This window comes from Hemiscyllium ocellatum, chromosome 25 (genome assembly GCF_020745735.1).
Source record: "Hemiscyllium ocellatum isolate sHemOce1 chromosome 25, sHemOce1.pat.X.cur, whole genome shotgun sequence".
NCBI classification, from domain to species: Eukaryota; Metazoa; Chordata; class Chondrichthyes; order Orectolobiformes; family Hemiscylliidae; genus Hemiscyllium; species Hemiscyllium ocellatum.
In genome coordinates, this window is record NC_083425.1 from 5,765,498 (window position 1) to 6,053,855 (window position 288,358).

At 42.4% G+C, this 288,358-nt stretch overlaps 1 protein-coding gene across 1 annotated transcript; it reads left to right on the forward strand.

The window, feature by feature from the left end:
- Positions 1-5,058: 5,058 nt before the first annotated feature.
- LOC132827938 (sodium-coupled monocarboxylate transporter 1-like) lies at positions 5,059-146,586 on the forward strand. The gene is made up of 17 exons (XM_060844784.1): positions 5,059-5,204; positions 5,343-5,404; positions 38,189-38,328; positions 43,472-43,537; positions 51,441-51,492; positions 53,995-54,062; positions 71,854-72,008; positions 75,065-75,205; positions 94,263-94,392; positions 104,306-104,394; positions 119,207-119,328; positions 131,070-131,140; positions 131,292-131,378; positions 137,861-138,063; positions 142,383-142,486; positions 144,111-144,211; positions 146,503-146,586. Exons 1-17 carry the CDS (start codon positions 5,059-5,061, stop codon positions 146,584-146,586), a joined length of 1,821 nt encoding a protein of 606 aa, XP_060700767.1.
- Positions 146,587-288,358: the final 141,772 nt, after the last annotated feature.

The following is a 288,358-nucleotide window of genomic DNA, read 5'->3' on the forward strand; positions in this document are numbered from 1 at the left end:
TGGGTGCGCTGGTTTCCTCCCACAGTCTAAAGATGTGCAAGTAAGGTGAATTGGTCATGCTGAATTGCCAATAGTGTTAGGTGCATTAGTCAGAGGGAAATAGGTCTGGGTGGGTTACTATTTGAAGGGTTAGTGTGGTCTTGTTGGGCCAAAGGACCTGTTTCCACACTGTAGGGAATCTAACCTCACCAAATATGCCAGCTCAGCGAATGAACCTCAACCTGAGCTACAAATCTTCTCAAAAATCACAAACTACTGGGTGGAATCTATCGACCAACTAGTGCAAAAAGGTACAAAGGAGTAAATTTACAGGTAAATTAGAGTTACAAAATATAGTGTAGAGAGAATCATGGTGTTCAATTATCTGAACAATGACTTGAATAGTCATAATGTCGAGGACTGGATGGGAAAGGAAAGGGTTTCTGCTGGTCTCAATGCTTTGTGCTGCCACTTGCATACTCCTGACCTCTCTCTTAAGCAATACTTACTCCCCTGTCTCAAATCTTCATAGCCTGCAGTTTCATTCTTTGTCTCATCCATGCTTTAACATTATAACATACCTTTTAATCTACCTCTCAGATTTGAAGGATTGCAAGCAGAAACAACTCATTGGTACAAACATCCTTCTCTATCTACTTTCCTCAGATCACTTATTTTGTTTGAATATCACCCCATTACCATGTATTTGTGACTTCCTCTGAATTCCCATTTTCTGAACAATATGCTTTTAGCAAATGCCCTATATTCAATCCTCATAACTCCCTCCTCAATGAATTTAAAACTCAAGATGATGCTGAGCTTTTCTTCTATTGCTACTGCAATTTTCAAGAATGTTCGCAGGACTGGAGGGTTTGAATGATAAGAATAAGCTGGGACTTTTTCCCCATGGGGCTTCAGAGGCTGAAAAGTGACTTTATTGAGGTTTATAAAATCATGAGGGGCATATATTAGGAGACTAGCCGAGATATGTTTCCAAGGGTAGGGGAGTCTTAAGGGCGGCACGGTGGCACAGTGGTTAGCACTGCTGCCTCACAGCACCAGAGACCCGGGTTCAATTTCCGACTCAGGCGACTGACTGTATGGAGTTTGCACGTTCTCCCCGTGTCTGCGTGGGTTTCCTCCGGGTGCTCCGGTTTCCTCCCACAGTCACAAAGATGTGCGGGTCAGGTGAATTGGCCATGCTAAATTGCCCGTAGTGTTAGGTAAGGAGTAAATGTAAGGGTATGGGTGGGTTGTGCTTCGGCGGGTCGGTGTGGACTTGTTGGGCCGAAGGGCCTGTTTCCACACTGTAAGTCTAATCTATAAAAGTAGAGGGCATAGGTTTAAGATAAGAGGGGAAAGATTTAAAATGGATCTTTTTCACAGAGAATGGTGCATATATGGAATGAGCAGCCAGAGGAAGTTATAGAGGCAGGTACAATCACGACATGTAAAAGATATTTGATACATGAATGAGAAAAGTTTAGTGGGATATGGGCCGAACGCAGGCATGGGACTAGTCCAGATGAGGAAACATGTCTGGCATGGGTGAATTGGATTGAAGTGTCTGTTTCTGTGCTCTGACTCTATGATCCCACTTGTTTAGGACTCTCCTTAGTGAACCATTATATCTGTCCAAGAGTCTCTCTCCACATAGTGTCCTCCTTCCGGCTTATGATCTGCCCTTGATATTGAAGCAAGCTGAATTTAGAAAGTTCACTGATGCACATGTAACTATGAAAGTGCTTGTCAGGGTAGATGCTACAAGATTGTTCCCCTGCCTAGAAATCTAAAGCACAGGGCCACTGCCTCAGGATAGGGGGTCAATATTTGTGGACTGAGAGGTTAATTTGCTTCAGTACATTGTGAATATTTGGAATTGCCTACCTCAGAGGATAACCGTAAGACCAAGATATAGGAGCAGAATTAGGCCATTAGCCCCATCAAATCTTCTCCACCATTCAGTCATGCCTGATGTTTCTCAAACCCATTCTCCTTCCTTCTCCTTGTAATCTTTGATCCCATCTAAATAAACTTATTGACTTTTGGCCTCTACAACCTTCTGTGGCAATGAGTTTCACAGATTTATTACCCCATGACTGAAAAAATTCTTTTTCCTCGCTGTTCTAGAGGTCGATCCTTCACTCTGAGGCTACGCCCTTGGGTCCTAGCCTCTTTTCCTAGATTACTGGTGGAAACGTCTTCTCCATGTCCACTCGATGCAGATTTCTCAGTATTCTGTAAGTTACATTGAGATTTCCCCTTTTAGACTCCGTCGACCCAGACCCAGAGTCCTCAGCTGCTCCTCATAAGACAAGCCTTTAATTCCTGGGATCATTCTTGTAAATATCCCCGGGATCCTCTCGAAAGCCAGCACATCCTTCCTTAGATGCGGGACTCAAAGTTACTCATAATTTTCAAAATGTGTGCTTTTCCAGCACCACACTTTTTGAATCCTGATTGAAGTCTTCTAAATCCATTTGTGTTTCAGATTTCCAAACACTTTCCCTGTTTAGAAAATAATCTGCACCTCTATTCCTCCTACCAAAGTGCATTACCGCACACTTTCCCACACGGTATTCCACCTGCCCCTTCTTTGCCCATTCTCCTAGCCTATCCAAGTCCTTCTGCAGGTGCAAGCCTCTTCACCTCCTCAACACTACCTGTCCCTCCACCTATATTTGTATCTGCAATAACACCCTCAGTTATTTCACCCAGATTGTTAATATATAACTTGAATAATTATCGCAACACTGACCTCTGTGGAGGAAGCTGAAAATGTGTTGCTGGAAAAGCACAGCAGGTCAGGAAGCATCCAAGGAACAAGAGATTCGACGTTTCGGGCATAAGCCCTTCTTCAGGATTCCAGTAACACATTTTCAGCTCTGATCTCAGGCATTTGTGGGCGGTACGGTGGCACAGTGGTTAGCACTGCTGCCTCACAGCGCCTGTAGACCCGGGTTCAATTCCCAACTCAGGTGACTGACTGTGTGGAGTTTGCACGTTCTCCCCGTGTCTGCGTGGGTTTCCTCCGGGTGCTCCGGTTTCCTCCCACAGTCACAAAGGTGTGCGGGTCAGGTGAATTGGCCAAGCTAAATTGCCCGTAGTGTTACGTAAGGGGTAAATGTAGGGGTATGGGTGGGTTGCGCTTCGGCGGGTCGGTGTGGACTTGTTGGGCCGAAGGGCCTGTTTCCACACTGTAAGTCTAATCTAATCTAATCTGCAGACCTCACTTGCTCCTCTGTGGAGGAATGCTAGTCACCGGCTGCCATCCTGAGAAAGATCTCTTTATCCCCACTCTCTGCCTTCGGCCAGTGAACTAATTCTGATATCCATGCCAGATGTATTAAATATAATCGAAGCTATTAAGGAGTAGGACAGTGGACAAGAAAATTTACACCGGGGCAGATTATCACCGATGCCTGTACTGAATGCTGAAGCAGGCTTGAGGAGATGTATCATCTACTTGGGCTTTTTTTGGTTTTTCTTGGTGCAGATGTTGAGAACTGGATTACACAGCTGTAAATTAACTGGTGGAAGAAACGGTGGTAACATGAGGAAAAGGTCAGTGAGTAGCTAAGATTTGGAATATATGCCTGAGTTTGTGATCAAAGCAGGTCGATCTGTGAGCTTTAAGAAGAAATTGAATCAGCTTTTGAAGAGGAAAAAAGAGATCACAGAACTATAGGGAAAGGATGAGGGGTCAGCTAGCTGAATTGCTGTTGCAGAGAGCTGGCACAGAGTGTCGAATAACTTGTGCACTGTAACCGTTGTAAACCCTGTGAATTGCCGTTGTGACATTTTTATAGTACAGAAGAATACCCTTTGACCCATCATCTCTATGCCATTTATCAAACATTTATTTGTTCTAATCTCATTCTCTAGCATTTGGCCATAGCCTTGTAGGTTATAGCATGTCAAAGGTTTACCTAAACACTTCTTAAATATATTGAGAGTTCCTGCCCATCATCTTCTAATACTCCTATTCCTTACCTTAAAACAGTGCTCTCTGCTTATTGTCTCATTTACTAAGAGGAATAGTTTCTTCCTGCTTGTCTAATTGATGCCCCTCATTTTTATTTTATATCTCCATTGGTCCCTCTTCTCTCCTCTATCCAACTTTTGCCTTTATCTCAACATGAATTTTGAACTCCCTGTCTCTCCTAGCACTTTGTTTTGAGAATGCAAAACAAATGTTGGAACTTTCTCTCTCAAATGAGTGCAAGCACACACAAATGTGCTTTTAAAAGAGTGCAGCATTTTATTAAATGATACTTTTGATCTTGTGTGCTTTAGCTTTTAAGGAACAATTGGCACAGTGGTTAGCACTGCTGCCTCACAGCACCAGAGACCCAGGTTCAATTCCCTCCTCAGGCAACTGTCTGTGTGGAGTTTGCATATTCTCCCCATGTCTGCGTGGGTTTCCTCCCACAGTCCAAAAATGTGCAGGTTGGCTGAATTGGCCATGCTAAATTGCCCATAGTGTTAGGTGGGGGGGCTGGGTTGCTCTTCGGAGGGTCGGTGTGGACTTGTTTGGCTGAAGGGCCTGTTTCCACACTGTAAGTAATCTAAAATCACCAGTTTAGTGGATACATGTATTGTAAACTTTTTAAAATGTTTAGAGCTGTAGATTAGACATTGAAATTTTAGTTATTGCAAAACATCATTTCTGAAAACATTTTGAACAACTTATAGGAAATTTACTTTCTCATCATACCTATACAACATTGAATTTCAGTGTCCAGATTAACAATAGAAAGTTCCCTTTCGAACACCGTCACTAATAACAAATGGACTCAGAAAAGAAAAGTTTTCATAATGGTTAGCTTCTTGACGCCCTTCAGATGTCTTGTAAAGGTGCTGTAACAATGTGAACTGGCATGTAGTGCAGCAATAATATGTAAAGAAATACAACAGTATTAAGCGACTTTTGAAGATTAATTACTTTATATGTGTTAAAAGGACAGCTATGTGCATGGATGTGCAGATGTTGACCTTTAATCTTCTTATCAAATTGTCAACAGAATTATTGTACATAGCCTGTTCTTTTGAGCTTTCATTTTTATTGAAGAAGCAACCATGGCAGAGAATCACACCTTTCAACCCTGGGACTATGTTGTTTTTGCTTTTATCCTCTTTGTATCTGCTGCAATTGGTCTTTTTTGTGCTTTTAAACGTGGTCGGACTGAGCAACAAACAACAGAAGAGTTCCTGGTAGGAAACCGGTAAATAGGATTTAAACATTTTTTGGAACAAATATGAGTTTTGAAATTTAATTTCCATTGTAAAGGAAAAATAATTAAATATAAATAAGTAAATAATTTTAATGTAATTAAAAAATCACATTATGCTTTTTTCATCAGACAGCTCTCTGCATATCCAATATCTCTTTCATTGGCTTCTAGTTTCTTGTCTGCTATAACAGGTTTGTGTTTCAATTACTCTAAAATATTTGATCAATGGATAAGATAAAGATATTTACATTACATTGCAAATTGAGGTGCACCATTTAAAATTGAAGTCAATATAGTTGATATCACAAATGTGTACTTTTAACACTAATATAAGATGCATATTGAAGTAAATATATAAAATTAAACAATTCCTTCAGTCATTATTTTATTAATACCTGTCTTCTATAAATTCTTATAAGAAAGAGAAACTACAAAATAAATAATTTAAATTATGAATCAAAATTAGGTTGAAAACCATAAAGCCTTGATAGTTGATAATTGTTTGACTTATTATTGCACAGGGACCCCCAAATCTCACTGTGCTGCAACTTTCTGCAGTCCTCCTCCATTTAAATAACATTCGTCTCCTTTAATCATCCTGCCCAAGTGTGCAGTTTCTCATTTTCCCACATGATATTCCACCGATCAAGTTTTTGCCCTTAACCTGTCTATATCTCTCTACAGATTTTTGTGTCCTCTTTCAACACTTGCCTTCCCGCCTATTTTTGTGACATCCACAAACTTGGCAATAGTACATTCACTTTCATCATCCAAGTCACTAATATATGTTGTTAATAATTGTGACCACTGCACTGATGCCTGTGGCACTCCATGAGTTGCAGTTTACCATCCTGAATGTTCCTTTATCTCAAATTGCTGACTTCTGATCATTAGTCAATCCTCTATACATGCTCATATATTACCCCTAAAGCCATGGGCTCTTGTTTTATGAGTAACCTTATATAGGGTATCTTATTGAAAACCGTTTAGAAATTCAAATATTGGGTACTAGGTGCCTTTTAAAACATCCTGAAAGGTCATCATTCACCCTCCAACAGTCCAGGGAACAAAGCCCCAGTCTATTTAGCCTCTCCCTACAATTCTTACACTATCTTTTGACCAATGAAGAAAGTGTGCTAAGTGCTGCCGTCACCACCCTGTTGATCTGTGACTCCACTTTTAAGGAACTATGCACCGGCACCCCTAGGTCTTTTTGTTTGGCACCACTCTCGAGGGCCCTGCCATTAGGTGTATAATTCCTGCCCTTGCTTGCCTTACCAAAATGCAACATCTCACATTTATCTAAATTAAACTGCATCTGCCACTCATTGGCCCGTCTGATCAAGGTCCTAGGGGTGCCACAGTGGCTCAGTGGTTAGCACTGCTACCTCACAGCGCCAGGGTCCTAGGTTCGATTCCAGCCTTGGGCGACTGTCTGTGTGGAGTTTGCACATTCTCCCCGTGTCTGCGTAGGTTTCCTCCGGGTGCTCCGGTTTCCTCCCACAGACCAAAGATGTGTAGGTCAGGTGAATTGGCCATGCTAAATTGCCCATAGTGTTAGGTGCATTAGTCAGAGGGAAATGGGTTTGGGTGGGTTCCTCTTTGGAGGGTCGGTGTGGACTGGTTGGGCCAAAGTGCTTGTTCTCACACTGAAGATAATCTAATCTATTGTACTTTGATATTCTGCACTACACCAATTATTTTGCTGTCATCTGCAACTTACTAACTATACCTGCTATATTAACATCTAGATCATCTATATAATTGATTAAATGCAGCGGACCCAGCACTGGTCCTTGTGGTACACTGTTGGTCAAGGCTTCCAGTCCAAAAAGCAATCCTCTGTCACCCTGCACTGCCCGATTGTATCTCCTACCAAAGATTTACAAATCTGACTTCCCAGGTCGACCCCTTGTCTCAGCTTGCAGCTGTCTCACTGAAATCATTTCTGTCTACCTTGACACCGTCTTGTCCCCCTCAGTCCGGGAACTTGCCACCTACATTTGGGACACTACAATGCCCTTCACCTCCTCCCCGGTCTTCAACGCCTCATCTTTACCATGGACATCTAGTCCCTGTACACATCGATCCGCCATGACAAAGGCCTCCAAGTCCTCTGTTTCTTCATCTTGTCACAACCAGTACCCTTTGACTGACACCCTCATCCGCCTGGCTGAACTGATCTTTACCCTCAACAACTTCTCCTTCCAATCCTCCCACTTCCTCCAAACTGCATGGGACCCAGCTATGCCTGCCTCTATGTCGGGAACGTGGAACAATCCATCTTCTGCAGTTACACTGGCAAAAGGATTGAGGATATAGAAAATGATTTCAGGGAGTTAGGATGGAAGCTGCAAAGCAGGACGAACAGAGTAGTGTTCTCTAGTTCACTACCGGTGCCATGAGATCGCGAGGCGAGGAACAGGGAGCGGGCGCAGCTTAACACGTGGCTGCACAGCTGGTGTAGGAGGGAGGGTTTCAGATATATAGATAATTGGGATGCCTTCTGGGGAAGGTGGGACCTGTACAAGAAGGACGGGTTGCATCTGAACTGGAAGGGAACCAATGTCCTGGGTGGAAGGTTTGCTTGAGTAGTTTGAGAGGGTTTAAACTAGTATGGCAGGGGGGTGGGAACCTGAGCTGTATACCGGAGGTGAGAGTTGATGCAGATAAGGCAAAGCAAGAGGTAGACCAGCTAGTGGGAAGGATTTTCCTGGGAAGGAAGCAAGGGATCAGTTAAAGTGTGTTTGCTTTAACTCAAGGAACATCAGGAATAAAAGTGATGTACTTAGAGCATGGATCAGTACCTGGTGCTATGATGTTGTGGCCATAACAGAGACATGGGTTTCTCAGGGGCAGGAATGGTTGCTGGATGTTCCAGGGTTTAGAGCATTTAAAAAGACTAGGGAGGGGGTAAAAAGAGGAAGGGGTATAGCATTGCTAATCAGAGAGGGTATCACAGCTACAGAAGCTTCCATTGTGGAGGAAGATCTGCCTACCGAGTCAGTATGGGTGGAAATTAGGAACAGCAAGGGAGCAGTCACCTCGTTAGGGGTTTACTACAGGCCCCCCAATAGCAGCAGGGAGATTGAAGAAAGCATAGGTCGGCAGATTTTGGAAAAGTGTGGACGTAGTAGGGTTGTTGTAATGGGTGACTTTAACTTTCCCAATATTGATTGGAACCTCCTTTGAGCAGAAGATTTGAATGGAGCTGTTTTTGTAAGGTGTGTTCAGGAGGGTTTCCTAACTCAGTACGTTGACAGGCCGACGAGGGGAGAGGCCTTTCTAGACTTGGTGCTCGGAAACGAGCCAGGGCAGGTATCAGATCTTATGGTGGGAGAGCATTTTGGTGATAGTGACCACAACTGCCTCACATTCTACATAGCTATGGAGAAGGAGAGGATTAGGCAAAATGGGAGGATATTTAATTGGGGAAGAGGAAACTATGATGCAATGAGACATGAGTTAGGAAGCATGGACTGAGAGCAATTGTTCCATGGTAAAGGCACTATAGACATGTGGAGACTGTTTAAGGAACAGTTGTTGCAAGTGATGAATAAATATGTCCCTCTGAGACAGGCAAGAAGTGGTAAGATAAAGGAACCTTGGATGACGAGAGCGGTGGAGCTTCTCGTCAAAAGGAAGAAAGTAGCTTACATAAGGTGGAGGAAGCTAGGGTCAAGCTCAGCTCTAGGGGATTACAGGCAGGTGAGGAAGGAGCTCAAAAGTGGTCTGAGGAGAGTCAGGAGGGGGCACGAGAAAGGCTTGGCAGAACGGATTAGGGAGAACACAAAGGCATTTTACACTTATGTGAGGAATAAGAGAATGGTCAAAGAAAGAGTAGGGCTGATCAGGGATAGCATAGGGAACTTGTGTGTGGAATCTGAGGAGGTAGGGGAAGCCCTAAATGAGTTTTTGCTTCTGTCTTTACGAAAGAAACAAACTTTGTAGTGAATGAAACCTTTGAAGAGCAGGTGTGCATGCTGGAATGGATAGAGATAGGGGAAGCTGATGTGCTGAAAATTTTGTCAAACATTAAGACTGACAAGTCGCCAGGCCTGGACCAGATTTGTCCTCGGCTGCTTTGGGAAGCGAGAAATGTGATTGGTTCGCCACTTGCGAAGATCTTTGCATCCTTGCTCTCCACTGGAATCGTACCTGAAGACTGGAGAGAGGCAAATGTAACTCCTCTCTTCAAGAAAGGAAATAGGGAAATCCCCAGCAATTACAGACCTGTCAGTCTCACGTCTGTCGTCTGCAAGGTGTTAGAAAGGATTCTGAGGGATAGGATTTATGACCATCTGGAAGAGCATGGCTTGATTAAATGCAGTCAACATGGCTTTGTGAGGGGCAGGTCATGCCTCACAAACCTTATCGAGTTCTTTGAGGATGTGACTACAAAAGTTGATGAGGGTCAAGCTGTGGATGTGGTGTATATGGGCTTCAGCAAGGCATTTGATAAGGTTCCCAATGGTAGGCTCATTCAGAAGGTCAGGAGGAATGGGATACAGGGGAACTTAGCTGCCTGGATACAGAATTGGCTGGCCAATAGCAAGTGGTAGTAGTAGGAAAATATTCTGCCCGGAAGTCAGTGGTGAGTGGTGTTCCACAGGGCTCTGTCCTTGGGCCTCTACTATTTGTAATTTTTATTAATGACTTGGATGAGGAGATTGAAGGATGGGTCAGCAAGTTTGCAGACAACACAAAGGTTGGAGGTGTCGTTGACAGTATAGAGGGCTATTGTAGGCTGCAGCGGGACATTGACAGGATGCAGAGATGGGCTGAGAGGTGGCAGATGGAGTTCAACCTGGATAAATGTGAGGTGATGCATTTTGGAAGGTCAAATTTGAAAGCTGAGTGCAGGATTAAGGATAGGATTCTTGGCAGTGTGGAGGAACAGAGGGATCTTGGTGTGCAGGTACATAGATCCCTTAAAATGGCCACCCAAACGGTCAGGGTTGTTAAGAAAGCATATGGTGTTTTGGTTTTCATTAACAGGGGGATTGAGTTTAAGAGCCGTGAGATCTTGTTGCAGCTCTATAAAACTTTGGTTAGACCGCACTTGGAATACTGTGTTCAATTTGGGTCGTCCAATTATGGGAAAGATGTGGATGCTTTGGAGAGGGTTCAGAGGAGGTTTACCAGGATGCTGCCTGGACTGTAGGGCTTATCTTATGAAGAGAGGTTGACTGAGCTCGGAACTTTTTTGTTGGAGAAAAGGAGGAGGGGAGGGGACCTAACTGAGGTATACAAGATAATGAGAAGCATAGATAGAGTCGATAAGCAGACACTATTTCCCAGGTCAGAAATGGCTAACACAAGGGGTCATAGTTTTAAGAGGGGATGTCAGAGGTGGGGTCTTTACACAGAGAGTTGTGAGACCATGGAATGCATTGCCAGCAGCAGTTGTGGAAGCAAGGTCATTGGGGAAATTTAAGAGATTGCTGGACATGCAGATGGTCACAGAAATTTGAGGGTGTATACATGAGGATCAATGGTTGGCACAACATCGTGGGCTGAAGGGCCTGTTCTGTGTTGTACTGTTCTATGTTCTATGTAACCAATTTAATGGGGTTTTAAAGAGTAACATTGACTGAGAATGAAGGGGAGCCCTTTTGATGTACTGTACTTGGATTTCTAGAACATACTTGTTGAGATGCCGCATCAAAGATTATTGCAGAAAATGAAACTTCATAGTACAGGGGAACATGGTTGCATGGGTAGAAACAAACACAGAATGCTGAAGAAAATCAACATGTCTGGCACCTTCTGTGGAGAGAGAAACAGACTTAACATTTCGAGTCCAGTATGAATCCTTTTCAGAAGTTCAAGATAGGTAGGAAAATATTTTGTGAAGAAGACATAATGAGGTTGCAGATATGAACACAAGAATTAGAAGGAACAGGAGGCTGCTTATTCCCTGATCCTTGCTCTCCAATTGTATAAGATCATGGCCCACGCGCTGTATTCTTCAATTCCTGCCTTGTGCCAGCCCCTCATAACCCTCAACTCTTCAGTATTTTGAAAATCAATCTACATCCTCTTTAAGTGCTTCCAGTGATCTAGCCTGTGCAACTCTGGGGTAGAGAATTCCAAACACTCTGAGAAGAAATTTCTACCATCTCAATTTTAAGTGACTGTCCCCGTATTCAAGATTCTATCGCTGGTTGAAACATCTCAACATCTATCCTTCCCCCTTGGAATCTTGTACGTTTTAATAAGATCACCCCTGATTCTTCTGCATTTTTATGAATAAATATCTAACCTGTTCAGTTTTTCTTGGTAAGTGAACCTTTTCATCCCAGAAATCAATCTACTGAATCTCTTTTGAATTGCCTCCAGTATTGGTATATTTTTTCTTTAATACAGGGACCAAAGATGTACAGAGTATTCCAGATGAGGCCTCAATAACACACTGTACGATTGTCATATGTGAGTTTTGAGAAGATTTGTAGCTCAGGTTGAGGTTTTGGATGTAGGTTTGCTCACTGAGCTGGAAGGTTCATTTCCAGATGTTTTGTTACCCTACTAGATAATATCTTCAGTGGGCCTCAGGTGAAGCAATGCTGAAAATTCCTGCTTTCTATTTATATGTTTGGGTTTCTTTGGGTTGGTGATGTCATTTCCTGTGGTGATGTTATTTCCTGTGGTGAAGTCACAGGCAGAAAACTAGCCACCAGGATACATGAACACCAACCAGCCACAAAAAGACATGACCCTCTCTCACTAGTATCCTGACATACGGATGAGGAAGGACACCACTTCGACTGGGACAACACATCCATCCTATGACAAGCCAAACAAAGACACCATAGAGAATTCCTAGAAGCATGGTAATCCAACTGGAACTCTATCAACAAACACATCGAGTTGGACCCCACCTACCACCTCCTGAGAAAAGGAACAGGAAGTGACTTCAACACAGGAAATTGCATCACCACAGGAAATGACATCACCAACCCAAAGGAACCCCAAACATAAAAATAGAAAGGAATTTTCAGCATTGCTTTGCCTGAGGCCCACTGAAGGTGTTACCTAGTAGGGTAACAAATCGTGTGGAAATGAACTTTCCAGGTCAGTGAGCAAACCTGCATCCAAAAGTTGTAATAAGTCTTCCCAATTTTTAAACTCCAGCCCCTAGCAATAAAGGTCAAAATTCCATTTGCTTTCTTAATTGCTAAGTACAATTCCATGCTAACCTTTGTGTTTCATGCACAAAAACACCTAGATTCCTTTAAGCAGAATTCTTTGGAATCTCTCTTCATTTAAAAAAAATAATCTCCCTTTTTATTCTACTATCAAAGTGCATGATCTCATATTTTGTACAGTAAACTCCATTTGATAAGGCTTTCCCCACTCAGTCAACCTATTTATAATCTCTTGTAGAATCCTTATGTCCTCATCACAATATGTTACCCCACTAATTTTTGTTACATTAAAGATGGCAGCAAAGTAGGACACTCCAACCAAAGCTCCTCCGCTCCTTCAGTTTATTTCTTGTTTCCTCTTTTTATTCTCCCTTTTTTCTCTTATTGCCCCCTTTGGTGTTTTCTCCATCCTGGTGTTCACGTACCCCCTTATCAAAGTCTTCTGGAAACCCAAATGCACTAAAGCTTCTTGTTTATCAACTCTGCTTGTTATGTTCTCAAAGAACTGTGACAAATTGTCAAACACGATTTCCCTTTCACAAAGCCATGTTGATCATGGATGTACTTTAGGTTGAATGAGTGGACATAAATCTGGGAGATGGAGAATGATGTATGAAAATATGAAGTACTTGCTTTGGCAAGAAGAAGGAAAAAGCAGAGTATTATATTACTTAGAACCATAAAGTCATACAGCAGAGAATCAGACACTTCGGTCCAACCAGTCCGTGATGACCATGATCCCAAACTAAGCTAGTGTAGACTGCCTGTGTTGGGCCCATATGCCTCCAAACATGTACTTCTCAAAATGTCTTTTCAATGTTGTAACGCACATCCACGACTTTCTCTGGAAATTCATAGAACATAGAACATAGAACATAGAAGGATACAGCGCAGTACAGGCCCTTCGGCCCTCGATGTTGCGCCGACCGAGTCCTACCTAACCTATACTAGCCCAATAACTTCCAAATGCCTATCCAATGCCCGCTTAAATGAACATAAAGAAGGAGAGTTCACCACTGATACGGGCAGGGCATTCCATGAACTCACAACCCGCTGTGTGAAGAATCTACCCCTAACATCTGTCCTATACCTACCACCCCTTAATTTAAAGCTATGTCCCCTAGTAACACCTGACTCCATTAGCGGTAAAAGGTTCTTAGTATCTACCCTATCTAAACCCCTAATCATCTTATACACTTCTATCAGATCTCCCCTAAACCTTCTCTTCTCCAATGAGAACAGCCCCAAGTGCCTCAGCCTTTCCTCATAAGATTTTCCTACCATTCCAGGCAACATCCTGGTAAACCTCCTCTGCACTCGTTCTAAAGCTTCCACATCCTTCCTATAGTATGGCGACCAAAACTGCACACAATACTCCAGATGAGGCCTCACCAGAGTCTTATACAACTGCAACATGACCTCAGGACTCCGGAACTCAATTCCTCTGCCAATAAAGCCCAGTACACCATATGCCTTCCTCACAGCACTATTTACCTGGGTGGCAACTTTCAGAGATCTGTGTACATAGACACCAAGATCCCTCTGCTCATCCACACTACCAAGTAGCCTACCATTAGCCCAGTAATCCAACATCTTGTTATTCCTACCAAAGTGAACGACTTCGCACTTAGCTACATTGAATTCCATTTGCCACATTTCCGCCCAGCTCTGCAACTTATCTATATCCCGCTGTAACCTACCACTTCCTTCCTCACTATCCACAACTCCACCGACTTTCGTGTCATCCGCAAACTTGCTTACCCAGCTTTCAAGTCCTTCCTCTAGATCATTTATAAAGATAACAAAAAGCAATGGTCCCAAAACAGATCCTTGTGGTACACCGCTAGTAACTGCGCTCCAAGATGAACATAATCCATCAACTACTACCCTCTGTCTCCTTCCAGCCAGCCAATTCCTAATCCAAACCTCTAATGTATCCTCAATGCCATACCTCCGAAGTTTTAGCATTAGCCTACCATGGGGAACCTTATCGAACGCCTTACTAAAATCCATATACACAACATCTACTGCTTTACCCTCATCCACTTCCATAGTCACCTTCTCAAAGAACTCAATAAGGTTTGTGAGGCACGACCTGCCCTTCACAAAACCATGCTGGCTATCCCTGATCACGTTATTCCTACCCAGATGTTCATAAATCTTATCCCTTACCATTCTCTCTAAGACTTTGCCCACCACTGAAGTCAGACTCACTGGCCTATAGTTACTAGGGCTATCCCTACTCCCTTTCTTGAACAATGGGACCACATTCGCTATCCTCCAGTCCTCTGGTACTATTCCCGTTGACAATGACGACATAAAAATCCAGGCCAATGGCTCTGCTATCTCCTCCCTAGCTTCCCATAGGATCCTGGGGTAAATGCCATCAGGCCCAGGAGACTTATCTATATTCATCCTTTCCAATATTCCCAAAACCTCTTCCCTGCATATTTCCAGGGCATCCATTCTAATTATTTGTGATTCCATATTCACATCAGCAACAGTGTCCTGTTCCTGAGTGAATACTGATGAAAAGTACTGATTTAATGTCTCTCCAATCTCCTCCGCCTCCACACACAACTTCCCACTACTATCCTTGACTGGACCGATACCTACCCTAGTCATCCTTTTATTCTTGACATACCTATAGAAAGCCTTTGGGTTTTCCCTAATCCTACCAGCTAAAGACTTTTCATGTCCCCTTCTCGCTTCTCTTAGCTCCCTCTTTAGCTCCTTCCTGGCTACCTTATAACTCTCAATCGCCCCTACTGAACCTTCACGCCTCATCTTTACATATGCCGCCTTCTTCCCTTTCACAAGGGACTCCAATTCCTTACTAAACCACGGCTGCCTCACAAGGCCCTTTACACCATGCCTGACTGGTACATACCTATCGAGGACACGCAGTAGCTGCTCCTTGAACAATCCCCACATCTCATTAGTGTTCTTCTCCTGAAGCCTGTTTTTCCAATCCACACAACCTAAGTCATGCCTCACTGCATCATAATTTCCCTGCCCCCAGCTATAGCTCTTGCCCTGCTGCGCACGATTATCCCTCTCCATCACTAAAGTAAAAGTCACCGAGTTGTGGTCACTGTCCCCGAAGTGCTCACCTACCTCCAAGTCTAACACCTGGCCTGGTTCATTACCTAGAACCAAATCCAATACAGCCTCCATATACATTCCATATACGAACTATTCCCTTTGTAAAAAACATTGCCCCTCGTGTCTTTTTAAAATCTTTCTCTTCTTAGCTTAAAAAAAACCCCTAGGCTTTAAATCCCTGTCCTAGGAAAACACTCCTGCCATTCACTTTATGTTTAACTCTCATGATTTTATAAACCTCTAAGATCACCTCACAACCTCCTACACTCCAGTAAAAAAAAGGTCCTAGCGTCTCTCCATAACTTGAACCCTCCATTCCTGGCAATAACACATCCTGTAAATCTCTTCTGAACCCTCTCCAGTTTAATAATATCCTACCTATAACAGGGTGACTAGAACCAGACAATACTCTAGAAGGGGCCTCTTAAAGTTTTGTGAAACCTCAACATAATGTCCCAACTCCGACAGTCAAAGGTCTGAGCAATGAAGGCAAGCGTGCTAAACGCCTTCTTGACCACCCTGTCTATTTGTGACACAAATTTCGAAGAATTTTATACCTGAACCCCAATTCTCTGTTCTATAACACTACCCATTAATTGTATAAGTTCTTCCCTTACTTGTTATATTAAAATACCTCACACTTATCCAAATTAAATGGGTTTTCAGCCCATTGACCAAATTGATCAAAGTGTCTGTGTAATCTTAGACAACCTTCACTGATCACTAAGCCAACAATCTTGGTGTCATCTGCAAACTTGCTAACCGTGCCTTCTATATTCTCATCTAAGTCATTTATATAAAAGACAAACAAAAATGGACCCAGCACCAATCTCAGGTCACAGGCCTCTAGTCTGACAAACAACCCTCCTCTATCACTGTCTCCTGTCGTTTACCTCTGGTATCAACTGGCAAACTCATCCTGAATCCCATATGATCTAACTTTACTAATTAGTCTACCACCTGGAACCTTGTTAAAGGCTTTACTAAGGTACAAGTAAACAATGTCTACTGCTCTGCCCTCATCGGTCTTCTTGGTTACTTCCTCAAAAAACTCAAATACGTCTGTGAGACACAATTTCCCTCACATGAAACTATGCTGATTATCTCCAATCTTTCCTTGCCTATCCAAATGCATCTAAATCCTATCTTTCAGAACCACTTCCAACAACTTAGCCACTATCGAAGTCAGACTTACAGCTCTATCATTCCCCAAGCTTCTCTTACATCCCTTCTTAGCTAAATGCACAACATTTGCCACTTTCCAGTCATCTGGCACCTCATCTGAAGTTATAGAGGATACAAATATTTCTGCAAGGGGATATGCAATTTCTTCTGCAACTTCCCACAAACTCCTGAGATAGAAGAGATCATGTTCTGGACATGTATCCGTCTTTATATTTTCTAAGATCTCTAGCACTTTCTCTTCTGTAATGTGAACTGTTCTCAAAACATCAATATTTATTTCCTTGAGTTCTCTAGCCTACATTTCTTTCTCCACAGTAAAAATTGACACAAAATATTCATTTACTATCTCTTCATCTCCTGGAGATGGAGAATGACTGCAGAGTTTGACATTAGAAAGAATCTAGGTGTTCTAGCACACGAATAACAAAGTTTGAATGCTGTTTCAGCATATAAGCAATAAGGCTGATGGGCTGTTGTCATTTATTATGAGGAGAATTGAATGCAAAAGTAAGGATGTTATGTTTCAATTATATGTGGCACTTGTGAGACTGTGTCTCAAATACTGTATGCAGTTTTGGTCTGTTTTATTTAGAATGGATGTAAATGCATTGAACATGATTCAGAGTTTGTTTCTAGATTAATGCCTGGCATAAGTGTGATGACTTATTAGCAGACGTTTGGGCAGGCTGGATTTATTTCCACTAGAGTTAAAACAGTGGGTTGAAATGTATAAATGCTGAATGAACCTGCAGGATGGATGTGGAAAGAGGGTATCATCTTGTGGGTTTGTGCAGAATTAGGGGCACTGGTTTAAAATTCAGGTTGCCCTTTCAGAACAGATATGAGGATTTTTTTTCTCAAACATTTTTGAGACTGAGGTGTGTTAGGCCGGAATCTTGGGATTCCGGTCTTCGCGAGTTCTTTGGAAGGAGAGACCGCACCAGCTTCTTTATTTAGGAGCAGAACACCGTTTATTTTACAGAATCACGACTGGAAAACTATACAATGAATTCTACTGCATGCAATTCATTGGAGAAGGCGTTCTATCTTCCCCTTCGGACCTGGCTCAATTATACTTCGCGCTGCCCGGAGTTCCCTGTCAGTTCTCCCTCATCCGTCCCCCTCATTGGTTGGTACACCTGAGGGTGAGGGGGTCTGCGTCTCCATTGGCCGTATCGAGGTGCCTGTCCAGCTCCTGCTGTGCCGGACAATGGTACAGCCATCCTGAGGTCGGCAGTTCCGATCCTGTAATCAATGGTCCATTGTTCCGAGTATCGATCTCATTGCTATGCGTCTGACAGAGTCAATGGTCTTCCGCAAGCGAATTAACAAGCATTATCATTTATCATGGGTTTCGATGGGAATCTATTCTGATAGGTACATTAACAGATGCTTTAGTAATCATGTACTCCGACAGTGCAATTCACACCGTTCGACAGTTACCGGTTCCTTCATTAGTCATGAGTTCTCAATGGGACAGTCTGATACTGGCTGACATGATCTAATCAGCGAGGAATGTTACTTCAGACAGGTAGCCCTGCAGTTGCCAGGTTCTCCCCCATGGCTGCGATTAACTGTTTAGGGGCTGGAGCTGGTAATGTCTGGTGTAGTAATAGTGCTACCCTCCCTAGCCCCATTCTTAGGCAATCTAGGGGCTATTCTCCCCAACAGGTGGTAGACTTTCATTTGGCAAGACAATCAAATGTTATTGGGGATAGATGGGAATGTGGATTTGAAACACAAATGGATCAACCATGGATAGTGGAGTAGAGTCTGGAGGCTGAATGATCGACTTTTGCTTTTATTTTGTTTGCTCAAATAACACAAAATAAACTGGTATAACTTGGTTAAATATTTGGTCATCCACTTTGGTTGAAAGAATAGAAAAGCAGATTATAATTTAAATGGAGAGAGACCACTGAATACTGTCGTTGAAAGAGATTTGATGACTTTGCACAAAAATAAACAAATGTTAGTGAGCTGGTACAGCAATTAATTAGGTTAGCCTCCATTGTAAGTAGAAAAGGGAAAAGAATTATTACAACTGCCATTGTTATGATCGTGTCGAAAGTACTGGATACATTTTTGTTCTCCTTAAGGAGAGATATTCTTGCACTAACTTTTTGTGGATTGTCACTTTGGTGTGGTGGAACGTGTGCCTGATGATCTCTTGAAAGACTCCTGCCTGAAACGTCGACTCTCCTGCTCCTCGGATGCTGCCTGACCTGCTGTGCTTTTCCAGCTACACACTCTCAACTCTGATCTCCAGCATCTGCAGACCACAATCTCCTAATGCCATCAAGAGGTCCTTGCTCCCGGTAGGGTTGCCCATGGTAACAAAATCTGATGGAGGTACCAGATAAAGGTTCAGACAAAAGCCTTCAGTGCAAATTAGGTGAGGGAAGACTAGCACAAGGTGGGCCTGGTTACTATGGCTTGACATATCATTGAATCCTGACCTATCACCTGTGAAGACCATGTCCACAATAAAGCACTTGATGTTCTAAATCCAACTGAAGTGTTTAGCTTAGGGATGATATATCTAATCATCTGGTGACAGAGCAGTCCTTTTCAGGGTGCCCTCTGCTCACTCCATGTAGGTGACAGGTGAGAAAATGTGCCCTAGCTATAGAGTAATCAGCTTTCTCCCAACTGGAGAACTACATCCTGTAGAGTCACCATGAGCTGGAGCAGGAGAATGAGACAGAAACAACTTTTTTTATGAATTCATAGGTTGAGGACATTGCCAGCTGTACTAGTGTAGTGATTGGAATGAGGGCCCTGATTTGGGGATATTAATCTGGACCAATCATGGACCCCTGGCTGACAGATATAAACAGAAGTCTGAGTGTTTTATTTCTCCCTCCAACTCCATGTTGATTTAATCCTTGCCCTCTTCCCCACTGTTTTTTGATCACGCAGCATTGCCCTCTGAGAAGGGCACTGCTTGTCAGTGGCCACTCTGGTGTTTCCTTTCTTCCTGGTCGTGGAATATAAATAAAGATTTACCCACTTGTTGTTCTTCACTGGGCCCTACACCTGCACACACTTCTTCACAACATGGGTGCTGGGGAAAAATAAGCACTACCACTGTTAGGCGGTAATATGGGGGAAAATAAAGAAAAGAAAATGAAAAAAGGGACAAAAAAGAAGTGTTAGAGATTCACATTATTCTAGGGATTGGTTGTTAACTAGCTGGTCAGAGTCCATGGATGTGCATGCGTAAATAATAACGACATGCGACAGAATAACGGCCTTCAAGGAGTTATTTCAGAGGTGATGAGAGAAACCACCATGGTCCTGAAGAGAATTTGCTCACAGCAATTGTCTTTCGAGTTGGGGTAAGCATTTCTGGCATCATGCCTTTATTTTGGAAGCTTGACTCATTTGATTCTGCTATTGAAGACTGGGCTCAGTATGTGGGGAAGAAAATGCATTTTTTCCCAAGCAAATGACATTAGAGACATTAAAATCAATGAGTAATTCTGCTGATTGCTTTTATTCAATTCGTGTTGGGATGTGAGGGTCCCTGGCTGTCCAGCGTTTGTTATCCGTCCCTCGTTGCCCTTGAGACGTTGGCTGTGAGCTGTGGCCTTGATCCGCTGGAGTCAATCTTCTGTGGGTTGACCCAAAATGCCATTAAGGAGGGAATTCCAGCATTTTGACCCTGCGACAGTGAAGGAATGGTGATATATTTCCAAGTCTGGATGGTACACAGCTTGGAGGGAGACTTGATGGTTGAGTTCCCACATCTCTGCTGTCCTTGTCCTTCTAGATGAAAGTGGTCATGGGTGTGAAAGGTGCCATCTGTGGTTGTTTGGTGAATTTTTGCGGTGCCTCCTGTAGATAGCAGTTGTGTGTACTGAGTGTTGTTGGTGGAGGGGGCAGATGCTTGTGGATGTAGTGCCACTTAGGTAAACTGCTTTGTCCTGGATTGTGTGAAGCTTATTGAGTATTGTTGGGGCTGCATTCATCCAAGCAAGTGGGGAGTAATTCCATTACACTCCTAACTTACACCTTGTAGATGGGGAGTCAGGAGGTAAATTACTTGCGGAAGTATTCCTAGCCTGTGACCTGCTCTTGCAGCTACTGTGTTTATAGAACATAGAACATAGAAAAATACAGCGCAGTACAGGCCCTTCGGCCCTTGATGTTGTGCCTATCCAAGCCCACCTAACCTACACTGGCCCACTTTCCTCCATATGCCTATCCAATGCCTGTTTAAATGCCCATAAAGAGGGAGAGTCCACCACTGTTACTGGCAGGGCATTCCATGAACTCACAACTCACTGAGTAAAGAATCTACCCCTAATGTCTGTCCTATACCTACCACCCCTTAATTTAAAGCTATGCCTCCTCGTTATGTTGAGTTTCTAGTCAATGATAACTTGAAGGATGTTGATGAGGGGGATTCAGTGATAGGAGCCTCATTGAATGTCAAGGGGCAGTGGTTAGATTGTCTCTTCTTGTTGAAGTTCATAGCCTAGCATTTGTGTGGTGCAAATATTACTTGGCACTTATCAGCCCAAGCTTCTATATTGTCCAGATCTTGTTGCATCTGAACATGCTTTGCTTGAAGTCGCGAATGAAACTGAACATTGTGCAATCATTGGCAAACATTCCCAGTTCTGATCTTGTGATAGAGGTGAAGTGGGAGATGGCATGGAGCAGGATGACACTAGGCACATGGACACACAAGATGGCTGCCGGACCACAATATGGAGAGAGACAGCAGAGCAAACACAGACACTGCCTGGGGCCACCAGAATGCCAGCACAATGCACTCAGCCTAGTTGATTAGTTTAAAGCAGATAGGAGAGAGAATACATACGAATAGCATACACTGCCTACGATGTGTCTGGGTCCAGCCAACACCTTTGATAGAAATGCTAACAGTCTGATATGGACTCAATACAGAGGGATAATAATCATCCTTCTCAGGAAGAGTGATTAGTGCCCGTTACTACAGCAATGGACTTCAACGCGGACATTGAAACTGAAAATGTCTGTGCTGAAACTGACAATCACCGCGCTGAAATGAACAAAGGTTGCGTTGGAACTGACAATGACTGCACTGAAACTATTAACTATGTACAATAACCAAACCATGTTACAAAGACAATAACCTTTTCACTGATCTATTATATTACAAATTGTATAAAAGTATCTTTATTCGTGCTCCGGGTTGAGAGAAGACTCGCAGCTGACCATTGTGCTGTTGGTGTCTTTCTCTCCCCGGAGCTCCGGTATTTCTTTGTACAATAAACTCTGTCATTGAACCCCGACTCTGACTCTGAGACTGGTGATTTTCCCCACAACAGAGGAAAGATCATTGAAACAGACCCACAGCATTTTTTTCGGTTATTAGGAGCTTAACTTTCCCTGAGGCATCAGATACTAAAACCTTTCAAGAGTCAGAAAGTCATAGAGATGGACAGCATGGAAGCAGACCCTTCAGTTCAACCCAACCGTGCCGACCAGAGATCCCGACCCAATCTAGTCCCACCTGTCAGCACCCGGCCCATATCCCTTCAAACCCTTCCTATTCATATACCCATCCAAATGCCTCTTAAATGTTGCAATTGTACCAGCCTCCACCACATCCTCTGGCAGCTCATTCCATACATGTACCACCCTCTGCGTGGAAACATTGCCCCTTAGGTCTCTTTTATATCTTTCCCCTCTCACCCTAAACCTATGCCCTCTAGTTCTGGACTCCCTGACCTCAGGGAAAAAACTTTGTCTATTTATCCTATCCATGCCCCTCATAATTTTGTAAACCTCTATAAGGTCACCCCTCAGCCTCCGACGCTCCAGGGAAAACAGCCCCAGCCTGTTCAGCCTCTCCCTGTAGCTCAGATCCTCCAACCCTGGCAACATCCTTGGAAATCTTTTCTGAACCTTTTCAAGTTTCACAACATCTTTCCGATAGGAAGGAGACCAGAATTGCATGCAATATTCCACCAGTGGCCTAACCAATGTCCTGTACAGCCGCAACATGCCCTCCCAACTCCTGTACCCAATACTCTGACCAAAAAGGAAAGCATACCAAACGCCTTCTTCACTATCCTATCTTCCTGCGACTCCACTTTCAAGATGCTATGAACCTTTGTTCTTTGTTCTTTGTTCAGAAACACTCCCTAGGACCTTACCATTAAGTGTATAAGTCCTGCTAAGATTTGCTTTCCCAAAATTCAGCACCTCACATTTATCTGAATTAAACTCCATCTGCTACTTCTCAGCACATTGGCCCATCTGGTCCAGATCTTGTTGTAATCTGAGGTGTCCTGCCCATCCCTGAGCCATGTTTCTGTAATTGCTATGATATCCCAATCCCGTGTTCCTAACCATGCCCTGAGTTCATCTGTTAGGCCCCTTGCATTGAAATAAATGCAGTTTAATTTATTAGTCCTACCTTGTCCCTGCCTGCCCTGACTGTTTGGTTCACTTCTGTTTTCAACTGTAGCAGTCCCAGATTGATCTCTTTCCTCTCTATCTCCCTGGGTTGCCCCCACCCCACCTTACTAGTTTAGATGCTCCCAAGCAGTTGTAGCAAATTTCCCTGCTAGTATATTAGTCCCCTTCCAATTTAGGTGCAATTTAGGTCACTTCCAACCCAAAAGAGATTCCAATGATCCAAAAATGTGAATTCTTCTCCCATACACCAGCTCCTCAGCCATGCATTCATCTGCTCTATCCTCCTATTCCTGCCCTCACTAGCTCATAGCACCGGGAGTAATCCAGATATTACTACCCTTGAGGATCTCCTTTTTAAATTTCTGCCTAACTCTCTGTAATTTCCTTTCAGAATCTCAACCTTTTCCCTTCCAATGTCGTTGGTTCCAATGTGGACAATGAACCTCTTGCTGGGCCCTCTCCCCCATGAGAACATTCTGCACCCTCTCTGAGACATCCTTGATCCTGGCACCAGGGAAAATACTCACCATTCTGCTTTTTCTCTGGTGGCCACAGAAACATCTGTCTGTACCTCTGACTACAGAATCCCCTAACACCATTGATCTCTTGGAAGCCGACATACCCCTCGTTGCATTAGAGCCAGTCTCAATACCAGACACTTGGCTGTTCGTGCTACGTTCCCCTGAATCCATCACCCCCTACATTTTCCAAAACAGCATATCTGTTTGAAATAGGTATATCCACAAAATACTCCTGCCCTAGGTCCCGACTTTTCTTACCCTTCCTGGAGTTAACCCATCTGTGTGACTCTATCTGAGACTTTCCCCCTTTCCTGTAACTGCCATCCATCACATACTGTTGCAAATTCCCCATCGCTTCTATCTGTTCCTCCAACCGATCAAGAGTTGACAGGTTTAGTTAAGGATTGGTTTTCTTTGGTAGTTCAAGATCCAGGGGAAAGTGAGGACTACAGATGCTGCAGATTAGAGTCATGAGTGTGGTGCTGGAAAAGCACAGCAGGTCAGGCAGCATCCAAGGAGCAGGAGAACTGGTGTTTCAGGCAAAAGCTCTTCATCCAGAATGAGAGGCTTTTGCCTGAAACGTCGAATTTCCTGCTCCTCGGATGCTGCCTGACCTGCTGTGCTTCTCCAGCACCACACTTACAACCCCAAGATCCAGGGGGAATCTATCAGGGTTTTTGATGAGTTATAAGATGACTGGCAGAGGCAGAACATTTTGCTTTAACCCTGAATAAGATCCTGAGAAACTATTTGGTGTTTGGGATTAATGATGGAGTCATGCAAAAGCGTTTGCGAGCTGAAGTCCAATTGAACTTCAGGCAGGAAGTAGAACTGGTTTTGTCATTAGAAAATGCAGCAAATTGCATGTGAGCTACAGGGTATCCTAATGGAAGTGGACATCTTCACCTGTCCAGGTGACCTTGAGGAACACCACTTGAGTGTAGGCAATTGCATAGCCTCACGCAGGGCATATCCTGAGCAGAGGAACGCTAGGTTAGCCCACAGCAAAACCCCAAAACAAAGCCAAGCCATGGCCAAATGGCTAAAATGTTCTTCAGGATCCCAGTCGGCAAGCCGCCGTAGTTGCTGTCAGTATGCGGACTCAACAGCAATGGAGTCCTAACAGGGCCTGAGTTGAGTAAGAGAACCAGTAGGCTGGTATCTAGGAGAGTGCACACCTTGGAAAGTCCATCCATATATGATTTGGAACAATTACATTGTTCCTGTAAATCAGAAACAATCAAACGTTTGGTAAAATGGTCACCTCGTTCTAATGCATCAGTGATTGCAGAGTTCGTCTTTAACAAGATTCCCTCTAGATTCCAACCTTTAAGTTTGTACAAGATCTCAGCCAGACTGAGAACATATACCTGGGAACAATTACATATTAAGGGTATGACTCGGTCCCATGTCCTATGAGAAGCAGTTGGTGTAGTTATCACTATCGTAATAAAAGACTTGGGGCCCAAGCTTGATGGGATGGAATTGGTTGAGAAAGATTTACCTTGATTGAGAAAATGGCTGCTTGAGTGAAGTCCTACTGAAATATTCAGATTTTTTTTTCAGGAAGTCTAGGTGCTATCAAAGGAGCCAACCCATCTTGCATGTTGTTCAGGAACAATCCTGTGGTTCTGCAAGGCTTGCCCAGTGCCATTTGCCTTACGTACAAAAGCAGAGGCAGAAATCAGGAGGCTGGAAAGCGAAGGAATCACCAAAGTTTGCAGAATGAGCAGCACTGGTTGTACCAATTACGAAGCCAAATGGGTCGGTTTGCCTTTGTGGGGATTTCAGGCAAATGTAAACTGCTCCTCACAGCTGGATAAACGCCCAGTTCCTCACATGGAGGACTTATAGACAAAACCAGCGTGGTGGGCTGTGCGTCATAAAGTTGGATATGAGCCATGCTAACCTGCATATGCGACTAGGTAGGAGTCCCGAACGTTTACCATAATTAGCCCAAAACGGTTGTATCAATATATAAGACTATCATTGTGGATATCATCAGCCTGTGCCCTTTACCAGCAGATCATGGAGAACATTTTACAAGGTTTACCTCAGAGTGCTATTTATTTGGATGATGTGCTAATAACTGGGAAGACTAATAGAGAGTATTTGGAGAATTTGGACATAGAGCTTAAACAGTTCTCCCAGGCGGGCTTATGACTTAGAAAGGAAAAATATGTACTCCAGGTCCTCCAAGTGACATGTCTGTACTGGTGCTTAGATCTTTCCTTGGGTTGATGAATTATGACAGAAAATTCATGTGTAACATGGCCTCTATCTGGTAAGCTGGCTTCCATCTTGCAGGAGAAAGTGAGGACTGCAGATGCTGGAGATCAGAGCTGAAAATGTGTTGCTGGAAAAGCGCAGCAGGTCAGGCAGCATCCAAGGAACAGGAGATTCGACGTTTCGGGCATAAGCTTCTCCTGTTCCTTGGATGCTGCCTGACCTGCTGCTCTTTTCCAGCAACACATTTTCAGCTTCCATCTTGGCACTCTTACACCCGCTATTGAGAAAGGGTCAGCCTTGGAAATGGTCATGTCGGCAAGAAGCAGCCTTTCAGGAAGTGAAGAAGCATCTACCATTGTCCAAGGTGTTGGCCCACTACGATCCCAAGTGAGAGGAAGTGCTGTCATGTAATGCCTCCCTGTACGGTACTGGGGTAGTGTTAGTTCACCGGTGGCCCAACGGAGAGGAATGCCCAATAGTGTACGCTTCCTGAACTTTTGCTGATACTGAATGCAAATATGCCCAAACAGAGAAGGAAAGATTGGTGATCATCTTTGGTGGAAGAAAATTTCACCATTATCCTTTTATGGATGTAACTTGTAATAGTAATTCTATACTTACGTAAGAAATGAGAGGATGGCCACAGTGAGGGTCGGGCCAATCACGGATAGTGGAGGGAACTTGTGCCTGGAGTTGGAGGAACTCCTTAATGGAGATCCTTAATGAATACTTTGTTTCAGTATTCACTACAGAGAGGGACCTTGCGTTTCTTAGGACAGCATGATATGCTCGAACATGTTGATGTTAAGAGGAGATTCACCAGGGTGCTGCCTGCTCTGGAGGGCATGTCTTATGAAGAAAGGTTGAGAGAGTTAGGGCTTTTCTCATTAGAGCGAAGAGGATGAGATGTAACTTGATAGAGGTGTACAGGATGATAGCCATGATGTGGAGGAGCTGGTGTTAGACGGGGGTGGACAAAGTTAAAAATCTCACAACACCAGGTTATAGTCCAACAGGTTGATTTGGAAGTAGCATTCGGAGCACTGCCTCTTCTTAAGGTAGCTGAGGCATAGGTTGAGTGGATAGCCAGAGACTTCCCCAGGGTGGAGGGGGCATAATTTTAAGGTAATTGGAGGAAGGTTTAGGGGAAATGTCAGATGTAGATTCTTTACTCAGTGGTGGGTGTGTGGAATGCACTGCCAGCAATGCTAGTAGAGTCAGATAGATTAGGGACATTTAAGCAACTCTTGGATAGGCACATGGAAGATAGTACAATGAAGGGTATGTAGGTTAGCCTGATCTTAGAGGAGGATAGAAAGCTTGCATAACATCGAGGGCTGAAGGTGCTGTACTGTTTTATGTTCTAATGGACCACATCTGCTGCTAGTGCGACTTAAAGAAGGAAACACCATGCCGCCCATAGCTTCCGGGTGAATTCAGCAGTGGCCCCTTATTCTCAGTGTGTACGATTATAAGTTGGAACACTCTGGGCGGCCAAGTGGAAAATATGAATGCTTTGAGCCCCTCCCACTGGAAGATGCCTCCCGTAGAAGAGTCCATTCTGGTTTTAAACTTTCAGGATACCGTTCCGGCTACTGCTGACAATATCCAATGTAGACACAAAGATCCCGTCCTGGCAAAAGTGAAACAGCTGGTGGTGATGGGGAGAACATAAGGGCCAACCAGAAGTGAAACCTTTCTAGACCTATTGAGACCAGATCACTGTAGAGGATGGCATATTATTATGGGGAGCAAGAGTGATAGTCTCAAGTGAAGGCCATCGCCGGGTACTGGCTGAACTCTACGAGGGTTATCCAGAGGTTTCCAGAATGAAGTTGTTGGAAAACTGTTATGTCTGGTGGCAAGGATTGGATGCACAAAGCTGCATTGGTGGGGCAATGCCCATAGTGCCAACAGGCACAAAACTCACTGCCAGCAGCTCCTTCACATTCCTGGATATTACTGGGTAAATCCTGGACTCAGTTACTGCGGGTCTTTTCATGGGCTAAATGTTCCTGGCCATTGTGAATGTCCGTTAAAAGTTGTTGGACATCCATAGAGTTATTCCATCAAGGATGACAATTGGAAAGCTGCGAGCATTGTTTACAATACAATACACATGGCAGTATTGATCAGGGGCAATGGGACTTCAATTTCCAGCAGGGATTTTGAATATTTCATAAAGTTGAATGGGATCCCGACAGTTCCAAAACCCCCATTGTCCAGTGGTCTGGCAGAAAGAGGAGTTTATTGTCGAAGCTGCAAATGTGTTGCTGGTCAAAGCACAGCAGGTTAGGCAGCATCTCAGGAATAGAGAATTCGACGTTTCGAGCTTATGCTCGAAACGTCGAATTCTCTATTCCTGAGATGCTGCCTAACCTGCTGTGCTTTGACCAGCAACACATTTGCAGCTGTGATCTCCAGCATCTGCAGACCTCATTTTTTACTCGAAGAGTTTATTGTCGAAGGCAGGCTTAAAGAAACAGCCGCTGAAAATGTGTTGCTGGAAAAGCGCAGCAGGTCAGGCAGCATCCAAGGAACAGGAGATTCAACGTTTCGGGCATAAGCCCTTCTTCAGGAATCCTGAAGAAGGGCTTATGCCCGAAACGTCAAATTTCCTGTTCCTTGGATGCTGCCTGACCTGCTGCGCTTTTCCAGCAACACATTTTCAGCTCTGATCTCCAGCATCTGCAGTCCTCACTTTCTCCTTAAAGAAACAGCCTACAGCTTCACTTGAAACCAAACTGACTCAGTTCCTGTTTGATTATTGGACAACCCCTGAGGTAATTACAGGGATAACTCCACCAGTGTACTGATGGAAAGGATACTCTGCACCAGGTTAAACCTCATCTTCCCAGACCTGGGAGAGGGTGAAATGCATCAGGAATGCCAATGTTGGCTGTATGCCTCCTTTGAGCAAGAGAGACAGTTTACTTTTGTAGACCAAGTTTGGTGTCAATCCCACCGAAATGGCTCTGCATGGGCACGAGGTGAGGTCAACACAACATCAGGTCGCGTGTCATACAAAGTTCGGGTAGGTGAGGCAGTCCTGAACCAACATAGACCACATAAAAGCTGCTACCTTACAAAGTGGGGCAGGGGCAATGCATAACCAACCTCTCCGAACAGCCAGGAAGTCTGTCAGCTGTAGGTTTTCCCCCCCTTCCTTCTAACATTGAGGAATTCTCACAATCCAAGATCGATGTATCCACTGTCACAGCCTCGATACTGTTACTGACTGAAGAAGAGAAGGAATTTTTTCCAAGATGCTTCAGGATCATGAGACGGGCTTTGGTCTGGTACACACCACAAGTATCTGAGTCAGAGTTGGAAGAACCGGACCTGAGTGAAAACTCCTAGGAGAGGTACAAGAAAAGCATCAGGCCAATATCCCTGGACTTAGTTGGGGAGGGATGTAGTGATTGGAAGGAGGGCCAGGTGGCCCTCCTTCATTGAGTATGATATCCATGATTGGGGATATTAACTCGGATGTATGAGGGAACCCTGGCTGGCTGATATAAATAGGCATCTAATGGATGCTTTCTTGGTGGAAAATTATAGTATAAAGTTTTAGCAGAATAGAGTCTGCATGCCCCAGTGATTTAACGAAAATATTTGCACTACTGCTGGGTCCCTATGGGTGCAGAGGTGGAGGTTGAATAAAACAACAATAACAGGAAATAATTAGGAGTCTCCGAGAATCTCACTACTCTAGGTATTGGCTCTAAGCTACTGGTCAGAGTCCATGTAATGTGCACATGTAAATAAAAGATTATTTTATTTCAAAATATACTTTATTCATAAAATACTTTGATGATCTATACAAGTGGACATGCTATACATATGTAAACATTCCATTTCTTTGCATACCGAACAGAGTAATCGTTCCTATTTACAGGTCTGTGTAATTACATATTTAGCTGAGGGGTCAGCAGAGCCCAAATGACTGCATGGGTCCCCTGTTCTTCTTAAGGCAGGCAGATGTTACACGGTGTCTTTCCCTACCGCGCCTTGGCAGCAGTTGCCCCAAGCTTCAGCACGTCCCTCAACACGTAGTCCTGGACCTTGGAATGTGCCAGTCTGCAACACTCAGTCGGGGTCAACTCCTTCAACTGGAAGATCAACAGCTTTCGGACCACCCAGAGAGCGTCCTTCACCGAGTTGATGATCCTCCAGGCACAGTTGATGTTCGTCTCGGTGTGCGTCCTGGGGAACAGGCCGTAGAGCATGGAGTCTCGCGTCACGGCGCTGCTCGGGATGAACCTCGACAAACACCACTGCATTCCTCTCCAGACTTCCTCTGCATAGGCACATTCCAGAAGGAGGTGTGTGACAGTCTCATCCCCCCGCAGCCGCTTTGAGGGCAGCGTGCGGTGCGGCTGAGAGTCTGGGTGTGCATAAAGGATCTCACAGGTCATGTTTTGGTGCTTGTTGGAAAGTTCTGGCGATGAGGCATTCTGCCAAATGGCTTTGACAGTCTGCTCAGGGAACCGCTCGATAGGATCCACCCTCTCCTTTTCCCGAAGGGTCTCAAGGACACTACGTGCTGACCACTTCCTGATGGACTTGTGGTCAAAGGTGTTTTTCTTCATAAACTTCTCCACGAAGGACAGGTGATACAGAACGGTCCAACTACTCGGAACGTTCTGCGGCAACGAGGCCAGGCCCATCCTTCACAACACCAGGGACAGGTAGAACTTCAGTACGTAGTGACACTTGATGTTTGTGTACCGGAGATCCGGGGCACAGCTTGATGCAGCCACACACAAAGGTGGCCATCAGAGTGAGGGTGGCATTGGGTGTATTTTTTCCCCCGTTGCCCAGATCTTTGTACAGCGAGTCCCTTCGGACCCGGTCCATCTTTGATCTCCATATAAACTGGAAGATGGCCTGGGTGACTGCAGCGGCACAGGTCCTGGGTATAGGCCAGACCTGTGCCACGTATAATAGCAATGATAGCGCCTCACACCTGATGTCCAGGTTTTTTTCCTGTGATGGAGAGCGACCGTAGCTTCCATCTGCCCAGTTTCTGTCTCACTTTGCTGGTCCGCTCCTCCCAAGACTTGGCGCACGCCCCAGCCCCCCCGAACCAAATACCCAGCACCTTCAGGTGGTCGGTCCTGACGGTGAAGGGGATTGAGGATTGGTCGGCCCAGTTCCCGAAGAGCATGGCCTTGCTCTTGCCTCGGTTTACCTTGGCCCCCGAGGCCCGTTCGAACTGGTCACATATGCACATGAGTCTGCGCACGGACAGCGGATCTGAGCAGAAAACGGCGACATCATCCATGTACAGGGAGGCTTTAACCTGTAGGCCCCCGCCTCCAGGAATAGTCACCCCTCTCAGGCTCGCATCCTCCCTGATGGACTCGGCAAATGGCTCTATGCAGCACATAAACAAGGCAGGAGAGAGAGGGCAGCCCTGCCTGACTGCAGATCTGACTGGGAAGCTATCTGATTCCCACCCATTGATTGAGACTGCACTGACAATGTTGGTGTAGAGCAGTCTGATCCAATTGTAGATTCCCTTCCCAAAGCCCATTTTGGAGAGAACATCTCTCATATACCTGTGTGATATCCTGTTCAAGGCTTTCTCCTGGTCCAGGCTGATCAGGCAGGTGTCCAACCCTCTGTCCTGCACGTAGGCGATCATATGCCTGAGGAGTGCGAGACTCTCAAGGTGTCTTGGTGACAGATACCGGGCTCTATGGAACTATTGCAGCCAGCATTTATTGCTCATCCCTAATTGCCCAGAGGGCAGTTAAGAATAAACCACATTGCTGTGGGTATGGTGTCATATGTAGGTCAGACTAGGTAAGGATAGTTAATTTCCATAAAGGAAATTAGTGAACCAGGTGGGTTTTTTCTCAATAATTGGCAATGAATTTGGGATCATCATTAATCTCTTTACTTTCACATTTTCATTGAATTCAAATTTGACCTTGTGTCATGCTGAGATTTGAACCCAGATCTCTTGATTATCAATCTTCTGGTAACACCACTAACCCATTGCCTCCCTGTGGGCAGTTTCTTTCAGAAGACAAAGGCCAGTCACAGCCAGGATGAAAAAAATAGGCTTTTGAGTGTCAGAGATCTATGAGGCTTTATTCTCTTAAATGTCATGCAGTGGCTCTAAGTACAAGCTGCTCAGTCAAGGAATTGCTGCTGTTTTCTACAGGTTAATGGAATATCAGAGTGAGTGAGGTGCACAGAATATTTGGGTAAAAAATGAGGTCTGCAGATGCTGGAGATCACAGTTGAAAATGTGTTGCTGGTTAAAGCACAGCAGGTTAGGCAGCATCCAAGGAACAGGAAATTCGACGTTTCGGGCATAAGCCCTTCCTGATGAAGGGCTTATGCCTGAAACGTCGAATTTCCTGTTCCTTGGATGCTGCCTAACCTGCTGTGCTTTAACCAGCAACACATTTTCAGCACAGAATATTTGATTCTGTTGCTTGAGATGCTTGACCTGAGTGGCTTGTTGGGCGATTTCTAAGGCCAGTTCAGAGTTAACCAATTGCAGTGGGCCTGGAGCCTGACTCGACAACGATAGCAGAATTCTTTCTTTCGGTGGCAGTAATTAGCCAGATCGAGTTTTACAACAGGTGATGATGGTTGTCATGGTCATCTTTACTGAGGATAGCTTTGCATTACAGACTTATTGGTTGAAGTAAAATTTGCTAAGATTTAAACACATGTCCTTCAAGTATTAGTATTGATTACTTGTCCAGTGATATTACCACTAGTCTACCGTTCCTACTCACACCTTCATTGGGATCATAAAACCATAGAAATTTACAGCATTGGAATGAGGCTGTATGGTTCATCATTAATGTGGAGAAAGTGAGGACTGCAGATGCTGGAGATCAGAGTTAAAAGTGTGGTGCTGGAAAAGCACAGCCGCTCAGGCAGCATCTGAGGAGCTGGAGAATTGATGTTTCGGTCAGAAACCCTTCATCATTTACATGTCAGCTGATATAAGGATGTGCAGCATAATTCCATTTTCTAGCTCTTGGTGTGAACCCTTACGTGTTACATAGAAAATAGGAACAGGAGGAGGCCACTCAGCCCTTTCTGAGCCTGCTCTGTCATTCAGTATGATCATGGTTGATCATCCAAATCATTCCCGATGAAGGGCTCCTTCCTGAAATGTCGATTCTCCTGCTCCTTGGATGCTGCCTGACCTGCTGTACTTTTCCAGCAACACACTCTCAACTCTGATCTCCAGCATCTGCAGACCTCACTTTGTCCCATCCAACTCTGTGCTCTCTCCCTGCCTTCTTCCCATCCCTTTTGACCCAAGGACTGACACCTACCACCTTCTTGAATATATTCAATTTTTGGGCCTCAACTGTTTTCTGTGGCATAGAATTCCACGGGATCACCAGTCTCTGTGTGAAGAAATTTTACCTCTTCTCAGTCTTAAATGGTTTCCACATATCTTTAAACTATGAGCCCTGATTCTGGACTCCTTGGTCATCAGGAACATCCTGCATTTACCGTGTCTAGTCCTTTTAGAATTTGATGGGTTTTTAACGAGGTCCCCTCCCACCTACATTCTTCTAAAACTCCACTGAATATAAACCTAACCGATCCAAGCTTTCTTTTATGCATCAGTTGTATGATTCCAAGTATCGGTCTAGTAAATCTTTGTTGTGCTCCCTCTGTAGCCAAAACATTTTCCCTCAGATAAGGAGGTCACAATTGTACACAGTACTCCAGGTATGGCCTCACCAAGTTCCCGTACAATTGTAGCAAGTCATCCTTGCTCCTGTACTGAAATCCTCTTGCTAGGAAGACCAACATACTGTTTGCTGCCTTCATTGCCAGTTGCACCTATGTTCTTACGTTCAGTCTCTTTGTGTACAAGGGCACCCAGGTCTCATTGAACCTTCCACCTTCCCAATCAGTTACCATTCAGTAATAATCTGCCCCCCTGGATTTACTTCACCCGCCCTGTATTTGTCCACTCACTCAATTGTCTAAATCATACTGAATCATTTTTACATTGTCCTCACAGTTCACCCATCCAGCTTTGTGCCATCTGCAAACTTAGAGGTGTTACATTTAATTCCCTCATCTAAATCATCAGTATATATTGTGACTAACAATATAAGTTATGGAATTTCAGGTCCCCTTTTACGTGGCTTTTGCCTTTACAGATCTTTCAGGTCGTGTTCCAGACCCCCGCTATCATTAGGTGGAAAATCTTTTTCTCAATACTTGTCTAATTTTCCTACAAATTATTTAAAATGTCCATCGCCGATTTGTTAAGCTAAGGAAAAAAAAAACTTTACAATCATTCTACCTTGGACCATCAAAATTTTATATTGAATTAAATCTGCCTGAAGCCCCTGATCCTCAAGAAATCTCCACTCATTCCAAACTTTTTTCTTTGCTCAAATTCTCTTGTGCTGATATCACCTTTGTAAATCTGCTCTAATAATCTAATTCAGTCACATCCTTCTGATAATTAATGAACACAATTTTACTCAGTACTCTAGCCAGAATCTAATCCATGCTTTATACAATTCTGGCATTATGTCCCTGTTCTATAACCTGTACCTTGGTCAACAAAAGAAATGATTCCCATGTCTTCTGAACTGTTTTATCTGTTTGACCTGCTATATTCAGGGATGATTTGGAGATGCCGGTGTTGGACTGGGGTGTACAAAGTTAAAAATCACACAACACCAGGTTATAGTCCAACAGGTTTAATTGGAAGCACACTAGCGTTCGGAGCGACGCTCCTTCATCAGGTGATTGTGGAGGGCTCGACCGTAACACAGAATTTATAGCGAAAATTTGCAGTGTGATGAAACTGAAATTATACATTGAAAAATTGATTGTCTGTTAAGCCTTTCATCTGTTAGAATACAGTGATAGTTTCACTTCTTTCATGTGTAAATCACAAAACCCTTCTTTTTAAAGTTGCATTCTCGGGTTAGCTGCTAACAATGGTGATAGCTAGACAAAATGTTGAAGATGTTAGCCCCCTGTGTTCTCTGTCTATGACCTGATGTTTAGATCGATTCTAATCTAAAAAGTGAGATAACAGAGTTTTGCATAAATTCATGCAGTTTTTGAACTCAGAGTTCTACATGAATGTAGGCAGTTTTTAAGCAAAGTGCAATATAACTCTGCAATACAAATTCACCCCACAAAATATATGTGTGCATGGGTCTTTGTCTGTGTGTGTCTGTCTGTCTGGGGTGGGGGTTGTGAATGTGAGAATGTGTGTGTGTAGGAATATCTGTGTGTGTGTGTGTGTGTGTAGTGCAATGGTGGTCACCTGTAATGTGACATGAACCCAAGGTCCCGGTTGAGGTCCTCCCTATGGGTACCGAACTTAACTATCAGCCTCTGCTCGGCCACTTTCCTCTGCTGCCTGTCCCGAAGTCCACCTTGGAGGATGGTCACCCAAAGGTCTGAGGCTGAATGTCCTGGACCACTGAAGTGTTCCCCAACTGGGAGGGAACTCCCCTGTCTGTTGATTGTTGTGCAGTGCCCATTCATCCATTGTCGTAGCCTTTGCTGGGTTTCCCCAATGTACCATGCCTCCGGGCATCCTTGCCTTCAACGTATAAGGTAGACAATATTGGCTGATCACATGAGTACCTGCCATGTACAAGATGGGAGGTGTCCCATGCGTAATAGTGGTATCTATGTCCACAATCTGACACGTCTTGCAGCGTCCACCGTGACAGGGTTGTATGGAGTTGTCCTGAGAGCCGGGCAGTTTGCTACGAACAATGATCTGTTTGCGGTTTGGCAGTTGTTTAAAGGCAAGTAGTGAAGGTGAGGGGAAGGTCTTGGTGAGGTACTCATCCTCATTGATAATGTGTTGCAGGTCACGAAGAACATGGCGTAATTTTTCAGCCCTTGGGAAGTACTGAACAACGAAGGGTACCCTGATAGTTGCAGCATGTGTCTGTGTCCTGAGGAAGTCATTATGGTTCCTTGCTGTGGCACGTCGGAACGGGTAGTCGATGAGTTGAGCATCATACCCCGTTCTTGTGAGGGCATCCTTGAGTACTTCCAGGTATCCGTCATGTTCCTCCTCATCTGAGCAGATCCGGTGTATGCCTAGGGCCTGTCCATAGGGAATGGCTGTTTTAAAATGTTTTGGATGGAAGCTGGAGAAGTGTAGCATTGTGAGGTTGTCTGTGGGTTTGCGGTAGAGCGTGGTGCTGAGGTGTCCGTCCTTGATGGAGACGCACGTGTCCAAGAATGAGACAGACAGTCGAGAGTAGGCCATGGTGAGTTTGGTGGTGGGATGAAACTTGTTGATGTCACTGTGTAGTTTTATCAGTGACTCCTCACCATGGGTTCAGAGGAAGAAAATGTCATCAATGTACCTGGTGTACAATGGTGAATTTGTATCGCAGAGTTACATTGCACTTTGCTCAAAAACTGCCTACATTCATGTAGAACTCTGAGCTCAAAAACTGCAGGAATTTATGTAAAACACTGTTATCTCACTTATTAGATTAGAATCAATCTAAACATCAGGTCATAGACAGAGAACACAGGGGGCTAACACCTTCAACATTTTGTCTAGCTATCACCATTGTTAACAGCTAACCCGAGAATGCAACTTTAAAAAGAAGGGTTTTGTGATTTACACATGAAAGAAGTGAAACTATCACTGTATTCTAACAGATGAAAGGCTTAACAGACAATCAGTTTTTCAATGTATAATTTCAGTTACATCGCACTGCAAATTTTCGCTATAAATTCTGTGTTACGATCGAGCCCTCCACAATCATCTGATGAAGGAGCATCGCTCCGAATGCTAGTGTGCTTCCAATTAAACCTGTTGGACTATAACCTGGTGTTGTGTGATTTTTAACTTTATTCAGGGATGGGTGGACATGCTGTCCAAGGTCCCTCTGCTCCTCTACATTTTCCAGAATGCTACTACTTATTATGTATTCTCTTCCTTGATTGACACCCCCAAATGCTTTAGCTCACAATTCACTGAATTGAATTATTTATTTTCACCTACCTGACCAATCTTGCAATTTTTTCTTCACTGAACTAAAGCACATGGACTACAGTAGTTCAAGATACGGGCTCACCAGCATCCTCTTGAGGGCAACTAGAGATGGACAATAAATACATGTCGGCCAGCAATGCCCAGTTTCCAAAGGCCAACTTTTGTATCATCTGCAAACTTTGTAATCAAGGGCCCTACATTTTAGATTTAGACTTTATTGTCACCACAATGTCACTGCACACGGTGCCATCTTAGGTAACTAGGTACAGGAACTTAAGAACAAGGTAGAAAGAAATAAACTAGGAGAAAGTGAGGACTGCCGATGCTGGAGATCAGAGCTGAAAATGTGTTGCTGGAAAAGCGCAGCAGGTCAGGCAGCATCCAAGGAGCAGGAGAATCGATGTTTCGGGCATGAGCCCTTCTTCCTGCTGCGCTTTTCCAGCAACACATTTTCAGAAAGAAATAAGCAACAAAGTTAAAAGGTAAGCATTACAATCACTCTTCAAATAGCGTGAAAATAATAATTACTAGTTAAACATTACAGTCCTTCTTAGTATTAAGTCAAAAATAAAGCCACAAGTTCAACTATTACAGTCTTTCTTAAGTACTTAGCTATGCTGGGACTGGTACAACGGCTCAATCTCTTTTTGGTTTGCTTTCCCCACCATGGCTTGATCTCCCCTGCTCTCATCATCACTACAGTTGTTGGGGGAGCTTCCATTATCACGTTGGATCTCAGAGCTCCAAATCCCAATCCAGGCGCTGTTTGCGCTCGACCTCTGTTCCACGGACTGATCCTTTGTATTGTCTTTGGTATGTAAGCTGGGAATTGAGAACTCACTGAGAGTCCCAGGTCAAGCCACCAGCCATTGCCTTTGACTAGACATTTAACTGACTTCCAAATTCAATAAGCCCGAAACTGCCACTGCCTCTCTCTAAAGGATAAGTTCGTCGAAAAAGAAAGGGAAAGATCAATGAGAAAATGAGAAAAAAAGGGAAGAGTGGACAGAGTGGGGTCATTGATCTTTACCACATTAAGCAAAGGACCTAGCACTGATTCCAGTAAATCCTCCTGGTAACAGCCTTCCAGATACAATAATAACTTTTTGACCTTTAGTTTGAATCACTGAGTTAATCAGTGTTAGCATTTTTTATTCTTTTTAATACTTGAGCCTCGCTACATTACTCATGTCACAAGAATGAAATGAAAAGTGTTAATTGATTATGACAACTTAGGAAAGCTCAAAATGTACAAACTACGTTGATGCTAATTATGTCAAATAACAAAATTGAAATTGATCTACAGCTATGTGAAAGTGCAAGCATTTTCTCTTTGTAAGAGTTAATGTTCAGGTGTTCTAAATGTTGTTACAGTTATTGGAAATCCAGCTGAAGTGTACAGCTTTGGGATGATGTATCTAATGTTTGCCTTCACCTGGTTATTGACAATGATTGCCACTTGCCTGATCTACATTCCGCTCTTTTACAGACTAAACATTATCAGTACTTATGAGGTAAGCTCATTTGCAGTTCCCTTAGTACCTTCCACTCGCTCCCTATTTTACGTTTTCCACTGATCTCTTACAATCTTTTGTCGGTATGAAGGAAGTTTAGAGCGTGCACTTCTTTGTGACTCTGATATCCACAGTAACATTTATTTCGCGTGACTATCATGCTAATTTCTTCGTCTCCACTAGAAAAAAGATGATTTTTTTCCTCATTACTAAGCTAGCTGCAAAAGATATCTGTCTGAATTGATAGTGATTCATGTGGAGCAGTTTTAACTGAGTGGGCAATGATTGTCAGAGAAATGGATTTCTGAAACCCAAAAAGTTGTTCAAAGGTTTTTAGAATGCTGTGGCTGATCCATAGATAACAAAGAATGCGCCAATATTACAATAGAATAGAATCCCTGCAGTGTGAAAACAGCCCTTCGGCCCAACAAGTCCACACCAACCCTCCGAAGAGTAACCCACCCAGACCCATCCCCCTATTATTCATTCACAGCGGCAAGCTTTCACAGTATGTAACTGTGAAATTTGGCCTTTATTTGGATGAAATTCCCTTGCAGAGAATACTGCACTTGATAATTAAATAAAAGATTGGGATCGTAAATGACAGGCTCACTGGCAGGAAACAGAGATTATGGGTAATGGATAGGTATGTACAAGGTCATTAGCAGTCATTTCTGCCACCTCCAGCGATATGTCACCACCAGACACATTTTACCCTCCCCTCCCTTGTCAGCCTTCTGCAGGGATCGTTATGACTGGGACACCCTAGTCCCTTTTTCTTTCACTCCTCACAGCACCTTCTGCTGTAATTACAGAAGGTGTAACACCTATTTGTTCAACTCCTCCCTCCTCAACACACCTTCCAGGTGAAGCAGCACTTTACCTGCACTTCACATAATCTAGTATACTGCATTTGCCGCTCACATTGTGGTTTCCTCTACATTGAGGAAACGAAGCATAGATTGGGTGACTGCTTTGCCAGAATATTTATGATCTGTTTGCAAAGAGACCCCGAATTTCCAGTTGCCTGCCACTTCAACATACCACTCTGTTCCCTGGCCAACATCTCTGTCTCAGTACTCCAGGAAGCTCAGACAAGCTGGAGGAACAGCACCTCATTTCCCACCTGGGGACCCTGCAGGCTTCTGGATGCAATATCGAGTTCAATAACTTTAGGGCTTGTGCTCTCTCTCAAACCTGCAAACCTAAACGTGGTGAACCACAACGCGGAAAAGTATGCCATAAGCAGCCTAAAACAGATGAATTTCCTACTGTAAATGCTACACAGGGATTGTTTGCATCTGACATGGAAATGACGCAAAATGGGCAGAATTACTTCAAAAGGCACAAATCCCCCAACAATATCTTCCAAACTCAGGGACTAGAAAAACAAGGGCATTAGATCTAAGTTCCATTACAAGTCACACATCATCTTGACTTGTAGATCACTGGTTCTTCACTGCAACTGGTTTAATACCATGGAGCTCTCTTCCTATTGGCCAACTTTAGTATACTTCCTCCACAACGGTTGAGGAAAGTGACTCATCACCACTTTGTCAGGAGCAATAAGGGATGAGCAATAAATCTATGAAACCAACGTCCAACATAAATGAATGTAAAAAAAAATAAAGAACATCAAAGTTTTAATTTCTTCAGGACTAGTTCAATTGGTCGTTTTCAACTATGTTATGTTCGGCCAGAATGAACAAGGAAATAGTGTATTCCTAAGATTAATGTTACTTTTAGGAGGCAGTTCCGCTAAAGCAACAATTTAATTAATATTAATAAAATAGACTTTCTTGAATCCTTATAGATTACAGCGAGTTACGATATTAGTGTTAGATAATTAATCCAGTGACCCAGGTGATGTTGTGGAGACCTGGATTCAAATCTTGCTATGGCATATGTAAAAATGTGGAATTAGGAGTTAATGATGGCTATGAAACCAATGCTAATTGAATGGAAGAACCCATTCTGTTCACTAATATCCTTTTAGGGAACCCATAGCAATTGCCTTCTGGGCGAAAAGGGATGGGAGTAAATGTTGCTGAGTTGGCAATGCCAAATAAATCTGTATACATAGGAACCTTGATTATCAGGCATTCAATTATCCGGAATTCGGATTATCTGGCAAGATCACAAGGTCCTGATGCTTGGCTAAACTGTATTATCCGGAATTCAGATTATCCGAACATTCAATTATCCGACAAAATACTCCCTGCCTGTGTTGATCGGATAATCGAGGTTCCTCTGTATTGAATGCATCTGGCATTTTTTAAAAGAAAGTTCATTACTTGATTCTTCAGTTGCTATATTTTGTTAGAGTTGAACACTCATTGTTTATTAAACCCATGTATGACAGATATCCTGGCATTTCTGTGATAATTACCTCTTCCAAGTTATTTATAAATAGTTTCCTTACCACCTAATATTTCTGTTGAAACCTACAGTGACAGAAAGGAAGTATTAAACTTTACAAGAAAGATGACCCTGAAGTTCTCATGTCAAATTGATGATGTGGCTAGTTTGATGTTAGCTGGAATTAGACTGATGTTAACTGAAGTAAATTGAAATAGTCTTAACTGTCAGGTTCATCCAAAAAAGGGATAGTTGCTTTTCCCTTGTTGTTATGATCCTGATGGGAACCGTTAACTTTTTGAGTTTGAGAATCCCAGGTAGTAAGAGAATAAAAGCCATGGGATTCCATGGTTTAGGGCAAGCAAACTAAACTTTACTGTGTGAAGTCAGATAGTGAAACCATCAGACATAGAAGCAGAAATTAGGCCATTCAGCCCATCGTGTGTGCTCCACCATTCAATCATGGCTGATAAGTTTCTCATTCCCATTCTCCTGCTTTCTCCCTGTAGCCCTTGATCCCCTTGATACTCAAGATCCTCTCTATCTCAGTTTTAACTATACTCAATGACCTGGCCTCCACAGCCTTCTGTGGCAATGAATTGCACAGATTCATCACTCTCTGGATGGAGAAGTTTCTCCTTATCTCTGTTCTAAAAGGTCTTCCCTTTACTCTAAGGCAAAGCCGGGTAAAAACAATGACTGCAGTTGCTGGAAACCAGATTCTGGAGTAGAGTGGTGCTGGAAAAGCACAGCAGTTCAGGCAGCCTCCGAGGAGCAGGAAAATCCGACATTTCGGGCAAAAGCCCTTCATCAGGAGTACAGAAGCTGTATTCCTAATGAAGGGCTTTTGCCCAAAACGTCGGATTTTCCTGTTCCTCGGATGCTGCCTGAACCTCTGTGCTTTTCCAGCATCACTCTACTCCAAAATCTAAGGCAATGCCCTCAAGTCCTTGTCTCTTCTACCAATGGAAACACCATTTCCAACATCTACTCTGTCCAGGCCATTCAGTATTCTGTATGTTTCAATTAAATCCCCCCCCCCCCCCCCCCACCTCCCCCCTTATCCTTCTAAACTGCGAGTATAAACCCAGAGTCCTCAAATATGCCTCATATGTTTAACCTTTCATTCCTGGTACCATTCTCATGCACCTCCTGTGAATCTGCTCCAGGGCTAGAACATCCTTCTTGAGATATGGAGCCCAAAACTGCCTACAGTACTCCAATGTAGAGACTCAGAAGTACATCCCTGTTTTTATATTCAAGGCCTCTCAAAATAAATGCCATCATTGCATTTGCCGTCCCAACTATTGACTCAACCTGCAAGTTTACCTTGAGAGAATCCTGGACTGGAACTCCCAAGTCTCCTTGCACTTCAAACTTTTGAATTTTCTCCCCATTTAGAAAATAGTCCATACCTCTATTCTTCTTAACAAAGTGCATGACTTCACACTTTCCCACATTGTACTCCATCTGCCATTTCTTTGCCTACTCTCCTAACCTATCCAAATCCTTCTGCAGCCTCCCTGCCTCTTCAATGTTATCTGTCCCTCATCTGCAAACTTAACCAGCAGGCCCTCAGTTCCTTTATCTAGATTGTTAATGTATAAAGAGAAAAGTGAAAATCATCTACACTATACATACAATGTAGGCACTAACATTCAGCTTTAACATGAAATAAATAAAAAATATTAAAGTCAGCATGGTCTTACCAGACTATAGGACTGCTCTCTCAATACTGAGAGATAATGGGAAGTGAGTTTAACCTGATAGTCATCATGCCCTGGAGAGGGGAAAGTTGAGAAGGAAAATCCTTCGTGCTAACCTCAACTGGTGGAGGAATTGAGGTAAAAAATGAGGTCTGCAGATGCTGGAGATCACAGCTGAAAATGTGTTGCTGGTTAAAGCACAGCAGGTTAAGCAGCATCCAAGGAATAGGAAATACGATGTTTCGGGCATAAGCCCTTCATCAGCCCTAACCTGCTGTGCTTTAACCAGCAACACATTTTCAGCTGGTGGAGGAATTGAACCCATACCATTTATATCACACTGCATCACAAACCTGCCATCCAGCAAACTGAGGTAAACCAATTCCCAGGGTGTAGCCTAGCATCTACTCATGGGCACAATTCCACCTCTTACTGACAGCTAGCTTCACTAAACTGTCACTAGCTCAAGGGTCTCTTTGAGCTCTAATAAATTTCAGCTGTACAAAACAAATATTGCTTGTGTGTTGCCTTCAACCCTCGCTCCCATAAATGATTTCCAGGGACATCCCCTACCTCAACTGCCTGAAGTCTGCTAATAGTAGCACTTGATACCTGAAACTGCTTCTGTACTCCCCCAACGTAATTCTGCACTGTCTTCTAATGTCTTCCAGCAAACACAAACAAATTGAAGCCAGGGAACTTTGTTCAGCTCCACCCATTTCCAAGACAACAGAGCTTTGACCTATCATTAGATATTAACCAAGCATATCTCTAGACAACTGTTCTGTTTTCGTAGGAGTATAAGCACCAGAAGTCCAACTATTCAGCTTAGCAAACTGCTGCTTTATGATTCTACCTTTCTGGGTATTAACCTGTTATGAGCAACATGATCCCAGTCTTTAGAGTGCCCTCGACACAAATGTGTTTCACTTGCATTTATCCCATTTTCTGCTGTTAAACTATAATTGCTAAAATTAAAAAAAAACATTTTAAACCACATGTACCATGCACAAGATAGTTGCACCTGCATTGAGATAAAAAGCTGAAAATAAATTCCAACTGCTGTGTTTTCTCCATAGTATCTTAATAGAAGATTTGGACAACTTGTGAGATATCAAGTTGTTTGTTGCTTCATGATCTATATGGTAAGTTCAAAGGTGAATTTTAATATTCTTTCATGTTATTTGGTATCTGATATTAATCAACGTTAATAATCTTACAATTTCTGGTTTGGTCTGTAAATATTATCAAGCTATTGATGGTCATTATGTTGGCTGCTGGGGATTTCAAGACAGAAAGTAGTGAATGAGAGTAAAGGGAAGTTACTCAGAGGGGCAGAAGTTGGGAAGTGATGTTCCACAAAGAAGATATTGAAATCATTGATGTTCATAATTTATAATAATGATTTGGATCTTGAACTGAAAACACAATTTTTAAATTTGCAGATGACATGAAATTGTGAAGTTGGGCCACGTAGAGGGGCATGTACACTGTAGTCAATACTAAGAAGGACTGAAACGAATTACGGGAAGATATTAAAAGACTTGGAGAACGGGGAAATAATTGGCAAATTCATTTCAAAATAAATGTGAGCTAGTACATTTTGGTAGGAAGAAGAGAGAGATCACTTTGTTACTTAGAAGCTCTAAGTCTTGTGGTTGAGAAACAAAGGAAACTCAATTACTAAAGGTTATGCTGCAGTTAGCAAGGCCATAACATAAAGCAAAGGATTCACTTGGGTTTATTTCTGTTTATAACTGTTGAAAAAGATTGCCATGACCAAATCCTAATATATTACTTCAAACCAAAATAGTACCCCAATATTAAGCAGAAGGACAAATACAAAAACACGTGGAAGCATCCTGGATCAGTGCATGGGCTCCTCTTGGAACATGTGAGCTTTTGGGTCAAAGATGTTAAGTGATGTCGGTATAACTTGGACCATGTAGAGGACTGATCTCTGCTGATCAGATGATATGCTCCTTTGATCAGTGATGAATATCCATCTAGCAGAATGACATAGCAATGCTCAAAAGTCTGAGAGAAAGAAGATCAATATCTCCATCCTAAGTCTGACTGTACAGAGTATTTCTAAGTGCAACTCATGAATAATCTGAAGAATATGGATGTAGGTTTGCTTGCAGAGCTGCAAGGTTCATTTTCAGATGTTGTATCACCATATTAGGTAACATCTTCAGTGAGCCTCAGGAAGAAGCACTGCTGATGTTTCATGCTTTCTATTTATTTGTTTGGATTTCCTTGGGTTGGTGATGTCATTTCATGTGGTGATGCCATTTCCTGTGGTGATGTCATTTCCTGTTCTTTTTCTCAGGGGGTGTTAAATGGGATCCAAGTCAATGTGGTTATGATAGAGTTCCAATTGGAATGCCAAACTTCTAGGAATTCTCGTGCATGTCTCCGTTTGGCTTGTCCTAGGATGGATGTGTTGTCCCAGTCAAAGTGGTGTCCTTCCTTATCTGTATGTCAGGATACTAGTGAGAGAGGGCCACGTCGTTTTGTGGCTAGTTGATATTCATGTATCCTGGTTTTCTGTCTGTTTGTCCAATGTAGTGTTTGTTACAGTTCTTACAAGGTATTATGTAAATGACATTAGATTTGCTTGTTGTCTGTATAGGGTCTTTCAAGTTAATTAGCTGCTGTTTTAGTGTGTTGGCAGGTTTGTGGCTACCATGATGCCAAGGGGTTGGAGTAGTCTAGCAGTCATTTCTGAAATGTCTTTGATGTAGGGGAGAGTGGCTAGGGTTTCTGGATGTGTTTTGTCTGCTTGTTTAGGTTTGTTGCTGAGAAATCAGTGGGCTGTGTTCATTGGGAACCCATTCTTTTTGAATGCTTTGTATAGGTGATTTTCCTCTGCTCTGTGTAGTTCATCTGTGCTGCAGTGTGTGGTGGCTCGTTGAAATAATGTTCTAATGCAACTTCGTTTGTGGAGGTTGGAATGATTGTTTCTGTAGTTCAATATTTAGTCCGTGTGTGATGTTTTCCTGTAAACGCTGGTTTGAAGTTCCCCATTGGCTGTTCGCTCTACTGTGACATGTAGGAATGGTAGTTTGTTGTTGTTTTCCTCCTCATTAGTAAATTTTATGTCAGTAAGGGTATTATTGATGGTCTTGAATGTTTTCTCTAATTTGTTTCGGTTGGTGATGACAAAGGTATCATCCATGTAGTGGACCAAAAGTTAGGGTTGGATGATTGACAGAGCTGTTTGTTCGAGTCTCTACATTACTGTCTCTGCTAAGAACCCTGATATCGGAGATCCCATGCATGTTCCATTGATTTGTCTGTAGATTTTGTTATTGAAGATGAAGTGGGTGCTAAGGCATAGGTCCACTAGCTTGACGATACTGTCCTTGCTGATGAAGTTGGTGGTGTTTGGTGTACGTGTCTTTGGGTCTTCTAATATTGTAGTCAGTGTTTCCTTGGCCAGGTTGATCATGATGGGTGTGAATGGAGCTGTTATGTCAAAGGCAACCATTATTTCATCCACCTCTGTCTTGGTGTCTTTGATGGTCTTCAGGAATTCTTGATGTTTTCTTCTATTAAGCCACCACACACTGCAGCATAGAGGAACAACGCAGAGCAGAGGAAAATCACCTATACAGTGTGGTCAAAAAGAATGGGTTACCAATGAACACAGTCCACTGATTTCTCAGCAACAAACCCAAACAAGCAGACAAAATGCATCCAGAAACCCTAACCACTCTCCCTACATCAAAGACATCTCGGAAATGACTCAGACCCCTTGGTATCATGGTAGCCCACAAACCACCAACACACTAAGACCCTATACAGACAACAAGCAAAACTAATGTAATTTACAAAATACCTTGCAAGATCTGTAACAAACACTACATTGGACAAATAGACAGAAAACTAGCCACCAGGATACATGAACATCAATTGGCCACAAAATGATATGACCTCTCTCACTAGTTTCCTTATGAACAAAGAGACCTCAGAGTGCAGGTTCATAGCTCCTTGAAAGTGGAGTCGCAGGTAGATAGGATAGTGAAGAAGGCATTTAGTATGCTTTCCTATATTGGTCAGATTATTGAGTACTGGAGTTGGAAGGTCATGTTGCGGCTGTACAGGACATTGGTTAGGCCACTGTTGGAATATTGTGTGCAATTCTGGCCTCCTTCCTATTGGAAAGATGTTGTGAAACTTGAAAGGGGTCAGAAAAGATTTACAAGGATGTTGCCAGGGTTGGAGGATTTGATCTAAAGGGAGAGGCTGAACAGGCTGGGGCTGTTTTCCCTGGAGCGTCGGAGGCTGAGGGGTGACCTAATAGAGTTTTAGAAAATTACGAGGGGCATGGATAGGATAAATAGACAAAGTCTTTTCCCTGGGGTGGGGGAGTCCAGATCTAGAGGGCAAAGGTTTAAGGTGAGAGGGGAAAGATATAAAAGAGACCTAAAGGGCAACTTTTTATCACAGATGGTAGTACGTACATGGAATGAGCTGCCAAAGGAAATGGTGGAGGCTGGTACAATCGCACCATTTAAAAGGCATTTGGATGGCTATATGAATAGAAAGGATTTGGAGGGATATGGACAGGATGCTGGCAGGTGGGACTAGATTGGGTTGGGATATCTGGTCGGCATGGACGAGTTGGACTGAAGGGTCTGTTTCCATGCTGTACATCTCTATGACTCTAAGTACACTGGAACGAGCCATTAGCATCAAACAACAGAAGACCAGGACAAAGAAAAAACTATTCCTGCAAGAAAACCTGGACAAGCTCGCACCAAAGAACAATACGAACAATTCAAACTTGGATTAAGAACCTGTCGGACTTACCACCAACAGACAAGAAAATTCTGTACTAGTAAGAGAGATGAACTACAACTACAGAAACCAAAAGCACTTCCTAGCAGCATTGGAATCAACACTAAAATGCAACAGACTTATGGAAGAAATCCAGACCATCAGACAGATAGTAGCACCAATACTAAGTAGGAAGAAAGAAGAGAACACCCTCAACACACAGGAAAGGAAAACCCCAAAAGTACTCAAAATAGGCAGAAATACTGTAATCCTACCTGCAGACAAAGGGCGCATGACCGTCATCCTAAATAGAACACTCTACATTGAAAAGGCGAACTCACTACTCACAGATACCGACACCCGCCAACAGATGGCGATGGACCCAACTCCACAGCAAGAAAACAGTATCACAACATAACTGAGGAAACTCCATAAATCAAGCAAAATTAATAAGACAGATCTCGAAAGAAAGAAACCTGTTGGATCTAACACACCCTGCTTGTACGGATTACCTAAGGTACACAAATCAGGGACCCCCCCCTCCCCCCCCACCGACCCATAGTCTCACTTTCCACCACACCGATATACAGACTAGTAAAGGAACTTCACCGAGGACTGAAATACCTAGTAGAAGACTCATGCCAGTCCATCCACTACACCCAAGAATTCCTGAACGTCATCAAAGATACAAGATAGAAGTAGATGAAGTCATGGTTTCCTTCAATGTAATGCCCCCTATTCATATCAATTAACATCAGCCAGGCCACAGAAACACTTATCTCACTAACAGACAAACAAGGACACAAACACCAGGCAGCACCAACTCCATCAGCAAGGACAACATCCTCAAGCTAGTAGACCAGTGCCTCACTACCCACTTCACCTTTAATGACAAGACCTACAAACAAATCAACAGAACACCCATGGGATCACCGACATCAGGATTCTTAGCAGAAGAAATAATGCAGAGACTCGAGCAAACAGACCTCCCCACGATCCGACTCAAGTTTTGGGTCCTCTATGTGGATGACACCTTTGTCATCAAAAAACGGAACAAATTAGAGGAAACCTACCATATCATTAACAACATCCTTACTGACGTAAATTTCACCAAAGAGGAAGAGAACAACATCAGACTCTCCTTCCTGGATGTCACAGTGGAATGAACAGATAATAGAGGACTGCAGACCAGTGTCTATAGGAAAGCCACACGCACTAACCTTTCAAGCCATGCCACTTAACTACGGGAGCAATCATCCCAACATGCACAAATGGAACTGCATCAAGACATTAATTAAACGGGCCACAATAAACTGTTGTACCCAGGAACTAGGAGCAGCAGAAGTAAAATACCTACATAGCATATTGAAGAAGAACGGGTACCTGATATACACAGTCTGCTGATTCTTAAACGACAAACTCAAACAAGAAGACACAACATGCTCAGAGACACTAGCCACACGACCATCTCAGAGATGACTACCAGACTAGTCCGACCCATCGGCATCATGGTAGCCCACAAACCTACCAACAACTGGATCAGCTACTGGTGAACCTAAAGGACCCTGCCCTAACAACCAGCAAAATGACTGTCATATACAAAATTCCCTGCCAGGACTGCAACAAATACTATAATGGACAGACAGGCAGGAAACTAGCAACCAAAACACATGACCAGCTATCACTTGTATCCTCACATACAGATGAGGATGGACACCACTTCCACTGGGCCAACACATTTAGACTAGTTCAGACTAAACACAGACAGGGGCGGGAATTTCTAGAGCCTGAAATTAAAACCGGAATTCCATCAATAAACACATCGGTTTGGACCCCATTTACCAACCTCTGAGAAAAAGAACCGGAAATAATATCACTCATCTTAACAGACCAAGACACATAAATAGAAAGCGCAACAGAACACAAGTGCTCCAATGGAGGCTCACTGATGATGTTATCTAGCAAGGTGATGAAACATTGGAGAACAAACCTACCGGCTAAGTGAGCAAACTTACAAACTGAACCTCATCCTAAGCTACAAATTTTCTCAAAAATTGCAAATACCCAAAGATTTGTGGTTGGAAAATTGGCTTGTTCAGTCACATAAAGTTCCATATTAGGAATTCATCATCCTTGACTCAAGGGATAGCTGGAGACAATGATGTATAATCCCTGAGGAAACTGATAATCTTTAAAAAGAGATGAATTTCCCAGCAGCAGAAATAAATAAAGGGCAAGTTTCATGTTTTAAGACATTTATTGTAAGTGAGTTTCTTTTCCCATACAATCAGGACTCATATGGCACACGTCTTTGGGTAAATTAGTATAACCAGCTTTGATCCAACAAAATCTGTTTCACCTTAAATTAGAGAAAACATTTTTAAGTGCCACATTTGTAACCATCATAGAAAGAATTTTGTGTCATTGGATCATACTGAAATGTGAAGCTAAAGGTAAAATTCAGATAACCCAAAATGGTGATTATGGCAAGTTGTCAGCCATTGTAAGTGGCATAATAGGAAATCCAATAGAAAAATGTTCCTGATTAATTAAACCTCTGGATTGGTGACTCTGTATGAGTCAAATTTGTATATACTTGCCACAGGACTGCACCTTCCAGTTGGAGTGGAATTAGGTATTGGTTGAGCACAAAATCACGACAAACTTCTAAAATAGTCTCGCTGACGTCATGAGTGATGCTTTTAATACTGGTGGAACCAGACTGCTTCACTTTCTTTTAGCAGGTTTCTCCTAAATATTTAAAAATGAAATGCATAATGCTGGAAAGAGAAGCAAGGACAGTGTGAGTGCCATGATCTACATTGTTCAAAATCATACAACACCAGGTTATAGTCCAACAGGTTTATTTAGAAGCACTTGCTTTTGGACCGCTGCTCATTTATCAGGTAGGTAGAGAAGGAGCAGCTCTCCTAAAGCTAATGCTCCCAAATAAACCTGTTGGACTATAACGTGGTATGGTCTGATTTTTGACTTTGTCGATCCTAATCCAACAGCGGATCCTCCACACCATGGTCTACATCACCATGGCTAACACCAAAATGCTGTAGCTTCTTGTGATAGGAAGTCCAAAGAGCTGTGTTGATTTTGCTAACGTCAAGGCAGTATATAAGGAGTATGAGGCTTCACAAGAGCCAGTATTTTTGAGTCATTGATTAGGAAAGTTGGCAAAAATGTATCATTAAAACCAAGAATCAATGTGGGTTTAGTGGAGGGAGTTACAGACTCTCATGACATTGCCATATTCTCAATTAAGGAGGTAAAAACAATGACTGCAGATGCTGGAAACCAGATTCTGGATCAGTGGTGCTGGAAGAGCACAGCAGTTCAGGCAGCATCCAAAGTGCAGCGAAATCGACGTTTCGGGCAAAAACCCTTCATCAGGAATAATCACTGAATATGAGGATAGTGGGCTCTACCTTGATCCATATAATCTACTGCACATCATGAAGACTGATGTGATGTTCATCACCTTCTTTCCATAGGTGATGAGATTTTACTTCTTCATGCTCTATGACTCAAGTGGTGCTTTGGTTTTATCTTGATCTCTCATTGTTATAGTATGTCAGCTGGTGCATGGGGTAGGGAAGACAGGCAATGAATGGTGTGAAAATGAGAGGAGCAGTATTTCTACAGACACTGAGCTGGGAAGGTTATCATTATCATTACCATTGTCCTTGTTGTCTTGTGAAAACTATTTCACCCAGCAATTTCCTGGGGTTTCTCCTGCTTTGCTACAGCAATTCATGGCATTCATGCATCTAATCAGGGTTGCTGAATTCCAACTTACAGCAGTGGAGCAGGAGAAGGTCTGAGGAGGTTCTTAGTAATAGATAAGCATTAGATAATGCTGGGCAAAATCACCCTCTGAGAACATTTTCCATTTGGTATGCAGTGAAAGACATCACCTTAAGTATTTTCCCATGGTAGATTCCAAGTGATAACTCCTCCAATTAGCTCATTTAATACAACAGATAATATCTGCATGAAAATAGCTAATTGAGGATCATTGTTTGAATATATTAAGTGTTCCCTGATGACATCACAAAAGCAATTCCTAAAATTTTTCAATAGGGATTAGCTGATATCTTTGTTAGGCTTTTACTCTAATAGCTGTTTATGTTAAGAAGATAAAATGGTTGCTCAGTTCATGATGAATTGAATTTTAGGATCAGAATGACGAACTGTTTTCAACATTCCTAATTTATTTCAACTTGTAGTTAATGACTTCATATTACTTTCCAGTTTTTTTATCTTGGTCTTGTGACTTATGCGCCCTCATTAGCACTGAGTCAAGGTAAGTGTACATTTCTTTTCTTGTGAGACTTGGTTTATGTATTTCATAGTCATTGCTGTGATGAATATGTTTTGAGTTGAATCCAATCTGGAAATGTCAAAATAATGAAGTTGGTTAAGATTTTGCTCTGTATAAGTGCATACTTTCTTTAGAGATATTATTGTTATCTTGCAGTGATTTTAGATGTCGTTGAATCATAACATTGTAATTAACAAACTAATTGTTCAATCACAGTTGATGGATAATTATTTTGAGCCACATGAACATAGCTTACATATCAATATATCTTTTTGAAATTTTTGAGAAGGTTTGTAGCTCAGGATGAGGTTCAGGTTGTATGTTTGCTCACTGAGGTTTGTTCTCAGATGTTTCATCACCATGCTAGATAACATCATCAGTGAGCCACCATTGAAGCAATGGTGTTCTGTCTTGCTCTCTATTTATATGTCTTGGTCTGTTAAGGTGGGTGATATTATTTCCGGTTCTTTTTCTCTGAAGTTGGTAGATGGGATCCAAATTGATCAGTTTATTGATGAAGCTCTAGTTTGAATGCAAGGCCTTTAGGAATTCCCATGCATGTCTCTGTTTAACCTGTCCTAGGATGGATATATTGGCCCAGTCAAAGTAGTGACCTTCTTTGTCTGTATGTAAGGAAACTAGTGATAGTTGGGTCATGTCTTTTGGTGGCTAGTTGGTATTTGTGTATCCTGGTGGCTCATTTTCTGTATGTCTGTCCAATGTAGTATTTGTTACAATCCTTGCAGGATATTTTGTAAATGACATTATTTCAAAAAATATCTTTTGAATAACAACATAATCAATTATTTGTCTCTTTTTACTCAGAGGACAGAAAAAAAGTGTAGAGAATTTATATGGTTCCTTTTCCATAAGACCATGAGACATAGGAGTGGAAGTAAGGCCATTCGGCCCATCGAGTTCACTCCACCATTCAATCATGGCTGATGGGCATTTCAACTCCACTTACCAGCGTTCTCCTCGTAGCCCTTAATTCCTCAAGACAATAAGAATTTCCAATTACAGTCTCCAGGTTGTTGGAAACTACCAGCATTAGTTGTGTTGATCCAGCTGGAATCTAAAATATTCACTTCTTCAAAAATCATTACTGTGTCCTTACCCTATTTGAGTCAGCGTGCATCTTCTGGAGCAATGTGGAAGGAGGTGGTTATCTTAGAAGCTGCTTCTACGTTCTCTCCTCTAATTAGGGACTAGTAGCAGCCAACCAACATTGGAAAACCAATTAGAGTAATCGAGGCTCCAGGAAGATGTTATCTGCAGTTCTAGTCTAAAAGTTAGAGTTACAAGTGGGGACCCAGGTGTATTATATGAGTGGTGTTGTGGGTATTGTAGAGGTAAAGTTGCCATTGTTGCAGAAGACCACAGGGTCACTCTCATAGACGGAGAGAACTGGTTGTGAGCTTAACCTGAGGGTCACCTTGCCCCAAATGTGGGGTAAGGTTGGGAAGGTGGGACATTCATACTGACCTTAGTCAGTACAGGAATCAAACCCATATTGTTGGCATCACTCCATATTGCAAATGATACAATAGACTCCTGGTACTGGGTATTGTACCAAGGTATGTTTTGGGTACTGTACAAAAACTGTTTTGTTTCTTATCAATTTTATAAAGGAATGTTATGGAATTAATGATTAAAGTATACTTTTATTGTATGTTTAAAAAAACCTTTGAATTTACCTTCTAAGTAGATGGTTTGGCGTTTTCTATTTTACCTTCATTTCTTTTGTTAATAAACTTCTGTTTAATTGTTAAAGCAAAAAAATCCACAGCATTGCATCCTTATGTTTCAGAGAGAGACCACTTTATTAAAACAAAAACGAATCAAAATCTGAATTAAAAATAAAACACGTTTCTCACTGGGATCTGGATAGTCTAGTAATAACATCAAATAGGATAACAACAAGTAATGATGTGGAGGAGCTGGTGGACTGGGGTGGACAAAGTTAAAAATCACACAACACCAGGCAATAGTCCACCATGGGTGGTATGGTGGTTCAATGGTTAGCACTGCTGCCTCACACCACCAGGGACCCAGGTTCGATTCCAGCCTTGGCTGACTGGCTGTGTGAGTTTGCAAGTTCTCCCGTGTCCATGTGGGTTTCCTCCGGGTGCTCTGGTTTCCTCCCACAGTCCAGAGATGTGCAGGTTAGGTGAATTGGCTGTGCTAAGTTGCCCGTAGTGTTAGGTGCATTAATCAGAGGGAAATGGGTCTGGTTGGCTACTCCTCGGATGGTCGGTGTGGACTTGTCGGGCTGAAGGGCCTGCCTCCACTCTGCAGGGAAGCTAATTAAAGAAAAGCTTTATTTGGAAGCACTAGCTTTTGGAATGCTGATGAAGGAGCTGCGCTCTGAAAGCCGGTGCTTCCAAATAAACTTGTTGGACTATAACTTGGTGTTGTGTGATTTTAAACAAGTAATGAGTCAGCATTTAAATAATACCACTTTTTTCCCTTTGTCTCTTTCAGTTACTGGTGTAAATTTGTGGATTTCCATTGTAACAACGGCGCTTGTGTGTACAGTGTATACAGCATTAGTAAGATTGAATTTGAATATTTCCTGCATTTGGTAATCTTGATTGGAGATAATGGTCCCCAAATTCCATGTGCTGCAGTCTTGATAAGATCATAGTTTCCACTATGAACCCTTCTGGAATATATGGATTTAAGGTTGGGAGTAGCCTTAGTCTCATGAGCTGGCTGGCATCGTTTTAAGCTTTTGCCTTTCTCAAATGGCATGATTCGTCTGTTTTGCAAACAGATCTCCCATCAGCTATACTTGCAACGTAGCTTACTTGTTATGTGTGCTTGTAGGAGGGCAATGTTGAAATATGTTTCAAAAATTATTCTGAAATTTGCGGGTATCTGGATCAGAATCCCAGTTTGAATCTCCATGGAATATATGCAACATTGTCCTTTGGTAAATGGGCCTTCTGCTTCTGCATGACTGTTAGGTTAAGAACATGAAAATGGAACCTTCCACCATCCCCAGACTGCCCGCTTCACATCAGTGGTATTCTAGAGGGTAAGGCTTCACTCTCAAAACTAAAACACGAGCAATTCATAAATGTGGCTAATGTGTGGTGTGTTTGAACTTTTGTATATTTTGAACTATCTGGGTTATTGGGGGAGTATGTTGGGCACATCATGGAGTTTTGGATCCACTGTTTTGATATAATGATACTGAATTTTACTTTCACCTGTAAGATCATGCAACTTATAATGGTAAGGTGTATTATTATATCTGCTGTATGCACATTGTACATTATTGGTGAGTCAAATAAACAGGAAACGAGTGCCATGAAAAGTTGTATAAACAAAGTTAAACTTGTCAGTTAACAATTCCTTGTTGATGCCATAGTTTATTAAATTTCTTTGATCTTCCTACTCACAGTTAAAAATATTTTCTATGGTTCTCTTTAATTTTCTATCTCCGCCTTTTTGTTTCTTTTGAATGCTGTCTCTTTCTATTACTGTTCTTTCCCTAATTCTCATGTGCACTGTTTAGAAATTCCTGCTGGTACTCAAATTGAGTATTATTTTCTGAGGTAGATATGTAAATGCTTTGTTAAGTATGGCTTGTCATTAAATACTCACCCCTTGATTGTGTATTACTCACTTTTGTCATTATATCATTTCAACAACTGACGCTCTTTTAAATGACATGACTGTAGTATTCTGAGGGTGGCTTTGTGGCACAGGGATAGAGTCCCCTAGGTTTTGGGCTTGAAGGCTTGGATTCAAGTCTATCTGATCCAATGATGCATCGTAATATATCTGGAGCTCTTATGGTGCAGTGATAGTGTCCCTACCTGTGAGCCAGGAGATCTAGGTTTAAGTCCTACATGCTCCAAAGGTGTGTAATAAAATCTCTGACCAGGCTGATTAGAAATTATCAGCATTTCATCTAGATTAGATTAGATTAGATTACTTACAGCGTGGAAACAGGTCCTTCGGCCCAACAAGTCCACACCGACCCGCCGAAGCGCAACCAGCCATACCCTTGCATTTACCCCTTACCTAACACTACGGGAAATTTAGCATGGCCAATTCACCTGACCCGCACATCTTTGGACTGTGGGAGGAAACCGGAGCACCTGGAGGAAACCCACGCAGACACGGGGAGAACGTGCAAACTCCACACAGTCAGTCGCCTGAGGCGGGAATTGAACCCGGGTCTCAGGCGCTGTGAGGCAGCAGTGCTAACTACTGTGCCACCGTAATCCCAGCATAACAGAGAGAAATGCTATGTCAGGCAGAAAATCCATTGCTGTCAGTTGTCCCATTAGGACCCTTGTGGTGCAATGGTAATGTCCCAACGTCTGAACCAGGAGACCTGGCTTCTAGTCCCACTTCCTCAAAAAATATTTAACAGCTTTGAACAGGTTAATTAAAAATAGATGCAGCATTCTGTGGTAGGACAATCTTGTCAATAAGCACAAGGAAATAAATGATCATTTGGATTTCAATCAGTTCTCCCAATGACTAGTACATTTACTGCTTCCACAGTGGAAGTATAGCTTAGAGTTAGCAATGAGGGCACAGATTTAAGATAATTAGCAAAAGAAGTAATGGTGACTTGAAAAAGTATTTATGCCTCAAGTAGTTAGGACCTGGAATGCATTACTTGGGAGTGTGGTGGACAGAAATCACTGGCTTCTAGTGCTAAAAATGGTTATGAACTGCTGCATTGTATTTAAATTAGTAAAATAAGTTAACTGCACAGCAATCAGTCAGGTGAAGTAGAGAAGACGGTGATGATGAAGGTGCTTTGAATGTTTCATGTGACAGCAGAACTTTTTAAAGGGGTAACTTATCTGAATTATTCTTCGATAAGTACTTCGCTTACCAGCCTTCACATTAGAGCTTCTACAGCTACTTTGATCTTTGGTTGGCCATTTCCTTTTTGAGAAGTATAATGTAGCAACCAGCAGGACACATCTTTGGAGAGTCTACTGCAAATCTTTTTTGAGATTTAATTTGTCAAGATATTTCAGACATTTCTTCAAGATAGTATTTATATGGAAATAAGAGCAGGGGAATAACTTTCAGAGACCACCCCCTTGTCTCTCCCAGATTGGGGCAATTGGGGCATCCCAGCCTGGAAGACTGGAAACCCCAAGCCCTTTTTTGCTCAATAGGGAGACATGTGATTGGGGTGATCATAGTTGAGGTCCTGAAATAGCCATTTATCGACTTAAGGGCCTTAATTGATAGTGGGTGAAGAAGGTCACCCAGACCTTAGTGAGGTGGTTTGAAGGGTAGCTCTACTCATTTCTCTTTTTTGCAATCTCTGGTGATATGAAAATCACACCTACTTGACTGAAGTTGATGGCTGGGGCTGTGGTCTCATTTGTAGATATTTCTGGGAATCCCATTAGATTAAATTCCAAACAGGCACTTACCTGCCTATCATTAGAGTTTGCTGGCCTTCCAAATGAAAATTCAGCTTCCAATAATTACTAGACAATTAGATTCTATAGAGAGGTGTTGCTTTGAAAGGTATGGGAGGACTCCTCTTGTGGGTCAGCCTCTTCCTTGCATGCTGCCTTTGCTGTTTACATTTGGCCTCCACCTGGATCTATGGTTTTCAAAATAGTCACCTTCTCCAGTTTGGGTTTTGGAGAAGAGATTGGCTGAAGTGTTACATTTTTTCATGTTGGCTTTGAAGACATATTTGAACTTTCCTCTACCCAACTGACAACCAAATGTTGTGATGGACTTTGCAGTGGAGAACTTGCTTTGGATTCATGTGTCAGGCAAGTGGACTACATGTCCCGTCCATCATAACTGGAACGAATGTTTTGCTTCTGGCGATGTTGGCCTGAGGGGTGGGTGGGAGATATTGTTGTGCACTGGGAGCATCTTCTAGATATTTAGCTTAATGCCCATTTTCTCATACACTTCCTTGAATGCATCAGTGGCAGTTTGGAACTTGGCCTCTGTGTGTGCACAATTACAAGTGTTGGCTGCATACTGCAGTTCAAGACAAAGTTTGGGATCATTTTGGAACTGCATTTGAGGCAATATAGATTGAACAGTTTCAGTTTGTCAGTCAAATCTGAGCAGGACGTTTCATAATCTCTCCTCACCTTGTTGCTTGTCATCTGCGTGTGTGAATTCGACTGGGACAACACTACTATTATAGGACAAGCCAAACAGAGAACAGCCAGGGAATTCCTAGAGGCATGGCACTCATCCACAGATTCAATCAATCAATAAGCACATCGACCTGGACCCAATATACCGGCCACTGCAACGGACAGCTGGGATGACAACCGGAAGCGGCAGATTCAAACCATTACAAATGCCGGAGGAAACATCACAGAAGCGCTTCACAGGAGGCTCCCAAGCACTGAGGATGTCACCTAGACAGGGGACGAAACGTCTGCAACACAAATTCCCAGCTTGGTGAACAGAACCACAACAACAGAGTCAAATATCTTTGGGAGCTCAATGAAGGCCTTGCATAATTTCTGCTTGTCTCACGTTTCCTGGATTTGTCTTTCTGTGAAGATCATGTGTAGAATCTTCCCAGCCACTGAACATTGCGGGTACAGGCATTCACATTGAGAAAATAGGGTGAGATCAATAGTAAGGATATTCTCAATGTTGGTAGTAAAACATCTGATTCTCCAAGGATTGAATGGCAAGACAGGAATGTTGTTAGTTAGTAGCCTATTTGTATTCATGTGTATGTATTACCATAACTGCAAAAAACTACAGCGAGTTGTGAACACAGCCCAATCCATCACTCAAACCAGCTTTCCATCCATTGATTCCATCTATACTTCCCACTGCCTCAGGAAGGCAAGCAGCATAATCAAAGACCCGTCCCACCCCAGTTATAAACTCTTCCTACCCCTTCCATCGGGCAGAAGATATAAAAGTTTGAAAGCACATCTGAACAGATTCAAGGACAGCTTCTTCCTTGCTATTATCAGACTTTTAAACATACCTCTGAAATGTTAATTCAGATTTCTCTCTCTGTGCACCTTCTCTGTGGCTGTAACACTGCATTTTACACTCTGTCCTACTGCCTAATGCATGTTGTATGGTACAATCTGCCTGCATAGCTCATGAAACAACACTTTTTCACTGTATCGTTGTACTTCTCCTACTTGTCAGATTGAAACTAGACGGTGTCATTCCTGACATGAATGTGTGAATGGTTACTTGCCTCTCTAGCCCTCCTTTTTGGACAGTAATCACCAACATCTCAAGCCATGGTCCATGAATGTTGACATTTGCTAAATACCTCCAAAGTTACCTTTCATTTTCTTTGCCTCCAAAGTTACCTTTCTTTCTCTTTGTTCTGTATGTGGACCTCTGAGATCTGTGCATAATATTGGCTTCCAGGAGTGTGACTTTGTGAATAATTAATTCCAGATGCCAGTATTGTATCTCAAACAAAAGACCATAATTTTTTAAATGCACAATAACTTCAGTAGAGCAAAATAAATACACTGATTAATGTCTGTGCTTTTAAACCCAAAACATATTTTTCCACTGCATTCACACAGAAGACAGACAAACAAATACAGTTGCAAATGTGTTGCTGGTCAAAGCACAGCAGGCCAGGCAGCATCTCAAGAATCGAATTCTCTATTCCTGAGATGCTGCCTGGCCTGCTGTGCTTTGACCAGCAACACATTTGCAGCTGTGATCTCCAGCATCTGCAGACCTCATTTTTTAAACAAATACAGTTATCCACTTAACAAAAGAAACTAATCAAACTGGCTTTAATACTTAAATGGCTTTCATGAAGAAGTTGTTTCACAGGTATAAATCTGGATTCCTTGATTCCTTTCATGAAACTGCCGATTTGGTCACCTCAGTTCATAAAAGTATAGGTAGTGATACTTCTAATTTAGCTTTCTGTTGGAAGCTGGTATAGCAGATTAGGTAAGGAGTTTTCAAATCATGCTGTTTTGTCAGTAGCCAAACTCATCTCCTCAGAAAACATTGTTTAAAAAAAAACTTCAGTTCTGGTGCGCCCTGATAAATTGATTGTCTCGACCCAAGGCCTCAAATACCATTCCACATCTGTTGTCTGCTAGAATATAGAGTCTCTTTTGGACTTGCGGGAATCAATTTGCAGGTACTTACATTGTTAATAGCCAAATTTTGCTATCTGTTTAAACACAATGCTCTTCCAGGAATCACTATATCACTTTTAATCAAGAATCAGCCTACAATTAACCTCCAGGCCTAGCTTCACAAACAGCTGAAAATGTATTGCTGGAAAAGTGCAGCAGGTCAGGCAGCATCCAAGGAGCAGGAGAATCGACGTTTCGGGATGAGCCCTAAGACCATAAGACCATAAGACATTGGAGTGGAAGTAAGGCCAATCAGCCCATCGAGTCCACTCCGCCATTCAATCATGGCTGATGGGCATTTCAATTCCACTTACCCACATTCTCCCCGTAGCCCTTAATTCCTCGTGACATCAAGAATCTATCAATCTCTGCCTTGAAGACATTTAGCATCCCGGCCTCCACTGCACTCTGCGGCAATGAATTCCACAGGCCCACCACTCTCTGGCTGAAGAAATTACTCCGCATTTCTGTTCTGAATTGAACCCCTCTAATTCTAAGGCTGTGTCCACGGGTCCTAGTCTCCTCGCCTAATGGAAACAATTTCCTAGCGTCCACCTTTTCCAAGCCATGTATTATCTTGTAAGTTTCTATTAAGTCTCCCCTCAATCTTCTAAACTCCATTGAATACAATCCCAGGATCCTCAGCCGTTCCTCGTATGTTAGACCAACCATTCCAGGGATCATCCGTGTGAATCTCCGCTGGACACGTTCCAGTGCCAGTATGTCCTTCCTGAGGTGTGGGGACCAAAACTGGACACAGTACTCCAAATGGGGCCTAACCAGAGCTTTATAAAGTCTCAGTAGCACAACGGTGCTTTTATATTCCAACCCTCTTGAGATAAATGACAAAGGGCTCATGCCTGAAACATCGATTCTCCTGTTCCTTGGATGCTGCGCTTTTCCAGCAACACATTTTCAGCTCTGATCTCCAGCATCTGCAGTCCTCACTTTCTCCTAGCTTCACAAACAAACAAAGCTTGTTTGATCGATTTGTTTTCTTATAGCAGAGGCTAGCCCAAAATTCAAACATAATTTCCAGATCACAACTCCTACTCAAAATTGATAAAATAACAAAAAAAAGTTATGAAAAGTCAGTGAGGGTTCCAACACAGGTTGAACTCTTTTTGTAGTCATAGTATCCTACATATTAAATACAAGCGATTAAAAAAAAATACAAATCTTGCCCACAAGAAATCTTGGGTAAAAACAATGACTGCAGATGCTGGAAACCAGATTCTGGACTAATGATGCTGGAAGAGCACAGCAGTTCAGGCTGCATCCAAGGAGCAGCGAAATCAACGTTTCGGGCAAAAGCCTTTCATCAGGAATAGAGAGAGGAGGAAAACTTCTTCAAGGCAGGCATCCTTGCAAGAGGATTCGCAGTAGGGTTAAAATCAACGAGGTAAAAAAAAATGACTGCAGATGCTGGAAACCAGATTCTGGATGAGTGGTGCTGGAAGAGTTCAGGCAGCATCCGAGGAGCAGGAAAATCGACGTTTTGGGCAAAAGCCCTTCTAATCCACAAGAAATACTGCCCTTCCATTGGTCATTGCAGATAGCGATCTGTGTGAAGTAGAAGTAATCGCAGTAGACCTTAAAGATCGCACCTATGGGACACAATTCACAAAATTAAATCATATCTCATGGGCTGCACTATGGCATGGAATTGATTTTCCTTCATCTTGAATTAAGTATTCACCAATATGCTCTTGTATACGATATTATCTTGCTTGGGTGCTGTGGGAACAGGAAGACAAGGCATCAATAAACATTCAGCCCTTACATTCTCCTGTTGTATTTGCATGACATGGCTTGTGCTGCTTGCATTGAAATTAGGTCCCCATGTCATAGAATTGTGTAGAGATCTTCTCTGGCCCACACCGGTGAAGTTCTTAAAGTTCCACTGTATGGCACAGCATGTAAAATCATCAAGGGCCTTTCAAGGATTGTTACTGGGAAGCCTCTCCAGCAACTCCATTAGAATGTTCCATTGATCCCAAGAGTGATAGCATCTCAACCCCTTGGCAAGGCCAGCCATGAAGGTAAGTTTGGAGGGAAGAAGCAGACAAGGTGCAATCAAAAGTCCTCAGCAGTGATCCAGGCAGAAGATATTCATGTGATATCAATAGCTGTAACAGCAGATAAAAGCTGTGGCAGGAGGGAGATCCTCAGGTGATGTTTCCTTCCAACAGGAACTGAATCTACTGCTGTCAAGGACTGTGTGTCTGATGCTGTGCAACAGCATTCTCATGTTAAAAGGTGTCTACGCAAGATGTCTACCGAGAGGAATTCAAACGCTGCCAATCCCCAGTCCATAGACTATATTTAATGTTAATGGAGGAGGCAGTGTCTGGGGTCCTCAACCGGGCCTTGTCCATTCAAGCCTTTCAAGCCTTTCTTCTTTATTTTCCTTCTTTTCTTGTTCTTCTCTCTGTTTTTAAGGTTTTTTTTGTAGTGTTTCTTTTAAACAAAAGAACTTTTCTTGCCATGACATCATCAAAGGAGCTGAAGGCTGGAGCAAAGTGGGCTGGTGGCCTGGACTGGAGTGAGCTAGAGGCTCCAACAGCTTTGAGGTGGTCAGTGTGTCCGGACCAGAGCTGGGTTGGCCAGCATACCCCGAGCGCACAGGGACGGCCAGCAGGCTGGAGGCTGGAGTGTAACCGGGATGGTTGCTGGACCAGGGACCAGTGCAGACAGCCAGCAGCTTTGCAAACCTGATCAGACCACAGGTGGAAGACCCCTGCATTGATCGACTGTAGGCCCTTTTGGCAAAGACTGTAATCTTTGTCTTTTTAACTTTAGTTCTTATTTTTCTAATTTATGCTATGAATAACTGTAAGAAAATGCAACTCTTTATTTTTCTGTCTATTTTGTATCGAAGATTTATACCTAGATACTTTCCACCTAAGATGTCACCATGTGGGGTGATATTGTAAACCTTTCACTGTGCTCCTGAACTTCTGTTCCTGAGTACACATGACAATAAACCTAATTTTAATCCCTCCAGTACAGACAATACAGATTCTGTGGCATTTGGTGAGAGGTGATAGGGACAGGATTGGGAGGTCTAGACGTCCCTAGCTTCAGAGTAGCACATAAACGGTGGAGTTTGACTCAGTTGTATTACTTTGTAGAAGGAATAGGAGAACTTTTTGGCAGCTTTCTTTATGACTGAACAGCCCTCTTCAGGATCCACTCAGTTCACCCTGCAAATTGAATGGCTGGAAAACCTTAGCCAGAAGACTAATCTTTCTATGGTCTGAAAACCAAAGTCAAACCTGGAATCTATGAATCCTCACGGATAATAACTAAAACAGTACTCCAGAATGAAGAATTGGCCTTGTTGCCCGTGAATAAAGGCACTTGAACATTTATATTGCTGCCTTGCAGGAGGCTTGACCATTGGGTGAAGGGGAGCTAAGAAAAAAAGGTGACAGTCACCTTCTTCATAGAATCCCTACAGTGTGGAAACAGGCTCTTTGGCCCAACAAGTCCACAGCGATCCTCTGAAGAGTAACCCACCCAGACCCATTCCCCTACCCAATATTTACCCCTGACTAATGCACCTAACCCACACATCCCTGAACACTATGCGTGGCCAATTCATTTAACGTGCACATCTTTGAATGTAGGAGGAAACCCACACAGACGTGGGGAGAATGTGCAAACTCCACACAGACAGTTGCCCAAGGCTGGAATCGAACCTGCGTCCCTGGCACTGTGAGGCAGCAGTGCTAACCATTGAGCCACAGTGCTGCCCTTTTCTGGAGAGGAAAACCTGAGGATCAATCCAATACATATTGAATTGAATTCACTATCAAGAATATTCTCATCAACTGAATCTGGGAGCTTCCCATTGGCATCAACGATTGCCTCACAAATCTGTCCATAGCTTTCCAAAAACCAGCAGGCAATGGTTGGAGTATCTATGCCGCAACCCATGATGCCAAAGCAGGCTTCTAATCAACCTGCCGACATCCCTAAGGAAGGTAAAATACTTTGGGACTTCAATGCAAGGTTGGAAAGGACTCCCCACTCTGGAAAGGAACCACCAGAAAGGAAGGAGTTGGGATTGCAACTCCGATGGGATTCTCCTGTTCACCATGTACGGAATACCAGTTGAACATCACCAGCACACTGTTCTGATAAAAAGACAAGTTCAAGACTTCCTGGAGGCATCCATGCTCAAAGCAGTAGCACATGTTTGACTACCTCATCATTTGATTCAGAGACCAAAAGGGTGTTCCTCATTACCAAAGTGATTTCCAGTGCAGCCGACTGCTGATATACCACATTCCTCGATGTCCATCAAATGCCACTGGAAGCCACTGAAGATGAAGAGGCAGTTCAGAAATAAAGCTCAACATTGAGTGGCTTCATGAACCAAGTAGACTGGTGAACATCCAACAATGTCTTCACAAAAATGCCCAAAGAGTTTATTTTAATGAAAGAAATCTGGAAGGAGGTGAAGACAGCTGTGGAAAAAAACTTTAGCTGCTAGATCAGGAAACACAGGCTGGTTTGATAAGAATAATCACATCATTGAAGACCTCATCGGCAAGAAGAGGAAAGTTCTCCATGCCTGGTAAAAATAAAACCAGTGAGGCAAAGAGGAGGAGTCATCAAACAGCAAGGTCAAGTTACAAAGAATGAGGGAAATCAAGAACCAATGGTGGATTAAAAAAGCTAAGGTGTTGCAACCCTTTGCTGTCAAACATGTCACCTGGTTTCTTCTTGCTACCAAGGCAATATATAGATCTAACACCCTTTCCCTTAAACCGGTATAGAGAAGGATGGAACCTTTTGAGATGGAGAGAAAACATGTTGACGCTGACTCTGTCAGAACTTCATTAGTCACTGTCTGAAAAAGACTCCTTTACTCCCAATCTTTGCCTTCTTCCAGTCAGCCAGCCCTCTATCCATGCTACTACCTAGTCCCTAATACCATGAGCTCTTGTCTTATTTAGCAGCCTCCTATGGGGCACCTTGTCAAAGGCCTTCTGAAAATTCAAATAAATCATATCCACTCGCTCTCATTTGTCTAACTTGTTCCTTAACATATCAAAGAATTCTAAAAGACTCAGCTCTATTTTACAAAGCATTTCCAAGTACTCTGCAATCTCATTCTTAATAATAGATTCTAAAATCTGACCAATAACCAAAGTCAGTCTAACTGACCTGTAGTTTCCTCCGTTAATCCGGAAACAAGAGTGTTACATTAGCATGTACTGAAGAAGATTCACTGGACCTGAAATATTAACTGTGCTTTCTCTCTACAGATGCTGCAAGTCCTGCTGAGCTTTTCCAGCAATTTCTGTTCTTGTTACTGATTTCCAGTATCTGTAACTCCTTAGCTTTTTTTTAATTATACGTAGCGATTTTCCAGTCCTCTGGGCCACTCCCTGGCTCCAGGATTCCTGAAAGATCACCAACAATGCTTCCACAATCTTCTTGAGAGCCCAGGGATGTAGTCCATCTGGTCTGATTTATCCACCTTCTGATCTTTCAGCTTCCTAGCACTTTCTCCTGAATGGTAGCCACTACATTCATCTCTGTCCCCTAACTCTTGAAGTTCTGATATGCTACTGGTGTCTTCCACCTTGAAGACTTATGCAGAGTTCCTACTCAGTACCTCCTCTATTTCTTTGTTCCCCATTACTCGTCTGCAGCCTCATTTTCCAGCAGTCCAATGTCTACTCTCACCTCTGTCTTACGTTTCATATGTTTAAAAATACATTTGCATTCTTCTTTTTATATGAATAGCTGGCATATTGTCATGTTGTCAGATTTCATCTTCTGCCCCTTGTTGCTTTTATAGTTGTCCTCTGTTGGTTTTTAAAGTCTCCCCAATCCTCTGGCTTTCCACTAATTTTCGCCACATTGTAAGCTTTTACCTTTGGTTTTATGTTGGCGCTGACTTTCCTTGTCAGCCACGGTTGCCTCATCCTTCCGTTCATATGTTCCTTCTTCCTTGGGATGAAGTTTTGCTGTGTTTCCTTATATATCCCCGGAAACTCCTATCATTGCTATTATACCATTTTCCCTGCTATCCTGTCCTCCCAATCAACTCCGGCCAGCTCCTTCCTCTTGTCTTTGTAGTTTGCTTTACTCAGTTGTAATAACATTCCATCTGATTCCAGCTTCTCCCTCTAAAACTGCAGAGTGAATTCTACCACATTGTGGTCACTGCTCCCTAGGGGTGCCTTTACCTTAAACTCCCTAATCAAGACTGCCTCAATGATAATTCATTGACTGTAACTTTATTGTTGGTCAAAAGGCAAGCAATCTCTGTCTGCTCCCAGAGGCAAATGACGCTTTAGTTCATTTATTTATTGTTCACTTTGGCCTTTGCTGAATAAAAGTGATAAAAGTGATCACCTGATGAAGGAGCGTCGCTCTGAACGCTAGTGTGCTCCCAATTAAACCTGTTGGACTATAACCTGGTGTTGTGTGATTTTTAACTTTGTACACCCCAGTTCAACACTGGCATCTCCAAATCAGGCTTTCCTGTATGTGATAATCCAACATTGGACAACGAGGGGATGTGGGACTACATGGGACATTGTGGATGGAGTAAGACTCCCTTAGATAAGGTTCTAACATGGGATGAGGTTAAGCACAGTTGAGCTGTCCAGGAGAGTTTACATTTTTTTCAATTCTCTTCTGGGATACACGCCTCGCTGCTTAGACCAGTATTTATTGCCCATCCCTAATTTCTCAGAGAGCAGTTAAAAATTAACCACATTTCTGTGGGCCTTGAGTCACATGTAGGCCAGACCAGGCAAGGGTAGTAGTTTCCCTACCGAAAGGGCACTAGTGAACCAGATGGGCTTCTCTGACAATTGACAATGAATTCTTGGTCACCACTAGACTCCTAGTCACAGTTATAGAGTCATAGAGATACACAGCATGGAAACAGACCCTTCGGTCCAACCCGTCCATGCCAACCAGATATCCCAACCCAATCTAGTCCCACCTGCCAGCACCCGGTCCATATCCCTCTAAACCCTTCCTATTCATATACCCGTCCAAATGCCTGTTCAATGTTGCAATTGTACCAGCCTCCACCACTTCCTTTGGCAGCGCATTCCACACACGCACCATCCTCTGCGTGAAAAAGTTGCCCCTTGGGTCTCTTTTATATCTTTCCCCTTTCACCCTAAACCTATGCCCTCTAGTTCTGGACTTCCCCAACCCAGGGGAAAGACTTTGTCTAATTATCCTATTCATGCCCCTCATGATTTTGTAAACCTCTATGAGTTCACCCCTCAGCCTCCAACGCTCCAGGGAAAACAGACCCAGCCTGTTCAACTTCTCCCTATAGCTCAAACCCTCCAACCCTGGCAACATTCTTGTAAATCTTTTCTGAACTATTTTAAGTTTCACAACATCTTTCCGATAGGAAGGAGACCAGAATTGCATGAAATATACCAACAGTGGCCTAACCAATGTTCTGCAACATGACGTCCCAACTCTTGTACTCAATACTCTGACCAATAAAGGAGAGTATACCAAATACCACCTTCACTATCCTATCTACCTGCAACTCCTCTTTCGAGGAGCTATATTCTAGACTTTTGTTGAATTCGAATTCCACCATCTGCCGTGGCAGGATTCAAACCCTGGTCTCTGGATTAACAGTCCAGTGATAATGTCACTAGGCCATTGCCTCCCTGAGCTCATCCCTAGTTGCCCTTGAGAAGAATAACAAAATAATTCACTGTTTAAGAAGGGTGGTAAGGACATGCCAGGGAACTATAGATCAGTGAGCCTGACGTTGGTGGTGGGCAAGTTGGAGGGAATCCTGAGGGACAGGATGTACATGGATTTGGAAAGGCAAGGACTGATTCAGGATAGTCAACATGGCATGGGAACTCATATCTCACAAACTTGATTGAGTTTTTTGAAGAAGTTACAAAGAGGATTGATGAGGGCAGAGCGATAGAAGTGACCTATATGGACTTCAGTAAGGCATTCGACAAGGTTCCCCATGGAAGACTGGTTAGCATGGTTAGATCTCATGGAATACAGGGCGAACTAGCCATTTGGATACAGAACTGGCTCAAAGGTAGAAGACAGAGGGTGGTGGTGGAAGGTTGTTTTTCAGACCGTAGGCCTGTGACCAGTGGAGTGCCACAAGGATCGATGCTGGGTCCTCTACTTTTTATCATTTATATAAGTGATTTGGGTGTGAACATAGGAGGTATGGTTACTAAGTTTGCAGATGCTACCAAACTTGGGGGTGTAGTGGACAGCAAAGAAAATTACCTTAGGGTACAATGGGATCTTGATCAGATGGGCCAATGGACTGAGGAATGGCAGGTGGAGTTTAGATAAATGTGAGATGCTGCATTTTGGAAAATCAAATCATATAAGGGCTTATATATGTCATGATAAGGTCGTGGGGAATGTTGCTGAACAAAGAGACCTTGGAGTGTAGATTCATAGTTCCTTGAAATTAGAGTCATAGGTAGATAGGGTGGTGAAGGATTTTGGGCTACTTTCCTTTATTGGACAGAGTTGTGAGTATAGGAGTTGGGAACGTTATGTTGTGGCTGGTGGTTAGGCCACTGTTGGAATACTGGTTCAATTTTGGTTTCCCTGCTACAGGAAAAATATTGTGAAACTTAAAAGGGTTCATAAAGGATTTACAAGGATGTTGCTGGGATGAGAGGGCTTGAGCTATAGGGAGGGGCTGAGCAGGCTGGGGATATTTTCCTTGGAACGTTGGAGACTGAGGGGTAACCTTATAAACCTTAAGGGCATGGATAGATTAAATGGCAAAGGTGTTTTTCCCAGGGAAGGGGGCAAACGAGAGGGCATTGGTTTAAAATGAGAGGGGAAAGATTTAAAAAGGACCTGAGGGGCAACTTTTTTACACAGAAGGTGGTGCGTGTATGGAATGAGCTACCAGAGGAAGTGGAGGAGGCGAGTACAATTATGACATTTAAAAGGCGTCTGGATGGGCATGTGAATGGGAAGGATTTAGAAGGATATGGCCACAAGTGGAGGCAAATGGGACTAGATCAGCATGGACCGAAGGGCCTGTGCCCGTGTCGGGCAGCATGGTGGCACAGTGGTTAGCACTGCTGCCTCACAGCCCCAGAGACCTGGGTTCAATTCCCACCTCAGGCTGTCTGTGTGGAGTTTGCACATTCTCCCTGTGTCTGCGTGGGTTTCCTCCGGGTGCTCTGGTTTCCTCCCACAGTCCAAAAATGTGAAGTGGCCATGCTAAATTGCCCGTAGTGGTAGGTGAAGGGGAATGGGTCTGGATGGGTTGCTCTTCAGAGGGTCGGTGTGGACTTGTTGGGCCGAAGGGCCTGTTTCCATGCTGTAAGTAATCTAATGTAATCAACCCCATGTGCCCCATGCTTCTTGATGGATAGACCCAGCTTGTTACTTCCTGAAGAGCTCTTCTGCCACTGAGAGGAGCTGACTGGGGAGGATTCTTGCAAAGGTCTTTCCTGTGGTGGATAGCAGAGATACTGCTCCTTAGTTATTGCAGTAGTTCTTGTCTCCCTTCTTGAAGATGGTCACAATTATAGTAGTTTGAAGATCCCCTGGAATGCTCTCCTCCCAGATGAGGGAGATGTGGTTATAAAATATTTTAGTATATTAGTGAATATTCCTTCTGTGCTGGTAGTCTTGTTTGTTCTCAGCTCTCTTTTTTTCTCTTCAATCAACCTGTTCATTAGGAAGTCTATAGCCTTAAAACATGTCTTTAAACATTTAGACTAAAATGTAATGCTGAATTATGCAACACATTTACTGCACTAGAAAATAGACAGGCAGGAAGGCTCAGAAAAAGGGGGGAATCTCAAGGAATGCAGAAGATGGGATATTTGGGCTCACCAAGTGATAACAGGCTGCTGTAAGGCAATTAAGAACAGTTGTCTTAGCATCAGTGAATCTGTGTGAATAGGACACTAAGTGATAACATTCACAGCCATTCCTTTGTGAAATTAATGACAGTGTTTGATTCTGACCCTGAAGCGAAACTTGGTACTTTCAAAAGCTTTGTAATTAACAGTCAGATGCTGTTACTTATCATGGATTCTTATTACCCCTTGCAAGCGGTGCAGACACAAAGAGAAACAAAAATCTTTGCTGTTACAAAACCCTGATTTGAGAGTTCAAAAGGATACTAGAGAGAGAGAGAGATCATTTTAGTGCTGAGGCTGTTGGAGCCAGTAGAAAATTAACTCTTAATGCTTATCTGCTATGGATTGAATTTAATTGCATTCTGGGACTTTATGATGATATTGAGTAGCCATTACTGGTTGTTAAATACAAACTCTGTAAAAGGTAATACTGATGAAACTTTAACTTACTTGCTGTTCTTACAGACCACTCTACAGACCTGACAGACTGCCCCACTGTCAAGTCTAACTAATCAGATCTCATGTCTTATTTGAATTTGAATCACAACCCTGAAAAGAAGGTATGCTAATTCAGACACTAATGAGTTAGTTTAAATGCAACCTTATGGTAACATCTCAGCCTAAGGTACAGAATGATTCAGTGCTTAAAATGCAGGAATCTGCTCCTAGTTTAGAAATTATTCTAAGCCTAACGTAGCAGAAGTTCTGGCACAATGTGTCAGGAAGCCGTTTTATGGTCAAAAGTTTGCTTTTCTTGCTAAAAAGCCATTTTGTAAAACAATTGTATCTGACATGTGAGCTGTGCAAGGTTACCTTATGAACGCTCCAGTTAGCTCAGACTGGTACTATTTACAATAGTTTATCTCGATAGCAGGCACCTAACTCGGCTGGGTATGTTTTTCCCACGTAATGAATGGCTTAGGACCTGTAGGAGCGATTAGTCAAGCACAGACCTGTCAATTAACCTTTCTTCCATACAAATTATTGTCTCTCACTGTTATCTGTCTAATTAAGAACATGCAACTTTTAAAAAACTTCTGCATGAAGGAAACCACTTTGTATCAGTACATCGGGGTAGCTTGCTGGGGCACTTGAAGAGCTGGACCCTACTCTCCTAGGTTATTAGAACCTAGTTAGTTTAGCTTACAGGTAACAGTGTTATGTTGTAACAGTGATGCTATTGGTAAATAAATGGAATGACTAAAATTAAACTCATCTGTCTGGAAGAGGGTTTTCTATTCCAGACTTCCGAAGAGTACGATCTCTGGAACGAACCGAGAGGGAGGCTTTACAGGTCTGAGTTCGCAAGGGATTCTCTGGGTCATCTCAAATCTCCACATTAACATTCAGAGATGTTATTACACACCTCTGGAGCAAGTGGGACTTGAACCTGGTCCTCCTGGGTCAGAGGTAGGAGCACTACCATAGCTCCACTATAGCATTAGCCTAGGGATCTGGATTGCCCTTCTTGCAATATTATCACTGCACCACTATTTGGGGCCTGATTCTCATCTGTCAGCTGGCCTTTCCAACCTCATTTTGAGCTGGCGATGTGTTGAGCTGGTAGTATGCTGTAGGGTAAGGTCGGGAGCACTGGATTGAGAACAGAGTCTTGGTTGAGGAGATCCTTCCAGTGAGCCCTGACTGCCCCTCATTAGAGTGCCACTCAGTTCTTAGCTCTAATTGGGATAGGTTCTTGGTTGTTCATATGTACAATATCCCAACTGGTCTCTATGCAATGATAATTTGCAACTCTTATCTAATTTTTCTGCCAATTTCTTTACATCTGTGCCTCTTGATTACTGACCTTGAATTGAAATAATTCCTACCTATATAATATATTATTTTATTTAACCTATTTTTTTAATCAACCTATTCAGAGATGCGTCAGGGTTGGGGACATTACCACTGAGCCACAAGAGGGTCCTATATGCTCTATCTAGACTTGATTCAATTGTGCTTTTAAATTAAATTTTGAATTAAATGTTTCCTTAGTCTAAACAAAAACTGAAAGAACTGTGGATGCTGGAAATCAGAAACAAAAACAGAAATTACTGGAAAAGCTCAACAGGTCTGCCAGCACCTGTGTAGAGAAATCAGAGTTGATATTTCGGGTCCAGTAACCCTTCCTCAGAGCTGAAGAACCATTGGCTCTGAGAGAGGGTGACTAATTCAAAATGTTAACTCTGATTTCTCTCCACAGATGCTGCCAGATCTGCTGAACTTTTCAGCAACTTCTGTTTTTATTTCCTTGGTCTATGCTGTTTCAAAGAAAGGTGAGCTCCATCTTTTTTATGCTGTAAGCTCCTATTTTAACAAACTTACCTTTATCTGTAATTTTGTCCTAGGGTGGTATCAAAGCTGTTGTTTGGACAGATGTATTCCAGCTCTGTATAATGGTGATTAGCCTTCTGACTGTGCTGATTCAAGGATCAATTCATGTTGGAGGGCTCAACAAGGTTTGGAACATTGGTGTAAATGGTGGCCGGATTAATTTTTTAGAGTGAGTATTTTGACATCCATAGGTGAAAGGAATAGTTATATCAAGAAGTTTGAGTTCTGTGAATTTCTAATATTTGAAATGTTATAATTTAATCTGGTTTGATATTGCTGCACCTAGAATGGACTTGTGATTTTGACCTGTATCATGGCTCTATCAATGTAATTGGGATTAAAAAGAAATGTCAATGTAATTGGACACCAATTTGCAATTAAGCAGCAGATTAACCCACTTAAGTTAAATTTTGTAAATTTTGTTTGAGATTTTGGGATTTAACACAATGTTATTACCACTAATTCCCGTTTAATTTGGTTAACTAATAGGTTAAATAAAAAAATTAAAAGAATATTGGGCCCTCTTGTGATGCAGTGGTAGTGTTCCTTCCATTGGACTGTGAGGCCCGGGTCAAGTCCCACTTGCTCCAGAGATGTGTACTAATGTATCTAAACAGGTTGATTAGAAAAAATAAGTTAAATAAAAAAAATTAAAATAAAAATTAAGAGTAGAACCCTGAAAGTTAAAATCGGAATGATTGAAATCTCCTGGCATTTAAGAAACTCATCTTTAGCTGTGCTCTGAACGGTCACAGACTCGATTTTTACCTCACTCACATGCTAATTGGCATAGGACAAATCAGATTAGATTATTGAGCGTGTGATGTGGGTGAAAGGATTTCTGCTTCATGGAGCATGAGCACCAGCACAGGGGAACGTGGGATCTGTACAGATGGGACAGTCTCCATCTAAATGTGCTGGAGACAATGTTCTTGTCAACTGCATAACTAGGGAAGTAGCGAAGATTTTAAACTGAATAGTGGAGACAAAGGATCAGATTTGGGAAGATGTGGTAAAAGAGTAGAGCAAGGTTAAAGACAATAGTGAAAGTGAGAACTTCAGATGCTGGAGATTAGAGTCGAGAGTGTGGTGCTGGAAAAGCACAGCAAGTCAGGCAGCACCTGAAGAGCAGGAGAATCGCTGTTTTGGGCACAAGCCCTTCATCAGAACAAAGGTATTAATCCAGAAAATGATAAACAGACTGTGCCAGGAAGGGATGGAATGGGGAACCCTTAAGCATAAACCAAAAAAAGACTAGAATTTACAAAAGGAATAAAACAAATGCCACTTTATCTGAATGCATATGGTATTCAAAATAAATCAGACGAACTGAGAGTGTAAATAGAAGTAAGTATGATCTGTAGCCATTTCAGAGTCCCTGCTACAGGATTGGTGCATGCATTATGATGGATACAGGAAATAAAGGAAGGACAGAAAGCGAGGAAAAGGTGGAGGGATGACTCTCTTAGTATTAATGTAATGGAAAGGGATGACCTAAGATCAATAAACGATTTGGGTAGAAATGAGAACTGATAAAGGCAGGAAGTCACTTCTGGGTGTATTGATCTATAGAAAGTGATTCTGGAGAATTGAAAATGGAAAATAAGAAGACGGCACATGAATTGAACAGATATTTTGCATTGATCAACATGCAGAGGATACCAATAACATCTCAGTGATTAAATCAGGAAATAGAAAGTTGAGAGGAACTAAGGGAAGTCATAATCATCTGAGAAGTGGTGTTGAGTGATTTGTTGGAGATAAAGATTGATAAGCACCTGAGTTCTGATGGAGTTCATCCTAGGGTCTGAAAATCAGAAGTGGCTAGTGAGGTATTTAGTACAGTACATTAGTTTCAATTTTCCAAAACTTCATTGATTCAGAGAACGTCTGATTGCAAATAGCAAATATAACTCCTTTATTCAAAATGAAGGGAAATAGAAAGAAGGAAACTGCAGGCTAGCTATGTTAATATCTGTCAATGGACAAATGTTAGCAGCTATTATTAAAGAATTTTTAGCAGAGAACTTAGGTTCAAGGCAATTAATCAGTCAACATGATTTTGTGAGAGGGCATCATTTTTGATTATTGTATTAATTCTTTTGAGGAGGTAAAATGTTTTGTGAACAAAAGAGAATTGATTGATGTACTGTTCTTAGGTTTCCAGAAGATGTTTGATAAAGTGTCATATCAAAGTTCATTGGAGAAAATAAAATCTCTTGGTATGGGTAGCATGTTAGCATGGATAGAAGATTGGCTGGCGAACTGGAAATATAGAGCAGGCATAATTATGTTGTTTTCATGTTGGCAAAATGTAACATGTGGTTTGCTACATGGATTGGTGTGAGGACCTCAACTGTTTGCAATTTATATAAAAGACTTAGATGAAGGGTCAGAAATTGCCAAACTTGCTGATGTCACAAACATAGGTTGGAAAGTAAGTTGTGAAGAGGACTTAAGATGGATATGCATAGTTAAGAGAGTGGACAAGACATGAAAATGTCCATTTTGGCTGGAAGAATAAAAAAGAAACATATCACCTAAATGATGAGGGGCTCCAGGACTTTGTGATGCAGAGAGAACTGGGTGTCCTTCTGTATGAACGTTAATATGCAGATACAAGTAACTAAGAAATATATGTGATAATGTTGTCATTTATCATGAGTGCATTTGAATACAATGTAAGGAGTTAATGCTTCAGTTTTACAGGACATTGGTGTGATTATATCTGGAACCTGCACATTGTTGGTCACTTTATTGGAGAAAGGGTTTACATGCTATGGAATCATTTCAGGGAAGACTTATAGTCTGGAATAAGTTTATTGTCTCCTGAGGAAAGGTTGGATGGACTCAGGAATATAGAATAGTAGAGGGGTAACTTGATTGAAATGTGAAAGCTCCTGAATTGTTGATGTGGAGAGGATGTTTCCTGTTATAGGAGAGTTAAGAATTAGGGATCACTGTTTAAAAAAATGTAAGAATTGTGCTTTTAAAAAAGATGATGCAAAAGAGGGTTGTGGGATGTTGGAACTTACTTCCTGACAAAAGGCAGAGTTCTTGGTAGAGGTGAATTGTGGACCAGGCACAAGGAGTGAGTGTCTTACTCCTGTTCCTTGATTGAATGTTTGTATGTGCACCTTTTGATTTTCAGATGGTTAAGATAAAGAGATGTTCTACAAGAGAATTAATAGGTGCTCAAATAATTGGAGAATATTTTTATTTTAGTTTTGATCCTGATCCAAGAAGAAGACATACATTTTGGACTGTATTAGTAGGAGGTACATTTGGATGGACAGCAATATATAGTTGTAATCAAGCGCAAGTACAGAGATACCTGGCTTGTAGGAGTGAAAATGAAGCAAAAAAGTAAGTTATCATTTAATTAAAATCTAAGTTTGAATTTTTAGTTATGAATGTGCTTCAACACTTTTATATATCTTGGATTTCCTGTGCAGTCCTTCATAAATTTGAAACTAATTACACTTCAGTAATTGATGCATTTTACTTGTCAATAGACTAACAATTTTATCATGAGACTGGACTTTGACCAGGACTGTGACTACACTTAGAACTTGGACTTTTGAAAATTTGTCAACATACTGCAACCACTACGTAAATCATTGAGAGTAATTTCTTTTCAATAGACACTCGAGCTTTATTTCATTTCACTATGAATCTAAATGTCTCCTGAAGTAGGATACTGGTTGGAATCTTGTGCTCCTGATTGTGGTGAGGCTGGAGACAGGAAGGTACATAAATAATAAATGTTGGGTATTAGCATAACCAAACAATACTGACATCTTAATAAAAGGAAAATTTGACCATTGCTGGAATTCTGAAATAGAAATAGTACTGGAGAAACTCAGGTGGCAGCATCTGTAGAGAGAAAAATCAAGTTAATATTCCAAGCCCAGCATGACTCTAATCTGGAGCTCTCTACTTTTGAAGTTGGCTCCTAGTGTCCATGAGAAGAAAATCATGATGACAGCTGGCGTATCGAAGATAAGGCCTATCCCTGTTCCCATAGAATTGACAAATAGTAACAGAGGAATGTCTCTACCACAATAGTTATCATCATAATAGTTGTGATCATTTTCATATCTGGTTTTAACTGAGATGGTAACTGGGAGGAATTCTGCAGTGGACTGCAGCTTGCATGTCTCGCACTTAAAAAGTCTGGACTTTCTCATTTAATGAAAACTTGTTGAACAACCTTAGATGCAGACACAGAAGTACATCAAGCTAACTGTCACTTAGAAATCTTTTTATGTGTGTTACAAAGGTATCATGCTTGAACTATTAATGAAACCTTCAACAATAAAAACGGAAAGAACTGCAGATGCTATAAATCAAAACAAAAATAGAAGTTGCTGAAAAAGCTTAGCAGGTCTGGCAACATCTGTGGAGAGGAATCAGTATTAATGTTTTGGGTTGTGACCCTTCCTCAGAACTGAATGAAGCCCTCACTTCCGTTTAATACATTCCAAATTTGTCACCACTGTCTGATATTATGGGCAAGCTATGGTGAGAAAACAGCTTGATAGATCTGTAGATTAGATTCTGTGCCATTGTTGTTATGCCTGTAACTGCCACAATTTTACAGTTTTGTGGAAATGGTGTGTGGGTGTGTAGTGATCGGAACCAGGTGGATCTCGTCCAGTACGAGATCCTTGATTAGGGTTGTTTACCTGGGTCATTCAGGACGCCCTGGCTGTCAAATGTAAACAGGGGATACATCTGTGCCCGGCTGTCCCTGGAGAAGGAACACGAGATGTCTACCAACACCCTCTAAGTTTTCAAGGAGAGATGGGCACTGCAGGGAGTGGAGTGCATTGTTTCCCCCTCCAACTCTATTTTGATTTAATCTCTGCCCACCCCTTCACTGTTTGATGACACAGCATTGCCCTCTGAGAAGGACTCTGCTTGTCACCAGGCACTCTGGTGTTCCCTTTCTTCCTGGTGGTGGAAAATGAAGAAAGAGCTATATACCCATTGCCTTTCACTGTGTCTCACAATTGCACACGCACATCCTGGGTATTGGGGAAAATATAAGCACTACCACAGTTAGGTGGTAGTGTGGGAGTAAGAAAAAAAAAGAAAAAAAACAGGAGATTTTGAATCTCCAAAAAAAAAGAAAGAAAAGGAGGAAAGAAATATAAACAGTGGATACATTTGTGTCTGAGTGTCCCTGGAAGGAGCACATGGTGTCTACCAACATCCTCGAGCTGTTCAGGGAGAGGTGGGCACCACAGGGAGTGGAGTGTTTTATTTCCCCCTCTGTCTCTACTTTGATTTAAGCCCTGCCCTCCCCTTCACTTTTTGGATCACACAGCATTGCCCTTTGATGTGAAGGGCACTGCTTGGCATGTCCAATCTGGTGTTCCCTTCCTTCCTGGTGGTGGAAATTGAATAAAGATTTAAACAGTTGAAAATGTGTTGCTGGTTAAAGCACAGCAGGTCAGGCAGCATCCAAGGAATAGGAAATTCGACGTTTCGGGCATAAGCCCTTACCTAAAGATTTAAACACCTGTGTCTCACACCTGCACACACACACGGAGGATAGTAGGGAAAATATGCCGCTGTTAGGTGGTAATGTGTGGGAAATTTTAAAAAATTAACCAGGAGATTTAGTAGTAAGAGGCTAGGGTCCAAATCTATTGGCATGGAATTGGTTGAGAAAGATTCATCGAGATTGGCTTAATATTTTTGGTTCGAAAATGGCTGCCTCAGTGAAGTCCTAGTCAAATACCCAGGAGTTTTTCAGGAATGGCTTGGGACTATTACTGGGGCCAAAGCCATTTTCCATGTTGATCAGGGAGCAATTCTGTGATTTTGCAAGGCCCACCAGGGACCATTTGCATTCCTGGCAGAAATTGAGACAATAGTCGGGAGGCTGGAGAGTCAAGGAATCATCAAACCAGAGCAGTTTGCGGAATAGGCAGCGATTATGAAACCTAACGGCTGAGTTTGCCTTTGTGAGGATTTTAAGCAAACAGTAAACAGCTTTTCGCAGCTAGATAAATATCCAACCTCTCGTATACAGGACTTGTACAGAACGTTGGCGGTGGGGTCTGTCCTTTACGAAGCTGGATATAAGCCATGCCTTCCTGCAATAGAGACTGGATGAGGAGTCCCAAAAGTATGCCACAATTAACATCCATGAGGGTTTCTATCTACATACAAGGCTCCCATTTGAGGGTGTCATCAGCCTGTGCTGTTTTCCAGCAGACCCTGGTGAACATTTTACAAGGGCTACCCCAGGTTGCTTATTATCTGGATGACGTGCTAATCACATGGAAGACCAATAAAGGGCCCTTGGAGAACTTGGACAGAGAGCTAAACATTTCTCCCAAGTGGAGGTATGCCCTAGAAAGAAAAAATATGTATTACACGTGTCCTAAGGGACCTACTTGTCGACAAAACCAGGTTACAACTGTTGGAAAATAAAGCGAGGGTGGTCAAAGGACCCATGGCTCCCACGTTTGTACCAGAGCTCAGATATTTCCTTGGGCAAGTGAATTATCATGGAAAATTCATACATAACCTGGCCTCCATCTTGGCACCCTTTTCCCTGCTATTGAAATAGGTTCAACCTTGGAAATTGCCGCATAGACAAGAAGTAGCCTTTAAAGAAGTGAAAAAGCAGCTATTATCATCTCAGATCTAGGCCCACTTCAATCTGAAGTGAGAGGTGGTACTGACATGTGATGCCTCCCCAAATGGTAGTGAAATAATGTTGCCACACAGGTGACCCAACACCCAATAGTCCAGGATCTTGGCTAATGCAGAATACAAATATGCCCAGATGGAGAAGGAAGGTTTGGCAGTCATCTTTGGTGTGACGATATTCCACCAGTACCTTTACAGATGGGAATTTGTCATAGTAACAGATCATAAACCCCTCCTCGGGCCACTGAAGAAAGACCATACGGCGCCCATAGCTTCCAGTAGAACTCAGCAGTCGGCTCTTATTTTCAATATGTGCAGGTACAAGTTCGTACACTGTCCAGGGCGCCAAGTGGCTGATGTGATTGCCTTGATCTGCCTCCCACAGGCAGATACTCCACCAGTGGTCCCTCCCTGGAAAGTCCATTCTAGACATCCTTCCGGTTACTGCTGACAATGTCTGACTGTCGGCACAAGATCCTGTCCTAGCAATACTAAAACAGCTGGTGGTAATGGGATCATCACAACCAGGATTAAAACATTTCTGGACCCACTGAGACCAGATCACTGTAAAGGATAACTACAGGAAGCAAGAGTAATTGTCCTGAGTAAAGGTTCCAACCTGATACTGGCTGAACTCCATTGGGTTCATCCAGAGGTTTCCAAGATAAAGATATGTCTGTTGGCCAGGGTTGGATGTTGACATAGCTGCATTGGTGGGACAGTGCTCAGAGTGCCAATAAGGACAAAAATAGTTACCAGCGATGCTCCCACATTTGTGAGAATGACCGAGTTAACCCTGGACTCAGTTACATATCAACTATGCTGGTCCTTTCATGGGCTCAGTATTCCTGGTAATTGTGGATCCCCATTCAAAGTGGTTGGATGTACATAAAGTTTGTTTGGCAAACCTAGGGTTGACAGTTGAGAAGCTGCGAGCATCATTTGCGATGCATGGATTTCCGGAAATATTGATCATGGACAATGGGATGTGATTTACCAGCAGGGAATTTAAGTAAGTCCAAAGTCAAATGGCATTCGGCACATAAGGATAGCTCCACACCATTCACCATCCAATGATGTGGCAGGATGAGTAGTCCAAACGTTGAAGGCAGGCTTAAAGAAGCAGCCTACAGCCTCACTCAACACCAAACTGTCCCAGTTCCTGTTTGATTTATAGTACCACCCCTCATACAACTACAAGGATAGCTCCAGCAGTGTTGCTGATGGGAAGAAGACTCCACACCAGGTTAAACCTGATATTCCTAGACCCGGGGGAAGAGTGTGAAAGAGCAGCTAGAACACCAATGCCGGCTGTCTGCCTCCTCTAAATGAGAGAGAGCTTAATTCGGGATACAAAATTTGGTGCTGAAACCATATAAATGACCTTGGATGGGTATGAAATGAGGTCTGCAGATGCTGGAGATCACAGTTGAAAATGTGTTGCTGGTTAAAGCACAGCAGGTCAGGCAGCATCCAAGGAACAGGAAATTCGACGTTTCGGGCATAAGCCCTTCATCATTGATGCAAGGTCAGCTCCTGTGACTTCCAAAGTTCAGTTAGCTAAGGCGATCCTGAACAAACATGTGATCACCTGAAAGCTGTTACCTCACAAAAGTGCAGGAAAAAAATATGCCTTGCCCCTCAGAACAGCTAGAAGGCCTGTCAGAAATCATAGGTTCTCCCCCTCCATCTAATGTCAGTATCCAAGATGGATGCAGTCTCAGTAGACTTACCACTGGAAGAAGAGGAGGAACTCTCCCAAGATGCTCTGGATGCAAGAGAAGGGCTATGGTCTGGTACACGTCACTCGTGTCAAAGTCTGAATCAGGGGAACTGGATCTGGGGTGAAAATGTTGCAAGAAAATCTACAAGAGAAAGACCAAGCCTACTTAGGAGGCAAGGGATGTATTTATTGCAACCAGGAACTTATTTGGGGTTGTTATCCTGGGCCAATCAGGAAGTCCTGGCTGACCAATGTAAACAGGAGATTTAGGTTCTCTTCAGTTTAGGGGACTTACTCTGCACTGGCTGGCCAAAGGCACTGTCCTGTACACAGGTAAATAAAGGGTGACCAGTGATGGGATACTGGCCTTTGTGCAGTTATTTTAGGGCTGCTCACTCGTGGTCTAATTGAGGCCCTGAAGTGTGCAATTAATACCTATTTAATGAACTGAATTGAATCTACTGTCACGTGTACTGAGGAACAGTGAAAAGCTTTGTCTTGCGAGCAATACAGGCAGATCACAGAGTTAAGTAGCATAGATAAGTAAGTAATAGGTGAACAGCTGCAAAAACAGGTACAGGCGACTGTTAAGAGTTTGTGAGTCCATTCAGTATTCAAACAACAGTCGGGTAAAAGCTGTTCTGAAACCGGCTGGAAGGTGTGTTCAGGCTTCTGTACCTTCTCCCCGATGGTAGAGGTTGTAGAAAAACATTGCCAGGGTGGGATGGATCTTTGAGAATGCTGGCGGCCTTTCCTTGACAGTGGGCCTGGTAGATGGATTCTATAAATGGGAGGTTGGCCTTTGTGATTGTCCAGGCCGAGTTCACCACTCTCTGTAACCGTCTCCGATCTTGAATGGTACAGTTGCCATATCAGGTAGTGATCCATCCAGACAGAATGCTCTCGATGATGCACCTATAAAAGTTGGCTAGGGTATTCTCCTGAAGAAGGGCTTATGCCCGAAACGTCAAATCTCCTGTTCCTTGGATGCTGCCTGACCTGCTACGCTTTTCCAGCAACACATTTTCACCAAATTTTCTCAGCTGCCTGAGGAAGAAGAGACATTGTTGGGCCTTTGTAATAAGTGCGTTCACATGAAGAGTCCAAGAAAGCTTGTTGTGGATGACCATGCCTAGGAGCTTGACACTCTCCACTTGTTCCACCTCTGCGCTGTTAATGTGTAGAGGGGCATGAGTAACATCCCGCGAAAGTCAATAATGAGTTCCTTTGTTTTGCTGGTATTGAGAGCTAGGTTGTCCTCAGTGCATCATTTTACCAGGTCTGCTACCTCAAGTCTGTAGTCTGTTTCACCATCTGAGATTTGACTGACTATGGTGGTATAATGCTTCAGTTTGCAGCCATTTTGATTTTACAGATCACACTATATATGCGGGCAGGTATAATCTGGTGGGCTGCTGGTCAGTGAAGGAGAAGTAGGAATGTTGGGTTCCTTTTCCCTGGCCATTTGTCCAGTTAGAACCCCAACAAGATCATGGACTGAGTTTGGAGGTGTTCATTGTTCCACTTCTTCCTGCAAGACTGGCTGATATGGTGTGGCACTGAGTCTGCCAGCTTATGATCACTGGTGGCCCTCTGAGGCAAATGAAGTTCCACATTAACTAAAAGATTAGAGCAGAACAAGCTGGGCAAACTGAAGCAAGCTCGCACCCAAAATTTACTCTGTAGTCCAGGATGCTCACCCATTTCATATATTCCAGTTCAATGTCTCCCCATACTTCAATATATAGGCGAACCTTCAATGCAGCATCTTAATATATGACAACATGAGAGTTCTTGCCCTTATATAGCATTGGTATAAATATTCTGCTAAAAAACTCAGAATGAGTTGAGTATGGTTGCCATTACAAAAGGAAAAGTGCTAGAAAAGCTAAAAGGTCTTAAAATTGATAACTCTTCTGGGCCTGATGAGATACACCCTAGAGTTCTGAGAGAGGTGGCTGAGGAAATAGCGGAGGCATTGGTTGAGATCTTTCAAAAGTCACTGGAGTCAGGGAAAGTCCCAGATGATTGGAAGATCGCTGTTGTAACCCCCTTGTTCAAGAAAGGATCAAGACAAAAGATGGAAAATTATAGGCCAATTAGCCTAACCTCAGTTGTTGGTAAAATTCTAGAATCCATCATTAAGGATGAGGTTTCTAAATTCTTGGAAGAGCAGAGTCTGATTAGAACAAGTCAACATGGATTTAGGAAGGGGAGGTCGTGTCTGACAAATCTGTTGGAATTCTTTGAAGAGGTGACAAATAGACTAGACCAGGGAAACCCAGTGGATGTGGTCTATCTAGACTTCCAAAAGGCCTTTGATAAGGTGCCACACGGGAGGCTGCTGAGTAAGGTGAGGGCCCATGGTGTTCGAGGAGAGCTACTGGTATGGATTGAGGATTGGCTATCTGACAGAAGGCAGAGAGTTGGGATAAAAGGTTCTTTCTCGGAATGGCAGCCGGTGACAAGCGGTGTCCCGCAGGGTTCAGTGTTGGAGCCGCAGCTGTTCACATTATATATTAATGATCTGGATGAAGGGACTGGGGGCATTCTAGCGAAGTTTGTCAATGATATGAAGTTAGGTGGACAGGCAGGTAGTACTGAAGAAGTGGGGAGGCTGCAGAAGGATCTAGACAGTTTGGGAGAGTGGTCCAGGAAATGGCTGATGGAATTCAACGTGAGCAAATGCGAGGTCTTGCACTTTGGAAAAAAGAATACAAGCATGGACTACTTTCTAAACGGTGAGAAAATTCATAAAGCCAAAGTACAAAGGGATCTGGGAGTGCTAGTCGAGGATTCTCTAAAAGGTAAACTTGCAGGTTGAGTCCGTGATTAAAAAAGCGAATGCAATGTTGTCATTTATCTCAAGAGGGTTGGAATATAAAAGCACCATTGTGCGACTGAGACTTTATAAAGCTCTGGTTAGGCCCCATTTAGAGTACTGTGTCCAGTTTTGGTCCCCACACCTCAGGAAGGACATACTGGCACTGGAACATGTCCAGCGGAGATTCACACGGATGATCCCTAGAATGGTAGGTCTAACATACGAGGAACGGCTGAGGATCCTGGGATTGTATTCAGTGGAGTTTAGAAGATTAAGGGGAGATTTAATAGAAGCTTACAAGATAATACATGGCTTGGAAAGGGTGGGCGCTAGGAAATTGTTTCCGTTAGGCGAGGAGACTAGGACCCGGCCTTAGAATTAGAGGGGGTCAATTCAGAACAGAAATGCGGAGACATTTCTTCAGCCAGAGAGTGGTGGGCCTGTGGAATTCATTGCTGCAGAGTGCAGTGGAGGCCGGGACACTAAATGTCTTCAAGGCAGAGATTGATAAATTCTTGATGTCACAAGGAATTAAGGGCTATGGGGAGAATGCTGGTAAGTGGAGTTGAAATGCCCATCAGCCATGATTGAATGGCGGAGTGGACTCGATGGGCCGAATGGCCTTACTTCCACTCCTATGTCTTATGCCTTATGTCTAATGAAGACATACACTTCTTTCTGCACTGCTCAAAACTCCCTGATATTTATACACAAGGGTTTCAGTAAAACAAAGTCAAGAACATCTTATTGAGACCTTTCTGTCCCTGGATGGCAAGCATCCAAAGAAATGTGTTGCTTTTTCTCCATTCTAGTGCTTTGTTTAGGTATGACTTGTGGATCAGTATTGCAAAAGATGCTTGACGACTTCAGGGACACATTAGGATTATGGGATATAGGTGTCCTCTTTCATAGGACTTTATTCTTTGGAAGAATCTGCTTTGGTTAGATATCTCAAACCTCTTGTGTCAGAAGTGTGGCCTTCTCCACTGGCTTACTGAGGGGAATATTTAGAGCCGTAAGAGATGGCATGTCTGGGCAAGTCAATGCTCAGATTATTGGGATGACTGGGCTAATTTTAATCTGGGTTGCCGGAGCATGTGAAGATTACAGAATTTTCTGGTATACAATATGCATATTTTAAAAAATTACAGGATAAATGTATGAGTTTATCATTTTGTGAGAACTTGAGATTTCTTCCACCTTTACAAAGTTAAAGAAGAGAAAGCAATTGTAGATTAAAAGTCCAAAGCCTGTGTTTCAGTCAAATTAGGACATTGTATTTGATTAGTTTGTTAATTAGACAGAATAAAACCCTGGTCTAGATGTATTGTTCAAACTTATTAAAGCACAGGGAAGAGTTGGTGAACTAGATTGGTGAACTAGATTAGGTTAGAAATAACCGTGCCAAGCTTAAATAAAAGTAATTACAGAGGAGTGAGGACTGAGTTAGCTGGAATGGACTGAAAAGAAGTTTAACAGCAAAAAAGGTTAAGGAATAAGGGCAGGCCTTGAAGAAAATAATTCATGACTTGCAATAAAGATGTATCACAGTGAGAGAGAAGGATTCGAGGAAAGGGATTTGCCAGCCATGATTAACCAGGGTTTAAGAAACAGTATCAAATTGAAAGGAAAAAATAAGACCATAAGAAATAGGAAGTAAGGCCACTCAGCCCATTGAGTCCACCCCGCCATTCAATCATGGCTGATGGACATTTCAACGCCACTTACCCACACTCTCCCAGTTTCCCTTAATTCATTACAAGATTAAGAATTTATCAATCTTTGCCTTGAAGACATTTAACATCCCGGCCTCCACTGTACTCTGTGGCAGTGAATTCCACAGGCCCACCACTCTCTGGCTGAATGTACAATGTGGCCAAGATTAGTGATAAACTAGATGATTCAGAAAGTTTTAAAAATCTGCAAAAGATGAACAGAACAAAAGAAAGAGAGGGAAGATAAACCTTTGAGAGTAAAGTTGCAAATAATATCAAGATGGACAGCAAGAGCTTCTTTAAATAAATACAAATGAATAGAGAGGCCAAAGTGAACATAGATCTGTTAGAGAGTAAACTCTGAAAATAATAATGGAGAACCAGGAAATGGCAGAGGAGTTGAATAAATATCCTGCATCAGTATTAATGGTAAAAGACATTAATAGCATTCTAAAAGAATAAATAATCCAGTGTCAAAAAAGGAGAAGAAATGAATACACCAACTATAACTAGAGAAAAAAGTACTAGAGAAACTAATGGGACTAAAAACTGATATGTTCCATAACCTTGATGGGATGCAAACTAGAATATTAAAGAAGGTTGCTACAATGATAGTGGATGCACTGACAGAATGTCCTCCAAGAAACTGTAGGTTCTGGAAATGTACTGGAGGATTGGAAAACTGCCAATATAAATGTAGTTATTCAAACGTAAGGAGACAAAAATAAGGTATTGGCCTGTTTCTGTATTATTCATCTGAGAGATTTGTTGCTCAGGCTGAGGTTCTGGATGTAGGTTTGCTCGCTGAGCTGGAAGTTCATTTTCAGATGTTTTATCACCATACTAGGTAACATCTTCTGGTGAAACATCGGTAGTGTAGCCTGCTTTCTACACTACTGGTGCTTCATTCAGAGGCTCACTGAAGTTGTTACCTAGTATGGTGATGAAATGTCTGAAAATGAATTTTCCAGCTCAGTGAGCAAACCTACATCCAGATTTGAGAGATGTGGGCATCGCTAGCTGGCCAGCATTTACTGCCAGTCTCTAGTTGCCCTTGAGAAGGTGGTGGTAAGCTGCCTACTTGAACCACTGCAGTTCACCTGCTGTGGGTTGATCCACAATGCCATTAGGGAGGGAATTCCCAGATTTTGAGCAACAGCAGTGAAGGAAAGGATGATATATTTCCAAGCCCGGATGCCGAGTAGCTTAGAGGGGAATTTTGAAAGTGGTGGTGTTCCCATATATCTGTTGCCCTTGTCCTTCTAGATGAAATGGTTTAGAAGGTGCTGTCTGAGGATCTTTGGTGAATTCCGCAGTGAATCTTGAGAATAGTACACACTGCTGCTACTGAGTGTCAGTGGTGTAAGGAATGGATTCTTATGGACATAAAGCTGGCTGCTTTGTCTTGGGTCGTGTCAGGATTCTTATGTGTTATTGAGTGTTGCACTCATCCAGGCAAGTGGGATGTATTCCATCATACTCCTGACTTGTGCTTTGTAATGTGGACAGGTTTGGGGTGTCAAGAGGTGAGTTACAGTATTCCTAACTTCTGACCTGCTCTTGCAGCCACTGTGTTAATGTGGAGAAAGTGAGGATTGTAGATGCTGGAGATCATAGTCGAGAGTGTGGTGCTGGAAAAGCACAGCAGGTCAGGCAACATCCGAGGAGCAGGAGAATTGATGTTTCAGGCATAAGCCTTCATCAAGAATGCAGCTTATGGGCCTGGGGGCTGAGAGATAAATGAGAGGGGGTGGGGGCTGGGGGGAAGGTAGCTGAGAATGCGATAGGTAGATGAAGGTAGGGGTAATGGTGATAGGTTGGACAGGAGGGGAGAGCTGATAGATGGGAAGGATGATGGGCAAATTAAGAGGGTGGTGCTGAGTTGGAAAGTTGGGACTGGGATAATGTTGGGGGGAGGGGAAATGAGGAAACTGGTGAAATCCACATTAACCCCATATGGTTGTAATATCCCAAGGTGGAAGATGAGGCGTTCTTCCTCCAGGCATCGGGTGGTTAGGGTTTGGTGATGGAGGAGGCCTAGGACCTACATGTCCTTGGTGGATTGGGAGGGCAAGTTAAAATGCTCAGCCAAGGGACAGTGAGGTTGGTTGGTGCGGGTGTCCCAGAGATGTTCTCTGAAACGATCTGCAAGTTGGTGCCCTGTCTCTCCGATGTAGAGGAGACCACATCGGGTGTAATGGATACAGTAGATGACGTGTAAATTTCTGTCAGATGTGGAAGGATCCTTTGGGGCCTTGGATGGAGGTGAGGGGGGGATGTATGGATGTGGGTTTTGCATTTCTTGCAGTGGCAGGGGACGAAGTCGGGAGTGGCTGTGGGCTGGTGGGGGTCGTGGATCTGACAAAGGAGTCGCGGAGGGAATGGTGATTCTGAAACGCTGATGGGGGTGGGGAGGGAAATATATCCCTAGTGGTGGGGTCTGTTTGAAGGTGACGGAAGTGACAGAGGATGATGCAAGAGACAACCTTTGAATAAATAGATTAACAATTGTCATATTATGGATGCCTCACAACCAAACACTACCCACAGGAAGCAGAACAATTATCCATAGTAACCAAAGGATGGTAAATGGACCTCAAGAGGGTATCAATACACTGCTGAAATAGGCAAATGCTTGGATTAATCACTGAAATTGAGTGCAGAGAGTGTTAATTCATATACTTTAAGTAAACAAATTGAGGAATAGCAACAAAAACTAAATGGTGAAGAAACAGAGAGGCCTGGGGTGTTGTTGGATACACCAACCTGATTTTGAAGTATATCACAATTATTTGGATGTCAAAATCATGGATCTCCCTATTTAGTAGAACTATGTTTGTCCTTATGCCACAAGGACTGAAGTAGTTTAAGAAGACAGCTCACCATCACATTCTCCAGACAGTTAGGGATGGACAATAACTGCTGACCCAGCCATTGATGTCCACCTTTCCAGAATGAATAATAAAAGTTGGCAGGATAAGTTGAGAAGATTATTTTAAACAGTGTATGGAACCCTTAACATTACCTTTTAGAGTCGTAAAGTATGGAAGGATGGAAGTTATGTTTGTGCAGAATGAGTTTACTGGAACAGTACCGGGATTAAGAGACTTTAGTTACACGGGAAGATTGGAGAAGCTGGCCTTGTTCTTCTAATAGCAAGAAAATTAAGAGGAGTCAAATAAAAGCAACGTACTATGGATGCCAGAGATCTGAAATAAAAACAAAAAGCACTGGAGAAGCTCAGTATGTCTGGTTGCACCTGTGATAAGAGAAATAGGTTGGTTTCACAGGTTGGTGCAACATCGAGGGCCGAAGGGCCTGTACTGCGCTGTAATGTTCTATGTCCTATATTCTAAGTATGAGAGAATTCCTTTTCCTATTTAAGATGATGACCTCACAAGGACAGGAAGGATAACTGAAAAGGCCATAAAAAGAGCAAAGGTAAATTATGAAAGAAAACCTGCGCAAAATATAAAATGGATAGCAAAAGCTTCGAAAAGTACATCAAAAGGAAGACAGCAGTTAAAGTGAATATCGGTCCTTTGGGGGATGAGACTAGGGAATTAATACTGGGAAACACAGAAATGGCAGAATCACTAAATCAATATTTTGCTTCAGTTTTCACAGTGCAGGACACTCGTATGGTCCCAACTGTACAGGTAATGCGGAGGTTCTGAAAATGTTTGAGGAACTGAGAACAATCATCACCACTAGGGAGAGAGTAATATTGGGGTTCGAGTCATACAATCAGTGTTATGATACAGAAGTTGAACCTCTCTGCTAATTAAACCAAACACCCAAAAAAGCTCGCCTCGCCTCATAATCTATTAAAATGAGTGACAGAAAACTCCTAAATTCTACTGCTTAATGTAAAATAACAATTTATTTTCTTTACTCTCATAGTGAACACTAAGCAACAATTATTCATATGTCTAAATCCCTCTTTTCCTAAGTACTTACTATCTGACTCCAACTGTATAAAAATATGCTGTTCCAATAATCCACTTATGAAACATTACATTAACTTAATCTCAAGACCACACAGTCTCTATTTTCTCCGCTATCTTCAATGTTCTGGCTGCTCATCTCCCTGGGTTGTCTTTTTTCTTTTCTTTTACTGCTGGTACGTTTTACATGAAAAGGTATTTTCTAATTTCCTTGAGAACAAGATATAAGATGGGCAGTTAGCTCTCTGGCTCTACGGCAATTGCTCAGTTGTTTGATGGCAGTTACTCTCCCTCTAATTTTATAAATACTGTGTTTATATACTCCCTCATGACACATTAAATTATTATAATTTAATTGGTTTCCAGGTCTCAAAACAATAAAATTCAAATTCTTTGACTTTTGGTATCCTGGGCATTATTTAAACAAATTGGTTAAATTCGAATTGTTGTCAAACCAACAACCAAAACTTAGGTATCCATTGAACTTGCAGCATGGGTTGGTACCTGGGACTTTGATGTTTTGGCCATTTCGGAGACATGGATATAGCAGGGACAGGAATGGTTGTTGCAGGTTCCGGTATTTAGATGTTTCAATAAGAATAGAGAAGATGGTAAAAACGGGGGAGGTATGGCATTGTTAGTCAAGGAGTAAGTGTGGACTGCAGATGCTGGAGATCAGAGCTGAAAATGTGTTGCTGGAAAAGTGCAGCAAGTCAGACAGCATCCAAGGAACAAGAAAATCGACGTTTTGGGCATGAGCCCGAAACATCGATTCGCCTGCTCCTTGGATGCTGCCTGACCTGCTGCGCTTTTCCAGCAACACGTTTTCAGCATTGTTAGTCAAGGGCAGTATTACGGTAGCAGAAAGGACATTTGAGGACTTATCTACTGAGGTAGTATGGGCTGAAGTTAGAAATGTAAAAGGAGAGGTCACCCCGTTGGGAGTTTTCTATAGGCCTCCGAATATTTCCAGAAATGTAGAGGAGAGGATAGCAAGATAATTCTGGAAAGGAGCGAGAGTAGTAGGTTAGTTGTTATGGGGAACTTTAACCTTCCAAATATTGACTGGGAATACTATAGTTCGAGTACTTTAGATGAGTCAGCTTTTGTTCAATGTGTGCAGGATAGTTTCTCGACACAATATGTAGACAAGCCAACAAGGAGCGAGGCCACATTGGATTTAGTACTGGGTAATGAGCCTGGCCAGGTGTTAGATTTGGAAATAGGTGAGCACTTTGGTGATAGAGATCACAATCCGGTTATGTTTACTTTAGTGTTGGAAAAGGATAGGCATATAACGCAGGGCAATAATTATTGCTGGGGAAAGGCAATTATGATAAGAGTAGGCAACATTTAGGATGCATAGGATGGAGAAGCAAACTGCAGGGGATGGGCACAATTGAAATGTGGAGCTTATTCAAGGACTAGCTACTGCGTGTATGTACCTGTCAGGTAAGGAAGAAGTGATCGAGCGAGGGAGCCGTGGTTTACTAAAGAAGTTGAAACTCTAGTTAAGAGGAAGAAGAAGGCTTATGTTAGGAGAGACGTGAAGGCTCAGTTAGGATGCTTGAGAGTTACAAATTAGTCAGGAAAGATCTAAAGAGAGAGCTAAGAAAAGCCAGGAGGGGCATGAGAAGTTGTTGGCAGGTAGGATCAAGGAAATCCCTAAAGCTTTCTATAGATATATCAGGAATAAAAGAATGGCTAGAGAATGATTAGGGCCAATCAAGGATAGTAGTGGAAATTTATGTGTGGAGTCTGAGGAGATAGGGGAAGCTCTAAGCGAATATCTTTTGTCAGTGTTCACACTGGAAAAAGACAATGTTTTGAGGAAAATACTGAAAGACAGGCTGCTAGATTAGACAGGATTGATGTTCATAAAGAGGAGGTGTTAGCATATCTGGAGAGTGTGAAAAAAGATAAGTCCCCTGGGCTGGATGGGATTTATCCAAGGATTCTCTGAGAAGCCAGGAAGGAGATTGCAGAGCCTTTGGCTTTGATCTTTATCTCTTCATTGTCTACAGGAATAGTGCCAGGAGGAGAGCAAATGTTATCCCTTTGTTCAAGGTGGAGAGTAGAGATAACCCTGGTAATTATAGGCCAGTGAGCCTTAATTGGGTTGGGGGCAAAGTGTTGGAAAGGGTTATAAGAGATAGGATTGTTAATTACCTAGAGAGGAATAAGTTGATTAGGGACAGTCAACTTGGTTTTGTGAAAGGTAAGTCATGCCTCACAAATCTTATTGAGTTCTTTGAGATGGTGACAAACAGGTGGATGAGGGTAAAGCTGTTGATGTGGTGTATATGGATTTCAGCTGAAAATGTGTTGCTGGTTAAAGCACAGCAGGTTAGGCAGCATCCAAGGAACAGGAAATTCGACGTTTCGGGCATAAGCCCTTCATATGGATTTCAGTAAGGCATTTGACAAGGTTCGCCAGGGTAGATTATTCTATTAAATATGGAGGCATGGGATTGAGAATAATTTAGCGGTTTGGATTTGAAGGTGGCTAGCTGAAAGAAGACAGAGGGTGGCGGTTGATGGGAAATGTTTACACTGGAGTTTGGTTACTAGTGGTGTGCCACAAGGATCTGTTTTGGGGCCCCTGCTGTTTGCCATTTTTACAAATGACCTAAATGAGGGCGTAGAAGGATGGGTTAGTAAATTTGCAGATGACACTAAGGAGTTGTGGATAGTGCTGAAGGATGTTGCAGGTTACAGAGAGACATGCATAAGTTGTAGAGCTGGGTGGCAAATGGAGTTTAATGCGGAAAAATGTGAGGTGATTCACTTTGAAAAGAGCAACAGGAATAAAGAGTGCTGGGCTAATGGTAACGTTCTTCATAATGTAGGTGAGCAGAGATCTCGATGTCCATTTGCATAGATCTCTGAAAGTTACCACCGAGGTTGATAAGGTTGTTACGAAAGCATGGGGTGTGTTGGTTTTTCTTTATAAAGGGATTGAGTTTCAGAGCCACGTGGTCTTGCTGCAGCTGTACGAAACTTTGGTGCAGCCGCACTTGGAGTATTGTGTACAGTTCTGGTCACAGCATTAAAGGAAGGATGTGGAAGCTTTGGAAAGAGTGCAGAGGAGATTTACCAGGATGTTGCCCAATATGGACTGAAGCTCTTTTGAGGAAAGACTGAGGGACTTGAGGCTGTTTTCGTTACAGAAAAGAAAGTTGAGAGATGACTTAATTGAGACATACAAGATAATCAGAGGGTTAGATAGGGTGGACAGTAAGAGCCTTTTTCCTTGGATGGTGATGGCTAGCACGAAGGGTCATAGCTTTAAATTGAGGGATGATAGATATCAGTCGATGTCAGAGGTAGTTTCTTTATTCAGAGAGAAGGAGGGCTGCGGAATGCATTGCCTGCATCAGTAGTAGACTCACCAATTTTTAAGGCATTTAAATGGTCATTGGGTAAACATATGGATGAAAATGAAATTGTGTAGGATAGATGGGCTTCAGATGGTTTCACAGGTTGGCGCTATGTCAAGGGCCGAAGGGCCTGTACTGCGCTGTAATGTTCTATGTTAACAGTCAAATGTTACATTTGGAATGGCCTGACCTTTAGCTGGCAGCTGTGGCTGTACTTTAAATTCAGAAAAGCTCTTTCTATCTTAAAGTGACCATAGGTGCTTTCGACTTCATAATATCGGTCCAATTTGTCCATGCAGACAAGTTCCCAGGGCCCGGTGGCCTACATCCTATGTTCTTAAAGGAAGTGGCAGCAGAGATAATGTTGGTTATAATATTCCAAAGTTCCCTGAATATGGGAAATGTTCCAATGGACTTGAAAAATGTTGATGTTCACACCGTTATTCAAACAAGGAGGGAAACAGAAAGTAGGAAACTACAGACAGTTAGTTTATCATTTGTTATTGGGAAATTGTTAGAATCCATTATTAAGGAAGTAACAGCAGAACATTTCTGATGCAGTGCAATCTATCAAACTGAGCTTGACTATATGAATCATGTTTGACTAATTTGCTAGTTCTTTGACGATATAACATGCAGTGTGCAGAGTAAGGATCCTGTAGGTATAGTAAGCCAGAAGGCATTTGATAAGATGCCACACAAAAGGTTATTCCACAATGTAAAATCACATGGGGTTGGGAGTAATTTATTAGCTTGAGTACAGGGTTGCTTAACAACAGAAAACAGAGAGTTGAGATACATAGGTTTTTTTATTTGGAAAGATACGACAAGTAGAGTGCCACAGGATTTGGTCCTTGGATCTTAGCCATCTGTACTCTATGGTTTGGATGCAGGGATGGAAGGTAATATAGCTAAATTTGCAAATGACACAAAAATAGGTGGAAAAGCAAGTTGAAATTAAGAAATAATAAATTTACAAATTGATATGTGAATAGTTATAGTGTAGGTTAAGTGAATGAGCAAACATTTGACGAATGGCATTTAATATGGAGAAGTGGAGGTTATCCATTTTGGTTAGAAAAATAGAAAGGCAGCACGTTACCTAAATGGAATAAACTTCAGTGTGCTTTGGTGTGGATGGAGCTAGGTACCCTTGTGCATGGTTTGCCAAAAACTGATATGCAAGTACGGCAGATAATAAGAAAAGCAAATTTTGGCATCTGTTGTTCAAGTAATAGAGTATAAAAATAGGGAAATGTTTTTGCAACTGCATTAATGAGACTGCACCTGCAATATTGTGTACAATTTTGATCCTCTTGTTGAGGAAGGATATAGTTGCATTGGAGGCATTTTAAAGGAGGTTCACTAGAATGATTGAGATGTGGGGTTTGTCTTATGAACACAGATTGAGCAATTTAGGCCCTTATTCTCTGCAGTTTTGAAGGTTATGAGAAGGTCTAATTGAGGTACATAAGATGCTAAAGGGAATTGACAAAATAGACATAGAAAGGATGTTTCCTTATGTGGGGCCAATCTCGAAAAAGTGGTCATAATTTTAAAATAAGGAGTAGAAAATTTAAAGTTAAGGCAAAAATTACCTCTCTCAAAAAGTTAAGAATCTGTGAAATCCATTATCCTGGTGTCTGGTGGATATTGGGACATTGAGTAAGTTTAAGGAGGAGATAGACTAATTCTTCATTAATATGGATTGAAAGATTATAGACCGTGGGCCGGAAAGTGGAGCTGAGCCCAAGATAAGATCAACCATGATCGTATTAAATGATGGAGCAGGCTACAAGTTGAGCTTGGAGACTTTAATGGTTGAACAATATCAGGGCCAAAATACATACCATGAATTACAATACTAAGTGAAGAAAGTATTTCTTGAACGATATAATTTTAGCTTTTTTTTTTGGCTAATTGTTCTTGATTTCTTTTCTCCTGACTTACCTGAATTTCTTAACCATAATTACATATTTGTAATATTCTATTACATGAATAGCATTAATTTTAGCATTCACTGCAAGATTATATTGTGTCAGTCATGTTTTGTTCAGATTTTAACACTGAAAAGTGTATAACTAAGCAGAGTTTATTTTGTAAGTGTCATGCAAAATGTGTAACCTTGCTGTACTTTTTGCCACAATTTTTTTCTGATTTCACAGAGCTCTGTTTCTGAATTGGTTTGCCATGATTATTGTGCTTACAGCAGCTTGCCTGTGTGGTTTAGTTATGTATGCTGTCTACGAGACCTGTGATCCGATAAAGGCAAACAAAATTAGTAACTCCAATCAGGTGAGTAATGTTTTATTCAGTTTTAAAGTGAACTTAATTTGTAGCAACATTACTTTTAGCATTTGTTTTCTTTTTGTAAGTATCAGATTTTGACCTCACGATACAATTCAATTAATAACATGTAAGGCCAAATAGATATCACAGAAGCGTTCTCACTTATCATGTTCCAAGCATCACAAGTTAAGCTCAAGTGTTAACTATAGAAATTCATGAGAACAGCGGCCTTATAAAGACTTGGATGTGACATTATAAGAAGGTCAAAAGGATTCAAGACACTTAGGGCGCACAGTGAGGACAGATAATTAATAAACTAATCAGACATTGACAGCATAAAATCCTGGTTCAAATGGATTGCATCTGATTGTATTAAAATAAGCTTTGGAAGAGATAATGGGAAAACATTGCATGTATAAAAATTAATTTGCAGTGGGAATATTGCCTTGGAACTACCAACTTGTGTGGTTCTAAAAAAGTAGAGAGAACATGCCAAAGGGATTATGGACCAATTATAGACCAGTCTTTGGAAAGATAATGGACGCTTCAAAAAATGTTAGGAGGATGTGAGGACTGCAGATGCTGGAGATCAAGAGTCTAAGAGTGTGGCACTGAAAAAGCACAACCAGTCAGGCAGCATCCAAGGAGCAGGAGAGTCAACATTTCAAGCAAAACCTCTTCATCAGGAATGAGGGGGTGACCCAAGGGGGTTGAGAGATAAGGGGGGGGGGAGGGGGGTGGGGGGTGGGGGGTGGAGCTGGGGGGGTAAGGTAGATGGGAATGTGATAAGTAGATTAAGATAGGGGTGAAGGCGATAGGTCAGAGATGAGGGTGGAACGGATAGGTGGGAAGGAAGACGGACAGGTAGGATTATTCAAGAGGGCAGTGCCAAGTTAGAGGGTTGAATCTGGGATAGGGTGGGGGAGGGGAAATGAGGAAACTGGTGAAATCCACATTGATGCCATGTTGTTGGAGGGTCCCAAGGAGGAAGATGAGGCATTCTTCCTCCAGGTGTCAGGTGGCTAGAGTTTGATGGTGGAGGAGGCCCAGGATTTGCATGACCTTGGCGAATTGGGAGGAGGAGTTAAGCCACAATGCGATGGGGTTGTTAAATGTGTGTCTCCTAGAGATGTTCTCTGAAACATTCCACAAGTTGGCGTCCTGTCTCCCTAGTGTAGAGGAGATCACATTGAGAGCAATTGTGGAAGGATCCTTTGGGGCCCTGGACGAAGTTGAGGCTGGAGGTGTGGGTGCAGGGTTTGCACTTCTTGCGGTGGCAAGGGAATATTGTACTTCCACACATTTCATTTACTGTGTCTCCCCTATATTTGGAAGACAGGACGCCAATTTGCGGAGCGTTTCAGAGAACATCTCTGGGACACTTGCACTAAACAACCCCATCGATCTGTGGCTGAACACTTTAACTCCCCCTCCCACTCCACCAAGGACATGCAAGTCCTGGGCCTCCTCCGCCATCAAATTCTAGCCACCCAATGCCTTGAGGAAGAATGCCTTATCTTCTGCCTTGGGACCCTCCAACCACACAGGATTAATGTGGTTCCCCCACATCCCTGATGAAGAGCTTATGCTTGAAACGTTGACTCTCCTGCTCCTTGGATGATGCCTGACCAGCTGTGCTTTTCCAGCACCACACTCTTCGACTCCTCAAAAAATGTTGCAGAAATACATCTAGAAGACAAAAATAAAAAAAAAGTCGACTATACAGATTTTAAAACTGAAGATCATGCTTGACTCCAAGTTTATTTAACTCTTTTAAGAAGTAACATGAAGTGGAGATATGGATAATGTAGGTTGTGCAATATATTGGATGTTCAAAAAGCCTTTGATATTGTCCTGCCTTGTGGACTTATCACTATTGCCAGAACATTAATAAACCCAGTGGACAGGTAATGGCATGGATAGCAAACAAGACAGAAAATCCAATGAACATGTGTATTAGCAGCTGAAGACGGCCATTTGGCTTCTTGAGTCTACTACATCATCATGATCTGTTTGTGTTGTGATTTGAATTTCACACTCCCATTTACCCCAATAAACTTTGGCTGTGACCTGACAAGAATCTGTCTAAATTTACTTTTAAATATTCAATGACTCTGCTTCCACCACCTTCTAGGAAGAAGAGTCCCAAAGTTACCCAACCCGCTGGGAGAGAAAAAAACTTCTTGTTTTTATCCGAAAGGATGAGTGCACTTTTAAAATAGTATCCTCCAGTTCTGGACTTACACCTTGTCAAGACCATTCAGGCTCAATCTCTTCAACCAACCTTCTCTGAATTCCAGTGGAAACAAGTCCCATTTGTCCAACCTGTCCTGATAAAACAACCCATTCACTACAAATATCAATTAAATAAATTTCCTTTGAACACCCTCTACCCTTCCTTAAATAAAGAGACCACAAAAATGCACCCATTGTTGGAAATGTGATTTTTTAAATGTTTAATTCACAGTCTATTTAGTATGAATGAAAGGTGAATACATGTAATGACAAATTGTATGTAGTAGTGTTTGGGAACTAAAAGTAGAATTTTGAAATGTGCTGATAGTGCTGTATTAGGGGATACTGAATGTCCAGAGGAAGATTCTGCCAAAATGCAGAAAGACATTAATCAACTTGCAAAATGGGCAAGAAATTGGCAACTGAACATTAATTTAATGGGTGTGAGGTAATGCATTTTCATGGGTAAAATAAGGATACTACAGCACAGTATTACAGGGGTAATTTAGCAGATTTGCAATCAAGGGGCCAGAGACAGGAGGTCAAATTCCACCTATGAATCTGGGCAAATTGTAAATTCCATTGGAGAATTTGGAATAAAATATTGGTGTCAGTAATGATAATGAGGAAACAAATGGATCATGTTAAAAGTCAAGAAATGCTGGAGATCACAGCAGGTCAGACCCAATCCATGGAGAGAAAGCAAGCTAACATTTCGAGTCTAGATGACTGATGAAGAGTCATCTAGACTTCAAATATTAGCTTTCTTTCTTTCCATGGATCTGTCCGACCTGCTGTCATCTCCAGCATTTGTTGTTTTTAGAACAGATTCCAGCATCTGCAGTAATTTGCTCCTACACATTAAAAACCAACCTTGTTCCCTAATGCCCTTTAAGGAAGTACATTTGTCTATTCTGGCCTATGTGTGACTCCAGACCAATTGCAACACGGTTGACCTTCTGCAATGACTTAGCAAACCACTTATTTTCATCAAAAAGCTTCAGAAGTGTTGAATAAGAATAAAATTGAATGAACCACAGGCGACTGACTGTGTGGAGTTTGCACGTTCTCCCCGTGTCTGCGTGGGTTTCCTCCGGGTGCTCTGGTTTCCTCCCACAGTCCAAAGATGTGCGGGTCAGGTGAATTGGCCATGCTAAATTGCCCGTAGTGTTAGGTAAGGGGTAAATGTAGGGGTATGGGTGGGTTGCGCTTCGGTGGGTTGGTGTGGACTTGTTGGGCCGAAGGGCCTGTTTCCACACTGTAAGTAATCTAATCTAATCTAATCTAAAACCCTGTCTTACTGACAGGAAGACTCACCAGAATGGCGACACAGAAGTATACAGTTGACAGATCACAATATTGACTACAGATCCAATGGAGTCTCATGCCATTAGTTCAAATAAATACAAGGAAATATACTAATTGTAACTACTAACTACCCTCCCTCAGCTGACAAATTTGGATTCCTGCATGCAGAACACTAGTTGAAAGAAGCACTAAGGGTAGTGAGAATACAGAATACACGTGTGTGGTGGATTTTGATATCTTTAGATAGTCGATAACATAGTATCAATGTCATTGAACCAGCAATATAGAGGTCCATGTAAATGCTCTGGGATCATGGATTCAAATCCCACCATGCAGCTATTGAGATTTAAATTCAGTTAATAAATCTGGACAATGATGCTAGTCTCAACAGTGGTGAGTGATCATGAACTATTACTCATTGTGGTACAAAGGCACTTGATACTTAATATTTCTTGGAGGACTTGAGTTTTGAAGGATTGTAGACAATTAGATTTATTACAAGTTTTGTAGAAATATAATGATTGCTGAATGTCTGGAAAAACCCATCTGGTTCACTCATGCCCTTTAGGGAAGTAAACTACTGTTCCCACCTGGTCTGGGCTGCATGTGACTCCAGACCCACAGCAACTTATTGGTAAGGTCCTAGGGAGTGTTGCTGAACAAAGAGACCTTGGAATGCAGATTCATAGCTCCTTGAAAGTAGAGTCACAGGTAGATATGATAGTGAAGAAGGCATTTGGTATGCTTTCCTTTATTGGTCAGAGTATTGAGTACAGGAGTTGGGAGATCATGTTGCGGCTGTACAGGACATTGGTTAGGCCACTGTTGGAATATTGCTTGCAATTTTGGTCTCCTTCCTATCGGAAAGATGTTATGAAACTTGAAAGGGTTCAGAAAAGATTTAAAAGGATGTTGCCAGGGTTGGAGGATTTGTGCTAAAGGGATAGGTTGAATTTGCTGGGGCTGTTTTCCCTGGGGCGTCGGAGGCTGAAGGGTAACCTTACAGAGTTTTATAAAATCATGAGGGACATAGATAGGATAAATAGACAAGGTCTTTTCTCTGGGGTGGGAGAGTTCAGAACTAGAGGGCATAGGCTTAGGTGGTTGTCATCTGATGAAGGTGCACTCTCCAAAAACTAGTGCTTCCAATTACACTTGTTGGACTATAACCTGGTGTTGTGTGATTTTTAACTTTGTACACCCTAGTCCAACACTGGCATCTCCAAATTATGCAGCAGTTGACATGCTTAATCACTTCTCACCTTGGTATTAATGCTAATGCCCCAGTAAAATTTTCACTTTCTCCTATCTTGGTTGTTCTCCTTATAGCACTTGCCATGTTTGCTTTGCTAAGTCCAACTGATGTGTAAGAAGCCCTGTTATATAAGTTTATACACAGGGATTGGTTTAATCTCGTTTATTGATTTTTCATTTATAAATAGCTTGTAGACTTGTGATATAGCTAGAAATAAAATGGTTGAAGTGCTTCATTTTCAGGATTGTTCAGGGTTTGGATGACATTTAGCAGTCAGAAGCTTTATTGTTGTAGACACTTTTATGTGAGTAGGGAATGGTTAACAAGGGGTCAATGGTATCCAGAATGATAGGGTAGCCTTATATCATGGACAAAAGCACAATATTCCGCAGATATATTCAAAAACTGAAATATAGCGTCATTTTAAGGGATGATTGTGTGTGATTAGATCTCCATAAAGATTTTAAGCCTTTCTTTGCTATTTCCTGCAACACATATAATATAATTGACAAAGGTTACATTCCCTACTCAGAGCAAAAGTTGATAATATTAGTTATATCTTGGCATGGCTGGCTTTCAACTTTCAGATCAAGTCTCATTTAAACCCTGAAGTTTATTTACAGCCAAATATTGGTGTCAAGTTCGAGAATCTCCCAACGTATACTTGAAAGTACTGTATGTGATGGAATACACATTTTGCCATTCATCATTAGATTTGGCTGGAGCAGACTGAGTGTTATTTGTTTCTTTCCTTCACTGCCAAATTGATAATTACTTCGTGATCATCTTTAAATTCAATAAAATCCCCCAGATTATTTTCTGCATTGTCTTCTTAAACCACTTTTCTCCCATACTTCGCCCTCCTCAAATCAACTGCAATGTGCTTATAGATCTGAAAACAGACCAGTCAGTCTTACGTCTGTGGTCAGCAAAGTTTTGGAAAGGATTCTGAGGAATAGGATTTATGACTATTTGAAAAGCACAGTGTGATTAAAGGCAGTCAGCATGGCTTTGTGAGGGGCCGGTCAAGCCTCACAAACCTTATTGAGTTCTTTGAGGAGGTTTCAAGACAGGTCAACGATGGTCGAGCAGTGGATGTGGTGTATATGGACTTCAGCAAGGCATTTGATAGGGTTCCCCATGGTAGGCTCATTCATAAAGTCAGGAAGTATGGGATACAGGGAGATTTGGCTATCTGGATTCAGAATTGGCTGGCTGACAGAAGGCAGAGTGTGCTTGTGGATGGAAAGTATTCTGCCTGGAGGACAGTGTTGAGTGGGGTCCCACAGGGCTCTGATCTTGGGCCTCTGCTCTTTGTAGTTTTTGTAAATGACTTGGATGAGGAGGTTGAGGGGTGGGTTAGTAAATTTGCAGATGACACAAAGTTTGGAGGTGTTGTCGATAGTATAGAGGGCTACTGCAGACTGCAGCGTGACATAGACAGGATGCAGAGCTGGGCTGAGAAATGGCAGATGGAGTTCAACTGGGATAAATGTGAAGTGATGCGTTTTGGAAGGTTGAACTCGAATTTTGAGTATTGGATTAAAGACAGGATTCTTGGCAGTGTGGAGGGACAGAGGGATCTGGGTGTGCACGTACATAGATCCCTCAAAGTTGCCACCCAAGTGGATAGGGTTGTTAAGAAAGCATATGGTGTTTTGGCTTTCATTAACAAGTTTAAGAGCCACGAGGCTTTGCTGCAGCTCTACAAGCCCCTGGTGAGACCACACTTGGAATATTGTGTCCAGTTCTGGTCACCCTACTCTAGGAAAGATACAGAGGCTTTGGAGAGGGTACAACGAAGGTTTACCAGGATGCTACCTGGACTGGAGGGCTTGCCTTATGAAGAAAGGTTGAATAAGCTCAGACCTTTCTCTCTGGAGAGAAGGAGGAAGAGAGGAGACCTGATTGAAGTATACAAGATAGTGGGCGGCACGGTGGCACAGTGGTTAGCACTGCTGCCTCACAGCGCCTGAAGACCCGGGTTCAATTCCCGACTCAGGCGACTGACTGTGTGGAGTTTGCACATTCTCCCCGTGTCTGCGTGGGTTTCCTCCCATAGTCCAAAGATGTGCGGGTCAGGTGAATTGGCCATGCTAAATTGCCCGTAGTGTTAGGTAAGGGGTAAATATAAGGGTATGGGTATGGGTGGGTTGCGCTTCGGCGGGTCGGTGTGGACTTGTTGGGCCGAAGGGCCTGTTTCCACACTGTAAGTAATCTAAGAGGAATAGATAGAGTCAATAGCCAGAGGCTTTTCCCCAGGGCAGGATTGACTGGTATGAGAAGTCATAGTTTGAAGATATTAGGAGGAAGGTATAAAGGAGATGTTAGAGGTAGGTTCTTTATGCAGCGAGTTGTGAATGCATGGACTGCGTTGCCAGCGGTGGTGGTGGAAGCAAAGTCATTGGGGACATTTAAGTGACTGCTGGACATGCACATGGATATCAGTGAGTTGAGGGGTGCGTAGGTTAAGTTACTATATTTTACATTAGGATTAAATCTCGGCACAACATCGTGGGCCAAAGGGCCCGCTCTGTTCTGTACTTTCCTATGTTCTAAAACAACAAATGCTGCAGATCAGAGCATCCATGGAGAAAGAGGAAGCTAACGTTTCAAGTCTGACCAGCTGTGATATCCTGTATTTGTTTTCAGTACAGATTCCAGCATCTGCAGTAACTTGTTCCTACATTGTGCTTGTAGACGTCTTTGCCATTAAAATTGAGACCATCCAAATTTCATCTGTGATCAAATTCTAAATCACACCTCCTTACGGTGGCATGGTACAGTGGTTAGCACGGCTACCTCACAGTGCTAAGGATCCAGGTTTCTCACGCATGAAACCATGTTGACTATCCCTAATCAGTTACTGCCTTTCCAAATGCATGTAGATCCTGCCCCTCAGAGTACCCTTCAATAACTCACCCATCACTGATGCCAGGCTCGCCGGTCTGTAATTTTCTGGCTTTTCCTTACCATCTTTCTTAAATTGTGGAAACACATTAGCCACCCTCCAGTCTTCCGGCACCTCACACATGGCTATCGATGATACTAATATCTCAGCAAGGGGCCCATTAGTCACTTTCCTAGTTTCCCGCAATTCTAATTTTGAAACATCCTGTTCACATCTTTCTATATTCATTTCCTCCTTGAAGATACTCCTTAATGTGTAGCTTTGGCCAAGGTTTTGGTTACTCTCACTCAATACCTCCTCATTGGTTTAGTACATTCTCTGTCCTACAATGCTCCTCTGAAATTCCTTGCGAAGTTTATAACTTTCAAGGTGCTATATAAATAATGTGGTTGTTGGTTATGATGTGCACTGCTGCAAACCCCCTCCCCCAACAAAAGGACATAAACAAAATTTGCCTTGGGAAAGAATTGGAACTTGGAATGGCATCCTCCCATCTTGAGATCAGGTCAAGATTTAATTTGTGAATTGCCTTGTCATGTTCTTTCCATTGACAGGCTCAGATTGATTACTTTGCAAATCCTGCTCCCTGAGATCTACATATGACCTAGCATGACACCTTTACCTGCTTCCAACTCACTTAGATTCAATGTGCAAACTTCCTTCACTGTCGTTGGGTCAAAATCCTGGAATTCCCTTCCTAAGGACAAAGTGGCCAACCTACAGAATGTGGGCTGCAGCAGTTCAAGAAGTCAGCTCACCACCACCTTCACAAGGGCAACTAGGGACAGGCAATAAATGCTGGCCAGCCAGTGACTTACACATCCCATGAATGAATTTAAAAAAATACTAGAAATACTGGTTGGAAGTCTCTTCTATATCAGAATTCTCTGTCAAGCAGAAGTGCACTTGGGATTTTGCCTGCTGAGTGCAGGTTCACACTTCAGTATAATCTGGGAATCTGCAGATATGTTACTGAATGTGTTCCACAAAAATGTTCATAATACTATGATTGCAACATACTGTGTTTGTGTGGAGAATTGCCATTGAAGGTCTGCAACCTTCCATCTATACAGCTGGTACAACAACCATGGCTGCTTTTGTTTTAGCTATTAGGAAACATACTATATTTAAGTGGTTCTGTTTGCCGAGCTGGAAGTTTTTGTTGCAAACGTTTCGTCCCCTGGCTAGGAGACATCATCAGTGCTGTGGAGCCTCCTGCGAAGCGCTTCTTTGATGTTTCTTCCGGCATTTATACATTTATAAATGCCGGAAGAAATATCAAAGAAGCGCTTCGCAGGAGGCTTCACAGCACTGATGATGTCTCCTAGCCAGGGGACGAAACGTTTGCAACAAAAATGTCCAGCTCGGCGAACAGAACCACTACAACAAGCACCCGAGCTACAAATCTTCGCACAAACTTTGAATACTATATTTAAGGTATCAAATACTTTGCACGTAGGATGGTCTTTTTGCTGTTGATACAGTTGTCAGGGAAAAGTAAGTTAACATCCAGTTTCTGGTCTTGAGAAGAGTCTTGTGGCACATGGTAGTGACTGTTCCCTCGGCCAGCAGTTATGAGTTCAACTCCTTTCTTAGAACTGATGGCCATAGGAGTATGTCCAAGCTGGCTAATTAACTTTATGGGTTCTTGCAGTGTAGTGGCAATGGTCCTGTTGCAGCACCTGAAGGTTTTGGTTCAAGTTTTGACTGTCACAGAAGTCATTCATAACTTGTCTGAATAGCTTTACTGAAAAGTACTTTTAAGTGTATGGTCTGCATCAAAGTCGGAGCAGCTAATTATTTTTTGTTTCGGCAGTCTTGGCGTCCATTGTTCAGAAAATAAGAATCTTTTCCGCTCCAATGCTTAATGTAGCCAGGAGTGTAAAAGGAGAAACAATTTTATGTTGATAAATGTTTTTCTAAATAACATTAGCAAATGAAAGAAGATTTTCCACTTGGGGAAAATGCATAGCTGCAGCTTTATTAATTTTAATGACCAGAAGATCTTCTGAGACATGATGTGTGGTTCTAGAATGTGGCAGGTGCACTAAATTGACAAATTTCTCCTGATTTCAAAATTTTCCCAAAACTACTTAGATAAATTAATTTTTACCAAATGTAGAATGATCATAAAAACAACCACAAACTGTAATATAAAAGTAATGGTTCTTTCTTAATTTGTTTATTTTTATTTCTGTATTTTTTCAAAGCTGATGCCATTACTGGTAGTTGAAACTTTAAATCAGGTGCCAGGTGTTTCTGGACTCTTTGTTGCTGGTGCATATTGTGGCACGTTAAGGTATGTAACATGCTTCAACAGGAGATTGCAGTTTATCATCTCTATGAATCATTGACATTAATAATACTGAACAAGGAAGAAAATAAGTTATTTTAGACAATTCAGACAGAATTTATTTAGAATTGTGGAAACAACTACTCTGTGTGTAGGAGGTCAAACTCATACATCACATATACTGTTACTACTAGTTGCATTAAGTTTCACTTAATATCAGCTTTGCAATTCCAAACAAGGTCAAGCTATTTACACTCATGCAGCACAACAACATTAGCCAAAATTATTCAACAACTAGATGCTTGCACAGGTATGGTCATTTGGGATTTAAATGCTCTCTGGAAACTCACATCTGCAGTTATGGTAAACACCTCCCAACTATATCACTTTAACTTAATAATAATTTGGTTAGTGACTTTATTGAATTATTAACTATTTGCAAGTTATGGTTTCCTGGGTGAACAAACAACACTCACCGTATTGGAAATAAGATTAGATTAGACTTACAGTGTGGAAACAGGCCCTTCGGGCCGACAAGCCCACACCGACCCACCGAAGCACAGCCCACCCATACCCCTACATTTACCCCTTACCTAACACTACGGGCAATTTAGCTTGACCAATTCACCTGACCTGCACATCTTTGTGACTGTGGGAGGAAACCCACGCAGAGAACATGCAAACTCCACACAGTCAGTTACCTGAGTCAGGAATTGAACCCGGGTCTACAGGCGCTGTGAGGCAGCAGTGCTAACCACTGTGCCACCATGCCACCCACGTAAGGCAGCAGAGAATTGGAAGGATAGTTAGAGGACCTCCAAATCTGTAAAGAGTACACTGAAACGCGAATGCTTTGGTGAAGACTGATACTTGTTTGTGTTTCCATCTTGTATCTTCATTACTTGTGAGTGGGACAATCCCAAACACTCTCATTTCCATTTTCTCAAGAGAATTAAAACCTTCAACTCTCAGTTGTGATTTGTCTATCTTTTATGGTGGGAATGTTTTGCTTGCCTCTGGAGATCAGAGCCAGGGGAATCATCTTTCCAAATTTCACCCTGCTGTGCTTGTTCAGATTTCATTTATTGTCATATAGATTGTCCCTCTGTTTTCTACATTGCAATAATTACATCCCATTCTTATCGTTGTTCCCTCATCTAGTAATGGTGTTGTCCCTGAAATCAATCTCAGTGAGCTTTAGCTGTAAACGGATGTGTGGGAAGCTGATGGCATGATGGTACTGTTGTAAACTAGTAATCCAAACAACTTAGTAATGCTCTGGGAACTTGGTTTCAAATCTCACCACGCTAGATGGTGGAATTTAAATTTAAAAGAAATTTGGGGTTGAATTCCAATGATGAACATGAAAGCATTGTTGATTATTGTTAAAAACCCATCAAATTCACTTGTGTTCTATGGAGATCTGCCACGTTCACTTGGCCAGTCTTCCAATTCACCTACATGTGACTCCAGATCTACAGCAATGCAGTTGATTTTTAACTGCCCTCCAAAATGTCCGAGCAAGGTCACTCAGTTGTTTCTAACTGCCCAGAAGTCTCAAAAAAGAAATTATGCCAGATGGATAACCCAGCATTGACGAAGGCAATGGAAAAATCAATGCAAACAAAATGACAACTGTGGATCCTGTAAAGTCATCCTCTTTAAGATCCTCCTTAGGATCTTATATGTTTCTGTCAAATTACCTTTTATTCTTTCTAAACTCAAGTAAATATGAGCCGAGCATGTCCAACCTTATCTCTGAAAACAAGTCAGATATTGGCACCGTGGTTAACTCTTAAATGCCCTTTGAGATGGCCTAGCAAGCCAACTGTTAAATGCCTCAAAAAAAGGAATGAAACTAGACAGACCACCTGGCGTGACCTAGGCACTGGAAACGGTGAGAGCACACTGAGCCCTGTCGACCCTGCATTATCTTCCTTGCTGACATCTAGGGCATAATGTCAAAATTGGGAGTGTTGCCTCATTGATTAATGAAGCAACAGTCTGATATAGTCATGCTCCCAGAATCATACCATACTGTGTGCCAGACAACACCAACTCTTTCACCCATCAGCAGGACAGACTGGCGCAGTACCGAAACGTCGATTTCGCTGCTCCTCGGATGCTGCCTGAACTGCTGTGCTTTTCCAGCACCACTGATCCAGAATCTGGTTTCCAGCATCTGCAGTCATTGTTTTTACCACAGTAGTACACAATCAATATAGTTGCTAGTTGCCCCGGGAGTCCTCAGTATTGTCTCTGACCTCCATGAGGACTCATGGCATTTGGTTAAGCATGGGCAGGGTGACTTACTGTTGATTATGATATACTGCATCCCTCTTGGCTGATGAATTGGTGCTCCTCCATGTTGAGCACCACTTGCAGCAAGCGCTGAGAGGAGCAAGGGCATAGAATTACCCTGTTTGGGGAATTTTACTGTCCATCACCAACAGTGGTTGGTAGCACCACTATTCACCAAGCTGGTCAAGTCCTCAATGACAAGGCTACTAGACTAGTTCTGTGGGAGCTGGTGAGGGAACCAACAAGAGGAGAAAACATATTTGATCTCATCCTTACCAGACTGCCTGCTGCCGTGTATTTTGATGACAACAAAAATGGAAGTGACCACAGTACAGTCCTTGTGGAGATAAAATTCCACCTTTACATTTGAGGATATCTTCCATCATGTTGTGTGACACCACCACAGCTAAAAATGGAATAGATGTCAACAGATCTAGAAACTCACATTTGGGCTTTTATGAGATGCTTTGGGTGATCGACAGCAGCAGAATTGTACTCCAACATAATCTGCAACCTCATGGTCTGGCAACACCACTCACAATTACCATAAAATTAGGAACTCTGGTTCAACATGATGGCATGGCAGGTGCAGCACAAACATAGCTAAAAACAAGTTGAGAACCTGTTGAAGGTGCAAAACAGGACTGTTTTGTGCTAAACAGCATAATCAGTAAAAGACAGGACTAGGCGATTCCATAACCAACAGATCAGATCAAAGAACTGATCTGGGCGGCACGGTGGCACAGTGGTTAGCACTGCTGCCTCACAGCGCCAGCGACCTGGGTTCAATTCCCGACTCAGGCAACTGACTGTGTGGAGTTTGCACATTCTCCCCGTGTCTGCGTGGGTTTCCTCCGGGTGCTCCGGTTTCCTCCCACAGTCCAAAGATGTGCAGGTCAGGTGGGTTGGCCATGCTAAATTGTCTGTAGTGTTAGGTAAAGGGGTAAATGTAGGGGAATGGGTGGGTTGCGCTTCGGCGGGTCGGTGTGGACTGGTTGGGCCGAAGGGCCTGTTTCCACACTGTAAGTAATCTAATCTAAACTGTAGTCCTGCCATATCCAGTTGTTAATGGCAGTGGACAACAAACAACAGACTGAAGGAGGAGTCTGCATAAATATCTCAATCCTCAATGATGCGGGAGCCCAACGCTTCAGAACAAAAGATAAGGTTGAAGCAGTTGCAAGAATCCTCAGCAAGAATTGCCAAGTGGATGACCCACCTTGGTGTCCTCCTCCTGACATACCCTGTGCCACAGATTTAAGTCACTCCATATGATGTGCAGAAACTTTTGGAGGTATTTAAGCTTCGATGGCTATGGGCCATGACAACATTTCAGCAATTGTACTGAAGCCTTAGAACGGGTTGCACCAAGCCAAATTGTTCCCCTCCAACTACATATTGGAATTTACCCAACAATGTGGTGAACTTCCCAGGAATGTCCTGAAGACAAAGCAGAAGAATTTCAAACTGGTCACTAACCACCTCTAGAATAATCTTTATTGTCAGTAAAGTGATATAAGGTGACACCAACAGTCTTGTCGAATAGCATTTTCTTGGCAATAACCGACTCACTGACATTCAGGTTGGGTTCTATCAGGGCCATTCAGCTCCTGACCTCATCACAGCCATTTTTCAAACATGAAGAGAAAAGCTGTATTCCAGGAAAGACGTAAGAGTGATTGCTCTTGACATCAAGACCACCTTGAATGAAATGTGGAATCAAGACGATCTATAGCAAAACTGCAGTCCATGGGAATCAGGAGAAAACCCCACACTGTTTGGAGTCTCACCCAGCACAAATGAAGGTAGCTATGGTTGTTAGAGGTCAGTTGTCTCAGCTCCAAGACATGTTTGCATGAATTCTTCAAGGTCATGTCCTAGGCCCAATCATCTTCATCTGTTTCGTCAATTCCTTCTAATGTAATGTTCGAAGTGCAATGTTTGCTGATGAATGCACAATCTTCAGCAGCATTAACTAATCTTCAGATTCTGAAGTTGTCCATGAATAATCCCCCAGCTTGGATTGACAAGTAGCAAGTTAGGTACCAGTCTAGCCATACAGGTAACAGGCAGTTATCATCTCCAACAAGAGAGAACCTAATGATCGGTTCTTTAAATTCAGTGGAATTACTGTCACAAACATCCATTAAAGGCATAACAGGTGTTAACATTAAGCAAAAACTGAACTGGACTAGTCATATACATACTGTGGCTTCAAGAACAGGTTAGAGGGTAGGAATCCTGCAGGGAGTAGCTCCTCTTCTGATTTCCCAAAACCTGTCCACCATCTACACGTCAGGAGTGTGATGGAATACTCCCCACTTATTTGGATGAGTACATGTCCAACAGCACTCAAGCACTCACCTCAGGTGACAGTCTGTGTGGAGTTTGCACATTCTCCCCGTGTCAGGGTGGGTTCCTTCCAGATGCTTCAGTTTCCTCCCACAGCCCAAAGATGTGCAGGTTAGGTGAATTGGCCATGCTAAATTGCCTACAGTGTTAGGCACAGTAGTCAGAGGGAAATGGGTCTGGGTGGGTTACTTTTCGGAGGGTCGGTGTGGAGTTGTTTGGCTGAAGGGCCTGTTTCCACACTGTAGGGAATCTAATCTAAAAAAATATGTAAGCCATCAGGACTCAGGCACTTAATAATCCGTAGCTCCAACAATTCACTCAATATCACTTTGCTGGTGATCGTAATTTTCTTGAGATCGTTTTTATTTTCCATTTCCTGTTTTACAACAGTTTATAGTACTTGTATCCTTTATAATGAAGACTGAAAAAAAAATCTATTCAATTAGAGTCATAGAGATGTACAGCATGGAAACAGACACTTCGGTCCAACCCGTCCATGCCGACCAGATATCCCAACCCAATCTAGTCCCACCTGCCAGCACCCGGCCCATATCCCTCCAAACCCTTCCTATTCATATACCCATCCAAATGCCTGTTAAATGTTGCAATTGTACCAGCCTCCACCACTTCCTCTGGCAGCTCATTCCATACACGTACCACCCTCTGCATGAAAAAGTTGTCCCTTAGGTCTCTTTTATATCTTTCCCCTCTCACCCTAAACCTATGCCCTCTAGTTCTGGACACCCCAACCCCAGGGAAAAGACTACCCATGCCCCTCATAATTTTGTAAACCTCTGTAAGGTCACCCCTCAGCCCCTGATGCTCCAGGGAAAACAGCCCCAGCCTGTTCAGCCTCTCCCTATAGCTCAGATCCTCCAACCCTGGCAACAGCCTTGTAGAATCTTTTCTGAACCCTTTCAAGTTTCACAACATCTTTCCGATAGGAAGGAGACCAGAATTGAACGCAATATTCCAACAGTGACCGAACCAATGTCCTGTTCAGCTGTAACATGACCTCCCAATTCCTGTACTCAATACTCTGACCAATAAAGGAAAGCATACCAAACGCCTTCGTCACTATCCTCTAACTGTGACTCCAATTTCAAGGAGGTATGAAGCTGCACTCCAAAGTCTCTTTGTTCAGCAACACTCCCTGGGACCTTACCATTAAGTGTGTAAGTCCTGCTAAGATTTGCTTTCCCAAAATGCAGCACCTCGCATTTATCTGAATTAATCTCTATCTGCCACTTCTCAGCCCATTGGCCCATCTGGTCAAGATCCTGTTGTAATCTGAGGTAACCCTCTTCGCTGTCCACTACACCTCCAATTTTGGTGTCATCTGCAAACTTACTAACTGTACCTCTTATGCTCGCTTCCAAATAATTTATGTAAATGGCAAAAAGTAGAGGGTCCAGCACCAATCCTTGTGGCACTCCACTGGTCACAGGCCTCCAGTCTGAAATACAACTCTCCACCACCACCCTCTGTCTTCTACCTTTGAGCCAGTTCTGTTTCCAAATGGCTAGTTCTCCCAGTATTCCATGAGATCTAACCTTGCTAACCAGTCTCCCATGGGGAACCTTGTCAAATGCCTTACTGAAGTCCATGCAGATCACATCTATTGCTCTGCCCTCAATCTTCTTTGTTACTTCTTCCAAAACTCAATCAAGTTTGTAAGAAATGATTTCGCATGCACAAAGCCATGTTGACTATCCCTAATCAGTCCTTGCCTTTCCAAATACATGTACGTCTTGTCCCTCAGGATTCCCTCCAACAACTTGCCCACCACTAAGCTCAGGCTCACCAGTCTATAGTTCCCTGGCTTGTCTTTACTGCCCTTCTTAAACAGTGACACCACATTTGCCAACCTCCACTCTTCCGGCACCTCACTATTGATGATACAAATATTTCAGCAAGAGGCCCAACAATCACTTCTCTAGCTTCCCACAGAGTTCTCGGGTACACCTGACCAGGTCCTGGGGATTTATCCACCTTTAACCATCTCAAGACATCCAGCACTTCCTCGTCAGTAATCTGGACAATTTGCAAGGTGTTACCATCTATTTCCCTACAGTCTATATCTTCCATATCCTTTTCCACAGTAAATGCTCATGTAAAATATTCATTTAGTATCTCCCCCATTCTCCGTGGCTCCACACAAAGGCCGCCTTGCTGATCTTTGAGGGGCCCTATTCTCTCCCTACTTACCCTTTTGTCCTTAACATATTTGTAAAAACCCTTTGGATTCTCCTTAATACTATTTGCCAAAGCTATCTCATGTCCCAGTTTTGCCCTCCTGATTTCCCTCCTCAGTATACTCCTACTTTCTTTATACTCTTCTAAGAATTCACTCGATTTATCCTGTCTATACCTGACATATGCTTCCTTCTTTTTCTTAACCAAACCCTCAATTTCTTTAGTCATCCAGCATTCCCTATACCTACCAGCCTTCCCTTTCACCCTGACAGGAACATACTTTCTCTGGATTCTTGTTATCTCATTTCTGAAGGCTTCCCATTTTCCAGCCGTCCCTTTACCTGCGAACATCTGCCTCCAATCCACTTTCAAAAGTTCTTGCCTAATACCGTCAAAATTGGCCTTTCTCCAATTTAGAACTTCAACTTTTAGATCTGGTCTATCCTTTTCCATCACTATTTAAAAATTAATAGAATTATGGTCGCTGGCCCCAAAATGCTCCCCCACTGACACCTCAGTCACCTGCCCTGTCTTATTTCCCAAGAGTAGGTCAGATTTTGCACCTTCTCTAGTAGGTTCATCCACAAAGTGAATCAGAAAATTGTCTTGTATGCACTTAAGAAATTCCTCTCTACCTAAACCTTTAACACTATGGCTGTCCCAGTCGACGTTTAGAAAGATAAAATCCCCTACCATAACTACCCTATTATTCTTATAGATAGCTGAGATCTCCTTATAAATTTGTTTCTCAATTTCCCTCTGACTATTGGAGGGTCTATAATACAATCCCAATAAGGTGATCATCCCTTTCTTATTTCTCAGTTCCATCCAAATAACTTCCCTGAATGCATTTCTGTGAATATCCTCCCTCAGTACAGCTGTAATGCTATCCCTTATCAAAAATGCCACTCCCCCATCTCTCTTGCCTCCCTTTCTATCCTTCCTGTAGCATTTGTATCCTGGAACATTAAGCTGCCAGTCCTGCCCACCCCGAGCCATGTTTCCGTAATTGCTATGATATCCCAGTCTCATGTTCCAAACCATGCCCTGAGTTCATCTGCCATCCCTGTTAGGCCCCTTGCATTTAAACAAATGCAGTTTAACTTATTCGTCCTACCTTGTCCCTGCCTGCCCTCACTGTTTGACTCACTTCTGTTCTCAGCTGTACCCGTCTCAGATTGATCTCTTTCCTCACTATTTCCCTGGGTTCCTCCCCCAACTTTACTAGTTTAAATCTCCCCAAGCAGTTAGAACATAGAACATAGAACATAGAACAATACAGCACAGAACAGGCCCTTCGGCTCACAATGTTGTGCCGAACATTTGTCCTAGCTTAAGCACCTATCCATGTACCTATCCAATTGCCGCTTAAAGGTCACCAATGATTCTGACTCTGCCACTCCCACAGGCAGCGCATTCCATGCCCCCACCACTCTCTGGGTAAAGAACCAACCCCTGACATCCCCTCTAGACCTTCCACCCTTCACCTTAAATTTAGGTCCCCTTGTAACACTCTGTTGTACCCGGGGAAAAAGTCTCTGTTTACTCTATCTATTCTGCTGATCATTTTATAAACCTCTATCAAGTCACCCCTCATCCTTTGCCGTTCCAATGAGAAAAGGCCTAGAACTCTCAACCTTTCCTCATACAACCTATTCTCCATTCCAGGCAACATCCTGGTAAATCTTCTCTGCACCCTCTCCAAAGCTTCCACATCTTTCCTAAAGTGAGGCGACCAGAACTGCACACAGTACTCCAAATGTGGCCTTACCAAGGTCCTGTACAGCTGCAACATCACCTCATGACTCTTGAATTCAATCCCTCTGCTAATGAACGCTAATACACCATAGGCCTTCTTACAAGCTCTATCCACCTGAGTGGCAACTTTCAAAGAGTTTTGAACATAGACCCCAAGATCCCTCTGCTCCTCCACCTTACTAAGAACCCTACCGTTAACCCTGTATTCCGCATTCTTATTTGTCCTTCCAAAATGGACAACCTTACACTTGACAGGGTTGAATTCCATCTGCCACTCCTCAGCCCAGCTCTGCATCATATCTAATCCCTTTGCAGCCGACAACAGCCCTCCTCACTATCCACAACTCCACCAATCTTCGTATCGTCTGCAAATTTACTGACCCACCCTTCGACTCCCTCTTCCAAGTCATTAATAAAAATTACAAACAGCAGAGGACCCAGAACTGATCCCTGCGGAACTCCACTTGTAACTGGGCTCCAGCCTGAATATTTACATCTACCACCACTCTCTGACTTCGATCGATTAGCCAGTTTTCTATCCAACTGGCCACATTTCCCACTATCCCATGCCTCCTGACTTTGCGTATAAGCCTACCATGGGGAACCTTATCAAATGCCTTACTAAAATCCATGTACACTACATCCACTGCTCTACCCTCATCCACATGCTTGGTCACCTCCTCAAAGAATTCAATAAGACTTGTAAGGCAAGACCTACCCCTCACAAATCCGTGCTGGCTGTCCCTAATCAAGCAGTGTCTTTCCAGATACTCATAAATCCTATCCCTCAGTACCCTTTCCATTACTTTGCCTACCACTGAAGTAAGACTAACTGGCCTGTAATTCCCGGGTTATCCCTATTCCCTTTTTTGAACAGGGGCACAACATTTGCCACTCTCCAGTCCCCTGGTACCACCCCCGTTGACAGTGAAGACGAAAAGATCATTGCCAACGGCTCTGCAATTTCCTCTCTTGCTTCCCACATAATCCTAGGATATATCCCGTCAGGCCCGGGGGACTTGTCTATCCTCAAGTTTTTTAAAATGCCCAACACATCTTCCTTCCTAACAAGTATCTCCTCTAGCTTACCAGTCGGTTTTATACTCTCATCTTCAACAATACGGTCCCTCTCATTTGTAAATACTGAAGAAAAGTATTCATTCAAGACCTCTCCTATCTCTTCCGACTCAATACACAGTCTCCCACTACTGTCCTTGATCGGACCTACCCTTGTTCTCGTCATTCTCATGTTTCTCACATACGCATAAAAGGCCTTGGGGTTATCCTTGATCCTATTCGCCAAAGATTTTTCATGCCCTTTCTTAAGCTCCCTCCTGGCTATCCTGAATCCCTCCAATGTTCTGTCTGAACCTTGTTTCCTGAACCTTATGTAAGCCTCCTTCTTCCTCTTTACTAGACATTCAACCTTCCCCATCAACCAAGGTTCCCTCACACGGCCATCTTTTTCCTGCCTGACAGGTACACACATATCAAGGACACGTCGTATCTGTTCCCTGAAAAAGTTCCACATTTCAACGACATCCTTCCCTGACAGCCTATGCTCCCAACTTATGCTCCTCAGATCTTGTCTTGCAGCATTGTATTTACCCTTCCCCCAATTGTAAAACCTGCCCTGTTGCATGCACCTATCTCTCTCCATAACCAAGGTGAAAGTCACAGAATTGTGGTCACCATCACCAAAATGCTCACCCACTGACAAGCCCATCACTTGTCCCGGTTCGTTACCGAGTACCAAATCCAATATGGCCTCCTCTCTGGTCGGACAATCTACATACTGAGTTGGAAAAGCTTCCTGGACACACTGCACAAACACCGCCCCGTCCAATCTACTTGATCTAAAGAGCTTCCAATCAATATTTGGGAAGTTGAAATCGCCCATGACTACTACCCTGTGGCTTCTGCACCTTTCCAAAATCTGTTTCCCAATCTGTTCCTCCACATCTCTGCTGCTTTTGGGGGGTCTATAGTAAACACCCAACAAGGTGACTGCTCCTTTCCTATTTCTGACTTCAGCCCATACTACCTCCAAAGGCAGATCCCCCTCAAACTGCCATTCTGCAGCCATTATACCATTTCTAATTAGCAATGCCACATCCCCTCCTTTATTACCACCCTCCCTAATCTTACTGAAACATCTGTAACCAGGAACCTCCAACAACCATTCCTGTCCCTCTTCTATCCACGTTTCTGTGATGGCCAAAACATCGTAGTCCCAAGTACCAATCCATGCCTTAAGTTCACCCACCTTATTTCTGATACTCCTTGCGTTGAAGTATACACACTTGAAACCATCTCTGTGTCCACAAGTATTCCCTGTCAGTGCTATCTTCTCCACAGCCTCCCTACATTCTTAGACATCCTGAAAAACAGCTGGCTTACTTGCTGGACTACAAGTCCGGATCCCATCCCCCTGCCAGATTAGTTTAAATGCCCCCGAAGAGTGCTAGCAAACCTACCTCCCAGGATATTGGTGCCCTTCTGGTTCAGGTGTAACCTTTCCTGCTTGTACAGGTCCCACCTTCCCCAGAATGCAGTCCAATTGTCCAAATACCTGAAGCCCTCCCTCCTACACCATCCTTGCAGCCACGTGTTCAACAGTTCTAGCAAATTTCCCTGCCAGTATATTAGTCTACGGCCAATTTAGGTGCAATCCATTCTTCTTGTACAGGTCACTTCTACCCCAAAAGAGATTCCAATGATCCAAAAATGTGAATCCTTCTCCCATACACCAGCTCCTCAGCCATGCATTCGTCTGCTCTATCCTATTCCTGCTCTCACTAGCTCGTAGCACTGAGAGTAATCCAGATATTACTACCTTTGAGGACCTCCTTTTTAAATTTCTGCCTATCTCTCTGTAATCTCCTTTCAGAGTCTCAACGTTTTCTCTTCCAATGTTGTTGGTTCCAATGTGGACAATGACCTCCAGCTGTCCCCTCTCCCCCGTGAGAACATTCTGCACCTTCTCTGAGACATCCTTGATCCTGGCACCAGGGAAACAACACACCATTCTGCTTTTTCTCTGCTGGCCACAGAAATGTCTGTCTGTACCTCTCACTACAGAATCCCCTAACATAATTGATCTCTTGGAAGCTGATGTACCCCTCGTTGCATTAGATCCAGTCTCAATACCAGAAACTTGGCTGTTTGTGCTACGTTCCCCTGAGAATCCGTTACCCCCGACATTTTCCAAAATAGCGTACCTGTTTGAAATGGGTATATCCACAAAAGACTCCTGCCCTAGGTGCTGACCTCTCTCACCCTTCCTGGAGTTAACCATCTATGTGACTGTATCTGAGACTTTCCCCCCTTCCTATAACTGCCATCCATCGCACACTGTTGCTGTTGCAAATTCCTCATCGCTTCTATCTGTCTCTCCAACCGATCCACTCGATCTGATAAGATTCACATCCAACAGCATTTATGGCAGATATAATCTGCAGTAACCCTTAAACTCTCTTTAAACTCCCACATCTGACAAGAAGTACATATCACTGCAAAAGCCATTTTTACTCCTTCACAATCTACAGACCCAGAAAATAACACTGTCTTATTCCTCGACAAATACTGTCCCCAGGTTAAATTAATAGCTCTGGCTTATATTTTAAGTTTAATCAAGAGACTTATCTCCAAAAACATATAATCAATAAAGAATCCACTATACTCACTACTGCAGCCTTTCTCTTGGACAGACTTAAAACAACAATTAACTTATCTGACTCTGAGCTGTGAAATTCGCCCAACAGTTCCTCCAAGATTAGTTGTGAATTTCACTGTTTGTTAATTTTCCCAGATGCACTCCGATGTCCAGCGATACACGAATTCAAACAACAAAGGCGGTAACTGTGCAGGTTCTCACTCTCTCTCTCCCTCTCCTGCACTGTCCTCACCATGTCCTTCCTTTGTCTGCTCTTCTCCCTTTTAAACTGCTGTTGTTTTGACACCTTTTTCCCAAAGTTCCAAAACAATGCATCAGCATATAAAACAGCAATTGCTGCTGCTGGAATTCGAGGAAATCACCTCCAACACCTAAAATACCTCAAAAAAAAGGAGCAGCTCTTACGGCCAGAAATTTTTCTCGTCCTCCATTTTGGATTAAGTTCATCTACCATCTCTTATTTGCGGTACTCACTTTCTGTTGGATCGGAATTCAATTTGTTAACTTTGAAAGAATGCATACTGTATACACTTGAGTAATAGTCGATCTCATGTAAAAGTTGACCCCGTATTTTTGGCTGAATAATCCAGAATTCTTCACAGATATCAGATCAATGTTTACCAGTTAGTTTGCCAGCCATTATGATCCACTCCAGCTTTCCAGTCTGCCGGTTGTTCCTCTCTGTTGTACCCTGCTCCAGGTTTCAGAATTACCATTATTTTTTTCATTCATTGAGAGAGCATTTGGGCTTCTGCTGATGGTATGGTATGAATTTTGATGGGCATGAATTTCAGCCCTTCAAAAATAGTATCCATCTGATAGACGACCCCATAAACCTGACCTTAAAATGTAGTCAAAATAATTTGACTATTACTTGAGTATATACAATAAGTAGAAACTCTTATTGTTTGATATTTTGAGCTGGCTTTCTCTGACATTGTTCCCTCTTTGTTAATCTTTCAGTCATTCTTTCCTTCTTTTTAACCTGTTCTGTACAAACTTGAGGCCTTTTTTTTCTTTGAATGTCTTTAACTTGTTTAGTCAACCATGTGTGGTGCATCCTCTCCTTAGAATTTCTTTTACAGATCATTCTGCTATAATGCACGTTTCAATAATGCAAAATTGTTATAACACGATTGATGAATTAGGAACACTGTTTCTAAAGTGGTTATAACGCAATTCTGGCCCTGGTAGTTTAAATGGTGCTGCTATTTCATGATTTTCATACAACACAGGGTTGCACAAGCACGGGATTACCAAGTTGTAGCAGAACTGTGAGAAACAAAGCTCACTCACTGCAATAATTTCAGTCCGAGACAATATCTGAATCAGTAGTGCCCTTTATTTCACACTTGCAAGTGGGTGTGATGTCCACAAGGCAGGGACAAAACACACTGAATTCAACAAATACTCGATATTTATATAATTTGGTTCCTACATATTTTTTCTTATTTCATTGTTTCCCCCCCCGTTTATATCCTCCACATCCCTAAGACCGGTACCCATTACTCCTGTTTATCTCGTGTCTTATCCGGTCTTGTCTGTGAAATAAATGCTCATTCCTGTTCTCAAGGCCATTTGCCCTCATCCTGCTGTGGGCACATCCTTGCCTTACCATTATTTACTCCCTCCATCTGTGCCGCCCCTCACAGCATCTTATCATTAAGACTCATTTAATTGGGGTTTGTTCCTGAGTTTCTGTAAAAGTGGGAAACAGATGTTTATACCTATTGTTTGTACAGGCATATTGAGTTTAACTGTCTGTCTTCACAGCATCTTATCACTAAGCCTGTATTTCTACCATTGTGTTACAGTCCCATTTCTTTCTTGCATACATTTGTAGCTAATACAAAAAAAATTATGCATTTCCTCCACACTGATGTGAGTTCATTCACCTTGTATCAGAAATTATAATTAAGAATTGCAGAAGTAACATTAATTTACCATATCCCACAGAACTGACTGTACTTATTGGAGTGCATCTATTCTGTGTACTTTGAAATATCCCTTAAAATAATTTATCTGCCACTGCAATTTTATTGAGTTATCTCATTAACTGTATTGTCATGCTTCTTTTGTCTAATTTTTAAAAAAGCCCTAAGCTATTTAATCTGCTCTCCATGGAGAAGACACCTTGGCACCAGGTTTTCAACACTCCTCTTCAAGAAAAACAGGACAGAACAAATCAGCCTTAAAGGCCTATTTTGTTCCAACGATAATATAGTTGGGTCAGGATTTTAGGAAATGTCTGTGAAAAAGATACTTTCTTAAGGATGCCCTGCGGAGGAAAGCAAATAAAAGTAGCAGAATGATGAAGCAGACAGCAAACTATTGCCAAAAAAGGATGTAGAGAGAACAATGTTTGACTATGTTAAAGAGAGTTCAGGTTTTATAACATATTCGAATGAAGATTTAAAATTCCTTTAATAATGTTGTAATAGAAATATGCTAAGCATTGAAAAACCAATTAAACTTTCTGTTGTATTACCATTTAGGAAGATCTGTAATACTTATTTTTCTTTTTCTTATCCACAGCACAATCTCTTCTGGCATTAGTGCTATGGCTGCAGTCTTTGTGGAAGATTTTATAAAACCAATCTGGAAACCTTGGGAACAGCTTTCTAATAGAATGAAGACTCTGGTCTCAAAGCTTCTAGGTTGTCTTTAAATGAGCAACTTTAAATTTGTTTTTCAATAGTGTGCTTTAGCAACATTCCACATTTTCTTTGTTTTTCCATAGAGGAGTTTTATGTAACTTTTTAATAAGAATCCCACAGATGATCTTGTAAACATAAGAAAGGAAAACAGGAATTCCTGGACATCTATTTATCAAAAAAAACAATAACTGAAAATACATCCCAGTTCAGTCAGCAACTGTTAAAAGCAGTAGATTGTGATATTTTGGCTCTGTTCACTTCATCAGAACGTAGAATGGAGAATGAAAAGATTTCAGTGAGATCAAACAATATAAACAGTAAAAGAACATGAGGAGACTGAGAAAAGGAGAGTTTTTAGACCAAAGATTTTCCATTGCAATCATGTGAGGTGTTTTCTTATAAGCTTATGCTATGTTTTCATATAGGCACCTTGCATTTTAAATTTGGACGTAAGAGTCTATAATGGACATATAAAAATATCAATAGGATGTGAAACTATAGAATGTGAACTTAATTACATTTGATCAATGTGGCCTATTTATCCTTTCATTTCTAACTTGCTTCACCAATGGGTGTAGTTGCTGTTTTGAATCACATGTGTAACTGCCATGTGATATCAGCTAGTAATGTAAAATTTTACACACTTGTTGCTATTTCTTGCTGCATAACAGGTTGAGACACCAAAATTAAAACTGATGGGAGTGAGTTGTGATTAACAGATAGAATATGGAGCATAGGAATAATTTTTTTTAAATAGCTTGGGAAGGTACAGCCAGAGAAATATTACAAGGATTAGTGCTGATTACAATTTATATAAATGGCTTAAATGAGTGTAATGCATCCAAATTTGGTCCAATGCAGGGTTAGGCAGGAAAGTAAGCTGTGCCAAGGATGTAAAAGATTTAGATGGTTAATATAAATTGGAGGAGACAGCCAAGTGGTATTTGCTGAACTGTTAATACAGAGACCTTGGTAATGTTTTGGGGATCCAGGGCAGATGGTGGAATTTCAATGCAATAAAAATCTAGAGCTAAGAGTCTAGTGATGACCATGAAACCATGTTGATTGTCAGGAGAAACTCATTTGGTTTACTAATATCTATTAGGGAAGGAAACTGTAATCTTTGCTTGATTTGGTCTATATATGACTCCAGACAGTAATGTGGTTCACTTTTAACTGCCCTCTGGCAATAAATGGTGACTTAGTCAGCGATGTCCTCATCCCGTGAATGAATGAAACAAAAGACCACAATAGATGGTCTATTATGTGGGAGGAAAAATTGAAACTTTTTTTAAGTAAACAGAGATTAGAAACTTTGGTATCTAGAGGGACTTGGGTTCCACGTATACAAGTCAATGCAAGAGTCGAGAGTGTGTCGCTGAAAAAGCACAGCGGGTCAGGCATCATCTGAGGAGTAGGAGAATCAATATTTCAGGCATAAACCCTTCATCAGGAAGGGCTTATCCCCAAAACATCGGTTCTCCTGCTGCTCGGATGCTGCCTGACCTGCTGTGCTTTTCCAGCGCCACATTCTCAAATTTGATCTCCAGCATTTGCAGTCCTCACTTTCTCCTATAAGTCACTGAAAGTTAACAAATAATCACAGCAAGCAATTAGAATGCATCTCTTATAGTAGTAACATGGCAAGATGAATGACAGAATCAGCCCGGTGAGCCCCATTTTGACAGGAGCATCACACGTCATCTTTTATGCTTTTGGCAAGCAATGTGGCAAGTTTGTTGCTAGGCAGCAGCAAGTTGCCACGAAAGGTGGATTATTGCTTGTTGATGACCAAACTTATCTCGTTATCTTACCAAATAAGTTACTGTTGAGAAAATACGACACGGAAACCAGAGTGACCACCTGGCAGATTGAATGGCTGCTAATGGGGACAATCAGTGGCTAACAATGTGTGGAAGAGCAGACCATGTGATAAAAGGCCTGGTGTGGGGGAGTTTAGGTAGGGACATGGGAGAAGGTGCCTCAAGCCCTAAAGTTGTTGAACTCTGTATTGAGTCCATAAGGCTGTAGAGTTCCCAAGTGGAAAATGAGGTACTGCTGTTCCAACTTGTACTGATCTGTGCTGGAGCACTGCAGCAAGGCCTGACATGAATGTTGACCAGGGAACACAGTGGTGTGTTGAAGTGGCAGGCAACTGGAAACCTAGGGTCTTTTTTGTGGACAGAACGTAGATGTTCTGCTAAGCAGTTACCTAGTCTACGCTTTGTCTCCCTAGTGTAGAGGACACCACATTGTGAGCAGCAAATATAGTAAACTAGATTGAGTGAAATGCAGGAAAGGTGCTGCTTCACCTGGAAGGTATGTTTGCGCACTTGGATACTGAGGAGGGGAGAAGTAAAGACGCAGGTGTGTAACACCTTCTGTGGTTGCAGGACAAGGTGCTATGGAGCTCTCAGGGAGTGAAGAAGGAGTGGATCAGGGTGTACCGGAGGGAACGCTCCCGACAGCAGAGGGGAGTGGAAAATGTCTCTGGTGGTGGCATCCTGCTGGAGGTGGCAAAAATGGCAGTTAATAATCCTCTGGCTGTGCATGCTGGTGAGATGATTGATGAGGATAAGGGGGACCCTATCGCTGTTGTGGGCGGAAGTGAGGGGGTGATGACTGAAGTGTAGGAGATGGGTTGGAACTGGCTGAGGACCCTGTCAACAATGGTGCTGGGGAATCCTTGGTTGAGGAAGAAGTTGGACATTTTGGAGGCCCCCTTGTCAAAGTTGACATCATCAGAATAAATGCAGTGGAGATGGAATAACTGGTAGAATGGAATAATGTCTTTACTGGAAGCAGAATGTGAGGATTTATAGTCAAGGTAACTGCGGGAGTCGTTTGGATTGTAGAGGATTTGATGGCCAACCTATCACCAGAAATGGAAATAGGATATCGAGGAAAGGAAGGGAGGAGTCAGAGTTGAACCAGGTGAAGGTGAAAGTGATGTGGAAATTGGAAGCAAAATTGATGGTTCGTGATTGTTTACTTGTTGCGAGAATCTATTCATTTGTAATGTTGCAATCTTTTCAATAACTGGCAACCCTGATGTCAGGACTATCCCAGCTGATCAAATATTCTGGTCGATCGAGAGGTTCACATAATCAGTATTAAAATTAAGTAATAAAAACAGAAATACAAAGGGCATACACATCACTGTTATGCTTTATTTACAGCATAAATCACAAATAATAATGCAACTTAGTCTCAGCATGCTCCTGCCCCACTGAACTCATCTCTACCTAACTCAATACTGTCCTATCCCCCTAGTCCAGGAACTCCCCACATATGTTCGAGACATCACCCACGCCCTCCACCTCCTCCAAGACTTCTGTTTTCCCGGTCCCCAATGTCTCATCTTCACCATGGATATCCAGTCCCTCTACACCTCCATCCGCCATCACTTTCACCTTCACCTGATTCAACTCTGACTCCTCCCTTCCTTTCCTCGATATCTTATTTCCATTTCTGGTGATAGGTTGGCCATCAAATCCTCTACAATCCAAACGACTCCCGCAGTTACCTTGACTATAAATCCTCCAAGCCCTCCGTTTCTTCCTCTCCCGACATCCCCAACAGTACCCTTCCACTGACACTCTCATTTGTTTGCCTGAATTGGTCCTCACTCTTAACAATTTCTCCTTTGAATCCTCCCACTTCCTCCAGACCAAAGGGGTAGCCATGGGCACCCATATGGGCCCCAGCTATGCCTGTCTCTTTGTTAGCTATGTAGAACAGTCCACCTTCTGTAGTTACACTGGCACCACTCACCACCTCTTCCTCCGCTACATTGATGACTGCATCGGCGCCACCTCGTGCTTCCGTGAGGAGGTTGAGCAGTTCATCAATTTCACCAACACATTCCATCCCAACCGTAAATTCACCTGGACCATCTCTGACACCACCATCCCCTTCCTGGACCTCTCCATCTCCATTAATGACGACTGACTTGACACTGACATTTTTTCACAAACCCACCGACTCCCACAGCTACCTGGATTACACCTCTTCCCATTCTACTTCCTGCAAAAATGCCATCCCGTATTCCCAATTCCTCCGCCTCCGCCGTATCTGGTCCCAGGAGGATCAGTTCCACCACAGAACACACCAGATGGCCTCCTCCTTTAGAGACCGCAATTTCCCTTCCCACGTGGTTAAAGATGCCATTCAATGCATCTCGTCCACATCCTGCACCTCCGCCCTCAAACCCCACCCCTCCAACCGTTACAAGGACAGAACCCCCCCCGTGGTGCTCACCTTCCACCTTACCAACCTACGCATAAACCGCATCACCCGCCGACATTTCCGTCACCTCTAAACGGACTCCACCACCAGAGATATATTTTCCTCCCCACCCCTTTCCGCCTTCCGCAAAGACCGTTCCCTCCATGACTACCTGGTCAGGTCCACGCCCCCCTACAACCCACCCTCCCATCCTGGCACCTTCCCCTGCAGGAATTGCAAAACCTGTACCCACACCTCCTCCCTCACCTCTATCCAAGGCCCCAAAGGAGCCTTCCACATCCATCAAAGTTTTACCTGCACATCCACCAATGTCATTTATTGTATCCGTTGCTCCCGATGCGGTCTCCTCTACATTGGGGAGACTGAACACTTCCTAACAGAGCGCTTTAGGGAACATCTCTGGGACACCCGCACCAATCAACCCCACCGCCCTGTGGCCCAACATTTCAACTCCCCCCACCAACTCTACCAAGGACATGCAGGTCTTGGGCCTCCTTCACCGCCGCTCCCTGATCACCCGACTCCTGGAGGGAGAACGCCTCATCTTCCGCCTCGGAACACTTCAACCCCAGGGCATCAATGTGGACTTCACCAGTTTCCTCATTCCCTCTCCCCCCACTTTAACCCAGTTCCAACCTTCCAGTTTAGCACTGTCCCCATGACCTGTCCTACCTGCCTATCTTCCATTCCACCTATCCACTCTGCCCTCCTCTCTGACCTATCACCTTCATCCCCACCCCCACTCACCCAGTGTACTCTTTGCTACCTTTCCCCACCCTCCTCTCTGACCTATCACCTCCATCCCCACTCCCAGTCACCTATTGTACTCTATGCTTTCTCCCCACCCCCACCCCCTCTCATTTATCTCTCCACCCTGGAGGCTCCCTGCCTCTATTCCTGATGGGCTTTTGCCCGAAATGTCGATTTTCATGCTCCTCGGATGGTACCTGACCTGCTGTGCTTTTCCAGCACCACTCTAATCCAGACTCAGGTTTCCAGCTTCTGCAGTCCTCGTTTTTATCTTAGTCTTAAATAAACTTACTGGCAGAGAGCCTTCTCACTTGTATCCTTAACTGACTACTCGGACATCTCAGAGACCGTGATAATGCAGTAAACCTCCAGCATTTCAAGATGTCGTTTTTGGTGGTTTATCAAGAGTGCTAGTTCATAAGGTGCCAGTTAAAAAAAAGTTTGCTATAAATAGTAACTGTGCAGTACAGAAATCTGGGCTGTGCATTCTATCAACCTGAGTCTAAAAAGAGAGTAAGTTGTGGAATTTTGTGTAGTTTGATAAAACGTTTATGATGATTCCTGGGATAGTGGGATTTGATTTTCAGTGCACTACCCCAGTGTGACATGAGAGGGTTGAAGTCCTTGTTTATTGATACCTAAGGATCTTTATCTTTCTGGGGCTGGGCAGGTGACTGGTCTCTGTCAGTTCTCTGAGTACCAGCAGTCTGGGGTTTTTTTTCTCAGCCAGTTGCAGAGCCGATACAGTGATGTGCTCACCAGATTGTGAACCCATAATTTCCAGCCCTAATATTCTCACTGAGGTGTCAGTAACTGAGCTGGAGAAGAATGTAGGAAGCAGCCCTGTTGATGCTTTCACTGAGGCCTTAGTACTCTTCTCCTCAGAAGTCCATGAAGTGCTTCTAGGAGTGTGGGCTGTTGCTCTGCAGAAGTGGTTTAGATACTGGTTGTTGGATCAAATTTCTGCAGATAACTGCAAGACGCAAGAGAGAAGGCATGTAGTTAGAAGTGGTGTGCAATGAACAAAACTGAAAATGGGATTAATGTGAGCATTGCAATAGAATGAAGTATTTACTCAGTTGGCAGGACATTGACATCTCTGTATCCCTGCAGAGTAGTCCCAGTCTTCTCCTGCAAGGCCCAGGATTCTCTTCTCGTAGTGGCTGACGAGTCTAATGTCAGTCACACTTCCACCTTTACAGGCTTGCTCTGCCCTGTTATGTGCAGAGAGTCTCATGTATTGAGAGAAAAGGAAGATTTGAGTGGGGTGAACATGAGTGGATTGGTTGTTAATCTTTGTGGAAACCAGATGTTTTAAGGGAGTGAGGAGTCACTGCAGAAGACATGTAGGTTTAGTGGTGTGGGAAGTTGGGGATGATGACAGCAGGTGAGGGAAGATGTTGCAGAGTATGAGCCTTGGTGTGAGATTTGTGCAGCAGCAGCGTGAGTGTGAGGTAGTAGAGAGAAGAGTGTGACACTTAACCTGGTGAAATGGAACAGATCATACTTACAGCACTTTTGGCCATTCTTCCAGCCTGTAGGTATGGGACAGACCTGGATGGCAACTTCAGACCAGACTGCAAGGGTCTGGTGGTCTCCTCTACCTGTACTCCAAGACGTGGACAGCCCTCCTTTACATCATCCCCTCAACAAGGTCCCCTTTGTCTCTGTCAGAGAATCACAATGCCATCTTCCCCCTTTTTGAAATCTTCCAGAAGCGTACATGAGCAAGCAAGACAGCTTCAGGCTGCCAGTTCTCAACTGGGTTCACAGCAACTGTTTAAAGCTGGAACATTTCAGCCTGTGGATATCCGCCAAATAGTGAGCTATTCTGGTAATGCAAGGTTGGGCCCCGAATTGAATATGACAAATGCTGCAGGGGCAGGAGAGGAAGTTTCTGAGGCACGTTTGATAAGACTTTGCATGAGAACTTGCTCGGCCTTTTCCATTGGCGGGAAAGAACCCTCCAAAAAACGTGATGTAATTCGAATTTAGCCAAAATAAAATCTTAAGATACAACCCAAATAGTTTACTGTCCTATGCAAAGGAATTGGAGTACAAGCATAAAGATGCTATACTGAAATTGTATAAGGCCTTCAGATCAAATCAGGAGTTTTTTTTTCATTCCTTCCGGGAATGTGATCATTTGTTGCTCATTTCTAATTGGTCTTGAGAAAGTTGTGGTGGTGAACTGCCTCTTGAACTGCAGTACTATTAGGAACGGGGTTCCAAGTTTTTGACAGAGTGATAGTTAAGTAATGGTCAATCAATTCCATATCATGACGGGAAACTTAGAATTGGGGATGTTCCAATGCAATAATTATAGTTGGCAAGGTAGAAAACAGTGGTACACAATGTTTATAGTATCAAGGCACACTTTAGTGAGACAAACAATTCACAGCATACCCTTTTTTTCCAGCTGTATTGGTTGTTCATAAATGTCACATTTACTTTGGGTTACTATAGTTACAGCTTTGTTGGAGAGATTTGCAACATAGTGCATGTAACAAGCTAAAGAAGGATCAAAAACATTAACGCACAAGATACATTTTCAAATTCTTCTTGACACAACTATTTGTAACTATTCTCACATGATAGCCATCACATCGTGGTCAGTAATGCTAAATGTTGATGCTTGGCTCCCATTTCTGCATACAAGATAGTGAACAAGCGTGATTTCAATAGTCATGATTTTATATCATTCACAATTTTCATGACTTGTTTCTAATATTGCAGCTAACTCTGATGGCTTTATTTTGTCCACAAGGTGGAGGATGCAATGGATGATCTGAATGTCAGACCTTTACTCTTCCATCTTACATGACAAATTCTTTGACTTTCCATGTCATGATGATGGCTTCAACACATGGCCCAGATAAGTTTATTTTTCCCCAAGTAGGTATATGTAACCTGAAATATTTCTTCAGCAGTTGCATGGCTTGGTAGCTCCTTACAAAAGAAATAAATTCTCCTGAATGGAGTTCCCATCAACATACTGAATGTTAGCCAGCAGTTGATAGTGACTGTTTATTATCAGTGGACCCAGAACCTGAAAGGAAACATTAGTTTCTAGCAATTAACTGCTGTTGCAGCACCTCCTCAATATCAATTGACATGTCATCAATTTGCCATTTAAGAGAATAGAATTTTGTTGATCTTTTTCGCAGCATCAATTCTTGACATCTGTTATGGACCTGACCAGATCCCCTCAAAATATTTTAAGAAGGTTGCCTGGACCCTAACGTTTTCTTACTTTAAAAGGTAGATGTGATGCAACTCATTAAACAACTTGACATTAAGCAAAACACAATGTATTTAAAGACTATAATGAAAATACAAACAAAACACAGGGGAATTTAGAATAATTTAACTGTTGGGAAACGTAACCGAATAATAGATACAGTACCTGTTACTAATTAACTGTTTCAATATAGTATCATCCCGTTAACACACCCCTTAGCAAAAAGGTAAATTCAGACACAGATTCTTGCATGCAGTTTTCCAATATAGGAGGAAACAACTTCAAGAGATTTCAGAGCAAGCAGCAGTATGAATCATTCACTAAAGCTACCAACTTTTCTAAGATTCCAGGAGAAAGTGAGGTCTGCAGATGCTGGAGATCAGAGCTGAAAATGTGTTGCTGAAAAAGCGCAGCAGGTCAGGCAGCATCCAGGGATCAGGAGATTCGATGTTTCGGGCATAAGCCCTTCTTCAGGAATGAGGAAAGTGTGTCCAGCAGGCTAAGATAAAAGGTAGGGAGGAGGGACTTGGGGGAGGGGTGATGGAAATGTGATAGGTAGAAGGAGGTCAAGGTGAGGGTGATAGGCCAGAGTGGGGTGGGGGCGGAGAGGTCAGGAAGAAGATTGCAGATTAGGAAGGCGGTGCTGAGTTCGAGAGATTTGTCTGAGACAAGGTGGGGGGAGGGGAAATGAGGAAACTGGAGAAATCTGAGTTCATCCCTTGGGGTTGGAGGGTTCCTAGGCGGAAGATGAGGTGCTCTTCCTCCAACTGTCGTGTTGTTATGGTTTGGCGATGGAGGAGTCCAAGGACCTGCATGTCCTTGGTGGAGTGGGAGGGGGGGGGTTAAAGTGTTGAGCCACGGGGTGGTTGGGTTGGTTGGTCCGGGTGTCCCAGAGGTGTTCTCTGAAACGTTCCACAAGTAGGCGGCCCGTCTCCCCAATATAGAAGAGGCCACATCGGGTGCAGCAGATGCAATAGATGATGTGTGTGGAAGTGCAGGTGAATTTGTGGCGGTGAATCTTTCTTCTGAGATTCCAAACGGTTTATGACTACTAAAGCTAAAAAAAAACTAGAAAGCCTGGTCTATGAGAACTGGCCATTCCCATTCAAGCTGCTTCCATTGTTCCAACTTTTTAAAGGCCGATTAACTTGTTTACTTAGGACAGCTCCAGTAGCTAGTTCAGCACCTCTGCCATTACAGACTCTCTTAAAAAAAACTAAGACAAAATAACCTTTTTAAAGTGACAGCATTGTCACCACATTTACATTTTTTTACATGCAAGTATGATTAAGGTATTGGCAATGATCAGGATTTTGTTTGTTTTTGTTACAAACTCAACCAGGTAACTAGACTCTTGAGCTTTATCCAGTTCCTGCACACACTCCGTCAGACATTGGTTATGCTTGATGTTTTGTTCTCTGAAGATCTGAATGTATTTGTTCGCAACAGATGGACATTTCATCTCATAGCCTATCTAGAGTGCAGGCAGAGGCCATTGAGTCTGCATCAACCCTCAGAAGAGCATCCTACTCAGGCCCTGCCCTGTATCCTATCTCCCCATTACCATGGTCAATCCACCTAATCTGCACATCTTTGGACAGTGAAACTAAACTGGAGCACCCAGTGGAAACCCATGAAGACATAGGGAGAGTGTGGAAACTCCACATAGACTGGAATCAAAACTGGGTCCCTGGCTCTATGAGGCAGCAGTGCTAACCACTATGCCACATATGTAAATTCTTTCTTAATTTACTTTGTACCATTGCAATGTTGGCCAACTCATGTCTGCAAATGAGATATTCAAATGAGGGGTAAGTGGCATCTCCTGTTCATGAAAATCCAAAAGCCACATAGTTCTCACTGTGCTGCCTCTGAACAATTGTTGCTTTTCCCGTTGGGTTCAGATTTTTTGTTGACTGAATCAGCAGAAAAATTGATATGTTTATCAAGAAACATATCAATTGCTTCTTTGAATTGATTTTAAGACTTAGATCAGTGGCTTACCTAAGAACATTACAAAAATATGCACCTTAAAATCTGTGCTAAAGTCGAAACATGTCCAGGCAGACTGGCCAGTTCAATGGTTGCTCAACAATCATGCACCTCTTAATTCCATGTATGCAGGTTCTTTGCATCTTGGAGATTTTATCCTCAATCACCGCACATGCGAATGTTTGGGCTTGCGCATCTGCAAGCAGGCTGCACACCAAGCAGATTTCCCAACATCAACCGAATCTCTATCAGAAGTCGACACAAAGCAGTGCTACTTCCCGAGAACTTTGCAGCAAACTTCTCATATCCCTCAGTTGATCTCTGGAGTCCCATGTTTGAAAAGTGCTGATGAAGAAAATTTAGATGTTGCAGCAGTGCATCTTGTATATGTAAAACATTGCTGTCACTGTGCGCTGAGGTGGTTGGAGTGATGTTGAAATAATAGGGTTGCAGTGCTGACCACATGGGCTGCTCTGTCCTGGATGGTGTTGAGCTACTTGAGTGTCATTGGGGTTGAACTTAAACAAGCAAATGGAGAGTATTCCAAGACATTCCTGATTTATTCCGTGGACATAGTAGATTAGCTTTGGGAAATTGGGGGGGAATTACTCATCATTGAATTGTCACTTCTAAACTTTGTTTCAATTTATTCATAGAATGTGGGCATCATTTGTTAGGCTTGCATTTAGGGGTCCATCACTAACAGACTAGAGGATTCTGGAGTCACAATTAGGCTAGACTAAGTAAGAATGGCCAGATTTCTCTCTCTAAAGAGCATTAGTGAACCAGATGTGAATTAACAACAATCAGCTTAGTTACATAATTGCTAATAGGTTAGATTTTTAGTGATTTCAAATTTCCTCAATCTGTTATGGTGCAATTTAAGTCTATATGCATCAGAATATTAGCCTGAGTTTCCTGAATAAATTGTCCAGCGACATCACCACTACACCACCACTTCCCCCATTCCTATATTGAGAGTAGTTAAGTCAGAGAATGGCAGATTTTAAATACTAAGGGATATTGGAGTATTGCTGAAAAGTGTGAAAGTAGGAGGTCAACAATAACTAAAACATTGATGAAAGGAGACTAAAAATTGAAGCTTTTTGTATTTCACTTGTCAGAACCAGGACACAAAAAACAGCCTTGAGAAAGGAAACACTGTTGTATACTGCTAAGAATGGTCAATCTTAATTCTCAGACCAAGCAGGTATCTTTTGATTGGACAGGGCTTTGCCATGGTGATGCCGTTCAGTTTACCTGGCTGCATCATCCCTTGTTTTTAAAAGAATGCAACATACATCAACATTGATCATATTGCAATGGATTCCTTTTAGGCCCAGCTCTATCAAATATTTATCAACTATAACCTCGAGTGAAGGGATCTAATGGCCCACTTCTACTTCTCTTAATTACATTCTTTTAAATATTTTATCTAAGTGTTTTGTAGATGCTATTTGAAAAAGGAATATTTAATTGGATTAATCTATTGCTCTCTGATCATGTGCAGCTATGATATTTGGGCTTGGGACAATAGGCCTGGCCGTGGTAGTCTCTTTCTTACAAGGAAATATAGTGCAGGTAAACATGTTTGAAACATTTATCAAATAATGTTTATGGAGTTATGAAGGTACATTTTAACAATGTAGATATGTTTCATTTTACTTAGCTAAGATTATAGCAAGTGTGATTCTGAATGTAAAAATTTACTTTTCTTTACCATTCTTCTCAGGCTGCACTAAGTGTTGCAGGAATAATTCAAGGACCAATACTGGGTGTGTTCACTTTAGCAGCATTGTTTCCAAAGAGCAATGGCAAGGTATGTTATGTATTCATAAATCAATGGAGACACTTGTCTAAATTGGTAGTGTTTTGGTATTGAAAACAGTGAAAAGCATGGCACTAGGGTCTACAAATGTGTTATGTGTGCGAACCATTGTAAGACCAAAAGATAAAAGAGCATGAATTAAGCTATTCAGCCAATCAAATCTGCTCCACCATTAAATATGGCTGATATGTTTCTCAACCTCATTTTCCTGCCTTTTCCCCGTAACCCTTGACCCCCTCTTCTAGCCTTTCATCAGGGCCAGCAAAACAATAGGTCAGCTAAATTTGTAAGGCTTGTTTGCAGATATTATTCAGGAATATTAGCTAGCAATACAGTAAGCAGGGTACTCTGAAATAGTTCTATTTTCCTAATGTTAATGCTAAACAAACAAAACATGTAATGTCCAAAAGTTTGGTGTTTAGGAAAGGGCAGATCTACCAGACATGAACTTTTGCAGACATTTAAAGTGGAACCTGGTTTTGTATGCATGCTATCCTGTCTAAAATGATCACTTCAATAACATTTTTGTGTTGAATACACTGCTATATAATGTAGATGAAACAGGTGTCAGAAGAGGCAACAAGATGAGTCTCCAGGGCTGAAATAAAAAAAACATGCTTGTGAGCTGCCACTGAGCAAGAAAAAAAAACAAAGATCACAGTGACAACACAATTTAAGAGAAAATGGCTGCAATCCTTCCGGCTGCAATAGCTATGGATTTGTTGAGGAAACCAAAAGAATTACAAGCACTTTACCACTGCAGGGAAGAGACTTTCAAAATACATTCCACCCAAATCTCTTTGAATAGCTGAAAAAAACACAGCAGAAACTTTATAAGCTTTGAAGGCTTATTTTGAGCCCAAAGGTGAATGTAATGTATGAAGAGTACCTATTCAAAACTAGGGAACAGATTAAAAAGTGTGCATTGATCAGTATGGATTATTAGTACTAAGGATCAATATATTATGCCATTAACTCAGCATGTATAAACTTATACAATTAAAAGAAGAGTTAATTAGAGGCAGGACTATATTTGGACTAAGGAATCCAAATGTGAAGCCATACCTACTGAGAGGAGACAATTTACGTTCAGGAGAAGAATTGACATGTACATAAGTGCTGAGGTTGTTAATCTACAGATCCAGTGAATTCATGCAAAACAAGCCATGTCTTGCATTATCCTGACAGATGCTCCAGGCATGTGAGGCAGAACAACTACAGATAAGGGACAGGATGCAAACACTACTCTGCAAGGTTAGATTGCATGGAGTCAAGGGTGAGCTAGCAAATCGGATACATAATTGGCTTGATGATAGGAAGCAGAGAGTAATAGTTGAGGGATGCTTCTCAGACTGGAGACCTCAGGGGTATACCTCCCGGGTTGGTGCTGGGCCCATTGCTGTTTGTTATCCATATCAATAATTTGGACAAGAATGTGAGGAAGGCTATCAGAGATCTCAGCAGGACATTGATCAGCTAGGGAAGTGGACGGGAAAAATGTAAAATGGATTTTACTATAGATAAATGTGAAGTGTTGCATTTTGGAAATTCAAATTGAGGTAGTTTCATGGTGAATGGCAGGGCCTTAAGGAGTTTAGTGGACAAGGGACCTTGGAGTTCAGAAGCATGGTTCTCCGAAAGTGAAGTCACGGGTAGACAGGGCACTGAAAAAGGCTTTTGGCACACTGGTCTTCATCAGTCAGGGTATTGAGTGTAAAAGTTGGGAAGTTGTGTTGCAGTTGTACAGGACATTGGTGAGGCCGCACATGGAGTATTGTGTTCAGTTTTTGTCACCTTGCTATGGGAAGGATGTTATTAAACTGGAAAGAGTACAGAAGAGGTTTACAAGGATATTTCCAAGACTCAATGGTCTGAATTTTAGGGTGAGGTTGGACAAGCTAGGACTTTTTCCTTTAGAGTGTAGGAGACTGAGAGGGGATCTTAAAAGAAGTATGTAAGATCATGAGAGGCATGAATTGGGTGAATGCATTCAGTCTTATTTCCCCAGAATTGGGGAATTGAGGACAAGAGGGCATCAGTTTAAGGTGAGGGGGAAAGAATAAAAGAATACCTGAAGGTCAATGTTTTTATACAGGGTGGTACACATGTGGAATGAGCTACCAGCGGAAGTGATTGAGGCAAGTATGTTAACAACGTGTAAAAGGCGTTTGGACAAATACATGAATAGGAAAGGTTTAGAAAGATATGGGCCAAGTGTTGGGAAATGGGATTATTGTGCTCAGACATTTTGGTCAGCATAGACCAGTCTGGGCCGAAGGGCCTATTTCCATGCTGTAGGGCTCTAGGACAGTTTGACTCTAAGACATTATACAGAAAAGGAGGCATATCCAGCATGAGGAGATCACCATTCTCACTGCAAAAGAGCCGAATCATTTTTCGTAAAGCACATTATTAAAATGAAGCAGGTGGTACAGATGGCCACTGGAAAGGTAGTGGTTGAAGATTCTGATAGATCACTACACATCTCACACAGATTAGTTCAGCCAAGTCAAAGGTGAGACATAGTTTGTGATTGTGTTAAAATAAGACTACAGAAGGAAAACATCAGGTCAACCTAAAATGGTAGCTACTCGTGCTTCATGTTATATCATGGTCTTCACAGACTTGTACAAAGTAGCTCAAGATGTTGATTCAAAGATGAAGCCCTCGAATATGTGATGATACTGTCACTTTAAAAAGATTATTTTGTCCTTGGTTTTCATCAAGAGAGGTTGTAAAGAGATGCTGAAATGTCTACTTTAACTATGACAGGGAAGTGGCCAGTTCTCCCAGTACAGGTTTTTCTAGTTTGATTTAGTTGTACCAGAGAACCTGCTGTAGTCCAGAGAAAGGTTCCAAGCTTCAGCAGATGATTCTTGACTGACTTTTCTCTTTGAAATCTCTTCTGCCTGTAAGAACCTATATTTGAATTTACTTTTTGCCAAAGGGTGTATTTATGGAATGTTACAGGAATTGGAACAGCTCTTTAGTTAAGTTGCGGTGTTGGGTCAGTTAATTTTCCAATAGTTAAGATATTCTAAATTCCCTTTTCTTTTGTTTGTGTTTCAACCGTAGTGTTTAAATAAATTCTGTTTTGCTTAAAGCCAGGTGGTTTAACCAGCTGCATCACACCTGGAATATTCACTTCACATCTGCCTTTAAAAGAAGAAAACTTAGGGTCCAGGCTACTTTATTAAAATGTTTTGAGGGGGTCTGGCCTGGTCCATAATAAATACTGTACAAGGCTAAGACTATATGATAGTTTTATACTTATGCTGAGAAGATAGATTATTTTGTGATCCTATGACAATAAATTGAAAAAGAATCTGGAGTTCCAAGTCATAGACGACAAAGAAATAGAACTACAATCTGAAGCAAGTCAAAAGATTAGGGTAGTGTCCCGCAATATGTTAAGAGATTTGCAATGTGGGCCATTGCACCGTGCATGAATACAAATTTGTGTTCACAGAATTAGGATGCCTTCTAGTAGAATGTCATATCAAAGTAGATGGGAATGCAAGTCCAATTCAGCATCTGCTGAGTGAAGTTCCAGCTACCCTCAAAGGAGAACCTGGAAGACAAGACAGAAGAGCTGAAAAAGAGTTGAGAATCAAGAAAGTGACAACTTCTACTGAACAGATTTTCCACATAGTAGCAGTGAAATCTGCAAATTATTTTTATTTACTGTGGGACATGGATGTCTGTGGCTGGTCAGCATTTATTGACCATATTGTCCATTAGCTGCCTTGGGGAAGATGGTGGTGAGCTGCCTTATTGAACCACTGCAGTCCACATTGTGCACATTTGTTGATGTTTGCTTTGTTCCACAAATCTGGACGACCCACGTTTTCTGTACAATAGCAGTAACTTTATCATCGGACAGCCGGCAGCAGATTCAAAGCGTCTCTAAAGTAGCCATGTGTCTACTTGTAGTGACACTTCTTCATGAATCTCTGCCTTACACATAGAAACGGTGTATTTTATAGGAATTAAACAAAGGTATATCAGTCACATGGGCGATTGTCATCATATAGTTTAAAGTAGGTAATTATGAATTTACAAAGCTCGATGAATTTCGATGTCCTATGATAATGTGTGAATGGATTTCTTTATCATGATTATGTGTTGATGGGAAGAAATTAAGGCAGAAAGGTTCACATACTATGCTAATGTGGAGGGGAAGTAAAACAACGGGAGTGAGAGGCATTTTAACAGGGTTGTGGCCAAGGCTATCAGTCTTGTCTGGAAAGGGCAAATTCCTCTGTCTGGGGCTACGGGGGGAAATCCACATGTGTGGCTCCACTAGGTTCTATTTCTGAGATACAGTCAGCCTTCCCCCTACTGAGACGTTCTGTCTGTATTGTAAGAGTATCGGTTTTCAATTGATACTGCAATAAGTCCTTTGGCAGTGGAATGTTTAACCCTTGAGTCCCCAGTGTGTCCTGAAACAGAAGCAAAGCATGGAACTGACCCCTCTGTGGCATTTTAATTTCCTCACATTGACCCACAATGCCACTAGAGAAGGGCTCATGCCCGAAACATCGATTCTCCTGCTCCTTGGATGCTGCCTGACCTGCTGCGCTTTTCCAGCAACACATTTTCAGCTACATTCTAGCTTTCTTCAACAAACTTAAATATATTACTCTGTGTCATTTCATTAATATATTCTGTAAATAGATATGGCTCCAGTACTAATTACCTTGAGGTAGGCCACATGATACAGGTACCAATTTGAAAAATTCCTTGTTTATTCCTTTTCGCTGCTTCCTGTCCATTAACCAATCGTTTATTCACGCTAGTATATTATCTTCAACTCCATAGGCTTTGTCTTGCACATTAGTCTTGTATGTTGTAGCTTAGAACATAGAACATAGAAAAATACAGCGCAGTACAGGCCCTTCGGCCCTCGATGTTGCGCTGACCAAAGCCTACCTAACCTACACTAGCCCAATAACCTCCATATGCTTATCCAATGCCCGCTTAAATGACCATAAAGAGGGAGAGTCCACCACTGCTACTGGCAGGGCATTCCATGAACTCACAACCCGCTTGTTGAATAGTTTTTGGACATCCAAATATACCACACCTACAATCCCCCACTCCATTTTATTTATGCAAGTATTTACATTCACAAAAACATTAATACATTTGTCAAGCTCATTTTTCATTTTATAATGTCATGTGAACTTTCTGATCTCTGTATGGTTTTCTAAGTACATCATTAAGGCTTCCTTAATAAGAGATTCCAATATTTCCATGATGACTAATGCCACACTAACTGGCTCGTAATTCTCTGTTTTCGGTCTCCCTTCTTTCCTGAAGGTTTATATTACATTTGCTATCTTTTAATTAGTTGGCACTATTCTAGAATTTAGGGAATTCTGAAAAATAATAACCATAGTATCCACTGTCACTGTAGATAACTCTTTTAAAACAGTGAGTTGTAGTCCATCAGGTCCTGGGTACAGGATGAATTGAGGATGCTGTTTCTCCAGTGCAAAAGTTAAGAATATGAGTTGGCTGGAACATGATTACACGCAAACACTTTAAAAACTGTTTGTAAAGCACAGTTTTTCTGTAATGTGGGATTGCACAAGAATGCAACCATCATGTTATAGAAGAACTGACTGTTGCTTTATAGGATTAGTGGTGCTGGAAGAGCACAGCAGTTCAGGCAGCATCAAGGAGCAGCGAAATCGACGTTTCGGGCAAAAGCCCTTCATCAGGAATAAAGGCAGTGAGCCTGAAGCGTGGAGAGAGAAGTCCAGGAAGGGGAGGGAGGTGTCAGAGATGGTCCAGGTAAATTTAAGGTCAGGGTGGAATGTGTTGGTGAAGTTGATGAATTGCTCAACTTCCTCGCGGGAGCACAAGGTGGTGCCGATGCAGTCATCAATGTATCGGAGGAAGAGGTGGGGAGTGGTGCCGGTGTAACTACGGAAGATCAACTGTTCTATGTAGCCAACAAAGAGACAGGCATAGCTGGGGCCCATACGGGTGCCCATGGCTACCCCTTTGGTCTGGAGGAAGTGGGAGGATTCAAAGGAGAAATTGTTAAGGGTGAGGACCAGTTCGGCCAAACGAATGAGAGTGTCAGTGGAAGGGTACTGTCGGGGACGCCTGGAGAGGAAAAGTTTTCTCCAAATACTTTTCTCAACTAAGGTTAATTGCTTTTAGTTTCTTTCTTGTATTAGCTCTTTGATTACCCTGTGAAAGGTTCCATTAAAAATGGAGAATTTGGAAGATCCTGCCTCATTTAAGTGTGATACCCAGGAAGAGGTTAGAGAATTAAAAATCTTGTCTAACTTGGATAAGTATGAAACTGATCTCCCAACTCATCACTGACCATATGGACCCAATTTAAACTCATTGCTCGTGGGTGGGTTAAATTAATTAAAATCATCTTGTTTTCACTTCTGTTTGCAAGGTATTGTGTCATATAAGCATTAATTACTTTCTTATTTTGTCTGTGCCAGGGTGCATTTTTAGGCTTGTTTGTTGGATTGGCCCTTTCCATGTGGATAGGAATTGCTGCTCAAATCTATCCACCCACTGATAAATTTACAAAGGTACTTCCAACATCAATATCAGGCTGTCTGCCATTAAATTCCACCATCTCCACACCGACAAATGTAACATCACTGCTAACCTATGTAACATCTTTAAGAGAGGAAAAAAGGTAATTTTGCTAGCATTGAACTAAGTCATTAAAATGTCACCTGTAATTTTACAGGTGTTCTTATTACGATAAACCATCCTGACTTGGGTAGCTATTCTAATGATATTACAAATCAATGCTTCATAACTGGACAATTTAGCAGAAACAACTGATAAATTTTCTCAAATCTCGATTGTTTGCAGCGCATGTTAATTACAACGATACCAGAGTTGAATGAATCAAATTTGAATACAGGTTGCATAAGTTCATATTTCCTTCAGTTCAGAGGTTGAAGGGTGATCTAAATGATGTCTTTAAGATGTTAAATGGTTTCATAAGATAGATGCAGAGAAGTACATTGGTGCAATCATGGATGTAATAAAATCAGAGCAGACACATGTAGGACTGATATTAGGAAGTACTTTACCACACAAACAGTTGTGGAAATCTGAAACCCTCTTTGAAAACCAAAATTGATAGTTTTTGTTTTCTGAGAACACAATAAATAGGAGTAGAATAGAACCATATGGTGCATTGAGACAGCCCGACTTCAACTCCACTTTTCCAACTGCTCCGTTATTTTTTTACCGTAAGGCAAACGGAACAAATGAGTTTTAGGTGAAGTTCAACCATGATCTAATAAAATGGTGGAACAGAATCAAGGGATGAATAGCTTCCTCACATTCTGATATTCATTTGGTAGAAATGGAATTTTAAAAATGCACTAAGTTATTTATTTTCTATAAACTTTTCTCCTATCCCTGGCTACTCTCTGAGACAGAACCAGATTCGCAACCTTGCCATAGCATTTGACACTGAACTGAGCTTCTGCCCTGATAGTCATGAAATCATTAAGCCTATTTTCTCCTCTGTAACACCTCTGACTGAAGCTCTTTCCAGCTTATCTATGGTGGAAACGTAACAAAGAAGGTTGATGAGGGCAGGACGGTAGATGTGATCTATATGGATTTCAATAAGGTGTTTGACAAGGTTCCTCATGGTAAACTGGTTAGCAAGGTTAGATAGTGTGGAATACATGGAGAATGAGCCATTTTGATACAGAACTGGCTCAAAGGTAGAGGGCAGTGGGTGGTGGTGAAGGGTTGCTTTTTAGACTGGAGACTTATGACCAGCAATGTGCCACAAGGATTGGTGCTGGATCCACTGCTTTTCATAATTTATATAAATGATTTGGATGTTAACATAATAAGTATGGTTTGTAAGTTTGCAGATGACACCAAAATTTGAGGTGTAGTAGAAAGTAAAGAAGATTACCTCAGAGTGCAACAGGATTTTAATCAGATGGACCAATGGGCCGAGGAGTGGCAGATGGATTTTAATTTAGATAAATGTGAGGTGCTGCATTTTGGAAAGGCAAATCAAGGCAGGACTTGTACACTTAATGGTAAGGTTCCTGGGAGTATTGCTGAACAAAGAGACCTTGGAGTGCAAGTTCATAGTTCTTTGGAAGTGAAGTTTCAGGTAGATCGGATAGTGAAAAAGGCATTTGGTATGCTTGCCTTTAATGGTTAGAGCATTGAATGTTGGAGTTGGGACGTCATGTTGCGACTGTACAGGACATTGGTTAGGCCAGTTTTAGAATGCTACATACAATTCTGGTCTCCTTCTTATAGGAAGGATGTTGTGAAAATTGACAAGGTTGAGAAAAGATTTACAAGGGTGTTGTCAGGGTTGGAGGGTTTGAGCTAAAGGGAGAGGCTGAATAGGCTGAGGCTATTTTCCCTGGAGTGTTGGATACTGAGGGGTGGCCTTATAAAGGTTTATAAAATCATGAGTGGCATGGATAGGGTGAATAGCCAAGGTTTTTCCCCAGGGTGGCAGAGTGCAAAGCTAGAGGGCATAGGATTAAGGTGAGAGGGAAATAATTTAAAAGGGACCTAAGGGGCAATTTTTTCACCAGAAAGTGGTACGTGTATGGAACAAACTGTCAGAGGAAGTGGTGGAGGCTGGTACAATTAAAACATGTAAAAGGCATCCGAATGAGTATATGAATAAGAAGCGTTTGGAGGGATATGGGCCAAATGCTGGCAAATGGGACTACATTAATTAGGATATCTGGTTGGCATGGATGAGTTGGACTGAAGGGTCTGTTTCCTTGCTGTACAACTCTATGACTCTGATTCACTTATTTATGCTTTCTTCACTTCCAGATTCGGCTATTCCAATACATACTTGACTGATCTTCCATATTTTCTTATCTGTAAACTCAAGGTCATCCAAAACTCTGCTGTCCATGTCTTAACTCACAGAAAGTCCTATTCCCACATTTTCCTTGTGGTAACTGTCCTATGTAGGCATCCAGTCAAGCAAAGTCTCGATTTTAAAATTCTGATCCTTGACTTAAAGTTCTTCTTTGAAGACAATCGTCCACATCCATGTAATCCCTTCTTATATCACGAGCCTCTGAGATATGTGTTAACATAGAGCATAGAACATAGAAAAATACAGCGCAGTACAGGCCCTTCGTCCCTCGAACATAGAGCATAGAACATAAAAAAATACAGCGCAGTACAGGCCCTTCGGCCCTCAATGTTGCGCCGATCCAAGCCCACCTAACCTACACTAGCCCACTTTCCTCCGTATGCCTATCCAATGCCCGTTTAAATGCCCATAAAGAGGGAGAGTCCACCACTGTTACTGGCAGGGCATTCCATGAACTCACGACTCGCTGAGTAAAGAATCTACCCCTAACATCAGTCCTATACCTACCACCCCTTAATTTAAAGCTATGCCCCCTCGTAATAGCTGACTCCATACGTGTTCTTCTACTTCGGGTCCTTTTTTTGGAATCTCAAGTTTCAATTGCTCCAATAGTACTGTCGTGCTTTTAGCTTCTGAGACCTAAAACTCCAAGGATATTCTGTTTCCACATCTTTGCTTCTTTACCTCACTTTTCTCCTTTAAGAAGAAAGTGAGGTAAAGCAATAGCACTTAAAAATGCAATGAAGCAACATTTGCTAAATAATAGCCTGTTTGCAGACATCCATCTTGAGTTCCACTAGAGATACTTGGTGCCTGAAGTCATTCTAGCCTTGATTCAAACATTGACAAAGGAACTGAACATCAGAGTTGAGGTGAGAGGGACTGCCCTTGACATCAAGGCCGCATTTTATTGAGTGCATCATCAAGAAGTCTGAAGAAAATTCACTACTGGTTAGGATCATGCTTAGCACAAAGAAAGTGTTTGTGATTGTTGGAGGTCAGTTATCTCATTTCGAGAATACCTGCGGAAACTCCCCAAGATAGTGTCCTAGGTCCAAACATTTCCAGTCATCGTAAGTGGGGTAAGATTTACAGTGATGATTGCACAATGTTCATCACCATTTGTAACTCCTCAGAATCCTTTTCCAAATACATCAAAACCTGTACAATATGCAAGCTTGGGCTAATAAGTGGCAAGTAACATTCATGCCACACAATTCACTATTAACAATGACGATCACCCCATGACATTCAATGGCATAATCATTATTGAATCTCCCACTATTAAATATTAGGCATTACTATTGATAGGAAACTGAACTGCATTAGCCATATAAATGCCATGGCTTTGAGATTAGGTCAGAGGCAAGTTACTCACATTTTGACTCCCCAAAACCTGTCTACTATCTTCAAGGCACATGTCAGGACAATGATGGAATGTTCCCTAATTACCTGGATGAGTGCAGCTTTAACAACATTCAAGGAGTTTAGCAACATCCAGGAAAACACAATCCTCTTGATTAGCACCACATCCACAAACTTTAATTCCCTCCAGCACTGTATATCATCAAGATGCACTTTAGCAATTCACAAAGGTTCCTTTGAGAATACCCCCCCATATCCATGACCAGTACTGTCTGGAGGACAAGGGCAGCAGATACTTGACAACTCTAAATCACTCATCATCCTGACTTGCAAATATAATGTTCCTTCACTGTTATTGGGTGAAAATCTTGGGACTCCTGCCCTAATAGTGTACCTACACAAAACAGACTGCAGCCGTTTAAGAAGGTTACTCACCACAACCTTCTCCAGGGCAATGAGGAGTCGATAGTAAGTGCTGGCATAAGCTACGAAGCTCAGTTACCATGAATAATTTTTTTAAGGATTCATATTTGGTGATGTAGATAGGGCTTTTCTTCCCCCGGCCACATTATACACCCAACTAAAATGAAGGCTTTATTGTAAAATTACGACATTGAGGTTAAAAATGACACAAAACAAATGCTATTAGGGTAAGTAAAAATTGGTACTGAGAACATACGTAAGGTAATCTTGCATGAGATATTATTTATTCATTGGAACTGATTAATATTTTATATTTGTGTATATTTCAGGCCCAGCATTGCAGAAACTTTCTACTCCTTATCGTATCTCTACTACAGCCCAGTTGCTTGTCTGAGCACGGTTTTAGTTGGTCTAATCGTCAGTATGTTCACTGGTGAGAAAATTTATGTAAATTGTTGCAAGTCAGACTATTGGTCTCTGCATAGTAACTTCATACAGGGCCAGATCTTCACTGCGATGGAGAATCTTGAAGTTTCTTGGAAGCACACATTGTGGTGCATTAAATAGTCAGAATCTTAATTTCTATTGGATTTTGTTTTCCTCACTATCTGGAACCCAGAGCACACAGAGGAAACTTGTGTGCATTTATTTTAGATAGTTGGTACCTACTTAGAGAGGTGATGTATCCTATGGCTTAGTGGTGATAGGTTGTGGGGCCAGGTGCTCTTGAGTTGGAGGTGCTCAGCAGCCTTTGCAGGAGGAACTCGGACCTTTTGGGAGTCAGGTACTTTTTGGCTTTATGATAAATGGAGATAAATGTGTGTATAAACACATAAATTCATTGGAACTATCAAAGCTCAGAACTGTCAAATAGCTGTCAATTAAGGGGAGGTGATTTGCTAGCGGTATTACCTGCTAGACTATAAATCCAAAGATGAAGATTGTGGTGCTGGAAAAGCACAGCCAGTCAGGCAGCATCTGGGGAGCAGGAGAATCAATGTTTTGAGGATAAGCCCTTCATCAGGAATCACCTTCTCCTATTAATTCAGAGATCCAAGTAATGTTCTGGAGACCCGGGTATAAATCCTGTCATGGTGGATAGTGGAATTTGAATTTAATAAAAAAAATCTGTCATTAAGTGTCTAATAGTGACCATGAAACCACTGTCAATTGTCAAGAATATCCTTCTGGGAAGGGAATCTGCCATTTACCTGCTCTGGTTTACATGTGACTCCAGAATCATAGCAATGTGGTTGACCCAACAATTAGAGGACAGGCAATAAATACTGGCCTAACCAGCAATGCTTACATCCAGTGAATCAATTAAACAAAAAGCTGTCATAGAATTGTTAATTCATTTCAGGTAGATAGGATATGAAGAAAACGTTTGGTATGCCTCCCTTTAATGGTCGGTGCATTGAGTACAGGAGTTGGGAAGTCATGTTGTGGCTGGACAAGACATTGATTCTTCAACTTTTGAAGTATTGTGTGCAATTCTGGCCTCCTTCCTTTAGGAAGGATTTTGTGAAACTTGAAAGGGTTCATAAAGATTTACAAGGATGTTGCCACATTTGAGCGTTTGAGCTATAGGGAGAGGCCGAATAGGATAGGATTATTTTCCCTGGGGCATTGGAGGCTGATGGCTGACCTTATAGAGGTTTATAAAATCATGAGGGGCATGGATAAGGTAAATTTTCCCTGGGGGGGGGACGTGAGTCCAAAACTAGAGGGCATAGGTTTAAGGTGAAGAAAGGAAAGGTATAAAAGGGACCTAAGGGGCAACTTTTTCACACAGAGGGTGGTGCATGTATGGAATGAACTGCCAAAGGAAGTGTTGGAGGCTGGTAAAATTGCAGCATTGAAAAGGCATCTGAATAGGTATATGAATAAGATGGGTTTAGAGAGATAAGAGCCAAAAACTGGCAAATGGGACTAGATTTATATCGGATATCTGATTGGCGTGTACAAGTTGGACTGAAGAGTCTGTTTCCGTGTTGCTTGTCTCTGTGACTCTATCTTGTGGTATTGCCTGATCAACTCTTATGTTTTGAATGTAGGTGGAGCTGAAAACCTGGATTCTACCCTAATTGCTCCCGTGGTACACACTATTCACAAATTCATCTTTCGGAATGAACAAGGCTGCCCAATTCCAGAGATAGTAAGATAATTATATCTCACTCGTAATTGTATTGTTAGTGCCTGACCTTGGTTCATTTTACTGATAGTTAACACTAGGAAACTATAGTCTAATTAGCATAACATCTGTCATTGGAAAAATGCTAGAGTCTATTATTAAGGAAGAAATGACAGGACATTTTGAAAATTTACTGTAATTAAACAGAGTCAAGTGGTTTTGTGAAAGGGATAGCATGGTTGACAAATTTACTTCAAGGGTCTTCAAGGATATAATAAACAGGATCGATAAAGGAGAATCAATGGATGTTGTATATTTGTATTTCCAGAAGCAATTCTTAAGGTTTCACCATGAAAAGATTATTGCACAAGGTAGGAGCCCATGGTAATGGGAGTAGTGTATTAGCATGGATTGAGGGTTGGATAACACACAGAGGATCAGGACTACATGATCTTTTTCAGTTTGAAAAGACATAACTATTGAAGTGCTGCAAAAGCCCAGAGCCTCAATTATTCACTGTCTATGTTAATGACTTGGAGGAGGGAACAGAATGCAATGCATCCAAACAAAATAGAAGTTGTTGCAAAAACTCAGTAGGCTTGCCAGCACCTGTGGAGAGAAAACAGAGTTAATATTTGGGTCCAGTTACTCTTCTTAAGAATTGATAGTAGTTAAGAAAAGGTGGTATACATGCTGAAGATGGCAGAAAGGTGGTTTTGGAAGGAGTATGTGATGGGTGTAGATGGAGTCGAGAGAGAGAATAGCTGTTAGATAGATAAAGGGATGGGTAATGGTGAGTCAAGGAGAAAGAAAAGTTGAAAACAAGGCTCATTAGTAGATGAAATGGGTCAGTTTTAAAGTAGAGTTTGGAGTCAACGTGTTATAGATTACTATTGGGGACAGTGAGGGTGACAGTAAGGTCTGCATAGGAACCAGGGCTTGGGATCACCATTGGTAGACTCAAGCACCTTATGGTGGAATCTGCCATGTATCCAGGAAGGAAACATCTGTCTCAAAGCCATGCTAGATGGTGCAAATGTGAGATGGTCAATAGCCATGTCGCATGTCAATTTCTCAGAATAGTGGAGCCGAATGAAGGGAATTTATCCAAAGGGAGGCAATTCTAGCATTTGAACCCACAACACTGAAGTAACGGCATTATATTTCGAAGTTAGGATGGTAAGTGGCTTGGAAGGGAATATGCAGGTGGTGGCGTTCCCATGTATCTGCTGGACATGGCCTTTTAGAGGGAAGTGGTCATGGATTTGGAATGTCTAAAATGCCTTGGTGCATTTCTACAATGCATTTTGTAGACGGTACGCAGTGCTGAACTGAGCAATGGTGGTGGAGGGCACAGATGTTGTGCTGATTAATTGTTTTATCCTGGATGGTGTCAAGCTTCTTTATGATGTTGGGACTGGCAAGTTTGGAGTATCAGCTTGTATATTTGCTCACTGGGCTGGTGGATTTGTTCTCATTTGTTTCATCACCATGCTAGGTAACATCATCAGTGAGCCTCCAGTGAAGCGTTGGTGTTGTGTCCCACTTGCTATTTATCTGTCTTGGTTTGTTGTGGTACGTGATCTAATTTCCGGTTCTGTTTCTGAGAGATTGATAAAGGGGGTCTAACTCTTTATGTTTGTTCATGGAGTTCCGATTTGAATGCCAGGCCTTTAGGAAATCCCGCACATGTCTTTGTTTAGCCTGTCCCAGGATAAATGTATTGTCTCAGTTGAATTGGTGTCCTCTTCGTCTGTGTGTATCAATACCAGTGACAGTTGGTCATGTCCTTTGGTGGCTAGTTGGTGCTCATGTGTCTTGGTGGCTAGCTTTCTGGGCTGGTTGTCCAAGGTAATGTTTGTTGAAGTCCTTGCAGGGTATTTTGTATATGATGTTGGTTCTGCTGTTGTTAATATGGGTTCTTTAATTCATCAGGAGCAGCTTCAGTGTAGTGGTAGGTTTGTGGACTAGAATGATGTCCAGGGGCTGGAATAGTCTGGTTGTCATTTCTGAAATGTCTTTGATGTATAATAAGGTGGCTAGAGTATCTGAACGTGTTGTGTCTTCCTGTTTAGGTCTGTTGTGCAGGAATTGGCTGACTGCGCTTATTGGATACCCCTTGTTCCTGAATACATTGTATAGGTGTTTTTCCTCAGCTTCTTGTTGTTCCTGGATGCTACAGTGTGTTGTAGATCATTTAAATAATGTCCTGATGCAGCTCCTATAGTTGAGTATCTGGTCAGTGTGTGTGTGGCTTTCCTGTAAACATTAATCTGCAACTTTCCATTGGCTTTTCGTTCTACTGTGATGTACAGGAAGGGGAGACAGTTATTGTTCTCTTCGTCTTTGGTGAATTTTATACTGGTGAGGATGTTTATGTATTTGTGGGTTTCTTCTAATTTGTTGCATTTTATGATGACAAAGGTTTCATCCACATAGCGGACCCAAAGCTTGGGCTGGATTGTGGAAAGGACTGTTTGTTCTAATATCTGCATTATGTTTCTGTTATTAGACCTGATATTGGTGATTCCATAGGTGTCCCATTGATTAGTTTGTTGATCTTGTCGTTGAAGGTGAAGTGGGTAGTGAGGCACAGGTCTAGGAGCTTGAGGATGCTGATGGAGTTGGTGCTGTCAGGTGTTTGTGTCCTGGGTTCATCTAACAGTGAGGCCAGTGTTTCTTGGGTTAGCATGATGTTTATTGATGTGAATAGGGCTGTCACGGTGAAGGGAGCCATGATTTTGTCGCCGTCTACCTTCGTGTCTTTGATGATGTTAAGGAATTCCTGTGTCAAGTGGATGGAGTGGGTTGCATCTTCTACTTGGTGTTTCAGTTTGCGTTGCAGTTCCTTTGCTAGCCTGTATGTTGGTGTGTCAGGAAGTGGGACGATGGGTCTTGGGGCTGGGGGGGCGGTCTCCTTGTTTATGTAGAAACAGGGTGTGTTGGATCCTTCAGGTTTCATTCTTTAGAAGTCTGTCTTGTTAATTTCACCAACGTTGTGTAGTTTCCTCAGGGAAGCCATCATGAAGTTGGGTCCATCGCCACCTGTTGGTAAGTGTTGGTATCTGCGAGTAGTGTGTTTGCTTTATCAATATTCTGTTCAGGATGACGGTCATGCGCTCTTTGTCTGCCGGTAGGATTACGATATTTCTGTCTTTTCTGGATCCTTTCCTTTCCAGTGATTTGAGTGTGTTCCCTTCTTTCTTATCTGCTTAGTGTGGTGTTACTGTCTGCCTGATGGCCTGCTGGGTTTCTTCTGTAAGTCCATTGTCTTTCAGGGTGGATTCCAGTGCTTCTAGGAAGTCCTTTTCATCCACATCCCTATGGTTGAAGTTCATCCCGTGTACTAGGACGGCTTTTTCCATGTTCGTGCGTGGTCAGTCCGACGGGTTCTTTATCCAAGTCTCTGAATTGTCTGTGTCATTGCTATGTGTGAGCTTGGACAGTTTCTTTTGTAGGGCTAGTCTTTTCTTTGTCTAGGTCTGCTGTTGTTTAGTGTTGATGGCTTGTTCTAGCATACTTGTCCATTCATGGTCAATAGCGTTATTGTACAGAGTTTTCTGGCACAAAATTTCTCATTCATATTTGTGGAGTTGGTCGTGGGCATCATTGACCATTTCTCATAGCTTTCTGCGACCATTCTGTTCTGCTGTTCTTTGGCTTGTGGGATGTTGAGAGGTGGTTTCTATTCCTAGTGTCTGACCTTATCATATCTAGTCTAGTTCAGTTTCTGGTCAGTGGTAACCCTCAGGATGATGATAGAGAGGGGTTCAGTGATGGTAATGACATTGAATGTCTAGGGACAATGTTTACATTCTCTCTTGTTGGAGATGGTCATGGCTTAGCATTTGTGTGGCGTGATATCACTTGCCACTCGTCATTTCTAAATCTGCATTGTCCAAGTCTGATCGTATTTGGACATGGACAGCTTCAATATCTGATGAGGCACGAATGGTGCTGAACATTACAGAGTCATCATTGAACATCTCCATTTCTGACCTTAAGTTTGAGGGGTAGAATGACCCGCTCCTGCTCCAGTCTTCTACGTTTCTATCTGTTTATTAAGGAGGAAATGTCTTTGCTCAAACTCAGCTAAAATGGTTAGGCCTGCACATTGTCTTGATGAACTCCTGTGGAGATATCCTGGAGCTGAAATGATGACCTTCAACTGCCATCATAGTTGTGTTCTTTTGTGCCACATATGACTCCAACTAGTGGAGAGGTTTCTGCCATTTCGCTTTGACTTCAGTTGTGCATGTGGCCTTGATGTAAAAGGCAGTCACTCCTGTCTTGCCTCTGGAATGCAACTATTTTGTCCATTAGATTCCCTGCAGTTTGGAAACAGGGCCTTTGTCCCAACCAGTCCACACTGCTCCTCAGAAGAGTAACCCACCCAGACCCAATTCCTCTGACTAATGCACCTGACACTATGGGCAATTTAGCATGGCCAATTCACCTAATCTGCACATCTTTGGACTGGGGGAGGAAACCGGAGCACCTGGAGGAAACCCACACAGACACGGGGAGAATGTGATAACTCCACACAGCCAGTCGCCTGAGGCTGGAGTCAAACTCGCGTCCTTGGCGATGTGAGGCAGCAGTGCTAAACACTGAGCTACCGTGGCACAAGCGTGTATTAAGATAAAGAGCTGCATGGCTGTAGGGGATATCAAGCTGGATATCAGTCATCAGGTTATTACTAAGCAAGTGCTGATAGCAGGTCAGGCAGCATTGAGGAGCAGGAAAAATCGATGTTTCGGGCAAAAGCCCTTCATCAGGAATGAGGCTGGGAGCCTCGGGGGGTGGAAAGATAAATGGGAGGGGAGGTGGGGCTGGGGAGAAGGTAGCTAAGAGTGCAATAGGTGGATGGAGGTGGGGGTGAAGGTGATAGGTCGAAGAGAAGGGTGGAACGGATAGGTGTGAAAGAAGACTGAAAGGTGGGACAGGACATGAGGATGGTGCTGAGCTGGAAGGTTGGAACTGGGGTAAGGTGGGGGGAGGGGAAATGAGGAAATTGGTGAAGCCCGCATTGATGCCATGGTCCTGAGGTGGAAGATGAGGGGTTCTTCCTCCAGGCATCAGGTGGTGAGGGAGCAGTGGTAGAGGAGTCCCAGGACCTGCATGTCCTCGGTAGAGTGGGAGGGGAAGAGGGGAGTTGAAATGTTCAGCCATGGGGCAGTGAGGTTGATTAGTGCTGGTGTCCCGGAGATGTACCCTGAAGTGCTCTGCGAAAAGGCGCCCGGTCTCCCCAGTGTAGGGGAGACTGCATCAGGAGCAATGGATACAATAAATGACATGTGTGAAAGTGCAGGTGAAGTGTTGATGGATGTGGAAGGCTCCTTTGGGCCTTGGACATAGGTGAGGGAGGAGGTGTAGACGCAGGTTTTGCAATTCCTGTGGTGGCGGGGAAGGTGCTGGGAGGAGAGGGTGGGTTGTTGGGGGGTGTGGAGTTGACTAGGAGGGAACATTGCGCAAAATGGATAGGGGTGGGGATGGAAATATATCTCTGATAGTGGGGTCCGTTTGGAGGTGATAGAAATGTCAAAGGACGATGTGATTTATGCGGAGGTTGGTAGGGTGGAAGGTGAGTACTGGGACAGTTCCGTCCTTGTTGCGGTTGGAGGAGTGGGGTTCGATTGCGGAGGTGCGGGACGTGGATGAGATGCATTGGAGGGCATCTTCAACCACATGGGAGGGGAAGTTGCGGCCTTTAACGAAAGAGGCCATCTGGTGTGTTCTGTAGTGGAACTGGTCCTCCTGGGAGCAGATGCAGTGGAGGCGGATGAATTGGGAATACGGAATATCATTTTTGCAGGAGGTGGGGTGGGAGGAGATGTAATCCAGGTGGCTGTGGGGGTCGGTGGGTTTGTAAAAGATGTCAGTGTTGAGTCGATCATTGTTGATGGAGATGGAGACATCCAGGAAGGAGAGGACGGTGTCAGAGATGACCCAGGTGAATTTAAGGTTGGGGTGGAACGTGTTGGTGAACTTGATGAACTGTTCAACCTCCTCATGGAGCACGAGGTGGCTCCGATGTAGTCATCAATGTGGCGGAGGAAAAGGTGGGGAATCGTGCTGGTGTTACTCTGGACCGTTCTACGTAGCTGATGAAACATAGCTGGGGCCAATGCAGGTGCTCATGGCTACCCCTTTCGTCTAGAGGAAGTGGGAGAATTTGAAGGAGAAATTGCTGAGGATGAGGACCAGTTTAGCCAAACAAATGAGAGTGTGAATATAAAGGTACTGGTGGGGACGAGGAAGAAGCTGAGGGTTTGGAGGCTTTGGTCATGGAAGTATAGAGGGACTGGATGTCCATGGTGAAGATGAGGCGTTGGGGGCCGGGGAAATGGAAGTCTTGGAGGAGGTGGAGGGTGTGGGTGGTGTCTTGGACGTATGTGGAGAATTCCTGGACTGGAGGTAGGTGGAGATGAATTCAGTGGGGCAGGAGCAGGCTGAGACAATGGGGGTTGGCTGGGGTAGTCAGGCTTTTGGATCTTGGGTAGGAGGTAGAATCGGGCATTATGGGGTTCCTGAACAATGAGGTTGGAATCTGTGGGAGGGAAATCCCCTGAGGTGATGAGGTTGTGGACGGTCTGGGAGATGATAGTTTGGTGATGGGAGGTGAGGTCTTGGTCGAGGGAGTGGTAAGAGGACGTATCTTCGAGTTGGCGCCTGGCTTCGGTGGTGTAGAGGTCAAACTAGCACTGACCTCCTTTGTCCACTGGTTTGATGGTGAGGCTGGGGTTGGAGCAGAGGGAATGGAGGCCAGACAAGGATAGCAGATTTCCTTTCCTAAAGGGCATTAGTAAATCAGATGAGTTTTTAATTCCAGAATTTTATCAAATTCGGGTTCTACTTAGATTTGAACCTGGGCCCCCAGAATCACTGGATAATTGGTCCAGTGATAATGCCATTCCCTTCCCAGGTTAGCCACATATGCTGTGGATACATGGTGCAGCTGGGAGTTTCTTCTTCATTCATTCATTGGATGAGGATGTTGCTGGCTAAGCCAGCATTGATTGCCCGTCCCAGAGGGCAGTTGCTGTGGATAACATGTAGGCCAGGATATCCGGTCGGCATGGACGAGTTGGATTGAAGGCTCTGTTTCCATGCTGTATATCTCTCTAACTCTAGTAATGGTAGAATTCAAATTCACCATCTGTCATGGCAGGGTTTGAACTTGAGTCTCTAGATTAACAGTCCAGCGACAATACCACTAAGGTATTGCCTCCTTTTGGAGGGACAATGCAACTGCTTAGAAAGAAGGAAGTGGAAACTACATTTGTGGTGTGTGTCTATCATTACCAAATGAACTGCTGTAGATCAAGAAGGCAGCTCACCATCCCACATTCTCAAGGGTAACTAGGGCTGGGCAATGACTGATGGCCCAGCCAGTGCATTTCACATTCCATGAATGAGCTTAAAACAAAAGTCCCACACACAGGAATGAAATAATAACCAGGTATCTTTGAAAGTGCAATGCTCCCTCAGCACTGTACTATCTCAAGGGCTGGAATGGGACTTGAAATTGAAACACGTGAATCCGAGGCATGATTACTACAAACTGAACCAAACCTGATGATAATCAGGTTTGTTTGTTTATTCTATTAAGTCTTATTACATTTTGTATATAATCATTCCTAGCAATAGCATTTAGGCAATGGTTGTTTTCAACACTTTAACAAGGTCCGAACATCTGCCTCCAAAGTAAAGCCTTTCCTTCCAACACATTCAAAAGCCCAATTTGTCAGCTGTAGGTTTTCTCAGGTATCTTCCAAAGATTTTGGTGAACTTGGAGTGTCCTAAAATGTATGCATTTATTTATATTATATCAATGTGAAATATAATCTAATCATGGTTAATTAAGAAATTAAAGAACATATTGTTTGGAATGAATCAAGTTTAATTGTGCCATTTTCTTTACATTTTATAGGATGTCAAATTGCAACCTCCATTATCAGAGCTTGAGAAGACAACTGAAAGCTGTGACAATGTAGTGCAAGTTCCAAATCCAACCAAATCAACTAGGATGTGAGATTCAGAATTTGTGGGTAATTAGATTTTTGATGAAGAACAATTGGATCACTATATTTAAAGTCTGGTTGAAGATTTGTAGCTCGGGTGTCCGTTGTTGTGGTTCTGTTCGCCGAGCTGGAAGTTTTTGCTGCAAACGTTTTGTTCCCTGGCTAGGGAACATCATCAGTGCTATTGGAGCCTCCTGTGAAGCGCTGCTTTGATGTTTCTTCCGGTATTTATAGTGGTTTGTTCTTGCCGCTTCCGGGTGTCAGTTTCAGCTGTAGTAGTTTGTATGTGGGGTCCAGGTCCATGTGTCTGTTGATGGAGTTTGTGGATGAATGCCATGCCGCATGGCATTCATCCACAAACTCCATTAACAGACACATGGACCTGGACCCCATATACAAACCACTACAGCTGAAACTGACACCCGGAAGCGGCAAGAACATCCATCAACAGACACATCGACCTGGACCCCACATACAAACTACTACAGCTGAAACTGACACCCGGAAGCGGCAAGAACAAACCACTATAAATACCGGAAGAAACATCAAAGCAGCGCTTCACAGGAGGCTCCAATAGCACTGATGATGTTCCCTAGCCAGGGAACGAAACGTTTGCAGCAAAAACTTCCAGCTCGGCGAACAGAACCACAACAATGGATCACTATATATTGAGTGAATATAACAGATTTCAGGTAGTCAGTTGTAATTACCTTTATATTACTTGCTTTATAAGCAAATTCTGTTAGTGTTTTTGAAGCATTTATATTCTTAATCTGTATACGTTGAATGCAACTTTTGTGCTGCTCGTTAGTAAAAACAAACAAGTCATGATGTTGGATCAGGATTTTGATGGATTTGTTTCAGATATTTTCCTTAATCGACATGTTCAGAGGTGATGTGGCATAACTCTGGAACAAGTGGGACTTGAACCCCAGGTCTCCTGGCTCAAAGAAAAGGACACTGCCACTTTGCCACAAGACCCTCCCCCCCCCCCCCCCAGACATTTGTTTTACCTTTGGATTTTTCCCCTAGCAATGTTTAAAACTGTCCTCTTTAGATTGCTGAACGGCTAAAACTCAAGTGTAAGTTTTATCATATGATGACAGAAACAAAAACCAGAATAGTTTCAATAGCAACGTTATTGGGTAAAGGGACAAATGTTTCTGTTTTGAAAAATGAAATTTGATGCACAGATGTACATTGAGCCCATTAACCTAGAAATTGAAATGGACTGAAATTATTGCTAGTGCCTTCACCAAGTAATATGCTTGCAACTGCTGCTTAGAATGACTTGTGCGTCACCCATTAGCCAGCTCAACACTGAACTGACAACAATGATATTGAGACGCACTATTTAAAGTAGCCAGCAAACCAAAATGAGATGTCAAAACAGGCTGCAAAACCTACAAATTCTGACCAAATGGCTAGAAAAAGGACTGGATAATTATCAATGTTTTCTGATGCTGTGTGTTGAAGACTTGATAATTAGAGGAGAGCAGCTCTCACTGTGATATCTGTGCTCCTCTCATTCTGGCATCTCGTGCGTTACAAATCATAATTGCTTCAACATTGGCAGTTGTGCCTTTAGTTGCCTAGGCCTCAAAGTTTGGAATTCACTCCCATCATATTGCTGCTGCTCGCGCTTGCTTGTTTCCTTTAAAGCATTCCTTATAATATATCCTTGGTCCAATCCATTGGTTATGTAACTTTTTGTACCTTATATCTTTTGTAGCTTGTTACTTTCCTCTATTTTAGAGTAGATATGATTTAGTCATAGTGTCACTGGACTAATTGTCCGGAGCTCCAGGATAATGTCCTGGGGACATGAAATTTAAATTCAATAAAAGCTGATTATTAAAACCTAGGCTAATGGCAACAATGTAATCATTGTTCTTGTACTGCCTACACTGTCACTCTTGCAAGCAAAGAGGGTGGCAAACAATATAATTAATAACAACAGAATTAAGCCATTCGGCCCATTGAGTCTGCTCTGCCATTCAACCTAAGTCGATTTATTTCTAAACCCCATTCTCCTCCCCTCTCCTCATAACCCTGGATCCTTTTACCATCAAGAACCTATCTGCCTGCCTCTTCAATATTCTCAATAACTTGGCCTCCACAGCCCACTACAGCAATGAATTCCACAGATTCACCACCCTTTGGCTGAAGAAATTTCCCCTCATCTTAGTTCTGAAACATTGTTCCTTCACTCTGAGGCTGTCTGTCAGGTCCTAATCTCTCCTGTTAGTGGAAGCATCTTCTATACAGCTACTCTATCGAGGCCTCTCAGTATTCTGTAAGTTTCAATCAGATCCTCCTTCACCCTGTCCATTGAGTACAGACCCAGATTCCACAACCACGCTTCATATGACAAGCCCTTCATCCCAGGACCATTCTTGTAAATCTCCTTTGGAATCACTGTAATGTCAGCATACTTTTTCTTAGATATAGGCCCAAACTGCTCACAATATTCTAAATTCATTCTGACCAGAGCCTTATATAGCCTCATCAGTACATCTGTGCTCTTGTATTGTAGTCTTCTTGAAATGAGTGCTAACATTACATCTTCCTTCCTAACTGCCAGCTGAACCTGCATGTAAACCTTAAGAGAATCCTGACCTAGGATTCCTAAGTCCGTTTGTGCTCCAGATTTCCGAATGCTTGCCCCAGTTAGAAAATTGTCTATATTTCTGTTATTCTCACTGAAGTGCATAACCTCACATTTTCCCACATAGTATTCCATCTGCCACTTCTTTAACCACTCTCCAGCCTGTCCAAGTCCTTCTGCAGCGACCCCGTTTCCTCAGTTACCCGTCCCTCCACCAATCTTTGTGAACTTGGCAACAATGCCTTCGATTCCTACATCCAGATTGTTAATATGAAACATGAATATTTGTGGTCCCTACATTCATCCCAGTGGAAGTCCTCTTGTGATCAGTTAACATCCTGAAAAAGATCCCTTTATCCCTACTGTCTTCCTTCTGCCCGTCAGCCAATTCTTTATCTGTGCCAGCACCTTATCCCTAATACCATGGGCTCTTAATTTATTTAGCAGCCTCCTGTGCGGCACCTTGCCAAAGGCCTTCTGGAAATTCAAATATATCACTTCCACTGGTTATCCTTGGTCTAATTTGCTTGTTACCTCCTCAAAGAATTATAACAGATGTGTCAGTCATGACCTCCACTTGATGTAGCCATGTTGACTCAGTCCTACTTTACTATGCACTTCCAAGAACAGTAATCTGTAATCTCATCCTTTATATTGGACTGTAAAATCTTACCAATGATCGAGGTCAGGCTAACCGATGGATAGATTCCAATCTTCTGCCTCTCTCTCTTCTTCCTTAAACAGGGACCCTCCATGATTCCAATGATAACTGAAAGATCACTACCAATGCCTCTACAATCTTCTCAGCTATCTGGTTCAGAACTCTGGAGTGTAGTCCATCTGCTCCAGGTGATTTATCATCTTCAGAACTTTCAGCTTCACAAGCATCTTTTTCTTAGCATGGCCACTACATTCACCTCTGTCCCCTGACTCTCTTGAAGTTCTGGCATGCTGTTGGTGACTTCTACTCTGAAAATTGAGGCAAAGTACCTATTCAGTTTTTCTGTCATTTCTTTGTCCCTTGTTTATATTACCAGCCAGCTTACCCTCATATTTCATTTTCTCCCGACTTATTGCTTTTTTTAGTTATCCTCTGTTGCTTTTTAAAGGTTTCCCAATCCTAATCTTTACCACATTTTTCTTTTACTTTTATGCTGTCCCTGAGTTTCTTTCTCAGCCATGGCTGCTTTGTCATCCCCTTAGTATATTTCTTCTTCCTCTGGATGAATTCCTGCTGTTCTTCCTGAATTGGCCCTAGAAATTTTGCTATTAATGCTCCACTGTTTTTCCTGTGAGGATCCCCTTCCAGTCAAGACTGACCAGCTCCTCTCTCATGTTTTTGGAGTTACCTTTACTCAATTGTAATACCATTACATCTGATTCTGGCTTCTCCCTCTCAAACTGCAGGGTGAATCCCATCATATTATGGTCACTGCCCCCAGGGGTCCAATCACCTGAAGATCCCATATCATTATGGGATAATGATCCTCATTACACATCACCAAATCCAGAATTGCCTGTTCCCTCGTGGACTCTATTGCAAGTTGCAGCAAACAACTATCTCGTAGACATTCCACAATTCCTTTTCTTGAAATCTGCTACCAACCTGATTTTCCCAGTCCACCAATGTAATGATTTCCCCCATGATTACTATAATAATACCTTTCTTTACATGCTTTTTCTATCCTGACTACTGTTAGGAGGCCTGTACACAACTCCCAACAGGTTATTTTCCTTTGAGGTTCCCAAATCTATTGCACAGATTCTCAATCTTTGAACCTTACATCACTTCTCATTGATCTAATTTCATCTTTTATTAACAAGGCAACCTTTCCCCCCTCTGCCCATCTGCCTGTCCTTTTGAAAAGAGGTCTACACTTGGATATTTAGTCTGCACCCTGATCCCCTTGCAGCCAATCTCTGTGGCACCCAATTTTATCTCCCAATTTCAATTGGTACACCAAGCTCATTCACCTTGTTTTGTATACTGAGTGCATTTAAGTCCAAGAACCTCAGTCCTGCATTGACTGTACCCTTCCTCATAGTTGTCCCCTTATCTGCAGTCCCTGGTGTTGGATCCCTGACCATATTGTCTGTCCTACTCCTTGTCCGCTCCAGGGCTCCCCTCCCCACCAACTCTCTTTCAATGCAATTCAAGGCCACTCCCCTGGCTATTTAAGTTAAAGGCCTATTCAGAGCCCTAGACACGTGATTCTTCAGGACTCTGATCCCAGCATGATTCAGGCGTAGTCTCTCCCATTGGGACAGCTCCTTTCTTCCACATTACTTGTGTTAATGTCCCATGAATTCGAAACCCTTTCTCCCACACCAATCTTTGAGCCACACATTTACCTCTTAGATCTTGTTCACCCATCCTAGTGGCTCAGATAGTAATCCAGAGACTATTACCTTTTTGCTTTTTGTTTTAACTTCAACCCCTAGCTGCTCATATTCCCTTAGCAGAATCTATTTCCATTTCCTACCTGTATTATTGGTACAATGCATGGAACATGGCAACTGGATCTTTTCCCTTCCACTCCAAGTTCTTGTGCTTCCTAGATTAGATATCCTGAACCCAGGCACCAGCAGGCAACACAGTCTTTGGGACTCCTGATCTTGGCCTCGGAGAACAGTGTGTGATCCCCTGACTTTACTGTCCCCGATTTTACTACATTTCTCTTTTTCTCCCTCTTCTTGAATGCTTCCTGTACCATGGTACTCTGCTCAGCTTGCTCATCCTCCCTACAGCCCCCACTCTCATCCACACAGGGAACAAGAATCTCTGGTAGACACTCTCAAGGGTTGAGGGTCCTTCAACACTACCTTCTGTATCCTTGTTCCTGCCTGACTCATAATCACATCCTCCTGACCCTGACCACTGACTGAGTTCAAAGTAGTTAAGGGTGTGAGGGGTGTGACTGCCTCCTGAAACACGGTGTCCAGGTAACTCTATCCCTCCCTGATGTGTCACTGTGATAGAAGCTCAGACTCTAGCTCATCAAATCTGAATTAGTGTTCCTCGAGCAACCAACACATACTACAACTGATTTCCAGCATTTGCAGTTCTTTGGTATTTTTTCTTTACTCCTTACAGATGAGTTCAAAAACATTTCTTACTCTGTTTCTCTTTATACTACAAGATCACCCATGTTTTTGTTTTGGAGGAGGAGTTTAATAATGAATATGTAGATGAACCTCTGAGGTTAGCTGTAGTCATGTTTTAGGGTTTTACTAAAAGGTTGGAACATGTCCAGTACAAATCATGCTGCTCAATATCCTTAATATTCTGCCTGGCCTGTTAATAATTTTTTTAAAAAAGTAAGCTCAAAGCCTGGTCTTAGCTAGTAATGAGATTTGAAAAACCCATGCCAGAATATATGAGAAGCAATAGAGACACCACTCTCAGGTTAGTACTTACTTAAATTAGAGGAATCTAAGGAATCATGAGGGAAGACTCAGTGACTGTGAAGCAAGACTAAGGAACACTTGGGAAAATTCCCCATAAAATGTCTTGATGGCAGTGATATGAAAATTTACCTGAAATAAGTAAATAGTTGAAGACTTATTTGACGTTAAGAGAGATAAACTTTGAAGTGGCAGCATGTCCTTATCTCTTTTTTAGCTCTTTGAAACCATCAGAAGATCAATATAGGCATGCAGATTTACTTATGGAAAATACACTTCGACAGGGTCGGAATCACCTCAGGTCTCCTTATTGAACAGCAACAATTCCAGGCCAACACTGACATGCAGTGCTCCTTACAGACAACAACATCTGGCAAGATGTAGATAAAACCTCACTAGATTTGAGTCAATCCTAATAGTGTTTAAATCTTACTCCAAAGAAGAACTTGTTATCAAATGTGCCCAGTTCAACCAGCAGCCCAACAGCCAGGAGGATCAGCGGACTCCTTTATTAATAATTTAAATAAATTGGTGTTACGTCACAGGGTAAACCCTCCTGCTTAATTTAAACCAGCAACACAGAAAAGATTTATCCCATGCGGCAATACATGAAAGTTTGAGTGGCCAAGAACTATTTAAAGTAAAAATTAACAATTTTATTTCTTAAAGTATAACAAAGAATTATTAACTAACAACTATTTACAACTGCTTCCTCTAACCTATCTTTTGCCTTCCCCTTCTATAATACCAGATCTATAAAACCCTCGATTAAAATTTACCAAAATTCAACTTTTCAAAGCCGACCAGATATCGAATCTTCTCTTTATGTCTTCCTCTGTTTTCTTTTCTTCTTCTTAGGCATTTCTGTTTCACAGGTTACTGATCGATGAAGGTACCTTTAAGAGAGCTATTCTTTGGGCAGTCTGCAGAGGCTGGTGGCTTGGCAGTTCTCCTCCCAACTGTTCAATTTTCACCAGTTTTATACCCCCCCCCCCAAAGCATCAGATTGTGTCATTGGCTTTTAAGGCTGTCCATATACTAAATTCAAACTTGATTGGAGTTTGATTTTTTTGGGTATAATTTAAACTGATTGGTGTAGTTCGAATTTGTTTTGTCACCTCCAGGCAACCAGCTAATCGAGTTGTTCAACCAAATGTTATGTTAAAACTTATTCAGAACACTTGGTGCTGTGTCAGGTAATTTTGCTAGTTTTTTAACTCTCTTAAAGGTACAGTCCACACACATCTTCAAAACACCTCCCTCCTTAAGAAAAAATGAACCATCATAACAAAAAGATGGCTTCATTTTTTTTTCTATTCTTTAAACACATTACTTGAACATAACTTTAATCTAAGTTCACCTTAACTTCTTCTCATAAAACTGTATAAAGATATATAACATTAAATAAAGACATCTCATTTAAACTTTTTCAGTTAATTCCACGATACTGCATCTGCAATTACATTTTTACGACTCGCAACATGTACGATTTTTAAATTAAAAGTATGTAATGTAAGACTCCAATGAAATAGTCTCATATTCTTGTCTTTAAAGCATTCTCAGAATGTATGAGGATTATGATCTGTGTACGCAACCATCTCCAACACATTGTACGTGACATTAAAATGTTGTAAGGCCAGTCCCAAACTCAATAGCTCTTTTTCGATTGTAGAGTATTTCCTTTGGTGGATGTTGATCTTCTTCGAAAAGTAACCAACTGGCAGTTCAATCCCATCCTCCTCTTCCTGTAGGAATACAGCTCTAACTCCAATGTCACTAGTATTGATCATGACTTTAAAAGGTTTTGAAAAGTTTGGTGTAGCTAAAACTGATTTGGAGATTAATCTGGCTTTCAAATGGTCGAATCCCTCCTGGCATAGTTCTGTCCACCGAAACTTTGTGTTCTTCAGCATATCGGTTAATGGTGCCACTACACTGCTGAAGTTTGGAACAAATCTGCTGAGTCCTAAGAATCAAAGCACCTCTTTCTTCCAGGTTGGTCATGGAAATTCCTTGATGGTTTTCTTCTTTGCGTTCCGTGGGGTCAACCTTCCATGACTGATGTTATGTCCCAAGAACGTCACCTCTGCTTTCACTAAATCAGTTTTATTTAAGCTTAGTTGTATAGAGAGCACGGCCAACTGTACCATGTGATCGTTCCAGGACTAACTAAAGATCAACACATTGTCCAATTAGACTGCACAGATTGTTCCCCCAGCCACAATCGTTCACCAGTCTTTGGAATGGAGCAGGTCCATTTTTCAAATGAAAGGACATCACTTTAAACTGATTTAGCCCATTTGGGGTTACAACCGCAGAAATGTCTTTCACTGTCTCTGATAAAAGTACCTGCCCGTAACAGCGCAGTAAGTCCAACTTGGTGATGTAACTGCTTCATCGATACAGTCCTCCAATCTAAGAGCTGGGTATGAGTCTGATTTTATAACGCTGTTGACCTTCTAATAATCCACGCAGAACCGTTAAGTCATGTCCGGTTTGAGAACTAAGATGATCGGCGAACACCACTTGCTCTGGCTTGGTTCGATGATGTCCTCATTGAGCATGGCCTCCCCCTCCATCTGGACCTTCTGGCTTTGAAAGGATTAAGCCGATAGGTGTAGTTGTTTTAGCAGAGTAGTATCCCGTACGTTTACTTCATGTACAATGGCATTAGTCTTTCCCATCTGATTCTGACGTATGTCGTTATACTGCAGTAACAAATCTTTCAACGGCGTTCTATGCTCCTGAGACAGATAGCTTACTAACCTATCCCACTCCTCAAGGACTTCTTCATTTGTAAATCTATTTTGAGGTACATTAAAATCCACATCATCTGGATTTAATTCCTCACTCTGTGGGGCAGTAGCTAACACCTATTTCTCCAGGTTCTTTCTCTCTAGTATAAAATGGTTTCAACACGTTCAGATGACATACACGATACCTTTTCTTTCAATGTGACTCAACCTTTTCTCAACTTAATAGGGACTACTAAACCTGGCTTTGAAGGGATCTCCTATCACTGGTAACAGTACTAACACGTCATTCCCTTGGGAAAATGTCTGGGTCTCAGAGCTTTTATCCGCCATCTGCTTCATTCTACACTGTGCCCTCTTTAGGTGCTGTTTAGCTAACTCATCTCACCTCTGATTTAGTCTCTCCCTCACCTCCGAATCATAATCTAAGTGTGAGATGTCTGAAATGGGTCCTGTCAATGTTTCTTTAATTAATTTCAAAGGGGCCTCTGACTTCATGCCTGAATATTGACCAGAAGGGAGTGAACTGAGTAGATTCATTAGGGGCATCTCTAATGGCAAAGTATATGAATGGGATACCTTTATCCCAATCATTCAGGTAATCCTGACAGTATGCTGTCAACATGATCTTCAAGGTCTGATGCCACCTTTCTAAGTCTCCCTGGGATTCAGGATGATACGCACTGGATTTAAAGTGCTGTATACCTAAGCTATCCATAACCTCCTTAAACAGCCTATCAGTAAAATTTGACCCTTGCTCCAACTGAATGGCTCTGGGTAACCCATACTGTGTGAAGAAAGCTACTAACTCCTCTACTAGCCTTTTTGCCTTGATACTCCATAATGGAATTGCCTCTGGAAATCTGGTAGACACATCCACTATGGTTAACAAATACTGGCTCCGACTTTTAGTTCTCGGGAGGGGACCTACACAATCAGTTATAATCCATGTGAAAGGTTCTTCAAATGTGAGAATTGGCAACAAGGGTGCTGGCTTTATTAACGCCTGTATCTTACCTACCATTTGGCATGTATGACACGTACGGTGAAAGTTAACCTTATTCTTGTGCATTTCAGACCAATAAAAATGTTTTTGTAACTAAGCCTGAGTTTTTTGTACCTCTAGGTGACCTCCTAGAGGTAGTTCATATGCTACCTGTGAAACCCCCTGTCTGCATGCTACTGGCAGCACAATCTGGTGCACTTCAGCCCATTTCTCCTCTGCACTACCCTAACATGGTCTCCATTTCTGACAATAACTTTCAGATAATAACCCTTCTGAATGTTCTCTGCCTTTTCTGAATACACATCCATATAAATATCTTTTATCGTCTTGTCTTGCTGTTGCAAGTCTCTTAGGCTTTCAGGACTAAACACTTTTGTTTGACCCTCTGCCTGTTCAGGTTTTTCCTGCACCACTAACTGAACCTCAACTCCTTCATCTTTCTCTTTACTTTTTGCTTCACGTAGTGACTTATGATGGTCTGGGAAAATACCAGGATATTTTTGTTTTAACTCCTTCATTTCTTGGTCTTTGTTGGGCTTCTACACAACAAAGGGTGTTACTCCCACCTTGGATCTTGCCAATCATTGCTGAAAATGTGTTGCTGGTTAAAGCACAGCAGGTTAGGCAGCATCTCAGGAATAGGGAATTCGACGTTTCGAGCATCGATTCCTGATGAAGGGCTTATGCTCGAAACGTCGAATTCCCTATTCCTGAGATGCTGCCTAACCTGCTGTGCTTTAACCAGCAACACATTTTCAGCTGTGATCTCCAGCATCTGCAGACCTCATTTTTTACTCTTGCCAATCATTCCCAAGATTGAATTCCTGGAACTGACACTCAGTCAATCACCCCCAATGTAACTTAGCCAGTCTTGAGTTGGCACTCCAACCTGATCTTACATAGGGGAAGGCTAAATTTCTGTCCATCTGTGCCACAAATTACCACATTCTCGGGTAACAGATCAGAAAGAGTGCATATTCACTCATCTCTTACTATCAGTGACTGGTTAGATCCTGTATCACTTAAAATTATAACTTTGTGTCCTTCTCCCCCTGTTCTTTCTGAGTAAACTTTACACACAGAGGCAATTTCTTTGTAGAGATCATATATTAACTCCATACCCAACCCCTGCTTAGGCTGTGCATCTCCTGCAACTTCTCACCTCTTCTTGGGGTCTCCTTTACCACCTACACTAATGCCGCTGGCTTAGCTTCTTTTACCACATCTTTTCCCACAGCATCTTTCTTTAATGACTAGTATTGTAACTTTATGTGTAACCTTTTCCCAGGGCTCTTCTGAAACCACCAGCACTGTAATTTCTGTGCCCTGCTCCATTACAGTGAAAACACCTGAGGATTTTCCCTTCCTTTCCACCCTCTTGTGCTTCTTTTTTATCCTGTGGTAAATTCTTATCAGTGCTCTCTACTCTTGGTTTCGTAGTGTAGGATCTCCCCTTCTCCCGACTTCTATCCCTCCCAGGAAAAAAACTCTGGCCAGAAGCTTGTGTTATGCACCAACATGTATTCATCTGCTAATTCTGCTTCCCTTCTCACTTTCTGAACTTGCTGTTTCTCTACATGAATTCTTACCATCTCTGGAAGTGAATTTTTAAACTCCTCCAGCAGAATAATCTCTCTTAGAGCTTCAAAGGTCCTATCTATTTTCAAAGCACACACCAATCAACAAATAACTGTGTTTAATTCTTTCCAACTCAATGTACGTCTGACCTGGTTCTTTCTTTGTGTTTCTGAACCCATGCCTATATGCTTCAGGTACCAATTCATAAGCACTTAAAATAGCCTGTTTAACCTCTTCTTAATCTGTTGACCCCTCATCTTACACCACGGCAAATGCCTCACTAGCTCTGCCAACCAATTTAGTCTAAAGTAGCATTATCCATAAATCCTCAGACAAAGTCCATCTGCCTAGCCAATTTTTCAAATGAAATATAGAAGTCTTCAACATCTTTCTCATCAAAACGTGACAGACTCTTGACATATTTGTATATATCACTACCTTCTCTTTTAATCTCCATCCTGTTAACTTGACTTTGTTTACTAAGTCACAACTTCTCAAGTTCAAATTCTCTCTCTTTTTGCTCAACTAAGAACCTTCTCTCTTTCTCTCTCTCTCTCTTTTTCTCTCCCTCCTTCTTCTCTATCTCTTTGCTGAGCTAAGAACCTTTGCTCTCTCTTTCCTCTCTCTCTGTTTATCTTCTAACTCCATTTTCCTCAATTGTAATTTAAGTTTTTCTACCTCAACTGCACTTGTCTGTTTTTCTTACACACCTAAGTGTTTGAGTAACTCCCTTACAATTTCAGCTTTACTTTTGTCCTTGGATAAACCCAAATCTAACTTATTTGCTAATTATAACAGTATGGCCTTCTTCTTTCCTTCTCAAATTTCTTGGTAAATTTGAGAACCATCTTCAAATCCCAGAACCTCTTAAGCAATTTTAAGAGCCATTTCTCTCACTTTTAATTCAATCAACCGCAAATCACCGAAATTAAACAAATTGTCTTACCTACATTTTATTTAAGGAGCTAGGACACTAACCAGCAAGTCTATAAATCTGCTGGGATTTTTCATACCCCAAACCTATTGAAATCTGTCTAAATCTGTTCAAATCACAAATCTAAGCCCCAAACTGTTCAAATCGCGGACAAAAGCCATCAAACCATTCATATTCTAGTAACATGCCCCCAAAGTGTTATGAAACGAGGTAAACCCTCCTGCTTAATTTAAACCAACAACACAGAAACAATTTAAGCATGTTGTAATCTGTGAAAATTTGAGAGGCCAAGAACATTTAAAGTAAAAATTAACAACTTTATTTCTTAAAGTATAACAAAGAATAATTAACTAACAACTATTTACAACTCCTCCTCTAATCTATCACTTACCTTCCCCTTCTACAATACCAGTCCTATAAAACCCCCGATTAAGATGTACCAAAATTCAAATTTTTCAAAATCAGATGTCGAATCTTTTCGTTATGTCTTCCTCTGTCTTCTTTTCTTCTTCATCCGGATTTCTGTTTCACAGGTTACTGAAGGTAAAGGTACCTTTAAGAAAGATATTCTCCAGATAATCTGCCGATTCTGGTGGCTTGGCAGTTCTCCTTCCAATTGTTCAGTTTTCCCCAGTTGTATATCTCCAAAGCATCAGTTGTGTCATTGGCTTTTAAGATTGTCAATATACTAAATTCAAACTTGATTGGAATTTGGTATTTTTCAGGGTATAATTTAAACTGATTGGTGTAATTTGTATCTGTTTTGTCACCTCTAGGCAACCAGCTAATCAAGTTGTTCGACCAAATGTTAGATTAGGGCGGCACAGTGGCACAGTGGTTAGCACTGCTGCCTCACAGCGCCAGGGACCTGGGTTCAATTCCCACCTCAGGCGACTGACTGTGTGGAGTTTGCACGTTCTCCCCGTGTCTGCGTGGGTTTCCTCCGGGTGCTCCGGTTTCCTCCCACAGTCCAAAGATGTGCGGGTCAGGTGAATTGGCCATGCTAAAATTGCACGTAGTGTTAGGTAAGGGGTATATGTAGGGGTATGGGTGGGTTGCGCTTCGGCGGGTCGGTGTGGACTTGTTGGGCCAAAGGGCCTGTTTCCACACTGTAAGTAATCTAAAATTATATCTTGTTCAGAACACATGATACTGTGTCAGGTAATTTTGCTAGCTTTTAACTCTCTTAAAGGTACAATACACCTACATCTTCATAACATTGGCAAGTTCATGCGATTATGGCACATTGAAATGTTAGCCTATTTGAAATGGAATACTGGTTGGTGTTCTTGATGACAAGCCTTGATTTTCTAAAGAAGACAATGTTAGAGCAGGAGATCAAGCAGGCCAGATGGACTGAATGAAGGATACAAAACTGTGATTTGATTTGGCATAACTCTGAGGCTTAACTTGAATTTAAGATGAAGGGTGGAAGGTATGGGGGGGGGGATGTTAGGGGTAGGTTTTTTACCCAGAGAGTAGTGGGGGCATGGAATGCGCTGCCTGTGGGAGTGGCAGAGTCAGAATCATTGGTGACCTTTAAGCGGCAATTGGATAGGTACATGGATAGGTGCTATGTTCTATGTTCTATGTTCTATGAAGCTGTAAGTTGGCTGAGGCTGAATATGTTGATCTTGCCCAACAATAAACCTTCTAAAATTGGCCAAAAGGTGACTACCATTTTGAAATGCTGACATGTGTTTCAAAGAGGCAAAACAAGCAACATGATTGCTCAATAGGAGATAACCATTATTTTAACTATGGCAGATTTGAGCACATTTTTGCAATTTAAAATCATCTCTTAAAAATAGCTTAATCATCTTCATAATAAAGAAAATGAACAAATGGAAGAAAAATTAGAAAAATACATTTTTTAAGGGGATATTGTTTGAGCAATAACAGGATAAAGGTCTAGCCAAGGAGTTTTGGTCAGTTATTTTAAAAGACAAGAATTTTGACATCAAGCTTTCTTTAACAAGTATCAACAATTATTGTGTTGCCTGATTATTTATAATGGCTTTATATTGTGCATCTTGAACCATCAATTATCAAGATTCAGATTCTTGGAGTCATCAGCCATAGGTCATTTGGAAGCAATACTTAGCCACAATGTTAAAGCTGTTCACAACTTTATTTGTGTGCTAGAGAAACAGAACAAATCTTTGTTACATTTTTCATCATAATCCAGCTGAGTTTTTTACAACACTCCAAAGTTTCCAGCCCAGCTGAAAGACACAGCATATCATTGTGTTGATATATTCCATTTTGTGCAGAATTGCCACAGCCTCTCCAGGAACATAAGGTTTTTACTAAACGCGATTTGACAACATTTTGTGAAGATTTCTCAAGCTTTTCTCTGTTACAGGAGTTTCATGCAACAATATTTTAATGATATTTTTAATAAAGTTCTCAGCTTTTCCAAGAATTTTGTCACCTGAGATATTTTTCTAATTGTGTTAGAAGAGGGTGAGCCTCTATAGAGTTTCCTAACAAAGAGAGACAGCCAGGGGACATACCTGACAGTTTGGATTGTCAGACTCTGTTTTGTCATCTTAGGAAGAAAATTCTGTGGTACCCAACTCTTCAGTCCTTGATACGGTACACCCAAACTGTGTCAGTTGTAAAAACATACAAAAACGAGAAGGATTAGGCCACTCATGCCCCAAGTCTGTTCCATCATTCAATATAATCAGGGCTGATCATCCATCATAGTGCCCTGTTCCAGCTTTCTCCCCATCCTCTTTGATCCCTTTAGCCCTATGAATGGTAGCTCAGTTGTTAGCACTGCTGCCTCATAGTGCCAGGGACCCAGGTTCAAATTGCTCCTTGGGTGACTGTCTGTGTGGAGTTTGCACATTCTCCCTGTGTCTGTATGGGTTTTCTCCAGGTGCTCCAGTTTCCTCCCACAGTCCAAACATATGTGGGTTAGATGGATTGGCCATGCTAAATTGCCTGTCGTGTCCAGGGATATGCAGGCTAAGTAGGTTGACCATGGTAAATATTGGATTACAAGTATAGTATGTAGAGTCTGATTGGGATGCCCTTTGGAGAGTTGATGTGGACGTGATGGGCTGAATGTCCTTTTTCCACACTGTAGGGATTCTATGTTTCTTTAATTCCAACTATATCTAACTCCTTCTTGAAAACATTCAGTGTTTGGGCCCAACCACTTCTGTGGCAGAGAATTCCACAGGCTCACTGCTCTCTGGGTGAAGATATTTCTCCTTAATCCTGAACGGCCTACTCAATATCCTGGTTTTGAACTCCCCAGTCATTGGGAACATCCCTCCTGTGTTTAACCTAATTTAAATTTTATTTTGTTTTATAATTATTTTATTTTGTAAGTTCCTATGAGATTCCCCCTCATTCTTCTAAACTACAGTGAATATAGACCTAACCGATCCAGGCTCTCTTCATTGGTCAGTCCTGCCATGCCAGAAATAAATCTGGTAAACCTTTTCTGTACTCCCTCCACAGCCAGGGTATCCTTCTGCAGATAAACAGATCAAAACTGCACACAGTAACTTCAGTTTATTCCTGCTCTGTGTTCCCTGTCTCAATTCATGTCAGTACACAATCCCTGATCCCATGACTTTTAGTTTTACCTGCTAATCTCTTGTGTGGGACCTTGAAGCCTTCTGAGTATCCAAGTAAACCACACCCAGTGGTGCCCCTTTATCAATACCACGTATATTTCTAAAAAATTCCGGTAAATGTTTCAAGCACAATTTCCCTTTCATTAATTCCTGCTGACTGTCCAATCCTGTCATTGTCTTCTCTATTAAATCTTTTCTAATGGATGCTATGATTTCTCTTGCTACTGACGTCAAGCTAACCAGTTTTCTCTTCACCTCTTTTTTTAAAATAGCCATCCTCCTACCCATAGGAATTGTTCAATAGTCTGTAGAATCTTCAAAGTTTAATGCATCCACTATTCTGAGGCCACTTTGTTAAGTACTCTGCAAAGTAGTTGATCAGACCCTGAGGATTTATCGGCCTTTAACCCCATTAATTTCCTCAATATTGATTCCTTATTGATACTGAATTCCTTCAGTTCCTCATTCTCACTAGACACTTTCCCAACATTTTTTGGACGTTATTTGTATCCTCCTTTGTGAAGGTAGAACCAAAAATATGTATTTAATTGGTCTACTATTTCTTTTTTTTTCAATTAAAACAGAAGAGAAACCCAAATATTGAACTGGTTTGGACTTTTTTTTAGGCAGTAGGCTGTGAAAGCTACTGGATGGAGTTTTGTTTGCTCTCTATTTATCCTCCAGTTATCAACTTACGGAAAGTTCTGGGAAAAGTATCCCAGTGTTGCTGACTGTAAGGCACCTATATTTGTCTTCAGTAATCTGTTCCTTTTTCACATACCTGTAGAAGCTTTTACTTTCAGTTTGTATGTTCCCAAAACTTACTCTTATTCTCAATTTTCTCCTGCTTAATTAGCCCCTTCATCTACCTCTGCTGAAAACTAAACTGCTGCTAATCCTCAGACCTGCTGCATTCTTTTGGCTCATTTGTATGCTCCTTCCTTGGATCTAATACTATCTCTAATTGCATTTGGTAATCAAGCTTGAGCTATCTTTCTCATTGTGACCTTGAGCCAGACAGAAATGAACAATTGTTATTCTTCCCTGCACATCTTAATGCTTGCCAATGCCACTCTCTTGTTGGGACATAGGGATAGCAAGACAGAACATCAATTTGGCTAACACTGAATACTGCAAAACAGCAAAATTAAAATGTTCAGTGAATAAGAAAAACCAAGGAACTGCAGATGCTGGGAATCAAACAAACTCAGAATTTGCTGGAAAAACACAGAATGCTGGCACCTGTGGAGAGAGTTAAAAATAAACTTTCAGGTCCAGTCACCTGTTAGGATACAGGATAAACCCCCTCTATTGATTTAAACCAGCAACACGGTAAACATTTATTCCATGCAGTAATCTGAAAATTCGAGAGGCCAAGAACTATTTAAAGTAAAAAGCAACAACTTTATTTCTTAAAGTATAACAGAGAATAATTAACTAACAACTATTTACAACTTCTTCCTTTAACTTATCTTTGTATTTTGCCTTCTATAATACTAATCTGATAAAATACCAATTAAGATTTACCAAAATTCAAATTTCAAAACCAGGCAACTGTCGAATCTTCCCTTTGTATCTTCCTCTATAGAGTTTCTTCTTAGGATTTCTCTTTCACCAGTCCTTGATACATAAATGTGCCGTTATGAGAGCTAATTTTCCAGAGAGTCTGCAAATGTTTGGTGGTTTGGCAGTTCTCTCTCAACTGTTCATGTTTTTCCGGTCTTACATCCCAAAGCATTACATTGTGTCATTGGCTTTTAATATTGTCAATATACTAAATTCAAACTTGATTTGAGTTTGTTTTTGTTTTGGGGTATAATTTAAACTGTTTGGCTGCATTTGAATTTGTTTTTGTACCCAGGTAACCAGCTGTTGGACCACATGTTACATTTTAAATTCTCCCACAGTCTGTGTGCCTATCTTCATTCTCTTAAAGATACAGTTAACTTCTACACCTTCAAATCACCTCCCTCCTTAAGAAGAAAATGAAAAGACGGCTTCAATGTTTTTTCTATTCTTTAAACACATTACTCTAACATACTGATAATTTTAATCTAAATTCACCGTAATTTCTTCCCATATACCTATATATATGTATTATATATTATAACACACTAAATTAATACAAATTAAACTTTATCAGTTAAATCTGCGATAACATATCTGTGATTACATTCTTAGACCTCAACATGTACGATTTTTAAATTATAAGTCTGTAACATTAGATGTCAACAAATAGTCTCATATTCTTATCTTTAAAGTGTTCTAAGAATGTAAGCAGATTGTGATCCATATACACAACCATCTCTGACGTATTGTTTGTGACATACACATTAAAATGTTGCAAGGCTGTAAGGCCAGTACAAAACTTATAAGTTCTTTTTTGTTCATGGAGTATTTCCTCTGGTGGATGTTGATCTTCTATGAAAAGTAACTGACTAGCAGTTCAATCCCATCCTCATCTTCCTGTAGGAGTACAGTTCCAACTCCTATGTCACTAGCATCGATGGTGGCTTTAGAATGTTTTGAAAAGTTTGGTGTAGCTAAACCTGGTTTGGTGATTAATATTGTCCATCGAAATGTCGTGTTTTTCTTTAGCAAATCAGTTGACGGTGCCAACTTCCAATAGAATCTGCTGAGTCCTAAGAATCATAGCATCTCTTTCTTGGATATTTGTCATGGATATTTGTCAACGGTCTTCGTCTTTGCGTTCTGTGGGGGTCAACCTTCCACAACCGATGTTATGTCCCAAGGACGTCACCTCTGTTTTTGCAAATTCAGTTTTATTGAAGTTTATCACCAGTTTTGCTTCTCGTGGTTGTTCAAAGAGCTCTGCCAATTGTACCATGTGTTCTTTCTAGGACTTACTGAAGATCACTACATTGTCCAAATAGACTGCACAGTTTTGTTAACCCATCCACAACTCTGTTCATGAGTCTTTTGAATGTGGTGGGTGCATTCTTCATTTCGAAAGGCATTACATTAAACTGATATAGCCCAATTACAAACGCAGAAATTTCTTTCGCCATCTTTGATAAAGGTACCTACTAGTAACCAATGATTAAGTACAACTTGGTGATGTAACTGGTTTGTCCAACTTTCTCAATGCAGTCCTCCAATCTAGGATTTGGGAATGAGTCCAATTTTGTAACAGCATTGACCTTCTTATAATCCATGCAGAATCATCGAGTCCCGTCCGGTTTGAAAACTAAGAAGATCGGCAAACTCCACTCGCTCTGGCTTGGTTCAATGATGTTCTTATTGAGCATGGCCTCCACCTCCATTTGGACCTGTCTGGCTTTGAAAGAATTAAGCTGATAGGGGTGTTGTTTTATTAGAGTAGTATTCCATACGTCTACTTCATGTACAATGGCATAGTCCTCCCCATCTGATTCTTACATATGTCCTTATATTGCACTAACAAATCTTTCAACTGCATTCTATGCTCCTGAGACAGATAGCTTACTAACCTATCCCACTCCCCATGGATTTCTTCATTTTTTAAAATCTATTTTGAGGCACAAGGAAATCCATATCATCTGGATTTGTTTCCTCGCTCTGTGGGGCAGTAACTAACACATATTTCTCCAGTTCTTTCTCTCTAGTATAAAATGATTTCAGCATGTTCCGATAATAAAACTGATACCTTTTCTTTCGATCTGGCATCTTTACTAAATAGTTCACCTGTCTCTACTTTTTTCTCAATTTGATAGGGAACACTAAATCTGGCTTTGAAGGGATCTCCTATCACTGGTAACATTACTAACACATCACCCCCTCAGGGAAACATCTGGGTCTCAGAGCTTTTATCTGCCAACTGCTTCATTCTACACTGTGCCCTCTTTAGGTGCTGTTTAGCTAACTCACCGGCTCAATTTAGTCTCTCCCTCACCTCAGAATCATAATCTAAGTGTGAGATTTCTGAAATGGGTCCTGTCAATATTTCTTTAATTAATTTCAAAGGGCCTCTCACTTCATGCCTGAATATTAACTGGAAGGGAGTGAACTGAGTAGATTCATTAGGGGCATCTCTAATGGCAAATAATACGAATAGGATACCTTTATCCTAAACATTCAGGTAATCCTGACAGTCTGCTGTCAACATGATCTTCAAGGTCTGATGCCACCTTTCTAAGGCTCTCTGGGATTCAGGATGATACGCACTGGATTTAAAGTGCTATATACCTAAGCTATCCATAACCTCCTTAAACAGCCTATCAGTAAAATTTGACCCTTGCTCCAACTGAATCTCTCTGGGTAGCCCATAACATGTGAAGAAAACTACTAACCCCTCAACTACCCTTTTTGCCTTTTTTTATAATATATTTTTATTAAGAAAAAATAGATTTTTAAATATTACAACAAATACAAAACAATGCAATTCAAAAAAGTACAAAAATAGTACAAAAGTAAACCTAAATAATAAAAAACTTCCCCAACCCACCCTCCTATATGAATGTACAAACATATATAAAGAAGTATAAAATTTAAAAAAAACCTAAACTAGCTATTTAACTAACTAAATAAATACCTAACAACAAACAAATAAATACTAGTAACTCAGCCAGCCAAACAAAACACTCATACATTCACAGTTCCTCCTCCCTGGATATTGGACTCGTAAAACACAATCATCACAGCTATACAAAAGCTCTTGTTAATGTGGCAGATAAATCTGTGTCCAGGTATTCCAAAAAGGGTTGCCATGTCTTGTAAAAATTCTCAGTTTTGTGGTGTACCATATTTGTGAGAAAATCCAGGGGAATATGCTCCATAACAATCTTCTGCTAACCCGACAGGCCTGGGGGGTTTTCTGATATCCAACCTAGCAACATATTCTTCCTTGCACAGAATGGAAGAATATTGAAAAGTTTTGCCTTATGCGAGTCTGCAGGAAATACAATGGGTAGGCCCAAAAGGAGTGAAATAGGGTCCTTCTCTATTCCTACACCTAAAATCCTCTCCATTGCACCCACTACAACACTCCAATATGTTTGAAGCCTGTCACAAGACCAAAGACAATGGGTAAGAGTACCCGTACAGACCTTGCACTTGGGGCATGCTGAAGACACCCCTGGTTTAAATTTTGACAAACGGTCTGGGACTAAGTGGACCCTGTGGAGAATCTTCGACTGTAAAACATGGGTCCTATTGCAAATTGATATCTTCCTTACATTCTCCCAAATATCCTCCCATGCCTCTGAAGAAACTTCAACACCCAGCTCTCTTTCCCACATCTTGCAGAGTCGATCAGACTCATCTGAGGTGGCACCCCCCAATTGGTGATATAGAGTACTGACAGAGAGTGTACACTTAGCCCTTAGTACCCCTCTTTCTATGTCAGATTTGAAGGGATCAGTCAAAAGTGTGGACCTTTTTTGAATAAAATCCCTAACTTGAAAAAAATGAAAGAGGTCTCTATTGGGTAACTCGTATTCTATACTAACTGATCGAAGGACATCATTATATCTCCCTCAAATAAATCACCCATGCAAGATATACCCCTAGCTGCCCAATGTTTAAATCCTGAATCTATCATACCTGGTTGAAAACTCGGCATGCCCACTAAAGGTGTAATCAAAGATGTTTTGCCAATATTACTTTCCCTCTGCCGAATTACCCTCCATGCTTTAACAGTATTGATGACTATTGGGTTATGGCAATATTCCCTAACTGTCCTCACCTTGTCCAAAATAAGCAAACTGGTAAGGGGGCACCTTGCCTGGGAGGCTTCGTTACCTAGCCATATTGAAAGAGGGTCCCCACAAACCCAATCACTCACGTAGGTCAAAAGCGAGGTTAATTGGTAATTTTTAATGTCCGGAAGGTCTATTCCCCCCAATCTGTGAGGCAACTGCAGTTTGGCTAATATAATGAGGGGCCATTTTTTACGATGCCAGATAAAGGAGCTGAACCAACTGTTCAGTCTCCTGAGTGTTTGTTTATTGAAAATCAGGGGGAGCATCCGTATAGGGTATAGCAAACGAGGGGGAATATTCATCTTAATAAGCGCTATCCAGCTCAACCATGAGACTGGAAGTGCCTCACATCTTTGGAGATCTTGTTTAATTTTTTCAAAGAATTGAGTAAAATTGGCTTTGAACAGCCAATCCAGAACTGGAGTAACGAATATGGCCAAATACACAACGTCGCCTCCCCCCCCCCGCCCGTGACCACCTAAATGGGAATCTATAGGGCGGCATGGAGGCACAGTAGTTAGCACAGCTGCCTCACAGTGCCAGAGACCCAGGTTCAATTCCTGCCTCAAGCGACTGACTGTGTGGAGTTTGCACATTGTCCCCGTGTCTGCGTGGGTTTCCTCCGGCTGCTCCGGTTTCCTCCCACAGTCCAAAAATGTGCAGATTAGGTGAATTGGCCATGATAAATTGCCCATAGTGTTAGGGGCAGGGGTAAATGTAGTGGTATGGGTCTGGGTGGATTGCGCTTCAGCGGGTCGGTGTGGACTTGTTGGGCCGAAGGGCCTGTTTCTACACTGTAAGTAATCTAATCTAAGAATCTAATCTAATTTGAATTGCCACTAATTGTAGTGTTTAGTGGGCGGCATGGTAGCACCGTGGTTAGCACTGCTGCCTCACAGCGCCAGAGACCCGGGTTCATTTCCCGCCTCAGGCGACTGACTGTGTGGAGTTTGCACATTCTCCCAGTGTCTGCGTGGGTTTCCTCCGGGTGCTCCGGTTTCCTCCCACAGTCTAAAGATGTGCGGGTCAGGTGAATTGGCCATGCTAAATTGTCTGTAGTATTAGGCAAGGGGTAAATGTAGGGATATGGTTGGGTTGCGCTTCGGCGGGTCGGTGTGGACTTGTTGGGCCGAAGGGCCTGTTTCCACACTGTAAGTAATCTAATCTAATCTATAGTCACTTTCAAGAGCCAACTCTTTCGTAAGACCACCCATAGGCATAGCCTCTGATTTAGCAAAATTAATCTTATACCCTGAAAAAGCGCCAAACTCGTGAATGCATTGTATCAGGCAAGGCACTGAAACTGCTGGATTTGTCAAGAAAATTAGAACATCATCTGCATACAGCGAGATCTTATGTAATTTTGACACCACTTTTGGAGCTGATAATATTGAGATCCCCACGAATGGTCTCTGCCAACGGTTCAATCACCAACGTAGAAAGTAATGGTGAAAGGGGACAGCCCTGCCGGCTGCCCCTAGAAATATTAAAATTGCTTGATTGTACCACGTTGGTAATGACTGCAGCGAAAGGTACATGTAGAGAACCTTTACCCATCTTACGAAAACTTCGCCCAGACCAAACCGGTCTAGAGAGTAGAAGAGGTACGGCCACTCAACTTGGTCAAATGCCTTCTCTGCATCTAAAGAAATCACCAATCCCTGTGTTGACTGCAGTTGGCATGCTTCAATTATGTTAAGCAGCCTCTTAACATTATTGGAGGATCTGCGACCCTTTATGAAGCCCATCTGATCTTCTTTAATAATAGACGGTAACACAGTCTCCAGCCTTAACGCAAGAGCCTTAGAGAAGATCTTAAAGTCCACATTTAAGAGCGAGATGGGCCTGTATGAAGCACAGTCTTCCAGATCCTTTCCTTTTTTAAGGATAATGAAATATTGACCTCTCTCAGAGCTGGTGGGAGACAAACATGACTGTATGAATCATTAAACATATTCAGCATCGGGCCTGACAGTATACTTATAAATTCCTTATAGAATTCACTGGGAAGTTCATCAGGACCGGGCGCCTTTCCATTCTGAAGCTGCCTCACAGCTTCCTGCACTTCTTGCTCTGATAATGGGGCATTGAGAAAGGACTGTTGTTCGGGAGTCACACCCGGGAGCTTCAGATCTCTAAAAAAGGATTCCATTTTGGCCTGCCCCTCCTCACAATTCTCAGACTGATATCACTTAGGGTAGAATCTCTGGAACGCTACATTAATCTTTTTAGAATCACATGTTAGGTTCCCAGACCCTTCCCTAATTGCTGTAATGGTTTGTGGGGCACTTCTCTTTCTGGCCAGGTATGCTAAGTACTTGCCTGGCTTGTCACCATGCTCGTACAACCTTTGCTTTGCAAAAGCCAGCTCCTTCTTTGCCGTCTGCGTGAGCATGGAATTTAGTGCAGACTGCAGTGCCATAATCCTCTGTAGTTTGACCAATGAGAGCCTGTCAAAGTAAATCTTCTTGGCTGCCTTCAACCGTACTTCAAGGAGACATTGCTGCTCACCCTCCTGCCACTTCCTACTTGTGGAATATGAAATAACTAACCCTCTGGCATAAGCTTTGGCAGTTTCCCAGAGAACAGATGAGCTATCAACCGAGCCTATGTTGATGTCTAGGAATGCCCGAAATTCTCTAGAGAAATACTCCACAAACTTGCTGCCCATGAGAATAAAGGGTCCATTCGCCGGTACCTTGAATCCACTGTAACATCCTTAACCTTAACCATGAGGTACACTGGAGCATCAAAGATGGCAATATTACCAATCGTACAGGATGCCACCAGATCCAGGGTTACTGCAGGGGTCAGAAAAATATCAATCCTCGTGTGACATCTGTGCAGATTGGAGAAAAACATGAAATCCCTACCTGTAGGGTGGAGACATCTCCAGACGTCCACCAATCCTAATTCCCCACACAAACCCAGTAACTGTTTAGTTTGTGCAGATGGTATCGAAGGACCTGTAGGCAACCTGTCTACTGTGGGGTCAATGAGGCAGTTAAAATCTCCCCCTATAATGATGTGCCAAGACTTGAGACTTATCAGTTTAGAAAAAGCATCTACCAAGAATTTAAGAGGATGAGCTGGGGGACAATAAACACTGAAAATGCCATATTCTTTCCCATTTATCAAGGCTTTAAGAATTACAAACCTCCCTTATGTGTCTTTAACACATTCAAACAATTTAAATGAGAGATTTTTCCTAACCAATATAGCCACTCCCCTACTTCTGGTATTAAATGATGAAAAATAAACTCGGTCAAAGCCATTCTGCTGTAATTTCAGATGCTCCTTGTCATCCAAATGTGTCTCCTGTAACAAAGCAATATCCACCTTCTCCTTTCTAAGACTCAAGAGTACCTTCTTCCTCTTAATTGGTGTGTGACTTCCCTTGATATTCCAGGTACACCATTCAATCAAATCATTAGCCATAATCTTCTGCAGTTACATTTAAATTCCAGGGAGGAGGAACCCAAACCACAAATTGCTGAGCCTTAATGTCGCATGGTCCACCAAATATAAAAACTACATAAACTAAAACAATATTTAACAAATATACAAAATTATTAAAAATAAAAAACAAAAACCAGAAAACAAACCAACATATAAAGCGCCAATAGTGCTGAGTAGGGGAACTCACACCCTGCCTGGAGGGGGCAACTACCTGTCCCGAATTGCACACAAATAGGCATCTAACCATCTCAACCACCTTCACTTCTCCCAGCTAGAGCCGCATCGCAAGCACAAGCTAAAAAGAATAAACATCCCATAGAATATCATTATGAATAAAAAAAATTATTTTATATAAAAAAAGGGGGAATAAATACCCTACCCATCCTTTGGTATGTCCTAACTTAGAAATTTAAAATGTACATCTTAACCACCGCCAGACATAGTTTGAACCAAATTATTATCAATAGAGGAAAAAAAGGGGGAAAAACAAAGCTCCAAACGGATTTCCTCCATTTCTTTTACAGAATGATAAATGCATACCCAAACAACAATATTTATACATACTACAATTGTTTAAATTAGGTTAGTTTGTCCACAAAGTCTCTTGTCTTCTCCGATGTGTCAAAGAGATGCATGGATTCATCTAAGGTGATCCGAAGCACTGCCAGATATCTCAGGGAGTACTGAATCCCAAGCTCCTTCAATCTTCTCTTGACACCATCATACGATTTTCATTTCTGGATCACCGCCGCTGAAAAGTCCTGAAAAAACATGATCTTAGACCCCTCGTAAATTAGTGCCTTTGGATCCTTCCCCTGGAGTCTGGAAGCCTCCATGACTCTCTCCTTATCCCAGTAATGATGGAATCGCACCAGGAAAGGACAAGGGCGTTGACCCAGACCTGACCTTCGTGCTGCGACCCGGTGAACCCTCTCTATCTTCAATCCTCTCATGCCAGTCTCCAAGTCAAGGAATTTCGGAAGCCAATCTTCAACAAATTCCGCAGGCCGCTCACCTTCCTTACCCTTGGGCAGGCCGATGATCCAAATGCTTTTTCTCCTGCCCCTGTTTTCAAGATCATCCACTTGGTCACGCAAATTACGAACCTGCGTTGAATGAACTGGCATCAGCTTCCACCTCTGCGACCCTGTGCTCCATCTCATCCGTCCTCTTCTCCAGGTCTCCCAGCTGCTGCTCATGCTTCTGCAGCATGAGAGAGACTGGAACCAGCTTCTCTTCAACCTGTTTCCCCAACATCTCGCGAGATTTCGAGAGTTGGTTCAACAGGTCCTGGAGAGTAATTGGCTCCGAGGCTGCTGCAGGCTGAGCTGCAGGCCCGGCCTCAGATGCTCCTCCTCCCTTTTTAGGCATTTCAGGACTGCTGAAAATACAGGTAAGTCAATTTTTAAATGTTTCTTGGGGCTCCACAATCTTTCCAATCTGGGTTGGGTGGGTTAAAGTACTGTCCTGCACCTGCTGTGATGCGAAGCTCTGCAGTGTGATCTTCTCAGATCGCCGCCATCTTAGATCCCCCCTTTTTGCCTTTTTACTCCATAATGGAATTGCCTCTGGAAATCTGGTAGACATATCCAATATGGTTAACAAATACTGGTTCCCACTTTTAGTTCTGGGGAGGGGACCTACACAATCAGTTATAATCCATGTGAAAGGTTCTTCAAATGTGAGAATTGGCAACAAGGGCGCTTGCTTTATCACCGCCTGTATCTTACCTACCATTTGGCACGTATGACACGTATGGCAAATGTTAACCACATTCTTGTGCATTCCAGGCCAATAAAAATGTTTCTGTACCTTAGCCTAAGTCTTTCGTACCCCTAAGTGACCTCCTAGAGGTAGTTCATGTGCTATGTGTAACAATTCCTGTCTATATGCTACCGGCAACACAATCTGGTGCACTTCAGCCCATTTCTCCTCTGCACTAACCTACTGTGGTCTCCATCTTGTCTTAGGATTCTATCTTTCAGATAATAATTCTCTGGAATATTCTCTGCCTCCTTTTCTGAATACGCATTCACATATATATCTTTTATTGTCTTGTCTTGTTGTTGCAAGTCTCTTAGGCTTTCAGGACCAAACACTTCTGTCTGACCCTCTGCCTGTTCAGGTTTTTCCTGCACCATTACGGAGTCTCCACTAACTGAACCTCAACTCCTTCATCTTTCTCTTTACTTTTCGCTTCATGCAGTGACTTATGACAGTAGGATCTGATTAGCACACAGTCTGGGAAAATACCAGGATATTTTTGTTTTAACTCCTCAGTTTCTTGGTCTTTGTTGGGCTTCTCCACAACAAAGGGCATCACTCCCACCTTGGATCTTGCCAAATCATTCCCAAGAATGAATTGAATTCCTGGAACTGACACTTTGTCAATCACCCCCAATGTAACTTACCCAGTCTTGAGTTGGCACTCCAACCTGATCTTACATAGGGGAATGCGAAATTTCTGTCCATCTATGCCACAAATTACCACATTCTTGGGTAACAGATAAGAAAGAATACATATTCGCACATCTCTTACTATCAGCGAGTGGATAGATCCTGTATCTCTAAAAATTATAACTTCTTATCCTTCTCCCCTTTTCCTTTTTGAGTAAACTTTACTGACAGAGGCAAATTCTTTGTAGAGACCAGGTACTAAGCCCACGCTGTGCACTGTCCTGCAGCTCCTTAGTTCTTCTTGGGGTCTCCTTTACTACCTTCACTAATGCCACTGGCTGAGCATCTTTTACCACATCACCTTTCTTTAATGACCAGCACTGTGACTTTATGTGCCCCACTTTACCACAGTGGAAATACCTGAAGCCTTTCACCTTCTTTCCACCCTCCTGTGCTTCTTTTTTATCCTGTGGTAAATTCTTACCAGTGCTCTCTACTCTTGGTTTCGCAGTGTAGGATCTCACCTTCTCCCAACTTCTATCCCTTACAGGACAAAATTCTAGCCAGAAGCTTGTCTTATGCACCAACATGTATTCATCTGCTAATCCTGCTGTGCTTCTCACTTCCTCCATGTACATTCTTACCATATCATCAAGCCTCAAAGGTCTTAGCTATTTTTAAAGCATGCACCCATTTATCAAATGTTATGTTTGCTTCTTTCAAACTCAACATAAGTCTGGCCTGGTTCTTTCTTTGTGCTTCTGAACTGCTGTCTATATGCTTCTGGTACCAATTCATAAGCACTTAAAATAGCCTGTTTAGCCTCTTCATAATCTCTCTTAATTTAAACCAGCAACACAGCAAAGATTTATCACATTTAGTAATCTGTGAAAATTCAACAGGCCAAGAACTATTTAAAGTAAAAGTTAACAACTTTATTTCTTAAAGTATAACAGAGAATACTTAACTGAAAACTATTTACAACTCCTTCCTCTAACTTATTGTTTATTTTCTATTCTATAATTCCAATCCAATAAAACCCCCAATTAAGATTGACCAAAATTTAAATTTCAAAGTCAGGCAGCTGTCAAATTTTCCCTTGTATCTTCCTCTGTAAAGTTTCTTCTTCTTCGGATTTCTCTTTCACCGGTCATTGATAGATAAAAGTACCTTTAAGAAAGCTACTTTCTGAGAAGGCTGAGATGTTGGTGGCTTGGCAGTTCTTTTTCAACTGTTCAAGTTGTCTGGCTGTTATACCCGAAAGCATCAGATTGTGTCACTGGCTTTTAATATTGTTAATATACCAAAATCAAACTTGATTGGGGTTTAGTTTTTTGGGGGGTATAGATTAGATTAGATTAGACTTACAGTGTGGAAACAGGTCCTTCGGCCCAACAAGTCCACACCGACCCGCCGAAGCGCAACCCACCCATATCCCTACATTTACCCCTTACCTAACACTACAGGCAATTTAGCATGGTCAATTCACCTGACCCGCACATCTTTGGACTGTGGGAGGAAACTGGAGCACCCGGAGGAAACTCACACAGACACGGGGAGAACGTGCAAACTCCACACAGTCAGTCGCCTGAGTCGTGTTGGGGATAATCTGCTATCGGGGTACCTACATTGGGGCTAGGGAGGGGAGCACCATTATTAAAGCAGATACTGTCAGATACCAGCTAAAACACAGCCATGTAAAGTAAACCCAGCCACTGCAGGACTGTCTGCCTGGGGCCACATTCCTTGGGGATTAGAACATGTCCGTCAGTTTCAGATCATCCTGTTACAATCTCATTGTTAATAAAGGAAACCGGTAACTATCGGATAGTGTAAATCGCACCGATACTACACTTGATTGATAAAGTACTTGCTAAATGCCTCCGCTGACGTCAAACTCATTCGGGTCCTGTGTTAAATGATAATACCTGTATATTCAACTATGGAGAACTATTGTGAACGCCCAGACAGCCAGACGCATAGCAATGAGGAAACCCTTCCATACAATAAACTTTTAAATTACAAGATCGGAAACTGTTGAACCCAGGATGTCTACCCATTGTTCAGCACAGCAGGAGCTGGACAGGTATCTCGGGGCAGCCAATAGAGACACTAATCCATTCACAGACAGGTGAACCAACCAATGAGAGAACCGAATGAGGGGAACCTGACCGGGAACTCGAGGAAGCGCAAAGTATAACTGCACCAGATCCGAAGGAAAAGACAGAATGCCTTCTCCAACGAATTGCATGCCTTTGAATTCGTTGTATAGTTTGCCAGTCTTGATTCTGTAATAAACGGTGTTTTTGCTCCAAACTCTAGCCGGTGTGATCTCTCCTTCCAAAGAACACGTGGAGACGAGGCCCTACGGGTCCGTCCCAACAGATGGTGAGCCTGAACGTGGGAAGGGAAAGAGACGACCGCAAGTTGGCCACGTTGGCGGACCAGAGGGCAGACAAACCTTCGGCCGAACTTTTAAAAGGTGAGGAAGCGCCTGTTAAAGCAAAGACTTCCAGTAGGTAAATTTTTTTCTTAGTCAGTCTTTGTCTGCTCCCTGATCCTCACCAACACAAACAGTACTTTTAAATCAGTTTGGCAGCAACGTTGCAGAGTCCATACTGGTAAGCTATTTTCTCACTTCTTCACTAATACCTGCCTGTTTTCGCGGTACTGAAGTGACTAATTGATCCGTGGCTAGCCTTAAGTTAATGCGTGGATTTCGAATCCTGGACGAGTTTTTTGAGTTGAGTTAATGCGTGGATTTCGGATCCTGGACACAGTTTTTGAGTTGAGTTAATGCGTGGATTTCGGATGCTGGACGCAGTTTTTGAGTTGAATTAATATGTGAATTTTGGATCCTGGACGAGTTTTTTGAGTTGAGTTAATGCGTGGATTTCGGATCCTGGACGCAGTTTTTGAGTTGAGTTAATACGTGAATTTTGGATCCTGGACGAGGTTTTTGAGTTGAGTTAATGCGTGGATTTCGGATCCAGGACGCAATTTTTTGAGTTGAGTTTTACACGTGAATTTCGGATCCTGGACGAGGTTTTTGAGTTGAGTTAATGCGTGGATTTCGGATCCTGGACGTGGTTTCTGAGTTTTTAAAGAGTGTTTTTCCCGGAGGTAACAAGTGGTTCCGGCAGCCCAATTTTCAGAGGTGACAAGGTGCTCTGACGGGCAATTTTCAGAGGTAACGAAGGCTCTGACACGCGAGACGTCCAGTACTGCAGTAATTTTCTTCCGAATGGGGGATTTTGTCGGGCCCGACGCGCTAGTGGGGAAAAAACTCTGGGTCTGAGTTAAGGTACAGCGTGGCTTACGGAGCCTGGACGCTTTTTGAAATTAATTAATACAGCGCTGACCGCACTTGACTGATTGGATCCTTTCTCTTTTTAATAAGCACTTTAACTCTGACAACTATCGATAGACACACTCGCTGCTCGCATCCTCAGGGGACAGAAGTAGACGGGAACGGGGATACAGACTCACCGATGGTATGAGTGGGATGAGCTGGGTGCAGACAAGCAGTGTGCGAGGGGCCGGTCCAGTGTGAGAGAGAGAGCGAGTGCTGTGAATTTAACGGACGTTGAGAACGGCAGGGAAGCAGATACGGGATAGATTACAAGAGATACGGATAGGGATAAGAAACTTACTTTCAGGATTGGGATTGCTGACTCGCGACGGCAGCGGAGGTGCGAGTAGCAGCAGACCTGTACCAGCAGCCTGTGTGAAAAAGAGAGAGAGCGTGGACAGTGGCTCAGCGAGCAGGAGCTGTTTTACTGCTATTCGACTGTGTAAGTTTGTTCCTTGGATTTTACGATTCGGGACTGTTTTAAATGTGGTTTTCTACAATCTTACAATAACTTCTTTTAAGGTTGATAACTTCTGCCCTCCCACAAGTAAAGGCTGCCTTACTATCGAATCTAACTTATCTCTTATCCTTACGTAACAGCAATATATTGAGGACATTTCAAGTTTCATTTTTGACAGTAGCTTGTGGTAAGAACGGCACAGAAATAGGGACGGGGTGAAACAGTGTAGGAGAAAGGAAGAGGGACAGAGGGAAAGATAGGTATAGGGAGTGACGGGAAAGGCATAATGGAGAATGCAGATTTTGGATCGGAGAGATTGCGCCGTCCCAGAATGGTACGTTCCGAGGTGCCCTGTTGGCGACTCAGTCTTGGCGGCACTGTGACCCTAACAGGTCACCTACTATTGCACACCATAACCCTCAGAGCTGAACATCCCAGGCTGCCCTGGGGGGGGCTCTCGCCTTCCTCCGACAGGGCAGGCCGTGATCGCTCCGACATGCCTGCCCGCGGTCAACCAACACGGCCGCCCACAGGGACACCAAGGGGGGAAAGGGGAGGTCAATTAGCCAGGCGTTGTTGGAAGTGTAGAGAAATCGGGCATTTTGCTTACAGCTGCGATAAGGAGGGAGGGAAATCGTGCTGGATTTGCAAGGAAACAGGGCATTTTGCCCGCGACTGCGTCAAGGAGATGGGAGTTCAATGCAGGGATTGTAATGGCATCGGACATTTTGTCTGTAACTGCTCAGAGACTGGGGGGCACGGGATCGGACCAGACACCCGACTGGTCGAACGAAACGAGGTAAACCCTGCAATTGCTGGGCTTGCAGTGGGCAGCAAGAAACAGCATGTAGGGCAAAGAGGAACGGGGATACGGAGAACCAAGGAGTAGCATTGGTTACAGGTTTTGAGCAACAGGGGCTGTACCGACAGTCTCCACAGTCAGGATGCTGCTATTGTGAAAGGCTAAGGGATTTCAGTCGGGAATGCCCTGATAAATGAAGGGAGAGCCGTTCCGGTTGTGATGTTGGAATTATATCACCGGGTGGGAAGTTGTTTATTAATTATTAGGTTAATATGAATCATGCTTCTAATTACATCTTTTTCGACAGGTTGTAATCTACTTTTTATTACAAAACAGCAAGTAACAACATGTTTTCGTACATGCCGATTTGGTTCGGGATTGTACAAACCGGTATTAGGCTACGGTTTCACCCAGATTGTCAGTTTCTGCGAGGATGTAATGCCTCGAAACATGTCACTAACACTGGGGACAAGGGACTGCGACAGGCTGAGACGAGAGTACGGACACACCGACAGTATGCGTGGATTGGCATGTATATGGATGAAAACCAGTGTGGGGCCGGCCCAGTGAGAGAGGGAGTGAGTGAGTGAGTGCAGTGATTTTAACAGACGTGGCGAACGGAGGTGTCGCAGCAAATGTTTCATCCCAGGTCTCGGTGTACAGTGGACCGGCGCTGACAGCCTGAGTGACGGAGAGGGACCGTGGGAAGCCGCCCAGCAGCCAAAAGCAGTTTTACTGCTGTTGGTGTACGTGAGTATTGTTCCCTACACTTAGCGGGTTGGGATTGATCACTTAATGGTCTGAGATTTTTCTCCATAGTCTCGTCTTGATTTTTAGGATTAAATACTGCTTGTCCCCCCACTATCACTTTTAATTACTCTTATACTTGGAAAGGAATGCCTGGATGTAGGGAGGGGGCGCAGGAAGGGATGGTGGAGTTTCTTATTTTAATAACACTACGGTTGTGGAATCCTAAGACGGTAAATCCCGGGGTGTCCCGTGCTCACCCTAGTTTTGGCGAGTCACCCTTCTCTGGGCGGGTCACCTTAGTTCTTGGCGGGCTTTCTTGCTTTTGGCGCGAAGGCTCAGGTTGGGCGGGGCCAGCTGACTTTTGGCGCGAACGCTCAGTTGGGGCGGTGCCCGTTCGCGTTTGGCGCGAAGAATGCTCACTCTTGGCAGAATTGCACAGTCTAGAAGGGGCTGCTCGCCTGCAGACGTTCCGCCACCCTATTAGCTCAACTACCGCGCCACCACTACAGCGATGAGTCTCTCAAGCGTCATTGCCCTACTCCATGGGATTACTCGATGAACAGCTCCTCTTCAGTTACTGGGATGTCGATATGAATCATGCCTCTAACCACATCTTGTTTGACAGGTTGTACCTTTTACTTTTAACTATAACGTCCCGACCAACAACATGCGCATTGCCGCATCGCCATACTGTGCGTTTTCATTTACAATGTTTTGTTTGTCCAGTGTTTGGCCGTCCCACTGCCCAAATATCCCCCCACCCACTTATTTTTGTCTCTCTCTCTTTTTCCCCCGCTGGTCACAGGCCTCAGGCCTCCAACTAGGACCTGCTACTCAGCACACAGCAGGGTGCTTGGCCCATCTCTCTGCCTCGCGGCCGCTCACTCATCTTTTTGTCCGCCGACATGGTTGTTTAGGCCATCCCTTTTCCCCTCGTGTTCACAAAGTGCCAAGAATGAGGGGGGGCCCACCTACTCCTTCTTCCGTCTATGCCCTCCAAATTTTTCTGCCCCTTCTCACGAACCCATTTTGATCCTTTCTCCCAAGTCCACAGATTTTTTCTTTCGCTAAAGCATTATGGACGCTCATTTTAAAGCAATTTCCTCCTGCTACTTGTCCCCCCTCCTCAAGTTTGCGGCTAGGGAGGGTTGAGCTACTGCTGCCACAGACACTGCCATTTCCAGTCCCTAAAGCGGGTATTGACAACCATGCGGGGTGAAGATGCCAGCCAGTCTACCTGTCTGACGCTACACTCTCCAATGCGTTGAACATGCAACCTGTAACTGCCAGTCAGTACCAAACCTTCCCATTGAAATCTCGTACAGACTCCTCTTGCCGATTGTACTGCCCTATCCTACACCCCCGCTCCCCATTCCCCACGCCATGGTCACGCCCCTTCATCGTCTCCTCCCAAACCTACACACTTTATGTTCACCGCCGGATCTGAGGTCGTCTTAGCCTTGTCTTTCACTCAGCCTGCATTGAATTCACCCGGTTCTCACTGAATTGAGGATCCGTTGATCCCTATGCTCCATCTCTTTTTAAGGTTTTAAGCTCCCTGAGGTTTTCTACCAGGACACACTAACTCATCTTCTGGCCTCATCTCTCCATTAGGGCATTTCACTCACTATGCTTCTACTGCCGTGCTCTGCGCCCCATCTTCTTTCCAAACTCTCATGCTCCCTGAGGTTTGCTACCAGGACTTCCCAACTCTCATGCCCGGCCCAAATCCTTCAGTCTCCTCAACTGCGAGTACTCCTCGCTAATTCATCTGTTCATAGCTTTGGCGACGCACAGGTTCACACTGAGAACGGCAGGGTGACCAGGTCCCTCTATGAATCCTCTCCTAGGGGTGTCTTTTAAAGGCTGCTACTTCCCCCAAATTCATCAAATCTTTATGTATTTCACGTAGGAAACTGCTACACAGCCAATTTCTGCCCTGATCTGTCTGACCAGCTTTTTGAGATTCTCTCTCTCTCTGTCTCCTTTCCAACATGCCCGCAGCACCTGCGCACACTCCTTTGGCTAGAGCACACGGCCCCTCTCACAAGCAGGTTCTTCATTAGGCCAGGATCGTCCTTGCACCTCTTGTTCTGCGCCTCATTCAGGGCAACAAGCCCCCTCAGGGAATTGGTCCAACTTCGTACCACCGCAAATCTCCCAATTGCCCAGAGTTTTGCTTTGCTCATGAGGCTCCCAGTGAGACCGGCCCCACTCCATAATCATCATCATCATATCTTGTACCGAGCTGGCTGGGAACACATACGCCACTACACGCACCACTTCTCTCATTGCTCCAGGTCAGCAGAACCTAATATATCTCTAAAATCACTCGCTGAGACATGACCTGATGGGGAGGTGCAGTCTGAGCTGGAAACATGCAGCCCCACCTTGACACGGCCCGACATGGGTCCATTTCACTGGTATCCTTACTCTTCGTGTACTTTATTCCGCTCTCTAAACTCTTCATTCAGCCTTATCTTAAGAGATCCACCTTGTTTATCATGGACTCCGCTTCGAGTGGCCAAATAGCCGCCAGGATAAGGTTGTGCCCTTTAGCTGGTGGCTCAACCCCCTTTTTGTCTACATTGGTCTTTCTCCATTCTATAGGCGCCTTTCCTGATGTTACCAATACTTTCTGCCTCACAGTCGCGGATCGCTCCAATATCCTACCCAAGTGTCTGGGGGCGACAATCCCGCCCTGCTTGCTAAAGGGGGTTCCCGGCTACCTTACCGCTTATTCTGCGCACCCTGTGAGGCTAGGGGCATCTCCTGCGCTTTGTCTTCCCTAACCACACACTGGAATTTCACCTGCTCTATTGTCCTATTACCACAGAGTTGATGGGGATCCTCATCATTTCCACCTTTACACTAAACGGACTCCATGGGCGCCTCATCGACCGATTGTCCTACGACAACACCATTGGTTGTGCGCCCCGAGCACCGGTAGTTCCCCGGTGTGCTAATCGAAACTACTTGTGTCCCTTACTGTGCATTATCAAAGCGTACCGTTTGCCTTCCCCCCTGCAGTCTATTGTGGTTCCCTTCTCACTATTACCAATCCCACTTCCCTCTCGAGGGACTTACTCTATTTATTCGACACAACTCCTGGATGAATGTTTTTACTCTTCAAACATTGCGTTTTAAAACATACAGGCGTCTGTGCTCTTGCAGCTGCTAGCACACATTCCCACCGAGTCATAACTGCCACTCGTACTATCTTGCATTTGTATCAGTGTCCCGACTTTCATCTCCCCCGTGTAGTGCTGCTGCTCAAATGGACACGGATTATCCTACTAATTGTCTTCCACAGTCTGCGCACACTTGATTTTAACTTTGTCAGAATATTGCGGCTTGACACCGTTTGCGTGACTGCTCCCCGACACTGAACCAGTGTCGTGGTTGAGTTTTTTACATTTTTCAGCTGACTCTTCGTAATTCGACGAACATTAAAACACCTATAGTACAATCTGGCTACCCTTGCCTCGACTGCCTTTTTGTGGCAGCCCGTGCTGGGGAGCCTTTTTTCTCTGATTTGAGATCACGAATTCCTCTGACTTCCTTTGTGTAAAGTTGTACCCTTTCCCTTACATGAAACCACTCCTTCTACCTCACACAGAGTTCACTCTATTTTATGTGACTCCTTTGGTGGATATTTGAAATACTGCCGTACAGGTCCGCAACTCATAAGAAAGGTTAAGGGTTTCAGACTACCTTCATTATTTTCACCATTGTCTTTTTATATCTGCCCCCATTCCTCTTACACAGATGGTTGAGTGCACTCTTCCTGCTTGCATTTGACAGTCCACATGAGCACAGACCTCATGTTCAGGAGTACTGACTGGAGACTTTGGGGACTGCCTCTCGTCCATTCCGGTCTCCCAGACATGCCACCCCAAAGACCCCATACAACACAACACTTTATTTCCCATAGTGGGCACATAGTTCCTGACTGACCCCGCCATATATCACCCTGGTGATGCGGGGACTCCTTTTTACTGCATTCCCACAGCCCCATCTCACTGATTTAAAGGTGATGAGGTATCATTACTTTTCAACCGGACCCCCATACGTTGAGCTCCACCAGGAGACGCCGCTGCCACCAACTCCAACAACACGACAGCCTGCATGTGATCTCCTACAATCGGACAGGGACATATCCAATACATGCTGTAATATGACTTCCGCTCGTGAGCCATGATACCGGGTTTCTTGCTTGCGGCCGGTTGCGATAAGGGCGGGCGAGTGGGGACCTCCCAGTTCTTTTCCCCATTGGTATATTACCGCCGTTGCATGAGCTCGCGGGTTGGGCGTAGTAAATTCTATCTCACCGGTGTGTGCCAGCTCCCTCAATGTTTTTCTTTCGAATTCATATGATCCTGTTGTGCATCCTGTTGTGATCAAGACTAAATTTTCATCTTCATGTACATTGAATGAAGCCTGGTTGTCCAAAGAGCCCCTACTCATTTATTTTGCCCGTTTAAATTGGGGATATGTGAATTGATCCTTCCATAACAGCGGGTGGGGTAGATGTACTGTGCGCCCTGGCAATCGAAACACTGCTGTTCTCGCAAGCGGCCCTTGCGGACTGTCCAAAATTCCTGACTGGCCTCAGCCACTCTCAGAGGCCACTGACCATGCTACTGAGCTGCCCACGTCTGTCCTTGTGGCGGTGAAATGGATGTCGCCATCTATTACTCAATGCAGCACGACTGGTTAGCCAATGACGGGTAAGATCCCTCGGGCGAGGGACAACCTAAGACAGGCACAGTCGCACATTGACATCGGAACGGGTGGCCTCCGTTCGTCTCCATTTTATGAGATTGCTGCCTGCTTGCATCCGTGTCGGACGGTTGGACAGCACTGCTGCTCTCTGGAGCATACTGATCTACGGGACCACCGGGGCACAGTACAGTTTCACACTGGGTTTCAGATCTCTAGCGGGTACCTAGCTGCTGGTACCAGGCTGTTCTGACTCCCTTTCCAAACTTACAACGCCTATTTACATTTACCGGCTCTTTGGACTACAGACTTGCGTTTACTAAATGGCTTACTCATTCTAACGCACTCGCGTACATTTCGCCAGCTCTGAATGACTTATTGCAATGCTTGTCTAATCCTGTGCTTTTCGTTATTTCTGCAGACACTGCCTCAATTACTTCAACTATTAGTTTAGCTTAGCATGCAGCTGTGACTATCTATTGCTTAATTGTGTAGCGGCGCGTTTTTCAGGGCACCCTTCATCCCCACATGACTGTCTCCTTAGAACCGGTGAGTCTGGTCGATACAACACCGGACACCGGTCGCCTCGTGGGGTTGCGTTCCTTACGGGATAAGGGGGTGTGGCCTCTTTCGAGGCCAAGGGAAGGAATGTTGGGGAGAATCTGCTATCGGGGTACCTACATTGGGGCTAGGGAGGGGAGCACCATTATTAAAGCAGACACTGTCAGATACCAGCTAAAACACAGCCATGTAAAGTAAACCCAGCCACTGCAGGACTGTCTGCCTGGGGCCACATTCCTTGGGGATTAGAACATGTCCGTCAGTTTCAGATCATCCTGTTACAATCTCATTGTTAATAAAGGAAACCGGTAACTATCGGATAGTGTAAATCGCACCGATACTACACTTGATTGATAAAGTACTTGCTAAATGCCTCCGCTGACGTCAAACTCATTCGGGTCCTGTGTTAAATGATAATACCTGTATATTCAACTATGGAGAACTATTGTGAACGCCCAGACAGCCAGGCGCATAGCAATGAGGAAACCCTTCCATACAATAAACTTTTAAATTACAAGATCGGAAACTGCTGAACCCAGGATGACTACCCATTGTTCAGCACAGCAGGAGCTGGACAGGTATCTCGGGGCAGCCAATAGAGACACTAATCCCTTCACAGACAGGTGAACCGACCAATGAGAGAACCGAACGAGGGGAACCTGACCGGGAACTCGAGGAAGCACGAAGTATAACTGCACCAGATCCGAAGGAAAAGACAGAATGCCTTCTCCAACGAATTGCATGCCTTTGAATTCGTTGTATAGTTTGCCAGTCTTGATTCTGTAATAAACGGTGTTTTTGCTCCAAACTCTAGCCGGTCTGGTCTCTCCTTCCAAAGAACACGTGGAGACGAGACTCTACGGGTCCGTCCCAACAGTCGGGTATTGAACCCAGGTCTCAGGTGCTGTGAGGCAGCAGTGCTAACCACTGTGCCACCGTGCCGCCCACAAATTTAAACTGATTGGCCACATTTGAATTTTTGTATCCAGGCAACCAGCTACTCCAGCTGCTGGACCACATGTTACATTGTGAATTCTCTAGCACTCTGTGTGCCTCTCTAAGTCCTTCACTGTCTTAAATGTACAGTGCACTTTTACACCTTCATAACACACCCTTCTTCAGGACTGATTGCAGCTAGGAAAAGTTTGGTATCGTTATGATACGGAGGTGGCACCCCTCAGTTAATTAAAATTAAACACCCAAAAAGGTTCACCTCACCTCGTAATCTGTTAAAGTATGAATGAGTGTCAGAGAACTCCTAATTTCCACTATTTAAAGAAAAATAACAATTTATTTTCCTAACTCTAATAGTGAACACTAAATAAAACTATTAACAAACTGAGCACTCATATCCCTAACTGAACACAATCCTATTAACATGGTGTTCCAATAATACACTTCTTAAACATTACATTAACTCAATTCTCAAATCCACACGGTCTCTGTCTTCTCCGCTGTCCTCAGTGTTCTTTCTGCTGGTCTCGCTGGGTCTTCTTTCTTTTTACTGTAATTTTTTTTTAGGAAAAGATACCCTTTGTGATATAGGGTGCTTTCTAATTTCTTTGAAGCAAAATTTTGGGTCGGCAGTTAGATCTTTGGCTTTCCATCAGTTGTTCTGCTGTTTGGTGACAGTTTTCAAACTGGCCTGATTTTATGCCCCCCAATATCATTCCTTGTCATTGTTGTCAAAACAATAAATTCAAATTTGATTGGGTTTTAGTACCCTGGGCATAATTTAAACTAATTGAATTGTTGTCAAAACAGCAACCAAAACACAGGTATCCTTTGGATATCAGAGTTGAGAGTGTGTTGCTGGAAAAGCATACAGGTCAGGCAGCATTCAAGGAGCATGAAAATCAACATTTTGGCATAAGCCCTTCATCAGGAAAGAGGCCTCATTCTTGACTCCCACAAATTTCTTAAATTCTGAAACCTTTGCTTTATGCCTCAGGCACTAACTCTTACACAGCAATCTTGTTCCCAGTGCCAAATCCCAAGAAGCCTCCTCTGACAGTGAAGCATAAATTTCCTTTGTTTTACCTGTCAACTTACTCTGTATGAGCAGTGTCCAGTCTTGTTTTGCTTATTTCATTTGTTTGACCATTATCCCAAATGACATGAAGAATGCCTCTTTGTTCTTTTCATCAAATTTTGGGAGGGTCTGTGCAAAACGGGTTGAGGACTCTGCAGTGCTTACTCTTACAAATACAGTCATAGCCAAATGCATCTTAAACAGGTAAATTAGTGAGGATGATGCATTTAGGTTTTTCTTTCTTGTCTGGTCCCTCAATACCCACTGCAGGCATTTTCCTTGATTTGGTGTACTGCCTGTTAAATAATGTTCGAGCTCTGTTGCTTCTTGTTGCATTTAAAGGTGTCAAAGTGAATATGCATTTTCTTTCTGTTAGTTGCAGGAGAGTAGATCTTTCTTTTGTCAGTTATTAATCTCTACAAGAAATGTAACATGTTGTCCTTAAATCTATAATCTCCAGGCAACCGAAAACCCATCGACTTTTTTTCTTCAGATTTGGCAAAAAATTCATTCTCCTGTGAGGCATTCAAATGTGCAGAAAATATCAAATCAACGTAGTACCTTTGAGGGATAGTGGACTATCACACACCATGAAGGTCTCAGTTGGCTGGATGGCTGGTTTGTCATGGAGAGTGATGCCAACAGTGTGGGATCATTTACTGTACCAGCTGAAGTTGCCATGATGGTCCCATCTTCTCAACCTTGTCCCTTACCTGAGGCATGGTGACTGTCAGATTAAAATCACCACCAGTTAGCTCTGCTGGCCATGGTGCTGTCCCTCCCTCTCGGCCCGAAGCTTTGCTTCAAGTCCCTGTCAGGGCTAGTTATCTACAGATAGAATGTTCATGATGTAGAGCACTAGGCTGATAATGCCTCATTGTTCAAATACCTTCTCATTATTTCCCCAATGAGGTAGAATATCTTCATGAAGGTATAGTAAAAGAAGATCATATCATACAGAAGACAGTTTGGGATTATTGTTAGGTGAGAGGAGTGGAGTCTGGTTTGATTGGTCATTGTGGAGTGCATTCTGAGGGAGTGGGTGTTACACTTTGGGAGGGGCTTTACAACGGGCTGAGCCAAGGGCCAGTTGAAAAAGGACTCACTCAGTACAGGCTAGCTGCTTGGTATGGACCTTTCTTAGCATTGATTAAATGTCAGCCTGCAGGCTTCAATGGACCCAATGGGATACAGGCTGGCCAATATCACCACTGTCACTAACATAATTGCAATGAGGCAAGGGCCGTGGTGACAGGCCACCCGCTGTATCAGGATCTAGATTAGAGTGGTGCTGGAAAAGCACCACTCTAATCTAGACTCTGGTTTCCAGCATCTGCAGTCTTTGTTTTTACCCACCCACCGTATCAGGTATACCCTGCCTTCAAATCCACCAGCAGGTGAGTGCAATGTAAAGCAATTATGTAGGGAGTCTATTCTGGCCTGTGCAGCACAAGAGGTGGCTAACATCATCTTGACTCACTCCATTGTCACCACCATGTTGTGTGAAGTTAAACAACACTTTGGCCTCACTGTCCACCTATTGTTATTTGTCGGCTTTGATCCAATGTCACTGTAGAGCTTCTAGGTCTCCTTTCTATAGTCAAAGATCAAAGAAGAGCTTGCAAACTCAAATGTGAAATCAATGACCCCATTGGGGATTGTCACCCAAAGTTTGGAGACCGCTTCTGTATGCTGATGCTCCTTCCCTGCCAATTTAGTGGCAACACGGTGACTCAGTGGTTTATTTAAGGAAATATTTATGACTAAAAATGTTATGACAAATGAAGGGCCAAATGAGATTTTGGAAGTAAAGATGCAAGCGAATTAAGTACAGTTAAGATGGAATTAAGCGAATACAGCAAATTAAGATGGAACTGGGGAGTGAAAGCGCAGTGAGTAATGCAAGGAACTTACATTGTGTGCTTATGTGATTGGTATATTGGGCTAGCAAGACCACAGGAGATGGAGAAAGTGAGGACTGCAGATCAGAACTGAAAAATGTGTTGCTGGAAAAGTGCAGCAGGTCAGGCAGCATCCAAGGAGCAGGAGAATCGATGTTTCAGGCATAAGCCCTTCTTCCTAAAGAAGGGCTTATGCCTGAAACATCGATTCTCCTGCTCCTTGGATGCTGCCTGACCTGCTGCGTTTTTCCAGCAACACATTTTTCAGACCACACGAGATGACAATGGGAGCGATCATGAATATGGGTGGGGATGTTTATGTGGAGGGAGAGATTTAGTGGGGGGATAAGAAATCAGCGAAATCAGAGAAGAAACATGATGGGTTGAGAAAGAAGTTGAAATTACTGAGGATCCAAAGACATTTGGTGCAGAGGGATAATATTGTTGAAGAACATTCTTAACACGTCGGAAGGCAACAGATCTTGAATGAACTGTGATGGGGTGAAGAAGGATGAGACTTTTTAAATTCATTCATGGGATATGGGTGTTACTGGGCAAACTTTTATTGCCCATCTCACTGGCCAAACTACCAGATTTGAAGTAAACCACACTTTATTCATACAATGTAGCTAAAATACAACGAAAGAAAGAAAAATAAATAAAATAACTGGCTTAACTGTAACTGCATTGGAAAACTTAACAGAATAATAGATTATTTTACTACTAAACTGTAACTGCCCCAATATAGTAACATCCCGTAAACACACCCTTGGCAAAAGTCAATTTCATAAAAATAGATTTTCTCACAGGCAACTCTCCAGTCCAGGAGGAAAAACATCAAGAGAAAACTCTGAGAGACAGAGAGTAGCAGGGAAAAATGTACAGCAACTCCCAGCAACTGCTCCTTCAAACTAAAACTAAAAATCCTGGTTCATGGAAGCTTTCCCCACTCACTCAGGCTCCTTCTATTGTTCCTACTTAAAAAAAAACCAAGGCCTCACAAAGTTATTTACTTCATGGACTATGAATAAACAGCTCAATACCTCTGACTTAAAACTTTTTCTCAAAAAACGCAGGACAAAATATACCTCTTAAAGCCATTGTGCCATCACACTTCTAAATTTTGCCTTGTAGACAGCAGCCAGGCTTTGGGGAATCCAAACATCAGTTATGAATCACAAAATTCCCAACTTCTGACATGTTTTTCTAGCTACAATATTTATATGGAGGATTCAATATAGTTTGATTCAATGGAATCCCTTCCCCCCACCCACCCCACCATCACCACCAAGGTGTTGATGGTGGGGGATGCTGCAATCATAATGCCTCTGAATGCCAAAGGTTGATGGTTAGATTCTCTCTGGGAGATGGCCATGGCCTCTCATCTGTGTGACAGAATGTAACTTGGCATTTATTAACCAAGCTTGGATACTGTCCAGGTTTTGATGCGTTTGGACATGGACTGCTATCTGAAAACTGTGAATGGTGCCAAACATTGTGCAACCATGACTGAACAACCCCATTTCAAAGTCTATGATGGAGAGAAAGTCATTGATGAAGTAGATGGAAGATGGTAAGTCTTAGAATATGACAGTGAACTGTTGCAGAGATATACTGGAGCGGAGCTCATTTGTCTTCAACAATTACAACGTCCTTCTTTGTGTCAGGAATGATTCCAAACAGTGGAGAGTTTTCCCATTTCTCTTTGACTTCCAACCTCAAGGTAACTTCTTTTACTTTTGCTCAGATGATGTGGCAGCACAGTGGCTAGCGTTGCTGCCTCACAATACCAAGGGACCCAGGTCTGATTCCAACTTTGAGCAACTGCTTGCATGGTGTTTGCATGTTCTCCCTGTGTCTGTGTGGGTTTCCTCTGGGTGCTCCAAGTTCCTCCCAGTCCAAAGATGTGCAGATTGGGTATATTGGACATGTTAAATTGCCCGTAGTGCCCAGGGATGTGCAGGCTAGATGGGTTAACTATAGTAACTGTGGGGTTATGGGGAACATGGTGGGATGCTCTTCGGCAAGTTGGTGCAGACTCAATAGGCCGAATGGCTAAATCCATATACTGTCTAAATTCTATGATTCTTTGAGAAGACTGTAATGAGGTCTTAAGCTGACTGGCCATGGCAGAACCCAGACTGAGCAATAGTGAGCAGACTGATCAGGTGGTAATTGCCTGGATTAGATTGTCGATGTGGACAGGACATATTTGAAGCAATTTTCCATGTTGCTGGGAAGATGCCATTGTTGTAGCTAAGCTGGAAAAACGGATTTGTTCTGGAGCACAAGGTTTCAATACTACAGGTAGGATGTTGCCACAGCTCTTAGCCCTCTTGTATTGAATTCCTTCAGCCGTTTCTTGTTATGCAGAATGAGCAAATTTTCTGAAGACAAGTTTCAATGATGCTGGGACCTCAGGAGGTGACAGAAATGGATCACTCACTTGCCTCCTCTGGCTGAAGATAGTTGCAGATGCTTCTCTAAATCTAATACAATTTTGAATTTCATTGTGCATATCAACTGTTTAAATCAGAAAACCTCAAGTTAATTAATATAATACCCCGTAAAGAGGACCATTTGAACAGGACTTGGAACTGTTTGATCACTATCCAACAGTTAATGGACATTTCCTATCTGCCTCCTCTAGTGGGTAGTTATAAAGATATGAATGCCTGCTGAAGACCTTGAAAATAGGTCTTCTAAAGTAAGGAAGAACAGGGATCATTTAGACTGGCCGTATTAGGTATGTTCTCTGTTGGGACCTTCACCAACTGAAACCAATGTGCTCTGACCAATGCAAAGGCCACCAACATTTTGCTCATTGTGATTGGCCTCCACTTTGCATTCCCATTTTCAAGCTATTTCCCTCCCTGTCATGTTGAACAAGTCACAAATTTAAACACCACCTCACTCTTCTGCCAAACTAACTGACAATTTGACTTTCCTACATCTACCTTTGTACAATAACAATTTGTCATATTGAGATGAAAAATGAACTAATAGTAGATTTATTACAAATAGTTTATGATCAAAACAAAAATGATGAGTAAAATTCTCATAGTACATCTATGATGTATTTCTTTTTCTGATGAAGAACTACCTACAGCTTGTGGTAGTTATGCCTTCATGACAGGTTTTTTTGAAGTTCATTTTTGGACCTGTAATGAGATTCTTGGTAGACAAAAGTCTCAATTGTTCCCAATATCTTAAAAGTTTCTGAGGATCAATATTAAGAGTACAACGTTCAATGCACTCTTTCTATTACTTGATTGATTCCTGGAGTTAGAGGTTATCTTGTGAAGAGAGATTGGACAGCCTGGGCTTGGAATTTAGGAGAATATGAGGTGCTCTAATAACACATAAGGTCCCGAAAGGAGATTTTGCTGAATGGACACAGAGAATTCTTCCCCTTGTGGGAGTGACTAGAATAAGGGGACAAAGTGTAAACATGAGGGGTATTTTATTAAGGACAGAGATGATGGAAGATTATTTTCTTGTCATGTTTGTCTGCAGAATTCCTTTCCACAGAATAAGTGTAAGCTGGGTCACTGAGCATTCAGAAGATTGAGTCACATAAATTTTAAATTGGCAGGGAGTCAAAGTGCATCAGAAATATGCAGAAAGATAGTTGAGGCCACAATCAGATCAACCACAATCTTATTGATTGGTGGAGCAGGGGTTAAACACCGTTTTCTGCCTCTAATTCTTCTTATATTGCTGGCATCTGCTTTATTCTTTGGGAGACCCAAGCTGAAGAATACCATCTTGAATGCAATAAAATCATAAAGGTTCACAACAACACTAAAAACGTCCCAGCTACTCACAGGTTGGACTGTGAAGATTCAGCAGCATTGAAAAACTTTCCTGACTACCCACTTCCCAGGAGCATCCCTGGGCACTGAAGTGTCACAGCAGAAGTAGTGTATAAGGTTGTTCAAAATAAAAGTTTCATTTTTGTTTTGCAGTGGTTGTAGAAGATCCATTGCAGTCTATCAGAAAACTTTTTCACTCCATGCAAGAACATTTTCATCAGATAGTTTTATGGTGACTGTGAAGAGGGTAGCTTTACTAAATTGGAGGATTGGGCAGTGAACCTTTTATCTTAGCCTGCTTGGCACACTCTCCTCATTCCTGATGAAGGGCTTATGCCTGAAACGTCGAATTTCCTATTCCTTGGATGCTGCCTGACCTGCTGTGCTTTAACCAGCAACACATTTTCAACTGTGATCTCCAGCATCTGCAGACCTCACTTTTTACTCGATGGTAATTCAGGGGTAAGATAGTTGCATTCTACCAAAGATATGTCACTATTTACTGTCCTACTCCTAAATTACCATCAGCTTTCCAAAATAATACTACTCAATTATAATCTTCCAATACAACACAAAGAAATAATATTCCTCATATTTTCATGTAATTTGATTTGAGCACAGGACAGAGACAGAACACAGGTTTCAAGTAACTATGGAGATGGACATAATTATCATTGAATTTCTTGAATCTGACTAATATTTCAAAACTCTACTCACACAATTTAGTGCTATATCATCAAACTTTTTTTTCATAAACTATATATGTTTGTTGATTTGATACGATTTAAAACTGGTGAATTCTCAGCATTTGGAACTTTCCTGGGGTACTGGATATTGGATTTTTCAAGTTGTCATTCTAGATGAAAGAAAAGAGAGTTATCAATGTTAATTAATCCATAGTGATCCATTTGCAAATACCATTCACTCTTATACAATGAATTATCTTACTGTTTCTGCGATTGATGGAGTTCTTTTGTTATTGAAGATGTGATTGTAAACGGTGTGGACTATGGGAGCAATCAGACAAGGACCCAGATTCTCATTTCCACCTGAATCAGGTATCAGAGTTAATAACACAATATTAGATTGGATTCATTGTAAAGTTTCTGCTGAATACAAGATTGAGATCTATAGCTCCTGCACAACACACCAGTGGAGTACATTGTTCAATTCTGAATAGTGCAACTTATTTTCAATTCTAGGTACCACCCTATAGGAAGAATAGGGACTGTGCAGAGGGGATCTACTGTAGTGGTACTCAGGACTGGGAAATTGTTACATGTAATGACCAAACTAATTGGAGTTTTCTAAAATAAAGAAATAGAAAGAAGTAATTTAACCAGTTAGGCTTATTTTGCTATTGCTTAGAGTGCTGGTGTTGGACTGTGGTGTACAAAGTTAAAATCACACCACACCAGGTTATGGTCCAACAGGTTTAATTGGAAGCACTAGCTTTCGGGGCGCTGCTCCTTCATCATGTGGTTGTGGAGAGCACAATTGTAAGGCACAGAATTTATAGCAAAAGTTTACAGTGTGATGTAACTGAAATTATACTGAAATGTTTCAATGTATAATTTCAGTTACATCACACTGTAAACTTTTGCTATAAATTCTGTGCCTTACAATTGTGCTCTCCACAACCACATGATGAAGGAGCGTCGCTCCGAAGGTGCTTCCAATTAAACATGTTGGACTATAACCTGGTGTGGTGTGATTTTCAACTACTTTGCTATTGACTGAGATCATGGTTGATGTGTGATTCAACTTCACATATTTTCTGTTACCCTAAATTTACTTCAATAGCTTTAACTAACAAAGATTTAATGTCAGATTTAAAATCAATAATTGATTTGGCATCAATTGCTATTTGCAGAAAATAATTCCAAATCTTCACCACCCTTGGTACACAGAAATGTTTCCTAGTGTCACTACTGAAAAGTGTGGCTTTAAATTCTGTACCATAACCCCTTACCTTAGGCTCCCAATTAGCAAAAAAGAATTTCACTCTATCTATATTATCTGTAACTCTGAAAAGGCTCAATATTTTAACAAAATCACTCATAAACCATCTAAATTTTAAGGAATATGTATCCCTGTTCCCCCATCTTGTAATTATACAGATTATACAGCGCAGAGATTATTGTTCAGTAAGATCATACTAGTGTTTTTGCTCCACTCAAGCCTGTTCCCATTTTCCTCATCTAAATCTACCAAGATCACTGTCTATACCTGGCTCCTACATAAGCTACTCTATTCTCTATTTTCATTTCAATGGCTCTCCGCAGCACACTTATCATTCTTTTGGTGAATGAGTTTCACCTGACTTCCCTGTTTAATTTCTTGTATTGATGGTGTGTAGCTTTGTTTTTCCACAAAAGCAAAATCATTGGCTTTGACTTCACTGGCTCCTGGGAGGCAGGATGGGAGGAGAATGGGAGGCTGTTTGGCGCTGATTGGTAAAATAGACTGGAGTTGCATTGTACCAGCTCCCTTCCACAGGTCTCACCATCAAGGCACTTACCAATGGCAGAAATGAATACAGAGAGGCTGCCCACCCTGGCAATTTGCATATATAAATGCACCATCAGAGGCCATTTTACATATTTGGTAACTAGATGATTAGATTAGATTACCTACAGTGTGGAAACAAGCCCTTTGGCCCAACAAGTCCACACCGACCCGCCGAAGCGCAACCCACCCATACCCCTACACTTACCCCTTAACGCTACGGGCAATTTAGCATGGCCAATTCACCTGACCTGCACATCTTTGGACTGTGGGAGGAAACCGGAGCACCCGGAGGAAACCCACGCAGACACGGGGAGAATGTGCAAACTCCACAAAGTCAGTCGCCTGAGGCGGGAATTGAACCCAGGTCTCTGGAGCTGTGAGGCAGCAGTGCTAGCCACTGTGCCACCGTGCCGCCCAGATACAGCAAAATGGAGACAGTCTTCCAGCAGCAGTCTATCAACCACAATCTCCACTTGCCTGGATTTTAAATATCAGCAATATTTAAGAAAGTCAATATCATTCAAGATGAAGTAACCCACTTACTTTGTGAAACATCCTCCAACAGCTTAAACACTGATTCCTTCAAATAGCCACCACTGTGGCTGCAGTGGGTAGTGTAAAATGTATTGCAACAACTCACCAAGGATTTAGTGCCTTCCAAGCCTGCAATCTTTGTCAAAGCAATGCAAGTACTGCGTGCATGTTGGAATACTGGCATATGCAAATTCTCCGGGTAAATTCTCCCTGATGAAGGGCTTATGCCCGAAACGTCGAATTTCCTATTCCTTGGATGCTGCCTGACCTGCTGTGCTTTAACCAGCAACACATTTTCAGATATGCAAATTCTCCTCCAAGTCAGATATTTCCAAGAAAAAATAACTTAACATTTTGCTTTCATCATCACTAGATTAAAATCCTAAAACTCTCCATCCTACGGTAATGTGGAGTCTTTGCAACACATGTGCCACACAGATTCAGGAAGGTGGTTCACGAACTGGTGGGTGATCCACTAAATATGACTCAATAGAAAATAAAAACAGAAGGAAAGGAGAAGAGGAAAAGCAGGGCATCATGAGAAAAAGTAGCAAGAAGAAACAGTGAATAAAAGAGAAAAAAAAATGAACATAAGGAAAAAAGAGAAATAAGAGAGAGATGATATTCTCTGAATTAGTATGTGTAATGTGAAAAATCAACCAGTAATTAAACCAGCATTACATTTGAATCATCCTTTCAAATCAATGAATGTAACTATTTCCGGGCTTCTGATTTGCCAGAGATTTACTTTGCATTTTTACTTACCAGTCAGCACACTGACTATCAATCCTGTAAGAATTGTAGTTATACAAGAAATCGGGCTGTAGAAGTAAACTGATAAAGAGTACAAAGTCTCTGCAATGCTGGGCCTGAAATATGAAAAGGAAACAGCTTTTAGAACTCAAAGTTAAATTTTATTCATTCACAGGACGTGGGCATCACTGGCCAAACTAGCATTTATTAACCTTCCCAAATTGCCCAGAAGGTAGTTAAGAGTCAATTACATTGCTGGGGTCTGGAGTCACGTATAGGCCAGACCAGATCGAGTCAGCAATTTCCTTCCCTAAAGGACATGAATGAAGAGATGAGTTTATCCTGACAATTGCAATGGTTTTTAATAGACTCCTAATTCCAGATATTTATTGAACTCAATTTCTACCAAATGACAGGCGGGATTTGAACCTGGGTCTCTAGAATATTACTTGGGTTTCTAGATTAATAGCTCTAGGCCATTACCGTCTCTAGAAATGATGCAACAGGGTAGGCAGTACAGCTCCTTGTCCCAACACTGCCATTCATGGCTGATCTTGCCTGATGTCTATCTCAATACCATTTTGGCAATTTGATCCATATTCCTTGATCTCATACTCTGACAAACATCTGCAGATACATCTTGGAAACTTTAAATCAATTAATTTTTGGGATTTCAAATGCCAAAGTTATGTGGCAGAGATGTCGGGTGGAGGGGGAGGAGTTGAGTTTTACAAAGGAAATGTGTCTTTCCTGAGGAAACAAAGGGATAGTAGGAGTCACTTCAGGAAGTTAACATTCACTAGGGAGCTTATGTGAAATAAGGACACATGAAGAGTGGAAAGCCACACCCAATACATTCTCTATTATTGGCCTGCAGACAGACGCCTTCAACTGCTTACTTAAGATTACATTCATGAACAGGGACAAAATGGTCCAACAGCAAATGAGTGAAGTTGTAGAAATCTGGGACCTTGCACTTAACAAACCTTACAATTTTTGATTTGTCCAGCAGATTTGATATTCTTGCAGCTTGCATGGATGAAAGCAAGGACTACAGTGTTGATGAGCAAACTGATTAGAGCACCATGTTGCAAGGAATAATTGAGGTGGGCATTGTGAAAAGAAATATACTTGTGTTTAAAATTAGTATATTTAGGGAGAAATTTCCTCTGTTACCACAGATGCTAGAATTAAGGAGTTGAGACTTGTATAAAACGAGGAGTAGGCATGGAAAGATCTAGTTGTGCTCCAGGTACCCACTTATGATATGAGAAAGAATAAGGAAGAGATTCTGCACAGGTAAAAGTCGCTAGGTGCTAAGTTGAAAGGCAGAACCACAAAAGGACAACTGTCCTTTATGGACTACAGTCTCAATGAGAGTAAACGGGTATACGGTAAATATGATCAGACAGGTGAATGTATGTTTCAGTGACTTCTGAGAAATGAGTTGGAACCCATGGGCACTGACAGCTAGACTGGGGAATTGGGAGCTGTACCACTGAGACAGTCTTCATCTGCACAGTGTCATGAACAGAGTACTGGTGATGTACATAACTGACACTCCACAGTGAGGTTTAAACTAAGCTGTGGAGAAATGTCTAGTTGATGGAAGGGGAGATTTAGAAAATTTATTTTTTATTCATTGACAGAATTTGGGCATTTTTGGCAAAGACATCATTTGTTTCTCATGCCTAATTGATCAGGGGAAGGTGGTGCTGAGCTGCCTTCTTAAACCGTTATGGTCCATGTGATTTAGTCACACTTACAGTGCTGTTAGGGTGAGAGTTCCAGGAACAGTGAAGTAACGCTAATATAAGTCCAAGTAAAGATGATGTCTGTCTTTGAGAGAAATCTACAAGCGGTGTTGCTCCTATATTTATGCTGCCCTTGTGATTCTAGGTGATAGAGCTCACAGGTTTGGATGTTGCTATCCAAGGAACCTCAGTGAGTTGTTGCACTGCACCATGTGGATGATACACACTACTGTTACTGTGCTTTGATGATGAAGGGAATGAATGCGGAAGGTGATGAATGTGGAGACAATCAAGCGATAGCTTTAACTTGGATAATGTTACGTTTTTTTGGAACTGCTGACTTGCAACTTGTAAATGGTGGACAGGCTTTCAAGAGTGACGAGGTGTTGTCGAATTCCTAGCTTCTGACCTAATCTTGTAGCAATATTACTATACAAGTCTCAACTCCTTAATTCTAGCATCTACTATATTTCAGTTTCTGGTCAATTGCAGTACATTTGGATTTCCAAGACATTTGGTAAAGTGTCTTGTGGGTCTCCACACAAGATGAGCGTTTATGATGCATCAACAACTGTTCTGGTGCTGCTTTGTGCTCTTGCCTGGACCTTAACAAATTTGTTCATTTTGCCTCTAATTTCCACACCTCTGTAACTTTCACATTGTTAATTTCTGACACTTCCCTTCCTTTCCTTGACGACTCCATCTCTATTTCAGGGAATAAACTGTCCACTGCCATCCATTGCAAAGCCAGTGACCTCCATAGCTACCTTCACTACATCTCTTTCCACCCCACGTCCTGTAATTCAATCCCATCCTTCACCTACGTCATATCTATTTGGACGATGCCACTTTCCAAAACAGCACTGCTGACATGGCTTGCTTCTTTCATAACCATAGTTTCTGGCCCACTGTGATTGAAAGAGCCCTCCATGCATCCAACCTATCACCCATGCTTCCACCCTTGCCCATTCTTGCCACCCACAATGGGGTGAGCGAGTCCCCCTTGTCATTTTTCCCCACTCTACTAATCTTGTACAATGCATTATCCTCTGTCATTTCCACCATCTAAAATCAGACCCCACCAGTAGAGATATATTTCCATCCCCACCGCTATCAGCATTCTGCAGAGGCCATTCCCTCCGCAACTCTCCCATTTGGTCCAACTCTCCCCCCCCCACCACTTGCACATCCAAACACCTCATCTACTATGTCCACTGCTTTCAAAATGGTCTCCCCTACATCGAGGAGACAAGACACCAACTCGCAAAATGTTTCAGGGAACATCTCTGGGACATACACATCAAACTACCCCAATAACCTGTGGCCGATCACTTCAACACACCTTACCATTCTGCCAAGGACATACAACTCCTGGGCCTCCTCCACCACCAAATCAAAGCAACCCGATACCTGGAGGAAGAATGCCTCATCTCCTGCCTTGGAAGCCTCCAACCGCACAGCATCAACATCGATTTCACCAGTTTCCTCATCTCCCTTCCCCCCACCTCATCCCAGATCCAACCCTCCAACTCGGCACTGCCCTCTTGAACTGTCCTACCTGTCCATCTTCCATCCCACCTATCTGCTCCACCCCCCACCTCCATCCATCTATTGCCTTCCCAGCCTCTCCCCATTCCCATTCCTGCTGAAGGGCTTATGCCCAAAACGCCGATTCTCCTGCTTCTCGGATGCTGCCTGACCGGCTGTGCTTATCTAGCATCAATCTTTTTGACTCTGATCTCCAGAATCTGCAGTCCGCACTTTCTCCTTCTCACTTTTCAGCCCAACAGCATCCACATTCAAAGGATTATTCTCTGCATTTCAGACAACTCCAGCAGAAGTTGTCAAACCATCAAACACACTTTCCCCTCACGCCCCTGTCCATATTTCACAGGGATCATTCCCTCTGGTCCATTCCTCGTCCACTAACATCAACTGCCCCCCTTTCCCATGGCACCTTCCCATGTAACTACAAAAGGCGTCACACCTTACCCTTCACCTTCTCCCCGCTTTCCATCCAAGGGCCTTAACGGTCTTTCCAGATGAAGCAGCATTTTACCTGTACCTCCTCCAACCTTATGTATTGTGTTTGCTGCACCCAGTGTGGCCACTCTACATTGGAGAAACCAAACGCAGACTGAGTGACCACTTTGCAGGACACTCCGGTCCTTGCACAAGCATGATCCCGCCCTCCCATAGCTGATCATTTTAACACAGCACCTTGCTTGCATGGCAACTTGTCTATCCCCAGCATGCTGCAAAGCTCCAGCGAATCACAGTGCAAATTGGAGGAGCAACATTTCATCTTCAAACCAGGCAGTTTACAACTTTCTGGGCTCAGTATTGAGTTCAACACCTTCAAATTGTGGACCCATTCCTTCCCTTTCTTTAACTTTTACTAGTACCTTCTCAGTCACCCTCTCTCCCCTCCCCCTAATGCAGTGGGTCTGTCTGTTATTTCCAGTTAGATACTCCATTGTTCTGCCATTCTCACAATTTAATCTGAACTATCAACATTCTTTCTTCCCCAGCACCCTAACACCGCCACCCCCCCCCCCCCCCCCCCCCCCCCCCACCCCCACCCCACTATTGCCCTGTCTGTGGAACTGTGTGAAACAATTAGGTTGCCTGATGGTAAAATTGGCCAACTCCAAATTATAACACAATATGGACTGTGGCGAAGGTCGGGGCATTGCTAACCTCAGCAGACATGACACAGGCTGAATTTGCATAAATTCTCTAACCTTAGCAAGCTCACTGGAATTTGATTAAAACGGCTCCGCATATGTTTTGAAATACTAACTACAACCCAAACAAAGATATTCATATGCAAAAACAAGTTTATGGAATGATGTGTATAACACAATGTTTTGGAAAGTCAAAAAGATAACACAGCTCAAAACTCAATGGACTGGCCTGAGGAATGACGAACATCTAGTGATAATTTCAGCCTGCTACTGATAAATGTTAAGTATAAAAAGTCCTATCTTTCTCTCCGTAAGCACAAAAACTTGAGAAGAGAAATTGGGAACAATTAGTATCTCTCTCTCGCTTCCAAACTTTAGCCAAACTGCATGCATTACTAAGATTAATAGACACTGATTATTGTCAGGCAAGCTGTGTTGATTTTTTTGAGTAATGTTGATGCTTTTTGCTCTCACAGATTCCAGCTCTTTTAGTTCATTTTAATCCAATTCGACATCTCCACACTTCATTTCAGCTCTGATGAAGAATTATCTAGACTCAAAACATTAGCTTGCTTCCTCTCTGTGGATGCTGCCTGACCCATTGTGATCTCCAGCACTTTTTTGTTTTCAGTTCAGATTCCAGCATTTGCGGTAATTTATTGCTATAGGAGTTTATCGTGTTTGGGATAGTACATTATCATGGCTAGAAGTCTAGTTAATTCACGGGAAATGGAGAGTTGGGACAAATGAATTGGGAGTATGATGTGGGAAAATATGAAGTTGATCATTTTGGAAGGCAGAATAAAAGCACAGAGTATTATTTAAGTGGTGAAAAGGCTCCAAAAGCGGCAACGAGAAAGGGTTTGGGAGTACTTATGCATGAAGCACAGAAAACTAGCACACAGGTGCAGCAGTGATCAGGAAGGCAAATGGAACATTGGCTTTTATTTCAAGAGGTGGAGGGAAGTCCTGTTGCATTTTTCAGGGTGCTGATGAGACCACATCTGGTATATTGTGAGCAGTTTCGGTCCCATTGTTTGAGAAAAGATATTTCATTGGAGGCAGTTCAGAGAAGATTCACTAGGAATCTCTCTACTCGATGTTGTAAACCTACTGATGGCTTCCTGCATTATCTGGTTTTATACCCAATACTGAAAGACTGATTCAGATTGGCATGGATTTATTCAAAACCAGGTTTCCTATTTCAAATCACCCAGAATTTTTCTTAATGGGTCAATCTGAGACTTGAAGGCCATGTGATGGAGTCACAAACATTAAGATAAAATATATGCTTCACATTAATACTACATTGATTCCTGTTTGGTAGATATTATGGTGGTCAGCAGGGATGTTACATTCACAGGGGTAGAGGTGGTAGTATTAATCTCCATGCAGCCTGCTGTTGATGTCTCAAGTAACTCTGCAAATTCACTCGAAGGTGGATAGGTCAGGCCACCAATCCCTATCCATGCGGCAACGATTACTCCGACAAACCAAACCACACACTCTCCCTGGAGAAAGTGTAACAAACAACAGGACCATAATTTAGAGGCTACTGCAGGAAAAACAAACACAAGGAATCGGTTTCAAATAATCTGTATTGTTTGTTATGCTTAATCATGATAACAATGTTTGTAACTGTACCCTATGAAACATCTGAATCTTATTATAAGTATGGTCAGAGACTAAAAGAAACTGCAGATGCTGGAATCCAGAACAGACAGCAGGAGGCTGGAAGAACACAGCAAGCCATCAACCCCCCTTTATCTGCAGCTCACAGTCCTGAAGAAGGGTGACATTCGAAACATGGGCTTTTCCACCTCCTGATGCTGCCTGGCTTGCTGTGTTCTTCCAGCCTTCTGCCTGCCTGTTTTATATTACAAGTATAGCAGGCTTCTTAGGGAACATTATGCTCTTAAGTATAAGTTGTCCTGACACCATGCTGCTTCACTGTAATATTCCAGAACTTGTTCTAACACAGAAAATGTATGTTTCTCTTAACTGGATATCAGATAAAACTAGTCATCATTTGCTGAGAGTATTACCCTATGAATTTTAGTACAAAGTAATGTACACTTAAGGAATCACTAAGGGAATTGTTCTCCTTTCTCAATATTCCTTTCAATTGGATTTTCTGGACTGTGTCAACAATGGTTTACTTGTTAACACTCTCACCTCAGAATCACAGGTTTTGAGTTCCACTCCCACTCTAGATGAAAAAAGCAAGGCTAACAAACTGGTGTAGGACGAAAGGACTGTATTTCAATGAGAAATTAAACGAAAGCCTTCGTGCTGTCTTGGGTGGATGGAACACTCTCATTGGAATATTCAAAGAAGAGCAGGGGTGTTATTTCATGGAACAGTTAAGTGAGCTGGAAGGGCCCATAAACAGTTTTATAGGCCAGTTAGCTTAAATCGGTTATAAAACATTTTAGAATCTATTATAGAAGATGCATTAGCTGAGTATTTAGAAAGACAATATGATGAAGTGGAATCTGCATGGCTTCATAAAGGGGAAAACATGCTTGACAAATTTATTACGGGAGGTAACAAGCAAGGTATAAAAACGGGGAATCAGGAGATGTGAGATATTTGGATTTCCAGAAGTTGTCCAATACAGTACCACACATAAGATTACTTAGCAAGAGTCCGTGGTGTTGCAGGGGTAGTATACTCATATGGACAGTGTGTTGGCTAACAGTAGAATACAGAAAGTTAGGCGAATGGGGATATTTTCAGAATGGCAATCTGTAACTAGTGGAGTGCCACTGGGGTCAGTGCAATGACCATAATTATTTACTCGATGTACATATATATTAATTACTTGGATGAGAAAAGTGAATGTATTATAGCCAAAGTTTGCAGATGACACAGAAGTAAGTGGGAAGTCAAACAGTGAGGATGACACCAGGAGTCTATTGGTTAATTGAGTGGAGAATATCTTGGAAGATGGAATATAATGGGGGAAAGTTTGAGGTTATGCATGTTAGTGGGAAGGATAGAAGAAATTAATATTATTTAAATAGGAAAACCCTGCAGAAGGTTGCTTCACAGAAAGCTAGCACCTAAGTTCAGGGAAGGCAAATGGAATGTTGGCCTGTATTTCAAATGATATGTACGCTGACACGGGGTGGCACGGTGGCACAGTGGTTAGCACTGCTGCCTCACAGCGCCAGAGACCTGGGTTCAATTCCCACCTCAGGCAACTGTCTGTGTGGAGTTTGTACGTTCTCCCCGTGTCTGCGTGGGTTTCCTCCGGGTGCTCTTTCCTCCCATAGACCAAAATGTGCAGGTCAGGTGGATTGGCCATGCTAATTTGCCCGTAGTGTTAGGCAAGGGGTAAATATAGGGGCATGGGTGGGTTGTGCTTCGGCGGGTCGGTGTGGACTTGTTGGGCCGAAGGGCCTGTTTCCACACTGTAAGTAATCTAATCAAGTAATCTAATCTAATCTGACACCAAGAATCCGATCATGAAGGACTGCTGTACAGGGAATCGCTGATTTTTTCAGACTGTGCATGGTCAATATAAAGCCCATTTCTACATATGTTTTTCGAAAGTTCTACTTTGTTTAACTTTTTTTCTCTTCACCAACATACTCTTCCTTTAGTTTTCATTTTTCGGTTTTCTCTAGAGTCATAGAGATATACAACACGGAAAGAGATCCTTCGGTCCAACTTGTCCATGCTGACCAGATATCCCAACCCAATCTAGTCCCACCTGCTAGCACCCAGCCCAAATCCCACCAAACTCTTCCTATTCATATATCCATACAAATGCCTTTTAAATGTTGCAGTTGTACCAGCCTCCACCACTTCCTCTGGCAGCTCATTCCATACACGTACCATCCTCTGCTTGAAAAGGTTGCCCCTTAGGTCTCTTTTATATCTTTCCGCTCTCACCCTAAACCTATACCCTCTAGTTCTGCCCCCGCCCCAGGGAAAAGACTTTGTCTATGTACCTTATCCATGCCCCTCATAATTTTGTAAACCTCTATAAGGTCACCCCTCAGCCTCCGACGCTCCAGGAAAACAGCCCCAAGCCTGTTCAGCCTCTCCCTGTAGCTCAAATCCTCCAACCCTGGCAACATCCTTGTAAATCTTTTCTGAATCCTTTCAAGTTTCACAACATCTTTCTGATAGGAAGGAGACCAGAATTGCACACAATATTCCAACAGTGGCCTAACCAATGTTCTGTACAGCCGCAACATGACCTCCCAACTCGTGTACTCAATACTCTGACCAATAAAGGAAAGCATACCAAATGCCTTCTTCACTATCATATCTACCTGTGACTCTACTTTCAAGGAGCTATGAATCTGCTCTCCAAGGTCTCTTTGTTCAGCAACATTCCCTGGGACCTTACCATTAAGTGTATAAGTCCTGCGAAGATTTGCTTTTCCAAAATGCAGCACTCGCATTCATCTGAGTTAAACTCCATCTGCTACTTCTCAGACCCATTGGCCCATCTGGTCCAGATCCTGTTGTAATCTGAGGTAACCCTCTTCGCTGTCCACTGCACCTCCAATTTTGGTGTCATCTGCAAACTTACTAACTGTACCTCTTATGCTCACATCCAAATCATTTATGTTAATGACAAAAAGTAGAGGGCCCAGCCCCGATCCTTGTGGCACTCCACTGGTCACAGGCCTCCAGTCTGAAAAACAACCCTCCACCACCACCCTCTGTCTTCTACCTTTGAGCCAGTTCTGTATCGAAATGGCTAGTTCTCCCTGTATTTCATGAGATCTAACCTTGCTAATCAGTCTCCCATGTCAGCCTTACTGAAGTCCATATAGATCACATCTACTGCTCTGCCCTCATCAATCTTCTTTGTTACCTCTTCAAAAAACTCAATCAAGTTTGTGAGACATGATTTCCCACGCACAAAGCCATGGTGACTATCCCTAATCAGTCCTTGCCTTTCCAAATACATGTACATCCTGTCCCTCAGGATTCCCTCCAACTTGCCCACCACCGAGGTCAGGCTCACCAGTCTATAGTTCCCTGGCTTGTCCTTACCACCCTTCTTAAATAGTGGCACCACGTTTGCCAACCTCCAGTCTTCTGGTACCTCACCTGTGACTATCGATGAAACAAATATCTCAGCAAGAGGCCTAGCAATCACTTCTCTAGCTTCCCACAGAGTTCTTGTGTACACCTGATCAGGTCCTGGGGATTTATCTGCCTTTACCTGTTTCAAAACATCCAGCACTTCCTCCTCTGTAATCTGGACATTTTGCAAGATGTCACCATCTATTTCCCAACAGTCTATATCTTCCATATCCTTTTCCACTGTAAATACTGATGCAAAATTCTCATTTAGTATCTCCCCCATTTTCTGTGGCTCCACATAAAGACCGCCTTGCTGATCTTTGAGGGGCCCTATTCTCTCCCTAGTTACTGTTTTGTCTGTTGTGGTTCTGCTCGCCGAGCTGTAAGTTTTTGCTGCAAACGTTTCGTTCCCTGGCTAGGGAACATCATCAGTGCGGTGGGAGCCTCGTGTGAAGCGCTGCTTTGATGTTTCTTCCGGTAGTTATATTGGTTTGTTCTTGCCGCTTCCGGGTGTCAGTTTCAGCTGCAGTGATTTGTATCTGGGGTCCAGGTCGATGTGTCTGTTGATGGATGTTCTTGCCGTTTCCGGGTGTCAGTTTCAGCTGTAGTGGTTTGTATATGGTGTCCAGGTCAATGTGTCTATTGATGGAGTTTGGGGATGAATGCCATGCTTCTAGGAATTCTCTGGCTGTTCTCTGTCTGGCTTGTCCTATGATAGTGGTGTTTTCCCAGTCAAATTCATGTTGCTGGTTGTCTGAGTGTATGGCTACTAGAGATAGCTGGTCGTGTCGTTTTGTGGCTAGCTGATGTTCGTGGATGCGGATTGTTAGCTGTCTTCCTGTTTGTCCTATATAGTGTTTTGTGCAGTCCTTGCATGGTATTTTGTAAACTACGTTAGTTTGGCTCATGCTGGGTATTGGGTCCTTTGTTCTAGTGAGTTGTTGTCTGAGCGTGGATGTTGGCTTGTGTGCTGTTATGAGTCCTAAGGGTCGCAGTAGTCTGGCTGTCAGTTCTGAGACGCTCCTGACGTATGGTAGAGTGGCTAGTCCTTTTGGTTGTGGCATGTCCTCGTTCCGTGGTCTATCTCTTAGGCATCTGGTGAGAGTAGAGAGAACACCCAACGGAGAATTCACCACAAGGATACACAGGAAACCAACACACACAGACCAAGTCTTAAACTATGAAAGTAACCACCCCAACACACACAAACGAAGCTGCATCAGGACACTATTCAAAAGGGCCACAACACACTGCAGTACACCAGAACTGCGAAAAGAGGAAGAGGAACATCTATACAAGGTATTCGCCAAAAACGGATACCCACGCAACTTTATCACCAGATGCCTAAGAGATAGACCACGGAACGAGGACATGCCACAACCAAAAGGACTAGCCACTCTACCATACGTCAGGAGTGTCTCAGAACTGACAGCCAGACTACTGCGACCCTTAGGACTCATAACAGCACACAAGCCAACATCCACGCTCAGACAACAACTCACTAGAACAAAGGACCCAATACCCAGCATGAGCCAAACTAACGTAGTTTACAAAATACCATGCAAGGACTGCACAAAACACTATATAGGACAAACAGGAAGACAGCTAACAATCCGCATCCACGAACATCAGCTAGCCACAAAACGACACGACCAGCTATCTCTAGTAGCCATACACTCAGACAACCAGCAACATGAATTTGACTGGGAAAACACCACTATCATAGGACAAGCCAGACAGAGAACAGCCAGAGAATTCCTAGAAGCATGGCATTCATCCCCAAACTCCATCAATAGACACATTGACCTGGACACCATATACAAACCACTACAGCTGAAACTGACACCCGGAAACGGCAAGAACATCCATCAACAGACACATCGACCTGGACCCCAGATACAAATCACTGCAGCTGAAACTGACACCCGGAAGCGGCAAGAACAAACCAATATAAATACCGGAAGAAACATCAAAGCAGCGCTTCACACGAGGCTCCCACCGCACTGATGATGTTCCCTAGCCAGGGAATGAAACGTTTGCAGCAAAAACTTACAGCTCGGCGAGCAGAACCACAACAACGGATACCCGAGCTACAAATCTTCAATCAGATTTTAAACTGTTTTGTCTTTAATGTATTTGTGAAAACCCTTTGGATTCTTCTTAACTCTATTTGCCAAAGCTATCTCATGTCCCCTTTTTGCCCTCCTGATTTCCCTCTTAAGTATACTCCTAGTTCCTTTATACCCTTGTGAGGATTCACTCAATCTATCCTGTCTATACCTTACATATGCTTCCTTCTTTTTTTTAACCAAACCCTCAATTTCTTTAGTCATCCAGCATTCCCTCTACCTTTCCTTTCACCCTGACAATGCTTTGAACCTGAGTAGTAAAACTATTTTCACATATTTTGGTTATCAGTATATGGCCTTACCTTGCTATAGCTTTTTGGAAATAAAGCTGCTAAAGTAAATACACCCAGTATAGGTCCTAGAATTACTCCTTCAAAGGTTAGCGTTGCGTAGGCGGAATGAAATGTAAGAACTACATTTACTTTCAGAATTATGCTGGCTATCATTGTTAAAATGCATTTATAACTCTGCAAAGTAAAAAAGCAAGTTATTCATCAATGGGAAATGCTGTAATACTCTATTTTCTACTTAAATATATCTAATGTTTCATATTTCCATCTTTGGCAGTATTTTGCCTTTGAAATTTCTTTACTTGAATTACATTTCTTCTAAAATTGAGCTGAGTCCAGCCAGACCTATTGTTGTTAATTCAAAAGCCATTGCTGTATCATGAAAGAATAATTAAGAGATTAATCCAACTAAATTGTCATTTTTAGACATACATCATCTTAAAAAGATCATCCTTTATTTTAGACTGCAATTTATTTATTTTGCGATGATTGTTTGAAATCTCAGAGTTTTTGCATATGTCAGAAATTCTGATCAAGACCCGGATGAAGTGGGATAGAGCTGGAGAAAGGATTTCATGAGGATTCTGGCTGGTGTTTTCTGAATGGGAGCATATGAGGGAGAAGTAACTCCTGATCAGGTATCATTTAAGCCATCTGTAAGTATTATGACCAAGATAATGGCGGCAATCATACTTCCTACTCTGAGGTCTCAACAGAACTGATATAAGCTGAAAGTTGGTGCAATTCCTGCTGTGATTTGGAATAAGATTCTAAATTTTTAATCAGAAAAGATAAACAGACCCTTATCTGATTGTTTTGCTTCTAAAAGACACCCACTTAGTTGGCTGGAAATGGAAGTACCAACGAGGACATTCATTGAGGGCCTTCTGTTGACTGAAGCCACTTCAACATTTTGATAACTTAGAGTAGATGCTGATGCATCCTTTTGTATACAGGATCTATCCTAGTCATACGGATAATCAGGTTTTTGGGAGAGGGATGGTGACCAGTGAATGCAATTTGTGCACTGCAACACTTCAATGCTGGAGCAGATCCCCAGAGTCTGAGACATATAGACCTCATTTTTGATGGACATGAGAGATCTTTACAGATGGCAGGTGGTGATTCTGGGATACCTGATCCTTTTCCCAGAGTTTCCACTTTTTATGAGTGCCTTTTCAGGATGCAGACTGATTTGGTTTGTCAACCAGCATCCATCACTACTACCCTGATCAGATCCATTGTAGGAATAGAAACATTCTAGCCCTTCTCATGAAGACGGTCAGCTTTTGAAAGAGTTGTAGTTAATGGCCCCACAGAGGTGCCATGAACCATGAATCACATGGGGGAACCTTTTGCAAAGTTAATTCAAGAGATTCACATAATGCCCCTGATGCCAATCTATACACACTGCACTCATCAATCCCCATGGACCCCTCATAATCTCCATCCAAGTCCATGGCATTTCTAGTCATTCACTCACTATGTATTTTATAAGCAATGAACCATATAGTGACTATAATGTTTTAAAAAAAAAGAAACATTCACTTCCAATTTTGCTTTCTTTAAAACAATTCAGCAGGTCTGGCAGCATCTCAGGCGAGAAATCAGAGTTCTAAAGAATGATTACTGGACCCAAAATGTGAACTCTGGTTTCTCTCTGCAGATGCTGCCAGACCTGTTGAGATTTCCCACCAATTTCTATTTTTGTTTTTGTTGCTGCTAACCTTTCATCTCTTTCTTACCAAAAAAATCTAACTCTGCTTTAAAAATATACAAGGACTCTACTTCTTGTAATGGAAGAGATTTCTAAAAGCTTGCAACCTTCTGAAAAAAAAACCTCATCTCTGTCTAACAGGAAAACTAGATCTAGAATCTCCCATAAGAGTAAGCATCATTTCTACATTCAACCTATATAGACTATTTAGGAACTTATATGTTTCAACTGAGTTGTTTCTTCATCTTATGAACTCAAGCAGATACAAATTATTCCAGCCTAAACTCACTTCAAAAAACAACCTGCTCTTTCCAGATATTAGTAAATCTTCCCTGAATTGTTTCCAACTCATTTGCATCCTTTACCATTGTGGCCTTCCCAAAATTGGAGCTTATTTCTAAGTTCTACTCAATTTCCCTTGCAATAAAAAAATTCCATAAGCTTTCCTAATTACTTGTTATACCTACATACTAACTTTGCGTAATCCATTCCTAGGTACAGCTGTATCAACAGACTAATGGATTTCAGGGTTCTCAAGAATTATAAATAGAATGTGGGCATCGCTGATTAGGCCTGCATTTATTGTCCATTTCTCATTTCTGTTACAAAAGTGGTAGGGGGCCATCCACAGTAACAGTGAAGGAACAAGGTTCAGTTTTGAGTCTGAATTGGGTGTGGCTAAGAATGGGACTTGCTAGTGGTGATGCTTCCACACACCTGCTCCCATTGTTCTTCTAAGTGATACAGATCACAAGATTGAAAGGAGCTTTAGCAAGTTATTGCAGTGTATCTTGCGTATGGTATAGATTGTTGCCACTGTGCTTGGGTGATGCTGGGGGTGAATAATGAAGGTGTGGAATGGGGTGACAACCATTTGGATTATTTTGAACGGGAGATTCTTGTGTGTTTTGGAGCTTCAGCCACTTAGGCAAGTGGAGAGTATTTCATGGCATTTCTAACTTGTGCCTTGTAGGTGATAGACAAGCTCTGGGGACTCAGGAAGCGAGTTACTTCACCATAATATTTCTAGCCTCTGCTTATGTAGTCATTGCATTATATAGCTGGTCCAGATTTGTTTCTGAGCTGAAAATGTGTTGCTGGTTAAAGCACAGCAGGTCAGGCTGCATCCAAGGAACAGGAAATTCGACGTTTCGGGCCAGAGCCCTTCATCAGGAATCACCTCATTCCTGATGAAGGCCTCTGGCCCGAAACGTCGAATTTCCTGTTCCTTGGATGCTGCCTGACCTGCTGTGCTTTAACCAGCAACACATTTTCAGCTCTGATCTCCAGCATCTGCAGACCTCACTTTTTACACCAGATTTGTTTCTGGTCAATTATAATTTCCAGAAATAGGTAGTAGGGAATTTAGCAATGGTAATGCCACTGAATATCAAGGCACAATGATCAGATTCTCTCTTATTAGATAATCATTGCCTGGTACTCGCATGGCACAATTATTAAGAGTTACTTATCATCCTAAGGCTGAATTTTGTCTAGCTCTTGTTGCATATGGACACAGAATGCTTCAGTATCTGAGGAGTCATGAATGGTGTTGAACCTTGTGCGATCATCAGCAAATATCCTCACTTTTGACCTTATGGTGAATGGAAGATCACTGAAGAAGCAGCTGAAGATGGTTGGGCAGAGGACATTACTTTGAAGAACTCCTGCAGAGATGTCCTGTGACTGAGATAATTGGCTTCTATCGTCCTTTATGCTAAGTTTGATTCCAACCCATCAGAAAGTTTCCTCTTCCCCTAAAACCATTTCTATTGTCTACTATTTTGCTAGAGCTTCTTAGTGCCCAGCCACCTTCACCTCAACTTTTGAGTTAGGTCCTTTGTCCAGATTTAGATTAAAGCAATAATGAGGTTTGGAACTGACAGACTCTTGCATCATTGAGCAGATTAATTCTGAGTAAGTGATGTTTGATAGTAGTAACAATGACACCTTTGATAACTTTACTGATCATTGAGAGTAGATGAATAGCCCTTAATTAATGTTATTGAACTTTGTTGATATTCATTAGACTGTTGAAAAAGCCGAACTCTGTGCCAAGGGAAACATTGCTTGGTTGACAACTTGGCTTTCTGAACTCTCTTTCCCCTCACAATTTTCATAGGAGATCACGTGTATCATTGCATTTGTCTTTAATGGTTTGTGCTTATTAAGATGACATTGCCAGTCCATTCAATATTTTCTTTTCAACCTGCTTGGAGATGGGTGCTACACACTTCAGGAGAGAGTAGAACGTGAACCCATGCCCCCTGGCTCAGAATAGAGATACTACTTCTATGCCACAAGATCTCAACACAATGTTAAGAGGTTTCACTTGCTTGTAGTTGCTGATATGAAGAGACATTTTACTGTCTTGTAGTGATAAGTTTTTTTTAAAAGTGGGATGTCATGAGTGAGTAAATAATTCCTTTAAATCTTCTTTTAAAATACATCCTAATGTCAGATTAGGGCTTATGGTTCTGCAAAGTGAGTTGTACATGAATGGGCATGGAAGTGTCATGGTCTGCCATGAGGAAATGAAGCATTTCAGGAACAGAAATGGAGCATGTCTGGCATGGTGGCAAGAGGCATCATGGGGGTGGTTGGAAGGACAGGAGGTGGTGTGGATGGACCCTGGGGAAGATGTTGTGAGTGATGGCTAGCCAGTCAGCTTTATATTTTTCATTGTAACTCAAAGTCCCATAGAACCAAGGTGAACCTTTTAAATAGGAGAAAGTGAGGACTGCAGATGCTGGAGATCAGAGCTGAAAAAAGTGTTGCTGGAAAAGTGCAGCAGGTCAGGCAGCACCCAAGGAGCAGGAGAGTTGACGTTTCTTGAAGGGCTCATGCCCGAAACATCGACTCTCCTGCTTCTTGGATGCTGCCTGACTTGCTGCGCTTTTTCAGCAACACATTTTCAGCTCTGAACCTTTTAAATAGCCTGCCTCACTAATGGGCAGACCTTGCAGCTGTCTCCAGCCTCTTTCCTGAATCACCCGGCCTAATTGCGTGTTCTTATGCTACTGACTAAATAATAACCACCTTTCCAGTGTTGGTCCTGAAGCCAAGAATTTTCCTGACTTGTCACGCAAACCTCAAGATGAGGTCATAGGATATAATGTAGGTTTGAATCATGTATGATTATGTAGTGATTGGAATCAAATTGGCCAGGTGGATCGTGTTCAGTATGAAATCCCTGAGTAGATATTCGGGTGTCCTGGCTCATAAATATTAACAGGAATCTCAGAGTGTCTCCTCAGTCCAGAGACTGGCACTGAGCTAGTTGGTCAGAGTCCATGTACTGTGCTCATATAAATAAAGGGTAACTGGATACCAACCTCTGTGTAATTATTTCAGTGGCGACAAGAGAGAACAGTATGCTCCCTATGATAATTTATTTGCAACAGTTGTCTTTGAGTTGGGAGTAAGCATTTCTGGCATCATGCCTTTATTTGGGAAGCTTAGCTCATTCAAAAGTGCCATTGAAGATTGGGCCCAGTGTATGGAACTAATGCAATATTTTTCCAGGGTAAATGACATTGGGGCAGAGGAAAAGCAACAAGTACTGCTTCTGACTGCTTGCGGACCCGCAGCGTTTTCGATTGTTAGAAGCCTCAACTTCCCCTGGGATACCAGTCTTAAACTTTTGAGAGTCCACAGATTTAGTTAAGGAATATTACGATCTCAAGCCTCTCATTAATTCTAAGAGGCTATCAGTTTTATATGGATGATCAAGAACCAGTTAATTGTATTGGGATTTTTGATGAGGTTAAGATGACTGGCAGAGGCAAGTGATTTTCATCATCCCTGAATGAGATGCTGAGAGACCATTCGGTATGTGGGATTAATAATGTAACCATGCAGAAGCACCTATAAGCTTTCTCATTACAAAATGTGGCAAGTGGAGCCAGTGATCTACAGGGCACCCCAATGGAAAAAGACACATTCACCTGACCAACTGAGCTTGGAGAAAACCACTTGAATGGAGGCAATCACTGAGCCTCATGGAGGACATGTCCTGAGCAGAGGGACCCTAGGTCAGCCCACAGCAAAACCCTGAAACAAAACCCAGCCTAAGCCAAGTGGCTAAAATGTTCTTCAAGATCCAAGCTGGCAAATCACTGTAGTTGCTGCTGGTATGTGGATTTGGGACAATAAAGGAATCCTAGAGAGTCTGACTTGAGTAAGAGAACTTGAGTAAGAGAGACTTGAGTAAGAGTAGGAGAGTGCACACCCTGGAAAGTACATCTTAACCGGGTTTCGTACAATTAAATTGCTTAACAACATCCAAATTAGAACTAATCAAAATAAATGTCTGGTTAAATAGTCACCCCTTTCTCATGGAAGTCTATCCCAGCACAGCTGTCTCTGTGGCTACAGAACCAGTCTTTAACAAGATTCACTCTGAATTTCAAACCTGAAGTTTGCACAAGATCTTGGCCAAATAAGAATGTCCAGATTAGATTCCCCACAGTATGGAAACAGGTCCACACTGACCCTCCAAAGAGTAACCCACCCAGACCCATTCCCCTACCCTATATTTACCCTGACTAATGCACCTAACACCACAGGCAATTTAGCATGGCCAATTCACCTGACCTGCGCATCTTTGAATTGTGGGAGGAAACCAAAGCACCTGGAGGAAACCCACACAGACACGGGGAGAATGTGCAAACTCCACACAGTCACCGGAGGTGAAAACTGAACCCAGGTCCCTGGCACTGAGGCAGCAATGCTAACCACTGAACCACCATGCTGCCCTGAGGAACTGTTACAGATTAAGAACAACAAAACAAAGAACAAAGAAAATTACAGCACAGAAACAGGCCCTTTGACCCTCCAAGCCTGCATTGATACAGATCCTCTATCTAAACCTGTCACCTATCTGTATCCCTTTGCTTCCTGCCCATTCATGTATCTGTCTAGATACATCTTAAATGATGTTATCGGTCCCACCTCTACCAACTCTGCTGACAAGCATTCCAGACCCCCTGCGTAAAGAACTGTATGTACGTATCTCCCCATAAACCTTTCCCCTTTCACTGTGAACTCATAACCTCTTGTAATTGAGTTCTGCACTCTGGGGAACAGTTTCTTGCTATCCATCCTGTCTATACCTCTCATGAATTTGTAGACCTCAATCAGGTTCTCTCTCAACCTCCTTCTTTCTAATGAAAATAATCCTAATCTATTCAACCTTTCTTCATAGCTACAGCCTTCCATACCAGGCAACATCCTGGTGAACTGCCTCTGCACCCTCTCCAAAACATCTGGTAATGTAGTGACCAGAACTGTATACAGTATTCCAAATGCGGCTGAACCAAAGTCCTATAACAACTGTAACATGACCTGCCAACTCTTGTACTCAATACCCCATCCAATGAAGAAAAGCATGTTGTATGTCTTCCTGACCACTTTGCCATATGTCTTCTTGATCACTCAGGGTCCAACTTTGGTTCTGGTCTCCTATGGGAAGTAGTTGGTGCAGTTACCACCAATTGTAGTAAAAGGCTCAGGCCCAAGCATATTGTTGCGGAATTGGTTGAGAAAGATTCTTAGATTTAGATTACTTAGATTACTTACAGTGTGGGAACAGGCCCTTCGGCCCAACAAGTCCACACCGACCCGCCGAAGCACAACCCACCCATACCCCCACATTTACCCCTTACCTAACATTATGGGCAATTTAGCATGGCCAATTCACCTAACCCGCACATCTTTGGACTGTGGGAGGAAACCGGAGCACCCGGAGGAAACCCACGCAGACACGGGGAGAACGTGCAAACTCCACACAGTCAGTCGCCTGAGGTGGGAATTGAACCCAGGTCCCTGGCGCTGTGAGGCAGCAGTGCTAACCACTGTGCCACCGTGCCGCCCCAATGATTAGCTCATCATTTTTCGATTAGAAAATGGCTGCCTCAGTGAAGTCGTAATTAAATACACAGAAGATCTTCAGGTAGGTCCAGGGACTATTAAAAGAAGCCAAGGCCACTGTACAAGTTGACCAAGAGGTAATTCTCCGATTTTGCAATGCCTGCCCAGTGCCATTTGCGCTAGGTGCAAAAGTAGAGCCAGAATTCATTAAGCTGGAAAGTAAAAGAATCATCAAACCAGTACAGTTTGCAGCTTGGGCAGCACCAGTTGTACTGATAGTGTAGCCAGATAGCTCGGCTCACCTTTGTGGGGTTTTTGAGCAAACTATCATAGCAGATGGATAAATGTCCACTTTGTTGCAAAGAAGACTTGTTGGTGAACTTGGGCGAGGTGGGGAATCTGTCCTTCACAAGTCTGGATATGAGCCACACCAACCTCCAATTGCAACTAGATAAAGAGTCCCAGAAGTATGCAATAATAATGCCTATAAAGGTTTGTACCAATATACAAGACTGCCATTTTGAGGTACCACCAGCCTGCACCCTATTCCAGTGGATAATGGAGAACAATTTACAAAGTTAACCCCAGGTTACAACTTATCTGGATGATGTGCTAATAACCGGGAAGACCAATAAAGAGCACTTGGGGAAATTGGACGTAGAGCTTCAATGTTTCTCCCATTTGGGTGTACACCTTAATGTGTGTTCCAGGCACCTCAAGTGATCTGCTTGGGCTACTGAGTCCACACCTGATGGAACATAAAGTAGGGGCCATCAAAGGTGCTCCGGCTCCTATTTCTGTACCAGAGCTTAGGTCTTCCCTTAGGTTAGCGAATATTTATGGAAAATTCAGAGGTAACCTGAGCTCCATCTTGGCACCCCTACATCTGGTAATGAAAAAGGTCGGCTTTGGAAATGGTCATGTAGCCAAGAAGTAGCCACTAGGGATGTGAAAAAGCAGCTAATGTCATCTAAGATGTTGGTCCATTCTTATTCCAAGTGAGATTTGGTGCTGACATGTGATGCCTTTTCATACAGAATTGGGGTAATGTTGGCTCACCAGTTGCCTCACAGAGAGAAACGCTTGATAATGTATGCTTCCCGGACTTTGGCTGATGCCAAATGCAAATACTAGATAGAGAAGGAAGGTTTGGTGGCCATCTTTGGTGTGAGAAAGTTCCACCAATACCTTTTTGAACATAAATTTGTAATCATAATGGACCACAAACCCTCGCTAGGGCTACTTAAAGAAGACAAGGCTGTGTTGCCATAGCTTCTGGTCGAACTCAGCGGTGGGCCCTTATTCTCAGTGTGTACAAGAAGTTGGAACCCCATTCAGGCAGCCAAGTGGCAGATGCAGATGCCTCGAGCTGTCCCCCACTGATAGATACATCACTGGTGGGTGCCACCACTGAAACAGTCCATTCTGGTTTTAAACTTTCTGGACACCTTTCCGATTACCACTAACAATATCTGACTGTGGACACAAGAATATCCTGTCCTGGCAAAACTAAAACAGCTGGTTTTAGGGAAACAAAAGGGCCATCACAACCAGAATTGAATCGTTTCTGGACTAGGCGAGACCAGGTCATTTTAGAGGACGGCATATTATAATGGGGATCAAGATTGATTTTTCAGAGATAAGGTCACCACAAGATACTGGCTGAACTCCAGAATTATCCAGAGGTTTTCCAAATGAAAATGTTCGTAAGAATTATGTCTGGTGGTCTGGACTGGATGCTGTCATAGCTGTGTTGGTGGGAAGAGCTCAGACCATGCCAAGAAGAATAAAAATTACTGCTACCCAGCTCCATCACATTTGTGGGAATGGCAAGGTAAGCCCTAGACTCAGTTGCACATCGATTATGCCTGTCCTTTCAAGGGTTCAATGTTCTTGGTCATTGTGGATGTCCATTGAAAGTGGTTGGATGTGCATAGAGTTCAAATTCAGGAATGAAGATTGAAAAGCTATGGGCATTTTTCACGAAAGACAGACTTATGGAAGTATTGGCCACGGACAATGGGCATCATTTAGCAGCAGGGATGTTGTTTATTTCCTGAAGTCAAATGGCAATTGGCATGTTCGCCATGTTCCATACTATCCACTGTCCAATGATCTGGTGGAAAGAGCTTTGAACGCAGGTTCAAAAAACAGCCTACAGCTTAACTAAACACCAAGCTGTGCCAGTTCCTGTTTGATTATAGGACCATCCCTCTCACAACTACTGGGATAGCTCCCGCAGAGTTGCTGTTGGCGAGATGATTGCACACTAGATTAAACCTGATATTTGTAGACCTCAAGGGAAGGTGAAATAGCAGGCTACATGCCTCCTCTAAGTGAGAGTAACAGCTTACTTCAGGAGACAAAGTTTGAAGGTATAGGGGAGATGTCAGGGGTGAGTTCTTTACCCAGAGAGTGGTGGGGGCATGGAATGCGCTGCCCGTGTGAGTGGTAGAGTCAGAATCATTGGTGACCTTTAAGTGGCAATTGGATAGGTACATGGATGGGTGCTTAATCTAGGATAGATGTTTGGCACAACATCGTGGGCCGAAGGGCCTGTTCTGTGCTGTACTGTTCTATGTTCTATGTTCTATGTATGAGGTGAGGCCACATTGAGGTCAGGTCCCATAACATACACAGTTTGAGTAGGTGAGGCGGTCCTTAACAAACAGATAGATCACATTGAAAGCAAAACACACCTAGCTCCTCAGAACTGCCACAAAGACTGTCAGAAAGCATAGGTTCTCTGATGGGGGGTGGGGGGAGGGGGGTGGGTGGTGGGGGTTCATGATTGGCCAAATGGATTGCATTGAGCATGAGATCTCTGATTTGGACTGTTAACCTGGGACAGACAAGAAGTCCTGGCTGCCACATATAAACAGTCTCAGTGACTGGCATTGAGACCTTATGTTGTGCTCATGTCAATAAAGGGTGACCGGGTGAAAGGACACAGGCCTCTGTGCAGTTAATTCAGATTATGAAAGAAAATAATCCTAACTTTTAGAGCCATTGAATTGGCTGTCTGGTGTCAGTTGACTCATTGGATCCACTCTGTGGACAAATCTACAAAATCATTTTCAGAAAGTGTCAAATTTCTGCACCTAATAATAGACAATAGGAAATTTCAATCGCACAACTGCCACAATTCTACTAATCACGTTGTAACTTTTGAGAAACACACCTATTCAAAATAAATAAACTATTATGAATGAACAGTCTGCACAAAACATTTGTTCAGTAATTCTCAGAAAGTCAGTATAAATTTCAATATAAATTGCTGTTATGCAATTAACTATGATCATATCTTATTCAAAATTAACGTAACCTTTTAAACTGTATTGCAGTGTATCCATGATGTAGGGATAGTATTACAGGGTCATTATGGTGAGAGAGGCAGCATTACAGGAAATTCTGGGTAAGGGACACTGTTATAAAGTAATAATGGTACAAAGGTCAATACTACATTTTGGATATGAAATTTAACAGATAAGAATGAAATGTGAATGTTATTGCAAGGGCAGCACTTTGTCAGCAGAGGTAAAAGCATATTAGTTTAAAACCGACGAAGGTACAGAGTCAGCTGTCGCAATACTCATTCTTGCAGATGCCAGGAGATTGTGAGAATTATGAGAAAACCTTATGGGGTTCTTGGCTTTATTAATGAGGGTCTAAAGCAAGTAGGTTATGCTAAACCTTTATAAAATACTGGAAAGGCCTTAGCTGAAGTATTGTGTTCAATTCTGAGCACCACACTTTCAAAAAGATGCCAAGGTCTGAGAGAGGATGCAGAAGAAATTAACTAGTAGAAAGTATGATGGACTTCAGCTGTGTAGAAAGACTAGAAAAGCAATTATTTTTACAACAGCGAAAATTAAGTAGAAATTTATTAGAGGTTCAAAATCATAACCTGTAATCTTAAGTGTGGTGTAATGGAATTAATATCAAAGAATGTATAATGATGATATCAGCACCATGTGGTTACATTACAGAATTGGAAGGGAGTAGAACCTCTCCCATGAACTTGAGAGAATTTGTGAATAAATAATTTTTGTGGAAGTAATATGAGGGTAAGAAGTAGAACTTTGAGGGACTGAATACAGTTAGAATCCTTTAATATGATAAAAGCAGTTCGTTAAGTTCATTCATGGGATGTGAGTTTCCCTGGCCATTTTACTGCCAAACTCTTGTAAAGATGGTGGTGAGTTGCCTTCTTGAAATGTCATAGTCTATGTGGTGTATGTACATCCAAAGTGCTGATACAAGTTCCAGGATTTTGAAATAGCAACTCTGAAGGAATGCCAAAATATTTCCAAGTCAGAATGGTGAGTGGCTTGAAGGAGAACTTGCAGATAATGGTGTTCCCATGTATCTGTTCCCTTTTTTCTTCTAGATGAAAGTAGTCTAAGGCACCTTAGTGAATTTCTGCATTGTATCTTATGGATGGTATACACTGATGCTGCTGTGCACTGGTGCTGGAGGTTGCAAATGTTTCTCAATGTTGTGCCAGTTAAGTGGGCTGCTTTATTTTGAATGATGTCATTCTTAAGTGTTTGATACTAGGGATAGTGTCTCAGAGTATCAGATCAATTTGAATAGCTCAACAAGACAAAATTACAGCCATTCGCAAATAAATTACAGGGCCCTGGAGAAATATTACTGAAAGTTAAAATATCAACTTCTGGCAAAGTTCAGGTAGAAGGGAAGCAAAAACATGGAATGTCATTCAGAATCACATATTTTCTATCAAACAGGAATATATATTTAAAACTGAAATTAATTTAAATGGTTGACGAGTTTGCCAAGGTTGACCAAGTGATTTCCAAATGAATTAAAGATGGGAAATTAAAGATAAGAATATCATGTCACCCTTGGTGACAATACAAAATGAATTAACTTGTCTCCAGCAGGAAATGTGACATATCCTGTCTTGGATAAAGCCAAAAATGAAATAGAATGTATACTCAGAGAAAGAGTAATGTTACTAGTTACTATGAAAACAAGACGGTATGGTTACAGTACCAGAACCTAATGGTTCGATAAAAATCTGCATTGATCTAACTTCATTAAACAAGACAGTGGGTTGTGAGATTTACCCAGTGGCTTCAGTGGATCAAGGTCGGGCAAAAACTAACTAACAGTATCCTAATAGCCAAACTGGATTCTAACAATGGATTTTGGCAATTATTTCTGAATGAAAACTTCAGAAAGCTGACCATGCTTTATTTTAAGAAGTCTTTGTTCCCAAACTTGCTTTGAAATTACATCTCTGAGCAGACACCATGTGAACTACCTAAAGAAAAACAACACAGAAACAGTTAGTAGAAAAACAACCCAGGAGTTTTGAAACCAGAGTCTTTTTCCTACTAGAAAGCTGTACCCAAGGTTTCCAGATTGGTTTATAAAATCTTCAACGCAGACTGCAGCCAAAGCACTGATGCCAGAAGAAATTGTGCTGTTAACAAGAGAAAAAAAGAATGAGTTCCTATTTCATCAATTTTTCATTTCATATTAAATTTAAGCAGCTTGTTTTTATTACTTTGTGAATATAGATATTATTTATAATTTCATTAAAGTCCTTCGGGAATTTCAGAATTGCAAAGAAAATCTGTAGAATGTCACAGCTTCAACTGACACATTTGTGAAACTTCATATTCTTCAAAATGAATAAAGGGCAATGTTGAAAATTATTATGGGGAACTCATTTCCAACATGCAGCATACACAGTAACTGCCTTGACTACGGAGGTGACAAAAAATAAGACACAGGAACATACATAGGATATTCAGACCATTAAGTCTCCCTGCCATTCAGTGAGATCATGACTGATCTGATGATCCTCAACTTTCCTGCCTTTTCCTATTTCCCTTACTGATTAAAAATCCCTATCTCAGCTTTGAATGTATTTAATGGTGAAGCCTCAACAGCCCCGTATTAAAAGATTCTACAAATTCACTATCTTCTAAGTGAACAAAATTCCTTCAGATCTCTGTCTTAAATACGCAACCCCTTATTTTGAGATTATGTTCTTTGGTCCTTATTGTTCCCACAAAAAGAAACAACCTTTCTGTCAAGTACCCTACAATTCTTAGATGTTTCAATAAAGTCACCTATTGTCTTCTAAATTGTAATCAGTCCAGGCAAAACCTGCTTAATCTCGCCACATAAGATGTTGCTTCATACCTGGTATCAGTCTCATGAATCTTCTCTGGAGTCCCTCCAATGCCAGTATATCTTTCCTTAGATCGGGAGCCCAAAACTGTTCACAGTATTCCAGCTGTGCTTTGTATACTTTTAGCAAACTTCCCTATTTTTATACTTAATTTCCTTTGAAATAAAGGCCAGCATTCCATTTATCTTCCCTATTACCTACTGAACTTGGATGCTAATATTCTGTGATTCACAGAAGCTTCCCCAATCCCCCTCTGCTGTTGCTTTCTGTAGTCTTTCTTCATTCAAATAATATTCAGCTCCTTTATTCTTCCTGTCAATATCTCACATTTTACTGCATTATATTCTTTCTGCCATGTTTTGAGCATTTGCTTATTTTGAAATTGATTGAGCATTTGAGCGTCCCAAGGTGGAGAAGCAATACTCTCAATCAACATTTAACTCAAACAACCAGAGTGCAATTTGGGGACCAACTTATAATTTTATGCTGGTGTGCAGGTCCCTCTGAGGTAAGAACTAGCAATTTTTTTAAAGGCGCTTAGGAGCTAAAACATACATTTTGAATCTGTCTTCACAACAGAAGATGATGCAAAGAAACATACTGGAAATTGGAGAATCTAAGAAGATGAAGGACATTCTTTAAAAAAAAATGAGAAAAATTTGATGTGACAGTGCTGACAATGCCCCTGATGGCCTACATAGTTGGGTTTTAAAAGAGATGCATAAGGAGACATCAAATGTATCAATATTGATCTTCCAGAATTTTTAAATTTCTAGAATGGTCCTTGTGGATTGAAAAGTGTACAAAATTAACTGCTGATAAAGGAGGGAAAACTAGTCAGTAACCAGCAAAATGCTTGCATCTCTTTATTAAGATATGGCAACAGTACACATGAACAATTACAATATAATTATGGAAGTCAGTATGGTTTTATGAAAGGCAAGTAGTGTTCGCCAATTCATTAGAACTTTTTAAAAGATGTAGCCAGCAGGGTAAATAATAAGAACTCGGTGTATGTGATACATTTAAATTTTTAGAAGACATTTGATTGGGGGCCACACGGGGTTGATACATAAGATTATGTTTCATGAGTTCAGGTGTAATATGTATATTGCCATGGGTGAACAATTGGTTAATAGTTAGAATACAGAGAATAAAAAGATGAGATTCAGGAGGGTAGCTTATATCCCACAATCATCAATACTTGGGTGACAGCTGTTTAGAATTAGCATCAATGAATGAGATGACTTAGCATAATTTATCCAGACAACATGAACCTAGTTTGAAAGGTGTGCTGTGATGTGCAGCAACAAGACAATATAAAAACTGGTTGAGTCAGCACAAGAAAGTGATAGGTAAGGAATTATGTGGCAAAGTGAGAAATTAGGAAAAATACAAAAGCAGAACATTTTATTGAATTCAACAGAACAGTGAATTTTAGTGTTCAAAGGGATTTGAGGTTCTTTGTATATGAATCAGCGAGTTAACAAGTAGGTGCAGAAATCAATTAGATGGGAAAATGTAGGTATAAGATATAAGAATATGAATCTTATTGCATTTAACAGGTGTGGTATAGTTTTGGTCATCTAACCCAAGGATAAAATTCCTCTCGAGAAGCCACAATAAAGATTCACTGATTTCTGAAAGAAGATGACTATTCTTTGAGGAGATAAGTTGAGTAAAATGGGGCTATTTTCTGTAAAGCTCAGGAGAATGAGAGGTGATACCTTTGAAATGTATAAAATTCACTGAATTCACAAGATAAAGTCTGAGAGACAGTCTTTCTTAGAGTGTCTTGAATTAATGGTCCTAGTCACAGTATAAGGGTTGATCTCTCTGTATATCAATTTGCCCCAGGACTTTTCAATTTACTGTGTAGTTTGCTCTTGAATTGGATCTTCCAAAATGCATCACCTCGCATTTGCCCGGATTGAACTCCAGCCGCCATTTCTCTACCCAACTCTTCAATCTATCTATATTCTGCTGTATTCTCTGACAGTCCCTTCACTATCTGCAACTCCACCAATCTTAGATAGAGTTCAAAACATTTACAACCACTTCTGTGAAGAAATTTCTCTTCATCTCAGCCATAAACAATTCTTCCATTCTGAAGAATTACAAAAGACTCAAAATAATAACAGAGGATACCAGACCTGTTGAGTATTTTCAGCACATTTTTCTATTGCATATTTCTATGTCCACAGTATTTTGCATTTATCAGAATGATCTTGAGACAATGTCCCCATGTTCTCGGTTTCCCTAGCCAGACGAAATGTGTCTGCCCTGTCAAGCCCCTTTGGAATTTTGTATGTTTTAATGAGGTTAATTCTTACTTTTCCAAAATCCAGAGATGATTGGTCCAGTTTACTCAGCCTCGTTCCCTGAAGATGGCAACACAAGTCAATAGAGTGGTCAAGAAGACATACGGCATGCTTCCCTTCATCGGACTGGGTATTAAGTACAAGAGTTGGCAGGTCATGTTACAGCTGTATAAGACTTTGGTTCGGCTACATTTGGAATAGTGTATACAGTTCTGGTCACCAAAAGGATGCGGATGCTTTAGAGAGGGTGCAGAGGAGGATCACTTGGTTGTTGCCTGATATGGAGGGTGCTAGCTATGAAGACAGGTTCAGTAGATTAGGATTATTTTCATTAGAAAGGAGGTTGAGGGGAGTCCTAATTGAGGTCTACAAAATCATAAGAGGTATAGACAGGTTGGAAAGCAAGAAGCTTTTTCCCAGACCGGAGGACTCAATTACTGGGGATGATGAGTTCAAACTAAGAGAGGAAAAGCTTAGGGGAGATATGCATGGAAAGTTCTTTATGCAGAGGGTGGCTGGAACGCGTTGCCAGCGGAGGTGGTAGAGACAGTCACGATAGCGTCATTTAAGATGTGTCTAGACAGATACATAAATGGGCAGGGAGCAAAGGGATACAGATCCTTAGAAAATAGGTGACAGGTTTATTTAGAGGATCAGCGCAGACTTGGAGGGCCAAGGACCTATTCCTGTGACGTAATTTACTTTGTTCTATCCCAAAAATTTGCGAATGTTCCATGATGGACTATATTTAAGGCTCAGATAAACTTTTGGTCTCTCAGAGGGGAGTGGGCTGGCAAGTGGAGTTGAAGGCAAGAAGCCAAAGATTAGCCATGTTCATACTGAATGAGGGAGGAAGCTTAAAGTGTCTAATGGTCTACTTTTCCTGGTATTTCTTATGATCTTAGAACAAGTATTCTCGCTGAAAGAACAAAGGGGAATGAGAGAAAGACAATTCTTGAACTGATAACCATTAAATCATACATGTTTCAACATGTTGCTATTGTGTTGGACAGTAAAACATTTTAAAAACAAATGGGATTAATATTTGAAAAGAGGAATATAAAAGGATCTATAGGGAATCATAGCAACACTCCAAGCACAGGAGTTGATGGCGTTTTGCTGTGCTGTAATTTATAGCACTTTACAATAGGTCTCACGTAATCAACCTAAGCTCAGCAAGCGTTTTGGAAACGCTGGTGACTAACAGCTAACTAGAAATTCCACCGTTACACCAGCACCAACCGTACCTGTTCCTCCACTACATCGATGACTGTGTTGGTGCCACCTCGTGTTTCCACGAAGAAGTTGAACAGTTCATCAACTTTACCAACATCTTCTGCCAAATTCACCTGGACCATCTCGGAAACCTCCCTCTTCCTGGACCTCGCCATCACTGTCTCTGGTGACCGACTAACCACAGACATATATTACAAGCCTACTGACTCTCACAGCTACCTACACTACACCTCCTTCCACCCTACCTCCTGTAAAAACATTATCCCTTATTCCCAATTCTTCCGTCTCCGCTGCATCTGTTCCCAAATGACCAATTCCACCTCAGAAAATCCCAGATGGCCTCTTTCTTCCACAATCGCAACTTCCCTTCCCACATGGTTGACAATGCCCTCCAGCGCATCTCCCCCAATTCACACACCACCGCCCTTGAACCCCATCCCTCCCAACGCAACAAAGTCAGAACCCCACCTTGTCCTCACCTTCCACCCCACCAACCTCCGCATACAACGCATCATCCTCTGCCACTTCCGCCACCTTCATACAGACTCCACCACCAGAGATGTATTTCCCTCCCCACTCCTATCAATGTTCTGAAAAGACCATTCCCTCTGCGACTCCCTCGTCAGGTCCACAAACTCCCCCAACAGCCCACACCCCACTCCTGGCACCTTTCCCTGCCACCACAGGAAGTGCAAAACTTGTACCCACACCATTCCCCTCACCTCCATCCAAGGCCCCGAAGGATTCTTCCACATCCGCCAGAAATTTACCTGTATGTCTACCAATGTCATCTACTGTATCAGTTGCACCCTGTGTGGTCTCCCTCATATCGGGGAGACAGGATGCCTTCTTGTGGATCATTTCAGAGAACATTACTGGGACACCCGCACCTACCAACCCAACACCCCATGGTTGAACACTTCAACTCCTCCTCCCACTCTGTCAAGGAAATGGAAATCCTGGGCCTCCTCCACTGCCAAACCATTACCACCCGACGCCTGGAGGAGGAATGCCTCATATTCTGCCTTGAGACCCTGCAACCACACGGGATAAATGTGGGTTTCAACAGCTTCCTCATTTCCCCTCTCCCCACATTATCCCAGTCCTCCAACTCGGCACCACCCTACGGACGTGTCCATCACTCTCCCCCTCTGACCTATCATCTTCTCGGTCACCTTCATCTACCTATCGCTTTCTCAGCTACCTTGACCCAAACCCCACCCTCTTCCATTTATCACTCAGCCCCGACTCACAAGCCTCATTCCTGATGAAAGGCTTATGCCCAAAATGTCAATTCTCCTGCTCCTCGGATGCTGCCTGACCTGCTGTGCCTTTTTCAGCACCACACTCTCGAGTCTGATCTCCAACATCTGCAGTCTTCACTGTCACCAACTAGAAATACATGGCCTATGAGAAGTGCCACAACTGCTGTATCTATGTGGGCTCTCAGTTTGGTATAATTTGGTCTATGCTAGCTAGTTTTGATGTGTGAAGTCCTATTACTGATTAGCTTTGACTAGCATTGATTAAAACACTATAATTTTCTCCAGCTGGAGGTGGCAACTCAATAGCGCATAGCAACGGTTTCAGATATTATGATAGACTCTCTAATAAAGTTAATCAAGAGCTGATAGCAAGAATTTATTTTGTATTGTTTATTCCTAATTGAAACAATGTGAGGCTGCAGAATGATTAATTGGTTTTATGTCTCCTGAAAAGTTGCTGAACTTCTCTCTGCTCCTTATAAATTCAGTGTCAGCATCTATCAAATATTCAAACTAATGTTAACCTATTGCTGTAGTTGTGTGAAATTACATACCTTAAGGTGCCACTGACTGCACTGGCAACAAATAGCCCAGGAAGTCCAGACATCTGATCAAATAATTCCACGAGTAATAGTGTCAGCTTCCAAAAAATAAATTAGAAAAAGAAATGAACTCTTTTTGAAGTAACTTACTATCTTTGTTAGAATGACCCCATGTACCTGCACAGAATCAGTGGCAACAAACTTTCCTCTGAATCAAATTTCTCTTTCAGAGCCAGGAGGACCTTATAGGTTACATTTAGTGCAGGCCTGAGGGAGTCCTTGAAACCAATCCCTGTCTGTGCACACAGTTGGACGTAAAATATCCCATAGAGTGGAAAGTTGTTGTGGTAGACAAATCAATGCATAAATCATCAACATCATAATAGATTGGGCATGAAATTGTGATCTGTAGCACCTCTGGAGACACTGCTGCTTTGATAAGCTGGAAGCTATCTAAGTGGGGTGTGCTGGACCTCGAGCCACTTCTGGTCTGTGGTCCATATTGTCAATGTCTCTCACATGGATGAAGTGCACTTGCAGGAAACTTTTGAATTGGTGCTGCCCCAGTATCACTCAGTGCTACCAAAGAATGAGTTCAACTGTAAGAGAGGACTGACACTAATGTTATTTAAAGACTAAGCTTATAAATTTCAGGTCAGGTAATTCAGAATATCCTCTGCTATTTCAAACCCACTGGACATTATCTGGAGTGCTTTTGGATATATTGTGGTTTGGCAGGAATTGTTGCATTTTCAGAGGGGTGACAGATGATTTAGTGTCCTGTCCACACAAAGGTTGCAAGACAAATGGTCCTGACAGTTACAGTACTTCTGAGTTAGTAGCACAATGGGGAAATGGAATACAGGCTGTAAAATGGTAAAGTTGTTTTGATGTCTTCTGAAAAGTTGGAAGTGGATTCCTCTCGGCTCCTTGACAATGACAAGCCCAACCAATGCACTCTGCATTGCAAAGAGCATTTTCAACATCTATGACCCTGACCACCTATGTGTGGTCATTAAACATCCTGCTGCACTGTTGTCAGATCCAAATTCATGGAACTAACTTCCCTGGTCAACTGCCCTTGATCTCTTCCAAGAATATTCCCTAAGAACTTGGTGGCCACTCTGCCAAACCAGAACATTTCTTCTGCGCACCTATGTAAGACATTTGGGAATGTACCCATAAAGCTGGGAACCCTCTGTCAACACTAGTGATCTATTTTCCCTTTGTCAGAATTTCAGAAACAGCTTTTCATAGAATACTCTTCTGAGTTTAAGGACAGACTATCATTAAGATGAACAGGCTGGCTGCAATGTAGGTAAAAACAATGACTGCAGATGCTGGAAACCAGACTCTGGATTCGTGGTGATGGAAGAGCACAGCAGTTCATGCAGCATCCAATGAGCAGCGAAATCAACGTTTCGGGCAAAAGCCCTTCATCAGGAATTTTTTAAAGGCAGTGAGCTGGAAGCATGGAGAGATAAGCTAGAGGAGGGTGGGGTGGGGAGAGAGTAGCATATAGTACAATGGGTGAGTGGGGGAGGAGATGAAGGTGATAGGTCAGGGAGGAGAGGGTGGAGTGGATAGGTGGAAAATGTGTGCTATCAGTGCATGTTACCCTATACCTGCTGAATGTTTAGGCAGCCAGTGTGACTTCCACTTGGAAGTTCCACTCAGGAGGAAACAGCATTAGATGTGTGTTTTGCCTGTGATATATTACAAATTATGACAACCATGTAAATAGCAGCACAAAACAATTCGAGCTACTTCTCTTTTATTTCATGGAATGTGGATATTGCTGGCCAGGCTAGTATTTACTGCCATTCAAGAAGTGGCTAGATATAGCAGTCGGGGCGAATGGGATCAAAGGTTTTGGGGAGAAACCACGATTAGGCTATTGGGTTGGATGATCGGCCATGCTTGTGATGAATGGTGGAGCAGGGCCATATGTCCTGTTCCTATCTTCTATGTTTTCTAATTATCCTTATGAAGATGGTAGCCAAAATCTGTCCATTGATTGCATTGTTTTTCTGAAATCTTACAGTTCACAAATAGTCTACAGTATTTCTTAAAAATAAAAGTTATGCTTCATGTGTTGTCAGTATTGCTGATAACCATCATTTGTTACTCAACCCTAACTGTCATTACAGAGATGGTGATGAACTGCCTTTTTCAACTACTGCAGCCCTTGGTATGTAGGGCACCATGCTGCAACTCCCATTCCAAGATGTGATGGTGCAAAGAACACAGAACAGGAATGCACAACAGAATTGTACAGAAAAGCCACACACAGACCAGATCCTGAATTATTACAGCAACCACCCAAACATTCATAAGAGAAACTGCATTAGGACCCTGTTCAAAAGGGCTACAATACACTGCATCATGCCCGAAGAGAGGAAAAGAGGAAGCATAACACCTCTACAAAGTCTTTAACAAGAATGGGCACTCCCGCAACTTCATCTGCAGATGCCTGGCAGACAATGTGACAAGGACATGCCATGATCCAACACACTAACCATTCTACCTTATATAAAAAAAATCTCAGAACTGACAGCCAGACTTCTCTGACCACTTGGATTCATGACAGCATATAAACCGACAGCCATACTCAAACAACACTTCACCAGAACAAAAGACCCACTACCTATCATGTGCAGGACAAGCATGGTGTACAAGATTCTATGCAGAGACTGCACAAAACATTTTCTAGAACAAGTAGGCAGACAGCTAGCTATCCACATTCATAAACATCAACTATCCACTAAACACCATGACCAGTTGTCCCTGTAGCCAGTACACAGATGACAAGGACCACAAGTTCAACTCGGACAACATAACAATAATAGGACAAGCCAAACAGAAGGCACCCAGAGAATTTCTAGAAGCATGGCACTCATTCACGGACTCCATCAATAAACATATTGACCTAGACCCAATATACCAACCATTGCAACGGACAACTGGAATTGACAACTAGAAGCATAAATCCCAACCGTAACTACAGCAGCGCTTCGCAGGAGGCTCCATAGCACTAAGGATGTCACCTAGAAAAGGGACAAAAGATCCAGTGTGTTTGACCCAGCAAAAGTAAAGAAACAGTGATATAATTCCAAGTCCAGATAATCTACACTCTTGAAGGAAACTTGAAGCTATTATCTGCTGTCTTGTCCTTCTACTCAACTCTTTACAATTTATATAAATGATTTGGATGAACAGACCAGATGTATGGTTGCTAAATTTGCTGATGACCACGATCATGTGAATTTTGTATCTGAGCTTCAGAAAGTTCCACGTCTCAAGCAAATATCTAATTAAATATGAACTATTAGAATTATTTGAAGATTTCACACATCCCTTTAAGGATGGATCACTACAGAATTCCTGCCAGTCTGTCTCACTATGTCACCCTGAACAAAGGGGAACATCAAAACTCAATATAAGACCCACATGAATAGACACCATCAACCTTCCATTGTATTTCTATAGTTTCGTCATCGAAGAAGACTGTATGAATCTCAGGGTGTTAATCAAGAAAACAGGATGAATGAACTCAACTAAACACAACACTTGATTGGATAAAGGATTTTAAAATGTGGTAGTTATGTGAGGGAACTATTTTCATATCTAATTTTACACCAAGTTAAGCATTCCATCAGGAAGACACCACACCAGTTACTAGTCATTCAATCATCTAAGGTACTGAACAGCAATCATTTGAAAACAGGATATTCTGACAAAGAGGTGGAGTCCCCAACCTATTTCAACTTTTCAGTTCATATGTGAATTAAACCCCCTGGAAATTTTATGAGAAATCTCATAGATTATCGCAAGTCTTTTGTTTTACAGGGTCCCTGCTGTCAACTTTAAAGTGCATAACATTACATTAGATTCCCTACAGTGTAGAAACAGGCCCTTCAACCCAATAAATCCACACCGACCCTCTGAAGAGTAACCCACCCAGACTCATTTCCTTCTAACTAATACATTTAACACTACAGGCAATTTAGCACGGCCAATTCATCTGACTACACATCTTTTAGATTGTGGGAGGAAACCCAAGCAGACACAGGACAAATGTGCAAACTCCACACAGACAGTCACCCAAGGCAGGAATTGAACCTCGGTCCCTGGTGCTTTGAGGCAGCAGTGCTAATCACTGGGCCACTGTGCCAATTGAGGGAGGAACTCAAGAAAATTACAATTACCTTCATTGAAAGTTTGGCTAACCTGATGCAAAGATGTATGCAGGAATCCACTGAATGGACATAGCAGACTAGCACAGCAGAATATTGGTAACATTTACTGCTTTTTTGGTGTGATAATAAATAGATACACAGACAGAAACTGTTTTCTGCTATTAGTCAATATAATTACACAGGTAGAGCAGAGGAGGGGTTGAGAGAGGTTAAGATATTGGAGATGGCACAACCCTTGAAAAAGCCCAATTTTCTAATGTTGCCCCTAGGCTCCTTTGGTACAGAAGAGAGTGATGCATGAAGATCAACAACTCTCCACCAGTTTCCATCTCCTAACATCAAGCCAAGTTATGGCTAATAGGAGAGCTCTCCCTGGATCCCATGTGATCTAACCTTACTAACCAGTCTACCATTGCAACCTATTAGAGGCCTTGCTAATGTCCAAGGAGACAATGTTTACCACTCTGCCTCCAGCTATCTTCTTGGTAACCTCTTAAAAAAACTCAATCAAGTTCGAGAGACATGACTTTGCACACACAAAGCTATGCTGACTACCTTAATCAGTCCTTGCCTTTCCAAATGAACGTCAATCCTATCTCTCAGAATCTTCTCCAACAACTTACCACCAGTCACGTCCAACTCACCAGTCCGCAGCAATAGTAAGTTTAGGGATGTCACCAAACTTGATAGTATAAAGGAGAGTGAAGAAGGTTATTCAAGAGTACACTAAGATCTTGATCAACTTGGTCAGTGGAGTGAGGAATGACTGATGGAGTTTAGAAAAATGCAAAATGTTGCAGAACTTTCACGTTTAATGGTAGGGCCCTGGGGAGTGTTGTAGAACAGAGACTTAGGGAAGCAGGTACATTGTTCCTCAAAGTGGTGTCACAAGTAGACAGAGTGATAATGAGGCATTTGGCATACCTGCCTTCATCAGTCACAGCACTGAGTACTGGAATTTGGATGTCATGTTATGGCTGTACAAGACATTGCCCTTCCTAGTTGTGTGTGAAAAGGTGGTGAGGAAGTGCTTTCTTAAAAGCTGAGGTCCAATTGCGGCAAGCAGATCCACAAGGCCATTAGGAAGGCAGTTACAGGATTTGACCCAGAACACTGCAAGAACAGTGATGTATTTCCAAGTCAGGATGGTAAGTGGCTTGAAGAGGAACTTTCAGGTGGTAGCATTCCCACCTACCTTCTCCCATTGTCCTTCTAGATGGTGATGATCATAAAAGGTGTTATCGGAGAGCTTGCTGAATTTCTGCAGTCTGTCTTGTAGATGATACACATTGCTGCTACCATAGTAGAAGGAGTCAATATTTGTGGATATGGTGCCAGTTAAGTGGGTTGCTTTGTTCTGGATGGTGAGAAGCTTCTTAGGTGATAATGGTGCTGCACTCATCCAAGCACTCGAGATCTGTACCTGACAGAGTCAGGGGAGTCAAAAAGTGAATTATTTGCTAGTTCTTCCAAGAATAGGCACAGCCAAAGGTTTTCTTTATGTTTTGTATCAGAATGTGAGCATTGAATCAGGAATAAAACATTTAAATGCAAAGTGAACTTTCTAGACTTTTAGAATAACAGAGATTTCAAGATATCAAACAGCAAAGAAATGAATTGTTAAGAAGTGCATTATCACTTTAATTATCAATGGTGACTTTTGTCTTCATAAAGCAAGGATATGCTACATAAAGTCAGCACTGGGTAACTGAAGCACTGGGTTAATTTAAAGTGAAAAACAGGTTCTCCAAAACATACAAAGCTAGAATTTACATTCATTATACAGATCTTGGAACACTGTGAACACAGTCTCTCCTGACTGTGATCTTGTGGTATAAATTTGAGAATAAGAGTGCACATTTCCTGCCTGTCATATTATGCATATAAAAAAAATGTCATACAGACACATTTTATAGGCCAATGATTCTACAATTGTCTATGAACATGGATATGGTTAGGTGTTCAAAGTTTGTGCGAAGATTTGTAGCTCGGGTGCTCGTTGTTGTGGTTCTGTTCGCCGAGCTGGAAGTTTTTGTTGCAAACGTTTTGTCCCCTGGCTAGGTGACATCATCAGTGCTTTGGAGCCTCCTGCGAAGCGCTTCTTTGATATTTCTTCCGGTATTTATAGTGGTCTGTACTTGCCGCTTCCTGTTGTCAGTTTCGGCTGTCCGCTGTAGTGGTTGGTATATTGGGTCCAGGTCAATGTGTTTGTTGATGGAGTTTGTGGATGGATGCCATGCCTCTAGGAATTCCCTAGCTGTTCTCCTTTTCTTCTTCTCTCGTGAATCAGATTCCTGTGAGTGTGGCGTTGATGATCCGGTGTGTTTTTTCTATTTCCGTGTTTTTAATGATTACAAACATGTCATCGACATATCTGACCCAGAGTTTGGGTTGAATTTGTGGTAGGACTGTTTGTTCTAACCTTTGCATAACTGCCTCTGCTATGAGTCCCGAGATTGGTGATCCCATGAGTGTTCCGTTGATTTGTTCGTATATCTGGTTGTTGAATGTGAAGTGTATAGTGAGGCACAAGTCCAGTAGTTTAAGTATGCCATCTTTGTTGATAGGTTCCACGTCCTGTTTTCTGTTCTGTATGTCCAGTAGGCTGGCTATTGTTTCTCTGGCTAGGGTTTTGTCAATCGAAGTGAACAGTGCCGTCACGTCGAATGAGATCATGGTTTCTTCTTTGTCTATGTGTATATTTCTGATGATGTCCAAGAATTCTTGTGTTGATTGTATGGAGTGTTTGGATCCGCTGACCAGGTGTTTCAGTTTCTGTTTCAGGACACTATTCAAAAGAGCTACAACACACTGCCGTACATCAGAACTGCAAAAAGAGGAAGAGGAACACCTATACAAGGTATTCGCCAAAAACGGATACCCGCACAACTTTATCAACAGATGCCTAAGAGATAGACCACGGAACGAGGACATGCCGCAACCCAAAGGACTAGCCACACTACCATACATCAGGAGCGTTTCTGAACTGACAGCCAGACTGCTGCGACCCTTAGGACTCATAACAGCACACAAACCAACAGCCACGCTCAGACAACAACTCACTAGAACGAAGGACCCGATACCCAACATGAGCAAAACTAATGTAGTGTACAAAATACCATGCAAGGACTGCACAAAACACTATATAGGACAAACAGGAAGACAGCTAACAATCCGCATACGTGAACATCAACTAGCCACGAAACGACACGACCAGCTATCCCTAGTAGCCACACACACAGACAACAAGCAACATGAATTCGACTGGGACAACACCACTATCATAGGGCAAGCCAGACAGAGAACAGCCAGGGAATTCCTAGAGGCCTGGCATTCATCCACAAACTCCATCAACAAACACATCGACCTGGACCCAATATACCAACCACTACAGCGGACAGCTGAAACTGACAACAGGAAGCGGCAAGTACAGACCACTATAAATACCGAAAGAAATATCAAAGAAGCGCTTCGCAGGAGGCTCCAAAGCACTGATGATGTTACCTAGCCAGGGGACAAAACGTTTGCAACAAAAAACTTCCAGCTCAGCGAACAGAACCACAACCATGGTTAGGTGTTACAGAAATAGCTGAGCACAATGTAATGATAAAATTGATGATGGGCAGTTAATGGTGGCTTCTTCTTTTCCTCTTGTGGGATGTGGCCATTGCAGGCTGGGCCACCATGTATTGCCCATCCCTTGTTGTCCTTGAGAAGGTGGTGGTGAGCTGTCTTCTTGAAATGCTACAGTCCATGTGCCCAAGGGAAGGGTTTCCAGAATTTTGGCCATCAACAGTGAAGGAACAATGATATATTTCCAAGTTAGGATGGTGAGTGGTTTGGAGGGGAACTTGCAGGGCTGGTGTTCTCATTTATTTGCTGCCCTTGTCCTTCTAGATGGAAGTGGTTGTGGGTTTAGGAAATGTTGTCTAAAAGTCTTTGGTAAATTTCCGCAGTGCATCTTGTAGATAGTACACACTGCTGTTACTGAGCAGCTGTGGTGGCAAGAGTGGAGGTTTGCGAATGTGGTGCCAATCAAGCTTGCTACTTTGTCCTGGATGGTATTAAGCTTCTTGATGGTTGTTGGTGTTGTACCCATCCATGAAAATGGCAAGTATTCCATTACACTCCTGACTTGTGGCTTACGGAGAGTTTTCAGGCTTTGGGGAATCAGGAGGTGAGCTACTCACCACAGTATTCCTAGACTCTGACCTGCTCTTGTAGCCATTATATTTATATGATAAGTCCAGTTGAATTACTGGTCAACAGTAACCCCAAGGATGTTGATAGTGGGGGATTCAGTGATGGTAACATCATTGTATGCCAAAGGGTGGTGGTTAGATTGCTCTTATTGGAGATTGTTATAGTCTGGCACGTGTGGCATGAATATTACTTGCCACCTGTAAGCCCAAGCCTGGATTTTATCCAGATCTTGTTGCATTTGAAAATAGACTGCTTCAATATCTAAGGAAACACTTTATGCACTCATCGACAAACATCCCCACTTCTGACCTCATACTGGAGGGAAGTACATTGATGAATCAGCTAAAGATGGTTGGGCCTAGGACACTACCCTAACAAACTGCTCCAGAGATCTCTGCAACTGACATGACCTCCAGCAACCACATCCTTCTTATGTGCCAGGTATGACTCCAACTAGAAGAGAGTTTGCCCTTTCATTTCCATTGTTTCCAGTTTTGTTAAGGCTCCTTAATGCCACTCGGTCAAATGAGGCCCCCATATCAAAGGCTGTCACTCTGACCTTACCTGTGGAATTCAACACTTTTATTAATGTTTGAACCAAAATTGTAATGAGATTAGGAGCTGAGTGGTCCAGGCAGAACCCAAAGTGGCTGTCACTGAGCAGGTTATTGCTGAGCAGGTAGTGCTTGATAGCACTGTCGATTACAACTTCCATCAGGTCGGTAATTGACCGGGTTGACGTTTTGTCCGTTTAATTTATGTACAGAACATACCTGTCAATTTTCCAAATTGTTAGGTGTTTGCCTGTGTTGTAAATATACTGGAAGAGCTTGGGCTCGAGGAGTGGAGCCCCCTACATCCCTCTGCCCCCCCCAGCCCAATTAATTCCAGGATAGGAAGTTTAATAGATGGTCATTACACATTGATGCCAATTGTGAACTTTAAGTGGGATCAGGGCCTCAACCAAGAGCCACTGGTTAGTTAATGGTAGAAAATGATTTGCCATGTGGAAAGTCTGAAAAGCAAACCCCATGGAGTTACTAGTGAGCCTTCAGGAGAATGTCCTCAGCGGTTGATCAAAATACCTATTATAAGATGACTCCTGCACTTATGGCCAAACCCCTCCAAACTCCTGAGCAATGTATGGCTGCCATATTTTGATTGGTCAATAAATGAGGGGAAGAGGGTTTCCGCCCTTGAGGTCCTTTATCCCAGGGGCAGCCTGGGGCCATCCAGTTAGGTGCCTGATGATTGATATTTATTCAGCTGGCCTTCCTGAAAATTATAGAGTCATACATCATGGAAACACAACCTTCAATCCAACTAGTCCACAGTAGCCATGTTCCCAAACTAAACTAGTCCCATTTGTCTGCATGTGGCCCATGTCCCCCTAAACCTTTTCTATTCATGTACTTATCCAAATATCTTTTAAATGTTATAACCGTACCTGCATCCACCACTTCCTCTGGCAGTTCATTCCACACATGAACCACTCCCTGTGTAAAAAAGTTAATCCATACGTTCTTTTAAAAATGTTCTCCTCAAACCTTAAAAATATCCCCTCTAATTTCCCACCCTAGGGAAAAGACCCTTGCTATTTACCCTATCTGTATCTCTCATAATTTTATAAACCTCTGCAAGGTCTCCCCTCAACCTCCTACACTCCAGTGAAAGAAGTCCCAGCTTATCCAGCCTATTCTTATAACTCAAACCCTTATTCCTGGCAACATCCTGGTATATCTCTTCTGAAACCTTTCCAATTTAATAATATTCTTCCTACAGCAGGGCAACCAAACTGCATGCAGTACTCAAGAAGAGACCCCACCAATGTCCTGTATAACCTCCACATGATGTCCCAAATCCTATATTTAAAGGTCTGAGCAATGAAGGCCTTGCCGATCTGTGACACACATTGTAAAGAATGATATGCCTGAACATTGGTGACGTGAGCTCTCGCCAACACTCCAACCAGAAGATGTTGGACTCAATCACCTTCTTTAAATTCTAACAAATATCTCCCTCATTTTACAAGGTGCAATATTATCTGTTCAGATATTTAGCCAATAGCACTTTGCAATGCACCAAATAAATGCAGTGATTGTCATAAAGTTGCTGTTGCACCCCCCAAAGATGGTGAACAATGTCAGGACATCAAGGGAAATATGTGTGGCCAGGACCATGGAAGAGCCCTGGGAAAAGTGAGTAGTGTGTTGCAGTGTGCTGACATTGCTTATTAAAATTGATTTCTTTTTATTGAGAACATGAATGGGAATAGGTTTCCTTCATGTAAGCATCATAAAGTACAGTGCATGCCTTTACAAATTAATTTCATAAAATATCTTCACTTACCTGGCCAGAGTTGCTAACTCTATTCGCCTTTATTGGATCAGTTTCCATAAACAGCATACATAACTAAACCACACAGGCAGGATAATGTCAGAATAACACATGTACCAATCAAGTTCAGATTCAAAGCTCTGTTAAAACCAAAGTTATGTGTCAGTTAAACACAAAACAAGATCTCTTACAACCCATAATATTAAATAGAAATGAAGAATTTTCATTTATATGTCCTAAAGATGTCTCAATGTGCTTGAGTACCAGCAATTTCTTTAGAAATGAGGTCATTGTATGGGAAAACATAGCACCCTAAAACTAAAACAACGAAGTTACAAGCTCATCATCTTGGATAGGCACATTGATGATAGTGAACTAAAGGGTATGTAGGTTAGCTTGATCTTAGAGTAGGATAAAAGGTCAGCACAACACCAAGGACTGAAGGGCATGTACTGTGCTGTACTGTCCCATGTTCTATGTAAACAAGACATGATTAGTTGTGCTTGTTTGACAAATTTCTCCATCTTAGCACAATGTGGCATCGGTTTCACAGAATAGCTTGCTGAGCCCAGTTATCCTGTTTATTCAATAACTTTCCCTCTTGGAGGTTGAGAATGTTCACTGAAGATTGGACTGTTCAGTTCAATTTGTAATTCCTTAGAAAATGAAAATAGTTCTTCCCCCAAGGCAGCATGATCTAGAAAAGGTGCAGGTTTGGGTGGATGAATGGCAAATAAGATTAATACCAACACAGGTATGAGGCACTGAACATCCCAAACAAATAACTCTTGACCATTAAAAGGGATTATGCTAATGCCATCAAGGATAACATGAGAGGCCGATATTTACCAGAAACTCAATTGGACTATTCAGTTGAGTGCAACTGGTGCTTTAGTAGCTTAAAGGCAATGTATTTCTTGGCATTACTCACTGACCAATTCATAGAGTCATAGAGATGTACAGCACAGAAACAGATCCTTCGGTCCAACTCGTCCTTGCCGACCAGATATCCCAACCCAATCTATTCCCACCTGCCAGCACGAGGCCCATATCCCTCCAAACCCTTCTTAGTTATATACCCATCCAGGTGCCTTTTAAATGTTGCAATTGTACCAACCTCCACCACTTCCCCTGGAAGCTCATTCCACACACACCATCCTCTGCATGAAAATGCTGCCCCTGAGGTGTCTTTTGTATCTTTCCCCTCTCACCCTAAACCTATGCCCTCTAGTTCTGGACTTCACCACCCAGGGAAAAGACCTTGTCTATTTATCCCATCCATGCCCTTTATGATTTTATAAACCTCTATTAGGTCACCCCTTAGCCTCCGACACTGCAGGGAAAACAGCCCTAGACTTTTCAACCTCTCCCTAAAGCTCAAATCCTCCAACCCTGGCAATATCCTTGTAAATCTTTTCTGAACTCTTTCAAGTTTCACAACATCTTTCCGATAGGAAGGAGACCAGAATTACATGCAATATTCCAACAGTGGCCTAACCAATGTCCTGTACAGCCGTAATATGACCTCCCAACTCCTGTACTCAATACTCTGACCAATAAAGGAAAGCATACCAAACACCTTCTTCACTATCCTAACTGCCTGCGACTCCACTTTCAAAGAGCTGTGAACCTGCACTCCAAGGTCTCTTTGTTCAGCAACACTCCCTAAAATCTTATCAAGTCCTGCTAAAATTTGCTTTTCTAAAATGCAGCACTTCACATTTATCTGAATTAAACTCCATCTGCCACTTCTCAGCCCATTGTCTATCTGGTCAAGATCCTGTTGTAATCTGAGGTAACACTCTTCGCTGTCCACTACTCCTCCAATTTTGGTGTCATCTGCAAACTTACTAACTATACCTCTTATGCTCACATCCAAATCATTTATATAAATGATTAAAAGTAATGGACCCAGCACCGATCCTTGTGGCACTCCACTGGTCACAGGCCTCCAGTCTGAAAAACAACCCTCCACCACCACCCTCTGTCTTCTACCTTTGAGCCAGTTCTGTATCCAAATGGCTAGTTCTCCCTGTGTTCCATGAGATCTAACCTTGCTCCGATAAGTCTTCCATTGGGAACCCTGTCGAACGCCTTACGTGGTCAATAATGACTATGATGCTGTGAAAAGGTTTGGCCAGTTTTATGTGTTTTACTATGCTAAAGACACAATATGAGCATAAGTAATTCAAGGGAATGAAGCTTTTTCGCCATCTACAACGTGCAAGGAAGCATTTTAATATCAGCCAGAACAATTAAGCAATTTGCTTGAAAGGCAGCAGGTCCATCAACGTCACTGCTAGCATCATGAATTTACAATGGCTACATGCAGCAGTATGCATCATATCGAAGATGTATTGTAGCAAGTCAATAAGAATGCTTCTCTAGGACCTACTAATGTACAATCCCTGCCACCAAGATGGAGAAGGGCAGATGCTCATAGGGTCACCACTATGTCTACTGCTGCATGCAACAGCCCCTGCCAGGAGGGTTGCTGTCATGATATGCCATATACACATATCTCTTGTACAATTTTCAGCAATCCATTTAGCTCATCTTGCAACCAGGCTAGGATAGCTTCAGCCAATTCCTTTTTCTGCTGTTCTGTCAAAGAAATCTCTAGCTTTTTAGTTGTGGCCAAAAATGACATTTTCTTCTCTGGATGTCTCTTTTTAAAATTATTTATGCTTTTACAATTTCAGATTCCTTTTCCTTTTGTCTTATGGTCTGTATATGGAATTTTTAGCCTACATCTCAGCATTCATAACACAAAGGCCTCCATTTCCTTCCATTGATAGAAAACAGATACAGCTGGCCTATCAAGCCTGCTCAGCTATTCAATAGGATCATAACTGACCACCCTATTCAGTACCTTGTTCCCACTTTCTTCCTACACCCCTTACTTACGGTCCAAGTCTCTGATGCACAGAAAAAAAGTGGATCTTTTCAAGTAGTACTTTATGAGACTTTTCCAAAGTGCAAGTTTTGAAATTTCTTGTTTACACATTCTTCATCTTCACAAAGTTATTTCTAGCTATTTGTATTGTTCTTCTGACGTCTGAATCATATTTGCCATCTTCATAGGGTCCAACAAGACCCCACCACCAAGAACATCTTCCCCTGCCCAACCCTCTTTGCCTTCCGCAAGGACCATTCCTTTCTTCACTCCTTGGTTCATGCCATTGCCCACCAACCCTGACAACTTCCCCCACCCCACCCCAGTACCTTCCCCTGCAACTGTAAAAGATGCAAAACTTGCCACCCCTCTCATCTCCATCCAGTGCCCCAACAATGAAATAGAGGTTCAACTACTGCTCCTCCAACGTAATCTACACATTCAAGGCTCCTGATGTGGTCTTCTCTCCATCAGAAAGAGCTAACATAAACTAAGTGAACGTTTCATCGAGCATCTCAGCCGCATCAGTAAGGGTGAGCCTCGACTTTCCGGTCGCTGCCCATTTCAATTATGACTTCCCAGTCCTTCTCGGACCTGTCCATCCTTGGCTACCTCCATTGTCACAGTGAATCAGACTGCAAATTGGAGGAACAACACTTTATCGTCCGCTTGGGCAGCCTACAGCCTGGAGGACTGAACATTGAGCTCTCCAATTTCAAGTAACCTTCCCACCCATCCCTTTCCAGCCCTGCTTCCTCCCTTCCATTCCACCTATTGACCCTTCCAACCAGTCACCAACCAGATTCATTCCTCCCATCAACCAACCAGGTCATACCCACCACTTGTATTCACCTATCACCACCTCACCATTCTGCCCCCTTCCCACTCATAATCCTTCCTGCCCCTCTTTATCTGCAGCTCCCCCTATCCCCACATCCATTCCTGAAGAAGGGTTATACTTGAAACATCGACTTCTCTTCCTCCTGATGCTGCCTGGCTTGTTGTGTTCTTCCAGCCTCCTTCTTGTCCACTTTGAATTCCAGCATCTGCACGTTTTTCATCTCTCTCCACTGGGGCAGCAGAGTGACTCAGTGGTTAGTACTGCTGCCTCACACAGCTACGGACCCGTTTGATTCCAGCCTTGGCAACTGGGTGTGGAATTTGCATGTTTACGTGGGTTTCCTCTGCATTCCTCCCACAGCCCAAAGATGTCCAACTTAGATGGATTGGCCATGCTAAATTGCCGAGTGTCCAGGGATATGTAGGCGAGGTGGATTTGGCATGGAAAATACAGTGTTATAGGAATGGGGTAGGTCTGGGTGGGATGCTCTTTGGAAAGTCAGCACGGACTCAATGGACTAAATGACAGCTTCCCGACTGTAGGAATTCTATAATCTCCTGTTAACATTTGTCCTAAACAGACAAACCTATTTAAAGTTTGATTGAAGATTTGCAGCTCGGGTATCCGTTGTTGTGGTTGTGTTCGCCGAGCTAGAAGTTTTTGCTGCAAACGTTTCGTTCCCTGGCTAGGGAACATCATCAGTGCTGTTGGAGCCTCGTGTGAAGCGCTGCTTTGATGTTTCTTCCGGTATTTATATAAATACCGGAAGAAACATCAAAGCAGCGCTTCACACGAGGCTCCAACAGCACTGATGATGTTCCCTAGCCAGGGAACGAAACGTTTGCAGCAAAAACTTCCAGCTCGGCGAACACAACCACAACAGACAAACCTATCTCTGTTCCACTGTGACACCATCCACTTCAATCTTCACTCTAGTTTCTTCTGATGCATTCCTTCTATAATTATTTTTATCCTTTTTATTTACTTATGAAACCATATTTTAAGCTTTTGGATTTTATTTGATCTACAACATTTTTAGGGTCTCTTCTGATTATGCAAATAGCACCGTGTTATCAGTATTTTGCAAATTGTAATATTCGCGCCTCTGATTTCTACCTCTGAAAGTACATTTACTTGTCTGAATATTTGTCCTGTATACAAATTGAATAACTTTGGTGGCAGATCACAGCTTTGTCGTAGTCCTTTCTTAATTTGAAACATGTCTGTTTGTCTTTGAACCTGATGCTCGCGATTTGATCTCAGTCTAGGATCTGGATAAATTTCACATCTTTACTGTTCTTGTCATATTTCAACAAACTTGTATTAACTTTTACTGATAAAGATGATTCAAGGTGTTTTCATAATCTATGATGCATTTTTAAATCTTCTTGTTACTTATAGATATTTATCAGAAATTATTCTTAGACTAAATACTCCCTATCTTGTTCTTACTCCAGATCTAAATCGAGACTGCATCTCACCAATTTTTCCTTCAGACTTTAGTATTATGGTTATGGAAATGTATTATTGTTTTCAAGATCACTTTAATGAGGCAACTTATTACATGAATAGTTCTAAAATGATTGCACTCCATTACTTTGTGTTTTTTAGTTTACTGAACAAAAGAAGAATGTCTCAAATAACTTAGAAATTATCCTATGGTCTATATTTAATCACACATTTTCATCATTACTTCTAATTCTGATTCTCCAAGGTCTTTAAGATTTTCAGTTTTACTTCTTCAATGGCAGGAGATTTCCCTGTACTTTCTTACATCTTAGATTGTACTGTTTGGTCCAATGTTTGTTAATTTTTCTTGAGGGCTGCCTTGATTTGGACTATTATATAATTTACAAATATTCTGTGTATCTTTTTGCTATTGCCTCCTTTTCAAACGATATTTGACTATCCTAATCTTTTATGGACTCCCCATCTATTGTTATTGTAGTGTCTGCAAAGGTTAGCTTGGTGGCCCTCAGAGAATATTAGTTCCATGACTGGGGCTAATGTGGTCAAACTGGGGATTCCTGGCTGACAGATATAAACAGGAGTGTCAGAGGTCCTGTTCACTCTGAGAGCTGGCTCTGAGGAAGCTGAACCAGTGTTGTCAGTGTATGTGTAAAGAAAGGGTGACTTGGTTTTAGGATACTGACCTCTGTGAAGTTTTTTTCAGTTATCCCTGGCTTTCTTCTTCCCAAAGATTTCACCTTTTGGTGTATAACTCATTTGCGATTTCTTTCCTCCTCCCTAACTTCACACGCATCTTATTGGACTATTACCCCTTAACTGCCAAAATGTGGTATTTATTTTAGTTTCAATTTCATCACTCTTAGGTTTTTTTCTTTTAATTCCTCTTTCTAAACTCATTCCTAGTATCTCATCTATCACCACTCTTCGTCTCTATTTTCCATTTTGGTAATATATCTTTAGCAGCATATTGTACTATTTCTTTCACAAGTTTCAATTCGCTTTCTATTGATGTTCAGCTTACTCATTCCTAAGTCATAGGTTCAGATGTTGTAACCGAAAAATAGTAGAGCAAAGTATCCTGATAGGTGTGCACAGAGATCCTTCAGAGATCCTGATACAATGACCACTGGAGATTGCCTGGAAAAGTTAAACTTCCAATGTGGTGTCCGGAACTCTGGATCTTCAAATGACTAAGGCAAAGATTTTGAAAGTTTTCAACTTATATGGATACTTACCCAGGAAACATCAGAGGTACTAAGCTCTACTCCATCTCCTGGATAACTATATAACTGAATAATCATTATTCGCCCTTTCACTAACGCCCCCCCACCTTCATTTTGACTGCCTAGTCCCCTGTCAGACATCCAACGCCATCCAACTTGGACAATTGACTCCACTTTAATTTCCTGTTCCAGTCTAACAGTCACCTACTTGTCACCCTACACTTACCATGCCCACTGACCCCACTTTTCACTAGAAATCACGAAATAACACTGAGCTTAAAATAAATTTAAAAACTAATTAAATTTTCATATTCAATGTTTTAAGAAATTAAACAAATCTGACATTTAATGTTATTGACTAATTATTAAACAGCTAAGAATCAGAAACAAAGTAATAACATGCTATGCAATATCTCAAAAGTGGAATGGAAGTTTCATCCAAAATTAGTTTGCAGTTTAAATCCCTATTCTATTTGTTGCTGCCTTGAAAGGGTAGTCACAGGTCTTCTGGTGTCATGATAATATGTGACTTTGTTCTCCTGTGCTGTGCTGAGGCCGCTGCAGCTTTCTATAATGGAGGCTCTCAGGAAAATAATACTGGCAGGTACGTGGGTACGTTTTTCTCTAACTGACATTGGGCAGAAGTTTCTAACGTTACCTATAATATCTGCACCATACATATGTCTTGGTTCATTTTAACAGCGAATGCTGTTATGGACCAGGCCAGACCTCCTTAAAACACTTCAAGTAAGTAGCCCAGACCCTAACTTTGCTAGTTGTTTTAAACAAATATTCCAGGAGTGATGCAGCTGGGCAAACCACTTAGTTTTGAATAAAACAGAATTTATTTACAAGATTACCGAATGAAACACAAACAGAAGAAAATAGAATGCAGGATAACTTAATCTATCTGAAGACTCAACAGGTCATCCCAACTTAATGATGCTGTTGCAAATACTTGCTCCAATTCCTATACCCACCCCTTGGCACAAAAGGTAAAATCAAACACAGGAGAGAAGTCAGAGAGAAGGAGGGTCAGCATGGACCTGCTTCTCGTGGGTCCTGCAGCTTCACAACTGCCTGACTGCTTTCAGTGAACAGCCAGACTGCCATACACCAAACCAAACCAGAGAAGAGCTGAGCTGGGAGAACTGGCCACTCCCCTTTCATTGTACAAGTGTTTTCTTTAAAACTTAAAAGCCTTTTTTCCTGAGGCAGTATCTGTTAGCTATAATCAAACTAGTTCTAAAACCTACCCAAACCCAGACTTTTTGGAGTGTGTATCTTTTACAACCTCTCCAGAAAAACAAACCGAGAACAAGTTATATCCATGCTGTTACATAAATGAATATTCTTTATACTACAGTCATGTACAGCAGGGAAACAGACCCTTTGGTCCACTTGTCCATGCCAACCAGATAAACTAATCTAATCCCACTTGCCAGCACCTTCTAAACCGAGGACCCATTCAGATGTCTTGTTAATGGAGCAGCACTGTCACAATGCTTCGGTTTTCAATCTTCAACACATCGAGATTTATATGGTTGCAAACAATTTTCTTTCAGTATTTACAGTTTCACTTTATTTTTCGATTGGAATTATCACCAGAACTTGTTATGAAGCAGCAGGAAGCCATTCAGCCTATCTTTTCTGCATTGGCTGTCTGAGCATTTTGACTTGGTGCCAAACTCTAGTCTCTTTTCCATTATCCTGAACTGAATGCCTCAATTGATCCTGCCTCCATCATACTTCTAGGCAGTGCAGTGAAAATCCAGACTGCTAGTTTTGTGAATACAGTTATATCCATGCTGTTACATAAATGAATATTCTTTATACTACAGTCATTTACAGCATGGAAACAGACCCTTTGGTCCACTTGTCCATGCCAACCAGATAAACTAATCTAATCCCACTTGCCAGCACCTTCTAAACCGATCCTATTCATCTACCCATCCAGATGTCTTCTAAAGGTTGACTTGCAGATTGAATCCATGGTTAAGAAAGCAAATGTAATAAGAACAAAGAACAAAGAAAATCTATAGCCTAAGAACAGGCCCTCTGGCCCTCCAAGCCTGAGTCGATCCAAATCTACTGCCTAAATCTTCCATCCAATTCCTGAGCATCTGTATCCCTCTGCTCCGAAGTTTGAGTTTGAGTTGTAATTTATCTCAAGAGGGTTAGAATGTAAAAGCAGTAACGTGTTACTGAGACTTTATAAAGTTCTTGTTAGGCCCCAATTAGAACATCATGTCCAGTTTGGGCCCCACACCTCAGGAAGGACATACTGATACTGAAGCGTGTTCAGCTGAGATTGACAAGGATGATCCCTGGAATGGTTGGCCTAACACACGATGAATGGCTGAGGATCCTGGGAGTGTATTCATTAGAGTTTAAAAGATTGAGAGGAGATGTGTAATGAGTTAGCATCACTGAGAAGCAACTGGGAGTATTCAGCAAGTCAGAATTACTGTGAAGCAGTAACAGCAAATAGAAGCCTGAGAACAGCCTGAGAAAACTAGGGACAGCAGCTTCATAAACAGCAGTAGAGAGTGTGGGGTAAGCAGCATCTCAGCAAACAATGTGAAAGGGTGAGTGAGCAACTTCATAAAGAGAACAGACCTGTTTAAGAAGGGCAGCAATGGCAGGAGATAAAACCGATAGTAGAAAGTCCCTTCAATTTGCTTCCTCCTATAAGAGGAAAAGTGTGACATCAAAGGAAAATAAGTAGGTGATAAGTGTGTATTTCTTTTGTCTTTTGGTTGGCCAATTGGTTTAAAATCAGCAGATTTAATTACTGCCCTGGTGTGGTTAAGAAATTTAGTTTTAATATATTTAATAGGCGGAGGGGTGACCTTATAGAGGTTTACAAAATGATGAGGGGCATGGATAGGATAATTAGACAAAGTCTTTTCCCTACGGTCGGGGAGTCCAGAACTAGAGGGCATAGGTTTAGGATGAGAGGGAAAAGATATAAAAGAGACCAAAGGGGCAACTTTTTCACGCAGAGGGTGGTACGTGTATGGAATGAGCTGCCAGAGGATGTGTGGAGGCTGGTACAATTGCAATATTTAAGAGGCATTTGGATGGGTATAAGAATAGGAAGGTTTTGGAGGGATATGGGCCAGATGCTGGCAGGTGGGACTAGATTGGGTTGGGATATCTGGTCTGTAAAGGACGCGAATGCCTTTTTAACTCTGGGACTGTAAGCCCCCTTTTGACCTAGAGGACTCTCACCCCTTTTTCACTCTGGGGCTCTAATCCCTTTTGACCTAGAGGACTCTAACCCCAATTTAACTCTGTTCAAAACCCTTTTAAAACCCAGCTTCGTGCAAAGCAACTTATTAGTGTCCAACTATGTGAGTTTCCTCAAAGATTCAGTCACCACCATGTCCCAGGAGACGAGGGATCGACTGAGTGGTATGTTCAGAGAGAGAGAGAGATAAAGGTGAAGCTTACCTTCTGGTCGCTTCCCATCTGTCTCATGCAACCAAAACTCAGACGATCACTTATTCAGTCCACCAGGAAGCTCAGTGTATGTTGGCATCCTACCACTCCCACCATTTGTGAGGTTCTTTTCCTGAGGTTTCACACAGGAGATGCAATTTGCACACACCAACTTCTGCAAACAGTTAAAAGTTTATTAAAGCCTGCACAAGCTAGATGACCCCTTTTGACCCTGTTCCCAGGCATGCAAAGTCGAGTCAAAGTGAGGCCCCGAACAAAGAAAATACATCAACTTTATACAGGTCAGTTGGCCATGCTTACAGATGTGCTGGCCAGTCCCCCATAGTCACATTCCACTTAAGATAACTCCCAGTCATTTACTCATAGCCACATGTTACCCCAGGTACAATGGTATCATGTGATCATCCTCAGAGATCATGTAAATGTACATGCCCTAATCCTGGGGAATCATTATATAAACAATTTCCTGACTCAGTGATTCCCCAAGATAATGTAGGTGCGACATACCTAGCTTCAGGGGATGGCTAGAAAGCATTTCTGTATGGAAGACATTAAATTGTAGTTTTATTTGATAAAAGTAGAGTGAGTAGTAGCAAATGACTGTCTAATTGGAGTGGGAGACATTTGCATTTTTGTATGAATGTTGTCTCCACCTACTTCCAGAGCATTTACTCAGTACATTTAACTCTTTAAATATTACATTAATGTCCACAGAGATATTCCAATTTAATCTTTTAACATTACGCCATGACCCTCTGTCTTCTACCTTCGAGCCTGTTCTTTATCCAGATGGCTAGTTCTCCCTGCATTCCATGTGATCTAACCTTGCTAACCAGTCAACCATGAGGGACCTTATCGAACACCTTACTGAAACCCATATAGATCATGTCCACCGCTCTGCGCTCATCAATCCTCTTTGTTACTTCTTCAAAAAACTCAATCAAGTTCATGAGACATGTTTTCCCATACACAAAGCCATGCTGACTATCCCTAAATTGTCCATGCTTCAATAAAGGAAAGCATACCAAACGCCTTCTTCACTATCCTATCTACTTGAAACTCTACTTTCAAGGAGCTATGAACCTGCAATCCAAGGTCTCCTTGTTCAGCAACACTTTCTTGGACCTTACCATTAAGTGTAGAAGTACTGCTAAGATTTGCTTTCCCAAAATGTAGCACCTCGCATTTAACTAAATTATATTCTATCTGTCACTCCTCAGCTCATTGGCCCATCTGATCAAGATCCTGTTGTAATCTGAGGTAACCTTCTTTGCTGTCCACAACGCCTCCAATTCTGGCGTCATCTGCAAACTTACTAACTATACCTCTTATGCTCACATTCACATCATTTATATAAATGATGAAAAGTAGTGGACCCAGCACCGATCGTTGTGGCACTCCACTGGTCACAGGCCGCCAATCTGAAAAACAACCCTCTACCACTACCCTCTGTCTTCTACCTTTGAGCCAGTTCTGTATCCAAATGGCTAGTTCTCCCAGTATTCCATGAGATCTAACCTTGCTAACAAGTCTCCCATGGGAAACCTTGTCGAATACCTTACTGAAGATCATATAGATCACGTCTATCACTCTGCCCTCAATCCTCTTTGTTACTTCTTCAAAAAACTCAATCAAGTTTGTGAGACATGATTTCCCACGCACAAAGCTATGCGGAGTATCCCTAATCAGTCCTTGCCTTTCTAAATACATGTACATCCTGTCCCTCAGGATTCGCTCCAACAACTTGCCCACCACCAACAGCAGGCTCACTGGTCTATAGTTCCCTGGCTTGTCCTTACCACCTTTCTTAAACAGTAGCACCACGTTAGCCAACCTCCAGTCTTCCAGAACCTCACCTTGACGGTTGATGATACAAATATCTCAGCAAGAGGCCCAGCAATCACTTCCTGAGCTTCTCACAGAGCTCTAGGGGACACCTGATCAGATCCTGGGGATTTATCCACTTTTATGCGTTTCAGCACTTCTTCCTCTCCATCTAACCCCTTAACACTATGGCAGTCCCAATCCATGTTTGGAAAGTAAAAGTCCCCTACCATAACCACCCTATTATTCTGACAGCTAACTGAGATCTCCTTACAAATTTGTTTCTCAATTTCCTGCTGACTTTTTGGAGATCTGTAATCCAATCCCAATAAGGTGATCACCCCTTTCTTATTGCTCGGTCCACCCAAATAACTTTCCAGGGTGTATTTCTGAGAATATCCACCCTCAGTATAGCTGTAATGCTATCCCTTATCCTCCTCTCTTGCCTCCCTTTAGAATTTATATCTGGGAACATTAAGCTGCAATCCTGTACATCCCTGAGCCATGTTTGTGTAATTGCTATGTTATCAAAGTCCCAGTTCCCAACCATGCCTGGAGTTCATCTGCCTTTCCTGTCAGGCCTCTTAAATTGAAATAAATTCAGTTTAATTTATCAGTCCTACCTTGTTCTCTCCTTTGCTCCTGCCTGCCCTGACTGTTTGACTCACTCATTTTCCCAACAATACCAGTATCAAACTGATCTCTTCCCTCACTATCTCCCTGGGTCCCCGCCGCACCCCCCCCCCCCACCCCCCCACCTTACTAGTTTAAATCCTCCTGAGCAGCTCTAGCAAATCCCCCTGCCAGTATATTAGTCCCTCTCCATTTCAGGTGCAATCTGTCCTTCTTGTACAGCTCGCTTTTATCCCGGAAGAGATTCCAATAATCTAGAAATGTGAATCCTTCTCCCGTACACCAGCTCTTCAGCCATGCATTCATTTGCTCTACCCTCCAATTCCTACCATCAGTAGCTCGAGGCACCAGGAGTAATCCAGATATTATCACTCTCAAGAACCTTTTTACATTCCTGCCTAACTCTCTATATTCTCCATTCAAAATCTCATCCTTTTACCTTCCTATGTTTACATCCTGCTAGGCCCTCTTCCCCCCTTAAGAACATTCTGCACCCTCTCTGAGACATCCTTGATCCTGCCACCAGGGAAGCAACACACCATTCTGATTTATCGCTGCTAACCACACAAACGACTGTCTGTGCCTCAGACTAGAGAGTTCCCTAATACAAATCAATCTCTTGGAACCTGAATTACCCTCATTATATTAGAGCCAGTCTCAATACCAGAAACTTGGCTGCATTCCCCTGAGAAACCATCACCCCCCCAACATTTTCCAAAACAGCATACTTGTTTGAAATGGGGATAACCATAGCAGATTCCCGCACTACCTACCTACCTCTCTTACCTATCTTGCAGTTGACCCATCTATGTCACTGTATCTATGACTTTTTTCCTAGCTCTTGTAAAGTCCTCATTGCCTCTTACAGTTGCTCCAACTGATCCATTTGATCTGATAGGATTCGCAACCAATGGCATTTATTGCAAATATAATCTTCAGTAACAGATAAACTCTCTCTAAACTCCCACATCCAACAAGAGGAGAATATCATTCTAAGTGCCATTTTTGCTTCTTCCAATCTGCAGACACAGAAAATAGCACCATCTTATTCCTCTACAAAACAATGCCCCAGATTAATGTAATACTTACATTTTTAAATTTACTTACATACTGGCTTACATTTATAAATTTAATCAAGAGACATATCTCAATAAAACACATAATCAAGAAAAAAACCACTCTACTCACTACTGCAGACGTACAGCAAGGCCACACCTAAAACTATTCATTTATCTGTATCTGTGCTCTGACCTCTCCCAAACTGGTTCCTTTGAGATCAGTTGTGAATTTCACGTTTATTAACTTTCCTCGACGCACTCCAATGTCCAGCGATACATGAATTCAACACCAAAGGCAGTAACTGCACAAGTTCACTGCTGTTTCAGTTAGCAGTGTGGGTTTCTTTATCTTCTTTCTCCTGCACTGAACTGATGGTGTGCTGCCTTTTGGATGTAAGTTTGTTCGCTGAGCTGAAAGGTTTGTTTTCAGACGTTTCGTCACCATACTAGGAACATAATCAGTGAGCCTCTGGTGAAGCACTGATGGTATGGCCTGCTTTTTATTTATGTGTTTAGGTTTCCTGGGGTTGGTGTCATTATTTCCTATGATGTCATTTCCTGTTATTTTTCTCAGGGGGTGGTAAATGCGACCCAAGTCAATGTTTGTTGATAGAGTTCTGATTGGAATGCCATTCTTCTAGTAATTCTTGTGCGTGTCTCTGTTTGGCTTCTCCTAGGATGGATGTGCTGTCCCAGTCGAAATGGTGTCCTTCTTCATCTGAATGTAAGGATACTAGTGAGAGTGGGTCCTGTCATTTGTGGCTAGTCAACGTTCACGTATCCTAGTGGTTAGTTTTCTGCCTGTTTGTCCAGGCAGTAGTATTTGTTACAGTTCTTGCAAGGTATTTTGTAAATAACATTAGCTTTGCTTGCTGTCTTTATAGGGTCTTTCAAGTTTATTAACTGCTGTTTTAGTGTGTTGGTGGGTTTGTGAGCTACCATGATGCCAAGAGATCCGAGACTGCCAGATGTCTTTTGGCAGTTCTCGCTCAACTAGGAGAAAGTGAGGACTGCAGATGCTGGAGACCAGAGTTGAAAAGTATGGTGCTGGAAAAACACAGCAGGCCAGGCAGCATTCGAGGAGCAGGAGAATCAACGTTTCGGGCATTAGCCCTTCTTCAGAAATGAAGCTGGTGTGCAAAGCGGGCTGAGATAAAAGGTAGGGGGGAGGGAATTTGGGGGAGGGGTGCTGGGAATACGATAAGTGTATGTCCTTGGCAGAGTGGGAGGGGGAGTTAAAGTGTTTAGCCACGGGGCAGTTGTGTTGGTTGGTGGGGGTGTCCCAGAGGTGTTCCCTGAAACGTTTCACAAGTAGGCACCTGTCTCCCCATTGTAGAGTTCTGGTTTTATATTCCAAACATCGGATCATTTCATTGGTTTTAATATTGTCAAAATATCAAATTCAAACTTGATTGGAGTCTGGTATCTTGGGGCATAATTTAAACTGATTGGCCAAATTTGAATTCGCTTTTGTCTCATAGCAACCCAGCCAGTGCTAGCTGTTCTGACCAAACGTTACATTATTATCTTGTTTCAGACGCTGTGTTTCTCTAAGGCCTTGTCAGTTTTCAACTCTCTTAAAAGTACAGTACCCTTTCCACCTTCATAACACCTATAATCTGCAAAGGTTTCCCTGTATAGCTTCTCAGTCTAGCTGAGGTCTTATGCAAACTAAAGAGTTAGAGTCCAGATAAAATTTTGGTAAAGACTGATTCTGCAATCACAGACACATCCATGCCAGTAGCAACATCTGTTAGAACTGGATAGCCATTTGGCCAGATGTTTACTTTGATTGGTTCTGATTTGGATGTTGCAGCAACAATGGTCTGCTGGCTCAGATCCTTGAGAAAGTGTTAAAAGTTTGGCCAAGGTTTGACTTTGTTTTGGGGTTTTGCCATAGGCTGACCGAGAGTCCCTCTGTTCAGGATATGTCCTGAGTGAGGCTGCGCAATTGCCTTCACTCAGGTGGTGTCCTCCAACTCCGTCAACTTGGCGGGTGTATCCACTTCTGTCCGAATTCCCTGTAATGCATATATGCCATTTGCCAGATTTTTCTAATGACAAAGCCTATTTGAAGTCCAGTTGGGTTTCAGCTAATAGGTGATTTTGCATGGTTATACCATTAATACCATCTACTAAACGGTCTTTCAACATCTCACTTCGGGTTAAACCAAAGTCACATACCTCTACTAGTCCGCTTAACCTCATCAACAATCCCAAAAGAACTGCCAATTAACGTCAAAAGTGTCTCAGAATTAAAGGAGGCTTAGGGTTGTAACATTCTTCAGATAAATCTGTCAACTCTCGAAAGTGGTGTGTCTCAGGAAATATTAGGCTCCTAATAACCAAGAAAGCTGCAGGTCCACAAGGTGTCAGGAGAATCTCTTATTTGTTTTCATCTGCCCCAATGTCAATTGCCTAGGAAAGCGTATTGCATTATCTCCACATTCTGGGCCCAGTCTTCGATCGCAGGATCAAATGAGTCAAGCTTCCCAAATAAAGGCACGATGCCAGAAATGCTTACCTCCCAACTTAAAGACAACTGATGCATGCAAATTTCTTCTTCAACAAGCTTCTTTTCTTGTTGCTACTGAAATAACTCCACGAAGGCCAGGGTCCCGTCACTAAGCCACTGTTTATTTATACCTGCATAATATATGACACTGACTCAGCTAGTCCACAGCTGGCTCATAAAGTCAGCAAGACCCCTGACATTTCTGTTTATATCAGCCAGAATTCCCTGACTGAACTAGATTAACAGTCCCAATCAGGGAATTAATATTGTTAACTCACATCATATCACTGACCTTGTTGTAATCACCACCCTCCAAATGCAGGAAGGCATACAGCCAGGGTGAGACTAAAAGTGGAGGGAAAAAAATCTACAATATCATGACTGGAGAATCTCCATTACACTGCACCATCAACATATGTTGACATTAGCAACATTAGATTGTGTCCTCAGATCTAAAGGTTCACTGCCATTGTTCTAACTAAAGAAAATGAGAACACAATGGAAAAAGTAAGTAAATTAGCTTTACCTCATAAGTGCTGATAATGTTTAGTCTGTAGAAGAGTGGAATGTAAACCAAGCAAACAATTATCGTTGTAAATACTCTAGCAATGTTGAGCATCAGAATATTCAACCCCGTGTTGTAGACTTCAGCTGGATAGCCTATCACTGTAACCATCAGCAGAAAAAGCAGAAGATTAGTCTCAAACAAAACATTCCAGGATTTAAACATCAATAATACATCAACTTTAGAAAACTAGAAATCTGAAGGTAAAGATAAACTGGAGACAAAGCAGTCAACTTCCCCACATAAACCATGAGGGGGAAGACACACGATATATGCTCCTGATCTCACAGCACGTGCTCAATCCTTTTGGCATTTCCCACTGGGATTGCTGGTTGTAGAGTTAGCCCTCTTCACAGCTAGTCCACATTATAGAATCCATAAGCAACCTGGAGATTTTTATTACAATCTTTATTTCATATCCGTGATTGTGCTATTGTGTGCTGAGCACGGTGATGAATAGCTGCCCATTCAACACGGGGCCTAGGTTTATGTGAGGATAGGAACAATTTAATGTTACCCTGCTTGCTTTCACGTCAACCTATAACTTTGAAGGGAGTGGCTATTCTGCCTGAAGCAGATAATGTTAGAGGCTGGTGGGAAACAGTACTGTAGAAGAATATAAACATTGTGCTGAAGGTCAGGGCCAGGGCACCAAGGTTATCGACTGCAGGTCTTAAGGAAAGGAGAATGTTGAGAGCCAGGTGCTATGTGGAGAGGCAACAGGCATTCTGAACAGAAAGACAGCAGGAGCAGTTAGTCACAGAGAGCAAAGCCAGGAATCTTGGCCCAAACACCTGGAGGTAATGTTGGAAGAAGTTCAATGTTATCACGCAGTGTCAAGACAATGAATACATCCTTAAAATGCTTTGACCCAGTAACTGCACTGCCAATGTCTCCCACTGCTCAGAATAGCACACGCCATCACACTCCCATCCACAAGCTCACCATTGATCAGGTCCATTTAAAAGCGATCCTTTCATTAGAGAATGGACCGTTTAAATCTTTTTATGGTTGTTGACACATTACTTATCATAGTCCAAGGCCTACCACAGAGCTTAGAGACAAAATTGGTGTGTACAAGAGTGGGGTGGAACAAATAAATATATGAAACACAAACACTAAGCATACTGACATCCACTGCTCATCGCATCCACATACTTCTGACTATTCAGGTCTGACAGGCATGTCACACAAACACGTTACAACACACTTATTCTTTCCCTTTTTCTGAAGGGCAAGGTATTCGGTAACATTGGGAGCAGCAACAAACCAGCAGGAGACAGTCACGGCCGCACCACCACACTCCCCACAATGAAAGATGCTGCATTATTATTAAGCTGTTACTGAGGCTGTGACAAGGAGCATCATGGAAGTTGTTCAGGACAATAGTCTGTTTTTCTCCTTTTCACCTTCTGAAATCCCATTGCAACCTCAGCCTCCAATCTGGTATCATGTATGACCTGCAGATACAAACCATCAACCACTTGCTTTCCCCATTCCCACATTACACTCTGCAATTTCCAATGTGCACAGACAACCTGGTCGTTGACTAATGATGGAGGACATAGGCCTGAAGAGCAGAAACCCTGAGGAAGGGTCATCACTTGATGTGACACTGCCAACAGGACATTTAACTGCACACTGCAATCTTTAATAGTGGGAGTTGGACATGCAGCGTCACCTTGAGAAACTGTAATATTTCTGACCAATGATAAAGGTGATTCAAGCAAAGTTTGGATAAGTTATTCAACCTGGGAAGCATTGATAGTTCATGGCAGCAATAGTCAACTCCATGAAGCCACTTGCAACCCAGGCAAAAAGCTTTCTCAGGGTGTTGCTGGGAATGTGGACTTCAGGTTACAATACTGAGGTTATCAGCCATGATTTTATTAAATGGTGAAACAGGCTCAAGGGCCATTTCGTGCTTCTTGCTTGTCTGTTCATGTTCAGATCCAACATCAAACACAACTAAACTTTTAACAGCATCTTCAAGCTCTCATTCAATCTGAACTCAGAACATTGTGCTGAGGTAATTTAAGGTTTTTCAACTCCGGCAAATATTCAAAATAATGTTGAAACTGCAGGGTCAGATTGTAATTGGATTACTTAAAGCAGCTCAGCAGAAAGTTCACTTTTAAAATGAAAAGACTGTGGCCTTTAAAAGTTTGAAGAGTGATCCATTTTTAAGAAGTCCAAATTGTGACAGTTCCACAGACATCATCAACCCTTCAAGAGTATTTAAATGTTTAATCCTTTTATGACTCCCAAAGTGCAGGCTCTTGCAATAGTCAAAACACAGCCCTATGTTCAGATGGCCATGCTGAGTTTCAGTTTCCACCTTGCATGAACTCTGACTGTTAACCTTCCATTGCTGACATTAATTAGATATGTCAAAAACATGGATGGGATTTTTGTATCCTGATCCTACCTCCAATTTTAAGAGATGACCCCACTAACTGAGCTTCTGTCTTCATAGACACTGTCAGATTGAATCAGAATTTTCATCATTTTCTAAATGTTATTTTTATTGTACTTAAGAATTTTCTTTCAGATTACTCGTTCATGCTGGCAGAAACTTCCCAACACTTTTGTCACTGTAACATTTTGCTGGTGATGCACTGAAGCTGGCTGACTGACAGAGTCTGGCTGCAATCATGGACAACCACACCCAGTTCCCATCTGGGCTGGAGGACAAAGCAGAAGGAACAAGGGAGAGATCAGAAAGCTGTTTGAGTCGTCACAAGATAGAAGAAGAAAGCACTGCACAGCAGATCATATCCACATTGGGTATTCAGGAAAATTTATCCAACCTCAATTTTAATTAAAAGCCATACCCCTAACTCCTCCCACCTGGTAGAAACCAGACAAGGTAACTGTATTGATTGGAATGAGGTCAGCCAGGTAAACCTCATCGAATAGGAGTTCCCTGATTAGGACTGGTAACCTGGGACAATCAGGAAAGCCCAGGCTGACTGAAGTAAACAGGAGATTCACAGTCTACTCAATATAGGGGACTGACTCTGTGCTGGCTGGGCCACAGTCAGTGTGTTACTGTTGGTTTCTGCTTCCTTTTTTTGGGGGTGGGGGGGAGCGGAACCTGATTCCTGAACTGGCTGAATTATTTAGCCAGTTTGTTAACAGGTATTCCTCTTAGTGAGGACTGATTTCTAAACTCCTGATGCACACAATGTGTTTCAGGTGTAACTCAGTTCACATTAGGGGATTGTTGTTTCACTGACTGGTTACAGCCCGTGTTACTCTTTTCTCTTTCACTTTTGAGAAAAGGACAGTGTTGACTTTGTGGCAAGGCTTAGCCTTTGGACTCTAGTTTTCTTTGTTTTTTTGTATGTGTTTTTTTGGTGTTTGGACTGAGCCCTTGTGAAGAAATGCATCTTACCAGAGGAGCTGTTCCTGTGGGGATGTCTAGCCCTTGGGACTGGGCCTCTGAAGATCGAAAACCTGTGTGCTGGGGCCAAAAAAGAGAAAATGTGGGAAAATCTGGCAAGTCTGGTAGCATCTGTAAGGAGAGAAAAGAGCTGATGTTTTGAGTCTAACTGACCCTTTGTCAAAGCTTTTGTGCCTGTGCGCTGTGGGGTGTGCATTTGCTCCCTTCAGGAGTGGACTCTGCCCTCGGTTGTGGACTCTTTTTTTAAGCAACGGACTCTGCAGTTTGGAGTGGACTACATTTTTGACAATGCACTTTGTGTACTGAAATGGACTCTATTCCTGGGAATGGACTCCATATTTTGAAGAAAACTGTTTATGGTAATTGACTTTATGTATCAGAAAGGACTCTGTTTGTTGGTAATTGACTGTCTTGTTGTTAGTTGGGTCTATCACCTGCACTGTCTTGTGTCCCTGGGTCTTGCAGGCCTTACTGTGAGCTGGGAGGCTCATAGGTTGTTCTGAAAGCTGTCACCCTGAGAGGCGGAGGGTGGGTAGGCCATCCTGTGAATCTGAAGGTTGGCAGGCTGTCCCAAAAGCCGGAGGGTAGGTAGGCCACCCCGAGAGCTGGAAGGTGGGTAGGCTGCTCTGAGCGCTATCGTCCCGAGAAGGGGTGATTGGGACGGGCTGTCCTAGAGGTGGTCGGAAGGTGTGTCAGAGCAGCTGAGAGCCAAAAGCCGCATTGGGGCAGGCTGAGATCCGGAAGGCTTGTGGGCTACCCTGCACACTGTCGTCCCTGGGGAAGGGAAGGAGCTGTCCTAGAGGTGACCTGAAGGTTTGTCGGGCCAGATGGCACATCAGGGTGGGTGAGAGCCCAATGGTATGTAGGGGCAGACCGAAAGCCAGAAGGTGGGTAGCTGTCCTCAGCGCTGTCACCCCGGGTGGGTACTGGGGTGGGCTGTCCTAGAGGTGGTCGGAAGGTGCTGAGGGTAGTTAGTGAAGCCAGGAGGTGGGTAGGCCGTCCTGACCACTGTTACCCCGGATGGGTACTGGGGTGGGCTGTCCTAGAGGTGGTCGGAAGGTGCTGAGGGTGGTTAGTGAAGCCAGGAGGTGGGTAGGCCGTCCTGACCGCTGTTACCCCGGATGGGTACTGGGGCGGGCTGTCCTAGAGGTGGTCGGAAGGTGTGTCAGGGCGGACTGAGAACTGGAAGGGGCATAGGGTGGACAGAGAGTCGGAAGGTGCATAGGGGCTGGCTGCCTTAGAGTGGTCGGAAGGTGGGAGGGACAGGGGAGCTTGCTGGGTTTCTGGGGGTCTGTATTCTATGCACTGTGTTTCATGTAATTGGACTATCTTGGATGTACAAATGTTATTGTTACTGTTTGTAATGATTGAAATTGGGATTTGAGTTTCCTCATTTCCCTGAAAACTGGTTGAACGGTAAGTTTTGGGGCCTGACTTTGCTGCTCGTCTCCCTTGTAAAATTGCTGTATATAGCTGTTAATAATGTTAATTGTTTTGTAAACTGAATTGTTTAATAAAATGAAAAAAAAACAGGAATGTACCAATGTCAAATGCATGTATAAATAGAGGGTGACCAGCCTCTGTGCAGTTACTTAAAGAAAAAGAAACAGGAGTATTGGAGGTTCTAGTCACAGAGCACGCTCTGAGGGAGCTGGATCAGTGTCAAGGACATTCCATGTGTAAATTAAGGGTGACTTGGTGACAGGATACTGTCCTCTGTGGAATAATCTCACAGGCACTTTCAAAATAAAGAAGGCTAAAATGTTTGAACTTCTCACTGAAAAATAAGCAAACAATTAAAATGTAAATTTAAAAGTAAAAGGAAAAAAAGGAATGTCACTGTTCTACATCTGCACACACAACATGATGGTAATGTGGGGGTTTATTTAAAAAATATAACTAGGAGATTGGAAAACTATATATTAGCAGAAGTTTTAGAACCTCCTCTGTTTAAAAAGAAGTAAAAAGAAAAACAAACAGATTCTGTAGGAGCATGCTCTGAGCTAGCTGGGTCAATGTTATGTACTCTACATGTGTAACAAGGGGTGATATCATGACAGGATACTGGACTTCATGGTTACGAGAAACAATAAATTGAGTCACTGAATACTCAAATTCATAACTTAATATGCATCATTGAATCAGTAGTTTTTAGAAGATGTCAAAATAATGAGGTTTCACGCGATGTTAGTTTCATTGATTGGATATACTGGTTAGGAGAAAGTGAGGACTGCAGATGCTGGAGATCAGAGTCGGAGAGTGTGGTGCTGGAAAAGGACAGCCGGTCAGACAACAGGCGAGGAGCAGGAGAATCGACGCTTGGGGCATAAGTCCTTCATCAGGTTGAGTTCATTCCTGATGAAGGGCTGATGCCTGAAACGTCAATTCTCCTGCTCCTCAGATGATGCCTGACCAGCTGTGCTTTTCCAGCACCACAGCCTTTGATTCTGGATATACTGGTTGTAGGATATGCATGATTTTTGATTGTTCAAAATTTTAATATTGTTTGAGTTTTAAATACTATATTTTGTCAAAAATGGGAATTATCCTTTACACAATAACATTTTGGAGATAGTGAAGCACAACTTCAAAATACACAGCTTCTTTGATGGCCTTACTATCGTTTATTGCTGATGACCCTACGCCCAAACTTAGCGCAAAGAGAGCCAGAAATATATGTGCACACATAGGAAACTGAACAGCCACCTTTAAAAGGCCTGCTACTCTACACCACTATTCAATTCTTGCATCAGAGCGGGCTTGATTTCAGGGTGATTTTGTGGTAAGCACAAAAACTTCGGACTTCTTGGCTAAAGATCAGTGAATTCTCTATACAAGGTATAGGAAGAATTTCTTCTGTCAGCCACATGTTGATGTAAACTTTTAAAGGAATTTGATTATTACGTGAATGTGTTCCTGGCAATGACCATATTGTGTAAGTGTCTAGCTGCATTTGATTGTATCTGCATTAATTTTATCAAACAAACTAAATTTCATTGTTTTCAACTGGTTAATACAATACCTGTGGGAAGTGTCACGACCCACTTGGAGAAAAGCTGCAAGTACACTGGGTCAGGATGTTGTTTCTCGTGTAATTTAGGCTTAATATAATGGTTCAAAGGTTTGGTGACAGTACTGCACTCTTTAGTAACCAGGTCCAAAGGAGAATGAAAATGCTGATAAAAGCGGACAGAAAATTCTGGAAAGATACAACAAGTTGATCACCATTTTAAAAGAGAAAGCTTTAATGATGCTGCTTTGGGTTGTCAGTGTTCCTTATGGGAAGGGAATGGATTGGGGCAGCAGCTGATGCCATGAGCTACCAATCCTGCAATTGACTTCTGACTGTTATGTGATGGTGGTAATAGGGGGGAAAGAGGTGGAAGCCCAGTTTCAACTTCTCCCCCACCCCAGGGAAAAGACTTTGCCTATTTACCCTATCCGTGCCCCTCATACTTTTGTACACCTCTAAGGTCACCTCTCAGCCTCCAACGCTCCAGGGAAAACAGCCCCAGCCTGTTCAGTCTCTCCCTGTAGCTCAAATCCTCCAACCCTGGCAACATCCTTGTAAATCTTTTCTGAACCCTTTCAAGTTTCACAACATCCTTCTGACAGGAAGGAGACTAGAATTGCATGCAATATTCCAACAGTAGCCTGACCAATGTCTGTACAGCCACAACATGACCTCCCAACTCCTATACTCAATACTCTGACCAATAAAGGAAAGCATACCAAATTCCCTCTTCACTATCCTATCTACCTGTGACTCCACTTTCAAGGAGCCAAGAACCTGTACTCCGAGGTCTCTCTGTTCAGCAACACTCACTAGGACCTTACCATTAAGTGTATAAGTCCTGTTAGGATTTGCTTTCCCAAAATGCAGCACCTCGCATTTATCTGAATTAAACTCCATCTGCCACTTCTCAGCCCATTGGCCCATCTGGTCCAGATCCTCTTGTAATCTGAGGTAACCCTCTTCGCTGTCCACTATACCTCCAATTTTGGTGTCATCTGCAAACTTACTAACTGTACCTCTTATGCTTGCATCCAAATCATTTATGTAAATGACAAAAAGTAGAGGTCCCAGCACCGATCCTTGTGGTACTCCACTGGTCACAGGCCTCCAGTCTGAAAAACAACCCTCCACCACCACCCTCTGTCTTCTACCTTTGAGCCAGTTCTGTATCCAAATGGCTAGTTCTCCCTGTATTCCATGAGATCTAACCTTGCTAATCAATTTCCCATGGGGAATCTTGTCGAACGCCTTACTGAAGTTCATATAGATCACATCTACCGCTCTGCCTTCGTCATCGAGTAAGGCCTGAGAAATAGTAAATGTTCAAATAACACTTGTACAGGAGGCGTGAGATAGATGAAGGAAGGAACTTGAAATCCAGAATTAAAAAGGAAGATCCCTTGGTAAAAGTGCAGAATGGGTTCAGGCACAGAGAGCAGAGAACAGGTCATGTACAGCCAGTGCAACTGAACCAGGGTTTCGAGCACAGTCATTCAGGGTTAATGCTATACTGAGCAAAAATGTGATCACATTTGGTCATTCTTCCAAGCAATAGACTCAGTAATATGCAAGGTATAAAATATTCAGACCAAAGAATAGTAAAAAAACGGCTTTTTATATAGCACCATTAACACAACAAAATGTCCCAAGTGCTTTGCAAGGGTATTGGAAACAAAATTCAACAGTGACTCTGATATTTGAAACAGCTTCATCAGGAAACAAAAGGTAGCTACGAGGAATGCCCTAGGTAAGAAACATGTTAGAGGCAGAGATCCAAAGTTTGAGAGTTTAAGGTCCAGGCAGCTGAAAGCATGATCACCAAATGATGGAAATTAAAATCAAGAGACCAAATATGAGAGGGGTTCAGGTAACATTAAAGTTTTGTAAGGCTGGAGACAATTAGAATAAGGGAGGGAGCACCTGAAGAATTTTAATATGGTTTTTGATTAGATTACTTACAGTGTGGAAACAGGCCCTTCGGCCCAACAAGTCCACACCGACCCGTCGAAGCGAAACCCACCCATACCCCTACATTTACCCCATTACCTAACACTACGGGCAATTTAGCATGGCCAATTCACCTGACCCGCACATCTTTGGACTGTGGGAGGAAACCGGAGCACCCGGAGGAAACCCACGCAGACACGGGGAGAACGTGCAAACTCCACACAGTCAGTCGCCTGAGTCGGGAATTGAACCCGGGTCTCAGGCGCTGTGAGACAGCAGTGCTAACCACTATGCCACCGTGCCGCCCACTAAGGTTGAGGAATTTAGGGTGTCCTTAACTGCAAGACAAACATGACATAATGGTGATGGCTGATTGGGTTTGTAGAATGAGGATAAGAATGGGGTGGGCAGCAGTACTTGGAGTAATCAAGCTCAAAAACGCACGAGTGAGGGTTTGGCAGTAGATGAGCCAGAGTCGGGCTCCTGTTACAGAAGTGGAAAAAGGTGCTGTCCGTGGTGGCAATGCTGTGGCTGAAAGCAGATTACAGGGTCAAACATGATCTCAAAAAGATTTTGAACATTTTGTCTGAGTCTCAGGCTGTTGCTAGAGAGAGAGAGAGCTGAAATCAGTAGTTAAGGAATACTGTTTACCACTGTCGAAGAAGGCAAGGACTTTGAAGTCCTGACAGTTATTAATAAGAGATTTTTCCTTATCCGACACTCAAATCAAGAATCCTTGACAGCCCAAAATCAATAGGAATCCGGGAAGAAAAAGCTCTGCTGGTTGGAATCATACTTGGCAACACCTATCACCCTCACCTTGACCTCCTTCCACCTATCCCACCTCCATCGCCCCTCCCCCAAGTCCCTCCTCCCTACCTTTTATCTTAGCCTGCTTGGCTACTCTCTCTCATTCCTGATGAAGGGCTTATGCTCGAAATGTCAAATTCCCTATTCCTGAGATGCTGCCTGGCCTGCTGTGCTTTAACCAGCAACACATTTTCAGCTGTGATCTCCAGCATCTGCAGACCTCATTTTTTACTCAACAAAACAAAACAGTTGTGGTTGGAGGTCAGTCATCTCAGCAGGAGTTCCTCTGAGTAATAACCATCCCTCTAAGATCAGTAGTTTGCTGACAATTTCACAATCAACACCACTTGTGACTCTTCAGATACTGAAGCTTTCAGTGTTCAAATAAGCAAGACCTGGAGAACATCCACGTAACATTAAGTTACATCCGTATCAGAGAGTCAGGCAGTGAGAGTGTCCAATATAAGAGAATTTACCTCTCCTTTCGATATTCAATAGCATCACCATCAGTGATTTGCTCAATGTAAACATGTGGATTGGGGTCAACAACTGACCAGAAACTGAAACTGGCTGAATGACATTAAAAAATATTGTGGCTATAGGAACAGGTCAGAGGCTAGGAATCCTGCAGCATAAGAGTCACCTCGTGACCTCCTCCTCCACTCCCTCCCGCCACCCCCCCCCCAACCTTCCCAAAGCCTGTCCACAATCTGCAAGATACCAGTCAGAAATATGATAGAATAATCCCCATTTCCCTGGATGTGTACAGCTGTCCGACTCTACTTAACCAGTTCAACACCATCAAGATTAGAACAGTTTGATTGATTAGCACTACATCTACCATTTTCAAAATTCACTCCCTCCCTGACTGATCAGTGCCACCTACCAGTCATATACTGTGTACAACAGGCACTGCATTGACCCACCAAGGCTCCTCTGACAGAATCTCCCAAACCCATGACACCCATCATCTGGAAGGAAAGCAAAAGTCATAGGAACATCAACACCTGCAAGTTCCCCTGAGTCTCTCATCACCCTGACTTGGAAATGGATCACCATTCCCTCAGTGTACTTGGGGTAAAAATTCTGGATATCCCTCTTTAACAGCATGTGGATTTATCTTAAACACACAAGGCAATGTTTCAAGTACACAGCTTGTCATCTGCTTCTCAATGGTGCCTACAATGCACGAGTGAATAAAAAGCAAGTTCTCCAGTTTTCAATGCAACTGATACTGACATTATTACAGTGCATTCAAAGCAGCAAGACAAAATACGGGTGTCACAAGTAATGAAAAAGGCAGACACTGAAAATTTAATAATGAGTGATAACAAAAAATACTGGAGATCACAGCCGGCCAGGAAGCATCCATGGTGAGAAAGCAAGCTAACATTTCGAGTCTAGATGTAACTGGTGCCAAAATTGGGAGATCTGTTTTGAAGACTAATTAAGCAAATACCTGCCAGTTATATATTATGCAATCATACATTACAGACAGACAGAGAGACAGTCAGGCAGACAATGTCCCAGACACCATCAACATCTCCACATGTCATGTCCCACCAGCAGGTCAAGCCCAGCTGATCTGGTGGCATAATGGTCTACAGTCAGGGAGAAGTAGCCCTGGGAGTCCTCAATATTGACTCCAGATCACAAAGTCTCATTGCTTCAGGTTAAATATGGGCAAGGAAACCTGCTGCTGATTACCACATACCATCCTCCCTTGGCTGATGATTCAGTCCTCCTACATGTTGAAAAACATTTGGAGGAAGCACTGAGGGTGCAAGAGCACAAAACACACTCTGGGTGAGAGATTTCAATGTCCACCATGAACAGTCACTCGGCAGCAGCGCTACTGCTCAAACTGGTCAGGTCCTGAAGGAAACAGTTGCTAGCTCGAGACTATGACAGGATATGAAGGAACCAAAAGGGATAAGCATCCTTGACGTGAACCTCACCAACCTTCCAGTTGCAGATGCATCTGTCCATGACGAGTATCAAGAGAGATCACCTCACAGTCCTTGTGGAAACAAAGTCCCAGTTTCACATTGAGAATAACCTCCATCATGTTGTGTGATATTATCACCATGATAAATTAGTCAGACTTTGAACAAATCTAGCAAGTAAAGATTGGGCATCCAATGAGATGCTGTGAACCATTAACAACAGTGGAATTGTACTCCAGCACAATCTGCAACCTAATGGCCTGGTATATCCCCCAAATTAACCATGACCATAAAGCCAGGGGATCAACCCTAGTTCAATGTGAGGATATACCAGGAGCAGCCCCAGGCATACCTAAAAACATGGTGTCATCCTGGAGAAGCCACTGAAAAGGACTTCTTGCGTGCCAAATAGCATTAGCAGCAAGTTATAAACAGTGCTAAATGACTGCACAACTAATGGATCAGATCTAAGCTCTGCTGTCTTAACAATATAGTTAAGAAAGGTGTCAACTCACTGGAGGTGCCAACACCACAGATATCCCCATCTTCAGTGATGGAAGAGCCCACTACATCAGTGCAAATGGTGAGGCTGAAGTATTCACAACAATCTTCAGCCTGAAGTGCCATGTGGCTGATCCATCTCAGCCTCCTCCATAGGACCCCAGCACCACAGATACCAGTCTTTAGCCAATTTTATTCACTCCATGTGAGAAAGACACAATTGGAGGCATTACACACCACAAAGGGTACAGGCCCTGACAACATTCAAGCAATTGTGCTCCAAAACCTGCCGCTCCCCTAGCCAAGCTATTCTGGTACAACCTAACAATATACTGTATACAAATCCAACCCAGCCACTTACTAGCCCTTCAGTCTATTCTTGATCATTATGATGGGAAGTGTCATCAGTGCTATCAAGCAGCATCTGCTCAGCAATAATCTGCTCACAATGATTGAATGAGTTTATTGTCGTATGTATTTTACAGTGAGAAAAAGGGATACTGAGAAGGGCTCACTCAGCTATTATAGCCTTTGTTCAAACATGGGCAAGAGTTTAACCATCAACCTGAAAGTAAGTTTGATTCATCATATAAATATAGTGGCTACAAGAGCAGGTCAGACACTTGGAATGTTGCAGTGAATAGCTTGTCTCCTGACTCCCGAAAACCTGTCCATCATCTACAAGGCACAAGTCAGGCACAAGTTCCAAGAACCCTCTAAGAACCTTGACAGAGCAGCCCACTTGAATGGCACCACATCCATAAACATCCACTCCCTCCATCACCAATGTGCAGTAGCAGCTGCGTGCCACCTACAAGATGGCACTGCAAAATTTCCAAAAGATCCTAGGGACAGAACCTTCTGCACTCACAGCCACTTCCATCTAGGACAAGGGCAGCAGGTAATGGGACCACCAACATCTACAAGATCCCCTCCACGTCACCAACCATCCTGACTTGGAAAATTATCTCGCTTCTTAAGTTCACTGGGTCAAAATAGTGGAATTCCCTCAGGGCATTGTGGCTCTGTGTACAGCAAATGGATTAATTGGACAGCTCACCACCATCTTCCCAAGGTCAGTTACGGAAGGGTAATAAATGCAGGCCAACTCGCGACACCTCCACCCCCCGTGGGTGTAAAACAAAATCCCAAATCCTCTGATCTTTAATTCAAGCATTTAAACTGCGGACAGCCGGTCCGACAGCTGCTCAGAGCATCCGCCAGACCATCAACACCGCCTGTTTACTTCAGAACAGGTACCGATCTTAGTTTAGTTTAGTTTGTAATGCTGACAATCATTTTGCTGCTGTAGAACTATGTGACTATGACGAGGAAAGCAAAAAAAAATACCTCCATGCAGCAGCAGACATGAAACTGGCAGCCAACGAGAAAGCGATTGGATATGTGTCTGTTGCAAACAAAGCAGATTCAGTCATTAAAGTGACATGTAGTTTCATTTTTTAAAAAACTTTTCTATGAACGCCGTGTTCGTTAAGTTTATTCACTATCTCTAATTTTTAAACTCTGCTTACCGGATTCCCACAAGGAAATCTTCCGTTGTCTTTTGTCTTGCCCCACCAGGTTTAAAAGCATAAAACAGTCCAATTGCAGTGGACACTAATAACACAGAGGCAAAAACAACATAATCCCAGGCGTGAAAGACATGCTTCTCTGACATAGCGCCCTCAGGATCAAGTTCAACAGTGCGTACAGCCAAAAATATCAACACCCGCAGCTAAGTGGTCCTTTCCTGCAACAGAAAACAATTGGACCACAACCCATATTAATTATTAAATTGTCATCAAGACAACGTGATATAAAACAGCAACAAATTCTTCTTCAGCTAATCAAAAAATCTATATGCAATTACGATTTCCGAAGTTTTGAGAGTGATTGGTCACGGTATTCCCTTCTGCAGTCCTGATTCAGGACAGGAAATACCTTTTACAAACGGGAAATGTCACCTCAAGTGCAAAACTAGGCAGCTAGTTACAAACGTTTGAAATTGATGACTCAAACAAAACGAAGTGGATTTCTGTGCTCTCCAAAGGGAGACAAAATGCCAGAAATGACTTGTTTTAAAATAATCCAAGGTATTACTGTGAAAATGTGTGGAAATGTTACTTCTGCAGAAGCCATACTCAGTGTTGCACCAGCAGAAGTCATAGGACTCAGCTATGACTGAGGGGTTGCACGCCACAGACAGATGTGGTAAACCAATTAGATTAGCAGCTTCACAGAGCAACTGCAACTGTCACGTATGAAGGGGAAGTATAGAGAGACTCAGAGAACGATTAGATGAGATTCCCTACAGTGTGGAAACAGGCCCTTCGGCCCAACAAGTCCATACCAACCCTCCGAAGAGTAACCCACCCAGACACATTTCTCTCTGACTAATGTACCTAACACTATGGGCAATTTAGCATGGCCAATTCACCTGACCTGCACATCTTTGGACTGTGGGAGGAAACCAGAGCACCTGGAAGAAAACCAAGCAGACACGGGGAGAATGTGCAAACTCCACACAGACAGTCACCTGAGGCTGGAATCGAACCTGGGACCATGGTGCTGTGAGGCAGCAGTGCTAACCACTGAGCCACTGTGCCACCCCAGTCTAAATATGTATACTGTATAAATATGCACTAATATTATTCAGGGGTGTGCCTACTTTTTTTTGACACCTGCTCTTGCAAGAACATATGAATAAAGACTGCTTTGGAATTTGACTCAGACAGTGAGCTTATTTCTCACAATTGGGGGGGCTCGTCCAGGATACTGTCATCACTGGCAGAGTGGTCACCGTCGACTGGGAATATGCGACATGTTCCTTTTAGAACGGTCCTGTGTCTTTCATCGGTGAGTGCCCTGTCCGGTGGATTGACAAGGAACCTAGGGGAGTCATTCCGAACCAGGGCAGGACAATAAGGCAGGGGCAGAACAGTAGGCACAGCTGCAGTCAGGGAAACTCCATGCACGGACCAAGGTAAGAAAAGAGACTTTTAAGTATTGCCTTGGTGACTGGGAGTGTGATACCTGTCAAATTAAGGGACTGACAGGTTGAACACTGGGATGGAAAGGAAGCAAGAATAAGACACCTGGGAAAAAGAGTAAAGAGGTCCCGGATAACATCCCTCCAGAAAGTCCATTGGGAAGGATGTTGAGGAATTGGAAACATAATTGTTGTACAAGGGAGAAGGATCAGAAAAATATGATAAAGTATTGTTGTTTTGTTTGGACCAAAGAGAGTATTCGTCCACCATCGGTCTTTTGGCCGAAATATGGGTCGGACGAGGATTGGGGCTGTCAATTGTTGAAGTTATTTGCTAATGAAAAACAACCTTTCTGTAAAGAGGTGTCTGACTATGCCTCCTGCTGGCAGGGCAGTTGAGGCACACATTTATATAGCATGAAAACTATGGGGGAGGAAGATGAGGAGTGTGTAAAGGTATCGACGCCAAAAGTTCCCAAAACCAGGATTGACAAAGGAATTAGAACAATGTAAAAAAGATATTAAGAACTATCCGCTCCCAAACTCCAAGGAACAGAACCCCGAGACAAATCAATATCCTTTACGGGAAGTTCCCATAGGAATGGGCGAGATTGGCTTTGTGAGCGCCCCTTTGACGAGCAGAGAGGTTAGGACCTTTAAGAAGGAAATGAAATTCCTTATTGGAGATCCTGTTTGTCTTTCTGAACAAGTAGATCAATTCCTAGATCCCAGTTTATACACTTGGATGGAATTGATGTCTATTTTGAATATTCTCTTCACAGAAGAGAGGGGAATGATTAGAAGGGCAGCTATGTGATTGTGGGAACGAGAACCTCCCCCAGGTCGGGAGTCATACCAGCCGAACAGAAGCTTCCCAATACAGACCCAGGATGGGGGAATAATAATCTAGATCAGCTGAAGGACCTCAAAGACTTAATAATAAAAGGAAGTAGAGAAGCAGTCCCTAAATCTCAGCATTTAACAAAGGCGTTTAAGGTCCGACAAGAGAAAGATGAGACTCCCTCAGCATTTTTACAGAGATTATGTGACTCAATGAGAAAGTACTCAGGTATGAACCCTGAGGATCCAGTAACACAGGGCCTCCTCAAAGTACATTTTGTGACTAAAGCATAGTCGGATATCCAAAAGAAAATACAGAAAATAGAGGGATGGAGTGAGAAATCATTGGATAAATTATTAAGAGAGGCACAGAAAGTGTTTGTAAAGAGAGAGGATGAGAAGCAAAAACAGAAGGCGAAAATGATGGTAGCCACAATTGATGAGGTAATCAAAAAAAGAGTGGAACCAGTAATAAGCGACTGGAGTGGTGGCTGGCAGCATGTTGAAAATAGAGGTGGGGAAGAGAATGAGGGGGACCCATTAGGGGGTCCACCTAACAGGGACAGGGATTAAGGTGGAAATCTCCACGGGCGGGATGTTACTACTGTGGAAAGGCAGGTCATTTTAAGCGGGAGTGTCTGGAGCTGAAAAGGGAAGAGAGGGCAATACTGCTTATGAACTTTGATGATGGATAGGGGCATCAGGGGTTCCTGCCCCCGGGGACCCACCGGGAACCCTTGATAAATCTAAAGGTGGGAACCTCATAAAGAGGATACAGTTTTCTTAGTAGATACGGGGGCAGCATGATCATCTTTAAATTTTATACCCAAAGGAGTACAATTTGCAAAACAACAGATAATGGTGTCTGGAGTGAAGGAGGAAGGATTTACAGTCCCTGTATTTGATTGAAAGTAATGAAGGAAAAATTGAGGGACACTTGTTATAAATTCCAAACATAGGAAGTAGTTTGTTAGGAAGTTAATTATACTATTAGGATTAGGGATCGGGCTGAGCAACCGATAACTAGTACTAAAAATGGCCCTTTTAACCGAGGAACAGGAAAAGCAAATGGATTCCATGGGTATGGGCACGGGAAGGCAATCGAGGGGGGTTGCAGACTTCCCCTCTCAAGGTCAGCTTGAAACAGATGGGGGGAGACGATATGTGAGAGACAATACCCAATTTCGACTGAAGGAAGAAGGGGGTTACAACCTGTGATTGAGGGGTTAATTAGGGACAACCTGCTGGAACACCTGCATGTCCCCCTGTAATACTCCCATTTTGCCAGTAAAGAAAACAGATGGTGCCTATTCTCTGGTACAAGACTTAAGGGCACCTAACAGGATAGTACAGACTCGACACCCGGTAGTCTCTAATCCTTATACCCTCTTGAGTAAAAGCCCACACAATCACACGTGGTTCCCTGTGGTGGACCTAAAGGACACCTTTTGGGCATGACCCCTGGCAGAGGGAAGCAGAAACATGTTCACCTTCGAGTGGGAAGACCCAAGAATGGGGCGGAAACAGCAATATAGATGGACAATGCTTCCTCAGGGATTCACTGAGTCCACAGACTTGTCTGGCCAGGTTTTAGAACAAATTTTGGAAAAGTTTATAAGTCCCTAAGGGACAAATTTGCTGCAATATGTAGATGACCTACTGGTCACGGGAGAAGATGAGAAAGAAACAACGGAAACAACTAACAAATTGCTAAATTTTCTGGGACAACAAGGATTGAGGGTCTCGAGGAAAAAATTACAATATGTAGAAAGGGAAGTAAAATACTTAGGACACCTGGTCAGTGAAGGGAAAAAGGAAAATAAGTCCTGAAAGGATTGAAGGGATAGTGGGAATGCCACTCCCTCGGACTAAACAGGAATTGAGGAAATTTCTGGGGCTAATGGGATACTGCAGGTTATGGATCGAGTCGTATGCCCAAAAGACAAACAAATTATACCTTAAATTGCTGGAAGAAGAACCACAGCTGTTAATGTGGGCAGAGGAAGAAAAAGAATTAATGGAAGGATTAAAGAAAAGTTTGATCCATGCCCCTGTCCTTGCGTTGCCTTCCCTAGATAAGCTCTTTCATTTGTCTGCTACCATTGATAAGGGAGCAGCCCTAGGGGTCCTGACCCAGTAATGGATGAAACAGCCGGTAGCATTCTTGTCTAAATTATTAGATCCAGTTTCTATAAGGTAGCTATAAGTAGCAGTGACTGCGTTACTGGTGGAAGAAAGTCGAAAACTCACTTTTGGTGGGGCATTGATAGTAAGCACCCCACAACAAGTACGGGCCATACTGACCAGAAGGCAGGGCAGTGGCTTACAGACTCTAGGATTTTAAAATACGAAGCAATTTTAATAGAGAAGGATGACCTTATGTTGGTCACAGACACATGTCTGAATCCAGCTACTTTTCTCTGGAGGGGGGAGGACGTAGCTCCCTCGGACCCAGAACACGATTGACTTGACATCATAGAATATCAGACTAAAGTAAGAATGGACCTTAGGGACATCCCTCTCCACGGAGGGGCCAGACTGTTCGATGGGTCCTCCAGAGTAATTGAAGGCAAACGACACAACGGATATGCGGTAGTGGACGGAACAGAGGGGAGTGCGTTCAAGGCTAGTAGGCTGCCCAGTGACTGGTCGGCACAGACTTGCAAACTCTATGCACTAGAATGTGCTCTTAAGGCCCTGGAGGGGGAGGAAGGAACTGTCTACACAGATTCTAAGTATGCCTTCGGGGTGGCACACACATTTGGGAAAATATGGCAGGAGAGAGGACTGGTAAACAGTAGAGGTAAAGAACTGGCCCATGAGGCATTAGTTCAGCAAGTATTGGAATCCAACGGAGATAGCCATAGTCCACATTAATGGTCATCAGAGGGGAGATGATCCCGAAACAAGAGGAAATAGGTTGGCAGATAAAGCCGCTAAGAAGACAGCTCTGAACCCACAGGTCACCCCGATATTTACCTTGGTCCCAACAGTACAGGAACCTGCAGGGAGACCACTATTTAGTGCTAGGGAAGAGAAGGAGTTGGAGAAACTACGGGCTACGAGAATGGTAGAAGGGAAATGGGTGCTACCCGATAGTTGGGAAATGTTATCTAAAATGCTGATGTGATCAGTTCAGATGGAGGCTATTCAGCAGCTGCTGTCCCTGGTTTTGTTGGCACACTTGTTTCTCCTCAATCTGGCTGCGAGAAGAGCATGTTGGCAAATACTGAAAGCTTAAAGTGAAAGGCATTCATCTCCAAGGATCCAGCCCAGCATTGACCTGACCATGATGTCGCTGAAGGTGCAGCAAAATTGTGCAGAAACAAATATATCAACAAACGAGGCATAGCAGCTGCTGAACATCCTCCACCTGAACTGATCACAGCTAAAGGACCCCTCAAAACGCCAAGGAGATTCAGAGCTGGACAGGCTCAATGATCCAAACAGCCTCCCCAACTGCTAATCATAGTTGCATTTACCTCCTGGTCAATGAAAACAAACAAGAGTTAGAGCTGACCCACACTCCATCTTAAACCAGTATTAAAAATTGAAAGAATGCCAGATGTAAATCAGAAACAAAAGCACAAGCTTCTGGAAAAGTCCAGCAGGTCTGACACATTTCGGGCCCAGTGACCTTCCTCAGAACTCAGTCACTCAACATGGTCAAAATTACTTCAGAACAGGACTTGTAACTCACACAGTTGGGCGCTGCATGTATTTTACATGCAGGGTTCTGTGATTACACATTACTTCAACCTGATCTGTGAAAATTTCTGATTAATGCAATTGCCCCATGAAAGGCTTCACATCTCCCACATGTTGTACCACATGCGCAAACAAAAGAAAACGACTTACATCTACTCCAGGCGTGGTTTCAGCTTTTCCCATTTCCATTGTAGATTTCTGATTTGAGTGAAGGTGGAAGGCAATGCAGCTCCTGGTAAGCACGGTGAGTCTCCTGGTAAGCACGGTGAGTCTCCTGGTTAGCACGGTGAGTCTCCTGGTAAGTACAGTGAGTCTCCTGGTAAGCACACTGAATCTCCTGGTTAGCACGGTGAGTCTCCTGGTTAGCACGGTGAATCTCCTGGTTAGCACGGTGAGTCTCCTGGTTAGCACGGTGAGTCCTGATAAGCAAACACTCCAGCAACCCCCCTTTTTTTACCTTTGCACTCCTTGGAGGCTGTGTCTGAATCTGAGCTTCCACATGTTTCCATCCAACCCTTTAATTTAAATCTTCATGTCCTCGGATTATTCTGAGCACCCAGCATAGCCATTCCTAACCATTGTGTTGTTCCACTCTCTCAAGGCCAGAGTGCTTGTCGATGTCCCACCCTTATATGTTCAGTTGCCTCCCCTCACAACTATTGTACCCACAGGATCCGTTGCCATTCTAGATGGAAGTGGTCATGGATTTGGAAGGTACTTTTCAAGGAACTTTGGGGAATTTCTGCAGTGCATCCTGTAGATAGTACACATTGCTGCTACTGAGCAGCGGTGGTGGAGAGAGTGGATGCTAATGGATGTAGTGCCAAACAAGTGGACTGCTTTGTCCTGGATGGTGTCAAGCTTCTTGAATCTTGTTGGAGCGGCAATCATCCAGGCAAGTGGGGAATATTCGATCACACTCCTGACTTGTGCGAGGTGAGTTACTCGCCACAGTATTCCAAATATCTGACCTGCTCTTGTAGTCACTGTAATTATATGGCAAGTCTGGTTGAGTTTCTAGTCAATGGCAACCCTCAGGATATAGATAGTGGGGAATTCAGTGATGGTGACACCATTGAATGTGAAGGGTGGTGATTAGATAGCTCCAGAGCATAGAAGGTTGAGGGGTGACTTTATAGAGATTTATAAAATTATAAGGGGCATAGATAAGGTTGAGGAGTTCAAAACTAGAGGGCATATCTTTAAGATGAGAGGAGAAAGTTTTAAAAAATCATGAGGAGCAACTTTTTTAAACAGAGAGTGGCTTGTGTATGAGTCATAGAGTCAAAGAATCATAGAGATGTACAGCATGGACACAGACCCTTTGGTCCAACTCATCCATGTTGACCAGTCCAATTTGCCAGCACTTGGTCCACATCCCTTTAAACCCTTCCTATTTATATACCCATCAAGATGCTTACGAAGAAGATTTGTAGCTCAGGTTGAGGTTCTGGTTGTAAGTTTGCCCGCAGAGCTGAAGGTTTGTTTTCAGATATTTCGTCACTGTACTAGGTAACATCATCAGTGAGCCTCCAGTGAAGCCCTGGTGTTACGTCCCACTTTCTATTTATGTGTATATTTATATGATACATAAGTAGAAAGTGGGACACACATCAGGGCTTCACCGGAGGCTCACTGATTTTGTTACCTAATATGGTGATGAAACATCTGAAAACAAACCTTCCAGCTCAATGAGCAAATTTACAAACATCCAGATGCCTTTTAAATGTTGTAATTTTACCAACAGTTCCACTGGCAGCTCATTCCATACACGCATTTCTGTCTGAGTGAAAATGTTGCATCTTTTAAAATTTTTCCACTCCAACCCTAAACTTATACTCTCAAGTTCTGGACTACCCCTCCCCGGGGAAAAGCCTTGTCTATTTATCCTATCCATGCCCCTCATGATTTTATAAACCTCTATAAGATCACCCCTCAGCCTCAGGCGCTGCAGGGAAAATAACCCCAGCCTATTCAGGTTCTCCCTATAGCTGAAACCCTCCAACCCTGGCAACATCCTTGTAAATCGTTTCTGGAACCCTTTAAGTTTCACAACATCCAGTAGGAGGGACACCAGAATTGCACACAATAATACAAAAGTATATTAACCAATGTCCTGTGCAGCTGCAAATTGTTTCAACCGACCTTTACTGTAAAAATAATAGGTAGTTATGGTAGGGGATTTTAACTTTCCAAACATCGACTGGGACTGCCACAGTGTTAAAGGTTTAGATGGAGAGGAATTTCTTAAGTGTGTACAAGACAATTTTCTGATTCAGTATGTGGATATACCTACTAGAGAAGGTGCAAAACTTGATCTACCCTTTGGAAATAAGGCAGGGCAAGTGACTGAGGTGTCAGTGGGGGAGCACTTTGGGGCCAGCGACCATAATTCTATTCATTTTAAAATAGTGATGGAAAAGATAGACCAGATCTAAAAGTTGAAGTTCTCAACTGGAGAATGGCCAATTTTGATGGCATTAGACAAGAACTTTCGAAAGCTGATTGGAGGCAGATGTTCGCAGGTAAAGGGACGGCTGGAAAAGGGGAAGCCTTCAGAAATGGGATAACAAGAATCCAGAGAAAGTATATTCCTGTCAGGGTGAAAGGGAAGGCTGGTAGGTATAGGGAATGCTGGATGACTAAAGAAATTGAGGTTTGGTTAAGAAAAAGAAGAAAGCATATATCAGGTATAGACAGAATAGATTGAGTGAATCCTTAGGAGAGTATAAAGAAAGTAGGAGTATACTTAAGAGGAAAATCAGGAGGGCAAAACGGGGACATGAGATAGCTTTGGCAAATAGAATTAAGGAGAATCCAAAGAGTTTTTACAAATATGTTAAGGACAAAAGGGGAACTAGGAAGAGAATAGGGCCCCTCAAAGATCAGCAAGGCGGCCTTTGTGTGGAGCCACAGAAAATTGGGAAGATACTAAATGAATATTTTGCATCAGTATTTACTGTGGAAAAGGATAGGGAAGATATAGACTGTTGGGAAATAGATGGTAACACCTTGCAAAATGTCTAGATGACAGAGGAGGAAGTGCTGGATGTCTTGAAACGGTTAAAAGTGGATAAATCCCCAGGACCTGATCAGGTGTACCCGAGAACTCTGTGGGAAGCTAGAGAAGTGATTACTGGGCCTCTTGCTGAGATATTTGTATCATCGATAGTCACAGGTGAGGTACCAGAAGACTGGAGGTTGGCTAACGTGGTGTCATTGTTTAAGAAGGGCAGTAAAGACAAGCCGGGAACTATAGAACGGTGAGTCTGACCTCGGTGGTGGGCAAGTTGTTGGAGGGAATCCTGAGGGACAAGATGTACATGTATTTGGAAAGGCAAGGACTGATTAGGGATAATCAACATGGCTTTGTGCGTGGGAAATCATGTCTCACAAACTTGATTGAGCTTTTTGAAGAAGTAACAAAGAAGATTGATGAGGGCAGAGCAGTAGATGTGATCTATATGGACTTCAGTAAAGCATTCGACAAGGCTCCCCATGGGAGACTGATTAGCAAGGTTAGATCTCATGGAATACAGGGAGAATGAGCCATTTGGATACAGAACTGGCTCAAAGGTAGAAGATAGAGGGTGGTGATGGAGGGTTGTTTTTCAGACTAGAGGCCTGTGACGAGTGGAGTGCCACAAGGATCGGTGCTGGGCCCTCTACTTTTTGTCATTTACATAAATGATTTAGACGTGAGCATAAGAGGTACAGTTAATCATTTTGCAGATGACACCAAAATTGGAGGTGTAGTGGACAGCCAAGAGGGTTACCTCAGATTACAGCAGGATCTGGACCAGATGGGCCAATGGGCTGAGAAGTGGCAGATGGAGTTTAACTCAGATAAATGTGAGGTGCTGCATTTTAGGAAAGCAAATCTTAGCAGGGCTTCTACACCTAATGGTAAGGTCCTAGGGAGTGTTGCTGAACTTGGAGACCTCGGAGTGCAGGTTCACAATTCTTTGAAAGTGGAGTTGCAAATAGATAGGATAGTGAAGAAAGCATTAGGTATGCTTTCCTTTATTGGTCAGAGTATGAAGTACAGGAGTTGGGAGGTCATGTTGCGGCTGTACAGTACATTGGTCAGGCCACTGTTGGAATATTGCATGCAATTCTGGTCTTCCTATCGGAAAGATGTTGTGAAACTTGAAAGGGTTCAGAAAAGATTTTCAAGGATGTTGCCAGGGTTGGAGGATCTGAGCTACAGGGAGAGGCTGAACAGGCTGGGGCTGTTTTCCCTGGAGCGTTGGAGGCTGAGGGGTGAGCTTATAGAGGTTTGCAAAATTATGAGGGGCATGGATAGGATAAATAGAAAGTCTTTTCCCTGGGGTCGGGGAGTCCAGAACTAGAGGGCATAGGTTTAGGGTGAGAGGGGAAAGATATAAAAGAGACCTAAGGGGAAACTTTTTCATGCAGAGGGTGGTACGTGTATGGAATGAGTTGCCAGAGGAATTGGTGAAGGCTGGCACAATTGCAACATTTAAGAGGCATTTGGATGGGTATATGAATAGGAAGGGTTTGGAGGGATATGGGCCGGGTGCTGGCAGGTGGGACTAGATTGAGTTGGGATATCCGGTTGGCATGGACGGGTTGGACCGAAGGGTCTGTTTCCATGCTGTACATGTCTATGACTTTATGCTAGCTCTAATGGTTCAGCCACAAGTATGAATGGAAAGCTGTTCTTTTAGAGAGTCAGTTCACTTGCTGTTAAACTGTCTGTAAGTCTGCCTTTGAAGTCTTAATAAGGCACACAAATCTGCAGAAGAATTTAGGTGTCAATCTTTGTTTGAGCTCAGAAAGTAGTTGTCAGTGAAAAAAATAAATGGACAAACATTTATGTTTTATTAACAATTTTCACTTATATTAGTGATCTGTTTGGGGAGTGAAAGAGGTCTTGCTGGAGTCAACAGACAGTAGACAATAGGTGCAGGAGTAGGCCATTCTGTCCTTTGAGTCAGCATCACTATTCATTATGATCATGGCTGATCATCCTCAATCAGTATCCTGTTCCTGCCTTATCCCCATAACCCTTGATTCCACTATCCTTGAGAGCTCTATCCAACTCTTTCTTGAAAGTCAATGCTGCTTTATGCACAGTGATGGAAACCTGCAATCAAATCAATGCTTTGTGGTAAAAACAATAATCCTGAACCAACAGTTCAGCAGGACATCAAAGGATCATTGTTGGTTGATTAGCTACTGAAAGCTAAACTCTTCTGTTCAGCTCAGTACTTTGCTGCTAATCCGTACCCTGAAACCAAGAGACTGATTATAATTAGCAGCAGAACACTATTTTGTGTTGGTTAACTAAATTCTATAAGTACCTGTGTCCATACCTACTGATCCTCATGTCTTTGTTCTTTCAAATTACACTCAAACTCCCTGGATTTACAGATTACACAGTATATTCAAAGCAATCAATGTAGATTTTTCAATAGATTCTGGATCTGACAAAAAATGTTTTCTAAAATGCATAAAAGACTAAAGTACCAGTAAAACAATTAACAGTGGTGATTTTAAAAATGATCAAAGTAGCAGGCAAAGTCTTTCTCAAGGCATAACCATAGAATCAACTCCACTTTTGATCAAGACATGAGGAAACAATGAAAGTGGAGAAGCGAGAGTTACCAGTATGGCTGATTTTGGTGGATCATACCAGCACAGAAGGTGCTGCAAGAAGCTGCAGGAACAGAACAAAGGGAAACAAGGCTCAAACATTTCAATTCAAGGATCTGAATTTAGCTAAACACTGAGCCAAATACTGCCGAGAGGAACCCGAATAGAAAGAACAGAGTTAGCAGCCAGGTTAGGACATATTGGAATTCATGCCAAATGTAACCAGGGAACAGCGCTGCACAAATTAAACTTGAGAGGTGGCAAATGCTGAAGAAGGCTGGGGCAGATAACAATGCAGAGGAGACTGTGCTGATGGATGAGCTATGGTACTTCAAGCTCAGCTTCTGGTGAAACAAGAAATTGAAACTGTCTATCATCAAGCTCAGCAGAAGCAAAGAGAATAGTAGCAGAGGCCAAAATAGAGAACTTTTATCATAGGATGAACAAAATGATATTGACCTTGCCAATATTGCACTGTCAAAGGATCTCGCTTATTTATTTGGAGAACAACATGTCAATCTCAACTTCAAATTTTGAGCATTGAGGAAAAAAACAGAATGTATTTGATCAACAGTCATTGGTGCAAGTACTTCTGGTTAAAAACATTCCAATTAATTTCCATGCAGCAAGGTTCTCTGAACAGCAACGAGATATTAACCAGATAACCTGCTTTAGTGAGCTTGATATATAAATATTCACTCTGGACACCAGGGAGAATACCGTTGTCCTTCTTTGAAATAGGGCCATAGGTTCTTTCATGCCCTTCTCAAATTCGAGAAGACAGGGCCTTTGTTTAGTATCTCAACCAGAAATGCAGGTATAACACTGAAACATCAATCAAGATGGCATGTCCAATATAATATTAATCTACACCCTAGTGACTCAGGCAAGAATACTATCCAATGAATCAAGACCTACACACAGTCAAGTCTGAGCAAAAAGATGCCAATGGAACAGATTCAATTCAATTATTACTTTATAGCTCAGCTAACCAGTATTTAATGTGTAAATTATTTGACATGGATAAATACGTTCTTTAATCTGCAACCTTGAGATATCCATTTTCCTTTTTTACCACAGATACTTTAAAATACACAACCATTGACTCACAACAAGAGCTATGATTTTAAGCAACATTTTCAGACTTTGTTAACCTGATAATAAAAATACACGTTAAAAATCATCCATTACCCTGTATGTGTCATGAAAGAATTCTCAATTCCCAAACAATATTTCTCACTGCAGCTACATGTTTTCAGCTCTGCCAACAGGAGTTTTACATAGTATACAGAAAATTCCCATGAGTAAAGCTGCATCATTGTTCCTTTTGTCATTCAAAGAACATCCGCAGAAACGGAGTCTTCCAGAGGACACCCAGCAAACAATAAACAAAGTTAGCTCTGACTTTACAACTTTCACAAAAAAGATGGCAGTGGTCACACCAATTATCTTACCCCAAACAGACCAGCTGCAATTATTGTGACAGACCTTACACAGCAGATTCAGAACAAAGATTTAATTCTTAAAACAATGGACTGCATTTGAAACAGTACTGCGTCTGTGGCACATCCAAGCAACACAGATTTGTTCACATTCTAAATGTGATACAAAAAGGTATTTGACAAATATTTTCTACACTTGCATTAGTCGCTAAATAAATTGAGAACTAATTAGAGTTTTGTTTTGCGTGTAAAAAATCTTTCAGAAGAAATATTTTGCATCTCAATGTCACAAGTCATAGACTCATAGAGATGTACAGCATGGGAACAGACCCTTCAGTCCAACCCATCCATGCCGACCAGATATCCCAACCCAATCTAGTCCCACCTGCCAGCACGAGGCCCATATCCCTCCAAACCCTTCCTATTCATATACCAATTCAAATGCCTCTTAAATGTTGCAATTGTACCAGCCTCCTCCAATTCCTCTGGCAGCTCATTCCATACACGTACCACCCTCTGAGTGAAAAAGTTGCCCCTTAGGTCTCTTTTATATCTTTCCCCTCTCACCCTAAACCTATGCCCTCCCCGACCCCAGGGAAAAGACTTTGTCTATTTATCCTATCCATGCCCCTCATAATTTTGTAAATCTCTATAAGATCACCCCTCAGCCTCCGACGCTCCAGGGAAAACAGCCCCAGCCTGTTCAGCCTCTCCCTGTAGCTCAGATCCTCCAACCCTGGCAACATCTTTGTAAATCTTTTCTGAACCCTTTCAAGTTTCACAATATCTTTCTGATAGGAAGGAGACCAGAATTGCATGCAATATTCCAACAGTGGCCTGACCAATGTACTGTACAGCCGCAACATGACCTCCCAACTCCTGTACTTCATACTCTGACCAATAAAGGAAAGTATACCAAACGCCTTCTTCACTATCCTATCTACCACTTTCAAGGAGCTATGAACCTGCACTCCAAGGTCTCTCTGTTCAGCAACACTCCCTAGGACCTTATCATTAAATGTATAAGTCCCGCTAAGATTTGCTTTCCCAAAATGCAGCACCTCGCATTTATCTGAATTAAACTCCATCTGCCACTTCTCAGTCCGTTGGCCCATCTGGTCCAGATCCTGTTGCAATCTGAGGTAACCCTCTTCTCTGTCCATTACACCTCCAATTTTGGTGTCATCTGCAAACTGACTAACTGTACCTCTTATGCTCACATCCAAATCATTTATGTAAATGACAAAAAGTAGAGGGCCCAGTACCGATCCTTGTGGCACTCCACTGGTCACAGGCCTCCAGTCTGAAAAACAACCCTCCACCACCACCCTCTGTCTTCTACCTTTGAGCCAGTTCTGTATCCAAATGGCTCATTCTCCCTGTATTCCATGAGATCTAACCTTGCTAATCAGTCTCCCATGGGGAACCGTCGATGATACATCCTTAACTAGAAGCTTTCAAAAAGAAAGCCATATATATCTATATCTGGAACTTTCAAAACCTGATGCAAAATATTCTGAATGTTTAATTTCTTAGTCATAAGCTTAAGACATTTCCATTTGTTGTTCATTTGTTTCTATTGTCTCAACAAAACATTCACTCTTCCAACTGAGAGGGTGTCTAAAGTTTGGTTCAGCAAACCAATTCAATTAAAGAACTATCAGTGGCAGTAAATAACATTCTGAGTAATTCTGCTTCCACCTGCAATAGTTCATTAATTTTTTAATCCAGTTTATTTATGTGAGTTAATTCAGTAATGAGCCAAAGTGTGCTTTTATGAATTTGAGTTTACTATAGATGTTTTGTTGCATAGGAGTGGCCAGTCACTTCCTAAATTTAGAGGATGTGACTTGCATCACCTACAGTGACTTGCTTGACAGCCAGAGCCAACTGCTGGTGATCAAGGCCAGACACTTGATTAGCACATTTATATTTCTTCAACTGCTCCAGAAAGCAGATCAACCAAACATTCAGCGAGACAGAACCTGACATATTCTGATTGTAAGTTAAATCGCTGAGCTGAAAGGTTTGGT

What these genes read in the sequence shown, in the direction of transcription:
- LOC132827938 (XM_060844784.1), top strand. Translation starts at nt 5,059, where the DNA reads ATGGCAGAGAATCACACCTTTCAACCCTGGGACTATGTTGTTTTTGCT. An exon ending in TTTCTTGTCTGCTATAACAG is followed by an intron (nt 5,405 to 38,188) that starts GTTTGTGTTTCA and finishes ATGTTGTTACAG; the next exon opens with TTATTGGAAATCCAGCTGAA. An exon ending in GCTGCCCAATTCCAGAGATA is followed by an intron (nt 144,212 to 146,502) that starts GTAAGATAATTA and finishes TGTGATGTACAG; the next exon opens with GAAGGGGAGACAGTTATTGT.